Consider the following 213,809-nt stretch of genomic DNA (forward strand, 5'->3'; position numbering starts at 1 on the left):
GCTTCAAGGGGGTGGAATCCCATAACCTACAGCCCAATGTGAGGATGTAACCAAACATGGAACCCAGCCACCATTTCAGTACAAGCCAAGATTGGAAAAGGAGTTAAGCAGAAAGGATTTGTGGAAAGTCCTATTGTCTGACGGCTTTGACCCCTGTGTGCTTCATGTGAAGCCAACAGAATTTTTGCAAGATCTTTACAGACAGAGCCGTTGCCAGTCTGGACTGGAGGAGACAGACAAGGAACAAATTGAAGGAAAAATTTCTTCAAAGACAGAGCCATGGAGGTTGAGGTCTGGAGTCAAGAGGTCTTTGGCTGGGAAAGCAGAGCAGCCCACACGCATGGAAAGGGTGAGTTTGCCCTGGAGGTCGAGGGCGGGCCTTCCGCCTCGATGCTCAGGAAATGTTCTGCCACCCCAAGCCCCAAAGAGGGTGGAGCACTTTCCCAGGGAACTGGGGAGAGCCTGGCTGCCACCACACTGTTCTGAAGGGGTTGAGCATGTGCCCTGGAGATGGAAGGGACTCCGGGTGCTGCCCCCATGTCTGAGGAGGGTGGGGCCGAGTAGGTGGTCTCCCCAATGTGTGGATATGTTGGAGCACTCACCCAAGCATTTGGAGAGGAGAGGGCTGCCACAAAGGCCCTTAGGAAGGGTTAGACTCCCGCTCTCTCAAGCCCCAAGGATGCAATGTCATTCTGTAAATGACAAAAAGTAAAGAAGTCCTCAAAGACAATTTTAGGACAATTTGAACATCAAAATAGACAACATTATAGTCCATTGAATAAAATGGAATCTACGAGTCCACACTGCTTAAAAGAAAATAAATAGAGGAAAGGAGAAAACTCCTTATAATAGAATACCAATGATGAATGCAGTTAGAATAATGGCATTAGAAAATCACCATTTGGCGACCACCTTAGTAATCATTAATTCAACCCAAAACATCAACAAATGATAAAAGTAGTGGCTGAAAGTTTGATGAAGAATAAAGTGTTTATATATCTCAAAGTCCTCCCTACAAAATACTGATTACAAAAGGCAAAAAGTATCTACATTGGAGAAGCCTGGCAGACCCCTGGAAGATTGGTTTAATATGTGACCATCATCAATAATTTAAGTAATCACGGTTAACATTACAAGTATTGCAACAAATCAAAGTTAGGTAACACTTGATATGATGCAGTAAGAAGAGCATCATGTGATATTCTTACCAAAAAAATGCATAATTTCTGTATACCTGCATCAAACATAAAATGAAATTCTTAAAAAGACAGTTAATTAGAAGTAACTAGAGGGCTTGGAAGAGCTTCACCTATATAAGGAATAGGATTATTAGAACACAAGTCCTGCAGAACTACCACTGAGGTGAGTTCAAGAAACACCCTGTAGATATACCACAAATATCAAATAGCTGGAAGAGTTGGTATGTCTAGTTGCCAGGATCCCTTATCCAGTTGTCAAAAAATGATTATTCTTAATAACAAGAATGTAAGTATTTGCATAGCCTGAGCATTCATGTGTGTGTGTGTGTGTGTGTGTGTGTGTGTGTGTGTGTGTGTTTTGTTTTAGCCATTTGGACATAAATGGAGCGGCATACTATAGACCTTGGTAGTTTGCTTTTTTTTTCTTTGACTTACCAGTAATATATATCTTGGAAATCCATATTAAATCTGAGAGCACGTTGCATATATCATGTCCCTTTATCTCTAAATACTAGTGTGTATTTCCAAAGAACAAGGACATGTTCTTGCAAAACTACGGTACAATTTTATCAAATTTAGAAGATTTGACATTGATACAAATCTGTTCATGTATAATCTATATTCAAATTTCATTGTCTCAGTAATGTTCTTTTATAGCAATTTTTTTCCCAATCCAGGATCCAATCTAAGATTAGACATTATATTTAACTGTCATGTTTCTGTAGTCTCTTTTAATCTGGAATAGTTCTCAGCCTTCTTTATCTTTCCTGACACTGACATTTTTGAAGAATTTAGCTTTTTATTACCTCATTTTACTTGCTGCAGAATTGAAAAAATACAAACTGAATTGGCCCTAGAAGCTCTTTACCTATTTCATCAGTTGCTTAGCAGGCTCAATAGATCTGAGTTAGCTCAAGGCAAGAGCAGAGTGCTACCAGCTTTGGAGCTCCAGAGACTCCCCCTTTCTAATAAGACCACTTCCTCAACCAGGCTGCTTTTACTGCTATTTGGTTGCATATATTCTCTGCCCTGTTTTCATTTAGCTAGAGCATTTTACGGGTGAGGTTTCCTCTCTACTGAAGTGCTTTCTGTGGTACATCCAGTCCAACTATGCCCAACTTCAGCACAGTTCTCGATGAGAAAATGAGAACTCAAGAGACCATGTGTGCTCTGCTACTTCTCACCTTCTGAGTTCTTTACAATAAACCCTTTCTTCATATTTATCTTGAGTAGCACTAGTGGCATGAATGTCTCTGTCCCCTTGCACGAAGAGAAATACTCTATCCCAATGCTGTGCATTTTTGGAAACAGAAGAGTCCATCGGACCCCAGGTGAGACCCCCCAGGGTGAGGAACATTCTCTCTGGGCCACCAGGGGTGTTACAGCCACAGGAAGGGTATATGAGTCCCTAGAGTGGGCTGAGTTCCCATAGTGTCCATTAACACACTGGAGGTAAATCATGTGTGTATGTGTGTGTGTGTGCATAATATATATACACAGAGAAACTGAGTAATGGAGGAAGAGAGGTTGTATGTGCAGTTCATTCTCTGAAATCTAATCTTTTTAAAGCATTTCAAACAACCAAGGAACAGTATCTCAGGGCAACATGATAGAATCTTGAAGGCAAAAGAAAAGGATTATGATGCAGGGAAAGATCTAAGTTGGAATGGTGCCTGAAGTGCAGATGAAAATCAGTTTGAAGCTACTGAAAGAGAGGAGGAGCATATAAATTGTTTGAAACAAACAAAAAGAGCCAAAGTAACAGGCTCGGAGAAATGAAGTTAAAAGGATTAGCCGTAGCTCCTGAATAGAAGTGGAAGTCCAACTTGGTTCCATTAAAATGACTTCTCAGCGGCCTTTCCCTGCAGATGACTTCGGTATCTACTACGTCCTGTGAGCCTCTATCTACTATGGCTTTCTAGATAAGCTCAGTTTGGGGGAATAGCCATGCTCAAAGGAGTCAGGGGATATATGCCACATGTGGGAAGTTTCCCTAACATTTGACCCATAGGGGTACCCCCAAAAAAGAAAGGGAAGACACTATCTAATATCTAGGCAATAGATAATGTACTTCCTAAAGAGTGATAGTATCAGTAAGTGAAAGTGATGTAGGTCTGGCCTAATCACTTGAAGTCTTTAATTTTATAGCTTAGCGTTAAGAACACCCTAGATCAGTCAATCTTTTACAAGAAAATTTGTTACTGTTTATTAACTACTTAATCTGTGCCAGGTACCTGATGTCATGTAGTCTAATTCTCACAAAAATCCTATAAAGCAGGTAATACTGTTCCTATTTTATAGGTGAGATACAGGCATAAGAACAACAGATCATACAACTACTAGGTAGCAGAGTTAGGATTTAAACTGAGATTATTTGATTACAAAGTCTGCTCTTTCATTATGTATATATGTATACTATGTATATATGCATTACATGATTATTATATATGTATATATGTATATGTGTATCACGTATGTATATGTTATATATTTTGTATGTATGCACATACATATATGTGAGTTCTTAATATATGTATATATACTCGTGTATATAGTATGCTCTCAATGTGTATATACTCCATATATTTATACACTCTTAATATGCGATACATAAATCCAAATAGATAGATATTCCCTCTTTGTATATACCACTACACACCCCTTAGTATGTTACCATGAGCAAATGACTAAACCACTTAAACATATCTCATTTGTATAATGGGCTTTAAAAATAATTGTACCTACCCCAGAAAGTTGTTGAAAAGATTAAATGGGAAAGTGTATGTTAAGCACTTAATATGGTGCCAAGCTCACTGAATGAAAGCTATAGTTACCATAAACTACTAGCTTTTGTTATTATTCCTACTACTACTGATTAAGTTACTTGCCCAGCAAGAAAAGAAATAACTTTGGTCCTAACAATAGTGAGAAAGTTTGCATTTTTAGCTCAGCAATGCTGAAAGGCCAATATTTTCTGTCCTGTTGCTTTGGTTTTAGGAAGAAGCTGTTATCTCTGGCTTATTTTGCTGCAGGTACTTGTTCAGAGTTCAGGAACAAGTAATGCAATTTTAGACTCCAAGTTCGAATACTTCTGTCCTTGGTAGGGAATGTATTTGAGGGAAGTCTCATTAAGAACTCTTCTTTGTTTCCTAAGGTTGAGAGGGGCTAATTTTCCATTTGTACCTATTTTGTTCCTTCAAATTGCTTTCCTTTTTTTCCACGTGGTACCAACACAGCACAGAATGGACAGATTACTATGATACCATTCCAAGCAATGAGGCTAATGAGAACCAGCCCCATTTTCAAGGTGTGACTGGTCTGCGAAACTTGGGCAACACATGCTACATGAATGCCATCTTACAGTGTCTCTGCAGCATCTCACCGCTGGTGGAATATTTTCTCTCTGGAAAATACATTACTGCTCTTCAAAAGTAAGACATTCATGTACCCTGAAGCCCAGCCCCTACCCTGAGCCCCTAAGGTGAGGTTAGGGAGGAATCATCTTGAGTCCTGGTAAGGGCTAAACAAAATCAGGAGGGGTGCAGCTACCCAACCGACATATATAGGCTGAGTAAAGCAGGAAGGTCAACCAAGAAATGAAAGAAACTCCATTTTTTATCTGATAGCCCATGCTCAAGTTTTTAGGTGCTTTCTTTTCATTAAATCAGCCAGAAACATGCCCCTTCCTTCTTCCAAGGGATTGTGGTGAGGTTGCCACTGCTTTTGCCTACTTGATGACAGACATGTGGCTTGGAGACTCAGACTGTGTCTCACCAGAAATATTTCGGTCAGCTCTTGGCAACCTCTACCCAGCATTTATGAAAAAGACACAACAAGATGCTCAGGAATTCTTGATTTATGTCCTGAATGAACTTCATGAAGCTCTGAAAAAGGTAAGTGAAATGAATGCCTCAAAATGGGATTGGCTGTCAGCTTTATGAAAAACTTTCATTTTTCATTCTTGTTCAGTAAATATTGCCTACTCTGTGCCAAGCACTGAACTAACTGCTGGGGATACTATGTGGAGCATTCAAGTTAGTATATAAATAGGTTTGTATTTACCGAACTGAGCTGATCTTCAGAATCCTCTGGAAATATTTTTTTTTTATCTTCATTTTATTGAGATATATTCACATACCACGCAGTCATACAAAACAAATTGTACTTTCAATTGTTCACAGTACCATTACATAGTTGTACATTCATCACCTAAATCAATCCCTGACACCTTCCTTAGCACACACACAAAAATAACAAGAATAATACTTAAAGTGAAAAAGAACAATTGAAGTAAAAAAGAACAATGGGTACCTTTGTCTGTCTGTTTCCTTCCCCTATTTTTCTACTCATCCATCCATAAACTAGACAAAGTGGAGTGTGGTCCTTATGGCTTTCCCAATCCCATTGTCACCCCTCATAAGCTACATTTTTATACAACTGTCTTCGAGATTCATGGGTTCTGGGTTGTAGTTTGATACTTTCAGGTATCCACCACCAGCTACCCCAATTCTTTAGAACCTAAAAAGGTTGTCTAAAGTGTGCATAAGAGTGCCCACCAGAGTGACCTCTCGGCTCCTTTTGGAATCTCTCTGCCACTGAAGCTTATTTCATTTCCTTTCACATCCCCCTTTTGGTTAAGAAGATGTTCTCCATCCCATGATGCCAGGTCTGCATTCCTCCCCGGGAGTCATATTCCACGTTGCCAGGGAGATTCACTCCCCTGGGTGTCTGATCCCACGTAGGGGGGAAGGCAGTGATTTCACCTTTCAAGTTGGCTTAGCCAGAGAGAGAGGGCCACATCTGAGCAACAAAGAGGCACCCAGGAGGAGGCTCCCAGGCACAACCATAGGGAGGCCCAGCCTCTCCTCTGCAGCAACCGTCTTCCCAAGGGTAAAACCCATGGTAGAGGGCTCAACCCATCAAACCACCAGTCCCCTATGTCTGTGGTCATGCCAGCAACCATGGAGGTGGGGCAGGCGAACACCCCCGCACTCTCCACAGGCTCCTCAAGGGGGCACTACATCCTTTTTTTTCCTTGTTTTTCTTTCTTTCTTTTTTTAACTTTCCCTTCTTTTTTAAATCAACTGTATGAAAAAAAAGTTAAAAAGAAAACAAACATACAATAAAAGAACATTTCAAAGAGACCATAACAAGGGAGTAAGAAAAAGACAACTAACCTAAGATAACTGTTTAACTTCCAACATGTTCCTACTTTACCCCAAGAAAGTTACCTAATATAGCAACATTTCTGTGAACTTGCTCCTACTATATCCATCAGAAATTAACAGACCATAGTCATTCCTGGGCATCCCCAGAACGTTAAATAGCTTATCTGTTCTTCTTGGATTATTGTTCCCCCTTCCTTAATTGCTCTCTATTGCTAGTTCCCCTACATTCTACATTATAAACCATTTGTTTTATATTTTTCAAAGTTCACATTAGTGGTAGCATATAATATTTCTCTTTTTGTGCCTGGCTTATTTCGCTCAGCATTATGTCTTCAAGGTTCATCCATGTTGTCATATGTTTCACGAGATCGTTCCTTCTTACTGCCGCGTAGTATTCCATCGTGTGTATATACCACATTTTATTTATCCACTCATCTGTTGAAGGACATTTGGGTTGTTTCCATCTCTTGGCAATTGTGAATAATGCTGCTATGAACATTGGCGTGCAGATATCTGTTCGTGTCACTGCTTTCCGATCTTCCGGGTATATACCGAGAAGTGCAATCGCTGGATCGAATGGTAACTCTATATCTAGTTTTCTAAGGAACTGCCAGACTGACTTCCAGAGTGGCTGAACCATTATACAGTCCCACCAACAATGAATAAGAGTCCCAATTTCTCCACATCCCCTCCAGCATTTGTAGTTTCCTGTTTGTTTAATGGCAGCCATTCTAACCGGTGTTAGATGGTATCTCATTGTGGTCTTAATTTGCATCTCTCTAATAGCTAGGGAAGCTGAACATTTTTTCATGTGTTTCTTGGCCATTTGTATTTCCTCTTCAGAGAACTGTCTTTTCATATCTTTTGCCCATTTTATAATTGGGCCGTCTGTACTATTGTCATTGAGTTGTAGGATTTCTTTATATATGCAAGATATCAGTCTTTTGTCAGATACATGGTTTCCAAAAATTTTTTCCCATTGAGTTGGCTGCCTCTTTACCTTTTTGAGAAATTCCTTTGAGGTGCAGAAACTTCTAAGCTTGAGGAGTTCCCATTTATCTATTTTCTCTTTCGTTGCTTGTGCTTTGGGTATAAAGTCTAGGAAGTGGCCGCCTAATACAAGGTCTTGAAGATATTTTCCTACATTATCTTCTAGGAGTTTTATGGTACTTTCTTTTATATTGAGATCTTTGGTCCATTTTGAGTTAATTTTTGTGTAGGGGGTGAGGTAGGGGTCCTCTTTCATTCTTTTGGATATGGATATCCAACTCTCCCAGCCCCATTTGTTGAAAAGACCATTATGACTCAGTTCAGTGACTTTGGGGGCCTTATCAAAGATCAGTCGGCCATAGATCTGAGGGTCTATCTCTGAATTCTCAATTCAATTCCATTGATCTATATGTCTATCTTTGTGCCAGTACCATGCTGTTTTGGCAACTGTGGCTTTATAATAAGCTTCAAAGTCAGGGAGTGTAAGTCCTCCCACTTCGTTTTTCTTTTTTAGAGTGTCTTTAGCAATTCGAGGCATCTTCCCTTTCCAAATAAATTTGATAACTAGCTTTTCCAAGTCTGCAAAGTAGGTTGTTGGAATTTTGATTGGGATTGCATTGAATCTGTAGTTGAGTTTGGGTAGAATTGACATCTTAATGACATTTAGTCTTCCTATCCATGAACATGGAATATTTTTCCATCTTTTAAGGTCCCCTTCTATTTCTTTTAGTAGAGTTATGTAGTTTTCTTTGTATAGGTCTTTTACATCTTTGGTTAAGTTTATTCCTAGGTACTTGATTTTTTTAGTTGCTATTGAAAATGGTATCTTTTTCTTGAGTGTCTCTTCAGTTTGTTCATTTCTAGCATATAGAAACATTACTGACTTATGTGCATTAATCTTGTATCCCGCTACTTTGCTAAATTTCTTTATTAGCTCTAGTAGCTGTATCATCGATTTCTCAGGGTTTTCTAGATATAAGATCATATCATCTGCAAACAATGACAGTTTTACTTCTTCTTTTCCAATTTGGATGCCTTTTATTTCTTTGTCTTGCCGGATTGCCCTGGCTAGCACTTCCAGCACAATGTTGAATAACAGTGGTGACAGCGGGCATCCTTGTCTTGTTCCTGATCTTAGAGGGAAGGCTTTCAGTCTCTCACCATTGAGTACTATGCTGGCTGTGGGTTTTTCATATATGCTCTTTATCATGTTGAGGAAGTTTCCTTCAATTCCTACCTTTTGAAGTGTTTCTATCAAAAAGGGATGTTGGATTTTGTCAAATGCTTTTTCAGCATCTATTGAGATGATCAATTGATTTTTCCCTTTTGACTTGTTAATGTGTTGTAATACATTGATTGATTTTCTTATGTTGAACCATCCTTGCATGCCTGGAATGAACCCCACTTGGTCATGGTGTATGATTTTTTTAATGTGTCTTTGGATTCGATTTGCAAGTATTTTGTTGAGGATTTTTGCATCTATATTCATTAGGGAGATTGGCCGGTAGTTTTCCTTTTTTGTAACATCTTTGCCTGGTTTTGGTATTAGATTGATGTTAGCTTCATAAAATGAGTTAGGTAGTGTTCCATTTTCTTCAATGTTTTGAAAGAGTTTGAGTAAGATTGGTGTCAGTTCTTTCTGGAAAGTTTGGTAGAATTCCCCTGTGAAGCCATCTGGCCCTGGGCATTTATTTGTGGGAAGATTTTTGATGACTGATTGGATCTCTTTGCTTGTGATGGGTTGGTTGAGGTCTTCTGTTTCTTCTCTGGTCAGTCTAGGTTGTTCATATGTTTCCAGGAAATTGTCCATTTCTTCTACATTATCCAGTTTGTTGCCATACAGTTGTTCATAATATCCTCTTATAATTTTTTTAATTTCTTCAGGATCTGCAGTTATGTCACCTTTTTCATTCATTATTTTGTTTATATGGGTCTTCTCTCTTTTTGATTATGTCAGTCTAGCTAGGGGCTTGTCAATCTTGTTGATCTTCTCAAAGAACCAACTTTTGGTGATATTTATCCTCTCTATTGTTTTTTTGTTCTCTATGTCATTTATTTCTGCTTTAATCCTTGTTATTTCTTTTCTTGTACTTGGTTTAGGATTGGTTTGCTGTTCATTTTCTAGCTTCTTCAGTTGATCCATTAGTTCTTTGATTTTGGCTCTTTCTTCCTTTTTAATGTATGCGTTTAGTGCTATAAATTTCCCCCTTAGCACTGCTTTTGCTGCATCCCATAGGTTTTGGTATGTTGTGTTCTCATTTTCATTCGTCTCTATATATTTAGCAATTTCTCTTGCTATTTCTTCTTTAACCCACTGATTGTTTAGGAGTGTGTTGTTTAACCTCCAGGTATTTGTGAATTTTCTAAGTCTCTGATGGTTATTGACTTCTAATTGTATTCCATTGTGGTCAGAGAATGTGCTTTGAATAATTTCAATCTTTTTAAATTTATTGAGGCTTTTTTTATGTCCCAGCCTATGATCCATTCTGGAGAAAGTTCCCTGAGCACTAGAAAAGTATGTGTATCCTGGTGATTTGGGATGTAATGTCCTGTATATGTCTGTTAAATCTAATTCATTTATCAGATTATTTAGGTTTTCAGTTTCCTTATTGGTCTTCTGTCTGGTTGATCTATCTATAGGAGAGAGTGATGTGTTGAAGTCTCCCACAATTATTGTGGAAACATCAATTGCTTCCTCTAGTTTTGCCAGTGTTTCTCTCATGTATTTTGTGGCACCTTGATTGGGTGCTTAGACATTTACGATTGTTATTTCTTCTTGTTGAATTGCCCCTTTTATTAGTATGTAGTGGCCTTCTTTGTCTCTCAAAACATCCCTGCATTTGAAGTCTATTTTATCTGAGATTAATATTGCTACACCTGCTTTCTTTTGGCTGTAGCTTGCATGAAATATTTTTTTCCATCCTTTCACTTTCAGTTTCTTTGTGTCCCTGTGTCTAAGATGAGTCTCTTGTATGCAACATATTGATGGTTCATTTTTTTTGATCCATTCTGCGAATCTATATCTTTTAATTGGGGAGTTTAATCCATTTACATTCAACGTTATAACTGTGAAGGCATTTCTTGAATCAGCCATCTTATCCTTTGGTTTATGTTTGTCATACTTTTCCCCTCTGTCTATTAATATCCTTTATTGTACCCATACCGATTCTCTTTAGTACTGAACCTTTCTCCAAGTCTCTCTGTCCTGTCTTTGTTTCTCTGTCTGTAGGGCTCCCTTTAGTATCTCCAGTAGGGCAGGTCTCTTGTTAGCAAATTCTCTCAGCATTTGTTTGTCTGTGAAAAATTTAAGCTCTCCCTCAAATTTGAAGGAGAGCTTTGCTGGATAAAGTATTCTTGGCTGGAAATTTTTCTCACTCAGAATTTTAAATATATCGTGCCACTGTCTTCTCGCTTCCATGGTGGCTGCTGAGTAGTCACTACTTAGTCTTATGCTGTTTCCTTTGTATGTGGTGAATTGCTTTTCTCTTGCTGCTTTCAGGACTTGCTCCTTCTCTTCTGTGTTTGACAGTGTGATCAGTATATGTCTCATAGTGGGTTTATTTGGATTTATTCTATTTGGGGTTCGCTGAGCATTTATGATTTGTGTATTTATGTTGTTTAGAAGATTTGGGAAGTTTTCCCCAACAATTTCTTTGAATACTCTTCCTAGACCTTTACCCTTTTCTTCCCCTTCTGGGACACCAATGAGTCTTATATTCGGACACTTCATATTATCTATCATATCCCTGAGGTCCATTTCGATTTTTTTCAATTTTTTTCCCCATTCTTTCTTTTATGCTTTCATTTTCCATTCTGTCATCTTCCAGGTCACTGATTCGTTGTTCAACTTCCTCTAGTCTTGTACTATGAGTGTCCAGAATCTTTTTAATTTGGTCAACAGTTTCTTTAATTTCCATAAGATCATCCATTTTTTTATTTAGTCTTGCAATGTCTTCTTTATGCTCTTCTAGGGTCTTCTTGATTTCCTTTGTCTCCCGTACTATGGTCTCATTGTTCATCTTTAGTTCTTTGAGTAGCTGCTCTAGGTGCTGTGTCTCGTCTGATCTTTTGATTTGGGTGCTTGGGCTTGGGTTATCCATATCGTCTGGTTTTTTCATATGCTTTATAATTTTCTGTTGTTTTTGGCCTCGTGGCATTTGCTGAACTTGATAGGGTTCTTTTAGGATTTGTAGACCAGTTGAAGTCCTTATCTCTAATTTATCAGATCTACAGCTTCGTGGAGTACACTTTCTCTAACTAACCAGCAGGTGGCGTCCACGAGCCACCTGTTCTCCACAAGCCAGTTCTCCCCTGTTTAGCCTTTTTGGTGAGTGGGGGAGTGAGTCTTGTGGGGTCCAATTGGTGTACAAAGCTTGCGTGTGTAGTTGGTGTTGCCTGTCCTGTATATGGGGCGTGTTTCTAGGCAGTCAGGAAGGGGGGGTGGCTCTAACAATCAAATCTCCCTGGTGATCCTAGAGTTTTAAGGCTGCTGCAATAGTCTAATCCTTCAGTTCAGTCCTGCCACAGTTTGTCTCTGCCACTGACCCACAAGTCCTTGGTATTGGCGTATGGCTCCTGAGACTTGCAAGTGGGCCCCTCTTCCAGGCTGTGCACCCCGGGTCCTCTGTTGAGGGATGACTGTGCTATGTCACAGGTGAGTGCTGTCCCCCCAGGGCAGTTCTGGGCTGCTGGGCTGTGTAGGGAGGCTCCCAGTCTGCTGAAATGATGGCTGAATGGGGCTTTGTTAATTCACACTGCTCTACCTTCCCAACTCTGCGGCAATCAGCTGAGGTTGCAGGGAAGGCTAATGTCCACGCCCAGTTTTGTGGTGTGTGCCTGTTATTTGAAGCACTTCCGTCACACTGGGTTGTCTGGGGCAGCTCTGGGCTATGGGGCTGGCGATGGGCAGGGGTGTTTCCTGTCCACCAGGATGATGGCTGTGAGTGGACACCCCCCTTTTCTTGGGAAGTTGTGGTGTTTAGTGAATTTTCTCAGCCACTGGATTATTGCGTTTTGTCTCAGAGCTCTCTTAGTTCTGCTCTTGACTTGACCTGCCCAAATTGCAAGTCTTTGAAGCTTTCTGTATTGGGCTTTTTAGAGTAATTGTTTTAGAAAAAGAAAAAGGGATTAAAAAAAAAAAAAAAAAAAGGGCCCTCCTCAGAGATCTAATGGGTTATTGAAATGCTAAGAGACAAAGCAACCAGGGCCATTAAGGAAAGGTCCACAGGGCAGAGAGATCAGCTTTTCTTCGGGATTTGCATATGCGCCTCAGGGCTTGAGCTCTGCCCTTCCCCTTTCTATGTTCACCAGAACTCCAAAAATCCTCCGCTTTTATTTTGGAGTTTTTCGTGTTTTTTTTCTATGCCTGTCTCCTCTCTGCTGGGCTGGCTGCTCTCAGATTCTCTGGTGTCTGGTCTCAGTCTATCTATGGTTGGAGTTTGGATCAGTAGAATGAGTTTCCGATAAGGGCTGCCACTGCAGTTCTCCCTTCTCCTTCCCGGAGCTGACAGCCCCTCCTCCCACGGGACTGAGCCTGGCAGGGAGGGGCGTGGGTTCCCTGGGTGCAAAAACTTACAGATTTCGCTGATCTCAGCAGTTCCACGTTTTCATGAGTGTTGTATGAAGTATGCCCAAAGTAACATTGCTCTGTGGTGTCCAGTCCACGCAGTTCCTGGCTTTCTACCTACTTTCCTGGAGGAGTAACTAAAACATACAGCTCCTGGAAATATTTTTAAAACACAGATTCTTAGGCCCTTTTGTTGCATTAAGAATGTCTGGGCTATATTTAGAAAAAGCTCATTTGGAATTTCTGAGGATCAGCCAGGTGTCGGAACCAGTAATCTAGTTCTCTTTGCAAATAACTGCTGCATGGACTCTTTTTTTTACGGTGGAAATAACATTTTTTAATTAAAATACATTACTCACGAGAAATAGCATATAGAATTTAGAACTTAAAATAAAATTTTCTTGATAGCTATAAACTCATGAAAATATTAAGCTTGAGATTTAGATTCAGGTTTTATCTTTTCCAAACATACCTAACCTGAGTTCTTCATTGGATTAGGACATAAAACATCGGAGAAAACATGAAATCACCAGTTTCTACAGGGTTTACCTTTATTTATAACACTCACTGTCTTCAGCTTTGGTCTGAGACTCACATTCTACAAAGATAAGTCCTTGATTTTATACAATGTCTTTGTGCTGATGTGAGCTCACTTCATGGCTAACATCCAGCAAATACTTAGCATAAAGGATCACAAACTATAGCCATTACGTTTCTCATTTGCAATCCTCCATTCTGGTTTTCATTTTTGCTTTGATTAAAAAGATATTCATGGTAGTTAGGACATATTTTAGCTAGTGGTCAATAAAACTCATTTAGGCCTTTATCTGTAGCCAATCTGAAATAAATAGCATTCTGGTTCCCAAAGCCAAACTTGGAATAGGGGTATTGAATTCCTTCCGGGTGGGAGACCTTGGCAGCAGAGGAGCAAGCAAGTGGAACAGCGTGCACAGCTCCAAAGCAGAGTTGGCTGTAGAGCTTGTGAGCCTTCAGAATGTTTATTCTACTGAGGCTCTGAAATCACTGAAAATTCAGGATGTGCTCCCAGAAATGCTATTCCAAAGTATTAGCTAGATTCAAACCAGACCATCAGGCTAGTTAAATAGGGTGCCTTTTAAGACTTGTTTTTTAACAGTAAAAGAAGAAAGGAGAAAAAGAGAAGGGAACATAACCTGAAGGGACTGGAGGAAAGATCAGATTCCTTTATTTTACTACTAGCTCAGGCTGTATGATCTAAAACTAATTCAACAGTGTACCTTCTTCCCGGGAAAAACTCTCTTCAGGACACTAGATAATGTTGTCATGGCAGTCAGCTTATGGGACTATTGACGTGTTTTACCAGAGTCAGGCTGTCATTCCTCGGCGTCGCATAAAAAGGGAAATATCTGAATTATAAGAAGTCACATTAAATATATCATCTTCAGAGTATCTTGCTCTATTTATTGTCTGAATCCACAGTTAAGTGGATTCTGGTGGCAGTGTTTAATTCTGGTAGAAAAAAATAAGTCATTATATTAAAAAAAATTTATAACATATTTAATTGGGGGTGGGGGAATTTATCTCGTTTTAGTACCACCAAAGAAGATCACACGAGAAAAGGTCTACTCAAAGATGCTGCAGGAAAGTGATCACCAATGAGTCGTCCATCATCACCCGGCTATTTGAAGGACAGCTCAACTATGAGATCGTATGTTTAAAGTGTGAAAACTGCACCTATAAGAACGAAGTCTTCACTGTCCTCTCCCTCCCCATTCCATCAGGATGTGAATGCTCTCTTCAGGTGGGTATTCCGTACTCTCAGATAATTCTTTTGTCTTGCTCTACCCCAAGTCCTGGATTTTGTCAAGGCTGTTTCTTACATTTTTTAGTATAAATGGGCTCCTTTATAATTAAAAAAAAAGAAAAAATTGGAAGCCCATGATGATTGCATTTGACTGAAAAGCAACATACTGGCCATACTGTGAATCAGTTGTATTAAGACCCTCCCTCACCCCAGAAGTCTGCAGCCCCAAATTGTGAATCAGATAAAAAATATTTTGACTCTCAGTGAGCTTTAATATTTTGGACTAAAGCTGTGAAATATATTGGGAAGGGAAAGTGGAATCTAGCGTCTTAGTTTGCCTCTGTATCTTCCTTCGCCATAATGCCAAAAGTTAAGCTATAAGGAGGGAGGGAGATAGGGGCTGGTGGAGGGGGAAACAAAGAATAGTTAGGAGTCAGGGAGCAATCAATTTCCTTGCAGAATAATACAGATTTACATTTTTCTTCCTAATAAGCACATCTATTGCTAAAAGTTTCACATTGCCATTTCCAGATACCAGAATTGAAGGATAGAATCTTCCTACTTATTCAGCATTTAGCCTTGTTCTCAACTCTTACTACTAAAAATTGCCTGGAAAGAATTCCAGATATTCTTGAAAATGAGGCACTAGCAGGTCTACTGAAAACCTAATCTGTGTTCATCTTCCTCTTTACTGGGGCCTGGCCACAGTAAGGATGTCTGTCTCCTGTGGCCATGGGATCTAATTTATCTCTGTTCTGATAAGTTTTATTATGGACCACCTCAAAAGGCCGAAATGTGGTCATTTTTCATTCCATAGATCACTGTAGTGAAGAGATGAATAACATAAAACAGCTGCCTGATTTGGCTATTGGAAATTGCAAAGTCAATATTATTCTGAAATAAACCAGAACCACTGAAATGCTGATCAGAGATGTAAGTGAGATGGGTACTTGGATCCAATTCTGAAACCAAGTGAGAAAAACATTTCCTTTGCCAGGTAGATTTTACAGCTATGCAGGCCACAGCTTGAGGCACTGGTAATCTCCTGTACTTGTAAACTTTGAGAAAAGCATCAAGGATTACATTTCCATGACTGTTCCAAAGTATATAAACAGATACTATAGGTTCCAGTTGATCCAACTTGGTCACTAAATGCTATTTTCCTTACAGGACTGTCTCCAATGTTTTTTTCAACAAGACACATTGACCTGGAATAACCAAATTCATTGCTCCTTTTGCGAAACCAAGCAAGAAACAGCTGTGAGGGCCAGTATTTCCAAAGCACCAAAAATAGTAATTTTTCACTTAAAAAGGTATGGATTTTGACATTTTATAGGCAGATTTGAAGGTATGAAAAAGACATAAGTGTGCATAAAGATAAAATGCTGACCTAGCAAAAGTTTGCAAGACACATTTTCCTATCAATTTGGGGGCAACACAACAATTCTCAAAATAGTATATATTTAGATCAGTGAAGTTTCTTTTTAGAAACAAGAGTTGATGTCTATTTTACATATCCAGTGAAATCTTAGTGCCCTGTTATATCAGTTCCCTTCCCAGTGCCTCCAAAATTCAGGTAATGAGCTCCGGGTAGTGATAACCCACTCAACATGGCTAATTCTGAGAGGGGAGGAGTATCAGGAACACACTGATAATGGAGCAGTCTAATTTTAAGAATTTATTTCATTCAAAAGAATATACTTCTCCTTCGTACTATGAAGAAGAAATTGCAAAAGAGAAATATAGCGAGGGAGGTACAAGTTGTGACTCGAGCTGAGAACAATCTAAGAACTGGGCTATAGAGTTGGCAGAAACAGAGTTGTGGGTTTCTTCACTACTATCTCACCTCATTCATTGCTACAAATACACATATCAGCAGTTAAGGTTACTAAGCTCACAAAAAAATGAATTTTCACAGAACCTGCAGGAAGTCAGTGAATTTAGTGTAGCACCCTACACTATATTGTGTTGGCTGAGTAACACTCTCAGTCCTATTGTGTGGTTTGTCCCAGGGTAGGACATGATCCTAGTTACACTGAAGCTTTCAGTCTACACTTGGAAGGGGACAGAGGAATGGAAACTTCACAGAAGAATGAAAATGTAAGAATGAACATTGCAGAATCAGGAGTTTTCCAGGCAGAGAAGAGAAAGGAATAATATATGCAAAGGCATATTGGTATATATGCTAAATATATGAGGATGGGGCAGGAAGCAGTGATGATGAATCTGTAAGGCAGGTGAAAGCCTTGTGGAGAGTCTAATATCACATATGAAGACATATGGACTTTTTTCCTTTGGGTATAGTAACTCATTGAGGTAAGTAGTATGATCAGATATAGGTTTTGATAAGAGAACTTGAGTTGGGGGATAGTATGGAATGTAGAGAGCCTGGAATTGGGGAGAATAGTTAGGATACTGTTGGGAGAGTCTAAACAAGAGATGAGGGCATGGACTATAGTGGTAGTGGTGGGGATAGAAAGAATGGAGATAGATTCAAGATGTTTTCAGGGAGTAGAAATATAATCAACAGGGCTTGAGTTGCGATTCTTTGGCTGTCAGTGGGGAGGTTGGGTGAAGTGAGGGAGCAGAAATAGAGAATGAGTCCAGGAATTCCAGGTTGGTTGTTTGAATGTATTGCATATGAAGGAAAGTTATCTATTAGGGTTTCCCAAATGCAAGTCCCTGGATTGATGGCTAATTATCAAATCATTTCAAATGCTTTAAAAAATTCGATTCCTTGGCCGCTCCCATCCTTGGGAATTCTGATTCCATGGGTCTGACGTGGGGTCTAAATAATATTTAAAATTTTTTTTCCTAGCTTTTTGTTTAAAAATTTTTCAAATCTATAGAAAAGTTGAAAAAAATATATGAATATCCATACACCCTTCATCTAGAATCTTCATCATTTGGCAACATTTTGCCACATTTCCTTTCTCTTTTTCTGTCTCTACCACCCTCCCACCCTCATCCCTCTCTCATCTATTCTTCCCTCTCTCCATTCCTTCCTCTCTCCCTTTTTAGCTGAACCACTTGAAATAAGATGCAGACACCATGGCAGTTCATGTTTAAACATTTCAATACGCATCACCTGAGAATAAGGATATTCGTTTACATAATCAGAACACCATTACCATGCCTAAGACATTTAGCAATAATTTCATATCATCTAAGATATGATTCATATTTCTCCTCTATCCCAAAAATGTCTGTCTTAAGTTTTTCTTCCAAATCTGGGATCCAATCATGGGCCATACATTGCTTTTGGTTGTCTTGTTAGTCTCTTAGCATAGAACTCTCCCTTTTATTTTTGTTTTTAATTTTCTCATGATATTGACTCTTTAAAGAGTCTATTGTTTAGAAAATGTCTCCCATTCTGGATTTGTCTGTTTCCTCATGGTTATATTCAGGGTAAACATTTTTTTTAGCAAGAATCAGATATAGGTGATATTGTATACTTTCCATTCATTACATCAGAAAACACACAGTATCAGTGTGTCCCACTTTCGGTGATGCTACGTTTGATCACTTGGTTAAGGTAGTGATCATAAGATCTCACTACTTAAAGTTATATTTTCCCCTTTCTAAAAAGTATCACTCAGGGACTTCTGGGAAGATGGCAGATTAGGAGAGGCAGAACAAAATTCTTCTCCATTAAAAAGACTAGATAAAGGGCAGAAAGTGCCCCAGAACAGCAGTCTCAGGATGCCACCAGCCAGGCAGGGACTTCTAACCACAGTGGGGACTTAGCTTGAAAGGCAGACAGACTGCATTGGAAAGGATGGGGTGGGAGTATTTGGCCCAGACCACCGCCAGGGACTGGCAGCTGGAGCCGGTGACGAGCGTGGGAGGGAGCAGATTTCCATGCCCCGTGCACCCTCCTCAGCAGTTGGCTGGGGAGATAACCCTTCACAGCCTCACAGCCCCCGTGCTGGGGACTAGTGGGTGGAGCTGGCCAACAGGTGCTGAAGGAAGCAGATTCCCATGACCTGTGCACCCATCGCAGTAGTTCACTGGGGAGATAACCCTTCACAGCCCCACAGCTGAGAGCTCCCATGAGGGAATTCAAGATTCGGCAAACTCGTAATGACTGCATCCACTCTTCCTCCATAGAAGCCTGTGGTGAGCACAGCCGAGAGACAAGGGTGCCACACGGAAGTGCCAGGAACCCCTCCACAACCCCAGAGACTCGCAGGTGCACAGGGATTGTGGCGCATCTGAGGTTGAGGGTGAAATGTGCAGCTCCGTGGCCCCACAGTGGTCCAGCCAAGGCCTCAGGAGCTTCCAGGACCACTGTGTCCTGGGGCAGACTTCCTGCCAAACTATGCAGAGCCTGCCCCCTCCCACAGGGCTGGCAGTCCCAAGTGCATGCAGAACTGGTGTTCTGATTGGATTTCTATCCAGGTTGGACCCTGCCTAGTGCACAATGTTAGGGGAGAACTGACCTGAGAGTAAGAGGTGGTTCAGGAGTGCCATCTGCTTTGTAGGACAGGGAAAGTGCACTACATCAAACTGTAGCTCTGCCAAATTATAGATAAATGTTCAAATAATCCTGCATATTCCAAAAATAACCTTATCAAGATAAGCAAATGCCATGAGGCCAGAAACAGAAAATCATCAAGCACATGAAGTAACTAGAAGATATGAATAACCCAAATGACCAAATTAAAAAGCCAGAGGAAACACAGAACTTGGAGCAATTAATCAAGTAGTACACACAAATCACCAAAACAACTTCAATGAGTTGGCTAAGGACATAAAGGACATCAAGAAGACTCTAGAAGAGCATATTGGGGAGGGTAGAGAGTTTACCTGCTGAGTAGGGTTAGAGAGAGAGGCCAAATCTGAGCCACAAAGAGTTTCTCTGGGGGAGACTCAGGCACAATTACAAGTAGGCTTAGCCTCTCCTTTCAGTAACAAGCCTCATAAGGGCAAGCATCTCTTTAAGGATTTAAGGATAACCATTACAACTCAGGAACAGATGTGACTGATTTAAGAGCTTACAATCTAGGGACCATTACCATAACCATTCTCCTGATAGGCTGTGCTCTTAAGATCCAATTTTCAGAGTTTGCACATTATATAGTTAGTCCATATTAGTTGAGGTGTTGTGTTTTTCTTTTCATTTCTGGTGTACTTCAATCAAAATGCTGTCTCCAAATCCATTTACCTAGTTGCACGACTCACAACTTCATTCCTTCTTGTAGTTCTTCAATTTTCTATTGTATGCATACACCACAGTTCACCATTCTGTTCATCAGTCGATATACCCTTAGGCCACCTCCATCCATTGCAAATTGTGAATACTGCCACCATAAACACCAGTGTGCAAATGTGCATTCATGTCCCTGCTCTCAGACCTTCCAAGTATATACCCAATACTGAGGTTGCAGGACCTTATGACATCCACATACTTAGCTTCTTATGGAACCACCATACTGTCCTCCAGATAGGCCACACCATTCTATTTCCCCACCAACAGTGAAAGGGTACATCCCTCTTTCCATGTTTTCTCCGGTACTTATATCCCTCTCTTTATTTTTTTCCCCTGCAGTTTTATAGAGGTATGTTCAGTACCATACAATCATGCATGGCGTATAATCAGTTATTCCCAGTATCATCATATAGTTGTGCATTCATCACCGCAATCAGCACTTGAACATATTCATGACTCAAAATATTTTTTTTAAATAAAAAAGAGAAAAGATAAGGTCAGATGACAACACAACTACCAAGAATCCCATACCCCATGCTTATTTCTCCATCTCATAGACATTTAGCTTTGGTATATTACCTTTGTTACATTTAATGGGAGCATATTACAATGTTACTGTTAACCATAGACTCCAGTTGCATTGATTATATTTTTTCCCCAATACCATCCCTTTTCCAACACATTGCAAATTTGACATTCCTTTGTTCTCCCACATGTAAAAAATTTTTATATTTATACATGTAGTCACCATCATTGGCCACTCTAAGTTTCACTAAGTTATACTGTCCCAGTCTTCATCATCTGTCTTTCCTTCTGGTGTCATGTATGCCACTAGCCCTCCTCATTCAGCTTTATTCACAGACATCTTTGGGCAGTGTACTTATAGTATTGTGCTACCATCACACAGTACTTTACTGTCCATTTCTGTATCTACACAATCAACGCTGTTGAACATTCTATAATCCGTCGACATCAAATGCCCGATCTCTACCCTCTGTCTCCTGATAACGTGTTCTCAGCTTTAACTCTCAAAGTTTGCTCATTAATGTTAGTTCATGTTAGTGATACCATAAAGTATTTGTTCTTTTGTTTCTGGCTAACTTCACTCAACCTAACATCCTCAAGGTTCATCAACATTGTAATATGTTCCATGACTTTGTTCTAAATTACAGCTGTATAATATCCCATTGTGTGCATATACCAGTTTGTTTATCCATTCATGTATTGATGGACATTTGGACCATTTCTATCTCTCAGCAATTGTGAATAATGCAGCTATAAACATCAGTTTACAAATGTCTGTTTGTGTGTTAGCTTTCAGGTCCTCTGAGTATATGCCTAGTAATGGAATTGTTGGATAATATGGTAATTCTACACTTAGCTTCCTGAGGAACCACCACACTGCCACACTGCCTTCCAGAGTGGCTGCACCACTGTATTCCCATCAACAGTGAACAATTGTGCCTCTTTCTCCACATCCTCTCCAGCACTTATAGTTTTCTCTTTTTTTGATAATGCCCATTCTAGTAGGGGTGAAATGATATTACATTGTGGTGTTGATTTGCATTTCCCTAATAGCCTGTGAAGTTGGGCATGTTTTCATGTGCTTGGGGGCCATTTGTATTTCCTCTTCAGAAAAGTGTCTTTCCATGTCTTTTGCCTATTTTTTAATTGGGTTGTTTGTCTTTTTGTTGTTGAATTGTAGGATATCTTTATATATTCTGGATATTAAACCTTTATCTGATATGTAGTTTCCGAATATTGTCTCCCATTGCATAGGCTGCCTTTTTACTTTTCTGACAAAGTCCTTTGATGTATAAAAGTGTTTAATTTTGAAAAGATCCCATCCACTTATTTTTTCTTTCATTTCTTGTGTTGTGAGTTTAAGGTCTAGGAAGACACCTCCTATCACAAGATCTTTAGACTATTTCCCTAAGTTTTCTTCTAAAAGTCTTATGGTCTTAGAGCTAATGTTTAGATCCTTGAGCCATTCTGAGTTAATTTTTGCATAAGGTGTGAGATAGGAGTCCTCTTTCATTATTTTGGATATGGATATCCAGTTCTCCAAACACCATTTATTCAAGAGGATACTCTGTCCCAGTTGTGTTGGCTTGACTGCCTTATCAAAGATCAATTGCCCATAGCTGAAAGGGTCTATTTCTGAACACTCAGTTCGATTCCATTGGTCAGTGTGTCTATCATTATGCCAGTACCGTGCTGTTGACCACTGTAGCTTTAAAGTCAGATAGTGCGAGACCTCCCACTTCATTCCTCTTTCTCAAGATATGTTTGGGCTATTCAGGGCACCCTGCCCTTCCAAATAAATTTGGGTATTGGTTTCTCTATTTCTGCAAAGTAAGTTGTTGGGATTTTAATTGGCATTGCATTGAATCTATAAATCAGTTTAGGTAGAATTGACATCTTAACTATACTTAGTCTTCCAATCCATGAACACAGTATGTTCTTCCATTTTTTAAAGGTCTTGTTTGATTTCTATTAGCAGTTTCTTGTTGTTTCCTCTGTATTCTTCTTTTGTGGCCTTGGTTAAGTTTATGCTTGATTCTTTTGGAGGCTATTCTAAATGGAGTTTTCTTCTTGATTTCCTCCTGCTGTTGCTCATTACTTGTGTAAAATAGGAAAAATACTGATTTTTGCATGTTAATCTTGTAGCCTGCCACTTTGCTGTATTCATTGATTAGCTCTGGTAGCTTTGCTGTAGATTTTTCTGGATTTTCTACATGAAGGATCATGTCATCTGTAAACAGTGAAAGTTTTACTTCTTCCTCTCCAATCTGCATGCCTTTTATTTCTTTTTCTTGCCTAATTGCTCTAGCTAGAACTTCCAGCACAATGTTAGATAACAGTGGTGACAGTGGGCATCCCTGTCTTGTCCCTGATCTTAGAGGGAAAGCTTTCAGTCTTTACCCATTCAGTATGATGTTAGCTGTTGGTTTTTCATATATTGCCTTTATCATACTGAGAAATATCCCTTCTATTCCTATCCTTTGAAGTGTTTTCATCAAGAAAGGATGCTGAATATTGTCAGAATCCTTTTCTGCATCAATGGATCCAGTGGCCAACTGCAAATATCTGAGGCTTTCTGTAATGAGCTACTTAGAATAGTTATTTCAAAAAGAAGAAAAAAAAAAAGAAGTCTGTTTTCAAGGAATTTCACCAGCCCCCATGATTTGTCAGTCCTGATATGTGGTATTTAAAGATAAGCCCTTTGGGCTTTTATCTCTTTTACCTGAATAGTTACTCTCAGACAACTTCAATTCTTAATTCCGCTCTTGCCTGGGGCAGTGCTGAAGCAGAAGCTCTGATGAGCTATTGAAAAGTAGACAGATGAAGAGTCTGAGAGCAAAAAAGAAAAAGAAGAAGAATTAAAAACAATAACAACAACAACAAAACCCTTTCAGGGTTGGACCCCAGCTCTCTGGGTTTGGGAGCCAGAGCTCACATTGGTACCTGTCTCTATGTGCCCCTTTTTCTTGGAGCCCACCCCCTTTTCCAGTATTCTGAATATCTCCAACACCAAAAGTCTCTGTTTTTTTGTTGTTGTTTTCAGCCCCATCTCATCTCTGCCTGACAGATTGCTCTTGGCTCCTTTCATGCCAGCTCCTGGTATATCTGTGCTTGGAGCTTTTATTCAGCAGTCCAAATTTGTGAATTAATTCTGCAGTTGAGGCTGGGTTGAACACCCCTCCTTGCTCCCAGCACATATTGTTTCTTTTTCCCTTGGGGAACCAGCTCCAAGACAGTCTACTGTGCTGGGGGAGTGGGGGGGACCAGCTCCCTGGCCCAGGAAAATAAGGTTTTTTCCTATGATCTCAGCCATTCCACCCATTCCACATTGGTGTACAGGGCGTGACCAGTCACAAAGTCCGTGGAACGGCTGTTCCACACAGTTCCTGGCTATTTACCAGCTTCCCTAGAAGAATAACTAGATTCCACACCTCACCACTCTGCCATCTTGCCCCACCTCCCCTCCAATGTAAAAAAAGTGTAATATACTGTAGACTATAGGAGACCCAGAGATAGACAGAAGCTAGTGAAGGTGGAAAGGTAATCTTATATATATATGGATATGGTAACGAGGGTGAAACTTAATGGTATGGGAATGGTCAGGTGTAACTATGGTTTCTTAATAGGGCTATATGTATCAGCGACTCATTGAAGGCACACATGTTTGAAAGCAGTTGTTTAAAGGCATGACCCACAGAGTAGCACCACAAATCTAAATAAGTGTTAGCATGTGTTCTAGTTTGCTAATGCTGCCGGAATGCAAAACACCAGAGATGGATTGGCTTTTATAAAAGGGGTTTATTTGGTTACACAGTTATAGTCTTAAGGTCATAAAGTGTCCAAGGTAACACATCAGCAATGGGGTGCCTTCATTAGAGGATGGCCAATGGTGTCTGGAAAACCTCTGTTAGCTGGGAAGGCATGTGGCTGGCATCTGCTCCAAAGTTCTGGTTTCAAAATGGCTTTCTCCCAGGACATTCCTTTCTAGGCTGCAGTTCCTCAAAAATGTCACTCTTAGTTGCACTTGGGATATTTGTCCTCTCTCAGCTTCTCTGGAGCAAGAGTCTGCTTTCAACAGCCGTCTTCAAAGTGTCTCTCATCTGCAGCTCCTGTGCTTTCTTCAAAGTGTCCCTCTTGGCTGTAGCTCTTCTTCAAAACATCACTCACAGCTGCACTGAGTTCCTTCTGTTTCTCAGCTCATTTATATGGCTCCACTGATCAAGGCCCACCCTCAATGGGTGGGGCCACACCTCCATGGAAATATCTCATCAGTTATCACCTACAGCTGGGTGGGGCACATTTCCATGCAAATAACCTAATCCAAACGTTCCAACTTAATCCCCACTAATATGGCTGCCCCACAAGATTGCATCAAAGACTATGGCTTTTTCTGGGGGAAATACATTCAAACCAGCACAGCATGATATACTTATAAGGTATGACACTGCTGCAGAGGGTTAACAACAGCGTTGTATATGGAAAAATTACCCATTACATATTGAAGACTATGTTTAATAGAAATATCTTACCAACTCTACACTAATACAAGGGATGAATAATTAGCAGCTGATAAGAGCTCTGGGATGTATTATGTCTGATAATTGTTTAAAGTTGAGAGTAATGAGGATTGTACAACTAAGTGAAGATAATGTAAGAAACAGACTTTATCTTGGGATAGAATATATATTAAGTGAGATTAGGAACCCACTACTTAATAAATCAAGCCCTCAACTTAGGCTTGCTCCTGTGAAATTTAGGGTTGTAAATGGGAGGCTGAGCCCTCCTATAATTATGCCTAAGAGGCACCTCCAGGGAACCTCTTTTGTTGCTCAGATGTGGCTTTTCTCTCTTTAAGCCCAACACGGCAAATAAATTCATTAACCCCACCCCCCACCCCACTCCCACCCCCATGAGGGACATGACTCCAAGGGGAATGACTCTCTCTGGCTACATAGGACATGATGCCCAGGAATGAGTCATGTCCTGGCAGAGAGGGATTGAAAATGCCTACTTGACCAAAAGTGGGGGGAAAAAAAAGGTAACAAGCTGAGCTCACAGTGGCTGAGGGATCCCAAATAGAGTCGAGAGGCTATCGTGGAGGTTTCTCTTATGCAAGCTCCCGTAAGACATCCCAAATGGCCAAAGTATGCCATGCCCTTACCAAAAGTAGTCCCCAAATATCTAGGTCCCTACCTGAGATTCTATAAAATATTCACTCATTAAGTCTTATCTCTCAGAAACTTAAATCCACCAGAGTGTTCCTATGCCAGACAAGTCCTAATACCCAGAAGCAACAGCCTCTTTAAGATCAACAATCAGATGCAGCCCTCTTCCCCATACTATGGACCCCATTTCAATATGAGCAAGTTTGGGTGCTCACTGTCTAGACACCCCTGAAGATGGAAAAAAAGATTAAGAGAGAGGAAGGGGTAGCAACAAACAAGATAAGATTTAACAAAGGTCTATGAATACTGAACCTTTATATAAACATATATATATTTTTAGATGATGGTGTGTTGGAATAGCTGGAAGGAGGTAAATGACATGGTGAAACTGTAACCTATAAGAGCCTTTGAAATTTGCTCTATAGCTACTCATTGAATTGTACTTTGAAAGTCTTCACCTTTCTGTCTATACCCTATATTGCAAACTAAGGAACAAACTGAAACTGTGGAATTGTAACCTATAACAGTTTTTGAAATTATCTGCTTGTTGAGCTGTACATCAAAAATTAACACCTTTCTGTATGCATGTATATTTTACAATAATGGAAATAGCTGAAGTTGTGGAACTGTGACCCATGATAGTCTTTGAAATTTGCTAACTACTTGTTAAATCTTACTTTGAAAGTTATCACCATTGTGTATAAATGTTAAAGTTCACAATAAAGAATGCATTGAAAAATCATAAGAGGATACTATGAAAACTGTTTATGCCAACAAACTAGACAATTTACAGGAAATGGATAATTTTCTGGAAACACATGAATAGCCTAGACTGACCAGAGAAGAAATAGCAGACCTCAACAAACCAGTCACAAATAAAGAGATCCAATCAGTCATCAAAAAGCTTTACAAATAAAAGCTCAGGGCCAGGTGGCTTTACAGGGGAATCTGATCAAACTTTCCAAAAAGAAATGACACCATTCCTTCTCATATTCTTTCAAAAAATTGAAGAAAAAGGAACATGGCCTAACTCATTTTATGAAGCTAACATCACTCTAATACCAAAACCAGATAATGATGCTACATGAAAGGAAAACTATAGGCCAATCTTTCTAATGAATATAGATGCAAAAAATTCTCAACAAAATTTGCAAATTGAATCCAAAGACACATTAAAAGAATCAGCATCCCAGGCATGCAAGGGTGGTTCAACATAAGAAAATCTATCAATGTAATGCAACATATTAACAAATTGAAATGGAAACATCAAATGATCATCTCAACAGATGCAGAAAAAGTATTCGTCAAAATTCAGCATCCGTTTTTTATAACATCACTTCAAAAGGTAGGAATTGAAGGAAACTTCCTCAATATGATAAAGGGCATATATGAAAAGCCCATAGCCAGCATGATCTGATTTACATCCCTATAGTTTTGCCTTTTCCAAAATATCCTATAAATGGAATTATACCGTATGTAGACTTTTGAATTTGACTTCTTTAACTTAGCATAATGTTTTTGAGATTAACTCATGCTGTGGCACATATTAATAGTTCCTTTTTATTGCTGTGTATTTCTTTTTAATAAATGTAACAGAATTTATTGATACTCACCAACTGATGGAAATTTGAGTCATTTCCAATTTTTGGCAATTATGAACACAGCTGCTATAAACATTAGCATACAGTTTTTTATGTGAACATTAAGTTTTTTTTTTTTCTCTTTGGGTGATGCCTAGGCATGAGATTGCTGGGTCATATGGTATTCCATTAGTTTTTGAAAACAAGATTTCTTGCTTTCTGGCTTACTTAATAATTTCTCTGCCCCACACCTAAACCAGCCACTTCCCCAAAGTAATTTTTTAAGGAAGAGCTCCTCAGGTGATTCTGATGAGTTCCGATTTGAGGACTGCTGATCTATATAACAAATACAGAATGTGACAAGATTTTCATAAAATTTTACCCGTAACATTCTTTGAAATTTGCTAACTACTTGTTAAATCATACTTTGAAAGTTATCATTATGTATATATGTTAAAGTTCACAATTAAAAAATACATAAAAAAAACATTATATTAAAAATCTCAGAGCTTAAAAGCAAGACATTGCCTAAACAGTATGTGCTGAAAACAAGGTAAGGCAAAAACTAAGCCAGCTTGCTTAGAATGAATAGCATCAGCTGGAGCGAAGTCCTTAGGCAGTTATGTGATTTCAGCTTCCCTCAATGCTGAGCCTTGCTTTGCCCTTTTTTTCCCCCACTTCCCAGCTATTGGCTTATCACCTCTATCACACCCTGACTCAAGTTCCTGGCCTACTCCAATCTCAGTTCTGGTGAGACATGTGGCTATAAAGATACTAAAAAAAGTAATTTATGTATAGGTCTGCACTAATAATTCTTTCCAAGAAATTACTCTTAACTGTACTTGCAATTTGTAAGGAACGTGGACTTCATTCATGAGTGGGTACACCAACATTTTATCGTATTTATTATTCCCCAAGGTTTGACATTCAAGGTACAATGAAAAGGAAACTGAGAACAGATATTTATTATCCACTCACCAACTTGGACCTTACTCCTTATATTTGTCCAATTTTCCGGAAACATCCTAAATACAACCTCTGTGCAGTGGTGGTAAGTAAAACACTAAAACTATTTAAAATAACACAATTTTAAAGAAAACTAGAATTACGTTTAAATCTCTACTCCTTCCATCTCTCCCTGACTTCTCCTATACTTTCCTTTTAAAAACAAAACATGGAGTGTGGAAACACCCTGCTTTGAGCTGGAACATTAGAGCAGTGAACAAATAAAATTCCCTGTTTCCCTGTTTACTGCCTCCTCACTTTCTCTTCACCCACTGGCTATCTCAGATCCAGGGATATTGCAGATTTTGCTTCTGGAGGTGGTAGAAATCTGTACAAATGGTTTCATGTTTATGAACTTGGTGGCCAAAGCCCTGAAAACATTAGCTACATATTGGTCACAAGACTCAATGACTGTATACATCCATTCCTAGGAGAAATCTGGGGGTTCTTCTTTGGCTGTAAGCCTATTGTGGTCAGTCAGGATTTCCTGAAGGAAAGAAAGCGTGGAGTTTAATTCAGACCAAACCAATCAGAACTTCCTACATCTCCTAGTACCAAACCATTTTCTGGGTTTCTATTCAGGTTCATGGCATTTAGGATTTGCTTCAGAACTACACTCATATTTCAGATTGGACTCGGATCTCCATAACAGATGCGTGGGACACACACCAGAGCCCAAGATGATTCATAGAGTACTCTGATATATTGAAGTCTAATTTTCCTTTTCAGCTTATTATTGAATTAAATTATATATATATATATATATATATATATATATATCTCCTACTGGTTTTCCTTTTTTAGTTTCTGTCAAAGCCATACTTTGAAACTTTTAAAAAATAATCACTTCTTTTTTTTTTTTTACCTCAAGCTTGGCATTCTCATTCTTTCCAACTCTTCTTGCCCCAGAATATGGCTTTTCTTCTTCCACTCCCCTATTTGGAAATCTAGAGTGACCTCCTCTATCACATCAAATAAAGACTTTAATATAAATTCCAAAATACTGCAGGAACTGCCTCCTCTATATTTTATTGCCCTAATTTCTCATTATAAGTGTTTCTGCTTTAAGGAAATCCAAAAGACAAAAGCTGAATTAAAAAAAAAATTATATGGCAATAATCTGCATTATGAAAAGATACACACACACACACACACACACACACACACACACATTTATATGAAAAAATCACCCCAAGCTTCCTATAAATTCTTAATCCTCTTGGTGTTTAAATTATTAGTAGTAAATTAAGAGGCCAAAGTTGGTTGCAAAAGAGAAATTTATTTAGAGTTTACTGCACATTTATGGTTCACCAAAAATAAGAGCTAAATATCTTTAAAATTATAATGTATGTCTATAGGAAGAGACCACATAGAACTTTGCTTTTGAGGTGTGGACCCCAGGGAACCAGTGGCATAGGGACCACCTGATAGAAATGCATAATCTCAGGATCATCCCAGACTCACTGATTCAGAATATGCATTTTAGCAAGATTCCCTTGTGATTCGTATGCATATTGAAGTTTGAGGAGTACTCATCTACACTAAACAGGAAGAATATCTTTCACAACAAACATCCTTAAAAGAAATCTATCCACTCTTTCCATGAGCCTTTGAAGAATTTGCTGCTTTACATGGCAGGCTCTTCATCTACCAGATATTTTGTTTATTTTACAAAATTTATATAAGGCTTATGTACCAGGCACTGTTCTAAGTACTTTACAAATATTCATTTAATCCTTATTTTAAACCTACAAGGTAGGCACTATTATTATCCACATTTTACAGATGTGGGAAAGAGGTGCAGATCAATTAAATAATTTGCCCCAAATCAGACAACCTACAACAGCAGAGCCAAGATCTGAACCCAGTTAGTTTGGTCCAGAAAACCCTACTCTCAGCCAATACATGATGTTCCTTCAAATATTTGAAAATAGCAATCATAGGCTAGCATTTAGTTACTTTAAGCCCCATCAAATGATTGGCTCTAGAAAACACTGATTTTAAAAATTATGATACTGTGAACAGTTGATTGTATACCATGGATGACTGTATGGTTTGTGAATATATTTCAATAAAACTGAATTAAAAAAAAAATTATGATATACTCCAGGTACAGAAAGCAGAGCAGAATGTAGCCAAGCATTACTGTCCATGTGTGTTAATGATCCATTCTTCTCTGTTCCTTGATGAGTCCCTAATGCTTGAGAGAATATCAGGGATTTCCCAGGTGGGGAAGTTTAACAGGTCCATATTTTTTTTCTAGTACAAGGGACTTTGCAAATACTTTTTATTTTCTGCCCAAAATACTCTGGAATGCATCAGGATATTACATTAAGCTGTACAGAATAACAAGATCTAATTCCCTATTCTAGGTTCCATGTAATTAGATTTTTTAAATAAACTGACCAGTTTAAGTTAGATAAGGTATTACAGAACATTTAAATTTTGTACAAAATAAACATATCTTCCTTTGGTCTCACATAGAAATTGAAGTGTTAAAATACAGACAGTATCATCCTTTACCCTGTATTCTGATTTACCTTAGTCCTAACGAGGTAAACTTCATTCATTTCTCTAATTGAAGTCCGATCTCTTTTTCAGCTTCTTTAACAGTTGCTATATGGAGTAATGCTGACTTTCAGAGCTGTAGAACTAACACTTCAGTCCCAGGTGTCACACAAATACTCACTACCAGGTTATACACAAAGAGCACATCATCTCAGAATTTAGAAATAACAATAAAAACTCAGGAATAAATGTGACTGCTGTAAGAGCTTACCATCTAGGCCCTAATTTTCTTATAAGCATTTTCTAAATGAGATCATACAATATTTGTCCTTTTGTTTCCGGCTTATTTCGGTCAACATAATGTCCTCAAGGTTCATTCACCTTGTTGCATGCCTCTCAACTTCATTCTTTTCTGTAGCCACACAATATTCCATCATATGTATACACCACAGTTTGCCCTTCCACTCTTCAGTTGATGGACCCTGAGGCCACTTCCATCCACTGGCAATAGTGAATAATGCCACCATAAACATCAGTGTGCAGATGTCTATTCATGTCCGTGCTTTCAGTTCTTCTGAATATATTCCTCATTAACAGGATGGCATGATCATATGGCAGCTCCATATTTGGCCTTCTGTAGATCTGCCACACTGCCCTCCAGAGGGGCTGTACCATTCTGTTTTCCTACCAACACTGAACAGGTACACCTCTTCCCCGTATCTTCTCCAGCACTTGTGTCTTTCTATTTTTTCTTTTGAATCTTTGGATTTTGAGATACGTTCACATACCATATATTCTATCCAGAGAATACAGGCAGTTCTTACAGAATCCTCACTTAGTTGTGCAAACTTTGTCACTCTCAATTTTAGACAATTTTCATTGCTCAAAGAGAAAAATAACAGATAGATATACACACATATAAAAGAAAACCCAAAATTCCCATATCCCTTATTTCCCCTCATATTGGTGTGGTACATGTTACAGTTGATGAAAGAATATTAGGGTACTACTGTTAAATATACTCCTTATCATGCAATAGGTAATTTTCCCCATATACCACTCTTATTATTAACTCTTTGTAGACGTGTCAAACATTTGTAGTAGTTCACACAAAAGCTTATATTCATAGTGTTAATCAGTGAGATACATGACTTTAAACAACCTCTTTCAATAAAATTTACCTACAATATGGCACTATTACTAATAATCCCAATAATGAACTACCAGCACCTCTACTCATTCCCAAATATTTAATTTCAACCTCTGTACATATTAGGTACCCATTCCTCCTTCTTTATCTTCTACATCTAGGTCCCCTATATCCTACATTTAAGACTCTGAGTTTACATTTTCTAGGTGGTTCATATTAGTGAAATCATACAATATCTGTCCTTTTGTCTGCAGCTTATTTCATTCAGCATTATGCCCTCAAGGATCATCCATGTTGTCGCATGCTTTAGAACCTCATTCCTTCTTACTGCTGCCTAATATTCCATCTTATGTATATACCACATTTTGTTTATCCACTCATTTGTTGATGGACACTTGGGTTGTTTCCATCTTTTGGCAATTGTGAATAATGCCACTATGAATATCGGTGTGCAAATGTCTATTCACGTCACTGCTTTCAGATCTTCAGGTTAGAAGCAGAATTGACAGGTCATAGGGCAACTTATTATTTAGTTTTCTGAGAAACTGCCTAACTGTCTTCCACAGTGGCTGTACCATTTTACATTATTACCAGCAGTGAAAGAGTACTTTCTACTACTTCCGTACCAACACTGAATAGGTAAACCTCTTGCCTATATCTTCTCCAGCACTTGTATCTTTCTGTTTATTATTTTTTCTTTTGAATCTTCAAATCCTCTCCAACATTTGTAGTCTCCTGTTTAACAGTGGCCATTCTTACAGGTGTGAGATGATGTCTCATTGTGGTTTTGATTTGCATTGCCCTAATAACTAATGAAGATAAACATCTTTTAATGTGCTTTTTAGCCATTTGTATTTCCTTTTTGGAAAAATGTCTATTCATATCTTTTGCCCATTTTATAATTGGGTTGTTTGTCCTCCTGCATATCAAACCCTTGTCAGATATATGGTTGCCAAATATACTCTTTCATTGAATTGGCTGCCTCTTCACCTTTTTGACAAAATCCTTTGAAGCACAGAAATGTTTGATCTTGAGGAGTTCCCATTTATCTATTTTTTCTTTAAATGCTTGTGCTTTGGGTGTAAGGTCTAGGAAGCTACTTCCTATCACTAGGTCTTGAAGATGCTTCCCTATATTTTCATCTAGGAGTTTTATGGTACTGGCTCTTATATTTAGGTCTTTAATCCACTTTGAGTTAATTTTTTATAGGTGTGAGGTTGGAGTCCTGTTTCTTTGGGTGTGGATATCCAGTTCTGCCAGCCCCATTTATTGAAGAGACTTTTCTGTCCCAGTTCAGATTGGGGGGCCTTGTCAAAAATGAATTGACCATAGATCTGAGGATCTATTTCTGAACTATCAATTCAATTCGATTGATCAATATGTCTGTCTTTGTGCCAATACCGTGTTGTTTTCACCACTGGCTTTATAATAACCTTTAAAGTCAGGAAGTGTAATTCCTCCCACTTTGTTCTTTTTAAGGATGTTTTTGGCTATTTGAGGCCCCTTCCACTCCAAATAAATTTGATAACTAGCTTTTCCAAGTCTGCAAAGTAGGTCATTGGAATTTTGATTGGCATTGCATTGAATCGGTAGATCAATTTGGGTAGAATTGACATCTTAACAACATTTAACCTTCCTATCCATGAACATGGAATGTCTTTCCACCCATTTACATTTTTTTAAATTTCTTTTAGCAATGTTTTGTAGTTTTCTGTGCACAGGTACTTTACATCCTTTGTTAACTTTACTCCTGGGTACTTGATTCTTTTAATTGCTATTATAAATGTAATTTTTTTCTTAATTGCCCTTTGGTTAGGTCATTACTAGTGTGTAGAAACATTACTGATTTTTGTGCATTAATCTTGTATCTAGCCACTTTGCTATATTTATTAGCTCAAGTAGCTTTGTTATAGATTACTCAGGATTGTCCAAATATAGTATCATGTCATCTACAAATAATGAGTTTTACTTCCTCCTTTCCAATTTGGATGTCTTTTATTTCTTTTACTTGCCTAATTGCTATAGCTAAATATAGCACAATATTGAATAACAGTGGTGACAGTGGGTATCCTTGTCTTGTTCCTGATCTTAGGGGGAAGTCTTTCAGTCTCTCAAAATTGAGTACAATGTTGGCTGTGGGATTTTCATATATGCCCTTTATCATATTAAGGAAGTTTCCTTTGCTTCCTATCTTTTGAAGTGTTTTTATCAAAAAAGGATGCTGAATTTTGTTGAATGCCTTTTCAGTGTCAGTCAAGATGATTATGTGATTTTCACTTTCAGTTTGTTAATGTGCTGTATTACATTGATTTTCTTGTGTTGAACCACCCTTGCATGCCTGGAATAAACCCTGCTTGGTCATTGTCTATAATTCTTTTAATGTGCAGTTGGATTTGATTTGCAAGTTATTTTGTTGAGAATTTTTGTACCTACATTCTTTAGGGAAAGTGGCCTGTAGTTTTCTTTCTTGTAGTATCTTTATCAGGTTTTTGTTTTAGAATGATACTAGCTTTATAAGATGAGTCAGGTAGTATTCCTTTTTCTTCAATTTTTTGGAAGAGTTTGAGCAGGAATGGTCAGGTTTTTTTGGAATGTTTGGTAAAATTCCCCTGTGAAGCATCTGGCCCTGGGCTTTTCTTTGTAGGAAGGTTTATGATGACTGATTGTATCTCTTTAATTGTGATTGGTTGTTAAGGTTTTCTTTTTCTTTTCAATTCAGTATGGGTTGTTTGTGTGTTTCTAGGAAATTGTCCATTCCCTCTAGATTGTCCAGTTTGTTGACATACAGTTGTTCACAGTATCCACTTACGATGTTTTTTTATTTCTTCAGGGTCCATGGTAATGACCACACTCATGTTTCTGATTTTATTTGTATCTTCTCTCTTTTTGACTTTGTCAGTCTAAGTGTTTCTCAACCTTGTTGATCTTCTCAAAGAACCAACTTTTGGTTTTATTCTCGTTTTTTTTGTTCTCCAATTTCTGCTTTACTCTTTGTTATTTCTTTTCTTCTACTTGCTTTAGGGTTAGTTTGCTGCCCTTTTTCCAGTTTCTTCAGTTAGGTCTTTGCTTTTAGCTCTTTCTTCCTTTTTAATGTAGGTATTTAGAGCTATAAATTTCCCTCTCCACACCACCTTCACTACATTCCATAGGTTTTGATATATTGTATTCTCATTGTCATTCATCTTCAGATACTTATTTCTCTTGAAAGTTCTTCTTTGACTCATTGATTGTTTATGTTGTTTAACTTCCATATATTTGTGAAAGTTCTGGTTCTTTGGTGGTTATTCATTTCCAGCTTGATTCCATTATGGTCAGAGAAAATGCTTTGAATAATTTCAATCATTTGAAAATTTTTAAGACCTGTTTTGTGCACCAGCATATGATCTATCCTGGAGAATGTTCCATGAGCACTTGAGAAGACTGTATATCCTGATGTTTTGGGGTGCAATGATCTATGTATGTCCGTTAGGTCTAATTCATTTATCACATTGTTTAGGATCTCTATTTCCTTATTGATCCTCTAGTTGTTCTAGCTATAGAAGAGACTGGTGTATTGAAGTCTCCCACTATTATTGTAGAAACGTCTATTGCTCCCTTCAGTTTTGCCAATGTTTGTCTCATATACTTTGGAGCTCCTTGATTAGGTGCATAAACATTTATGATTATTTCTTCTTGGTGAATTGTCCTTTTTATTAATATATAGTCTTTCCTTGTCTCTTATGACATCTTTGCATTTAAAGTCTGTTTTGTCTGACATTAGTATAGGTAGCCTTGCTTTGTTTTAGTTAGAACTTGCAAGGAATATTTTTTACCACCCTTTCACCTTCAACCTATTTTATCCTTGAGTCTAAGATGAGTATCTTGTAAACAGCGTATAGGTGGATATTTTAAAATCCATTCTGCCAATCTGTATCTATTAATTGGGGAATTTAATCCACTGACATTTAAAGTTATTAATGTAAAGGCAGTTTTTGATCAACCATCTTTTGGTTTTTATATGTCAGATCTATTTTTTCTCTCTTTTTATTCTTCAAGTCACTTTTACTAATACTCTTCAATTCTGTGTCCTCCTCCAGACCACTCTCCTGTTTTGTTTTGTTTTGTTTTGTTTTCAGCTGACAGAACTCCCTTTTGCATTTCTTGCAGGGCAGATCTCTTTTTAACAAATTCTCTCGGCATTTGTTTGTGAAAATTTTAAAACTCTCCCTCACTTTTGAAAGATAGCTTTGCTGGATAAAGAATTTTGGCTGGCAATTTTTTCTGTTTCAGAATATTAAATATATCATAATACTGCCTTCTCACCTGTTGAGTAGTCAGCACTTGTCTTTTTTTTATTCATTTTATTGAGATACATTCACAACCATGCAATCATACAAATCAAAGCATACATTCAGTTGTTTACAGTACCATTATATAGTTGTGCATTCATTACCAAAATTAATTTTTGACATTTTCATTACCACACACAAAAATAATAATAAAAATTAAAGTGAAAAAGAGCAATTAAAGTAAAAAAGAACACTGGGGGCCTTTTTTTTTCCTTCCCCCATTTTTCTACTCATCCATCCATAAACTAGACAAAGGGGAGTGTGGTCCATATGGCTTTCCCAATCACATTGTCACCCCTCATAAGCTACATTTTTATACAATTGTCTTCAAGACTCATGGGTTCTGGGTTGTAGTTTGATAGTTTCAGGTATTTACTGCTAGCTATTCCAATTCATTAGAACTTAAAAAGGGTTGTCTATATTGTGCGTAAGAGTGCCCACCAGAGTGACCTCTTGGCTCCTTTTGGAATCTCTCAGCCACTGAAGCTTATTTCATTTCCTTTCACATCCCCCTTTTGGTCAAGAAGATGTTCTCCATCCCATGATGCTGGGTCTAGATTCCTCCCTGGGAGTCATATTCTACGTTGCCAGGTAGATTCACTCCCTGGGTGTCAGATCCCATGTAGGGGGGAGGGCAGTGATTGGCTTAGCTAGAGAGAGAGGGCCACATCTGAGCAACAAAGAGGCATTTGGGAGGAGGCTCTTAAGCACAATTATAGGGAGGCCTAGCCTCTCCTTTGCAGCGTCTTCCCAAGAAGCAAGTCCTGTGGTACAGGGCTCAGCCCATCAAACCACCAGTCCCCTATGTCTGTGAGCACATCAGCAACTATTGAGGTGGGGATGCCCAATACCCTTGCATTCTCCACCAGCTCCTCAAGGGGGCTCTGCATATTTTTTTTAATTAACTTTTTTATTTTAAATCAACTATATCAAAAATTAAATAAATAAATAAAAATAAATTAAAAAAGCATTTCAAATAAAGCATAACAAGGAGTAAGAAAAAGACAAATAACCTAAGAAGTTCTGAGCTGCAGGGCTGTGTTGGGGCATTCCCAGTCTGCTGAAAGGATGGCTGAACAGGGAATGTTAATTTCCCCCTTTTCACAGAGCCCTGCCTTCCCAGCTCTGGGACAATTAGCTGAGGGTGCAGGAAAGGCTATTGTCCATGCCCGATATTGTGGTGCGTGAGTGTGTTGTTGGAAACACTTCCCATCACACTGGGTTGTTTGGGGCAGCTCTGGGCTGTGGCGCTGGGGCCGGACAGGTGGTTCCCTGCCCACCAGGAAGATGACTGTAAAGGGACGCCCCCCCTTTTCTTGGGAAGTTGTGGTGTTTAGTGAATTTTCTCAGCCACTGGACTTACTGCCTTGTATCTTAGAGCTCTCTTAGCTCTGCTCATCTGGGCCCAAATTGCAAGTCTTTGAGGCTTTCTGTAATGGGCTTCTTAGAGTAATTGTCTTAGAAAAAGATTTAAAAAAAAAAAACAAAAAACGGAAGGGCCCTCCTTGCAGATCTAATGAGCTATTGAAATGCTAAGAGACAGGGAGATTAGGGCCATTAAGGAACAATGAAGAAACCAGAGAAACCAGCTCTTCAGACAAGGAAACTCACCTTCTGGATTTGCATATGAGCCTAACTCTGCCTGAGCCCTGCCCTTCCCCATTCTATGTTCACCAGAACTCCAAAAAGTCTCTGCTTTTATTTTTTGGTTTTCCTTGCTGTTTTTGCTAGCCCTATCACTTCTCTGCCGGGTTGACTGCTCCCAGATATTCCGATGTCTGGTCTCAGTCTATCTATGTTTGGAGTTTGGATCAGCCGTCTGAGGTTTCAGTAAGAGCCACAACTGCAGTTCTCCCTCCTTGTTCCCAGCACCAATGGCTCCTCCTTCCACAGGACTTAGCCTGGCAGGGAGGGGCACAGGTCACCTGGCCACAAGAACTTACAGATTTTGCTGATCTCAGCTGTTCCATGCATTCATGAGTGTTGTATGAAGCATGTCCAAAGTCAGACTGCTTTCTGGTGTCTGGTCCACACAGTTCCTGACTTTCTACCTACTGCTCTAGAGAAGTAACTAAAACCTATACCTCACCAATCCGCCATCTTGCCCCACCTAGCACTTAGTCTTATATGGTTTCCCTTTTATGTGGTGGATCACTTTTCTATTGTTTCTTTCAGGACTCTTTCCTTCTCTTCAGCATTAGTCAGTCTGATTAGTATGTGTCTTGGAGTAAGCCTATTTGTATTTATTCTATTTGGAGTTCACTGGGCTTCTTTGATTTACATATTTATGTCTTTTATAAGGCTTGGGAGTTTTCCCCAATTATCTCCTCAAATAATCTTCCTAGCCCTTTCTAGTCCTAACTCTTCTCTTCTGGTACCCCACTGATTCTTATATTTGTGCACTTAGTGTTGTCAATCATTTCCCTGAGATCCAATTCAAATTTTTCCATCTTTTCACCATGTGTTCTTTTGTGCATTTAAATTTTGTTGCCGTCCTCCAGTTCACTTATTCTTTCTTCTACCTCTTCAAATCTGCTGTGCGTCTCTAGTATACTTTTAATTTGATCTACAATATCTTTCATTTCTGTAAGATCTGCTATTTTTCTATTTGTTCTTTCAAATTCTGTATGTTTTTCTGATGTCTCCTTGATATCCTTTATGTCTTTAGCCAACCCACTGAAGTTATTTAGGAGATTTGAATGAACATCTTTGAATAGTTTTTCCGAATTCTGTTTCTCCCCTGACCTTTTAGTTTGGTCATTTGGCTTGGCCATATCTTCTTGCATCTGCATGTGTTTTGTGATTTTTTGTTTGTTTGTTGCTCAGAATTTGATTATCTTGATAACATTATTTGGAAAGTTGATTTCCCTTGCTCACCTAAGATTTTATAGTTGCTTGGGTTTGCACTGAAGGTCTCCCTTGGCACTTGGTTTATTAGTAATTCCTAGCCAAACAAGGGCTGGGGCCTCATGTAGGAGGTACAGCTATATTTGGAAGTCCGTTAAAGACTGAGCAGAAAGGTTTCCCAGAGTGGACTTTGCCTGTCTTCTCAGCAGATGGTATTCTTGGGCCACCTTTTCCCAGAAGCTCACCTCTCCATTACTGAGGTAGTCCACTGGGCAGGCAGTCAACTAGGCAACAATCAGTCAAGGCTGCAGGTCTCTGTGCATGCTGGAAGCCACCAGCCCTGGGGGTAGGAGGTGGGCACTGGGCACTTGAGTGGATATTCTGCTTGTGGGCACAATGGGTCTGGTAATTCCCAGGCTCCCACGTGGAATGACCTTGGGCTGTGGGACTGAGTAGTTCAGTTTTTCCCAGCCCACAGCCCTCCCAGGAGTACCCTGATTTTTGCCAGCCCACAAGATCCAAGCCAGCATGCACCCGCAGGCCTTTGCGGTAGGGAAAGAGCTCTTGGTGCTGCAGTGCAGCTCCCTCCCATGTCCTTGCCTTTCTCTCTACACACATTGTGAGCACTGTGGGCTTCCCTGGACTAAGGATAGAGGCAGCAGGACCCAGAGTGTCTCTCTCACTGCCTAACTGTCAGATAAGCTCTGCTCTGTGTCCCCTCCTACTCTGAAGGGAGGACTTCCCCCCAGTCTCCCCCAAAACCAGATGCCTGCAGCTGCCTTCTTCAGGGTAGGTATTGGGCACCATAGAAGCATGTGTGTGGATAAAATGAATCTGCTGGCTCCCGGGTTCCCATGCAGGAAATCCCAGCTGCGGGAATGAGAGGTATTATCTAATCCCTGACAGCATAGTGGGGCTGTGCTGCTCCCCCAGTGCCCGATCTAGCTGGCACATAACAGCCAGCCCCAGCTATGGTCATGACTAAATAAACTCACCAAGACCATTCAGTTGTAATTTCTCTACTTTTTCATCCAGGTCCTCATATAATGTAAAAGTCCCTCTCTGGTCACCCATATCCTGGAATTGCTGTCTGGTCCATTTTCTGCCTTTTCTCTACTTGTTCCACAGTAGAGGAGTGAGCTCTGACTTTCCTATTCTGCCATCTTCCCTGAAGTCTCTCTCCCTCATTTTTGAAGGAAAGTTTTTCCAAATAAGAAATTCTTGGCTGGTAGTTTTTCTCTTTCAGTACCTTAAATATCATACCACTGCCTTCTTGCCTCCATGGTTTCTGAAGAAATTGGCACTTAGACTTATTGAGCATCCCTCTTATGTGATGAATTGCTTTTCTCTTGCTGCTTTCAGAATTCTCTGTCTCTGGCATTTGACATTCTGATTAGTATGTCTTGGAGTAGGTCTACTAGGATTTATTCTGTTTGGAGTATGTTGCACTTCTTGGACATGTATTTAAGTCTTTCGTAAGAGTTGGAAAATTTTTGGCTATTATTTCCGCAAATATTTTTTCTGCCCCTTATTCCGTCTCTTCTCCAAATGGGTCACCCATGACGTGTATGTTTGTGCAGTTCATGCTATCATCCAATACCCTGAGATCCTGCTCAATTTTTTCCATTCTTTTCTCTCTCTGGTCTTCTGTCTGTACAATCTCCAATGCTCTTTCTAGTTTGCTGATTCTTTCTTCTGCCTGTTCAAACCTGCTCTTGTATACTGCTAGTATATTTTTAATCTCTTCTATTGTGACTTTCACTCCCGTAAGTTTTTTCTTTGCATGCTTTCAAATTCTTCTTTATGCTCACTCAGTGTCTTTGTATATCCTTTATCTCTTTAGTCATATTTTCCTTTATCTCCTTGAATTGATTTAGGCGATTTGTTTGAACATCTCTGATTCATTGTTCCAAATTCTGTGTCTCCTCTGACTTTTTAATTTGTTCCTTCGGGCCATATATTTCTGTTTTCTTAGTATGACTTCAATTTTTTCTTGATATTTAGGCATCTAATTATCTTCATGAGTGTACTTTGATGGTCAGTTTCTCTCCCTTGCTTAAGGTTTTATTGCTGCATGGCTTTGAATAAGGTTTTTCTTTGACACTTTTTTCCAAATATTCTAGGTCTTTAGACTTTCATGTTTAACTGATCAGAATAGGGCCAGGGGCCCACAAATAGGGTGCAGGTAATTTACAAAGGGCCCTGGGGAGAGGGTCTGGAAAGATGCCAATAAGCCTTGTCAGCTCCCTGAAGTTGTACTTTGCTGTCCTTCCCACCAGATTGGGGTCTTTGGGAAACTATTCCCTGTAACCCAAGGGACAGATTGTCTTTTTTTCAAACTCTACAGGCTCCACCCCTGATGGGGGCGGTGTTGAAACAATGTCCTAGAGACCCTGTCTGGGGCAAGCTAAAATTGCAATTCAGAGCCAGGACCCAGCATTCCAAACTTGCTGATCAGAAGCCATGCTCGGCATCAGCCGTGCCCCTTGCTGTTTCTGCAGAGGAGGCCTCCATGTCCCTCTTCACCTGCAGCAGCCAGCCATAGACCATATTGAGGCTGCTTGCCTCGAGGCTGGGGGATGGGTGCTAGCTACTGCAGCAGCACAATTCACTTTTATGGTTTTTTTGCCACCGCTTCTCAGTCTCCCCATCCCACTCTTTCCTGGATGCTGTATTGTGTGCCCCTGGCCTCTGGAGCCCCAGAACCATTGTTTCAGATAGTTTCTGCCTGTCCACGAGCTGCTTTTGGAGGAGTGTGTCTTGCAGCTCCTTACTCTGCCAGCTTCCCCAGTTCTCCTTATCCCATTTTTAATAGATGGGGGATTAATGTTCAGAGAGGTTAAATAATTTCCCTAAGGTCACTATGTATTAGCCGAGTTCACAAAACTGACTACAAAAGTCCATTTTCTTCCTTCTGTACCAGAAGTTGGCAAATTTGTAAATATTTTAGGCTTTGCAGGCCATATGGTCTCTGTTGCAACTACTTAACTCTGCCACTGTAGTGAAGGCCACCACTGAAAAAACATAATGAATGAGTGTGGCTTTGCTTCAATAAATTATGGACACTGGCATTTGAATTTCATATAATTTTCACGTCACAAAATTTATCTTATTTTTCAACCTTAGAAAAATATTAAAACCATTCTTAACTCACAGGCCATACAAAAACAGGTGGTGGGCTGAATTTGGCCTGTGGGCCATGGTTTGTCACTCTATGCTATATGCCATACCCCTTTCCTGGAAGTGAGGTTCTCCAACACCTTTGTTTTGTACAATCCTTTACTGGGTTATAAGAGACATGAAGAGAATCAGACAGGTTCTATGTTCAACACAAGGTGACTAAGGGGGTTGTTGCTGCATAGCACCCACTAATTTGTTGTGCTGTACAAAATGCACTTGCCTAAATGTCTTTTTTCCAATGTTAAATTTAAGTTCATTTAGATAAGATTACTTACTATCTTTGTAAAAATTTCCTTTAATGCTTAGTATAAGTCTATGTACAATAAGTAATCAGTAAATATTAATTGCTAAATATTAGTTAACATGCTGCCAAATATTGTCTTAGTTCATTCACAGATTCTATAAAAAAGACAATAGGCATAATATATAAGCAATTCCAATGAAATGGAAAACATTACAGCAGTTAGCCTGTAAGGATGAGTTAGTTTAACAAAATTATAATTTTCTTTTAATTTAGTATAAGGGACAACTATGAAAGTATTTCTTGGCCCAACCTTTTTCTTCCAGTAGTTAGATCATTTGCATGTGAATACTAAGCCTGATGTTCCTTCCTCCCATAGAACCACTTTGGTGATCTGGATGATGGCCACTACACTGCTTTCTGCAAGAACTCAGTTACCCAGGCCTGGTATAGCTTTGATGACACACGAGTCAGCAAGATTCCAGATACTTCAGTTCAAACTGCGACAGCCTACCTCTTGTTCTATAGCTGCCAGCCCTTTTCTATACCTATACAAAAACACAAGAGCTAGGAAAATAATGTTTTCTGAAAACTGCAGAACAGTCAGAAATTGGCAATTAAGTTTTGCTTTGTCATTAAACTCTTGCTTCACTAAAACTTTTAAGTCTTTCTGGTATATTATGCAGCCTCTTATAATAGGGCAGGTCTTATCAAAGAAGATGGTTCCTGGCCCACCGACAAATTTAGAGTGAAAATAATGCAATACTAAGTGGAAGCGTGCCTTAAAAGCAGTGCATATTATGCACTGAGTTCAGGTTTCAAAATCCAATGTTTATTGGGGTGGATTTTCTTTCATAAGATCTTATAATTATTTTCCAAAGATTTTTTGTGGGGCTAAACCAAAATAATTTTTGTTTAAATGGTTCTCTGAGCTTAAGAATGTAATATTTAATTTAAGAATGAAAATATTTAATCCAGAAAATAGTTTAGTCATGAAACTACAAGACTCTTAGACTAATTAATAGTAGAACCTGAGAAGTTGTCAGCTATACAATTCAAAACCCATCCTTTTGTCTTCTTCCAGAGATTCACTAATGGTGATATCTTTCAGAAGCACTTTTAGAATCTTATTTTCACATGGAATGTTTTTTATTGACTTCATCATAGGAACATCCCCTGAGGTACATAATAAATTCTATGTTCCTCTATCCATTTTAATACACCACTTTGTAAAGTGGTTCATAATGCAGTTCATTTTGCAATCATGCTTGGCTCCTATTCCTTTTTACCTTAATCCTAAGAATTCTACTACTCCTGATAGAATGAGTCTGAGTACTAAGTTGTTATATCTTACTTTGACTTCCAATTCTGAGAACCGTAAGTGTCATGTAAAGTTCCAGTTCCACTGTCAAGTTGAAGGTAGAATGGAATTAAGTCCTGATGCTATAGGATAAAATAAACTAAATTTTAAGTCCAATGTAACACAATAGCGTGTGTATATGTAATGTATGTGTGTGTGTCTGTGTAGAAAACCAATGTTTTTACTGTAACATTAAATGTAACATTCAAGTAAACATTAAAAAATAATGTAACATTAAAGACAGAACACTTATAGGCTTTTAAATTATTTTTTATCATTAAGATTTTAATGTAGGTGTAAATAAAATTCTCATTTAAAAAATTAAAGAAAAGTTTCCATTTTTTTTTAGAATAAAGATTTAATGCACAAATATAGCCCAAAGTCAACAGAAAAATAGCTTTGCCCTGTAGTTTCCCTAAGAAAGCACTGCAGTTACTCAGAATAGGCAAAGGAAAAGCAATCCTCTGAGTTCTAGGCTTCACAAAAGGGCCACATATTATACTATGTACATCGATTTGATGTGCAAGTGTGCAATAAATATATACACATACATTCCTATCTGCTTTAAATCATTCTGTAGTATTCAGAGTAGGTCAAGCTAGGATTTAGAAATGTGAAAAGGCCATTACAGTGAAAAGGAGAATAAAGGATACAATGGTTTTTAGACCAGTAGAATAATGGTCTAGTTAATGCTTAACTAGATAATTACTTTAACTTTAGAGCAGACTAAAAAAGTTGTTTTGAAATAAATGGTACCTGTAAGGGATTCTTACTGCAATACTTGTGAGATGTTATTAGTTGGTTTTTTGATAAGAACACTCATCTAAAATATATGCAGTAACACAGCTCCCACTGCCCGGAATTCCTCTAAATGGCCAGCTATTGCTATCCAGTATCTTTATAAGCAATTCAAGAGCTGTGCTGCCATGCCTCTTCAAAGACAACAAGCTTACTACCTACTTCTCCTTATATGGCTGCATCAGTTGCTCGTGGTCCTAATGAAGTATAAAAGAGGATGTAAGCAGCTGATGATTTCACAGAAGAAACGGCGATATCAGAAACTTCGTGATCATCGAACTTAAACCACCGCTGTCTTGCTGCATTTTTACAATAGGCAGTGTAGTGGCCTCCATCCAGCCCTCCGTAGTGATTCTGTGTAAAACAGATGGAAAATTAATACAAACTGAATTGTTATTCAATAAATTTCAAAGTTTTGTGCTATTCTTACTCTACTAAGAATAAGAAACTACTTGAAACACTTGATTTTATAGTTTGCTTTGAAAAAAGTATTTAATCCAATAAGATACTTACTGAAACAGAAAACAAGTTATACTTTTTCAAATTGTTCTTTGGACCAATAACATATTGTGACAAGTCAAGATTTTCTAATGGAAAGTCCACAGAGGTCTGTAATTTTTGCTTCCACCTTCCATCGTAAGAGAAACTGCAGAGAAAAATATTATAGCATTTATACTGACAGGCCAAAGACACAAGAATGAGCTCTTATGTACTGATTAACAATCAGGAATTTTATCCAGGACCATAAAAACCATTTCAAATACAAAGACTCAGAATTAGAGTAGTGGAGGGACCTGGTCAAAGATATTTGCTTTCATTACCATTTTACAAATGAGGAAACTGAGGTGCATAGGTCAAATAGCCAGAGTGGCAGAGGTAGGACTACAACCCTGGTCCCTTCAATGTTTCGCCAGCTACAACTGAAGTCTTCTACTAAGGTAAAAAGTTCTGAAGATTTCCTTGAAAACCTGCATGTTTATAATGCTAATCACCACAAGGGCACAGAGGAAAGACTGAGGAGGGCTGTTCTAAATTTAAGTTCATACCTTGGGGAAACTAGAGCCAAAAACTGCAGATAGGTAGACTAGCATTTAAAATACGACATTCTACTATTCCGGTATATTCTGCTCCTTTTAAAAACCAAAAAAAGCTGGTTTTTGGTTACTGCAATGCTGTTATTTCAGAATCATTCTTTAAATTATTAGTTTTGAGCCATTCATGTTTTTAGCTATTCTCCAAGAATACTATGCAGTATTACAATTTTTAACAGATGTATACTTGTTTATAGAATGTGCATGCATACCTTCACAATCTTTAAGAAGAGGACACTGACAACTGGCAAAACAAAACTTTTGTTAAAACATTTTATGTGAGGAATTTGAACATGTCAATATTAAAATTAACTGCCTAAGAATCTCCAACAATACAAGATGAAACAAAAATAAAAACTTTTTTGAAATAAAAATTACTGGTGTCAATAAAAAGAAAAAACTTCCTTTAAAAGAGTTTTCAAAACATCTACTCCAAAAGTTATTACTCCAAAGATACCTTACACAATGATGAATACCTTACACAAAGATGAATCAGAGCAAAAGACTGGGGACGTGTTTTACAACTCTTGCCATTAGTCCTCCTATTGCTATGGGGCCAGATCTTTTTCATCATTTGGAAAATTCTAGACAAAACCAGGTCTGCACTCAACAATGGCATCATATTCTATTTTTAAAATTAAACTCTTAAAAAAAATCATCTATTTCATTTTCAGGTCATGATTAAATCTTTTTTGTTGGGTTTAGTTTATTTTGAATATTAAATTTCATCCAATAATTTATGTTAGAATTATACTGTGTAACAGATGTTTTTATATATTTCACTTAATATTTTGTAGTGATTTAAAATTTTTATATTTGAAATGCAATAATTATTTAGTTTCAATGATTTTTAAAAACTGAACTACATGAAATTACATGAAATCGTAGTGGTGTCATTTTGCTCTGGTATTGCAAAAACACTAAGGTAAACAAATAAAAGAGCCCTCACAGTTCCTGCCTTATTTCCCTAGAGCCAACATAGCAAGATAACCTTCCTCTTTGTTATGCATCCTTAGAAGGCAGTTTAATAAATGTTAAATTACATAGAACTTAGAATTCCTTCATCACAATTTAACAGGTAGAAAAATTTGTCCCTTTTACCGTTTCAGATGCACCAAAAGCACAGGTGGCAACTTCCAAATTTCTATCTTTTTTAGAGAATCCCGTTGAGTTCTGCAATGACTGCAGTAAAATCTGTTGTTGTCTGTGAGTTTTTCTTCTTTGGAAAATAATCTAAGGCAATCCTGGGGGAAAAACAAGTAGCAGATAATCATTAATTCCTTTCTTCAGCTTAATATTATTGTGTACCTATTCACTAAATCACTCTGCCAGGCTCTAGGGATACAACAGTAAACTACAACAGAACGGTTCCTGTTCTCACACAGTTTATGGTTTAGTGAGGAATGCAGACAAGTGAACAGACAATTAAAACAGATCATTTTATGTATTGTTGTGGTGGGAAGTACTGTGCCATGAGAGCATGTGGGAAAGACCCGGAATCTGGACTTCAGGAATCAGGCAAGACTTCCTGGAAATGACATCTGGAAGAGACTAAATGTATCAGCAAAACTATGTAAATTATGTTGTTACTATGTGGGAAACAGGATATTTATCTGATACTCCATGTAAAGCAAGCTCTTATAAAAAGGAGACCAAGGTGAAATTCAGCCTACAATTTACCAAATGAACTTCTAAAACATCTTAAAGATGCAAACTTTGAAAAACATATTATTTACCAACTCTAAAAGAATATTTACTAGAAAGGAATCTGAAAAAAGAAAAATATCTAATTCTTTCTAATCTATAGAGGCCTAATTTAAAAAAATTTATGGGTGAGTTTTACCTATAAGATTTTTATAGATGAACTGCTGAATAAAGTATACATTTCTACATGCATATAAACAGCATTTTTATCCAACGAATTATTTTCTCTCAATCTTACACTTACTTGTAATGTACATTTACTTGTCGATGCTAGTGGCAGAGACAAATACATGAAGGCCTCAAATGTCCTAGACTTTTTGTGACATGTGAGGCACTGTACTGTGGATTTAAATTGACCCTGAAAAAGTGCAACGATAATAGATTCATTGAGCTGCTTGTGTTTTTGCCAAGCAAGTTCTGCCGCTTTAAAGTCATCAAGATGATCATTATTTTCTTCTTTATATCTCTTTCGATTATCAGCCTGGAAATAAGATTATTTAAAGTCCATATTAGTATCTCAAAGACAACATTTAAATACGAAATCGAAAGAATAAAATTAAATAAAAAACTTTGCATATTTATAAACAATTGTAGTTCTCATAAAGGAGTTCTGATCTTATTAAGTGCTATGAAGAAACAATTCTAGCACCCCAAAAGAAAAAACAAACAAAACTCCTACCACTTTTTCCAAAAAGTATGACCTGCTGAAATTTCTTCATAAATTTTTATTTAAAAAGTTGAAAAGAAAGTCTGGTTTGAAAACAGAAGACATCCCACATTTTAACTGGGAATTAATTACATCTAGACAGATGTAACATCTTTGTTCTTGCCTCAGAGAAGGAGATATCCTCTTAAACACTCAGACGAACACACACACACAAACATAACATGTACAGTAATAAAAATGGTATTCCCAAAGGTATCTGAAAGAGAGATAACCACTCAGTGCTAAAGAGCTGTAGTATATAAATGGCAAGGTCATTTATGTAGAGATATATGCCTCAGTAAAAACTCTTCACATCATTTGGCTATGTGGAATAATTATTATTTTAGAAAAACAGTGTAAGAGTAAACAAATAAATGAACACAATAAATTATAATAAAGATGTTCAGGCTGTCTACAACAATTTTTTTAAAGTTATGTGTTTACAATTTTACTTTTATATACATGTGGGTCACAAATGGAAAATATCCAACGACTATTTTAACACTTGCAAATTTCTCAGCAATAAGGTAATACAACCTGTTGATGTTTTAGTAAGTAAATACAAAATGCATATACTTCTTTTCAAATATTATTCCTAAGAAATACATTTGTTTTACACTACCATGTCTCAGCTCAGTTACTAGATTTGAATAAACTAACATTGAACACTACTAACAATCACTATAATTTTATATTGTTATAAAAAGATTATAGTGCTATTGAGCAACCCTAAAGAGCCTTTGGCACTTAGAAAAGTCAAACTCTTACTTTATTTAGGTCTTCATGGAGCCCATCCATTAGGAACAGAAGCAGTTCTTGTGAATCTTGCTGGCTATATCCTGCAAACTGGTCATTGATCTTCCCAATGGTGCTTTTAAAGTCTTTCGGACTGATATACCTGTACTGTCCTGTCCAGAGGGCTTTCATGATTATACCAAATTCTTCTGCCACTTCTCCTTTATGCCCCAACAAATTTGACCTTTGCAAATAAAATTAATGTTACAAAAAAAGCAATAAAGGAACCTCCTTTCTTCTAGTTGCCAGCCTTGCACTGTGTCCTTCTATTCGTTAATAGGTTGTAATTTATGACAGTGAGGTTCTGCCTTCTTGCACTGCTTCTTTCCTGTCTGTCCTTTACTAATCAGAAAAGGCTTTTCTCTGTATTTTTCTTAAGAGTAAAGATAGTTCAATCTTTCCTAATTTGATTTCTCTAGAGCTGGGTGGTTAAGTTACTGTGGTTACATAATCCTCTTAATATTATGCTGCAGGCGGGGCAAGATGGCAGACTGGTGAGCTGTATGCTTTAGTTACTCCTCCAGGAAAGTAGGTAGAAAGCCAAGAACTGCGTGGACTGGACACCACAGAGCAATCTGACTTTGGGCATACTTCATACAACACTCATGAAAACGTGGAACTGCTGAGATCAGCAAAATCTGTAAGTTTTTGCGGCCAGGGGACCCGCACCCCTCCCTGCCAGGCTCAGTCGCGGGGGAGGAGGGGCTGTCAGCTCCGGGAAGGAGAAGGGAGAACTGCAGTGGCAGCCCTTATCGGAAACTCATTCTACTGATCCAAACTCCAAACATAGGTAGACTGAGACCAGACACCAGAGAATCTGAGAGCAGCCAGCCCAGCAGAGAGAAGACAGGCATAGAAAAAAAACAACACGAAAAACTCCAAAATAAAAGCGGAGGATTTTTGGAGTTCTGGTAAACATAGAAAGGGGAAGGGCCCTGAGGCGCATATGCAAATCCCGAAGAAAAGCTGATCTCTCTGCCCTGTGGACCTTTCCTTAATGGCCCTGGTTGCTTTGTCTCTTAGCATTTCAATAACCCATTAGATCTCTGAGGAGGGCCTGTTTTGTTTGTTTTGTTTTGTTTTGTTTTCCTTTTTTCTTTTTCTAAAACAATTACTCTAAGAAGCCCAATACAGAAAGCTTCAAAGACTTACTATTTGGGCAGGTCAAGTCAAGAGCAGAACTAGGAGAGCTCTGAGACAAAACGCAATAATCCAGTGGCTGAGAAAATTCACTAAACACCACAACTTCCCAAGAAAAGGGGGGTGTCTGCTCACAGCCATCATCCTGGTGGACAGGAAACACTCCTACCCATCGCCAGCTCCATAGCCCAGAACTGCCCCAGACAACTCAGTGTGACGGAAGTGCTTCAAATAAAAGGCACACACCACAAAACTGGGCGTGGACATTAGCCTTCCCTGCAACCTCAGCTGATTGTCCCAGAGTTGGGAAGGTAGAGCAGTGTGAATTAACAAAGCCCCATTCAGCCATCATTTCAGCAGACTGGGAGCCTCCCTACACAGCCCAGCAGCCCAGAACTGCCCTGGGGAGACAGCACTCACCTGTGACATAGCACAGTCATCCCTCAACAGAGGACCCGGGGTACACAGCCTGGAAGAGGGGCCCACTTGCAAGTCTCAGGAGCCATACGCCAATACCAAGGACTTGTGGGTCAGCGGCAGAGACAAACTGTGGCAGGACTGAACTGAAGGATTAGACTATTGCAGCAGCTTTAAAACTCTAGGATCACCAGGGAGATTTGATTGTTAGAGCCACCCCCCCCTCCCTGACTGGCCAGAAACACGCCCCATATACAGGGCAGGCAACACCAACTACACACGCAAGCTTGGTACACCAATTGGACCCCACAAGACTCACTCCCCCACTCACCAAAAAGGCTAAGCAGGGGAGAACTGGCTTGTGGAGAACAGGTGGCTCGTGGACGCCACCTGCTGGTTAGTTAGAGAAAGTGTACTCCATGAAGCTGTAGATCTGATAAATTAGAGATAAGGACTTCAATTGGTCTACAAATCCTAAAAGAACCCTATCAAGTTCAGCAAATGCCACGAGGCCAAAAACAACAGAAAATTATTAAGCATATGAAAAAACCAGATGATATGGATAACCCAAGCCCAAGCACCCAAATCAAAAGACCAGAAGAGACACAGCACCTAGAGCAGCTACTCAAAGAACTAAAGATGAACAATGAGACCATAGTACGGGAGATAAAGGAAATCAAGAAGACCCTAGAAGAGCATAAAGAAGACATTGCAAGACTAAATAAAAAAATGGATGATCTTATGGAAATTAAAGAAACTGTTGACCAAATTAAAAAGATTCTGGACACTCATAGTACAAGACTAGAGGAAGTTGAACAACGAATCAGTGACCTGGAAGATGACAGAATGGAAAATGAAAGCATAAAAGAAAGAATGGGGAAAAAAATTGAAAAAATCAAAATGGACCTCAGGGATATGATAGATAATATGAAACGTCCGAATATAAGACTCATTGGTGTCCCAGAAGGGGAAGAAAAGGGTAAAGGTCTAGGAAGAGTATTCAAAGAAATTGTTGGGGAAAACTTCCCAAATCTTCTAAACAACATAAATACACAAATCATAAATGCTCAGCGAACTCCAAATAGAATAAATCCAAATAAACCCACTCCGAGACATATACTGATCACACTATCAAACACAGAAGAGAAGGAGCAAGTTCTGAAAGCAGCAAGAGAAAAGCAATTCACCACATACAAAGGAAACAGCATAAGACTAAGTAGTGACTACTCAGCAGCCACCATGGAGGCGAGAAGGCAGTGGCACGATATATTTAAAATTCTGAGTGAGAAAAATTCCCAACCTAGAATACTTTATCCAGCAAAGCTCTCCTTCAAATTTGAGGGAGAGCTTAAATTTTTCACAGACAAACAAATGCTGAGAGAATTTGCTAATAAGAGACCTGCCCTACTGGAGATACTAAAGGGAGCCCTACAGACAGAGAAACAAAGACAGGACAGAGAGACTTGGAGAAAGGTTCAGTACTAAAGAGATTCGGTATGGGTATAATAAAGGATATTAATAGACAAAGGGGAAAAATAAGACAAACATAAACCAAAGGATAAGATGGCTGATTCAAGAAATGCCTTCACGGTTATAACGTTGAATGTAAATGGATTAAACTCCCCAATTAAAAGATATAGATTCGCAGAATGGATCAAAAAAAATGAACCATCAATATGTTGCATACAAGAGACTCATCTTGGACACAGGGACACAAAGAAACTGAAAGTGAAAGGATGGAAAAAAATATTTCATGCAAGCTACAGCCAAAAGAAAGCAGGTGTAGCAATATTAATCTCAGATAAAATAGACTTCAAATGCAGGGATGTTTTGAGAGACAAAGAAGGCCACTACGTACTAATAAAAGGGGCAATTCAGCAAGAAGAAATAACAATCGTAAATGTCTATGCACCCAATCAAGGTGCCACAAAATACATGAGAGAAACACTGGCAAAACTAAAGGAAGCAATTGATGTTTCCACAATAATTGTGGGAGACTTCAACACATCACTCTCTCCTATAGATAGATCAACCAGACAGAAGACCAATAAGGGAATTGAAAACCTAAACAATCTGATAAATGAATTAGATTTAACAGACATATACAGGACATTACATCCCAAATCACCAGGATACACATACTTTTCTAGTGCTTACGGAACTTTCTCCAGAATAGATCATATGCTGGGACATAAAACAAGCCTCAATAAATTTAAAAAGACTGAAATTATTCAAAGCACATTCTCTGACCACAATGGAATACAATTAGAAGTCAATAACCATCAGAGACTTAGAAAATTCACAAATACCTGGAGGTTAAACAACACACTCCTAAACAATCAGTGGGTTAAAGAAGAAATAGCAAGAGAAATTGCTAAATATATAGAGACGAATGAAAATGAGAACACAACATACCAAAACCTATGGGATGCAGCAAAAGCAGTGCTAAGGGGGAAATTTATAGCACTAAACGCATACATTAAAAAGGAAGAAAGAGCCAAAATCAAAGAACTAATGGATCAACTGAAGAAGCTAGAAAATGAACAGCAAACCAATCCTAAACCAAGTACAAGAAAAGAAATAACAAGGATTAAAGCAGAAATAAATGACATAGAGAACAAAAAAACAATAGAGAGGATAAATATCACCAAAAGTTGGTTCTTTGAGAAGATCAACAAGATTGACAAGCCCCTAGCTAGAATGACAAAATCAAAAAGAGAGAAGACCCATATAAACAAAATAATGAATGAAAAAGGTGACATAACTGCAGATCCTGAAGAAATTAAAAAAATTATAAGAGGATACTATGAACAACTGTATGGCAACAAACTGGATAACGTAGAGGAAATGGACAATTTCCTGCAAACATATGAACAACCTAGACTGACCAGAGAAGAAATAGAAGACCTCAACCAACCCATCACAAGCAAAGAGATCCAATCAGTCATCAAAAATCTTCCCACAAATAAATGCCCAGGGCCAGATGGCTTCACAGGGGAATTCTACCAAACTTTCCAGAAAGAACTGACCCCAATCTTACTCAAACTCTTTCAAAACATTGAAGAAAATGGAACACTACCTAACTCATTTTATGAAGCTAACATCAATCTAATACCAAAACCAGGCAAAGATGTTACAAAAAAGGAAAACTACTGGCCAATCTCCCTAATGAATATAGATGCAAAAATCCTCAACAAAATACTTGCAAATCGAATCCAAAGACACATTAAAAAAATCATACACCATGAGCAAGTGGGGTTTATTCCAGGCATGCAAGGATGGTTCAACATAAGAAAATCAATCAATGTATTACAACACATTAACAAGTCAAAAGGGAAAAATCAATTGATCATCTCAATAGATGCTGAAAAAGCATTTGACAAAATCCAACATCCCTTTTTGATAAAAACACTTCAAAAGGTAGGAATTGAAGGAAACTTCCTCAACATGATAAAGAGCATATATGAAAAACCCACAGCCAGCATAGTACTCAATGGAGAGAGACTGAAAGCCTTCCCTCTAAGATCAGGAACAAGACAAGGATGCCCGCTATCACCACTGTTATTCAACATTGTGCTGGAAGTGCTAGCCAGGGCAATCCGGCAAGACTAAGAAATAAAAGGCATCCAAATTGGAAAAGAAGAAGTAAAACTGTCATTGTTTGCAGATGATATGATCTTATATCTAGAAAACCCTGAGAAATCGACGATACAGCTACTAGAGCTAATAAACAAATTTAGCAAAGTAGCGGGATACAAGGTTAATGCACATAAGTCAGTAATGTTTCTATATGCTAGAAATGAACAAACTGAAGAGACACTCAAGAAAAAGATACCATTTTCAATAGCAACTAAAAAAATCAAGTACCTAGGAATAAACTTAACCAAAGATGTAAAAGACCTATACAAAGAAAACTACATAACTCTACTAAAAGAAATAGAAGGGGACCTTAAAAGATGGAAAAATATTCCATGTTCATGGATAGGAAGACTAAATGTCATTAAGATGTCAATTCTACCCAAAGTCATCTACAGATTCAATGCAATCCCAATCAAAATTCCAACAACCTACTTTGCAGACTTGGAAAAGCTAGTTATCAAATTTATTTGGAAAGGGAAGATGCCTCGAATTGCTAAAGACACTCTAAAAAAGAAAAACGAAGTGGGAGGACTTACACTCCCTGACTTTGAAGCTTATTATAAAGCCACAGTTGCCAAAACAGCATGGTACTGGCACAAAGATAGACATATAGATCAATGGAATCGAATTGAGAATTCGGAGATAGACCCTCAGATCTATGGCCGACTGATCTTTGATAAGGCCCCCAAAGTCACTGAACTGAGTCATAATGGTCTTTTCAACAAATGGGGCTGGGAGAGTTGGATATCCATATCCAAAAGAATGAAAGAGGACCCCTACCTCACCCCCTACACAAAAATTAACTCAAAATGGACCAAAGATCTCAATATAAAAGAAAGTACCATAAAACTCCTAGAAGATAATGTAGGAAAACATCTTCAAGACCTTGTATTAGGCGGCCACTTAGTAGACTTTACACCCAAAGCACAAGCAACAAAAGAGAAAATAGATACATGGGAACTCCTCAAGCTTAGAAGTTTCTGCACCTCAAAAGAATTTCTCAAAAAGGTAAAGAGGCAGCCAACTCAATGGGAAAAAATTTTTGGAAACCATGTATCTGACAAAAGACTGATATCTTGCATATATAAAGAAATCCTACAACTCAATGACAGTAGTACAGTCGGCCCAATTATAAAATGGGCAAAAGATATGAAAAGACAGTTCTCTGAAGAGGAAATACAAATGGCCAAGAAACACATGAAAAAATGTTCAGCTTCACTAGCTATTAGAGAGATGCAAATTAAGACCACAATGAGATACCATCTAACACCGGTTAGAATGGCTGCCATTAAACAAACAGGAAACTACAAATGCTGGAGGGGATGTGGAGAAATTGGAACTCTTATTCACTGTTGGTGGGACTGTATAATGGTTCAGCCACTCTGGAAGTCAGTCTGGCAGTTCCTTAGAAAACTAGATATAGAGTTACCATTCGATCCAGCGATTGCACTTCTCGGGTTATACCCGGAAGATCGGAAAGCAGTGACACGAACAGATATCTGCATGCCAATGTTCATAGCAGCATTATTCACAATTGCCAAGAGATGGAAACAACCCAAATGTCCTTCAACAGATGAGTGGATAAATAAAATGTGGTATATACACACGATGGAATACTACACGGCAGTAAGAAGGAACGATCTCGTGAAACATATGACAACATGGATGAACCTTGAAGATATAATGCTGAGCGAAATAAGCCAGGCACAAAAAGAGAAATATTATATGCTACCACTAATGTGAACTTTGAAAAATGTAAAACAAATGGTTTATAATGTAGAATGTAGGGGAACTAGCAATAGAGAGCAATTAAGGAAGGGGGAAAATAATCCAAGAAGAACAGATAAGCTATTTAACGTTCTGGGGATGCCCAGGAATGACTATGGTCTGTTAATTTCTGATGGATATAGTAGGAGCAAGTTCACAGAAATGTTGCTATATTATGTAACTTTCTTGGGGTAAAGTAGGAACATGTTGGAAGTTAAGCAGTTATCTTAGGTTAGTTGTCTTTTTCTTACTCCCTTGTTATGGTCTCTTTGAAATGTTCTTTTATTGTATGTTTGTTTTCTTTTTAACTTTTTTTTCATACAGTTGATTTAAAAAAGAAGGGAAAGTTAAAAAAAAAAAAAAAAAGAAAAACAAGGAAAAAAAAAGATGTAGTGCTCCCTTGAGGAGCCTGTGGAGAATGCAGGGGTATTTGCCTACCCCACCTCCATGGTTGCTAACATGACCACAGACATAGGGGACTGGTGGTTTGATGGGTTGAGCCCTCTACCACGGGTTTTACCCTTGGGAAGACGGTTGCTGCAAAGGAGAGGCTAGGCCTCCCTATGGTTGTGCCTAAGAGCCTCCTCCCGAATGCCTCTTTGTTGCTCAGATGTGGCCCTGTCTCTCTAGCTAAGCCAACTTGAAAGGTGAAATCACTGCCCTCCCCCCTACGTGGGATCAGACACCCAGGGGAGTGAATCTCCCTGGCAACGTGGAATATGACTCCCGGGGAGGGATGTAGACCTGGCATCGTGGGACGGAGAACATCTTCTTGACCAAAAGGGGGATGTGAAAGGAAATGAAATAAGCTTCAGTGGCAGAGAGAATCCAAAAGGAGCCGAGTGGTCACTCTGGTGGGCACTCTTACGCACACTTTAGACAACCCTTTTTAGGTTCTGAAGAATTGGGGTAGCTGGTGGTGGATCCCTGAAACTATCAAACTACAACCCAGAACCCATGAATCTCGAAGACAGTTGTATAAAAATGTAGCTTATGAGGGGTGACAAGGGGATTGGGAAAGCCATAAGGACCACACTCCACTTTGTCTAGTTTATGGATGGATGAGTAGAAAAATAGGGGAAGGAAACAAACAGACAAAGGTACCCAGTGTTCTTTTTTACTTCAATTGCTCTTTTTCACTCTAATTATTATTCTTGTTATTCTTGTGTGTGTGCTAATGAAGGTGTCAGGGATTGATTTGGGTGATGAATGTACAACTATGTAATGGTACTGTGAACAATCGAAAGTACGATTTGTTTTGTATGACTGCGTGGTATATGAATATATCTCAAGAAAATGAAGATTAAAAAAAAAAAAAAAAAAGACATAATGCTGAGCAAAATAAGCCAGGCACAAAAAGAGAGATATTGTATGTTACCACTAATGTGAATTCTGTGAAAAATGTACAATGTTTTATACTGTAGAATGTGGGGGACCTAGAGATACCAATTAGTGGAGGGGGAATGATAATCTAAGAACAGATAAACTATGGATGGTAATCTCAATGTTATGGGAATGCTCAGGAATGATTATGGTTTGTAAACTTTCTTGGATATAGTAAGATCATGTTGGAAGCAATAGAGTTATTTTAGGTTTTTTTTTTCTCTTATTCCTTTGTTTTCTTAGGGGTTGTTAATTTTCTTGGGGTATGGTAGGAACATGTTGGAAGCAATGTAGTTATTTTAGATTATTTGTTTTTCTTACTCCTCTGTTTGGACATGGTTTATTAATTTTCTTGGGGTATGGTAGGAACATATTGGAAGCAAAGTAGTTATTTTAGGTTATTTGTTTTCCTTAATCCATTGCTTTGTTTGAAATGTTGTGGGGTTTTTTTGGTTGTTGTTTGCCTGTTTGTTTTTAATTTTTTGATAAACAAAGTTAAAAAATTGAAAAAAGATCAGTAGAAAAATGGGAGTAAAAACTAAATGACAAATAAGGTGGGATGGGGGGATGGTTTGGGTATTCTCTTTTCACTTTTATTTTTTATTCTTATTCTGATTCTTTCTGATGTAAGGAAAATGTTCAGAAAGAGATTGTGGTGATGAACGCATAACTATATGATCATACTGTGAACAGTTGATTGTATACCATGGATGACTGTATGGTTTGTGAATATATTTCAATAAAACTGAATTAAAAAAAAAAATTATGCTGCAAATAGCATGACGTTTCTTTACCTGTTAATATCTTCCTGGTAACAGTTTCGATTGAAATAATCAGCCAAATGTGGAGCATTGCATAGGCATTGCAATACTGAGTTCATGTAACAAGTATTTCCTAAATTACGAAGTCCAGTGAGAGCTGGTCCAGATCCTCCAAAAACAGGATTGAGGTTCCGAATCTGAGAAGCAGAAAGTCTTGAGATTTCAGCTTTAGGGTAGCACATTGGCCTGAGGAGGAAAAAATGTACATGATGTTTTAAAATTAAGAGCATCTAAAATTAAGGTTCAGACTACAAATGGCAGCCAACTCTAGCACCTGTCCAGTTAATAAGTTAACTCATAAGGTACTGAGTCTTATAGGGCACTGTCTAGTGAGTATCTAGATAACACTGATTGCATTCCGAGCCTCCAAAGGAACAAATACTTTTAATCTCTTATGTGGGTCCATGGCTTCTCAAAATCCCCTAACTGATCTCAGCAAGTTTAGCACTACCAAATGTCGGAACTCAACCAAAATGCAAAACAAGATATAAAAAATATGATTACTGTGGAATAGATATCAAAGGAGGCAGGGGCTATTTGGGTACTATTACCCAGATATTTAATTTAAATTAAGCTAAATTTAAGCTAAAAATTTTAAATTAAGTTCTTCTGTTATACCAGCCACATTTCAAACTATCCATATACCATGTAGACAGCATGGATTCAGAACATTTCCATCAGCACAGAAAGATTTATTGGACAGCAATGGACTAGAGAATGCCTCCTACACTTATGGTATTTAGTGTACTTGATTTATATGTGAAACTTCTAGAACTGCTATGTCATTAAGGAAAATCCTAATTGATAGATCTTTTTTCTTTTATTATTGATCCCTAGCTTTTCTCCACCACTATAAAGGAATAATGAGAATACACTAAACTATATTTCAATCAGCTTTTCTTTACACATGAATAGGTTCATGCACTCATGCACTTTTTCTGTCCTATATATAAAAATATATGAACTGCAAATGAGATACTCTTTAAAACCCTGCCAAAATGGCAAAGTTTAATAAGAATGATGACTGAAGGAATTAAATCTCACCAGTTTTTATAATTAGTCCTAAAATCTGTAACTAGATTTACAAAATTTTTAAAAAGCTCCTCAAAATAATTCTACACCTGGCAGGGTAGGTTCTTGGGAGGAAAAAATAGCAGGTACTTTCTTGGGATATGTTACCAAAAGTGCTTTAAAAAGCTTAATTGGAATTCCTTAGCAATTAAGAGAGGGTGTATTATAAATGGAAAAACAAACCTATTTATTTATGCTTCTATCTATCTCCTTCTCCCACTCCTAAGTAAATATTAGAATGGTAGGCAGACTTGAAAATGATCATAATTCTTATAAGTCATAAGCCAGTAGCATTAGAGGATTTAAAAGGGATGGGGAATGAAGCTGGAATACAACTAAATGAAATACTGCTTGGAGCAATGTAAATAAACCTATTGATCATTACTTGCAAACAGAATAGCAGAAATGCAATGAAACAAAAAGGAACAGAACAAGGATTAGGGGCTGATACACAATGCTTGTTATTTTAATACTATATGGTACCTTTGCTCTCCCATTATGGGCTGGGGGAAAAAAGCTGGGAATATGAGTAATGCAACAAGGCAAATGTAATAATTCTATAAAGTATGATCTTCAACGGGAGATTTGGGGACTACAGGAAGTCTATTGAAACCTTCTAGGTAGTCTATGGTTGCTGCCTCAAAATATAACAATATATGTATACACTTTTTTAGGTACATTAATACTTACAATAATCCTCTCACGTATTTAAGAGATACCCTTGAGAGAAAAAGGACATTTTCTCTATTTTTTCTCATGTGGTATAACAATGGCTGGTATAGCCATCCACAGAAATTTCTGACTCCCTGACATTAATATGCTAACATAATTTGAGTTGAAGTTAAAAATATAGGTTATTCTAGTTCAAGGAGTTAGGATAAACTTACTTGTTTTCCCGATTAACTGTTGGAGTTACTGTTGGCTTCCTCTTCTCTTCCTCTTGAACAGCCTGGGTTATGTCTGGGGAGGAGTAGGAGCGCTTCAGTTTGGAAGGTTCCCTATCCCGCTCAGCAGGAATCTGTGGCTTAGCTTTATGAGTTGGAGGAGTTGAAGGAGGTGCAGATGAAGGAGCCATTTCCGGTGGATACACATGAACAGTGTTGGTGGGTGAATGATAATAACGAAAGGTTCCAGTGACTGAGTCAAGAAACTTGGATGGAAAGGGGGGGTTGGGGTGGAGGGGACAGGTCACAAAACAAAATGACCATTAGATAAAGAGAAAATCACTCAAAATTTTTCCACAGCTGAATTTACTTTTGGATAAGAGTAATTTGAATATAACGGCAGTAATCACTTCTCTAATTAAACTTCCAAAGAAACTTAGGTTTAGAGAATGCATTATTTCTGAATGACAAATGCCAAAAAGGCTCAAATATTCTAGCCATCATCCCAGGTTAGGTATTGTAAAATCTAACCCTAATTAGGCAATCTTTCTCTAATTAGGGCAAGGAGCTATGCCCCCTATAATGAAGACTGCATTAAGGTGACTTTTACCTTGACCCAGCCTGAAGGCAGTCCTGGTATAATTCTCCCCATTTCTTCACTTCGTGCTCTTGTCAAAGGCTCTCGTTGAGCCTAGTTCAAAAAATAAATAAAAATCCAATTTTTCAATTAAATTTTGCCATACACTAACATAAGGTACTTGTACCAAAAGAGTCAAAAGACTTTGTCTTGGCTGCCTTTAATATATTTTTTTTTTTACAACAGGTTTAAAGATGAAGATCTGTATCTGTTTTTCTCAAAGTTCAAATAATGCTACACCAAAGAGAACAGGAGTGTGTGTGCGAAACCTATAATGATGGTAGGAGGTGGGGATGGAAGTATATGGTCTTAGGTGGGAGATGATGGGGAAGAGGACAACTGGATTGAAGATTAAACAGGAAAGGCTACGAAATACATATCACAGCCTATTCTAAATTTTCTACCTAAAGTTATCCTGCCCTCCTATCAAATCTACATTTATGCATTCCACAAAATATTTATGAAATGTTGTATAATACAGACTAATATATTGAGGCACCATCATCAACAATAACAATAAAAGACAATCCCACCCTCTTTGGTGAAAAATTGTTATTAATATCAGAAACAAAAAAGACTGATAATAAATGACCCAATTTCTATCTTTATATTTTTTGTGTCTTAAAATATATATATTCTGTTGAATACAAATTTGTGCTGGGAAAAAATTATGTCAAAGGCCAATGGGACATCTGGATACCCATATGCAAAAATATGAATTTGGACCCTTATTCACACCATACACAAAATTAACTCAAATGACTTATAGACCTAATTATAAGAGCTAAAACTGTAAAACTTATAGAAGAAAGCATAGGAAAAAATCACCATGGCTTCATGATTTTGAGTTAGGCAGAGAGCTCACTAGATACAAAACTGAAAGCAGGATCCATTTACGAAAAAAATTGATACAATGGATTTCAACAAAAACTTCTGTCCTTCAAAAGAAACCAGTAAGAAAATGAAAAAGACAAGCCAGGAAGGGCGAAGATTTTGCGAAGATCCCCTTCCTAGAGTAGATCTCAAGATGGAGGATGCAATATGGTAAAGATAACCACATAGTTATAATCCATGTTTTTTTCCCAGTTTGTCACCACACTCCCCAATGAACTACTTACTTTATTTCTTTCAGTATCCTCAGTATTCTCTCTAGAAGTTCCTGTCTTTAGAATTCCGCTTTCTGGAAGTCCTTTAATTTTGACAGGCTGTAAAATTGTACAAGTTCATAAAAGTAAAAAAAGATATTGTTTCCCCCAATATAGATCTATAGCTAGCTAATGCAAATAAATCCCATTAGACTTAAAATGCAAAAGGCCCCTGAAAATTTTATTCCATTTTATTGTCTAATTCAACATAGACATGCATGGTTGTTCCGTAAACAACCATTTTTCTTCTCTAATAAAGAAAAAAAATTCAAAATAGATACTTTTAATTGAAGGTGGTAGAGTCTATTTGGAATTTACTAACATGCTAAGGATAAAGAATGAAGAAAACTTTGATGAACCAGTACAAGGGCAGGAGAGGGGGCAGAAGATTCTAGTCATTAGGGTATACTCACCACGGTCTCATCTGACCATTATCCTTTGATTTAAGTCCCATATGATTTTGGTTAACTTGAAAGGGGTCATGCTCCAAATAATTAAAGTATTAAAGAGAATGAAGAGATTATAGAATTTTATATAGAGCAATATTCAAAAGTGCAAATTCCATTTGATATCTTCTTGGAACATATCATAGGTTCTTTAAAAAATAAACTGTAATATATTTTAAAAATAATAAACCTTTTAAAAATTAGAATTTTAATAAATTACATATTTCACCTATTTTAAAAAGTAGAATACAATCAAAACTTTTTTTCAATCTATTATAACATCAATTAACCTCAAGGCTATTTAGATTTGTAGGGATAATTGGCACTTACACCAAATGGCCCAAGAAATATGAGTGCTTAATTAGAATGGCAAGATGGAAAGGAAGGGGTTTTGGAATCTCACTGCCTATATTGTGATCTTAGGCAAATGACTGCTCAGTTTCAGTTGCATTTGTAAAATGAAGACCTCATGAGATTACTACTAAGAATAAATAAGACAATGGAGGGGAAACAGTTGGCATATATTAATTAATCAATGAATAATATTTCAATTGTATCTTAAATAAGAGCTCACAGGATCTGAATCTCTAGGGAATAAAGCTAGATGAATTTTAGCACATGGGTTTCATGCCCCAATTTTGAGTGTTTAGAACATTTTTTGCATGGGAGCTACATTTTTGATAGTTGAGTTTGCTAGGTAAGTGTTCCTTGGGTACAGCATTACTGAATGATTAATTCTGTGGTAGTATGTCTGAACTGCTGCTTGAGAAATTTACAACTATTTCTGCTATTACAAAAACTTATTTAGAAATTTACCTTGTACAGTCAGTTTATTCAAATACCAAAATTACATAGAATTTAGAATAGGAAGTGAGATCTGGTAGGTTTGTACAGGTTAGTGTAAAACCCCGATACACCCCAAAATAATTTCGGCAGGGAAAAAAAAAGTATTTGCAGGGCCCCCCAAGGAACTGGGGAAAAATATGGAAATATTAAAACTTCACCACCTGGGGAATTACTGATAGTCTCACAAGCACTGAGGACTACCAACTTAATAGGCTGAGCCCTCGATCTTGGGTCCTGCCCTTATGAAGCCTGGTACTGCAAAGGAGAAGCTAAGCCTACTTAATATTGTGCCTAAGAGTCTCCCCCAGAGCACCTCCTTGTTGCTCAGATGTGGCCTCTCTCTCTAGGCCCACTCGGCAGGTGAACTCAAGGCCCTTCCCCCCATGTGGAACCTGATTCCCAGGGGTGTAAATCTCCCTGGCAATGCAGGATATGACTCCCAGGGAAGAATCTGGATTAGACATCGTGGGATTGAGAAAGTCTTCTTGACCAAAATGGGGAAGCAAAATGAAACAAAATGAAAGTTTCAGTGGCTGAGCTATCTCAAATGGAGTCAAGGGGTCATTCTGGAGGGTTTCCTTATGTGCTATATAGATATACCTTTGTAGTTTTAGCGTATTGGAATAGCCAGAAGGAAAGACCTGAAACTGTCGAACTGTAGCCCAGTAGCCTTGATTCTTGAAGAAGACTGTATAACTATGTCGCTTACGTGGTGTGACTGTATGATTATGAAAACCTTGTCGCTCACACTCCCTTTATCCAGCGTATGGACAGATGAGTAAAAAATTGGGGACAAAAATTAATTTTAAAATAGGGTGGGACAGGGAAGAGGGGATGTTTTAGGTGCTCTTTTTTTACTTTTATTTTAATTTTTCTGGAGTAGTGAAAATGTTCAAAAATTGATTGTGGAGATGAAGCACAACTATACGATGAAACTGTGAATAAATGATTGTAAACTTTGGATCACTGTATGATACGTGAATATATTACAATAAAACTGAATTTAAAAAATAAAAAAAATTAAAACAAAAAACTCATTTAGAGTTCAAAAGGAAAAGACACCATTAGCTACAAAAAGGAGGGGGAAAAAAAGTGAAAAGTATGCTATTATTAGATTAAAAAGGAACAATACGAAAATGTCCCTAAAAATTATGGGAATCAAATTTAGGTGTGTAACCAAGGGCAGAAAAAAGCAACATTAACTGGGTTATTGCCAATATTATCTAAGCAAGTGAAAGAAGACAAAATGACAAAGACCTGACAAAAACTCAGTACAGTCAAAGATAAATGTTGGGGTATTAAGATGCTATTAATTTTGAACATATTCTAAGCACATACAAATTCTATCATATAATATTTAGCACCTAACTCCTCCAAACCGAGAGGAAGATTATGCTTCACTTTAGGTCTTTTGATGATCATACATCAAACATAAAAATGAAGACTGTAACTATTTATCTCATTTATTAAAAATGTGCTGTATCCCATAGGCACAAAAAGCAATTATATTTCCAGTCATTTCGTAAATTTGTCACTGGCCTCAAAGGAGAGAAGGTGAACAAATGTGGACAGATCAGTACAAATCCATCACCCCCTAGAAAACTGCCCAGTTTAAGAAATGGCACTAGTGTTAACATATTTTTATATACATTTTATTTCACTTAGTTGGCAATTTGTACTGTTTGTTTTAGCTTACCTTGCCTGAACTTGAATCTCCTGTCACAGGTGCGTGGGGCACAACTCCTACTGACCTCCTCTGCATTTCTGGCGTTGGACACCGTTTCCCCCTATCTTCCAAAGATTTCTTGGCATCAGTAGTTTCACGTTCAATTTTACTCTGTCTTTTTATGCCTGTTGTTTCTTTGCCTCTCTTTACTGAAGATTCTTTATCTTCTTTCTTAGCCTGTTCACTTTCTCTCTTCTCCATTTCTTCTTCTGCTTCTTTTTTCTTCTCTGAGATTTCATTTTCTTCTGCTTCTTGTTTCTTTGTGGCTTTTTGTTCTTGCTCTTCTCTCCTCACTTTCTCTTTATGTTCCTCTAGTTGCCTTTCCCGAAGTTCTTTTTCTTGTTTGTTTTTCTCCTTTAGGTGAGTGGTTTCTCCATGAATCTGAGCCTTCTCTTCATCTGTTAACATGGCAGTTGGGGGGGCAAATACTGGCTTTGTGGAACGATCAGGAACAACTTTTCCATCCTGAGGAGACTGTCGCTCATGGTCTGTATTTTCAGATTTTATTCTATGATCTTCAGGCAGTTTGAGTGCTGGTTTTTTAGTACGATCAATCTAGAGAAACAAAAATAGAGCACACACATACTTTTGTCAAATTAAAGCATTGTAACCTCAGTTCTTAAAATCATGATGTGATAAAATAACCATCACTTCATGGAGATAACATCTAGCAGAAAATCTGTTTTTAAATTACTTGATGTCAAGATTTCTCATTAAAGAAGAACGTGAATGGAAGCTATTCAAACACTACTGACACTGACTTCCTTTTGATTCAACACCTTCAAATTATCATGATATGTTTTGTATATGGAAGCATTAAGAATGTTTCCATTCTAAATTTTAAAACACAGACCTGGGCATCCCTAGACGTAAATTTCATTTCCACATATCCAACTGCCTACTCAACATTGCCATGTGAGTGTCACACATGTACCTCAATGATGGAGTAAAGTTAATACTACAATTCTAAAAATGTTCCTTCCTGAATTGTAATAAATGTACTACCCTAACGCAAAGAGTTAATAATAAGGCAATTTATGGGAACTCTGTAATTTATGTATAATGTTTCTGTAAACCTACAACTCTCTAAATAAATAAATAAATAAATAAAATGGCCAAAAATGAATTCATTTTTTCCCACAAACATCGTCACCCCTTACAATTATTCCTTATCTCACAGACATAAACACTATCTACATAGTGGTTCAAACCAAAAACCTGACAGTCTCCCATAACATGTTCTCCCCCACCCTTCCACAACCTCATGACATTCCTCCTATATCTGTCCCTCCACATCTGGTGTAACCAGCCAAGTTCATACCAACATCCTCCCTCACCAAGACTATAGCCTCCCTTCTAACTGATTACCCCATATCTTCTTTTGCTCACCTTCTAATCTATTTCTCCATATTGTCGTCAGAGTAATAATTTTAAAACACAAATCTGACCATGTTCCTCCCCTGCTTTAATTCCTATATTATGTTCTGACTTCCAGGAAGATGGTGGAATAGGGAGCTGCAGGGCCCACTCTTCTTCCAAAACAGCTAATGGAACAGGCAGAAACTGTCCCAAAAAAACCTGTTCTGGGGCTCTAGAGACCAGAGGAGTACTGCACAGCATCCAGAGAAGAGGGACTAAGAGACACAGAAACTGCAGTGAAAAACTGGGAGTAACTCCCACGGCCGAGACGCCTGGTGCCCATCCCCCACCCTCAAGGTAAGCAGCTTCTGGTAGACCTGGTCCCTGCCTGGCAGCTGTTAGTACTAAAATAACTGCAGACGCCCTCCTCCCCAAGAACAGAGGGGGATGCAGCCCAGTACTGATCCAAACATTGGCTAGAGCATTTATAGACTACTGGGTTTGGCTGCTTTTAGCCAGTCCTGGACAAGCACCACCTGCACCACTGTTTTGACCTGCCTCAGAGGTGGAACCACCAAGGCTACAGATACCCTGCCTTCTTAGGGCTGTGGGGAATAGGTTGCTGAAGAGCACCATCTGCTGGGCAGGACAGGAAAGCGCACCATTGGGGAACTGTCAAAAAGGCTACTTGGTGAAATGCTCCATCTGCTGGGAAGCCTGGAAGTGCACCCTTGGGGAGCTAAAATAAAGCCTTTTGGCATCTTTCCTGACCTTCTCCCCAGAGTCCTGTGGAACTGCTCTGTGCCCTTTTTGTGGGCCCCTGGCCCTGTTTTGGCCGTGAAATACTGGCAATCCAAGGGTCAAAGAAGAGCCTTAACATAAACCCAATCAACAACAAAATCCTAAAAGAGAGAAAAACTGACCTTCAGAAATCTCAACATGATAATGAGATGCCCAGATATCAGCAAAACATTACAGGCCATACTAAGAAACAGGAAGACATGGCCCAGTCAGAGGAACAAGTTAAAAAGTCAGAGGAGACAAAGAATTTGGAACAATGAATCAAAGATGTTCAAACAAATCGCTTAAATCAATTCAAGGAGATGAAGGAAAGTATGGCTAAAGTGGTAAAGAAGACACTGGGTGTCTTCTCTATGGTTCAACACAAAAAATCAATTCATGTAATACAGCACATTAACAAATTGAAGGGTAAAAACCACAAAATCATCTCAATTGATGCAGAAAAGACATTTGGAAAAAGCAATTAGGCAAGAGAAAGTAAGTCATTCAAATTGGAAAGGAAGAAGTAGAACTTTCACTATTTGCAGATGATATGATCCTGTATTTGCAAAGTCCCAAAAAATCTACAACAAAGCTATTAGAGCTAATAAATGAGTTCAGCAAGGTGGCGGATGCAAAAATCAGTGTTTTTATACATGAGTAGTATTTCTAAACACTAGTAGTGTTTCTATATACTAGTAATGAGCAATCTAGGAGGAAATCAAGAAAAAAAATTCCATTTACAATAGCATCTACAAGAATCAAATACCTAGGAATAAACTTAACCAAGGATGTAAAGGACCTGTATTCAGAAAACTACAATACACTGCTTAAAGAAATCAAAGAAGATCTAAATTAGTGGGAGGATATTCTGTGTTCAGGGACTGGAAGACTAAATATCACTAAGATGTCAATTCTACCCAAATTGATTTACAGAATCCACACAATCCCAATGAAAATTCTAACGGCTTACTTTGAAGAAATGGAGAATCCAATTAATTTATCTGGAAGGGGAAGGGGCCCTGAATAGACAAAAATATCTTGAAAAAGTAAAACAAAGTTGGTGGACTCATACTTCCTGACTTAAAGCGTATTACAAAGCTACAGTGATAAAATCAGCTCAGTAAAAAGAAGGGGGAGGGGGAGTGGAAAGAAGGAAGGGAGGAAGGGAGGGAGGGAGGGAGCAATAAGAATTGCCCCCTTTTTTTTTCTGGAGCAATAAGAATGTTCTCAAATTGATTGTGGTGGTGAATGCACAACTTTCTGATTATACCAAGAGCCACTGATTTTACACTTTGGTGTGGTGGGTGAATAAAAAATGTTTAAAAAAAATTTAACAACAACAATAGCACGGTACTGGCATAAAGAGAGATATACTGATCAATGGAACCAAATTGAGAGTTCAGAAATAGACGGGCACCTTTATGGTCAATTGATTTTTCACACGGCTGCTAAGTATACTCAACTGGGACAGAACAGTCTCTTCAACAAATGGTGCTGGGAGAACTGGATATCCATATCCAAAAGAAGGAAAGAGTACCCCTACCTGACAGCTTATACAAAACTTAACTCAAAATGGATCAAAGACCGAAATAAAAGAGCCAGGACCATAAAATTCATAGAAGAAAATGTGGGGAAGCATCTTCTAAATGATCTTGTCATAGGCAGTGGTTTCTTAGACCTGTAACCCAAAGCACAATCAATGAAAGAAAAAAATAGAGAAATGGGACTTCCTCAAAAGTGAAGACTTTCGTGGGTGAAAAGACTCTGTCAAAAAGGTGAAAAGGCAGCCTACTTAATGGGAGAAAATATTTGGAAGCCACATATCCGATAAGGGTTTAATAACCAGAATATATAAAGAAATCCTACAACTCAACAATGAAAAGACACACAACCCAATTAAAAACTGGGCAAAATAACTTAATAGACACTTTTCCAAAGAGGAAATACAAATGGCTAAAAAGCATACTAAAATATGCTCAACATCGCTAGCTATTAGGAAAATGCAAACCAAAACCACAATGAGATATCATTTCACACCCCTAGAACCACCACTATAAAACAAACAGGAAAATACAGGTGTTGGAGAGGATGCAGAAAAACAGGAACATGTATTCACTACTGGTGGGAATGTAAAATGGTACAGTCACTGTTGAAGACAGTTTGGCGGTTCCTCAGGAAGCTAAGTATAGAACTGCCATATGATCTGGCAATACCACTACTAGGTATATACTCAGAAGAACTGCAAGCTGGGACTTGAACAGACATTCGCACACTGATGTTGATAGCGGCATTATTCGCAATTGCCAGAAGATGGAAACAACCCAAGGGTCCATTTGGTTTAAGAAGAAATGAAGTCCTGATGCGTGTGACAATATGGATGAACCCGAGGACATAATGTGTGAAATAAGCCAGACACAAAAGGACAAATAATGTATGATCTAACTAATATGAATTAAATATAATGAGCAAGCTCATGGAGTTAATATCTAGAATATAGATTATCAGAAGACAGAATGAGGGCAGATAATGGGAAGCTGACGCTAAATACATTTTTAATAAAGCTGACTGTAAATGTTTGGAAATGGATAGAGGTGATGGTAGCACATTACTGTGAGTTTAATTAACAACGCTGAATCCTGTGATTGTGGTTGAAAGGGGGAGTTTAGGGTCATGTATTTCACTAGAAGGAAGGCTACAGGATGCAACATGGGACTGTGCAACATGGTGAACGCTGTTGTGGATGACAAAGGTAGTTAATAGCAGAAATGTAAGAATGTTCTTTCATGAACTAGAATAATGTATGTTGCTATTGGTGTTAATAATTGGGTAGTATATAGTGAAAAAACACACCTAATGCAAAATCCTATATTAAATGGCTAATACCCACTATACTCAGATTACATCTAAAATCCTTATCACGGCCTGGAAGACCATGCATGTCGTCTCACCTCTGCTACCTCTTCGGTCTCATCTCATATTACTCTAATACTTACTTGCCTTTTAAAGAAAATTCTTCAAAGATGCCATTCTCCGTTTCTCTTCAAAAAAAACTTCCTTGACCCAGCCAAGACCCCTAATATATGCTCTCCTAATATGCTATTCGGTTTCCCTTGTAGTACTTACTGACATTCTGATTAAATAATTATAATTATTTGTTTAAAATATGTCTTCCCTCCTAGAATATTAAGCTCCAGGAAGGCAGAGACTGTGCTTCACACATGGTCAATAAAGATGCTGCTGAGGGAACAAATAAAGTATTCCATGATAACTTTCATAAGATATGAGATACTAATTGGTATCCTTCAAATTAAGTAATAATTAAACTAACTAAATTCTTGAGATGTGAGTTCACTGTTTTTTTGCCTCAATTTAACTCTGTACCATTGTTAGAAAAGACACCAACATCTTTTGAGAATATAGTTTACTGAAACAAGAATGAGAACTAATGAAAACAACTAGAACACAATGAAGAAAGAAGGAAGAAGTTAGTAAAGAAGAAATTAGCTAGAATTTCTCCCCGTTTTGTGCTCCAGTGACAAAACATTAATGATATTCCATTTCATGCTACGACTGGTTTTGTACAGGTCTTTTCTAAATACCATAGAGAATCTATCTTACTCATATCTGTAACACTTCATGATGTCTTTCATATAGAAGATCCACAAAATATGTCTGACAAATTGCATCTATCTCAGAAAGTCATGTTGGGACACAGAAGGTTTAGGGCTCAAATATTTTGTTAAATTGAAAGTAAGTGCAATAACTTAATTTCTTTTTAGAAGTTCTTAAATTTATATTTTAAGAAAAGCTGTTTAATCCAATTCTGTGTAGTCTTAAGATTTTAATCGGCAATATTAAGAGATCTTTTAAAAATGAAGAAATGAACCACCTCATTTTTTTTTAAATTTTATTTTGAAATAAATTCAAACTTACAGGAACAGTTGCAAAAACAATACACAGAACTCCAGCAGACCCCAACCCCCCTCCCCTGATACCCTCATCCACCAACTTTAACATCCTGTCCTCCCACCATTTCTTTCTTTCCCTCCCTCCCTTCCTATCTATCATCCATCATCTATTGCTCTATCTTCTGAACATATGAGAGCAGACTGCACACATCCTTGAACAAACAATATAATTCACATATACATTTCCCATGAACAAGAACATTCTTTTATGCATTCCCATTAAGCACAGCTAAGAAGTTCAAGAAATTCAACATTGATACAAAGCTTACATTCTATATTTCTTTTTTTTTCTTCCCTTATGTCCCAGCTGTGCCCCTTTGAGCCTCCTCTCCTCCATCCTCAGATGCCACCCAGCATCATCCTTAGCATTTAATTGTCATGGTCTATTTAGACTGTCTTTTTTTTTTTTTTCCACTTGTGGAAACATATATACAGCCTAAATCTTCCCATTCCACCCCCTCCCTAGCATGCCATTAGTGGGATTAATCACATTTAGAATGTTGCAATGCTATCACCTTCCCACCATCCATTACTAGAAATTTCCCTTCACCCCAAACAGAAACCCTACACTCCCTTCTTAACTCCCCATGCCCCTTCCCCCAGTTTTTGTAACCCATACTCCACTTTTCATCTCTATGGGTCATATTCTCTGATACTTTGTGTTTACCATGGGGCTTAAATTTAACATCTTAAGTCCATAACAATCTTGTTTTTCTTTGATACCAACTTAACTTCAATAGGACACACAAACTATGTTCCTATACTCCTCCATTCCCCCAACTTTATGTAGTTCTTGTCAAAAACTACATATTTTACATTAAGTCCCAAACCACTGATTTATCATTAAAGTTCATGTATTTTAGATCCTGTAGGAAGTAAACAGTGGAGTTACAAATCAAAAATACAGTAGTATTGGTATTTATAATTACCATGTGATCTTTACCGGAAATCTTTATTCCTTCATGTGGTTTCAGTCAATTGTTTAGTGCCCCTTCCTTTCAACTTGCTCAATTCCCTTTAGCATTTCTTATAAGACTGATCTACTGGTGATGAAGTCTCTCACCTTTTGATTATCTGGGAATGTTTTCATCTCCCCCCAATTTTTACCCTCCAGGTGTTTGTGAATTTTCTGAGTCTCTGATAGTTACTGACTTCTATTTGTATTCCATTGTGGTCAGAGATTGTGCTTTGAATAAATTCAAAAAAAATTTTTTTTAAATTTATTGAGGCTTGTTTTATGTCCCAGCATATGGTCCATTCTGGAGAAAGATCCGTGATCACTAGAGAAGAATGTGTGTCCTGGTGATTGGGTATATAATGATCCATACATGTCTGTTAAACTTCTCTGTATCTCTCTCTCCTTTCTTTGTTTCTCTGTTGGTAGGGCTCCCTTTAGTATCTGAAGTAGGGCAGGTCTTTTATTAGCAAAATCTCTCAGCATTTGTTTGTGAAAAATTTAAGCTCTCCTTCAAATCTGAAAGACAGCTTTGCTGGATAAAGTATTCTTGGTTGGAAATTTTTCTTTCTCACAATTTTAAATATGTCATGCCACTGCCTTCTCGCCTCCATGGTAGCCTGAGTAGTCACTACTTAGTCTTATGTTGTTTCCTTTGTATGTGGTGAATTGCTTTTCTCTTGCTGCTTTCAGAACTTGCTCCTTCTCTTCAATATTTGACAGTCTGATCAGAATATTTCTTGGAGTGGTTTTATTTGGATTTATTTTATTTGGAGTTTGCTGGGCATTCATGCTTTGTGTATTTATATTGTGTAGAAGGTTTGGGAAGTTTTCCCCAATAATTTCTTTGAATACTCTTTCTAGACCTTTACCCTTCTCTTCCCCTTCTGGGACACCAATGAGTCTTAAATTTGGACGTTTTATTTTATCTATTGTATCCCTGAGATCCATTTCGAGTTCTTCAATTTTTTCCCCATTCTTTCTTTTGTTCTTTCATTTTCTGTTCTGTGATCCTCGAGGACACTAAGTTGTTGTTCAACTTTCTCTAATCTTGTATTATGAGTATCCAATGTCTTTTTAATTTGGCTAACAGCTTCTTTTATTTCTGTAAGATCTATTTTTTTATTTATTCTTGCAATTTCTTCTTCATGTTCTTCTAGGGTCTTCTTTATGTCCTTTATATCCTGTGCCATGCTCTTCTTCATGTCCTTTATATCCTGTGCCATGCTCTCATTGTTTGACTTTAGTTCTTTGATTAACTGTGCCAAGTACTGTGTCTCCTCTGATCTTTTGATTTGGGTGTTTGGGTTTGGGTTCTCCATATCGTCTGGTTTTATCATACGCTTTAAGATTTTCTGTTGTTTTTGGCCTCTTGGCATTTGCTTTACTTGATACAGTTCTTTCAGGGTCTATAAAATACCAATCTCTAATTTGTCAGATCTACAGCTTGGTGGTGTACTTTCTCTAACTAACCAGCAGATGGCATCTGCGAGTCACCTATTCCCCTCAAGTCAGTTCTCCCCAGCTTTGTCTTTGTGGTGTGTGGGGATCTAATTCTTGTGGGGTTCAACTGGTACACCAAGTTTGGGTGTGTTGATGGCGCTGTCAGCCCTGAATGTGGGGCGTGTGTCTGAGTGGTTAGGGAGGCAGGACAGCTTTAATAATCAAACCTCCAAGATGCTCCCAGAGATTTAAGGCTGTTGCAAGAGTCCAAGCCTTCACCTCAGTCCTGCCCAGATCGTCTCTGCCACTGACCCACAAGTCCCTGGCACTGGTGTAGGATGCCTGGGATTTCTGAGCGTGTCCATCTTCCCAGCCATGTTCTTCCACGACCCCTGCCGAGGGAAGGCTGTGCCATGTCACAAGTGTGCGCTGACCCTCCAGGGAAGCCATGGGCTGCTGGGTCATGCAGGGGCGTTCCCAGCCTGCTGTAAAGATGGTTGAATGGTGCGTGTTAATTTCCCCGTTCGCACAGCTCCACCTTCCCAGCTCTGGGACAATTAGCTATGAGTGCCCTGAAGACCACTGTCCACGGCTGATATTGTGGCGTGTGTGCGGTGCTACAGGAATCACTCCCCGTCACACTGGGTTTCTTGGCATGGCTCTTGGCTGTGGGTCCGGCCCTGGGCGGGAGCATCCCCAGCCCATGGGGGAGATGGTTGCAAGAGGTGTGGTTTCTTTCTCTTATTGGCTCCCCTCTGTCCTCCTGGCCCCGAGACAATCAGCAGCGGATGTGGGCAGGGCTATCCTCCACGACAGACACTGAAGCAATGGGAGAGTCCACTCCTGCTGTGCTTCACTGTGCAGTTCTCACCGTTGTATCCGCAATTAGTCCCAGGTTTTTTGTTATTTTTTTTTTTTAAAAAGAACTAGGCCATCTTCAAACACCAACCCATGGTTTCCCCACACCGCAGCGTGGCCGCCAGACTTTCACCCAGCTCACTCACTCGTTTCAGAATGCAAACTCCCAGTTTCACCAAATGCACGGTCCCTGTGGATTTAGCAGCCCTTGTCCAGCTGGTGCATCGCTGGAATTGGTGTTCTGGGTCACTTTCTGGCTTTTATCCAGTATTTTTCATGGAGGTGTTTCTTTGCCCTGTCTTACCTAGCTGCCATCTTGGGTTCTCCCCGAACCACCGCATTTTATAACAAAAATTATCAAATTTCTTATTCACAGACTGCTCCACAAATCAAATGTTATCCACTTAAAATGTGGAATACTATTTAAATAAATGTGAAAAATTTTTTTAACACATGCTAAAAAAATCTTAATGAGGTATCTGTAAGGGAGAACTAAATTTAACCTTCCTTTAAATAAAATTCAATGAAGGAAAACACTTGCTATTTTTTTATCGTAACACTTTGTTTACATAAAAATCTTCAGAAAATTATTGTTAAAACATGCCAGTTATTTATATGTTAATTCTAAGGAAAGGAACTGAAGTTTTGTTTCAGAATCAAAATACAAACATCACAAATCTATCATATATAAGCCAAACTTGGGGTCAAATCACAGCACAAAATACCCTGAAAGGGTTGTTCAAGTTCACTGTGGTAATACAATCTCTCATTGATACTGCCTATTGTAATTGGTTCTCCAGCTGGGTTTGAAATGTTTAGAATTATCTATTGTAATATTAGCTGTAGCAATGGGACTTAATTATAATGAAAAAATTATTACAACAAAAAGTTACCAAAAGATAAAGATTCTTCTCATAGGTACTTTTCTTTCTAAAGAAAATTCATTTCCATACTATACATTTAACATATTATTAAAACAAAAGAGACAACAAAGTTAAAAGAAAATAAAAAACACACCTGTGGAATATTCTTTACGATAGGCACTGGCTGAATTATAGGTGAAACATCAGATTTAGAAGCAGCAATTGGTGCAACTGGAGTTGATATATTTAGTGGTCCCATATGATCATCTTGATCATTTATCAATTCTATATTTTCATCCACTTCTATAGGAGAAGGCTGTATCTGGGTGGCAGGTTTAGAAGGAACTGATTCTTCCAGTGAGGGATAAGTAAAATCCACTAAAATTCCCAAAAGAACAGTAGTATTTTTTAAAGATTAGCAAACCCCATAAAGAGAATTCACACACCTCATGCATATTATATCTAAGAGTTAGATATAAACTAAATGAAGTAACAACCACAACAGTCTTAAAGAAACCATTAACTTCTAGACTGTGGATATCTTTCATTTCTAGTTCCTGAAAATAAACTGCTGTCTAATAGGACAAATGCACACACAGCAAGACTTTTACTCTGAAAATGTAAATAACTTATTCTAAAAGATATTTTACCAAAGCAACTTTAACAAAAAAATTTTCACATACATACATGAGATAAACACCTCTTCATTCTTGCCTCGTGAGGGTGGAGTGACTTTAGCATTTGTTGTGAACTGGGGATAGTAAAGGAGCCAGTTTTCATAGCCTCCCTCTAAAATCAAAGGCTCATTTCGCAGGACAGTTTTACTTTCCCACTATAAGATAAGGAAATAGTATTTTTAATATGGCAGCTGTCTCCTGATAGCTAAAAACACAAGCCTGAATTTTCAAATTACTCCTTTGAAGATGAGATTCATCTTTTACATATCTAAGTGATAAAAAAAATGGGAACTAAATTCAAAATTCAGCATTAAATGACCTAGATGCATAGATCAGGCTTAAAAAAACCACACAAATAAAATAAGTCCTCATTTTTATTTAAAAAAAGAAGATAGTCATATATCATTAGGAAAATATCTGGGGTTTGCATACCAAATGTTAATTATAGTTTCTCTGGTATCTCATGTGATTTGAAAAACATAATGTTATTTTTGCTTATCTGCACTTTAAAATTTTTCTACAATAAAATAAGGATAACTTAAAAACACCCACGTGTACAAATAATCCATGGTCTTAGAAGAAAAATTAGAAAATAAATCAGTAAATATAAAATAAAAATTACCCATAACTTCACCACCCAGAGCCACTTTAACATTTTGGAGTTTATTCTTACAGATATTTTTCTCTGTAAATACACTTCTTTTTTCATTATATTTTTAAAACACAATGAAATTTTTATAATGCTACTTTTCTCTCTTATTTGAACATCTTTTATTAATAAAGGTTTATATCATCATTTGTAATGACTAGATAATATCCTATCTTATACACACACACCAAAATCTAATCCGTCATTTGCACATTTAGGGCATTTTGTTCCCATTTTACTATAAACAATGCTGAGATATACACTAAAGATCCTTATACATGCACACAACCCAAATAACGCTCTTAGGGTAAATACCCAGAGGTAGACTTGCTGAGCCAAGGTACACGAACATTTCAAGGCTTCTGATATATACTACCAATCTTTGAAATGATCTTCAAAAAAAAAAAAACTGTGTATTTCTGTAGGATAAACTGCTAGGAGAAATGCTGGTTTAAAGGGTGTTTACAATTAAATCTTTGGTAGAGGTGCAAAACTGCCATTCAAAAAAGCTAAACCAATTTACATACTAATCAACAGTATATGAGAATGCCCATTAATTAAAGCTTTATAATTTTTATCAAACTAGTGAAGAAAAAGTGGTATCTTGTTTTGATCAGCATTTCTTGTTTTAATCAACATTTCTTTTTTAGTGCAGTTGAGCATCTTTTCTTACGTTTATTAACCATTTATATTGTATGACTTATCTTATCCTTTGCCCATTTATCTACAGAAGTGTTTGCTATTTTCTTAGTGAAGAGTGAATGTTCTCTGAATATTAGGGGAAACAGACCTTTGTCATGTATATTACAAATATGTTTCCTGGTTGATTTTTACTTCATGGTGTTTTTTACACAGTCAAATGTATTAAATTTCCTTTACGGCATCTTAGTTTAGGATCAAAATTAGAAAAATACCAATTTTTTTTATGGTATTTCATTGTTTCAGTCTACACATTTATCTTTTATATATTAGGAATTTATATTGCTCTAAGGGTAGAGGCTGGGATCCACTTTGACTTCTTGGCTAGCTAGCTGTCCTCAAACCATTTCGGTAAATCCATCTTCTCCTCACTGACTTGTTATGTCACCTTTATCATGTACTCAATTTTCATACATCTTAGGTCAAACTCTATGAAATTGCTACCTCTGTAGGTCAAGAACAGTTGAATACTGGCAGTTTCATATACCTATTGTATACTGAGGTATATTTCTAAATAAATTCCCTATTTTAAAGCATGAACTGTTTTAAGGCTTTTAAGATATAAGGCCAAATTACTCTGAGAGCAATGTCATCTCAACTGACCCTTCTACCAGCCAAGTGCGCTTTAGTCTCAACACATTCTCACCCACCATTCAATGCTGTTATTGTTTAATAATTTAACAAATTAAACTGAGTATTATTTTTTGTAACCTTTGTTAATATGATCAGTGAAAATAGCATTTCACCGTTCTTTTGCTTTTAATTTGATTACTAGCAAAGTTGACCATTTCTATGTTTTGTCCACTTCCTCTTCTGATCATGCCTGCCATGTCTGCTGCTTATTTTATTCTTTCATCTTAAGTATTTTTTTTATTTATTCTTAAAATCTCTTTGACAGTGTTCTAAACCCTGTCATATTTGTTGCAAATATTTTTGTCTTCTGTCTTTTATCTTATGTTTTTTTTTCACACTTAAGTTTTTACTTTGTGAAGTCAGATTTATCAATCTTATTTTTTGTTGTGATTTTTTTCCTTTGCCTTTATGTCTTAAAGTCTAATTCCTAAAACTAAAAAAAATCAACACATTTTTTCAGATAATTTATATTTCTGAAAATTCAAAAATTCTGTTTATATAGATCAGTTTATTTTATTGTTACTTGGTGATTCAAAACAAGTCTTTTAAATCTGAATTTTAAAAAAAAATTCTACAACCAAAGCACAATGTCTTTTTGTCCTTAAGAAAAACAATTAATCAACACTCCTTAACCAGAGAAGGCTTGCAATTACAGTAAACAAGGAAATTTGCTAACCTTGAAAAGTGCATCTTTCAGACTCCGTAGAGTTGTTCCAAGCTGTAAATCTTTTGCAGAACTAAACCAGTCAAGAAGTACCACATAATCCACAACCCCCCTCTTCTTCCACATGTCTTTAGAATCATCTGGGAGATTTGCTTCAATCCAACTGGCAGTAACTCTGAAATGTATTAACATTTGTATTGGGGTAAAAGTGGACAACAAGTCTTATATACTAATATAAGACACTGAGTTTTGTTCTACAGGCTATGTCACACCAAAACAAACTTTGAGACAGGTTCCTTTCTAAGGTCAGACTATATATTAAGATATTAAATAGCCTAAAATGTTTAACCACCCCTGCATAATGCTGTAATATATTTTACTAATTATTAGAGAATAAAATAAGTAGACCCAATTCCAACAAAAGGAGGGCAAAAGCTGAAACAGAGGAAGTTATCTAAGCACCTCTCTCAGCCAAATATAAACAAATGCGGGATCACCTGGGTAGCATTATTTATATTTCAATTCTCCTATAGCTGTACAGGTAGTTAATAGTTAACCAAATACCAAAATGTCTGTTCATTTATCAAACACATAGAGCACTTACTATGTGCCATGTACTGTTTCAAATGCTTGACAAATATCTCAGTGAATCCACACAACAATCCTTTATGGAAGAAATTATTATCTCTCTTTTACAGATAGGGAAACTGAGGCAGAAAGAGGTTAAATATCTTGTCTAAGGTTACACCTGTTAAGCAGAGCCAGAATTCAAACTCAGGTAATCTGGCTCATGTCCATGCTCTTAGCCTCTTTGCTAGGCTGCCTCTGACATCATCAACTGTATTGAATAATATCAACTTTACTTTAAAGCATGCTGTTCACTTTCTCTTTTGCTCAGTTAAAAGTAAAAGCCCTTACAATGGCCTATATGGCCCTATAAAATCTGTCACCCCTACCACCAAATCCTATTACTTCAATTTCCTCATCTGTAAAACTTGCCCCGACTCATTCCACTCCAACTGCCAGGTTCCTTGTAATTCCCTGCTTTTCTAGGTATGCTCCTGCCTAAGAGCCTCTGTTCTTTTATCAACTCTGTCTGGAATCCTGACCCGCCAGGTATCTGTAACACTCACTCGCTTAACTCCTCAAGGCTTGCTCAAGTTCTTCAGGAGGTCTTCCTGGATTAAAATTGTAATACCCACCCAAATACACACAATGGATACACCCATCTCCATAGCACTTATCAACATAAAACGTACTACACATTTTAAGTTTCTGTGGTCTGTCCCACCTCTCCCTACCTTCCCTTTTAAATATAAGCTCCATGAAGGCAAAGATTTTTGTCTCTTCAATGATTTAGCCATAGCACCAAGAACCACAGTAAGTGCTCAGTAATGAATGAACAAAATAATAATACAGATTTGCTTTTCCAGGTAAGTAACTCCATTGTATTCCTAGCAAAGTACTTATTATATAGTGGGGCATTTCAATATTTAACCGACTATAAGGACAAGCTGGGTAGTATTGGTGAAACTTTATCCACAAGTAACACTAAACAGTTTAGACTCCCCACCCCCGCCCCCAATTCCATTCCTATGTAATAACGTTGGTTACTGTATCTTCTAAGAAGTAAAAAGGAGGAGGAGGAGGAAGAGGAGGGAAAGGAGGAAAAAGAGGAGCAGGAGTGAAAAGAAGAAATAATATAAAATACTGTCTCAACATTCTTGATACATAATTAGAGAACAGAAGGATGTTTGATCAACAAAGCGTGAGAAAAATGAAATGCTATGATATTCTCAGTACTACTTCTTGCCCTAGGGATATATTTGCCTAAATAGTGTTCTCTGGATTAGTATTATACAGACAATACTGTGGGAAAACAAGAGTATCAACCAATGTTTCTCAAACATCATTCATTCATCACCTCACAACTTGCTGAAACTCTGTTCTACCTGTCCTATTACTCAATATTTGTTGAAAGTGATCTTAGCAGCGGCAGTATTTGAGTGGAGGAAGATGGCGGCTCCAGGTGTTCCTGGGTCCTGCCAGCTGTGAGGAGCCCAGGAGTGGCAAGTCCGGCCTGAAGCGGAGTGCCCCCTCTTCGGCCCAGGCCCCAGTTCCCTCACCATCGACAGCAGTGGAGCGGACCTGAGAGTGCGGTGTGGGCTGGGCCAGTTTTTTTCTTTCTTCTGGCCTCCCTGATTTCTGTGCGAAATCCACTATTAATCTTATTGGAAGGATTAGGAGAGACAGAAGAAAATACTCCTCCATGAAAAACACTGGATAGAAGACGGAAAGTGTTCCAGAATAACGATTCCAGGGTTCCACTGTCCGGGCAAGGTCTTCTGCATCCACAGTGACTGTGCCCTTAAAGAAACTGAGAGACTGCATTCAGAAACATGGGAGTGTTTGAGGCTGCTGGGGAAACAGCCACCAAGCCACACCATGGTGGGGAGAAACCTAGGGACAGTGTTTAGAGGCAGTTTAGTTCAAAAACCTGGAGAGCAGCTGTGGAGCTGGTGGCAAGAGCCACAAGCAAGCGCAGTGGGGAGTGCCTTCCATGTCCCGGGCACCCGCCTCAGTATCTGGCATGGGTGCTAGGCCTTCACACACCTGCAGGTAACAGACCCCAGCAATGAACTGGCTGCCGCAGCAGGTGGAGTACCATGGAAGTGGGAAGTTTCCATGCCCTGTACACCATCTTTTCAGTGGGCTCAGAGATGCCCCTTCGCAGTGCCTGGGCCAAGAGCTTCCTTAGGGATTCCGCTTGCCTGTGACAGTGCACAACCCTCCTCTGTGGAAGTCCATGGAGTGCACAGCCTAGAGGCACAGGTTCTGAACAGATGTGCCAAGAACCCTATACCAATCCCCGGGACATGTGGGCCCATGGCAGAGAGGGACTATAGAGAAGTGAGCTACAGCCTCAGGGGATTCCAGCTGCAGCCGTAGCTCAGGGGATTCAGCCGCAGCCCCAGGAATGGCTGAGAGCACTGGGTCTTAAACCCATCTTCCCTGCTGCGCCAGTTTGAATGTATTACGTCCCCCCAAATGCCATTACCTTTGATGTAATCTTGTGTGGGCAGACCTATCAGTGTTAATTAGATTGTAATTCTTTGAGTGTTTCCATGGAGATGTGACCCACCCAACTGTGGGTGATGACTGATTGGATAATTTCCATGGAGGTGTGGCCCTCCCATTCAGGGCGGGTCTGAATTAAATTACTGGAGCTCTGTATAAGATCAGACAGAAGGAGCAAGCTGCTACAGCCTAGAGGGACACTTTGAAGAAAGCACAGGAACTGCAGATGAGAGACAGTTTGAAGATGGCCGTTGGAAGCAGACTCTTGCTCCAGAGAAGCTAAGAGAGGACAAATACCCCAGGTGCAACTAAGAGTGACATTTTTGAGGAACTGCTGCCTAAAGAGGAACGTCCTGGGAGAAAGCCATTTTGAAACCAGAACTTTGGAGCAGACACCAGCCACGTGCCTTCCCAGCTAACAGAGGTCTTCCAGACACCATTGGCCATCCTCTGGTGAAGGTACCCAATTGCTGATGTGTTATCTTGGACACTTTATTGCCTTAAGACTGTAACTGTGTAACCAAATAAACCCCCTCTATAAAAGCCAATCCATTTCTGGTGTTTTGCATTCTGGCAGCATTAGCAAACTAGAACACCTGCTAACTGCACAGGGCATGCCCCCCACCCTCAGCACTGACAGTCCCAACAGCACACGGAAAATTGGTGCACTGATTGGACCTCCAAAAGTTTTAGACCCCCACACACTGCATATACAAGGTTGGGCACAACTGGCTTGAGGGTAAGAGGTGGCTTGGGAGTGCCATCTGCTGGTAGGTCAGGGAAAGCACACTCCACCAAGCTGTAGCTCTGTCAAATAATAGATAATTGTTCCAATAAGCCTGCATATCCTAAAAGAACCATTTCAAGATAAGCAAATGCCAAGAGGCCAAAAACAACAGAAAAATTTAAAGCATATGAAGGGACCAGAAGATAAGGATAACCTAAACGCCCAAATCAAAAAACCAGAAGAGACACAGAACTTGGAGCAATTAATCAAAGAAGTAATCACAAACACCAATATCATGGCTCAGGATATAAAGGATATCAAGAAGACCCTAAAAGAGCATAAAGAAGAGTATGCAAGAGTAAATTTAAAAAATAGAGGAACTTACGGAAATAAAAAAAACTGTTGATCAAATTAAAAAGATTCTGGAAACACATAGCAGTAGATTAGATTAAATCGAAGAATGAGTAAATGGATTGAACATAATGTTTTGAAGAGTAAAAGCATAAAAGAATGAAGAGAGAAGAAAATAAAAAATTTGAAATGGATCTCAAGGATATGATGGACAACATAAAGCGCAAAATTTAAGAATCACTGGTGTTCCAGAAGGGGAAGAGGTCTAGGAAGAGTATTCAAAGACATTGTTGGGGAAAACTTCCCAACCCTTCTAAACAACATAAATACGCAAATCATAGATGCCCAACGAACTCCAACAGAATAAATCCCAATAAACACACTCTGAGATATATTCTGATCAGATTGTCAAATGCTGAAGAGAAGGAGCAAGTTCTGAAAGCAACAAGAGAGAAGCAATTCACCACATAAAAGGGAAACAAGATAAGACTAAGTAGTGACTACTCAGCGGCCACCATGGAGGCGAAAAGGCAATAATATGTCATATTTAAAATTCTGAAAGAGAAAATGTGTCGACCAAGAATACTTTATCCAGTAAAGCTCTCCTTCAAATTTGAGGGAGAGTTTAAAATCTTATTCTCTTAATCTCACAAAGGAGCAATATGTAAATGTAAAGTCTGAGCAGTATGTACATATAAAGTCTGCACCCAGATATGAATAAAGCCTTTCCATTTACCTCCCTAGACACCTGGAGACACCTTTCCCAGGTAATAACTAAATTACTGAAGTTCTCCAAACCTGTTACATGTTAACTAAAATAATTAACACTCTTTGTCTCTAATGGGTTTAGCCAATTGAAGAATCACTAAAAAAAAAAAAAAAAAAAAAAAAAAAAAATGGGAAAATCCAAATAAACAGAAACCAAATTTAGCTAATTCTAGGCTAGAATACCTGTAACAGTACATGAAGTTATTTATGCCCATACCAAAGGCCAATCCTCTGTCTTAAATTCAAAGTAATAATTTACTGAAAAGTGGTTATTTAAACTTGCCCACGGAGCTCATTAAACACAAACTTCTGAAACCACAAATAATGTTTAACCATCAAACATAGCATATAACAATGAACTACTAGTACATATTACTGATTTCACAGAAAATCTCTCTGTACTTAGGTCTGTCCATAAAGATGGAACCACTGATTATTAATGTCTGTCCAGGGATTTTAGTAACATGTCCCTTAATCTACTGTTTTTTGAACTTAGATTTGCATGAAAAAAGAAAAGATCCTGACATCTTTAAAGAATCATTAATAAATCGTGCATTTATTAAAATAATAATAATAATAATAATAATATGTGGGAACACACATACACAATGTTCAGAATAAACAACTTGGCATCACTGTAGATGCTGTGCATATTAAATAAATAAAAGATAAGGTGAACAATTTAATAGAACTTTGAAATTTTAATCAAAAAGGACAAATTTGATGAAAAATGTAATTAACAAGGTTGACAAAATGAAAATATGAATACTCTGTAAATAAGAAATACCTCCCATCCTAGATGTCCCCACCAGAAAATTTTACCAAAGATTAAAAGAAGAAGTAAGATCAATCATACACAACTCTTCTAAAGAATAGAGAAATTCTGAGATGGGCCACTGAGGAGTACCAGCATTTCAGGTATACACAAGAAAGTGTGGTGTTAGAAAGTAGTGGAGATGTGGCTAGAGACAGAAAATCAGAGCAGTAGAGTGTAGTGCCAAATAAACCAATGATGGTTTCAGAAAGGGGTTATTAAGCAATACTTGTAAGTGCTAGAGACAGGGCAATTAAGATTAAGGTAGAAAATTCTTCCTCAGAGTTTGAAGTCATTGGTTACCCTTGGGCAGGGGCATTTGACTTTTTTGACCATGACTCACAGAAACATATTTTACATCATGGTTTTGTATATACACATAAACACCCAATTGAAAAAAATCTTCACAACATTGAATGTGAATGGATTAAACTCCCCAATTAAAAGATACAGATTGGCAGAATGGATTTAAAAATAATGTATCATCAACATGTTGCTTACAAGAGACTCATCTTAGACCCAGAGACACACAGAAATTTAAAGTGAATGGATGGAAAAAATATTCCATGCAAGCTTCAGCCAAAAGAAAGCCGGAGTAGCAATATTAATCTCAGATGAAACAGACTTCATTTTTTTTAAACAGACTTTAAATGCAAGGATGTTATAAGAGATAAAGAAGGACACTATATACTAATAAAAGGGACAATTCAACAAGAAAAAATAACAATCATAAATGTCTATGCACCCAATCAAGGTGCTCCAAAGTACATGACACAAACATTGGCAAAACTGAACGAAGCAATACACGTTTCCACAAGAATTGTGAGAGACTTCAATACATCACTCTTGCCTACAGACAGATCAACCAGACAGAGGACCAATAAGGAAACTGAAAACCTAAACAATGTGATAAATGAATTTGACTTAACAGACATATATAGAATATCACATCTCAAAAGCTCACGGAACTTTCTCCAGAGTAGATCATATGCTGGGCCATAAAAAAAGCCTCAGTAAATTTTAAAAGATTGAAATTATTCAAAGCACATTCTCTGATCACAACGCAATAAAATGAGAAGTCAATAACCATTAAAGATTTAGAACATTCACAAATATCTGGAGGTTTAACAACACAATACTAAACAATCAATGGGTTAAAGAAGAAATAGCAAGAGAAATTGCTAAATATCTAGAGACTAATGAAAACGAGAGGACAACATATCAAAACTTATGGGACGCAGCAAAGGTAGTACTGAGGGGGAAATTTATAGCTCTAAATGCATACATTAAAAAGGAAGAAAGAGCTAAAATCAAAAAAGAAATGGAATTGAAGGACCTAGAAAATGAGCAGCAAACTAATCCTAAACCAAGTATTAGAAATAACAAGGATTAAAGCAGAAATAAATGACACAGAGCACAAAAAAACAATAGAGAGAAAAAATAAAAACAAAAGTTGGTTCTTTGAGATCAACAAGAATGACTTGATAGACTAACAAAATCAAAAAGAGAGAAGCCCTAAATAAACAAAATAATAACTGAGAGAGGTGACATTACTGTGGATCCTGAAAAAAATTAAAAATTATAAGAGGATACTATGAACAACTGTATGCCAACAAACTAGATAATGTAGAGGAAATGGACAATTTCCTGGAAATACATGAATAACCCAGACTGACCAGAGAAGAAACAGAAGACCTCAAAAAACCAATCACAAGTAAAGAGATCCAATCAGTCATCAAAAAGTTTCTCATAAATAAATGCCCAGGGCCAGATGGATTCACAGGGGAATTCTACAAAACTTTCCCAAAAGAACTGACACCAATCTCACTTAAACCGTTTCAAAAAATTAAAGAAAACGGAACAATACTGTGCCGGTTTGAAGGTATTATGTCCCCCAAAACACCATTATCTTTGATGTAATCTTGTGTGGGCAGATGTATCAGTGCTGATTAGATTGTAATTCTTTGAGTGTTTCCATGGAGATGCACCCCACCCAACTGTGGATGATGACTTTGGTTGGATAATTTCCATGGAGGTGTTGCCCCACCCATTCAGGGTGGGTCTGAATTAAATTACTGGAGCACTATATAAGCTCAGACAGAAGGAACAAGCTTGCTATAGCCAAGAGGGACACTTTGAAGAATGCACAGAAGCTGAGAGAGTAGATGCAGATGAGAGACAGTTTGAAGATGGCCGTTGAAAGCAGACTTTTGCTCCGGAGAAGCTAAGAAAGGACAAATGCCCCAAGAGCAATTTAGAATGACATTTTTGAGGAGCTGCAGCCTAGAGAAGAATGTCCTGGGAAAAAGCCATTTTGAACCCAGAACTTCGGAGCAGACACTAGCCACATGCCTTCCCAGCTAACAGAGGTTTTCCAGACACCACCGGCCACCCTCCAGTGAAGCTACCCAATTGCCAATGTGTTACCTTGGACACTTTATGTCCTTAAGACTCTAAAGTGTAACCAAATAAACCCCCTTTTTAAAAGCCGATCCATCTCTGGTGTTTTGCATTCTGGCAACATTAGCAAACTAAAACAAATACCTAACTCATTTTATGAAGCTAACATCACTCTAATACCAAAACCAGGTAAAGATGCTACAAGAAAGGAAAAGTACAGGCCTATCTCCCTCTGATTATAGATGCAAAAATTCTCAACAAAATACTTGCAAATCGAATTCAAAGACACATTAAAAAAATCATACACCATGACCAAGTGGGGTTCATTCCAGTCATGCAAGGATGGTTCAACATAAGAAAATCATATCAACGTAATGCAACACATTAACAAATCAAAAGGGAAAAATCAAATGATCATCTCAATAGATGCTGAAAAAGTATTTCACAAAATCCATCATCTTTTTTTGATAAAAACACTTCAAAAGGTAGGAATTGAAGGAAACTTCCTCAATATGATAAAGGGCATATATGAAAAACCCACAGCCAGCATAGTACTCAATGGCGAGAGACTGAAAGCCTTCCCTCTAAAATCAGGGATGAGACAAGGATACCCACTGTCACGACTGTTATTCAACATTGTGCTAGAAGTGCTAGCCAGTGCAATCTGGCAAGACAAAGAAATAAAAGGCATCCAAATTGGAAAGGAAGAAGTAAAACTGCCATTATTTGCAGATATGATCTTATATTTGGGAAACTGTGAGAAATCGACAATACAGCTACTTGAGCCAATAAACAAATTTAGCAAAGTAGTGGGATATAAGATTAATGCCCATAAGTCAGCAATGTTTCTATACACTAGAAATGACCTAACTGAAGAGACACTCAAAAATAAGATTTCATTCTCACTAGCAACTAAAAAAGTCAAGTACCTAGGAATAAACTTAACCAAGGATGTAAAAGAACTATACATAGAAAACTACATATCTTAAGTAAAAGAAATAGAAGTGGATCTAAAAAGATTGAAAAATATTCCATGTCCATGGATAGGAAGGCTAAATGTCGTTCAATTCTACCCAAACTCATCTACAGATTCAGTGTAATTCCAATCAAAATTCCAACAACTTACTTTGCAGACTTGGAACAGGTAGTTATCAAATTTATTTCGAAGGGAAAGATGGCTTGAATTGCTAAAAACATTCCAAAAAAGAAAAACGAAGTGGAAGGCCTTATACTACCTGACTTTGAAGCTTATTATAAAGCCATGGTAGTCAAAACAGCATGGTACTGATACAAAGATAGGTACATTGATCAATGGAATCAAATTGAGAATTCAGAGATAAACCCCCAGATCTATGGTGAACTGATCTTTGATAAGGCCCCCAAATCCACTGAACTGGGAAAGAACAGTCTCTTCAACAAATGGGGCTGGGCGAGCTGGATATCCATATCCAAAAAGATGAAAGAGGACCTCTACCTCACACCCTATACAAAAACTAACTCAAAGTGGATTAAAGACCTTAATATAAGAGACAGTAATATAAAACTCCTAGAAGATAATGTAGGAAAACATCATTAAGACCTTGTATTAGGAAGTCACTTCTTAGACCTTACACCCAAAGCACAAGCAACAGAAGAAAAAACAGATGTATGGGAATTCCTAAAAATTAAAAGCTTCTGTACCTCAAAGGAATTTGTCAAAAAGGTGAAGAGGCAGCCAACTCAATGGGAAAAAATTTTTGGAAACCATGTATCTGACAAAAGACTGATAATCTTGCATAGATAAAGAAATACTACAACTCAATGACAATAGTACAAAGAGCCCAATTACAAAATGGGCAAAAGATCTGAAAAGAGATTTCTCTGAAGAGGAAATACAAATGGCCAAAAAACACATGAAAACATGTTCATCTTCACTAGCTATTAGGAAGATGCAAATTAAGACCACAATGAGATATCATCTCACACCAGTTAGAATGACTGCCATTAAACAAACAGGAAACTACAAATGCTGGAGAGGATGTGGAGAAACTGGAACTCTCATTCATCGTTGGTGGGACTGTATAATGGTACAGCCACTCTGGAAGACAGTCTGGCGGTTCCTTAGAAAACTAGATATAGAGTTACCCTTCGATTCAGCAATTTCATTTCTCGGTATATACCTGGGAGATCTGAAAGCAGTGACAAGAACAGATATTTGCACACCAATGTTCATAGCAGCATAATTCACAATTGCCAAGAGATGGTGTTCTAGTTTGCTAATGCTGCTGGAATGAAAAACACCAGAGATGGACTGGCTTTTATAAAAGGGTGTTTATTTGGTTACACAGTTACAGTCTTAAGGCAATAAAGTGTCCAAGGTAACACATCTGCAATTGGGTACCTTCACCGGAGGATGGCCAATGGTGTCCAGAAAACCTCTGTTAGCTGGGAAGGCATGTGGCTGGTGTCTGCTCCAAAGTTCTGGTTTCAAAATGGCTTTCTCCCAGGATGTTCCTCTCTAGGCAGCAGTTCCTCAAAAATGTCACTCTTAGTTGCACTTTGGGTATTTGTCCTCTCTTAGCTTCTCCGGAGCAAGAGTCTGCTTTTAACAGCCATCTTCAAACTGTCTCTTATCTGCACCTCTTGTGCTTTCTTCAAAGTGTCCCTCTTGACTGTAGCTTCTCTTCAAAACATCACTCACAGCTGCAGCTGCACTGAGTTCCTTGTGTTTGTCAGCCCATTTATATGGCTCCACTGATCAAGGCCCACCCTGAATGGAAATATCTCATCAGAGTTATCACCTACAGTTGGGTGGGGCACATTTCCATGCAAACAACCTAATCCAAACATTCCAACTTAATCCCCACTAATATGTCTGCCCCATAAGATTGAATCGAAGAATATGGCTTTTTCTGGGGGACATAATACATTCAAACAAGCACATTCCACCCCCTGGACCCCAGAAAATAAATTCTTTCCAAATACAAATACATTCATCCCATCACAATATCACAAAAACTTAAATCATTTTAGTAACAATATTAAGTACAAGATCCCATCAAAATCAGTTATAGGCGTGGTCTCACCTAAAGCAAAATTCTCCTTTAGCTGTGGATCTGTGAACTTAGAACAAGTTATGTGCTTCCAATATACAAAGGAGGGACATTCATAGGATAAACTTTCCCATTGCCATAAGGAGAAACAGTAAGGAAAACAGGTAACGGGACCAAAACAGTTCCTACAACCCGCAGGACAAACTCCATTAGATTTCAAAGTCTGAGTCATTTACAGAAGGATGTTGCATCCTTGGGGCTTGAGGGAGTGGGAGTCTAACCCTTCCTAAGGGCCTTTTTGGCAGCCCTTTCCTCTCCAAAAGCTTAGGTGAGTGCTCCAACATATCCACACATTGGGGAGACCACCTTTTCGGCCCTACCCTCCTCAAACATTGTGGCAGCTCCTGGATTCCCTTCCATCTCCAGTGCACACGGTCAATCCCTTCAGAACAGTGTGGTGGCAGCCAGGCTCTCCCCAACTCTCTGGGAACATGCTCCACCCTCTTTGGGACCTGAGGTGGCAAAACTCTTCTGGAGCATCAAGGCGGAAGGCCCACCCTCGACCTCCGGGGCAAACTCACCCTTTCCATGTGTGTGGGCCCCTCTGCTCTCCAAGTCCAAGACCTCTTGACAGATCTCAACCTCCATGGCTCTGTCTTTGAAGAAATTTTTCCTTCAATTTGTTCCTTGTCTGTCTCTTCCAGTTCAGACTGGCAGCGGCTCTGTATTAAAGATCTCACAAAAATTCTGTTGGCTTTGCATGAAGCACACAGGGGTCCAAACCATCAGACAATAGGACTTTCCACAAATCCTTTCTGCTTAACTCTTTCTCCATTCTTGGCTTGTATTGAAATGGCAGCTGGGTTCCATGTTTGGTTACATCCTCACATTGAGCTATAGCTTCTTGGGTTTCACCCCCTGAAAGCCCAAGTTTTTCAGGCCATAAATTTCTGGTTTCTTTGAAACCAAGAGTTCATTTCTCAGCTTATCTCTGTTCTCTCACATTTTACTGTAAGCTGCAAGTAAAAGCCAGGCTACTTCTTCTATATTTTGCTTGGAGATCTCATCAGCTAAATATCCCAGGTTGTCACTTTCAAATTCTGCCTTCCATCCAACACCAGGACTCAATTTTGCAAAATCTCTGCCACTTTAAAACAAGGATCACCTTCCTTCCAGTGTGCAACAACACATTCATCATTTCTGCTCAAGGCCTCATCAGAAGTATCTTTAGAGACCATATTTCCACAGTCTCTTCAAAGAGTTTAGGCCTTTTCTATCAAGCTCCTCACAATTCTTCCAGAATCTTCCCCTTATCCATTTATTTTTTTTTTAATCATCATTTTATTGAGATATAGTCACATACCACGCAGTCATACAAAACAAATTGTACTTTCGATTGTTTACAGTACCATTACATAGTTGTACATTCATCACCTAAATCAATCCCTGACACCTTCATTAGCACACACACAAAAATAACAAGAATAATAATTAGAGTGAAAAAGAGCAATTGAAGTAAAAAAGAACACTAGGTACCTTTGTCTGTTTGTTTGCTTCCCCTACTTTTCTACACATCCATCCATAAACTAGACAAAGTGGAGTTTGGTCCTTATGGCATTCCCAATCCCACTGTCACCCCTCATAAGCTACATTTTTATACAACTGTCTTCGAGATTCATGGGTTCTGGGTTGTAGTTTAATAGTTTCAGGTATCCACCACCAGCTACCCCAATTCTTTAGAACCTAAAAAAGGTTGTCTAAAGTGTGCGTAAGAGTGCCCACCAGAGTGATCTCTCGGCTCGTTTTGGAATCTCTCTGCCACTGAAGCTTATTTCATTTCCTTTCACATCCCCCTTTTGGTCAAGAAGATGTTCTCCATCCCACGATGCCGGGTCTACATTCCTCCCCGGGAGTCATATTCCACGTTGCCAGGGAGATTCACTTCCCTGGGTGTCTGATCCCACGTAGGGGGGAGGGCAGTGATTTCACCTTTCAAGTTGGCTTAGCCAGAGAGAGAGGGCCACATCTGAGCAACAAAGAGGCATTCAGGAGGAGACTCTTAGGCACAAATACAGGGAGGCCTAGCCTCTCCTTTGCAGCAACCGTCTTCCCAAGGGTAAAACTTATGGTAGAGGGCTCAACCCATCAAACCACCAGTCCCCTATGTCTGTGGTCATGTTAGCAACCATGGAGGTGGGGTAGGCGAATACCCCTGCATTCTCCACAGGCTCCTCAAGGGGGCACTACATCTTTTTTTTTTTTTTCCTTGTTTGTCTTTTTTCTTTTTTTTTTTTTTTTAACTTTCCCTTCTTTTTTCAAATCAACTGTATGAAAAAAAAAGTTAAAAAGAAAACAAACATACAATAAAAGAACATTTCAAAGAGACCATAGCAAGGGAGTAAGAAAAAGACAACTAACCTAAGATAACTGCTTAACTTCCAACATGTTCCTACCTTACCCCAAGAAAGTTACATAATATAGCAACATTTCAGTGAACTTGTTCCTACTACATCCATCAGAAATTAACAGACCATAGTCATTTCTGGGCATCCCCAGAACGTTAAATAGCTTATCTGTTCTTCTTGGATTATTGTTCCCCCTTCCTTAATTGCTCTCTACTGCTAGTTCCCCTACATTCTACATTATAAACCATTTGTTTTACATTTTTCAAAGTTCACATTAGTGGTAGCATATAATATTTCTCTTTTTGTGCCTGGCTTATTTCGCTCAGCATTATGTCTTCAAGGTTCATCCATGTTGTCATATGTTCCCTTATCCATTTAAAAAGCCATTCCAACATGTTTGGTATTTGCAAACTCAGCAGCAAAAGCACCCCACTCCTGGTACCAAAATCTATTCTAGTTTGCTAATGCTGCTGGAACGCAAAACACCAGAGATGGATTGCCTTTTATAAAAGGGGGTTTATTACGTTACCCAGTTACAGTCTTAAGGTCACAAAGTGTCCAAGGTAACACATCAGCAATTGGTTACCTTCACTGGAGAATGGCCAATGGTGTCCAGAAAACCTCTGTTAGCTGGGAACGCAAAGTTCTGGTTTCAAAATGTCTTTATCCCAGGACGTTCCTCTCTTGGCAGCAGTTCCTCAAAAATGTCACTCTTAGTTGCACTTGGGGTATTTGTCCTCTCTTAGCTTCTCCGGAGCAAGAGTCTGCTTTTAGCAGCCACCTTCCAACTGTCTCTCATCTGCAGCTCTTGTTCTTTCTTCAAAGTGCCCCTCTTGGCTATAGCTCCTCTTCGACACATCACTCACAGCTGCAGCTGCACTGAGTTCCTTGTGTTTGTCAGCCCATTTATATGGCTCCACTGATCAAGGCTCACCCTGAATGGGTGGGGTCACACCTCCATGGAAATATGTCATCAGAGTTATCACCTACAGTTGGGTGGGGCACATTTCCATGCAAACAACCTAATCCAAACGTTCCAACTTAATCCTTACTAATATGGCTTTCCCACAAGATTGCATCAAAGAATATGGCTTTTTCTGGGGGACTTAATACATTCAAACCAGAATAGATGGGAACAATCCAAACGTCCTTCAACAGATGAGTTGATAAACAAAATGTGGTATATACACATGATGGAGTACTGCACAGCAGTAAGAAGGAACGAGGTCATGAAACATGAGAAATGGATGAACCTTGAAGACATAATGCTAAGTGAAATAAGCCAGGCGCAAAAAGAGAAATATTGTATGCTACCACTAATAATGAACGTTGTGAAAAATGTAAAATACACATTCTATATTGCAGAATGTAGGGGACGTAGAGATAGATAGCAAATAGTGAAGGGGGAATGATAATCTAATAGGAACAGATAAGTTATAGATGGTAATCTTAAGTTTATGGGAATGCTTAGGAATGACTATGGTTGTTAATTTTTTGGGGTAGGGTAGGAAAATGTTGGAAGCAATGTAGTTATTTTAGGGTATTTGTTTTTCTTTTTCCTCTGTTTTGGTTTTGTTTGGAATGTAGTCTTTTAAATTACTGTTTTTTTAATTTTTTGATAAATAATCTTTTACTTAAATGTATTTTAAGAAGAAACTTCATATTCCTATACACATGGAAAAGCAACATCATATGCAAAAACTAAAAGGAACCTCAGAAGTAAATAAGACAGAAAAGCAACAGAAATAGAATAAAATAGAAAAGCTGTGCTGTAGCAATGAGAATGAACTGTAACTATGCATGATAATATGGATGACTCTCATAAACACAGGTTTAGTAAAAGAAGCAAGACTAAAAGACTACATATTGCATAATTCCATTTATATAAAATACAAAAACAGACAAAACATATCTATTCTATTAGAATTTGGCTGCTGTCTTGGGTGAGTGGGGATATAGGAGGTATATTGGGGCTTCTGGAGTTATGGTAATTTTCTGTTTCTTGGTCCGGACGCTAGTTAATGAATTACTAGTTCCAATTCATGATAATTCCTTGGGCTAAAAGGGCAGGAGTGCTTTTGTATGTATATAATATTGTATTAAATTTGAAAAATAAATATACAATAAAAAAATATAGTAACCAACATCAGCTAACTGTAAATACTGTTGCCTACAGAAAACTCTGAGATCTTACTCTGTTAAGAAAGGGAGATTAGCAAATTTAAAAAGGAATATTGACACTAAAATGAGACTCTTTAATAACTCAGAAGGACTGAAACAAATTAAAGGGAATAATTTTCTTCCTATGCAATGCCTTCTTAATCTTCAATCTAAAATCAACTCAAGTTTCATAGTATCCAAATGTCAAATTTTGGGAAACACTGAGCTAAACTCAATAAAGACCTTCCACTTTCTGTCAGTATGGATTAGACCATCCACAGACTAATTACAACTTTTTTGCCTTTTCAAATCCTAGATATATATTCATATCTCTAGATTAGACTAAGGACTCTGATCACATTTTTAAAAACCATTTTTACAAAGCACTCTATTGTTCTAGTCAAATATTTTTCAAGTATCTGACTGTGCCAAGAACTGTGTAAGTTTTATTACTATTTTGAAAATATATTTTTTAATGTTGCTTATGTCCTTAGAACGGGCCATAGATTATAACTAATCCAATCCATAAACCAAGACCCAGAAAGGTTTTATGATTTGTATAAGAATACTTGAAATAATGTTCTGGATTTTTAGCTCTGTCGTCATGTCATGAAGATTTCTAATATACAATATATCCATGCAAGTAAACTTTTTAAAAAATTATTTTATAGGTTAAAAGCCTTCTTGCCAAGAAAAGAAAGAAAAAAATGTTTTTTTAGTTAGCTCTTACTAGTGCTAAGTACTGTGCTAAGTACATATATATAATTCTCATTTAAACTTCCCCCAAACCCTGTAAGATGGGAACTATTATTATCCTCATTTGACAGAAAAATGGGTTTAAGGGAAATTAGGTTACTAGCTAGAAGTAATATAGCTACTAAGTGAAAGAATTATGATCTGAATACAATCTGGCTTTAAAGGCCTTCTTCTTAGCTATACTGCTTCTTAAAAAAAGAAAAACATGTAGATTCTTTTACCATTAAGTAAAAATAGCATGGGGAATTTCAAGATGTAAAACAATTAGGGTTCAGAGTTTTAGTTAATTTGGTATATAACTTCAAAAGCTCACAAACAGAAAATAGTAGGTGAAATCAGTCAACAAACTCCTGAGGAGAGAGGGCACACAAAGGCAGCTTCATTTCTCTTCTAATTAGACTAAAATGCCAGAAGTGGGACAAAATGGCCAAACTGTAAATGTCCCCTACATTACCTTTTCAGACAGGGTAAGGTATGCCATTAAGGAACAAAGAATGAAAAATCAGTATGAAAAGACTATCACATTTAGCCTGGATGTTAAACAGTAACACTTACTACTTACATCTACAGTTTACCATTTTATCCAAATACATTATGACCTACCCTGGACTGATGGCTTCTTCAGGAACACTGACAGAATCTGAAATACGGGAATCTTGATAATCTTGCATTCTTCGAGCATCCATTATAATCAAGCTGATGTTTTTATCCATCATCATTGTAAATAGTTCATTTGCTGTGATCGCTCCTTGAAATTGAAAGAGAGAGCATAAGTGACAAGAAACACCCAGTTCTGTGTGCTATCATATCACTAAACACAGGACAAACAGCTTTTCAAGAAGTGCCAAGTGTACTGGGTGTCATATACTGCCACTTCAACAAACTATTTATAGCCTTTTAACTGCTACTCCATCAGACCCATTTATTGCCTTCTGACTAATAGTTAACTATAATTTAACTTTATGTATTGGACATTTATCAAGAAACCAGTTCAATGATCTGTTTATAAAGACGCAGATATCAAAACTTGCTATTGAGATCAGAACTACATCTAGTGTTGGCTCTGTTACTGGTATAAACTAAAAGAAATTAATGTGTGCATCTTATGAAAATATTCTTATTCTGAATTCTAAAAATAAGCCATCATAAAAATGTTAACCAGAAAAACATCTATGGCTCAAAAATTCTCTCAAGTTTCACTCTTTCAAAAAAGTCTTTGATGAAGTTTTTGGGAGCTACTGGAAAAACTTTTAGATTGACAAGTATTCCTAGACCAACAAGTCAAAAGCTGTTATCTGTATTCCACATCAGGGGTTGGCAAACTATGGCTGCCTGTTTTTACTGGAACACACCCATGCTCATTTGTTTACATATTGTCTATGACTGCTTTCACGCTAAGGCAGCAGAGCTGATAGCTGCACAAGGCCCCCAAACATAAAATATTTACTATCTTTAAGAAAAAAGTTTGTGGATCCCTGTTGTAAATGATGCTTCTTTAGATAGCTCCCAACCAGAAAGGAAAAAAAGACTACCTTAGTTTTACTTTTTTTTAAAGAAGACTAATAAGAACCTAAAAAAATGAGCTTATGAGATATTTAAATTTATTAACCATTTTCTCTTTTAGCTTCCACCACCTCAACAGAAAGATGAAAAAGCACTACTAGAGAGCTTAAATATGTAAAAACTTGTTTCAGCAGTGACCTGTGAGAAGTCACAGTAATTCCTAAGCTAAAACAACCAGAGCTGCCAGTAACCATTTCACTTTCCTTCCTAACCAACAAGACTACTCTGATAACAAAACAGACTAAATAAATTGAGAAAAACCACTGAGATGGGAAACATCCAACAGGATGAGATAAAAAGGAACATATGGGTTAAAACTAATCATAGAATGAAGTGATAACATTTAGAAAGGTACCTTATGGCACTCATAGTTTATTTTTTAAACAGTTACACGGCAGTATTTTAAATAGAAAATCCATCTTATTGTTTACATAGTTACAATTAAGTTATATTTTCTTTAAGAGAGGAAAAATTTCTCTACTAGGCAAAAGCAACTGCCTAAGTCTTGCTGTTTACACCACATATTCGTAACCAGAACATCAACACTACTTATTGGTAACATCCAAATTACTGGTTTAGGTTTTTTTGAGGAGGGTGAAGAAGCCTCTTAAGTAATTAGGTCTACAACCTGGAGACACAAATAACAACAGTTAATATTTACATAAAGTTTACTATGCATTCTAAGAGTCTTGATCTTCACAATAACTCTATGAAGTAAGTACTATTATTATTCCCATTTTACAGATGGGGAAACAACACAAAGATGCAGATCACGGGGAAACTCAGAGGAGGAGCCAGTATTCAAACCCAGTCAGTCTGACTCCTGAGAGAATCCATGCTTTTAAACACTATGCTAAATTCTATCTAGGGAAGAAAACAATGACAGTACAAATTGTGGTTTTGATGTTTTCAATTGCATACTACAATATTGTATCATGTAATTTTGAATTAGGCTAAAATCATTCATAAAATATTCCCCATGATATACAGAGAATATATCAACACATTTTTCAATATAATCATAGGCTAGGAAAAATTTTAAAGCTTACATAGAGATAAGACACAATATTAAGAATCGCACTATGTAAAATCTGAAGCTTATTCTGATTAAAAGATCTCAATAACAACCTAAAAGAGCTCCCAACTCCCTCTTTCTGCACACTTACCTCTTTCTGCTGTCTCATTTTTTCCACTAATTTCACCATTGACCTATGATAGAAAACAACAGTTTCAACTTTAACAGAAATAAAAACTTTCATAAAAACAAAAAGTTCAACTTGAATACTTCACTGAAACCAAAAGTCCAGGAAAAGGAGTGTGCAGAATACTGGTCTTTCATAAAATACAGACAAATATTAGTGACATAACCAGGTTACTTTGGCAGCAGACAACAGCTAAAATAACTAGTCACATACCAGAATCACATAACATTTCCTCAAAGTTTTCTTCAGTTAAAGGCCAAATATAATGTAAAAACACAAGATGATACAGAAATTTAATATTTAATTTAATTAGAAAGTTAATAAAGCATCTCTTACAATAAAACAAAAATTCTGGTTATTCCATCCAGTGTCCTCTATTACACAGTTAAAGGAAAATTAAGCAATGCAAAGCAATAAATACCTATACAATTTACATCTTCTAACCAATACAACATGAGACAATTCTGTAAGGTACTAACTCCTCTTATAGATGGAAAAAAAAGGACCCTACATGGGCTTACTAATTTTAGCACCACTACATGTAAGAAAGAAAAAAATATATACATGCCTCCTAATATGATACAATATGAGGTAAACAGTATCATCTAAGAGGCATTTTTGCCAAAAAACAAAACGTGAACCTGAATCTAAGACTTCAAATCAAACTTCCAGCTTAAAGGAAATAAGGGAGATAGAAGAACAAGTTAAATGACACCAGGAGGAAGCAATCAACAAATCCAGAATGTGGTTCATTTTACAGAACTGAACCAAAATTAAAAAATCAAAAGCATAAAATGAAAAATGAGAGGGGGACTCAGACAGAAATTTTTAGATTTAAGAGACATAACAACCAAAAGAAAATGAATAGACCTTGTTTGGATCCTGAGTCAAACAAATCAATTATAAAAGAACATTTTGAGACAACTGGGGAAATCTGAACATAGACTGGGTATTCCATTATATTAGAGAATTACTGTTAATTTTGTGAGGTGGGAAAATACTACTGTGGTAATTAGCATATTCTTTTCTTGAGCTGCGTACTGAAATATTCAGGAATAGAATGATGTTATCTTGAATTTGCTTTGAAATAATATATCAAAAGAAAAGGGGAGACAGGGGTGTAAATCTCCCTGGAAATGCAGGATATGACTCCAGGGGATGAATTTGGACCCGAAATCATGGGATTGAGAACATCTTCTTGACCAATAGGGGGAAGCAAAATGAAATGAAATAAATTTTCAGTGGCTGAGAGATTCCAAATGGAGTCGAGAGGTCTCTCTGATGAGCATTCTTTTGCCCTATAAAGATAACCCTTTTTAGGTTTTAATGCATTGGAATAGCTAGAAGTAAATACCTGAAACTATCAAACTCCAACCCAGTAGCCTTGACTCTTGAAGATGACTGTATAGCAATGGGCTTACAAGAGGTGACAGTATGATTGTGAAAGCCTTATAGATCATACTCCCTTTACTCAGCATATGCATGGATGAGTAAAAAAATGGGGACAAAAAACTAAATGAAAAATAGGATGGGGGCCTTTTGGGTTTTCTTTACTTTTATTTTTTATTCTTATTTTCACTTCTTCTGGTACAAGGAAAATGTTCAAAAAATAGATTGGGGTGATAAATGCAAAATTATATGATGGTTCTGTGAACAACTGATTGTATACTTTGGATGACTGTATGGTATGTGAATACATCTCAATAAAACTGAATTAAAAAGAAAAGTCTCCTTCATAATAGTTCTTTCAAGTCTTATTGTATTTTATATCAGCCTTCAGCCTATAAATGAACATCTCCCTAAGACAGTATTATTTATCTTACATTATGAGTTGCTAGAATCAAAAGATTGTATTTCTTCACTTCTTTTTACATAGGGTATAGCCCAATATTATAAGCAGTTCATTACTTCTTAATGAAACTGATTCACATACAAATAATAGCTGAAAGCTAGAACATTCTTAAGAAGAGTTAAAGTAGAAATCTTCCCATGGACTTCAATTATATTTCAGGAATAGTTTCTAAGGAGATAAAGTGAGGGAGATAAGTGTTAGCTGGCAGGTAGAGACCGAGCCACTAATGGCTTTTGACAAACAAGACGTAGCTGAAAATATTGCAAGTAGTTGCCAAATAACATAAAAAGAGAGAGAGACAGGAAGGGAAAATGGTGGAGAAAAAGGAAGGAAAAAGCAAAGGGAAGAAAATGAGACCTGGGGTTTGGCATCAAAGTATGCTAAATCTTTCTTTTATTGTAAATTACACTTTAATTAGACAAGAAGAAACCTTAAAGATCATCTATTTTAGGACCACAAGACTTGACATAGGACCCAAACTTTGATACACTGACACAGTTCAAATGCTCTTTCTACTGCTCAAATCAAGTTTGGAAAAAAGTAATTAATGCACACGGGACAGATTTCTGCGGTTGCTCACAGAAAAACCTGGAATCAACTGAAGCTAGAATATTTAACTCAGTTTCTAGTTTCTAATTTCTAATTGTCTGAAAGAACTTTGTAGTGGTAGCCCAACTCGTCTTAAGCAAATCAGATAACAAGCAGAACTAGACTTTTACTTTGCACAATAAATTTCAAATACCTCTTGGGTTTTGTCTTTGGCATCCAATACATTCTCCAAAGAACTTTTGGCCAACATGCCATCATCCTCTGTTTCTGCTTCCTGCCTTTTCTGTTGTTGCAGCTGCTCTTCCTGTCTGTCCTTCTCTTCAAGTTTTTTCCGAACTTCAGCTTCCTCATATCTAGTTGAAAAAAAGATGCCTTTTATTGACATGATCATGAAAGGTAAAAGGAAATCAGTTCCATAAAATTGGTATCCTGCCTTGGAGTATTATATGGTTATATACTCTCTCCCTTAAACTGAAATTCTGAAATTCGACTGCCAGTGTTCCATTACAAACCACAACTTATAAATTTGCCCTCTTAGGCCATCTGTAAACATTTCCAGTTGTCCAAAAATCTGGAAAAGAATCTATGCTTTCAAGCTAAGGTTGTTTAATGCTTTTTGCTCTTTCCCTCCCATTAATTTCAACCTCTAATGATTCAAATCTGTTGCAGTTTCATTTTCAAAAGACTAACAATCCGCTAATTTTCTCTGCAAAAGAAATAATCCAAAAATCACACTTGTGTTTATGATTTAGAGAGAAAATATTAAAATGAACATTGAAAATGTATTACCATCAAGAAAAAAGTATTACCACAGTACCAGGTTACATTTTTTTTACAAACTATGAACTAACGAAATTTCCAATTTGTTGAAAACTAAACAGCTATCTTACCTATAGTTACAAGATAGCCAAAGACTTATGGACTACTCCTTATTCAAATTATAGGCAACATTTACTTCTATTTCCAGGTGGGACTACAGGTTTTCAGGGACCCGTAATCTTGTTTGCCCTAAGTATCACTGGCAATGCTTAGGAATGCCTATGTTTTTAAAGTTGAAAAACCAGGAAAAAGATGGAAATTAAGGGAACAAAATGAATAACTGGTTAACGTCAATAACTCCTAAAGAATGGATCAATAGTTTTCATTTTATTATTCAGTTTATTATACATTTACATTTTATATACTCTCTTGAAAGAATATTTCCCAATGAAAATTTTCTAAATGAACAAAGAGGACTATACTATGAAAATGGTGACTACTCAAAGAATTGTGCCAGCTTCACATATTAAAAATCTAACCTGCCTAATTTAAGAATGACTTCTAAACTAAAAATTATTTCCCATCCTTTTATTAGCATCAGGTTAATAGTGACCAAATCTGCCATCTATCAATATAATTCTAATTTGATAAGCATCCACTTTACAAGAGATTAAATTTTTAGCTCTTGGAGAAGAATTAGCATATTACAATACTGAACTACTTCTTAAGTGGAAGGAATATAAGGAAAACAGTGCTCCTTCTCTAAATCCTTAGCAATTAATTTCAATCCTCATGTTTAGCAATTCCTTCTAAATTGTTTATTCCATTGGTTGAAATGATCAACAAGATTTCACAGGGAGAGCATGGCAACTACAATTAACAATCAGTATTTCTAAAATGCCATCCTCTCTCCTTAAAACATCAAGGCAGAGGTGCTCTACTTTCGGTGATGGCAAATCTCCCACAGAAAACAACCATAATCTTTGGACAAAGTGTAACCGGCACTGGAGAGCAACCAAAATCAAGCAGACATCAGATGGGGGTTGATACTTAGAAGCCAAGAGCACTGAGTAAGTTTCCCATTTTTTATGGCTTCACACATAAAGGCAGGTTCTTAGTTGGTGCTGCAAGCAGCTAAAATTCCAATAAAAACCCTCAATCTTATGGGCCTGAAGAACCAGAGAACAGAGATCAGAACAACCACAGCAGCTGGAAAGTGATGGCAGGAAATCCCAAAAAGCCAGAGAGGAGGAGTCCCAAATTCTGTATATAAACTTGCCAAATCTCTAGCTGATCTCTGAACAGGGCATGCATGGGGCAGACACTAAGGAGCCCAGCTAAAGCTAAAAAAACTGAAAAGATAGCTGCTGCCCACCACAGGCAAGACAGGGCTTTAAATATGAGTCCAGCCAAGTTAATTGCTACTAAAACAAAAACACTCTCCAAAGGAATATAACAGGATGCAGAGACTCTGTATGTGTCATTCGCAACATCTAAAGTTATTAGACATAAAAGAAAAGGGAAGTTGGGACCACACTTTTTAAAAAAGGCAGTAAAGCGAGGCATCACGATAAAAGGGTCAATTCATCAGGAATCTGTTAACAGCCATAAATGTGTATATGCCTAAAACAGAACTTCGAAATACATAAAACAAAAGCTAAGTGAATTAAAGGGAAAAATAGACAAGTCCAGTTAGAGATTTTAACAGCCTTCTCTTAGTAACTGATAGAACTTGACTAAATAAATAAATAAATAAATACAGAAGATCAGAGAAATACTATTGATTTAATTGACATATAGAGAATAATACATCCAACAAATGCAGAATTCACTTTCTTTTCAAGTGCATACGACACTGTCACCAAGAGAGACCATATGCTGAGCCAAAAACAAGAATTACATATTTGGAAATTAAACAACAAACACACTTCTAAATAATCCATGGTTTTAAAAAAGAAATCACAAGGGAAATCAGAAAATATTTCAATGTGAATGATAATCTAAATACAACCTATTAATATGTATGGATGCAGATAAAGCAGTTTTTTAGAGAGAAATTTGTAACTTTAAATGCTCATATTAGGAAGGTATAAAAGGATAAAATCAATGACAGGTTACATCTTAAGAAACAGAAAAAAGAAGAGCAAAGGAAACTCAAAATAAGTAGAAGGGAATAAATCATAAAGCTCTACTGGGGGGACAATATAGTTCTTAAATAGAGTAACTGCTGGGCTGTTATAAAAACTATATTATATTTAAGCTGTAAGTGAAAGACTCATCACTCACTTAAATAGCCACTAAAACAAGTCTTCTAAAATAGACAAATCTGTTGCTTGCTGAGAGTGGTTTCACTGTGAAGAAGAAGTATAGCTTCAGAACTAGATTCAGCAAAAAAAAAAATCACATATTGTAATTAGTGGTAGCCCCAGTCACTGATGAATCAGAAGGAGGTCACTGCTAAGAATTTAGGTTTGCAAAGCACTTCAGCCCCTCCTCAGGTGACATGGGCTGTGAAAAAGCAGTTATCAATAACAGAGGCCAATAATTAGCTATTTATTTACCTCTTTGCTTCTATTATTTAAGGATGCTAGTCTATGTGGCTTTGTTTGCAATTTTTACAGAACATCAAAGAGAATCTTAAAAGAGTATATTAGATTTAAAAATCAATATGCTAAAATAAAATAAATGGAAACAAAAGTGAATGACTTTACTTCTGTATGTATGTGAATATATCTCAATAAAATTGAATTAAAAAAGTGAATGACAACTTCATATAGGATTTTACAAAAACAGATGTGTCACTGTATCACATCTGCTTGGGCAATATCCAGTGATAAGCAGATTCTCACATCTCTAACAGGACCATGTTTACTGGTATATTCATTTTCCCTATTTCTCTATGGCACTGAGTGAGAACATGGTAACAGAAGAGCAATCAGGTATCACAACCTCTTATCTCTATGGGATTATCAACTGCAGATTTTTCTGTCTTATCTCATATACCAGCAACTATTTCACTGTTTTAACAGAAATGAGAAACTTGCAAGAAGGAGCAAGTCTTGTTGCTCAACTATGCAATTGTTTTATCTGACCGCTTCAACACAGATCGTAACAGTGCCATGAAGAAGGGTGTGACAGAACAAAAATGTTTTCACTGTTAACAATAACAAGAATAGCAAACACTTACTGAGTACTTACTATGCGGTCAACACTGAGTTAATTAACGTGTTAATTTACTTAATTCACTTAACAACCCTATAAGGTAGGTTTTATAATCTTCATTTGACAGATGAGGAAACTGAGGCACAGGGAGGCTAAGTAATTTGCCCAAGATCACACAGTAAGTAGAAAAACAGGGATTCAAATCCTGGGAGTCTGGCTCTGCACATTACTAATGGTCTATATTGCTTCTCCAGTAGTGTTTTATGCTGGAATGTTATGTGAAATGTAATTGTGAACACTGCTATCTTTTTTCTAAAACACCAGACTCATTTCCAATTTATAAGTGACAAGTTGTAGCTAAATTTCAGTAAGAAACTCAGGAAAAGGATTCATGTATTCATTCAGTTTGTAGTAACCTTTGATCGGAATTTTATATAGCCCAAACCAAGATTTTATTTCTCACTTTCTTTTTCTTTTTGAGAATCAAGATGCTATACTCTCCTGTTTTTAACCTGCCTTGATCTGCTCCTTTGAATACAAAACAAGTCTCACGTTGTCTGCATCTTCTGGCTGCATTTTAAGGCTCAGTAATCTGTGACTTTATGTTATTGATGCCCAAACACTGCAATTCCTGCTGCCAATCTGGATTATGAAGAGCCTTGGATTACTAGGGCTCCATTAAAAGGATGCTACTGTGCTGACAGTTTATGGTAAAAACTTAGACCTTTAAAGAGCCCACAAATAATCTTCTCTTTATCTTTTAGTAAATAGAAAGCATACAACTAACAATAATAGGATAAACAACAATTAACAGGAAATTAGAACAGTCTGCAATCAACTCAGATAAAGCTTACAGCTATGTTAAGACACATTCTTGTAAAATATATGTAAATAAATTAGCTTTCCTCCGGCATATTAAAATTTTAGAAGCATTCATGGTCACCACTCTATGTCCAACTCTCTCATTCAATTCATTCAATGGGTTTTCCTCTTTCCTGTTGTATCACCAGCACAGAAATAACATAAACATTGTTGAAACAGATATTTCATTATCAAAGCACTACATTAGGAAAATAACATTTTAAATGGAAGTCAGCTTTCTTAGAAAAGGTTCCTTAGAGAGGGCTTGTAAAAATCCCTTACTTAATTCTATTTTTAAAATGATACTTGGGAGAAAGCCAGGAAATGCGTGGACTGGACACCACAGAGCAATCTGACTTTTGGCATACTTCATACAACACTCATGAAAACGTGGAACTGCTGAGATCAGTGAAATCTGTAAGTTTTTGTGGCCAGGGGACCCGCACCCATCCCTGCCAGGCTCAGTCCCATGGGAGGAGGGGCTGTCAGCTCCGGGAAGGAGAAGGGAGAACTGCAGTGGCACCTCTTAGCGGAAACTCATTCTACCGATCCAAACTCCAACCATACATAGACTGAGACCAGACACCAGAGAATCTGAGAGCAGCCAGCCCAGCAGAGAGGAGACAGGCATAGAAAAAAACAGCACGAAAAACTCCAAAATAAAAGCGGAGGATTTTTGGAGTTCTGGTGAACATAGAAAGGGGAAGGACAGAGCTCAAGCCCTGAGGCACATATACAAATCCCGAAGAAAAGCTGATCTCTCTGCCTTGTGGACCTTTCCTTAATGGCCCTAACTGCTTTGTCTCTTAGCATTTCAATAACCCATTAGATCTCTGAGGAGGGCCCTTTTTTTTTTTTTCATCCTTTTTTCTTTTTTCTAAAACAACTACTCTAAGAAGCCCAGTACAGAAAGCTTCAAAGACTTGCAATTTGGGCAGGTCAAGACAAAAGCAGAACTAAGAGAGCTCGGAGACAAAAGGCAATAATCCAGTGGCTGAGAAAATTCACTAAACACCACAACTTCCCAAGAAAAGGGGGGTATCCACTCACAGCCATCATCCTGGTGGACAGGAAACACTCCTGCCCATCGCCAGCCCCACAGCTCAGAGCTGCCCCAGACAACCCAGTGTGACGGAAGTGCTTCAAATAAAAGGCACACACCACAAAACTGGGCGTGGACATTAGCCTTCCCTGCAACCTCAGCTGATTGTCCCAGAGTTGGGAAGGTGGAGCAGTGTGAATTAACAAAGCCCCATTCAGCCATCATTTCAGCAGACTGGGAGCCTCCCTACACAGCCCAGCAGCCCAGAACCGCCCTGGAGGGACGGCACTCACCTGTGACATAGCACAGTCATCCCTCAACAGAGGACCAGGGGGTGCACGGCCTGGAAGAGGGACCCACTTGCAAGTCTCAGGAGACATATACCAATACCAAAGACTTGTGGTTCAGTGGCAGAGACAAACTGTGGCAGGACTGAACTGAAGGATTAGACTATTGCAGCAGCTTTAAAACTCCAGGATCACCAGGGAGATTTGATTGTTAGAGCCACCCGCCCCCCGACTGCCCAGAAACACGCCCCATATACAGGTTGGGCAACACCAACTACACACGCAAGCTTGGTACACCAATTGGACCCCACAAGACTCACTACCCCACTCACCACAAAGGCAAAGCAGGGGAGAACTGGCTTGTGGAGAACAGGTGGCTCGTGGACGCCACCTGCTGGTTAGTTAGAGAAAGTGTACTCCATGAAGCTGTAGATCTGATAAATTAGAGATAAGGACTTCAATTGGTCTACAAATCCTAAAAGAACCCTATCAAATTCAGCAAATGCCACGAGGCCAAAAACAACAGAAAATTATAAAGCATATGAAAAAAACAGACGATATGGACAACCCAAGCCCAAGCACCCAAATCAAAAGATCAGAAGAGACACAGCACCTAGAGCAGCTACTCAAAGAACTAAAGATGAACAATGAGACCACAGTACGGGATACAAAGGATATCAAGAAGACCCTAGAAGAGCATAAAGAAGACATTGCAAGACTAAATAAAAAAATAGATTATCTTATGGAAATTAAAGAAACTGTTGACCAAATTAAAAAGATTCTGGACACTCATAGTACAAGTCTAGAGGAAGCTGAACAATGAATCAGTGACCTGGAAGATGACAGAATGGAAAATGAAAGCATAAAAGAAAGAATGGGGAAAAAAAATAGAAAAAATCGAAACGGACCTCAGGAATATGATAGATAATATAAAACGTCTGAATATAAGACTCATTGGTATTCCAGAAGGGGAAGAAAAGGGTAAAGGTCTAGGAAGAGTATTCAAAGAAATTGTCGGGGAAAACTTCCCAAATCTTCTAAACACTATAAATACACAAATCAAAAATGCTCAGCGAACTCCAAATAGAATAAAATCAAATAAACCCACTCCGAGACATATTCTGATCACACTGTCAAACACGGAAGAGAAGGAGCAAGTTCTGAAAGCGGCAAGAGAAAAGCAATTCACCGCATACAAAGGAAACACCATAAGACTAAGTAGTAACTACTCAGCAGCCACCATGGAGGTGAGAAGGCAGTGGCATGATATATTTAAAATTCTGAGTGAGAAAAATTCCCAACCTAGAATACTTTATCCAGCAAAGCTCTCCTTCAAATTTGAGGGAGAGCTTAAATTTTTCACAGACAAACAAATGCTGAGAGAATTTGCTAACAAGAGACCTGCCCTATTGGAGATACTAAAGGGAGCCCTACAGACAGAGAAACAAAGAAAGGACAGAGAGACTTGGAGAAAGGTTCAGTACTAAAGAGATTCGGTATGGGTACAATAAAGGATATTAATAGAGAGAGGGGAAAAATATATATCACAAACATAAACCAAAGGATAAGATGGCTGATTCAAGAAATGCCTTCACGGTTATAACGTTGAATGTAAATGGATTAAACTCCCCAATTAAAAGATATAGATTCGCAGAATGGATCGAAAAAAATGAACCATCAGTATGTTGCATACAAGAGACTCATCTTAGACACAGGGACACAAAGAAACTGAAAGTGAAAGGATGGAAAAAAATATTTCATGCAAGCTACAGCCAAAAGAAAGCAGGTGTAGCAATATTAATCTCAGACTTTAAATGCAGGGATGTTTTGAGAGACAAAGAAGGCCACTACATACTAATAAAAGGGGCAATTCAACAAGAAGAAATAACAATCGTAAATGTCTATGCACCCAATCAAGGTGCCACAAAATACACGAGAGAAACACTGGCAAAACTAAAGGAAGCAATTGATGTTTCCACAATAATTGTGGGAGACTTCAACACATCACTCTCTCCTATTGATAGATCAACCAGACAGAAGACCAATAAGGAAACTGAAAACCTAAACAATCTGATAAATGAATTAGATTTAACAGACACATACAGGACATTACATCCCAAATCACCAGGATACACATACTTTTCTAGTGCTCACGGGACTTTCTCCAGAATAGATCATATGCTGGGACATAAAACAAGCCTCAATAAATTTAAAAAGATTGAAATTATTCAAAGCACATTCTCTGACCACAATGGAATACAATTAGAAGTCAATAACCATCAGAGACTTAGAAAATTCACAAATACCTGGAGGTTAAACAACACACTCCTAAACAATCAGTGGGTTAAAGAAGAAATAGCAAGAGAAATTGCTAAATATATAGAGATGAATAAAAATGAGAACACAACATACCAAAACCTATGGGACGCAGCAAAAGCAGTGCTGAGGGGGAAATTTATAGCACTAAACGCATATATTAAAAAGGAAGAAAGAGCCAAAATCAAAGAACTAATAGACCAACTGAAGAAGCTAGAAAATGAACAGCAAACCAATCCTAAGCCAAGTAGAAGAAAAGAAATAACAAGGATTAAAGCAGAAATAAATGACATAGAGAACAAAAAAACAATAGAGAGGATAAATATCACCAAAAGTTGGTTCTTTGAGAAGATCAACAAGATTGACAAGCCCCTAGCTACACTGACAAAATCAAAAAGAGAGAAGACCCATATAAACAAAATAATGAATGAAAAAGGTGACATAACTGCAGATCCTGAAGAAATTAAAAAAATTATAAGAGGATACTATGAACAACTGTATGGCAACAAACTGGATAATGCAGAGGAAACGGACAATTTCCTGGAAACATATGAACAACCTAGACTGACCAGAGAAGAAATAGAAGACCTCAACCAACCCATCACAAGCAAAGAGATCCAATCAGTCATCAAAAATCTTTCCAAAAATAAATGCCGAGGGCCAGATGGCTTCACAGGGGAATTCTACCAAACTTCCCAGAAAGAACTGACACCAGTGTTACTCAAACTCTTTCAAAACATTGAAGAAAATGGAACACTACCTCATTCATTTTTTGAAGCTAACATCAATCTAATACCAAAACCAGGCAAAGATGCTACAAAAAAGGAAAACTACTGGCCAATCTCCCTAATGAATAGAGATGCAAAAATCCTCAACAAAATACTTGCAAATCGAATCCAAAGACACATTAAAAAAATCATACACCATGACCAAGTGGGGTTCATTCCAGGCATGCAAGGATGGTTCAACATAAGAAAATCAATCAATGTATTACAACACATTAACAAGTCAAAAGGGAAAAATCAATTGATCATCTCAATAGATGCTGAAAAAGCATTTGACAAAATCCAACATCCCTTTTTGATAAAAACACTTCAAAAGGTAGGAATTGAAGGAAACTTCCTCAACATGATAAAGAGCATATATGAAAAACCCACAGCCAGCATAGTACTCAATGGTGAGAGACTGAAAGCCTTCCCTCTAAGATCAGGAACAAGACAAGGGTGCCCGCTATCACCACTGTTATTCAACATTGTGCTGGAAGTGCTAAAGAGGGCAATCCGGCAAGACAAAGAAATAAAAGGCATCCAAATTGGAAAAGAAGAAGTAAAACTGTCATTGTTTGCAGATGATATGATCTTATATCTAGAAAACCCTGAGAAATCGACGATACAGCTACTAGAGCTAATAAATTTAGCAAAGTAGAGGGATACAAGATTAATGCATTTAAGTCAGTAATGTTTCTATATGTTAGAAATGAACAAACTGAAGGGTCACTCAAGAAAAAGATACCATTTTCAATAGCAACCAAAAAAATCAAGTACCTAGGAATAAACTTAACCGAAGATGTAAAAGACCTATACAAAGAAAACTACATAACTCTACTAAAAGAAATAGAAGGGGACCTTAAAAGACAGAAAAATATTCCATGTTCATGGATAGGAAGGCTAAACGTCATTAAGATGTCAATTCTACCCAAACTCATCTACAGATTCAATGCAATCCCAATCAAAATTCCAACAACCTACTTTGCAGACTTGGAAAAGCTAGTTATCAAATTTATTTGGAAAGGGAAGATGCCTCGAATTGCTAAAGACACTCTTAAAAAGAAAAACGAAGTGGGAGGACTTACACTCCCTGACTTTGAAGCTTATTATAAAGCCACAGTTGCCAAAACAGCATGGTACTGGCACAAAGACAGACATATAGATCAATGGAATCGAATTGAGAATTCAGAGATAGACCCTCAGATCTATGGCCGACTCATCTTTGATAAGGCCCCCAAAGTCACCGAACTGAGCCATAATGGTCTTTTCAACAAATGGGGCTGGGAGAGTTGGATATCCATATCCAAAAGAATGAAAGAGGACCCCTACCTCACCCCCTACACAAAAATTAACTCAAAATGGATGAAAGATCTCAATATAAAAGAACGTACCGTAAAACTCCTAGAAGATGATGTAGGAAAACACCTTCAAGATCTTGTATTAGGCGGCCACTTCCTAGACTTTACACCCAAAGCACAAGCAACAAAAGAAAAATAGATAAATGGGAACTCCTCAAGCTTAGAAGTTTCTGCACCTCAAAGGAATTTCTCAAAAAGGTAAAGAGGCAGCCAACTCAATGGGAAAAAATTTTTGGAAACCATGTATCTGACAAAAGACTGATATCTTGCATATACAAAGAAATCCTACAACTCAATGACAATAGTACAGACAGCCCAATTATAAAATGGGCAAAAGATATGAAAAGACAGTTCTCTGAAGAGGAAATACAAATGGCCAAGAAGCACATGAAAAAATGTTTAGCTTCACTAGCTATTAGAGAGATGCAAATTAAGACCACAATGAGATACCATCTAACACCGATTAGAATGGCTGCCATTAAACAAACAGGAAACTACAAATGTTAGAGGGGATGTGGAGAAATTGGAACTCTTATTCATTGTTGGTGGGACTGTATAATGGTTCAGCCACTCTGGAAGTCAGTCTGGCAGTTCCTTAGAAAACTAGATATAGAGTTACCATTCGATCCAGCGATTGCACTTCTCGGTATATACCGGGAAGATCGGAAAGCAGTGACATGAACAGATATCTGCACGCCAATGTTCATAGCAGCATTATTCACAATTGCCAAAAGATGGAAACAACCCAAATGTCCTTCAACAGATGAGTGGATAAATAAAATGTGGTATATACACACGATGGAATACTACGCGGCAGTAAGAAGGAACGATCTCGTGAAACATATGACAACATGGATGAACCTTAAAGACATAATGCTGAGTGAAATAAGCCAGGCACAAAAAGAGAAATATTATATGCTACCACTAATGTGAACTTTGAAAAATGTAAAACAAATGGTTTATAATGTAGAATGTAGGGGAACTAGCAATAGAGAGCAATTAAGGAAGGGGGAAGAATAATCCAAGAAGAACAGATAAGCTATTTAACATTCTGGGGATGCCCAGGAATGACTATATATGATGGATATAGTAGGAACAAGTTCACAGAAATGTTGCTATATTAGGTAACTTTCTTGGGGTAAAGTAGGAACAGGTTGGAAGTAAAGCACTTATCTTAGGTTAGTTGTCTTTTTCTTACTCCCTTGTTATGGTCTCTTTGAAATGTTCTTTTATTGTATGTTTTTTTTTGATTTAAAAAAAATTTTTTTTTCATATAGTAGATTTAAAAAAGAAAAAAAAGTTAAAAGGAAAAAAAAAAAACAAGGAAAAAAATATGTAGTGCCCCCTTGAGGAGCCTGTGGAGAATGCAGGGGTAATGGCCTACCCCACCTCGATGGTTGCTAACATGACCACAGACATAGGGGACTGGTGGTTAGATGGGTTGAGCCCTCTACCATAGGTTTTACCCTTGGGGAGACGGTTGCTGCAAAGGACAGGCTAGGCCTCCCTATAATTGTGCCTAAGAGCCTCCTCCTGAATGCCTCTTTGTTGCTCAGATGTGGCCCTCTCTCTAGCTAAGCCAACTCAAAAGGTGAAATCACTGCCCTCCCCCCTACGTGGGATCAGACACCGAGGGGAGTGAATCTCCCTGGCAACATGGAATATGACTCCTGGGGAGGAATGTAGACCCGGCATTGTGGGACGGAGAACATCTTCTTGACCAAAAGGGGGATGTGAAAGGAAATGAAATATGCTTCAGTGGCAGAGAGATTCCAAAAGGAGCCGAGAGGTCACTCTGGTGGGCACTCTTACGCACAATTTAGACAACCCTTTTTAGGTTCTAAAGAATTGGGGTAGCTGGTGGTGGATACCTGACACTATCAAACTACAACCCAAAACCCATGAATCTCAAAGACAATTGCATAATAATGTAGCTTATGAGGGGTGACAATGGGATTGGGAAAGCCATAAGGACCACACTCTACTTTGTCTAGTTTACGGATGGATGAGTAGAAAAATAGGGGAAGGAAACAAACAAACAAACAGACAAAGGTACCCAGTGTTCTTTTTTACTTCAATTGCTCTTTTCCACTTTAATTATTATTCTTGTTATTTTTGTGTGTGTGCTAATGAAGGTGTCAGGGATTGATTTAGGTGATGAATGTACAACTATGTAATGGTACTGTGAACAATCGAATGTACGATTTGTTTTGTATGACTGTGTGGTATGTGAATATATCTCAATAAAATGAAGATAAAAAAAAAAAGAAAATACAGGAGAGGAAAAAAAAGAAAAAAAAAATGTAGCTTATGAGTGGTGACAATGTGATTGGGAAAGCCATGTGGACTACACTCGCCTTTGTCCAGTTTATGGATGGATGAGTAGAAAACGGGCAAAAAAAAAAAAAAAAAAGGCACCCAGTGTTCATTTTTAATTGTTCTTTTTCACTTTAACTTTTTTTATTATTAATTTTGTGTGTGTAGTAATGAAAATGTTCCAAAATTAATTTTGGTGATGAACGCACAACTATATAATGGTACTGTGAACAGCTGATTGTGTGCTTTTTATGACTGCATGGTATGTGAATATATCTCAATAAAATTGAATTTAAAAAACAAAAAATAAAAAATGAAATGATACTTGGAAGTGGCTTATTCCAGGCCTGGGGCAAGAAATGTTCAAAATGAACCCAGAACATCTTATCGGACGGCAAGAAAGTTATCAAAGACTATTAAAGTTATGTCAGAAAGACTCAGGGACCACCCTGAAGAGGCTCCTAGTGTCCAAAGATGGGGCAATTTGAGCTTCAAAAAGGATCACTGCAATGGAACAAAACCCATCAAAAATGTTTAAATCTATGAATTCCTGAAAATTTTTAAAAAACCTGATTAATAATGGGAAAGAATCAAACATTGTATCTTGCCTTTCCTTTATGACTTGAACTAATGTATAACTAAATAGTAAATAAGAGGAAATGTTTCTTTATATAATAGTTATTATTAATAAATGAAAAGAAATGATTAGAATTAGACTATCACCATTTTGCAATATCCAGTGAATTAATGGATCTGTGCATTGAGCAGCAGCAACTGCTAACATCACAAAAGAGAGACAACTAGATATCATGTGCCTCCTGATGTAAGAGCAGAGTGCTATCTTGCCAAAGGGATTGAACATGAATCTGATCAAGCCTCTGAATCCAACTGCCAATTTGCAGGAAATGGAGAAGACAGAGAAACATGCTGAACTGCACCATGAGTTCATCAGAAAAATACAGATTGTGAGAAAATCTATAGGTCAAATGCCCTGGGTTCTTCAACAGATACTTTCTATGAAGAAAACAGACATGGAGGGGGAACCTGAAAATTAAAAAAATACTTAAAAAGACACCTTGAATTTTAAAAATGGGCAAAATTAAATTATGGCGTCCAAGAATACATACTTGGGTGACAACAGTATAAAGAAATGTGAGTGTTATTTTTGAGGGTAAGGAAGGGGTGAGATTGAAACAGGTTTCTGGGCTAGTTAGCGAAGTTAATTGTTTGGTTTATGGGTGGTTGCAAGGGTGTTTACCTTATAATAATTCATTAAGCTATACATTTGTTTTTGCAGTTTTCCATATCAGCTTCATTTTATTAAGAAAAGGTTAAAAAGAAAAAAAAAAAAGACTGATGCTTGCCTTCTTGCTGTCCCCTACTCCCCTAGGATTCTGATAGAATTCATCTGGAATTCAGCCTGAACATCAGTATTTTCCAAAGCTCCCCAAGTGATTCTAATGTGCAGCTAGGTTTGAAAATCTCTGTTCTCAAGGCAGGAAGCTAAGGCGTGTGGAAATGAAGAGCTCACCTAACTTCCAATGACTCCTCCCTAACCTAAACTATATGCCAAATTATGTAAAGATGTACACATATGCACTTTTTTGGAGAGAAAGTTTACAACCTTCATTGGATTTTCATCTGGGCCCTTTGCATAAGTCAGCATCCAGTCAAGAAACCACATTTTTGTTTGAACAGGATAAGCTTAATATACAGAAGTGTTAACTGGTAAAAGGTAGTCAACTACTACTAGAGGACTAAAAGAATCAGCAATAGCAAATATAGGAAGCATGTGCTACGTCTAGGTCTGAGGGAGAGTGAACAAAGGAGTTAAGAACTTACAGGAAGGCGGAGCAAGATGGCGACAAAGAGAGATGTGGAATTTAGTTAGTCCTCTAGAGCAACTAGTAAATAACCAGGAACAACTAGTAAATAATCTGGAAAAACTGTTGGGAGACATCCGTGAATGGACACACATGGTACACCAGCCTGGCATGGGTGGAACAGCTGAGATTGTAGCACAGAATCATAAGTAAAGCTGCGCAAACCCAGAGCTGAAGCTCCTCCCCACTCAGACAGGGCAGGCCGAGCTGAAACACGGCCATGTGGAAAAAAGAAACAGGTTACAGAAAGTAACTCAACCAAGTTCCAATTGCAGTTTTACTTAACACATTTGGACTACTGAATACAAGCTACAAGCATGGAGGAGGAACGGAAGCAAATGCTTCCAGCAAGGAGGAGGCAAGGCTGATGGGAAAAACATACATAAATAAATAAAAACAGAGACTTTTGCAGACGGCTCACCTCAGAATACTGGAAGACTGGGCTGTGTCCCAAGAAAACTGAGGGACTGGGGACTAGCTCTGAAAAGGGGCTTTGCCTCTTTTTCCTTTTTTTTTCCCTCTCATTCTAAGCAGCCCATTAGAGAAAGCCTCAGGCATCTTCAATTCCTTGCAGACCCAGAACCAGAAAGGCAAAGGAGGAATTCAAATGGAGACGATAACTCCCTTGAGGGGTGTATCTTCCCTAAGAAAAGAGCAGTGGGACCAGCTCAAGGGACCGCCCCACCTCAAAGAACTCAGACCCCAGGGCCTGGGGCTTAAACAAACCGGACACAACATAAGCTTGGCTTCTGACACTCTTGGGCCCCTCAACAGGTCAGCATCCACTATGAATTAAAGGGACCACACCCCTTTACACCAGTGGAGAGTTGTGGCTGACATGTGCCACCTGCTGGGCTGGATAGGGAAAGCACAGAGTCTAGAGACTTCATGGGAAAGTCTGTCAATCTTCTAGGACCCACCCTCAGCGAAACCTAATACTGAATACTGCCTTCCCCTGAGACCTGAGCCCCTCTGGTCTGCGAAAATCTGATTAGAACATTCAAGGACATTAGATGCCTAGACAACAGAAAGCGAAAAATCACACTAGGAAAAACGAAGATATGGCCCACTCAAAGGAACAAACTTACACTTCAACAGAGATACAGGAATTGAAACAATTATTATTAAACGAATCTCCTAAATCAATTCAAAAATCAATTCAATGAGTTGAGGGAATATATGGCAAAAGAGATGAAGGATATAAAGACATTGGGCGAACACAAGGAAGAAATCAAAAGTTTGAAAAAACAATTGGCAGAACTTATGGGAATGAAAAGCACAAGAGATTAAGGACACAATGGTAACATACAGCAGCAGATTTCAAGAGGCTGAAGAAAAGATTCATGAACTGGAGAACAGGACATCTGAAACCCTACACACAAAAGAACAGATGGGGAAAAGAATGGATTAGAGATATGACGGACGTCTCAGGGAATTGAGTGACAACATGAAGCGCAGCAGGAATGTACATGTCATGGGTGTCCCAGAAGGGGAAGGGGCAGAGGCAATAATGGAGGAAATAGTCACTGAAAATTTCCCATCCCTTATGAAAGATAACTAAATTACAGATCCAAGAAGCGCAGCGAACTCCAAACAGAATAGTCCAAATAAACTTATGCCAAGACACTTAATAATCAGATTATCAAAAGTAAAAGGCAAAGAGAGAATTTGGGAAGCAGCAAGAGAAAAGCGATCCATCACATACAAGGGAAGATCAATAAGACTGTATGCAGATTTCTCAGTAGAAACCATGGAGGCGAGAAGGCAGTGGTATGATATATTTAAGATACTGAAAGAGAAAAACCACCAACCAAGAATTTTATATCCAGAAAAACTGTCCTTTAAATATGAGGGAGAGTTTAAAATATTACCAGACAAACAGACAATGAGAGAGTTTGTGAACAAGATACCTGCTCTACAGGAAATGCTAAAGGGAGCACTACAGACAGGAAAAGACAGGAGTGAGAGGTTTGGAGCACAATGTTGGGAGATGGCAGCACAGTAAGTACACTGAACAAAGATGAAAGTGAGTACAGTTGAAAGAGAAAGGTTAGGGGCATGTAGGACACCAGAAAGAAAGAAGACAAAGACTGGGACTGTGTGGCTTAGTGAAACCTAGAGCAGTCAATGATTGTGATAAAATGTACAAATATGTTTTTGCATGAGGGAGAACAAATGAATGCCAACTTTGCAAGGTGTTAAAAAGGGGGTGGTACTGGAGGAAAAACACAATCAATGTGAACTAGAGTCTACAGTTAACAGTAACACTGCAATATGCTTTCTTTAACTGTAACAAGGGCAATACACCAAAGCTAAATGCCTATAGAAGGGGGCATAAGGGAATCGTATAAAATTATGTTGAGCCAAGTTAGCCAAAAACAAAGGGACAAATACTATATGGTCTCACTAATATGATCTAACATTAATGAACGAACTTTGAGAGTTAAAGCTGAGAACACAGGTTATCAGGAGATAGATAACCAAGACACTTAATAATCAGATTATCAAATGTAAAAGGCATTTCATGTGGAAGGATTGTAGAATGTTCAACAGGATTGATTATATAGATCCAGAAATGGACAGTGCACTGTTGTGTGATGGTAGCACAGTATTTGTAGGTGCACTGACGAAGGATGTCTGTGAGTGGGGTTGAGGGAGGAGGGCTGGGGGCATGTGTGATACCAGAAGGAAGGATGGATGATAGACTGAGACTGTGTAGCTCAGTGAAACCTAGAGTGGTCAGTGATGTTAACTTAATACACAAATGTAAAAATGTTTTTACACGGGGGGAGAACAGATGAATGGTAACCTTGCAGGATGTTGAAAAGGGGAGGGTATGAGGGGAAAAATATAACCAATGCAACTGGTTAACAATAACATTGTAGCGTGCTCCCATTAAATGTGACAGGCGTAATATACCAAAGCTGAACATCTTTGGAGGAAGGGGTACAGGGGAGGGGTAAGGGATTCTTGGTAGGGGTGTTGTTGACTGACCTTATTGCTGTATTTTATTTTTACTTTTCCTTTTATCCTTTTTATTATTCTTTTGTTTAAATTTTTTGAGTAATGAACAGATGTAAGTGGTAATTGTGGAGACGAATGCACAACCATATGATGATAATGTAAATGTACACAGAGGGTGACTGTACTATATTAGAATGTATCCCTATAAAATTGCAAGAGAAAAAAATGAGCAGAGGGACACAAGTGTTGGAGAGACCCTGGAGAGAGAGATGCATGTGTTCACTGTTGGTGGGGAAGTAGAATGGTGTAGCCTATCTGGAGGACAGTATGGTGGCCCCACAAGAACCTAGGTATGTAGAGGTTTCAATGTCCTGCAACCTCAGTATGGGGTATTTTCTTGGAAGCTTGGAGAGCAGGGACACGAATGGACATTTATGCACCAGTATATATGGTAACAGTGTTCAGTATTTGCAGTGGACAGAGGTGGCCTGGGAGTGCACTGACTGATGAACAGAATGGTGAACTGTGGTGTATACATACAATGGGAAAACTGAGTGGCTACAAGAAGAAATGAAGCTGTGAGACACGCAACTAGGTGAATGGATCTTGAGTACAGCATTTTAAGTGAAGCACACCAGAATTGAGAGGACAAACATTATAATGCCTCACTAATATGGACTGACTATAATGTGTAAACTCTGAGAACTGAGTCTTAGAGGACAGCTTATCAGGGAAATGCTTATTGTAATGGTCTCTAGATTGTAAGCTCTTACAGCAGTCACGTCTATTCCTGAGTTGTAATGTTTGTCTCTAAATCCTGAGATGCTGAGCTCCTTGTGTATAACCTGGTTGGTCTCTGGAACTTTGGGTATCTGTGTGACACATGAAACTCAGAGCTAGAACCTGGCAGCTATGAATGGTAGTATTAACTCGTACGGCAAGTGCTGAAAGGGCTGAAAAAGAACTCTGACTTTAAGTACCGATATGAACAAAGAGGATCTGGTTAGAACTAAGGCAAAGCAGGCCCAAGGGTAAAGGACGATACTGACTGGGTTTTAAAACTAGAACTTATCAGTGAGACCAAGGGAGGAGATGTTTATCTGGTGCAGGAATTTATTTTTTATAGCACACTACATAATCTAACTTGTATGATCAGTTTGTTTGAACACCACAAGTGCAGGGAATGATGAATGGGAAGTGGGATTTTGTGAGTTTGTACAGGCTGGGGTGAAATCCCAACACAACCCAGAGTAATATGGGCAGACAGTATAAGTGTATTTGCGGGGCCCCCTTGAGGAGCTGTGGAAAATTCGGAAGTGTTGGACTTCCACACCTGGGCTACTGCTGATTTTCCAGCAAACATAGAGGACTGCCAATTTAGTGGGCTGAGCCGTCCATCTGGGGCGGGGGGCCTTCTCCTGTGAGACCAGATGCTGTAAGGGAGAGGCTAAGCCCACTTATAATTACAGTGAAAAAAAAACAACAAAACAAAAGAAAACCTGAATTATAAAAATACACAAAGAAGAAAATAAATTATTTGAAATCCCAACCATTCTTAATACTGTCGAGTATATGTTTCCATGTATTTTAGAGATAGATGGCATTTATTTCTTCAACAGAAATTGAATCACTCTCTATGTCTCTAACCTGCTTAACCCATGCCTTAATTTACTAGTTTATGAATATTTTCATTTACTATTAATATTAGCATTTAATATTAACATTTAATTACATAATATCATCATTTATAAACACTACACATATTCCATTATCAGGATAGAATATAATTTAGTCAACTCTGACTTTTAGATTTTTTAAATTGTTATTATTATGAACAACATAATGCTGCAATGAAGATCCTAGTAGATAAATCTCCGCCCGTATCTATCTACAGCATAAAAATTATTAATGGATAAATTCAAAACATTCCCACTAATATGATATAGGGGAAATATAAAAAACTGAGCTGGCTTCAAGTGGTATAAGCAGCCAAAGCTTAGTTAGTGGAAAAAGCAAACTGAGAGATTTATAATTCAGATAATAGGCAGAAGCGGAAAACCAAAAGATTCATCCAGTGACATATTTCTGGACTAGTCTGAATTATTTTCACTACAGATATACTGATATATGATTTTTATTAAAAATGTTTATTTAAATCAAAATTGACATGTTTTAAAAAACTAATGACACAAAAATAAAATGGTTGGGTTCAGGTGGTGTAATTATTGATCATTTCTCTATTTAAAAATGTTTATTTATAATGGCATTTTATTGTTTTCATAATAAATGGGAGAAGAAAATCTTGTGGTTGCCAAATTCTTCAGAAGGCAAACTAATAAATATGTAATGATTCACATATAAGTTATCTAGGTGGAAAAATGTCTTTATACAACTTGTTTTATCCCTATAACCGAATTGATTACTATGCACACAGGAGCTTGACTTGACTATAAGGTTACTGAAGATTTCTAGTGCAATAGAGCTTACTGTGAAATGTATTTTTTATGTGTACTTCTTTAAAAAAAAAGTGCAATGTTTATGTGAAGAGAATTTTCTGCGGTGTATAGCACCAGAGCATTAAATACATATAGACTACAATGACAAAGACAGAATACTTCTTGGAGCAAACATAATTTTCTATAATGAGTTGATGCTTTTTTTCCCTTAAGAAAATACCTCTCAACTTATAAAGACAACGAGAAAATGATTCAATGTTTAGATATGTACCTTTTACACAATGTCTAATGGATAAAAACAGTGTCTCATCTGAATCAAGAATAACATCTTAATTTTTTATATTGAAATAGAACATTAGGTTTTATTAAGCAGACTTCTTATTCAAATATTAAAGTTTCATATTTTATAAATCTCATTTTTATAAAAATAACTATATCCATACAATGGAATATTATTTGGCAATAAAATGGAATGAAGTACTGATACATGCTACAACATGGTTGAACCTTGAAAATGTTATGCTGAGTGAAGGAAGTCAAGTCACAAAAAGACAACATATTATATAAACCCATTCATATGAATATTTATAATATAATATATTTATATTATAGTTGCCTGGAGCTGGGAGAGGGGAAGGTTGGAGAAAATATAGAGTGACTGCTAATGGTACAGGGTTTCTTTTTGGGAAGACAAAAACGTTATATAAGTGATTGTGGTGATGATTACACAACTCTGTGAATATACTAAAACCACTGAATTATATATATAATATAAACATACATCTTAGATTGATGAATTGTATGTGAATTATATCTCAATAACATTCTTATTTAAAAAGAAATTAACTATAAAAAAGTAATTAACTATAAAGATTCATTCACTTATAAAGTAGCTCAGAATTTTAAAAGTACAGATGTCATATAAGCACGAGAAAGGATCTAAAGCCTACAAGATAATTAAGAGGAATAAAGAATTATTGTAGGTGTATGACTAGGGAAAAACTAGGCAAATCCAAGAGAAAACAGGTAATAATGGGTAACCCGAAGATTAGGAGAAATGTTTTTCTACTTAGATGATTAACAAGCTAAAGAAGGAAGAGAATGGTGATTTTAAATGATATGATCCACCTTAATGTATTACAGCACCAAGATTAGCAATTTATGGAAGGGAAAAGGGAATACATTAGTTGAAAAAGATCATTTCTAAGTAGAGACTATGATGTATTTATTTAACTACAATAGTTACTTGATCCAATACGAAAAACAATGAAGACAAAATACTTAACTGAAAATATTTCCCTTTTTCTCCTATTATGTGCAGAATGACTAATGATTGAAAATTGAAACACTGTTTTAAATATGCACTTATTTTATAAGCCTGGTAAGCCAGTCATGGCAAATACCAGATGTTTTAAAAAACATATATACTTTACCACACACAGAGTGAACTCTAGTGTAAACTATGTACAATAATAGTTTTGTTTCATCAATTGTTACAAAGGTACCACACTAATGCAAAATGTTAATAATATTTGGGAACTTTGTACTTTTTGCACAATTTTTTCTGAACAGTACAACTACTCTAATAAAAAAACGTTTTTAATATATATACATAACCTCTTGTGGCAGACCCTGGCCTGAACAAAACAGGCCTGCAGACCTTGGCCACAGCAGTCTGTATGGCCTAGGCAGCTAATGTTTAACCTATCACCTTTCTAAGCCAGTAAAGAGAAAAAGGGTAAATTGTAACTTTTAACAGGAAGTAAGCAGGAGGTGAGAAACTCTTGGTCTCAGGAAAGAGCAAGAATGTTAATCTAGTCTACCTGCTTCTTGGCCCCCAAGTGTTATCACTCTTGTGGTTAAAGCCCCTTCCTATAATTCTTTCCTTCCTGCATCACCCCCATGTCACAGGATGCTCTCCTACCCTTAGGCATGTCTTTGTATTAAACCCTTATAACTGGCTTGCTGTCCTCTTTTAATCACACAGCCAACTTTCCTGTGAAAGCGGTACTGCCTGGCAAGAAAAAAGCCATTTGATTTCTGTCTCCCTATGAGTAAGCCCCAAATAAGGTTCATGTTTCAGACAATGCTTGGCGTCTTCTTTGGTCTTTTGACTGGCAAAGTCCCCTAGGGCTGTGACAGTTCTGCAAATAGGAAGATCAAAACTAACAACAAATACTTCATTTCCATAAGACCAGTGTCCAGTAGCACAGTACAACATGGGGCATATGAGGAATTAAATTTTTATGAAGAATCCTGTCAGAAACTTACAAATGGAACACTGGACCTTAGATCTAATCTAATATCTAGTGCTTACCTTAGCAATCTACCATTCTAAACACTTTTTAAATTTCAATAAATAATATTAATGGTAATACATGTGCATGATATAGATGATATACTAAGATTTTAATTTTTGTGTCCCACCCAACATAAGACTTATTTCTAGGAATTGGGGTATTATATGTATAGTCAGATATAAACAGATGAACCCTAAATAATTATTTTTATCTTTTAAACTTACATTCTTTTTAATACTTCATAATGTCTGTACCTGAGTTTCAGGCTTTCAGAGAGTCTTTCAGCTTCTTCAATAGCTTTTTTGATGTTTGCAGGTCCAAGTACTCCAGGAAAGTCGTCCTAAAATTATAGGAAAAACCATCCCATACTGTTAGTAATGGCCAGTGTACACAGCACTAATGCTAAAAACATTAAAATCATGGTGTTTATGTAAAGAAGTTCAAGTGAAAACATTATTATGATTGAATGAAGGATTTTTAAAAAATTTAACCTATATAAATGCATAATTTATTCTCCAAATGTCTCCAAAATACCTCTTCATACCATTATTATGCTAAAAAATCCACTAGGTAATAAATTTTACTTATTTGTAAGGCATCTTTAAGAAGTGTAAATACTATTTTTACTGTTAATGAGTAAGTGCCAAAGAGCAAAGCTTTCAAGGGGAAAATATATTTTCCTATTACAAACGTTCCCTAGTTTTCTTTTTTCTCTAGATTCAGAAGCAGTAAAGCAAATTGTGTATGGATAACGGGATAGGATTTTACTTGATTTAAACTTACAACGGCTACCAGCCTCCCAAATGGAGTCAAGACTTTTGATACATAAAACAAGTTTCCACTTGAATAACTAAAAATCAAAAGATAGAAAATAACTCATCAATAATATTATCTACCTTAAAAAAAAAGCAAAACTGTTAGTTCATATTCACCAATAAGCATAATGAAGTTTTTAAAAAAACCACTAATCCACGAGGTTAGTAACTCATTAGATCCTGCTATCAGAGAGATTTTCAAATCTGGGATGGTTCAACATTGCAGTAATGTAAGATACTCAACTAAATGATTACTGGCTACAATGACAAGCCAGAACTTGTCAACATGACTCTGAAAATAAAGCCTACCAGTACAATCATCACAAATGGTGGTAAGCAAAATTTGTAAAAAGAAGTGCTGGGAGGCCAGAAGTACCCATGTTTGGCTCTTCGAGAGGCCGTCATCAAAAGCAAATCTGTTGGAGGCGGGGCAAGATGGCGGACTGGTGAGCTGTATGTTTTAGTTACTCCTCCAGGAAAGTAGGTAGAAAGCCAGGAACTGCGTGGACCGGACACCACAGAGCAATCTGACTTTGGGCATACTTCATACAACACTCATGAAAACGTGGAACTGCTGAGATCAGTGAAATCTGTAAGTTTTTGTGGCCAGGGACCCGCATCCCTCCCTGCCAGGCTCAGTCCCGTGGGAGGAGGGGCTGTCAGCTCCGGGAAGGAGAAGGGAGAACTGCAGTGGCAGCCCTTATCGGAAACTCATTCTACTGATCCAAACTCCAACCACAGATAGACTGAGACCAGACACCAGAGAATCTGAGAGCAGCCAGCCCAGCAGAGAGGAGACAGGCATAGAAAAAAAACAACACGAAAAACTCCAAAATAAAAGTGGAGGATTTTTGGAGTTCTGGTGAACATAGAAAGGGGAAGGGCAGAGCTCAGGCCCTGAGGCGCATATGCAAATCCCAAAGAAAAGCTGATCTCTCTGCCCTGTGGACCTTTCCTTAATGGCCCTGGTTGCTTTGTCTCTTAGCATTTCAATAACCCATTAGATCTCTGAGGAGGGCCCTTTTTTTTTTTTTTTTAAATCCTTTTTTCTTTTTCTAAAACAATTACTCTAAAAAGCCCAATACAGAAAGCTACAAAGACTTGCAATTTGGGCAGGTCAAGTCAAGAGCAGAACTAAGAGAGCTCTGAGACAAAATGCAATAATCCAGTGGCTGAGAAAATTCACTAAACACCACAACTTCCCAAGAAAAGGGGGGTGTCCGCTCACAGCCATCATCCTGGTGGACAGGAAACACCCCTGCCCATCGCCAGCCCCATAGCCCAGAGCTGCCCCAGACAACCCAGTGCTACGGAAATGCTTCAAATAACAGGCACACACCACAAAACTGGGCGTGGACATTAGCCTTCCCTGCAACCTCAGCTGATTGTCCCAGAGTTGGGAAGGTGGAGCAGTGTGAATTAACAAAGCCCCATTCAGCCATCATTTCAGCAGACTGGGAGCCTCCCTACACAGCCCAGCAGCCCAGAACTGCCCTGGGGGGACGGCACTCACCTGTGACATAGCACAGTCATCCCTCAACAGAGGACCCGGGGTGCACAGCCTGGAAGAGGGGCCCACTTGTAAGTCTCAGGAGTCATACTCCAATACCAAGGACTTGTGGGTCAGTGGCAGAGACAAACTGTGGCAGGACTGAACTGAAGGATTAGACTATTGCAGCAGCTTTAAAACTCTAGGATCACCAGGGAGATTTGATTGTTAGGGCCACCCCCCCTCCCTGACTGCCCAGAAACACGCCCCATATACAGGGCAGGCAACACCAACTACACACGCAAGCTTGGTACACCAATTGGACCCCACAAGACTCACTCCCCCACTCACCAAAAAGGCTAAGCAGGGGAGAACTGGCTTGTGGAGAACAGGTGGCTCGTGGACGCCACCTGCTGGTTAGTTAGAGAACGTGTACTCCACGAAGCTGTAGATCTGATAAATTAGAGATAAGGACTTCAATTGGTCTACAAATCCTAAAAGAACCCTATCAAGTTCAGCAAATGCCACGAGGCCAAAAACAACAGAAAATTATAAAGCATATAAAAAACCAGACGATATGGATAACCCAAGCCCAAGCACCCAAATCAAAAGATCAGAAGAGACACAGCACCTAGAGCAGCTACTCAAAGAACTAAAGATGAACAATGAGACCATAGTACGGGATACAAAGGAGATCAAGAAGACCCTAGAAGAGCATAAAGAAGACATTGCAAGACTAAATAAAAAAATGGATGATCTTATGGAAATTAAAGAAACTGTTGACCAAATTAAAAAGATTCTGGACACTCATAGTACAAGACTAGAGGAAGTTGAACAACGAATCAGTGACCTGGAAGAGGACAGAATGGAAAATGAAAGCATAAAAGAAAGAATGGGGAAAAAAATTGAAAAAATCGAAACGGACCTAAGGAATATGATACACGACATAAAACGTCCGAATATAAGACTCATTGGTGTCCCAGAAGGGGAAGAAAAGGGTAAAGGTCTAGGAAGAGTATTCAAAGAAATTGTTGGGGAAAACTTCCCAAATCTTCTAAACAACATAAATACACAAATCATAAATGCTCAGCGAACTCCAAATACAATAAATCCAAATAAACCCACTCCGAGACATATATTAATCACACTGTCAAACACAGAAGAGAAGGAACAAGTTCTGAAAGCGGCAAGAGAAAAGCAATTCACCACATACAAAGGAAACAGCATAAGACTAAGTAGTGACTACTCAGCAGCCACCATGGAGGTGAGAAGGCAGTGGCATGATATATTTAAAATTCTGAGTGAGAAAAATTTCAAGCCAAGAATACTTTATCCAGCAAAGCTCTCCTTCAAATTTGAGGGAGAGCTTAAATTTTTCACAGACAAACAAATGCTGAGAGAATTTGCTAACAAGAGACCTGCCCTATTGGAGATACTAAAGGGAGCCCTACAGACAGAGAAACAAAGAAAGGACAGAGAGACTTGGAGAAAGGTTCAGTACTAAAGAGATTCGGTATGGGTACAATAAAGGATATTAATGGAGAGAGGGGAAAAATATGACTAACATAAACCAAAGGATAAGATGGTTGATTCAAGAAATGCCTTCACGGTTATAACGTTGAATGTAAATGGATTAAACTCCCCAATTAAAAGATATAGATTCGCAGAATGGATCGAAAAAAATGAACCATCAGTATGTTGCATACAAGAGACTCATCTTAGAAACAGGGACACAAAGAAACTGAAAGTGAAAGGATGGAAAAAAATATTTCATGCAAGCTACAGCCAAAAGAAAGCAGGTGTAGCAATATTAATCTCAGATAAAATAGACTTCAAATGCAGGGATGTTTTGAGAGACAAAGAAGGCCACTACATACTAATAAAAGGGGAAATTCAGCAAGAAGAAATAACAATCGTAAATGTCTATGCACCCAATCAAGGTGCCACAAAATACACGAGAGAAACACTGGCAAAACTAAAGGAAGCAATTGACGTTTCCACAATAATTGTGGGAGACTTCAACACATCACTCTCTCCTATAGATAGATCAACCAGACAGAGGACCAATAAGGAAATTGAAAACCTAAACAATCTGATAAATGAATTAGATTTAACAGACATATACAGGACATTACATCCCAAATCACCAGGATACACATACTTTTCTAGTGCTCACGGAACTTTCTCCAGAATAGATCATATGCTGGGACATAAAACAAGCCTCAATAAATTTAAAAAGACTGAAATTATTCAAAGCACATTCTCTGACCACAATGGAATACAATTAGAAGTCAATAACCATCAGAGACTTAGAAAATTCACAAATACCTGGAGGTTAAACAACACACTCCTAAACAATCAGTGGGTTAAAGAAGAAATAGCAAGAGAAATTGCTAAATATATAGAGACGAATGAAAATGAGAACACAACATACCAAAACCTATGGGATGCAGCAAAAGCAGTGCTGAGGGGGAAATTTATAGCACTAAACGCATATATTAAAAAGGAAGAAAGAGCCAAAATCAAAGAACTAATGGATCAACTGAAGAAGCTAGAAAATGAACAGCAAACCAATCCTAAACCAAGTTGAAGAAAAGAAATAACAAGGATTAAAGCAGAAACAAATGACATAGAGAACAAAAAAAACAATAGAGAAGATAAATATCACCAAAAGTTGGTTCTTTGAGAAGATCAACAAGATCGACAAGCCCCTAGCTAGACTGACAAAATCAAAAAGAGAGAAGACCCGTATAAACAAAATAATGAATGAAAAAGGTGACATAACTGCAGATCCTGAAGAAATTAAAAAAATTATAAGAGGATACTATGAACAACTGTATGGCAACAAACTGGATAACGTAGAGGAAATGGACAATTTCCTGGAAACATATGAACAACCTAGACTGACCAGAGAAGAAATAGAAGACCTCAACCAACCCATCACAAGCAAAGAGATCCAATCAGTCATCAAAAATCTTCCCACAAATAAATGCCCAGGGCCAGATGGCTTCACAGGGGAATTCTACCAAACTTTCCAGAAAGAACTGACACCAATCTTACTCAAACTCTTTCAAAACATTGAAGAAAATGGAACACTATCTAACTCATTTTATGAAGCTAACATCAATCTAATACCAAAACCAGGCAAAGATGCTACAAAAAAGGAAAACTACCGGCCAGTCTCCCTAATGAATATAGATGCAAAAATCCTCAACAAAATACTTGCAAATCGAATCCAAAGACACATTAAAAAAATCATACACTATGACTAAGTGGGGTTGATTCCAGGCATGCAAGGATGGTTCCACATAAGAAAATCAATCAATGTATTACAACACATTAACAAGTAAAAAGGGAAAAATCAATTGATCATCTCAATAGATGCTGAAAAAGCATTTGACAAAATCCAACATTCCTTTTTTTTTGTTAATTTCTTTTTTTTTATTAAATTCAGTTTTATTGAAATACATTCACACACCATACAATCATCCATGATATATAATCCACTGTCCACAGTATGATAACATAGTTATGTGTTCATCACCACATTCTGTCTCTGAACATTTTCCTTACATCAGAAAGAACCAGAACAAGAATAAAAAATAAAAGTGAAAAAAAACACCCAAATCATCCCCCCATCCCACCCCATTTGTCCTTTAGTTTTTATCCCCATTCCTCCACTCATCCATACACTAGATAAAGCGGGTGTGATCCACAAGGTCTTCACAATCACACTGTCACCTACATTATTTTTTTTTTTAATCATCATTTTATTGAGATATATTCACATACCACGCAGTCATACAAAACAAATCGTACTTTCGATTGTTTACAGTACCATTACATAGTTGTACATTCACCACCCAAATCAATCCCTGACACCTTCATCAGCACACACACAAAAATAACAAGAATAATAATTAGAGTGAAAAAGAGCAATTGAAGTAAAAAAGAACACTGGGTACCTTTGTCTGTTTGTTTCCTTCCCCTACTTTTCTACACATCCATCCACAAACTAGACAAAGTGGAGTTTGGTCCTTATGGCTTTCCCAATCTCACTGTCACCCCTCATAAGCTACACCTTTATACAACTGTCTTCGAGATTCATGGGTTCTGGGTTGTAGTTTGATAGTTTCAGGTATCCACCACCAGCTACCCCAATTCTTTAGAACCTAAAAAGGGTTGTCTAAAGTGTGCGTAAGAGTGCCCACCAGAGTGATCTCTCGGCCCGTTCAGGAATCTCTCTGCCACTGAAGCTTATTTCATTTCCTTTCACATCCCCCCCCTGGTCAAGAAGATGTTCTCCGTCCCACGAAGCCGGGTCTACATTCCTCCCCGGGAGTCATACTCCATGTTGCCAGGGAGACTCACTTCCCTGTGTGTCCGATCCCACGTAGGGGGGAGGGCAGTGATCTCACCCCTCAAGCCGGCCCAGCCAGAGAGAGAGGGCCACATCTGAGCAACAAAGAGGCACCCAGGAGGAGACTCCCAGGCACAAACACAGGGAGGCCTAGCCTCTCCTTCGCAGCAACCGTCTTCCCAAGGGTAAAACCTGTGGTAGAGGGCTCAACCCATCAAACCACCAGTCCCCTATGTCTGTGGTCATGTTAGCAACCATGGAGGTGGGGTAGGTGAATACCCCTGCATTCTCCACAGGCTCCTCAAGGGGGCACTACATCTTTTTTTTTTTTTTCCTTGTTTTTCTTTTTTTTTTTTTTTTCTTAACTTTCCCTTCTTTTTTAAATCAACTGTATGAAAAAAAAAGTTAAAAAGAAAACAAACATACAATAAAAGAACATTTCAAAGAGACCATAACAAGGGGGTAAGAAAAAGACAACTAACCTAAGATAACTGCTTAACTTCCAACATGTTCCTACTTTACCCCAAGAAAGTTACATAATATAGCAACATTTCTGTGAACTTGTTCCTACTATATCCATCAGAAATTAACAGACCATAGTCATTTCTGGGCATCCCCAGAACGTTAGCTTATCTGTTATTCTTGGATTATTGTTCCTCCTTCCTTAATTGCTCTCTACTGCTAGCTCCCCTACATTCTACATTATAAACCATTTGTTTTACATTTTTCAAAGTTCACATTAGTGGTAGCATATAATATTTCTCTTTTTGTGCCTGGCTTATTTCGCTCAGCATTATGTCTTCAAGGATCATCCATGTTGTCATATGTTTCACCAGATCGTTCCTTCTTACTGCTGCGTAGTATTCCATCGTGTGTATATACCACATTTTATTTATCCACTCATCTGTTGAAGGACATTTGGGTTGTTTCCATCTCTTGGCAATTGTGAATAATGCTGCTATGAACATTGGCGTGCAGATATCTGTTCATGTCACTGCTTTCCGATCTTCTGGGTATATACCGAGAAGTGCAATCGCTGGATCGAATGGTAGCTCTATATCTAGTTTTCTAAGGAACTGCCAGACTGACTTCCAGAGTGGCTGAACCATTGTACAGTCCCACCAACAATGAATAAGAGTTCCAATTTCTCCACATCCCCACTAACATTTGTAGTTTCCTGTTTGTTTAATGGCAGCCATTCTAACCGGTGTTAGATGGTATCTCATTGTTGTCTTAATTTGCATCTCTCTAAGAGCTAGTGAAGCTGAACATTTTTTCATGTGTTTCTTGGCCATTTGTATTTCCTCTTCAGAGAACTGTCTTTTCATATCTTTTGCCCATTTTATAACTGGGCCGACTGTACTATTGTCCTTTGACAAAGCATTTGACAAAATCCAACATCCCTTTTTGATAAAAACACTTCAAAAGGTAGGAATTGAAGGAAACTTCCTCAACATGATAAAGAGCATATATGAAAAACCCACAGCCAGCACAGTACTCAATGGTGAGAGACTGAAAGCCTTCCCTCTAAGATCAGGAACAAGACAAGGATGCCCGCTGTCACCACTGTTATTCAACATTGTGCTGGAAGTGCTAGCCAGGGCAATCCGGCAAGACAAAGAAATAAAAGGCATCCAAATTGGAAAAGAAGAAGTAAAACTGTCATTGTTTGCAGATGATATGATCTTATATCTGGAAAACCCTGAGAAATCAACGATACAGCTACTAGAGCTAATGAACAAATTTAGCATAGTAGCGGGATACAAGATTAATGCACATAAGTCAGTAATGTTTCTATATGCTAGAAATGAACAAACTGAAGAGACACTCAAGAAAAAGATACCATTTTCAATAGCAACTAAAAAAATCAAGTACCTAGGAATAAACTTAACCAAAGATGTAAAAGACCTATACAAAGAAAACCACATAACTCTACTAAAAGAAATAGAAGGGGACCTTAAAAGATGGAAAAATATTCCATGTTCATGGATAGCAAGGCTAAATGTCATTAAGATGTCAATTCTACCCAAACTCATCTACAGATTCAATGCAATCCCAATCAAAATTCCAATAACCTACTTTGCAGACTTGGAAAAGCTAGTTATCAAATTTATTTGGAAAGGGAAGATGCCTTGAATTGCTAAAGACACTCTAAAAAAGAAAAACGAAGTGGGAGGACTTACACTCCCTGACTTTGAAGCTTATTATAAAGCCACAGTTGCCAAAACAGCATGGTACTGGCACAAAGATAGACATATAGATCAATGGAATCGAATTGAGAATTCAGAGACAGACCCTCAGATCTATGGCCGACTGATCTTTGATAAGGCCCCCAAAGTCACTGAACTGAGCCATAATGGTCTTTTCAACAAATGGGGCTGGGAGAGTTGGATATCCATATCCAAAAGAATGAAAGAGGACCCCTACCTCATCCCCTACACAAAAATTAACTCAAAATGGACCAAAGATCTCAATATAAAAGAAAGTACCATAAAACTCCTAGAAGATAATGTAGGAAAACATCTTCAAGACCTTGTATTAGGCGGCCACTTCCTAGACTTTACACCCAAAGCACAAGCAACAAAAGAGAAAATAGTTAAATGGGAACTCCTCAAGCTTCGAAGTTTCTGCACCTCAAAGGAATTTCTCAAAAAGGTAAAGAGGCAGCCAACTCAATGGGAAAAAATTTTTGGAAACCATGTATCTGACAAAAGACTGATATCTTGCATATACAAAGAAATCCTACAACTCAATGAGAATAGTACAGACAGCCCAATTATAAAATGGGCACATACATTATTATATAATTGTCTTCAGGAGTCCAGACTGCTGGGTTGGAGTTTGGTAGTTTCAGGTATTTACTTCTAGCTATTCCAATACATTAAAGCCTAAGAGGTGTTATCTATATAGTGCATAAGAATGTCCACCAGAGTGACCTCTCGACTCCATTTGGAATCTCTCAGCCACTGAAACTATTTCATCTCATTTTGCATCCCCCTTTTGGTCAAGAAGATCCAACATCACTTTTTGATAAAAACACTTCAAAAGGTAGGAATTGAAGGAAACTTCCTCAACATGATAAAGAGCATATATGAAAAACCCACAGCCAGCACAGTACTCAATGGTGAGAGACTGAAAGCCTTCCCTCTAAGATCAGGAACAAGACAAGGATGCCCGCTGTCACCACTGTTATTCAACATTGTGCTGGAAGTGCTAGCCAGGGCAATCCGGCAAGACAAAGAAATAAAAGGCATCCAAATTGGAAAAGAAGAAGTAAAACTGTCATTGTTTGCAGATGATATGATCTTATATCTGGAAAACCCTGAGAAATCAACGATACAGCTACTAGAGCTAATAAACAAATTTAGCAAAGTAGCAGGATACAAGATTAATGCACATAAGTCAGTAATGTTTCTATATGCTAGAAATGAACAAACTGAAGAGACACTCAAGAAAAAGATACCATTTTCAATAGCAACTAAAAAAATCAAGTACCTAGGAATAAACTTAACCAAAGATGTAAAAGACCTATACAAAGAAAACTACATAACTCTACTAAAAGAAATAGAAGGGGACCTTAAAAGATGGAAAAATATTCCATGTTCATGGATAGGAAGGCTAAATGTCATTAAGATGTCAATTCTACCCAAACTCATCTACAGATTCAATGCAATCCCAATCAAAATTCCAACAACCTACTTTGCAGACTTGGAAAAGCTAGTTATCAAATTTATTTGGAAAGGGAAGATGCCTTGAATTGCTAAAGACACTCTAAAAAAGAAAAACGAAGTGGGAGGACTTACACTCCCTGACTTTGAAGCTTATTATAAAGCCACAGTTGCCAAAACAGCATGGTACTGGCACAAAGATAGACATATAGATCAATGGAATCGAATTGAGAATTCAGAGACAGACCCTCAGATCTATGGCCGACTGATCTTTGATAAGGCCCCCAAAGTCACTGAACTGAGTCATAATGGTCTTTTCAACAAATGGGGCTGGGAGAGTTGGATATCCATATCCAAAAGAATGAAAGAGGACCCCTACCTCACCCCCTACACAAAAATTAACTCAAAATGGACCAAAGATCTCAATATAAAAGAAAGTACCATAAAACTCCTAGAAGATAATGTAGGAAAACATCTTCAAGACCTTGTATTAGGCGGCCACTTCCTAGACTTTACACCCAAAGCACAAGCAACAAAAGAGAAAATAGATAAATGGGAACTCCTCAAGCTTAGAAGTTTCTGCACCTCAAAGGAATTTCTCAAAAAGGTAAAGAGGCAGCCAACTCAATGGGAAAAAATTTTTGGAAACCATGTATCTGACAAAAGACTGATATCTTGTATATATAAAGAAATCCTACAACTCAATGACAATAGTACAGACAGCCCAATTATAAAATGGGCAAAAGATATGAAAAGACAGTTCTCTGAAGAGGAAATACAAATGGCCAAGAAACACATGAAAAAATGTTCAGCTTCACTAGCTCTTAGAGAGATGCAAATTAAGACCACAATGAGATACCATCTAACACCGGTTAGAATGGCTGCCATTAAACAAACAGGAAACTACAAATGCTGGAGGGGATGTGGAGAAATTGGAACTCTTATTCATTGTTGGTGGGACTGTATAATGGTTCAGCCACTCTGGAAGTCAGTCTGGCAGTTCCTTAGAAAACTAGATATAGAGTTACCATTCGATCCAGCGATTGCACTTCTCGGTATATACCCGGAAGATCGGAAAGCAGTGACACGAACAGATATCTGCACGCCAATGTTCATAGCAGCATTATTCACAATTGCCAAGAGATGGAAACAACCCAAATGTCCTTCAACAGATGAGTGGATAAATAAAATGTGGTATATACACACGATGGAATACTACGCGGCAGTAAGAAGGAACGATCTGGTGAAACATATGACAACATGGATGAACCTTGAAGACATAATGCTGAGCGAAATAAGCCAGGCACAAAAAGAGAAATATTATATGCTACCACTAATGTGAACTTTGAAAAATGTAAAACAAATGGTTTATAATGTAGAATGTAGGGGAACTAGCAATAGAGAGCAATTAAGGAAGGGGGAACAATAATCCAAGAAGAACAGATAAGCTATTTAACGTTCTGGGGATGCCCAGGAATGACTATGGTCTGTTAATTTCTGATGGATATAGTAGGAGCAAGTTCACAGAAATTTTGCTATATTAGGTAACTTTCTTGGGGTAAAGTAGGAACATGTTGGAAGTTAAGCAGTTATCTTAGGTTAGTTGTCTTTTTCTTACTCCCTTGTTATGGTCTCTTTGAAATGTTCTTTTATTGTATGTTTGTTTTCTTTTTAACTTTTTTTTTCATACAGTTGATTTAAAAAAGAAGGGAAAGTTAAAAAAAAAAAAAAAAGAAAAGAAAAACAAGGGAAAAAAAAGATGTAATGCCCCCTTGAGGAGCCTGTGGAGAATGCAGGGGTATTGGCCTACCCCACCTCCATGGTTGCTAACATGACCACAGACATAGGGGACTGGTGGTTTGATGGGTTGAGCCCTCTACCACAGGTTTTACCCTTGGGAAGACGGTTGCTGCAAAGGAGAGGCTAGGCCTCCCTATGGTTGTGCCTAGGAGCCTCCTCCCGAATGCCTCTTTGTTGCTCAGATGTGGCCCTGTCTCTCTAGCTAAGCCAACTTGAAAGGTGAAATCACTGCCCTTCCCCCTACGTGGGATCAGACACCCAGGGGAGTGAATCTCCCTGGCAACGTGGAATATGATTCCCGGGGAGGAATGCAGACCTGGCTTTGTGGGACGGAGAACATCTTCTTGACCAAAAGGGGGATGTGAAAGGAAATGAAATAAGCTTCAGTGGCAGAGAGATTCCAAAAGGAGCCGAGAGGTCACTCTGGTGGGCACTCTTACGCACACTTTAGACAACCCTTTTTAGGTTCTAAAGAATTGGGGTAGCTGGTGGTGGATACCTGAAACTATCAAACTACAACCCAGAACCCATGAATCTCGAAGACAGTTGTATAAAAATGTAGCTTATGAGGGGTGACAATGGGATTGGGAAAGCCATAAGGACCACACTCCACTTTGTCTAGTTTATGGATGGATGAGTAGAAAAATAGGGGAAGGAAACAAACAGACAAAGGTACCCAGTGTTCTTTTTTACTTCAATTGCTCTTTTTCACTCTAATTATTATTCTTGTTATTTTTGTGTGTGTGCTAATGAAGGTGCGAGGGATTGATTTGGGTGATGAATGTACCACTATGTAATGGTACTGTAAACAATCGAAAGTAGGATTTGTTTTGTATGACTGCGTGGTATGTGAATATATCTCAATAAAATGAAGATTAAAAAAAAAAAAATGCAACCACTTTCTCTAGCAACACTTACCCTAGTCTTCAGTTCTCTTTTTATTCATTTATACCTCCCTTGCACACCCTCCCCACCTATGGCCTCAGCAAGACTGGCACATGTTCAAAGGATTAAGAACAAAACAAAAATGATTTTGAAAGTAATCAGGATTACTTTTGTAAACTGAAATTTTGGGTATGATTACAATGTCGGTCAAACATAAAAAGTTGTCATATAAAAACTTAAGTGGCTAACCTTGACTCTTGAGGGGGTATGACTACAGAGAGTCATATTTTCCTCATTTTATGCACAAGAAAACTGAATCCTTCCACTTGCCATGGCAATGATTTATTATAAAAGAAAACAGACTATGAGTCTGTATGTTGCTATGAACTTATACTAATCCAAAGCTAATTAAGTATGTGTGTGTGCATTTGTGTATATATATAAATTATGAAACTACATCTTAAGTTTGCTTTTTCTTTCTGCCTAAGAGTTTGAATTTGATGCTGCATCATGTGATCTAACTTTATCATCAGTTAAAACTTTCAGAGGAAATCAATAGTTCCAATGAGCAAAACTAACTTAGCAAATAAAATGCAGAAATAAAAGATACCTGCTGTTGCTTGAAATCAGGTCTGTTTCTGATAAGATTATAAACAGTCATATATCTCATATATAGTACATAGGCCTTTTCTTCATCACGATCTAATCTACATTCTTCTGCTTTCTTAAAGATCTTCAGGGCACTCTGCATATAGCTTAAGATTAGAGGAAAAAAATAATTAAAACATGTGACATCAAAAAACAACATAAGTCATATAAAAAGGTCACAGAGAATCTTAATGCAATAAATTTCATAATTTAGATTATACTACTTCAGAATTGAGACAAAGTTGGATATAAAGTTTAGATACAACCTGAAATTTTCCCTTATGCTACAAATAAATACTTCTGTTTCATAACAGCTATTTATTTACGAACTGTTCACACTATGAAAAATGCATTCTTAGTCAAGTTTAAAATGCTTTTCTCTAATCGATAATCCTGAACCAGTAGTCCTTGATCATTCATATAATAGTCATACTCTATAATGAAACAACATGATTTACACCATTTGTACTGATGGAAGGGAGCTAAATCATTTATTATTTAATGTTTAAACAACTACCTTTCAATCCTACTCATTCCTTTCTAACCATGAAGTAAAATCCTACCTATCTAAAAATCCAAAAAACCAGGAACAGGAAAGGGGCCATGAGTTCAATCTTTTTACTTTGTTTTCTACAAAATAATTAACATCACTGGTCCTGGAGAAAAAGGGGTTTTTGTTTTTGCTTGTTTTGTTTTTTTAAGTGCCAAAGCATGTGCATACTTTATTCGAGCTCTGGGAGATGCCAAAAACAAAAGTTGGGGGAACATCCTTCCACATATTCTAAATTTAGCTGGCATTAATTCAGAAAAGCTAGAGCAGATATACACATGCATGTAGCTTCAGATTTTAGTCTCATCAGTGGTCATCATGCCTTTATTTCATTTGGTCTTTCACAAACAAATCTGAAAGCCATTAAATGCTTTCTAATACTTCTACCTCTGCTTCCTCATCAATCATTTAATATTGTTTGGATTACATGTATAGTTTGTGCATGAATCACTTATGTGACTGGTTAAACTGTATATTTGAAGATGCAAGGGAAAATATGATTTAAGTTATACTCTATACATCACAGTTACCCATTACATGATTTTTTCAAGATTATTTGCAACTTCACACATCTTGTAGTTCTGTATGCAATCTATTTCAACTTCTAGTGCTGTACATATCTATATCTTCTGGGTGGGACTGCCTGTGATCCATGAGCTTGGAGTTAGGCATAAACTGTATAGCACCTGAGGTGGGTTTTAATTAGGTATTTGTTTCCGAGTGGAGGTCTGTTGGTAAAGGCACTGAACGTTTCAAGTCTTGATATGTCACTGCAGGTATTTCTAATTCCATACAGCTTTCTAGCTTAGTTTTTTCTTTAGAATTAGGGAGAGATTCTCTTTTGTTGCCTTTTGTCCACAATGATGTAATGGCTTCATAAATTTGCTGGCTTGCAGTGTAGGCTTTTTTCCCAGTTACCTTTGCAATTATTATTGACTGAACTGGATAGCAGACAGTTGCTCCTAAAGTGGCCAGTCCCAGAGAATAAGCAATTTTCTTAAACCTAGAACCTTTTCCAAATTGTACTGTGTCCATTATCCCATTTTTCGCAAAAACATTAACATCCTTGCACCAGTCAATATAATGACCAGTTGCACTGTGGATACAAGCAAAGCCCATTTGTAAATGACCAGGCTGCTCTTCAACATACTTAAGATTGGAGAGGTGGTACAGTATACATGGGGAGGTGCTCTGGTTTTATTAGCTGCTTTTTTGGGTTCCTCATCTTCGGCTGTACATACACTTACAGATGCACATAGCAGACCTGCAGGCATGGCTGTCAGCTTTCGCATCCTAATAAACGCCACGCTTGTGACCTGCTCGGCCCAAGTTTTCATACCGAGAAAGGGGATTTAAAGTCTAAAAATATGTCATCTTAAAATTCCAGTTAAATAAAATAACTTCACAGATCTTGTGGCATTTATAACAAGGCCATTTTTCCGGGTTTATTGAACAAAGTCTTCAGTAAACTAATTAATAAAACAGGCATTTCTAAAAAAGGAATTCATTCACCTAGGACTAAGGTTTTGGCAATCAAGTTATAAGGGCAAATTGTTTATGTATAATATGTTTTATCAATAGCATAATTATAAAAAGAAGAGCATCTTATTTTTCTATCTTTTTCAAACTGTCCTCCAAGATTGGGATACAAATTAATGATGAAGTTGGTCAGGCCAAGGAACTAAAACACCTCACAAAGTAATAGAGTCAAAGAGGTACTTAGGACAAAAGTGTCCTAGATCAGGGCCATTTTAGCCAGTATGTATGCCATGCTCAGGATGGCATCATAGTCCTGGGAGAGAGATAAATCAAACAAAAGCTAGCAAGGAGATTCTCTAGATGAGTTAGTGGAGATACAAAATTCATTGGATTTTCTCCAACTTTCCTTCAGCAGATCAAGCTGACAGTGCTTCATTGCCACTGTCAGTCCAGAGAACCAGCCAAGCCTCGTAAAAGGAGGATATCATTCTCTGGAGTGGTGCTATGACATAGCAAGAACATGAGTTTGTCCTGGTATATTTAGGAAGCCTTTCCTACATACCACTTCCTCTGGGATCAGGGTAGTACTAGTTCTAAGCCAGACACTGCTAGAAATGACTGATCTCTTTTAGAATTGGATGAAGCTTTTTGAGAAAGCTTTAAGGTGGTTTTATCTTTCTCATCATTTCCTATTTGAAAATGATTAAATAGAGCTGCTTTTTCTGTCACTCCATCAATATTTCCAACTAAGCTCAAAACAGTAGGCCAATCCTTCTCTTATTCTTCCTGACTTCCAAAAGATCTCTTTTTAAAAAGGCCATTTTACCTTTAGTAATGATTAGAAATATGAGATTATTCTGGGATTTTTTTTTCCTTCATGACCTTCTATAAAGTTCCTACTATTCTCTTGTCTTCATTCTTGATATTTTATTTTCTTCCCATCTTCTGTTTCCTTTAGAAAATGATTTATAATGATGTCCCTGTGCAATCATAGGTTTCTTTGGAAGCCTCTTCATAAGTTCATTTGGGATTATACATATCATTGTTTAGATCCTTTTACTTCTCTCTGCCATGGAATACCTATTTTTTACTTGATTTCTAAATCAGTCTGGACTAACTTTTCTTTCTGAAAACATTATTTCCAAGTCTATAATAATGTAGTTACTTATTTATCTTCAAATCTTCTTTGTTGGTCAAAATAGATCCAGAAGAAAAGTTCCCTACTGCCTCCTATCCCTTATCAGAGACAAAATTATCAACAAGTTAACAATTCTAATGACACCCCATTTTTAGCAAAATGAGACTTTCAGTAAATATCTAAGTAGATAAACCTCTCCATCACTAGCATACTTTGTACCAGGACAGATTTTGAAATCTCTATCAAGAAGACATCATCTCTAGCCTTTGCCTCAGCATGTAACAGAGTATACATCCTCAAAAATACAAATGCATAAAATAAATCATTAGGTTAAAAGTCCATGTCAAAATGAAATAAGCTACAGTGGCAGAGACATTCCAAAAGGAGCCAAGAGGTCACTCTGGTGGGCACTCTTATGCACAACATAGACAACCCTTTTTAGGTTCTAGTGAATTGGAGTAGCTAGCAGTAAATATCTGAAACTATCAAACTACAACCCAGAACCCATGAATCTTGAAGACGATTGTACAAAAATGTAGCTTATGAGGGGTGATTGGGAAAGCCATATGGACCACACTCCCCTTTGTCTAGTTTATGGATGGATGAGTAGAAAAATGCGGGAAGGAAAACAAACAAACAAACAAATCAAGGCACGCAGTGTTCTTTTTTACTTTAATTGCTCTTTTTTACTTTAATTTTTATTCTTGTTATTTTTGTATGTGTGGTAATGAAGGTGTCAGGGATTGATTTTGGTGATGAATGCACAACTATGTAATGGTACTGTGAACAATTTGAATGTACACTTTGTTTTGTATGACTGCATGGTATGTGAATATATCTCAATAAAATGAATTAAAAAACAAAAACAAAAACACAACAAAACAAAAAAAGTCCATGTCAAATCGGTACAAAGTAATACGTTCCTGAATATTGAACAAAAAATACATACCTCTCTTCTTTTAAACAACAACAAAAAGACTATGCCAGGATTATAACATATATATGTATAATGCAAAAGAATAAAAATGTTTAATTAAGAATTATTTTTATACTGTTTTATGAAAAGACAAAAATTTGTGGCTTAATGCTTTTTGTAGAAGTTTCATAATCTCTGTCTCTTAAACTTAACCATCTGGTATACTGTCTAGAGAATGGATAATATGCATAAGAACATCCCTAAGGAAATCTTACTTTATTCATGTGATGATGCCATTTTTCAAATAAATTTTAAATATACTATTCATCTAATCTAAATAATATAGAAATGAATTAAAAATTAATATATACCACAATCAAACTAGCAAAAGATACATACTTCTTAGTGCTTAGTTTCTCTGGTTTAATTTCTGTCTTCTTATTGAGGTCTTTTAGTGAAGAACTGAGGTAGAGTTCTTTAGGAACTGAAGCCACAGCAGGCATGATGAACAATCTTTACTTTTCCACTTTCACAATGGATGGTTTACTTCATTAAAAGTAACTTTTTTCCTGAAATAAAACAAACACAAATAATTCCATGAATTTTCATCATTGACAATAAAACAAGAGAGCAGGTAAAAAATTAAATTTCTAAAATTTATCTTTTGCTAACAGGGCTAATTTTAAATTAGATTGCGAGTATCTATTTGGGGAATTTAAGATATATAGACTAATCGCTTGGGCAGGGGGCAGAAGCCGGTGGGAGCTTAAGGGGTTTTTGTCAGTAGTGGAAGATTCTTCAACTAATCATGTCAACTGATACAGATGTTTCTCTATCTTCATATGATGAAGATCAAGGATCTCAACTTATCCGATAAGCTAGAGAGCCACCAATTGTCCTCATTGGGATGACAGGTTTTGCAGCAATTGTTGCATATGAATTATACAATTGAAGAGCAGGGGAAATACTAAAACGTCCATTCACCTGATTCACATGCATGTCGCAGCCCAAGGCTTTATTGTGGGAGCAATGACTCTTGGTATGGGCCATTCCATGTATGCTAATACTGGGCAAAACCTAAACACTAGAGGAAGAGGTGCTGTCTTGGTCTTGTTGAGGATTGCCTCAAAAATTGAGGTTACACATGTATGTTGAAAACAAATCATTTGAATAGGTTGAGACAACAACATGCTATTTTGAATACTGGCTTCCTTTCTTTCAAGCTTGATTTGCCTGGTGACCAAATTATTGGTGACAAGTACACTAACTAGGTCATTCAGGGAAGTCAAGTTAGCTCAAAAGAAACATGTCATCCAAATTCTCTTGATAACAGTAAAATATCCATTCTTAAACTCTCATGATGAATTTAGTTCTAAAAAAGATAGCAGGCCAGCCCCTAAGTACTTCAAGTTGCTGTAGAATATCACATTGTTTGGTTGTTATGTGAGAGTGCTATTTACACCAATTAATTTTATTTTTTTCTGCCTACTTTCTGGACTTGTCTAATATTTTGGATTCTAGGGCTGATTTACTTTTAAAGAACTTTTTCAGAAAGGTGAATGGAATACAACATTCTAATGCCTCCCACAAATGAAAATTTGTGTGTGTGTTTAAACTACACCTAAAAATCTGGTAACAGAGCTGCTTAGTAGTAGTATTTATTTTAGAATCATATTTATAAACAAACATAAGAATAACTTAATTATGGATTCCATTTTAGTTCTTTTTTTTAAATTTTATTTTGAAATAAATTCAAACTTACAGAAACTGTTGCAAAAACAATACAAACCCCATTACAGAACTCCAGCATACCCTGACTCCCCTCCCCCAATACCCTATCCACCAACTTTAACATCCTGTCACACCACCATTTCTTTCTTTCCCTCCCTCCCTATCTATCATCTATTTCTCTGTCTTCTGAACATATGAGAGCAAGCTGCACACATCCTTGAACAAACAATATAATTCACACACACATTTCCCATGAACAAGAACATTCTTTTATGCATTCCCATTAAGCACAGCTAAGAAATTCAAGAAATTCAACATTGATGCAAAGCTTACATTCTACATTTCCTTTTCTTTTTTCTTATGTCCAACTGTGTCCCTTTGAGCCTCCTCTCCTCCATCCTCAGATTCCATCCAGGATCATCCTTGGCATTTATTTAATTGTCACTATCTATTTAGACTGTCTTTTTTTTTTTTTCAATTGTGGAAACATATATACATCCTAAATCTTCCCATTCCAACCCCTCCCTAGCATTCCATCAGTGGGATTAATCACATTTAGAATGTTGCAATGCCATCACCTTCCCACCATTCATTATCCATTTTAGTTCTTTTATAATTACAGAATTATACTTGTATGGCTGTTACTAGAATATTTTTAAATGTTATCTTGAAATAGAAGTATGTATTTAAAGTACTAATCCAAAAGCAAATGAGGACTTCAAATATGTATAGTATGTTTATTTTCTCCATAAGATTCACAAATGTTAAACAAAACATATTACCTATAATGGAGATGATTAATGATTTATGAGCAACTCGGTATGTCCAGGCATTATACACAAACTTGACATACTACAGAATGCTTTGTTGCACTTGCGAAATTCTCTTGTCTGACTTTACATTCCTTGATGATAACATGGTAAATGTATTATTAAAGTGAGTGAACACATAAAAAAAAAAAGATATAGCGTATCAATGAACAGCAGCATTTTTTTTTCAGATTTTCACTAACTAAATGAATTACCATTTGTATCATTTCACCTTAAGTATTAGGAATCTTACCCGTCAACAGAAGAGGTAGAATATTAAGAGCTTTTACATTTTTCTTGTTGAAACTGAATTTATGTATAGATAACAAGTAGAAGGAATTTTATCTAGAAATATTTCTCTTTCTCATTGACAGTATCACTTTATAAAAGGAAACAAGCAGGGGAGAGGAGGAAGGACCACTTTACATGGAGCTAGAATAAATGAACATATTCCTGGCAGAGTATATCCATGCACTTTGAAAAGGTCTTTGCTGTTTCATGATTATGCTCTGGTAAATTCTGACCAGAAAGATGAAGCAAATAGTTAACAACGTAAAGATAAGAAGAAAGATGGCTAGGTATGTACAAATGGCTAGGTACATACCAATTAAGTTGTGTGTGTGTACATGTGTGGGGATGTATGTGGATGGGACGGATCAGGGGAGCATACAAAATGGGGAGTCTTGGCCAGATCCTAAGTGTCACTAAATGAAAATTTCAAGAACCCAATTAAACTGAAAAAGGTCTTCAGCTATGAAGAACTAATTATAATTAGAATAAAAAGCTAGATTAATACATTTAAAAGAGTACAACTTTTTGTTTTTTCATTACTTCTTCCCACTTAATGCTCCTCATTCTATCAGGTCACCATTATTAGATGAAGAGATGTCACTGAACATCTATTCCTAAGAAATGAATAAGGTGCAACTTAAGGGGGAAAAAAGTCTGTTTTTGTGTGTGCGAAACTCAAAAAAACCACCCCAACTTGCTCTGATTCTAGTCACAGTTTATATTAAGTACTAATACTTTATGATTTCTTGGTACAAATCCCTTCAAAACCTGTACCAATAATCCACTGTTTAGCCACCAAACCCAACTATCCATTTTAACTGCAAAAGTCATATTTTTATCATTTTCACTTCTTTCTCTCTATACATGCGCCATCTATAAACACATGTTGAAACAAACACTTTAATTAATAGTTTCAGATGTGTGCATTTAAAGCAATAAAATATTTTCTATGCTTTACCCTCTACGCAGGATCCTATGTGAAAGGGGAGAAAAAGTCTCCAGACCACAACATCACTCCCAAATGGATCAATTAACATTAAATATGTTCTTTTTCTTCCGTATCTAATTCATCAACAATTTATCACTAAACCAGTTAAGAGCATCTGTTAAGGAAAGGGTACAATAAGAATCCCTTGGATTTCCTCATATTTATACAGATAGCAGCATCATTTTAGCGTCACTGTAAATTACCAGCAGTACTGACCTTGCAAAAAACACCACAATAAGTGTTAAAGATACAAAAGGTATTTAAGACATGGTCCCTGACCTCCGAGGATAAACAGTTTAGCTGTAGAACATACCCTACCTTCCCCCACCCCCAGTCCTCCTGCATATGCCCCCAATGTTTTGAATGAAAAAGCAGAAATACATGCAAAATCGTAGTATTTTATAAAATTAAAAAACAAACTAAATTAAACAATATATATATTTTTTAACAAGGATACAAATGAGGTAAAATTACAAGGAAAGGCAAGGAAATGATAAACACAAAATTCCATTTTGGCAGGGGTGGGAAGGCACATGCAAAAAGCCTCAAGGAACCAGTAAAGTTCTATTTCTCAAGTTGAGTGGTACATTCAGCAGTGATCATTTTATTAATATGCTTTATAACATAAAAAGAATATACATAATGTACTTAACATTAATTCATTTAAAAATTAAAAACACAATTTTATGAATATAACAAGAACTATATTTAAAATTATGTAAACATATATAAATATGAAAAGGATACCCAGAGAGATGTAAAAGAGAGGAAGTTATGGGTTAAACAAGCAAGTAAAATATATTTTTAAATATTAATGTTTAAAACCATATTTGGTAAACTGAAAGAACTTGATATAACCTTGGAGACTAGAGCTTCTGAATAGTGGTATAAGTGGAAGAAAGAGCACAAGCATTAAGGAATGAATGTAAACAAAGGGAAGCAGATTATAGAGAAAAAAGAATTTGATAATAAAAAAAGGAGAAAGACGGGATAAAGTAGAACATTGCTCCAGGAACATGATTTCTATTGAGACATAGAAAACAAAACTTGAGGAATAAAACTTTTGACTAACAGAAAGCACAGTGGGACCTGACTCCCAGGGGTATAAATCTCCCCGGCAACGCAGGGTATGACTTCCAGGGATGACTCTGGACCCAGCATTGTGGGATTGAGCACGTCTTCTTAACCAAAAGAGGGATGCAAAATGAAACAAAGTTTCACTGGCTGAGAGATTTCAAATAGAGTAGAGAAGTCACTCTGGTGGACATTCTTACATACTATCTAGATAACCCTTCTTATGTTTTAATGTATTGGAATAGCTAGAAGTAAATACCTGAAACTATCAAACGCCAACCCAGTAGTCTTGACTCTTGAAGACGATTGTATAACAATGTAGCTTACAATGGGTGGCAGTGTGATTGTGAAAACCTTGTGGATCACACTACCTTTATCCAGTGTATGGATGGATGAGTAGAAGAACGGGGACAAAAACTAAATGAAAAATAGGGTGGAATGGGGGGAATGATTTGGGAGTTCTTTTTTACTTTCATTTGTTATTCTTTCTGGTGTAAGGAAAATGTTCAAAAATAGATTGGGGTGGATAAACAAACTGTGGTATATATACATGATGGAATATTATGCAGCTGTAACACAGAACAAAGACATGGATCTTGTAATAATGTGGATGAACCTTGAGGACATTATGTTGAGTGAAGTTAGCCAGAAACAAAAGGACAGATTCTGTATGGTCTCACTAATATGAACAGACATTAATGAACAAACTTTGGGAGTTAAAAGCTGACAACACAGGCGACCAGGAGATAGAAAGAGGGCAGAGATCAGCCATTTGATGCTGAAGGACTACAGAATGTTTAGGATTGATTGCATAGATCCAGAAATAGATAGCATAATACTGTGTGATGGTAGCACGGTATTGTAAGTACACTGAACAAAGATGTCTGTGAGTAAAGCTGAAAGAGGTGGGATAGGAGAATGTATGACACCAGAGGTAAAGATAGATGATAAAGACCGGGACTGTATAACATGGCAAAAACTGGAGTGGCCAATGACTGTTACTAAATATACAAATATAAAAATGTTTTTGCATGTGGGAAAGCAAATGAATGTCAACCATGTAGAAATTTGAAAAGGGGACGGTATTCAGGAAAAAACATAATCAAAGCAAACTGGAGCCTATGGTCAACAGTAACATTGTAATATACCTCCATTAAATGTAACAAAGGCAATATGCCAATGCTAAATGTATATGAGAGGGGGATATAGGGGAGGAATATGGGATTCTTGGTAGCGGTGTTATTTGCTGTCCTTACTAGTATATTGTATTGTATGACATGTTATTTTTCTTTTTATCATTTTTTTCTTATTGCTAAAAAAAAAACAATTTTTCTTGTAGTAATCAGTATGTTCAAGTGCTGATTGTGGTGATAAATGTACAACTTTATGATGATACCATGAACAACTGATTGTACACTGTGGATAAATGTATGCTATGTGAATATAACTCTATAAAATTGTAGGAAAATATATACATAGGAGTAAAAGTGTTGGAGAAAACATGGTGAGAGGGATGATTTCTCACCAATATGGACTAACTACAATGTGTAAACTCAGAATTGAATCTTAGAACATAGCCTAACGTGGACATAATAATTGCAATAGTCCCTAGATTGTAAGCTCTTACAGCAGTTAACTCTATCCCTGAATTGTAATGCCTATCTCTAAACTTTGAGATGCTGATCCCCTAACGTATAACCTGATTGGTCTCTGGAACAATGTGTATCTCTGAGACACCTGAAACTCAGAGCTAGAGCTCGGCAGATATGAATGTCAGTATTAGTGCATAAAGCCACTGTCAAAAAAAAAAAGCTGAAAAAGAGCCCAGACTTCAATTAGTGATATGAATGAAGCAGGTCTGGTTAAGACCAGGGCAAGCCAGGCCAAAGGGTAAAGGTTGAAACTGATTGTGTTTTAAAACTTCAACTTCCATATGAGACCAAGGGAAGAGATATCTATTTGGTACAGGATTTAAATTTTCTAAACGGTACAACTCTACAGTCGATTTGTTCAAACACCACAATTGCACGGAACTTTGAATAGGAAGTGAGATACAGTAGGTTAGTATAGGCTGGAGTGAAATAGTGATACATCCCAGAGTAATTTGGGCAGATAATAAAAAATATATTTACAGCCTCCCCCTCCCAAGCCCCGAGGATCTGGGGGAAGGTGCGGATGTGTTGGACATCCTCACCTGGACTGGTGTTGATGTTGTCACAAACATTGGGACTGGCGGTTTGATGTGCTGAGCCCTCAAGCATGGGACTTGCCCTTATGAAGCTCATTACCACAAAGGAAAGTCTAAACTTGCATGTAATGGTGCCTAAGAGTCTCCCCCGAGTACCTCTTTGTTGCTCAGATGTGACCCTCTCTCTCTCTAACTGAGCCATCTCGACAAGTGAACTTGCTGCCCTGCCCCCTACATGGGACCGACTCCCAGGGGTGTAAATCTCCCTGGCAATGCAGAACATGACTCCCGGGGATGAATGTGGACCCAGCATCGGCATCGTGGAATTGAGAGTATCTTCTTGACCAAAAGGGGGATGCAAAATGAGACAAAATAGTTTCAGTGGCTGAGAGATTTCAAATGGAGTCGAGAGGTCACTCTGGTGGACATTCTTATGTACTATACAGATAACACCTCTTAGGTTTTAATGTATTGGAATAGCTAGAAGTAAATACCTGAAACTACCAGACTCCAACCCAGCAGTCTGGACTCCTGAAGACAATTATATAATAATGTAGATTACAAAGGGTGACAGTGTGATTGTGAAGACTTTGTGGATCACACCCCCTTTATCTAGTGTATGGATGAGTAGAAAAATGGGGATAAAAACTAAAGGACAAATGGGATGGGATGGGGGGATGATCTGGGTGTTCTTTTTTCACTTTTATTTTTTATTCTTGTTCTGGTTCTTTCTGATGTAAGGAAAATGTTCAGAGATAGATTGTGGTGATGAACGCATAACTATGTGATCATACTGTGGAAAGTTGATTGTATACCATGGATGATTGTATGGTGTGTGAATGTATTTCAATAAAACTGAATTTAATAAAAAAAATAGATTGGGGTGATGAAAGTACAAGTATATGAAGATACTGTGAACAGTTGATTGTACACCATGGATGACTATATGGTATGTGAATATATATCAATAAAACTGAACTAAAAATTTTTTAAAATTAAAAAAATAAATAAAAGAGAAAGCACAGTAAGGTTTAGAAACTAACTTTTTAGGAAGGTGCTTAAGGAAACCTGAGGCCTGAGGGATGTCAGATATCATTATGACAGAGGGCAGGGGATGCCGAAGCTTGGACTATTAATAAGGGCCAGAAGACAGTAATATAACAATAATAAGAGGTATCCCTGACTTTTCTGGTCCCAACTACATCACTACAAATAGGCCAGCTCTTGAATGGAAATTCCTAAAAAGCTCAACCATTTTTTTACTTGTGACAGTAAGTATATTAAGATAAGGGATAAAGTCATAAAAGACCAAGTAACATTTCAGTAGTGTTCATTTTTCCAATTTTATCCCCTGTCTGGGCACTAAGTACTAGTGGTCTAACCACACAGTTAATGTTCAAAAAGTTAGGTAGTGTCTAGTTTATAATTCATGACAATTAGGTTTCTTGGCTGGGGAAAGAAACCCGTTGATTTGAACCTTCTAAAAGGAAGGTCTAGAATACATTCTCAGTTTAGTTTGCTTCTCATGATTAGCTCTGAAGCTTGGATCTGCAAAAGAAAATTTTAAAAACAACACATGCTACCCAAGCAACTAAAAATAATAAATCATTAGCCACTTTCAAGTTCAATTCCATTCAATCATTCACTGATATCCTGGAACATAGAAGGCACTGTGCTTCCAAGATAAGAACTCAGATAAGATGTAATCCCTTTCCTCATAAAGTTTAACAAATTAACATGTAAGGGAAAGTTGTAAGCAGTGGTAATAGAACACAGTATGATACCAAACTCACAATATGAGTTATAAATAATGTACTAAAAGAGAAATTGAGAGGAAAGATTAAGTATGACGAGAGATCTTGGAAGGCATCATGGAAGAGACAGCATTTGATGTGAATTTTGGTGGGAGAAGACTTTTGATAGAAATGAGGAACGAGTCAAGAAAGTAGAGAACATCTTTAGAAACTAGCCAGTATACAGAATGAACAAGGATCTACAGGCAGTGATGTCTGAAAAAATACTCCAGTAACAGATAATAGAAGGTCTTGAATATAATGCTAAAATACTTACTTTGCTTTTTAAAAGTAGTAGGGAACCATAGCAGGGGTTCTGAAGGGAGTTATGTAACCAAAACTGACAAACATATAAAGTTAGGCTTCTAAGAGACTGGAGATAGGGAAAAACCTAGTTATCTAGCATAGTGATCCTTGGGAAAGATGACGAAGGTCAGAACTAGGGCTGTGGAAATGGAATAGAGGAGGCAGATACAAGAGACACCGCAAAGGTAGAATGACAGGATTTGGTAAACAATTAGACACAGGGAGGAAAAGTGGGATAAGAATATGAAGACACTAAGGCTATTAGTATGGGTTTCTAGGAGCAAGTCTATACTTTTTTAAAGTTACCTTTTCTGTTATTTGATTTCTGAGACTAGTTCAAATAAGTCACAACCTACTCTGATAATGTCTAAGTCTGTCAAGGACCACAGTGGTTTCCATTTCTATTAACAAAATTACATATTTTAAGTTACACTGTCAAGTTACACTGCCTTGGGTTAAAAATATTTTCATCATTGTTATATAATTGCTATTTCAGTTTCTAAAATCACACACATTTATGCAGAAGTCAAAGCACAAGGTAAAGGTAGTTTTCCCTAATCCAGTAAGAAAGCAAAGGATACACGAATTCAACTTAATCCATATCAAGTTTAATATACTGAATTTTTAATAATTCATTCTGTTCCATTTTACCATTAAAGAAGTCTCAAAATAGACTGACAAAGTATATTAAGGCCAAAATGACTGAATGGATTTGCAGTTTCCTTGTTTGGCCTGCAACTGTCAAAACAAAGCAAACAGCAGCAGCAACAATAACAAACACATTGATAACTCATGTAAGAATGTTCAGTAAGTATAGAATTCAAATAATTTATAGAATTTACTTACCAGATCTAGAACAAACTATAAAATAGAATCCATTGAAACTATACTGTACTTCAAAGGACTGTAAGTAAAAAAAAAAAAACAAACAAAAAACTAAGTATATGCAAGAAAAATCAAAGATCTTCTATGAACAAAAAGTAAAATTTCTTAAAATGTGTAAACCTGTTAAGATTAAGAACTCTAGTTTAATCAAAAAGCAACCTTCTAGAAGTAAAATGCAGATGGCGTGGACGCACTCTCTCTCTCCCCGACATCCTTCCGATCATTTCAAAGAGAAGTAATAGGAATTAGATGACTTGAACCATAAAGGAACATTAAAAAAGCAAGAAAGTAAAGACTGAAGTTTGCAGTCATTCAAACTAGTCCTGATAGTTTTTTTAGATGATTTTTTAAAATTTTGCATTTCATATATTATCCAATTTCACATTCTCATCTAGTCTCCTCGATAGGAAACAGCAAGACAGTCACAGTTGCATCTAAAGGCATAGCATTGATATGCTCAGAAAACAAAATAAAATTGCACAATTTTTCCTTCATTTTTAAAACTAACATCTAACAGAAACCCTTTTCTTCTTCATGCCTCAAACTAAACATTAAACTTATCTGACCTAGCAAAAAAGGTGTCTTCAATAATTAATTGCACACACATGAAAAATCCTTTGATGCATAAATATTTCGTTACACCAGGGTACAAAAATACTTTCACTTGTGGTTAGCTTTGGAAGTCTGGAGAGAATGAAGATCAGTGGCAGGGGCAGGGTGTACTGTGAAGAGGTAAGTAAAGCGGGCAGAGAAGACTTAATTTCCTTAGAGTTGATGGCCCATCTGAGGAGAAGGAAGCAGAGAACACTGATTTGAAATGGAAAAGCTAACATAGTATATTTGTTGTTTTTGTTGTTGCTGTCTAGCCTGAAAGTGTTTGTGGAGTGGGGGCACTGGGCCATCAGGGCAAAACAGGCTGAGGAGCTGAGAGTGGCGTCCTCACTGGGGCTGTGTGGGTATGTGGGGGAGGAGTGAGAACCGAGAGACCAGGAATGAGGAACGATTTGTGGCCAGAACCTGTTGCTATTAGTGACACCAGTGCGAGAACAAACTGTACACTCATGTATATATAAGTTTGTCTTAATTCATGCCAGAAAACATACAAATTAAATGCCTAATTTCCTTGAGGTGAAGTTACACAAGCAAGTTTGGACAGGAGGTCAAGCCTTGTTCAGTCCCATGGAAGCCTCTGAGCCAGGTCTGGGTGTCCCAGCAAGTAAGGCCCCTGACTCCTCCCAGGAGGCCTTAGAGCAAGGCTGTGGGGTAGGTGGAGCTGAATAAGAGGAAAGGAAACAGGAAGCAGTCCACTGAGTTAGGTTTAAAATTCACAGTCTCTGGAAGGAAGCAGCAACTCTCCACAAGCTGCCTGGGGACACTGTGAGCTCCAGATTCCCAGAACCAACTCCCAGGAGTTCCCCTCAGTGGAGCAGGGACTTCAAGCTGCAATGACAAGACTGAAGAACTAACAGAACTGACAATAGTCCCACCCTTGCTGGAGGTGTCCAAGGAAGGATACCAGCACACTTGAGCATGGAGGGCAGCAGCAGTGGCAGCTGGGTAGGCGAATGTAGCATGTGAGATGGATGGGATCAGCTCTGTGTGTACATAGGATAGGGCTCCAGGTCTCTGGGGATGCAGGGATCAGATAGGTCACCATCAAGTCACAGGGATCCCATGTGATGAAGTGTGCCCCCAGTGCCGGGTGAACATTGGTGGGATTTGACGTTGCCATGAGCTTGCTCTTGAGCCATGTTGCTGCAAGCTTCAGCAAACTCCAATCTCAGAGTCTGTGGGTTCTCAGGATTGAAGTGAATACCATTCAATGCAGTTTTGGCCACTTCGGCTTCTGCCCAGCTGTCAAAGATCACAAAACTAATAGGCTGTCTTGACGTGAGCTTGAACAAGAATACTTCACACCTCTTGAATGGCCACAACAGTAGATAAGGTTTAATGTCCACAGGGAGGCCTCCACACATCCGCTTCCAGGGCGCCACCTGAAACCGTGCCTGTGCTGGTGCTGTGCTTGCCATCCAGCTTCAGGTTGCTCATGGTGAGGGGGAAGAAGGAAGTCAAGGGGAAGGGAATGTGGAGGGAGGGCATGACAGCTGGCCCAGGTGGAGAGGTGGGAAGGGGCACAGTAAGCAGTGTGCTCCGGGGGTGAAGGGTAAGGTGGTGGTGGGGGAAACGTGGAGTGGTGAGAGGGGGAGTCCTGATGCTTCAACTAGGACTTTATACCAGTCACTACCAAGACGTTTGGCAAAGCTGAAAAGAAAGCAAAGTTCATCCTGGTTGGCCACCTTTCATCTCCTTCCTTCAGGCAGGAACGGTACTCAATACACACTTGGGCTAGGTAAATCTCATATAATCCACTGTACTCTCCTTCTAGTTAAAATGTCACAGATAGATAGAGAGGAGGGGAATTTAGTCACTCCCCTGGAACAGCTAATGAACAACCAGGAACAACTAGTAAATAATTTGGAATAACTGCTGGGGGACAACTGTGACTATCCACAGATCATGCACTAACCTGGACTGGGAGGAATGCCTGAGATCACAGCATAAAACCTGTAAGCAGAAACTGTGGAACTGTGTTGGAAGCCCCCTTCCCCCACAGCAGGCTTAGCTGCAAAACCTCACTGTGGGAGAGAGTAGCACTCTCCCATCAAGTGAATATAGCTCAACTGAGCTCCAAATGGGGTTTTAATTAACAAATGTGGACCTCTGAATACAAGCGACAAATCCCCAACAAGCAGACAGGTTCTTTTAGTGACAACTGACTTTAAAGAACGAGAAGACTCATCTGTCCTGGGAGGGGGAGCCCCAGAAGACCAGGTGTTATCTCTGGCCAATGAGTGAAACTGGGGGACTGTGGACTAGCTCTGAAAGGGGGCTTTCTGTCCCTTTTTCTCTCTCTCAACCTGAGGGGCTCAGAGAAGAGAGTCGCAGCCATTTTCAGTTCCCAGCACTCTGACCCAGACAGGGGTGGAGATAACAGAGACAGAGGAACAATTCAAATGCAAATGATAAAGCCCTAGGTGGTGTATCTTCCCTAAGAGCAAGGAGGTGGGGCCAGCTTCCCCTGCAGAACCAGACCCCAGTGCCTGGGGGAAAACAGCAAAAACAGAAACTGAAGGGGCCACATCTCCTTACACCACTCAAGAGCGACAGGTCGACAGGTGCCACCCGCTGGGCAGGTTAGGAAAGGCACAGGTACTAGAGACCTCACAGAAAAGTCTGTCATTCTTCTAAGATCCACCCCAAATATAACCCCACTCTGAGACCTGAACCTGTTCTGTATGGTACATGAAGAAAACTGTCTAAAAAAAAAACAGAGGGAAACAAGTGCTGGCGAAAATGTGGAGAAAGGGATATACATAACTACCACTAATGGGGAAGTAGAATGGTGCAGCCCATCTGGAAGGCAGTGTGGTGGTTCCACAGGCAGCTGAGCACGTGGTTGCCATATGGTCCTGCAACTCGGTTATTGGGTATTTACTTGGAAGAACTGAACAGAGGGACACTAATGGACATCTGCATGGTGGGGTTTATGGTGTCAGTACTCATGATATGCAGTGGATAGAGGTAGCCTAAGGGTACACTGACTAGATGAACAGAATGGCTACCTGTGGTGTACACATGCAATGGAGTACTGAGCTCCTACAAGAAGGAATGCAGTCGTGAGGTGAATGGACATTGAGGACAGTATGCTGGGTGAAATAAACCAGAAATGTAAAGAAAAGCATTATAATGCCTCACTAATATGGACCAATGATAACGTGCAAACTCTGAGACCTGAGCCTGAGAGCATAGGTTATCAGGGGAACGCTTATTGTAAAGGTTCCTAGATTATAAGCTCTTACTGCAGTTACATCTACTCCTGACTTGTAATGCTTATTTCTAAATTCTGAGATGCTAAGCTCTTTCTGTATAATCTGGTCGGTCCCTGGAATTTGGGTATCTGTGTGACACTTGAGACTCAGAGCCAGAGCCTGGCAGCTATGAATAACAGCATTACCTCATACAGCAAATGTTAAAGAGTCTGAAAAAAAGAGATCAGATTTCAACTAGAGATATGAACAAAATGGACTTGGTTAGGACAAAGATAAATCAGGCTAAAGGGTAAAGAATTATATTGGTGGTGTTTTTAAAACTTCAACTTCTGTGTGAGACCAAAGGAACTGATGTTTATTTGGCCCAAAATCTATATTGTTTGTAACACACTACATGATTTAGCTTACATGGTCAGTTTATTCAGCCAACATAATTACATGGAACATTGAATAGGGAATGAAATCTGGTTAGTTCCTACAGGTTAGTGTAGAGCCCCAATACATCCCAGAGTAATTTGGGCAGAAAATAAAGACATAGTTGCAAAGCCCCCTTGAGGGACTGGGGGAAAATGTGGAAATATTAAATTTCCCCACCTGGGGAATTGATGATATTATCACAAGCATTGGGGACTACCAATTTGGAAGGCCGAGCCCTTGATCTTGGGGCTTGCCCTTATGAAGTTTGTTGTTGCAAAGGAAAGCCTAAGCCTACTTAAAATGGTGTCTAAGAGTCACCCCCAGAGAACCTCTTTTGCTGCTCAGGTGTGGCCTCTCTCTCTCTAAGCCAACTCTGCAGGTAAACTCACTGCACTTCCCCCTTGTTCTAGTTTGCTAATGCTGCTGAAATGCAAAACACCAGAGATGGATTGGCTTTTATAAAAGGGGGTTTATTTCATTACACAGTTACAGTCTTAAGGCCACAAAGTGACCAAGGTAACACATCAGTAATTCGGTACCATCACAGGAGAATGGCCAATGGTGTCCGGAAAACCTCTGCCAGCTGGGAAAGCACGTGGCTGGTGTCTGCTTCAAAGTTTTGGTTTCAAAATGGCTTTCTCCCAGGATGTTCCTCTCTAGGCTGCAGATCCTCAAAAATGTCACTCTTAGTTGCACTTGGGGTATCTGTCCTCTCTTAGCTTCTCCAGAGTAAGAGTCTGTTTTCAATGGCTGTCTTCAAAATGTCTCTCATCTGCAGCTCCTGTGCTTTTTTCAAAGTGTCCCTCTTGGCTGTAGCTCCTCTTCAAAACATCACTCACAGCTGCACTGAGTTCCCTCTGCCCATCAGCTCATTTATATAGCTCCACTGATCAAGGCCCACCCTGAATGGGTGGGGCCACGCCTCCATGGAAATATCTCATCAGAGTCATTACCCACAGCTGGGTGGGGCGCAGTCCAAAGAAACACTCAAAGAATTACAATCTAAGCAACACTTATAATGTCTGCCCACACAAGATTACATCAAAGATAATGGCATTTGGGGGGACATAATACATTCAAACTGGCACACCCCTACATGGGACATGACTCCCAGGGTTGCAGGTCTCTCTGGAAACGTGGGATATGACATGGACCTGGCATCATGGGATTGAGAAAGCCTTCTTGGACCAAAAGGGGGAAGACAAGTGAAACAAAATAAAGTTTCAGTGGCTGAGAGATCTCAAATAGTGTCGAGAGGTCATTCCGGAGGTTATTCTTATGCATTATATAGATATCTTTTTTTAGTTTTTAGTGTATTTGAATAGCTGGAGGGAAATACCTGAAACTGTCAAACTGCAACCCAGTAGCCTTGATTCTTGAAGTCAAATGTATAACTATATAGCTTATACTGTGTGACTTTGTGATTGTGAAAACCTTGTGGCTCACACTCCCTTTAACCAGTGTTACGGATGGATGAGTAGAAAAATGGGAACAAAAACTAAAAGAAAAATAGGGTGAGATGGGGGGATGGAATGATTTGGGTGTTCTTTTTTACTTTTATTTTTTATTCTTATTTTTATTCTTTTTGGTGTAAGAAAAATGTTCAAAAATTGATTGCGGTGATTAATGCACAACCATATGATGATACTGTGAACAGCTGATTGTATACCATGGGTGACTGTATGGTATGTGAATATATCTCAATAAAACTGAATTAAAAAAAAAGAATCACGGCTACTAGGTTACAGTTCGACAGTTCAGTATTTCCTCGTAGCTATTCCAATACACTAAAAACTAAAGAGGGATATCTATTTAGCACATAAGAATGCCCTCCAGGTACAGGCTCATCCCCGGGAGTCAGGTTGCATGTTGCCAAGGAGATTTCCACCCCTGGGAGTCATGTCCCACATAGAGGGGAGGGCAGTGACTTCACCTGCAACATGGTCTTGGGGGGGGGGGCACATCTGAGCAACAAAGGTTCTCTGGGGGAGACTCTTACGCACATTTATAAGTAGGTTTACACTCTCTTTGCAGTAACAAGCTTCATAAGGGCAAGCCCCAAGACTGAGGCTCATTCTAGTAAATTGTTAGTCCTCAAAGTTTGTGAGAATATCAGTAATAACCCAGATGGGGAAGACCAACATTTCTTCATTTTTCCCCAGTTCCTCAGGGGGAACCTGCAAATATGTTTTTATTTTCTGCTGAAATTACTTTGGGACGTATCAGGATTTCACTCTTAACCTGTACAGACCTACCAGATCTCACTTCCCTTTCAAAGTTCCATGCAATCACGGTATCTGAACAAACCAACCGCACAAGTGAAATTATTTAGTGTGCTGCAGAAAATACAGATCCTCCACCAAATAAACATCTCTTCCTTTGATCTCACATAAAAGTTGAAGTTTTAAAACACAGTCAGTATCGCCCCTTACCCACGGCCCAAACTGCCTTAGTCCTAACAAGATCCTCTTCATTTATAACTCTAATTGAAGTCTGAACTCTTTTTCAGCTTTTTATTTTTACAGTTGCTGTATGAGCAATACTGACATTCATAACTGCTGAACTCTAGCTCTGAGTTTCAGGTGTCACACAGTCAACTGATTTTTGACAAGCCTCCCAAGACCACTCAACTGGTTCAAAACAGTCTCTTCAAAAACAGGGATAACTGGATATCCACAATAAAAAGAATGAATGAAGACCTCTATCTCACTCCCTATACAAAAAGTAACTCAAATGGATCAAAGACCTAAATACAAGACAGTCTCATAACACTCATAGAAGAAACTGTACAGAAACATCTTCATGATCTAGTGATGAGGAGACGGAAGAAGATGGCAGCACACAGAGGAGTGGAAGCTAGTTTGTACACCTGGAACAACTAATAAACAACCAGGAATAAGTAAACAATTTGGAATATTGCAGGGGGACAAAGTGACTGTCCACTCATCATACACCAAACTGAATTAGAAGGAATGCCCGAGATCACAGTATAAAATCTGTAAGTAAAAAACTGCAGATCCAAGCCGGGAGCCCTCTTCCCCCATGGCCCAAACTGCAAAGCCTCCCAGTGCTAGAGAGCAGAAATCTCCCAGCAAACTAATACAGCTCAGCTGAGCTCCAACTGCGGTTTCAATTAACAAGCATGGACTGCTCAATACAAGCTACAAATCCCCAACAAACAGACAAAGGCTTTTGGTGATGACCGACCTTGGAGAACTGGAGGATGGCCAGGGACTGGCCCTGAAGGGGGCTTTCTGTCCCTTTTCTAGGCTCAGTGGAGAAAGCTTCAGCCATTTGCAGTTCCCAGTGCTCTGAGAGGCAGAGCAGACAGAGTCTATTCAAATGCTAATGACCTCTCCCTGGGTGGGGGGGGTATCATCCCTAAGAGGAAAGGGGCGGGGCCCAGCTCTACTACCTGCCCTCCATTCAGAACTGGACCCCAAAGCCTGGGGGAAAACAGCCACGGGCCACACCTCCTTACACCAGCCTGAAGCAACAGGCTGACAGGTGCCACATGCTGGGCAGAAAAGCACAGTGACTTGAGGTCTCACAAAACCAACTGGCAGAATCTATGGAAATGAAAGGCACAACACAAGAGATGAAAGACACAATGAAGACATACAACAGCAGATCTCAAGAGGCAGAAGAAAACACTCAGGAACTGGAGAACAAAACACCTGAAAGCCTACACACAGAAAGAACAGATAGAGAAAAGAATGGAAAAATATGAGCAACATCTCCAGGAACTTAAGGACAAAACAAAATGCAGGAATGTATGTGTCATTGGTGTTCTAGAAGGAGAAGAAAAGGGAAAAGGGGCAGAAGCAATAATAGAGGAAATAATCAATGAAAATATCCCATCCCTTATGAAAGACATAAAATTACGGATCCAAGAAGCACAGTGTACCCCATACAAAACAGATCTGAACAGGCCTACACCAAGACACTTAATAATCAGATTACCAAATGTCAAACATAAAGAGAGAATCCTGAAAGCAGCAAGAGAAAAGCAATCCATCACATACAAAGGAAACTTGATAAGACTATGTGCAGATTTCTCAACAGAAACCATGGAGGCAAGAAGGAAGTGGGGTGATATATTTAAGACACTGAAAGAGAAAAACCACCAACCAAGAATCCTATATCCAGCAATACTGTCCTTCAAATATGAGTGAGAACTTAAAATATTCTCTGACAGACAATGACAGAATTTGTGAACAAGATACTTGCTTTATAGGAAACACTAAAGGAACCACTGCAGACAGAAAGGAAAAGACAGGAGTGAGAGGTTTGGAAAACAATTTTCGGAGAAAGTAGCACAACAATGTAAGTACACTGAACAAAGATGACTGTGAACTTGGTTGAAAGAGGAAGATTAGGACCATGTGGGACACCAGAATGAACAAGGAAAGATAAAAACTGGGACTGTATAACTCAGTGAAACCTAGGGTGCTCAACAATTGTGATAAAAAGTACAAATATCTTTCTATATGAGGTAGAACAATTGAATGTCAACATTGCAAGCTGTTAAAAATAGGGTGGGATTGGGGGGAAAATACAATCAATGCAAGCTAGAGACTATAATTAACAGAAACATTGTATTATGCTTCCTTTACTATAACAAAGGCAATATACGAAAGCTAAATGCATATGGGGGGGCATAGAGGAAGGGTATGGGACTCCTGGCATTGGTAATGTTGTCTGACTCTCTATTCTACTTTAGTTTAATGTTATCTTTCCTTTTGTTGCTTTTTAGCTGTCATGTTACCTACCTCTCTCTCTCTCTCTTTCTTTTTTCTTTTGTCCCTCTTCCTTCTTTAACTCTTCCATCTTCTTTGTGGAAGAAATGGAGATGTCCTTATACAGATAGGGGCGATGGTGCTGAATACATAAATACATAACTATATAGGGAACCAATGACTGTTTACTTAGGACGGAATGTATGGTGTGTGAACAAAACCATCTTAAAAAAAAATGGGTGGATGAAGAAACCTTGAGGGCACTATATTGAGTGAAATAAGACAGACACATAAGGACAAATGTTGCAGGGTCTCACTGATATGAACTAATTATAATATGTAAATTCATAGACATGAAATATAAGTTACCAGGATATAGAATGAGGCTGAAGAATGGGGAGCGGTTGCTTATTATGGGCAGAATGTCCAACTAGGGTGAACGTAAATGTTTGGAAATGGACAGAAGTGATGGTAGCACATTGTAAGAATAACTAACAGTGCTGAATGGTGTGTGAAGGTGGTGGAAAGGGTAAGCTCAGAGTCATGTATATCACCAGAAGGAAAGTTGGAGGTTAAAAGATGAGAATGTATAAACCAGTGAATCTTGTGGTAGACAATGTCCGTGATTAACTGCAGAAATATAAGAACTCTCTCTCATGAACTAGAACAAATAAGTAGAAGTTAATAGAGGGGCATATAGGGAAAAAACATACCTTTTGCAAACTATATACACAGTTAGTAGTATTTTAATTTTCTTTCATCAACAGTAACAAATGTACCATACCAATACAATGAGTCAACAATGGAGGGGAGTGGTTAGGGATATGGGAGGATATGAGTTTCCTTTTTTTGTGTCTATTTCTTTTCTGGAGTAATGAAAATGTTCTAAAAATTGAAAAAAAATTAATTGTGGTGATGGATGCACAGCTGTATGATGGTACTGGGGATAACTGATTGTGCACTTTGGATCTTTGGATAATTATATGGTATGTGAACAATCACAATTAAAAAAAAAATAGGCAGGGATCTACTGTCTCACAGGGGTGTAGTCTCTTTGACCTCTCTGACCAAGAGCAAATGTTAGATGTAATGCTATGCAAATTTCTAGGCCCAGGCTTCAAGAGACTGGCAGCTTCCACTTCCCATATCTTCAAACACTTGTTCTTGGAACCCAGTCACCATGCTGTGAGCAGTCCAAGCCCCATGAAGAGACTATGTGGAGGCACTCCAGCTGACATCCCAACTGACCTCTGAGCTAACATCACTGCATTCATATGGATAAGTCATTGTAAATGCCCAGCCCAGTTGAGCTTTCAGACAACTCCAACTCTAGCTGCTTACCTGATTACAAACACATGAGATTAACTTAGATAAGAACCATGTAGCTAAGTCCAGTCAACCCAGAGAAACATGAGGGATAACAAAGAAACTGTCATTTTAAGCCACTATGTTTTGGGGTGATTTGTTGCACAGCATTAGGTAAGTGGGACAATAAACCCATTTCTAAATAGGTTCTAAATAGGTTAAAAGCTATTACTAAAAAATGCTTCCTTAATTATATTCACTCGTATTAGCAACTCATACTTCAATGAACACTTTTTATTCCTTTCACCTCTATGAAAGTAAGTGTATTTTCATGTGGAAAATTTAAAATGAATATATTTATAATAAAGTATCATAATAAAATACAACAGACATTTTTATGAAAAAAAAATCTCTTAGTTTACAAAAGTCAACTTGGGTCTGCCCCTTATATTCACATTTACAAACAATGCCCGCCATGATTATTAAAGTTCAAACAAATAAATAAAATATTAAATTTTAAAATAATCTTTAAAATAGTTTTGCTTTCATCATATGCTGTCTTCTCAAAGAATAAAATGCATACCTATGCACATAACTTCATTAACGATAGTTTTATTTTTTTACTATTATAGGATCCTTAGTATTTTAATTTTAAAAATGCAACCAATGTGTCCCAAGAAAAGAAATACACATTTCAAGACAGCTGTATCACACAAAAAAGATGTAGCACAACCTACATCACCTTTCAGAAACAGGGCTGGAAATGTGAAGACAGAAAAACTATCTGAATCCATCATGAATGACATTTAACAATGAATCTTAAACAGAATCTGTTGAAACGCAAAATTTGCTTACATAGCAAAGCCGCAGAGCAAGCCTAAAACAGAAACACTTCTTAACAAATAGCACTTGACCTTCTTAATGGCTGCAGCAGGACATACACTAAACTAAGGATGCATGCAAAAAGTTAACATCCTTTAGTTAGGTATTCCTTTCATCTGAAACATTCAAAGCTCTTAACAAATATTAAATTCTTCAGGCTCCACAATACCTCTGTGAATGAGGTAAATTTTTTGTGATTAAGGGACTTGCTTCAAGGTCACTTAGCTGGAAGCAAGAAATAAATTCAAGAGTGTGGTCTGCAATTTTATGTATAAATGCACATTAATGCAATTCAGGATTCTGATAATTTCCAAAGTGGAGTGGAGGTGAAATTAACATTCTACAACTCTAGGATAAAAGGCACATTTTAGGAAAGAACCCTTATATCTGAAGAAGTCATAGTTTTAACATTGATGAACTTATAAGGGTCTTTAAATTCATAAATGCACTTGACTAAAAGAAAGCGTGACTGGGGCACAGGAGGGATTGGGAAACACTCTAAAGGATTGGTAGTAAGGCCAGGGATTGTAGACTGATAGCAGAAAATGAGGAAAAGGAGGCAAGAGGAAGGAGGTCACATTCTGGTCTGAGTATCCAGGAGGAAGGAAGAATGGTCAAGGCCACCTTCTAAGACAAGAAAACCTGAGTCCACACGTAATTCGCTGGCCAACCCTAAGTGGACAACGGGAAAGACTCCAGGCTGCGTCCTTCCTCCAAAAGTCAGTTATATGTTTGGGGATTGTCCCACCTTTCTCCGCCGACAGGACTTGTTTCCGAGTGACCAGCAGCGGGCGGAAGTAAAGGTAGCTCATTGCAGTCGACTTCCCCGGGAAGGAAGGCCAGGGCCCAGTCTCGTACTCACCTCAGCGCCTTGCCAAAAGCTCATCATCTCCCACCAGCCCCAGGAACAACTAGCCCTTTGCTATCCGGACGGAAACCAGCTCAGCTCATCCCCTTTTCCCGATTTGCACTGCGTCGCGACGCGTCGCGTCTCTAGACGTCACCGCAGGGGTGGGGCTTCGCCCGTGACCCCACCAACCTCCCCTGTCCCAGTCCTACCGGGAACTGTGAGGGCTGCATGGGAGGGAGCGGGGAGAAGGGGGAGGGTGGGAGAACGATTTGGGTGGGCGGCTTCGGCTCCGCTAGGCCCGGGCTGCGCTTGCCCCGTCCAGGTCTAACGCCGCGTTCTGCTTTTCCCAGGCTTCCTTGGTGTCATTTCGCGTCCCGGGCCTTGAGGCGGAGGAAACAATATTGCTCTTGCGCCTCTTAACCACATATTTTTTTTTCTCAGATTGGAAATTTAGGGCTGACTGGAAGAGAGATTTAACTTCCCTAAAATTGTGGCTAAAAGTTTAACCCATTTTTCTGAAGTCGAGCCTCTGCTCAAAGAAGAATGGACATAATCATAAAGCACATCATACATACACATTTAACGTCAAAGGCCCAATCTTACAAAAAACAAAACGAGATGTCTGAACTTTCTGGCGAGCTGATCTTTGTACTCTTGTAGAGAAAGGTCATTAGATGTTCCTATTATCTGGAAACAAAAGTTGCTTTGCTTGGGGTTGTCAGCCATGATCATGAAGTTCTCAGGAACAGTCCAGGTGTCTCATGAATGGGTAATCTGGAAGGTGAAGTGTAGTGAATGTCTTAAGTGGAAGTGCAGGGAAGATAGGTGTTAATAAATTTGTAATGAATAAATGAAAGCCCCATGTCCAACAGTGCTTCACATATGATAGTCTTTCAATAAATACTTAAGTTATACAATGTTTCCCACAAAGAGTTGATTGATATAAGAAATATAATGCCTGGAACTATGAAATAAATAGGAAGCCTTAGCAAAATTTTCCTAACTGGGGAAAAAATATATTAAAACTGCAACTGTCTTTTGAGAGTGGATCCTATGAAAAGAACTTTCTCCCCTGCTGAGCACACTGATGACTCCAGGTATGAAATGAAAAGCCCACAGCTGAGTTTGGGAGTAGGAACAAAATAAAGACAGGGAGAAGAATTTAGAGTTCTCTGAAGACAATCTAAGAGAGAGAAGAAGGGCAAAAAAGTGAGGTGAAAGAAAAAGGGAGAAGTCATAGAAGTGAATAGGCCAATGGAAAAAAGTTTCCAATGGTGGAGTGGCAAAAGGACTTTAATAAATAAGGTTCTTTAACATTCACCTAAAGTTATTTTTGTTGCTGTGATGTAACTCTGCCAGAATACCCCCCATTAAGTGAAAATACCTCCTCTACTTGCCTACAACTTCAGTCAGGTTTGATAAAACACAAGTCATTTGCATGAGTCTTGTGGAAACTAAGGAAAAGTTCCACTTGAGGGTCAACAGGTGCAGAAGAGAAAGCAGGCACAGATGACAAGAAGCTCCCAAAACTGAACAATCATATTGAAAGCAGGAAACTACCAAGAATGTACTTAGGGAATTCACAGAAATTGTGGGTAGGGCTTTAGACTTTTCAAAATTCATGGAATTAGAGTTCTTTAAGAGGCAAGCTTACCTAGATAATACCTGCTTATTGAATTGAATCATAGACCCTGCCTCTTTTTCAGATAAGTGTTGTAACAAGCCAGGTACCTAGAATCTAAGTAGTGATCATTAGCTGTTTAGAAGGTATGGCCTTATTTGATCACAGCTTCAATCCTATCCAGCATAAGCAGTAGTCCCAAACTTACTAAATCTGATTCATCCTTCATTCACTCAACAAATGTTTATTAAATGAATGTTATATTCCAGGCTCTGTTATAGCCTCTGGGAACATAAAGTCCCTGTTCAACACAAAGCTTACTTCTCTTCTGGTGGGAGACAGATCATAAACAAGTACATACACACTATGTCAAGTGTTGCTAAGGGCTAAGAAGAAAAATAAAACAGGGTAAGAGACTAGCAGAACAGTAGGGTACTATTTTTGATGGGTTAGTCAGAGAGGGGCTCTCTGAGAAAGTGACACTTCCACAGAGACTTTGGTGAAGAGAGGGAACTAGCCATGGATACATGTGGGAGAAGAGCATCCAGGCAGGTGAAACAACACAGGTAAAGGCAACAAGGCAGGAAAAGGTTGGTGTGCTGGAGGAAAAGAAAGCAAGGAGGCCAGTATGACTGTCAGAGTGAGTAAACGGGAGCATTGTAGGAGATTATCTCAGAATGGTGCAGAGGAGGTGGAGCACAGATTATGAGGGCCTTGTATGCCACTGAGATATGTTTATCCAAGAATAATGCAAGAGATGAATCACATGCTAATAATATTTTATGGAAAAATTCAGCTTTCATGCATATGATACAATTGACAACATTGTAAACATCCCAATGGTGTTTTAGTCAAAGCACGAGTATTTTGTGGTTCCTTCACTAATTCATCACTCTTTTCTATCCATCTGCTTTTTATCTCATTAGGCCACACTGATTACTACCTTGGGCCAGTTGTATGGCCTGTCAGACACAGCATTTTATCACTAGGGGATATATCACCAAACAGTGAAAAAGAAAAACTTGGCTGTCCTCCTGGATATCAACCTCAAAGTTAGGCACGTGCCACTCTTGCACTTCACTAGGACTCTATCAGACATTTTTTATCTTAACTTTTAAAAAATCAACAATATCACCCTTAGGGTGATACAACTTCTATTTTTTTATGTGTAATCATACCTATATTTGGCCTAAACTTACCTCAGTTAAGTTGTAGGGATGCCCCCTCACTCTTTGATTTCAGGATTTAGTGAACAATTCTATGTTTATGTTTTTCATTCCTTCATGATTTTGTAGATTTAGGTCTTTTATCCTCTCTGGCCTTGTTTTTCTAAGTTCTGTAAAGAGTTTGAACCTGGTTATTATGTTCTCCTTCGGTGGTTTCCCCATGCCAATTATTACTTTGTCTTCTGGATCTTCTCTGCTTCCTTTAGATTTTCCTCACAGATGTAATATTCAGAATACAATATTACAAATGGAGATGCACATGGTTTTATCCAAGATGGAAGAAAGTTTTCAATTTATTGACCCTATCACAAAATTTTCACCTAATTGGCTTAGTTCATCAAAGAGTTACTTGAACTTTTTAGGAAGAGGCTCTGCAATTTGGCCATGTTAACATTAATTGGCAAAAGAGAATCTGATTCAATAGCCACAGGAACTGTTGAGCCATAACCATCTTGAGTTGAGATCACAGAATCAATACACATTCTTAAGCCTTTTTAATATATTTACAAAAACTATTGTTTTATCCCTAATGACATTTTAAGGAAGCATCTAATTTAAAGAAGATATTTCTTTAGGTTAAAATTCTGAAAAAAATCCTCCTGTAATTTATTCCCATTTATGTAACTCCTAACTACCTCAAGTAATATAATATCCACTATGGGAGTAGAGGTGCAACTTTTGATGATGTGCGTTTTTCTTCCAAATCATTGATAAACATATTAAATGTTGCATGCCACATGGTTTTCAAACTTGAGGATTATCAAACAATATGTGACTTGAATAAACAACACAAGTGCAGGCATAAAACAAAAACTTATATAGACACAGGCTAGCTGAATGCTCAGGATTCCCCTGCTGCTTGCCAACCCATGGAAAGCTGTACTTGAGCCTGGCATGCCTGGGTGCACCACGAGCAGCATTCCAGAAGAGGGATCCTGGCACCCTGACACCTCACATATCTATGGAGGAGTTGGGAGGGCGCAGGGATCACTGGCCAATTTGGAAAACTGTACATTTCTGTGGGGGCCACAATCTTGTTAGTTTAAGAAACAAGCTGTTTGACACTGTTACCTGGGGAGTTTTCTTTATCAATACTGGTTTCCCAAGAGTGCCCAGCTTACCCAACAGACAGACTAGTTTCTCTCCTCAAGTGTGCATAAGAACCAACCTCTGAGATTACAATTCAGTAGATAAGGAGATGGACCGAAGATTTTGCATTTTAAAGATATGTCCACAATGATTCTGATGTTGGTGATCATGGATTCCACCTGAAGAGACTCCTTCATCCAGTCATGAGAAAACACTCTTCAATCTGTATTTACTTTTTAAATAGCTGTCTGTGAGACATATTGTGAAAAGTTTTTGAAATTTTCACTAGATGACCTTAAGATACTTTGAACAGTTGCTGGGGAGTTTATAATCTTATTGTGGAAATATTTTTAAATACTAAATCCATCAGATTATCATTCTATAAACCGCCAAGTGCAGAAGTACAAAGCTCAAGCCATTTTCAGTGGTCCTTTTTGTGGTAGAAATGTGTGAAAGTATTGCTGTTCTGGTTGGTATTTTTCCCACATCAGCTATTCTGTTATAGTTTTGTTACAGGGGAGTGAGTATACTATGTATATAGGTACATGGTAAGAGTATAAGTAGGTTTCATCTCAATGGGTCATACTAGTATGTGAACTAGGTAAGTATCTCTGTAATTACATGGTACCTCTGTAGATAGGTGAGTGGATTTCAGAATGTATTAGTAAAGTGAATGTCTGTGTCTGTGTGTAGTATACGACTCCATGAAAATGATATGACAGGATGAGCCTCTATAGATGTCTGAGCTAGGAGTATAATGATTTAGGATAAAGAAAAATGTGTAAGTAGATATTTTTCACCTATGATTGCGCTATATAGCAAAGATCAAGTGTTTATATTTTCTCCTATTTAGGAAAAATATGTGTAATGTCACCAAATTATATTGATGATTTCCACTGTATAAATGTATTTTTCAATGTGAATAAACACAAGATTTTCATATGATCTTGTATATGAAAAACAATATGATATTCATAAAAGGATTTCATGTAATGCCTGCCACATAATAATAATAACAATAATAATAATAAATGTTATGTGACTGCAAAAGTGGCATCAAGGGGAAAATGTTGGGATGTGGTTTAGCCCACAATAATCTCCATCAGCAACCCCCTCCCCCTATTATTTGATGAGGACAGTTAACATTTCTCTTAAGTTTTTTGTAAAGTACTGTGGAAAAAGCATATTCAAGTCTGCCCATCCTAACTGACTGGGCTCCTGTGCTCTTCCTATATAGAAATTCTGCAATTGTCACTGACTCTCTGACTTACGCTCATGTGTTGTATTTGAAATAATTTTATTTTCTTTCCACAATTAACTTGTTTCCCACAGGAACAGGCAGACACACAGATAAGGTCATTCTTAACTCCTTTGTCTCCAAATCTCTCTTTTGGCATATGGTGTCAGAAATGCCACCTTTGAATATTCATTTCTTCATATTAAAAGTAGCTTCTCTGGGACTATGTTTTAGCTTAAACTATTTTTCCAAATCAGGCAGCCTTTTACTAATGAGAGAGAATTAAACACAGGACAAGTAATCTTTGACAGAATTGGAAAGCCAAGATAAGGAAGATGGGAGTGTTATCAAGGTTTCACAGGAAGGCTTGGGCAGCTGAGAGTCAGCATAAAGGGATCTGAATATATGAATCCCACGCCCCATCATAGGGGAACACAGGGGTACAAAGGAAGTTATACGTGCTAAAGATTCCCTCTTTTGATTGGAATCAATTTCCCCAAGGACTTTGTCAATTCACCTATATATACACACATACAAATATACATGCATACCTATACATACATAGTTTAAAGTTTCCATCCACTGATACAGAAAAATTATACTCTAACTTTGCCAGTAATAACTATGTTCCTACATAATTCTTCTGGATGGAATCTTTTTCCCGATTTGAAATTTAAAAATAAGTTTAAGAAGGCTAGTTTATTATACTCTCAAACGTTAAATACTCTGAAGCAGAATTCAAGATTTAATAATCATTGATTTAAATAATTTGACAACTAAAATTGATCAACTCTCTCTGATTCTTATTTAATGATATTTATATTTTGCCAAGAAATATTTTATAACTTGGCTCCTAATCATGAACTAATATGTTTTAGAATCTCTTTTATTTCCATGCAGCAGTTGGTGCTATTTTTCCAGTGTGAAGAAAAAGGTTAGCATTAAGTTACTGAGTAAGCAGAGTGGGTATATGGTATAATTTGAGCTATGCCAGAAAGTCCCTTTACCTAAAATATATATTCATGTAGATGTGACACAAGTGGCTAAAATTCCCATTATTGAAATAATTCTGTTGATTAAGGTATTGAATCCCGTCATTTCCTAGGAGACTCAACAAAGGACCACCGGTGACCAATGTGTAAGAAGAGAGCAATGGATAGGTAAACTATGAACTTCTCTGGGCCATAGCCATGTTATTTAGAAAGTGGAGACATTATTGTTGACCATGCCTAAAGCAGAAGATAATTTTTTCCCACCAAGAATATTTTATAATTTTCTTCATAAAGCCTTGATCATCTTTTCCTAGAGTTAGTCAATGAAACCATTTAATTTTGGCTGCTGTTATTAATAATCCCTCTGCTAAGTTATGTTTAAATTAGTTGGAAATATACATGAATGCTATTCATTTTGGTAGATTGTTCTTGTGAGGTTTAGTAGTGCTAAAGTCTACTCTTAATTATAATAGATTTGAATCATACTTCTAGACTTGTTATAATCACATCATCTGCTGACAATGAATATATTAGATCTTTATTTCCACTACTACACAGGCTCCACTAATTTTTTTCATCTCAGAACACTGGCTGTGTTGAGTGTCAATGAAAACCAAAGATTGTGGATTGTATGTCTCCTTATTTGACCTTGTCTATAAAGGCACGAAAATTTCACATGAAGCATTGTGGGTTTTTTCCTTGCAATTTTGTTGAGATAAAGTCACATACCACATAATCATCCAAAGTGTACAATCAGTTGTTAACAGTATCTTCATATAGTTGTGCATTCATCACCACAATCAATTTTTAAACATTTTCATTACTCCAAAAAAAGTAATTAAAATAAGAATAAAAGTAAACAAGAACACCCAAAACAATCCATCCTTCCCATCCCCCACCTTTGTTCATTTACTTTTTTTTTTTTTTTGGTATCAGTTCATGTACTTTATTAGTTTCTTAGTCATATCTGTAGCTAATATTTTTCTGGTATTTCTCTGAAGAATATATAGATATTTTTTAATATGGTCTCATTTTATTTTCTTCATAAAACTGCCTGAGATTTTCTTAAGATCTGCATGTTATAGTTAATAAATGTTAAACTCTTGACACCTTCAATTGACTATTTTCTGTAAACTATATACAAAATTGAGAAAATACTCTCTCTAAATGCTGACATACCAGATAAGCCCAGAGTAAATGGAGGATATTCACTATTCCATTTCAGCTGAAATGTTTTCATAGATGTTATCTTTTTGCCTTTGTTCAGAGTACCTTTCTTTTTTTTTTTATCTTCATTTTATTGAGATATATTCACATACCACGCAGTCATACAAAACAAATCGTACATTCGATTGTTCACAGTACCATTACATAGTTGTACATTCATCACCTAAATCAATCCCTGACACCTTCATTAGCACACACACAAAAATAACAAGAATAATAATTAAAGTGAAGAAGAGCAATTAAAGTAAAAAAGAACACTGGGTACGTTTGTCTGTTTGTTTGTTTGTTTCCTTCCCCTATTTTTCTACTCATCCATCCATAAACTAGACAAAGTGGAGTGTGGTCCTTATGGCTTTCCCAATCCCATTGTCACCCCTCATAAGCTACATTATTATACAATTGTCTTCGAGATTCATGGGTTCTGGGTTGTAGTTTGATAGTGTCAGGTATCCACCACCAGCTACCCCAATTCTTTAGAACCTAAAAAGGGTTGTCTAAATTGTGCGTAAGAGTGCCCACCAGAGTGACCTCTCGGCTCCTTTTGGAATCTCTCTGCCACTGAAGCTTATTTCATTTCCTTTCACATCCCCCTTTTGGTCAGGAAGATGTTCTCCGTCCCACAATGCCGGGTCTACATTCCTCCCCGGGAGTCATATTCCATGTTGCCAGGGAGATTCACTCCCCTGGGTGTCTGATCCCACGTAGGGGGGAGGGCAGTGATTTCACCTTTCAAGTTGGCTTAGCTAGAGAGAGAGCGCCACATCTGAGCAACAAAGAGGCATTCGGGAGGAGGCTCTTAGGCACAATTATAGGGAGGCCTAGCCTCTCCTTTGCAGCAACCGTCTTCCCAAGGGTAAAACCTATGGTAGAGGGCTCAACCCATCAAACCACCAGTCCCCTATGTCTGTGGTCATGTTAGCAACCATCGAGGTGGGGTAGGCCAATACCCCTGCATTCTCCACAGGCTCATTAAGGGGGCACTACATATTTTTTCCTTGTGTTTTTTTGTTTTTTTTTTTAACTTTTTTTTCTTTTTTAAATCAACTGTATGAAAAAAAAATTTTAAAAAAAAGAAAACACATGTCCCCATTTTTCTACTCATCTTGCCTATACTGGACAAAGGGAGTGTGAGCCACAAAGTTTTCACAATCACACGGTCACACCATAAAACCATATAGTTATACACTCAATTTCAAGAATCAAGGCTATTGGGTGGAAGTACAACAGTTTCAGGTATTTCCTTCTAGCTGTTCCAATACACTAAAAACTGAAAAGGGATATCTATATATTGCATAAGAATAAACTCCAGAATGACCTCTTGACTCCATTTGAAATCTCTCAGCCACTGAAACTGTACTTTGTTTCATCTCTCTTCCCCCTCTTGGTCAAGAAGTGTTTCTCAATCCCACAAATGTTGGGTCCATACACATCCTGGGAGTCATGTCCCATATTGCCAGGGAGATTTACACCCCTGGGAGTCATGTCTCATGTACAGGGGAGAGCAGCAAGTCCACCTGCTGAGTTGGCTTAGAGAGGGAGGCCATATCTGAGCAACAAAAGAGGTTTTTTTTTGTGTGACTCTGAGGCACAATTATAAGCAGGCTTAGTCTCTCCTGTGCAGTAAAAAGCTTCATAAGGGCAAGCCCCAAGATTGAGGGCTCAGCCTACTAAATTTGTAGCCCCCAATGTTTGCGAGAATATAAGAAATTCTCTAGATGGGTGTATTAGTTAGGGTTCTCTAGGGAAACAGAATCAATGAGAGATGTCTCTTGATATCAGATTTGTAAAAGTCACTCACGCAACTGTGGGTATGCATGAGTCCAAATTCTGTAGAGCAGTCAGCAAACTGTCAACTCCAAGGAAGATGTCCGATGAACTCCTCAGGAAATGAACCAGCAACTTCGACGAACTCCTCAGGAAATTCTTCACTGGGCAGCCGAAGAAGAAGTGAAGGTCCTCTAACTGTCTTGCTTATAAGTCTTCAACTGATTAATTGGGTTAAATCTAGCCAATTGCATTCTCTCATTGTGGAAGACACGCCCTTTGGTGAGTCATCAGTCACAGCTGCAGTCAATTGACTGATGATTTAATAAACCAGCCTGTTGGTTTATTAACCAGCCACAAATGTCCTCACAGCAATTGTTAGGCCAGTGTTTGCTTGACCAGACAGCTGGGTACTATCATCTGGCCAAGTTGACACATGAGCCTAACCATCACAGTGGGTAAATTTAATATTTCCATATTTTTCCCCAGTCCCTCAAGGAAGCTCTGCCAGTTTGGATATATTATGTCCCCCAGAAGAGCCATGTTCTTTAATGCAATCTTGTGGGGACAGACTTAAAAAAGTCTTTTGATTGATGTGGAGGCTTTTGATTGTTTCCATGGAGATGTGACCCACCCAACTGTGGATGAGAGCTTTGATTTAATTCTTTCCATGGAGGTATAGATCTTGCCCATTCAGGGTGGGTCTTGATTAGTTCATCGGAGTACTTAAGAGAGCTCAAGAGCCGACACAGACACTGATGCTTGGAGATGCAGACAGAAGGACTTTTGGAGATGCTAAGCTAAGAGATGAAGCCCAGAGTTTCTCCCAGAGAAGCTAAGGGAAGACTCCCAGATGCTTAGAGGGAAATGCCTGGGAGAAAGTAGCAAGGACACATAATAGCCGAGAGAGAGGAGCAAAGACAGAAGCCCAGAGACATTTTGGAGGAAGCCATTTTGAAAGCCATTTGAAATACAACCCAGGAACAAAGGACCAACAGATGCCAGCCATGTGCCTTCCCAGCTGACAGAGGTGTTCCGGTTGCCATTGACCTTCTTTCAGTGAAGGTATCCTTTTTGTTGATGCCTAGTTTGGATACTTTTATGGCCTTAGAACTGTAAATCTGTAACCTAATAATTACCCTTTATAAAAGGCAATCCATTTCTGGTATTTTGCATAATGGCAGCTTCAGCAAACTGTAACAGATTTTGGTACCACAGAAGTGGGGTCCTGTTGCTGAGTTTGCAAATACCCAAAATGCTGGAGCAGCTTATTAAATGGATAAGGGGAAGATACTGGAAGAATTGTGAGAAGCTTGATAGAAAAGGTCTAGTTTGCTTTGAAGAGACTGTTGGTGGAAATATGGACTCTAAAGATACTTCTGATGAGGTCTTAAACTGAAATGTTGACTGTGTCTTTGCCAACTGGAAGAAAGGTGATCCTTGTTTTAAAGTGGCTGAAAATTTGACAAAATTGAGTCCTGGTGTCGAATGGAAGGCAGAATTTGAAAGCAACAAAACTGGGATACTTAGCTGAAGAGATTTCCAAACTAAATGTTGAAAATGCAGCCTGGCTGGCTTCTCCTTCCAGCTTATAGAAAATGTGAGAGGAAAGAGTTAAGCTGAGAACTGAACTCTTGGGTACAAAGAAACCAGAAATTGATGGTCTGTAAAATTCTGGGCTTCCAGCAAGTGATAACACAGAGGATAGTGACACATGTGAGGATTTAATGAAACCTGGAACCAGCCATCCATTTCAGTACAGGCCAGGATTGGAAATGGCATTATACAGAAAGGATTTGTGGAAAGTCCTATTGGCTGATGGTTTTGACCCCTGTATGCTGCATGCCAAGTCAACAAATTTTTTGCAAGAGCTGTATAAATGGAACCACTGCCAGTCTGGACTATAAGGGACAGACAAGGGACAAATTGAAGGAAAGATGACTTCAAAGGCAGAACCATGGAAGCCAAGGTCTGAAGCTAAGAAATCTCAGGCAAGGAGAGAAAAGCAACTCATGCATGTGGAAAGGGTGAGTTTGCCCTGGACACAGATGGTGGGCCTTCCACCTAAGTGCTCAGGAATAGTGTTGTTGCCCCAGAACTCAGAGAAAGTGGAGCACATTTCCTAGTGATTGGGGAGAGCCTGGACATCACCCCACTATTCAAAGAGGGGAGAGTCTTTGCCCCAGAGACGCAGAGTCTGGGTGACACCCTGCTGTTTGAGGAGGGTGGGGCTGAGAAGAAGGTGGTCTCCCCAGTGCTTGGATATGTTGGAGCACTCATCCCAGCAGTTGGAGAGAAAAGGGCTGCTGCAAAGGCCCTTAGAAAGGGTTGGACTCCTGCTGTCTCAAGACCCAAGGATAAAATGTCATTCAATAAATGACTCTCAGATTTTGAAACCTAATGAAGTTTTCCTGTGGGTTTTAGGAACTGTTTTGGTCCTTTGACCCCTGTCTTCCTTCCAATGTCTTCCTATGGCAATGGGAATGTTTATCGTATTACTGTTCCTCCTTTATATATTGGCAGCAGATAACTTGTTCTGAGTTTCACAGGTCCACAGCCAGAGGGGAATTTTGCCTTAAGAAAAACCATGCCTGTAACTGATTCTGATGACTTTGTACTTATCTATATTATGACGGAATGAATTTATTTTTGCATTTGGAAAGGGTTGGACTCCTGCTCTCTCAAGACCCAAGGATAAAATATCATTCAATAAGTGCCTCACAGATTTTGAAATCTAATGAAGTTTGCCCTGTGGGTCCAGGGGATGGAATGTGCCAATTTGGATATATTATGGCCTCCAGAAAAGCCATGCCCTTTAATGCAATCTTGTAGGGGCAGACTGATTAGTCTTTTGATTAGGGTGGAATGTTTTGATTAAGTGTTTCCATGGAGATGTGACTCACCCAACTTTGGGTTGGGACCTTTGATTAAATTATTTCCCTGAAGGTATGGATCCTGCCTATTCGTGGTGGGTCTTGATTAGTTCACTGGAGTACTTAAGAGAGCTCAAGAACTGACACAGATGCTGATGCTTGGCAGACACTTGGAGATGCAGACAGAAGAATGTTTGGAGATGCTAAGCTAAGAGGTGAAGCCCAGAGCTTGCCCTGGAGAAGCTGAGAGCCGGCCCCCAGATGCTTATAGAGAAATGCCCTGGAAGAACAAGCAAGGATGCACAGAGAGTGAAAGAGAGAAGCTAAGAGAGACAGGAACCCAGAGACATTTTGGAAAAAGCCATTTTGAAACCAGAATCTAGGAGCAAAGGACCAGCAGACACCAGCCATGTGCCTTCCCAGCTGACAGAAGTGTTCTAGATGCCATTGGCCTTCCTTCAGTGAATGTATCCTCTTATTGATGTCTTAGTTGGGACACTTTTACGGCCTTAGAACTGTAAATTTGTAACCAAATAAATCCCTTTTATAAAAGGCAATCCATTTCTGGTATTTTGCATAACGGCAGCTTCAGCAAACAAGAACAGGGGCTTTTCAAATACTTTTTTATCCTCTGCCCAAATTATTCTGGGATTAATCAGAGCTTCACACTAACCTGTGCAAACAAATCAGATCTCACTCCCTATACAAGTTTCCATGTAATTATGGTGTTTGAATAAACTGACCATACAAGTTAAATTATAAAATATGCTACAAAAAATAAAGATTTTCCACCAAATTATCATTTCTACCTTTGGTCTCACAGAGATGTTGAGTTTTAAAATACAGTCAATATCATCCTTTACCCTTTAGTTTGATTTATCTTAGTCCTAATCAAGGCAATTTCACTCATATCTCTAACTGAAGTCTGATCTCTTTTTCAGCTTCTTTAACAAATTTGTTGTGTGGGGTAATGTTGCCATTCATAGCTACCGAACTCTAGCTCTGAGTCTCAGGTGTCACACAGATACCTGAAGTTCCAGGAACTGACCAGGTTATACACCAGAGTTCAGCATCTCAGAATCTAGAAATAACCATTGAAACTCAGAAACAGATGTAACTGCTGTAAGAGCTTACAATCTAGGAACCATTACAATAAGCCTTCCCTTGATAACCTATGCTTTTAGATTCAATTCTCAGAAATTGCACATTATAGTTAGTCCATATTAGTGAGGTGTTATAATGTCTATCTTTTCATTTCCGGCTTATTTCACACAATATACTGTCCTCAAGGTCCATTCACCTAATTGCATATCTCACAACCTCATTTCTTCTTTCAGCTGCTCAATATTCCACTGTATGTATACACCACAATTCAGCATTCCATTCATCAGTCAATGTATCCTTAGGCCATCTCCATCCATTGTGAATTGTGAATACTGCCACCATAAACACCAGTGTGCAAATAAATGTCCATTCATGTCCCTACTCTCAGTTATGAAGCATTATATTTGCAGTAAGATTTTATTACAATGATTCTGCAGTGCTCCAGTAGTTTCTTATTTAATTTTATAATACTTAAGGTTGTTAATGTTATCAAAATTGTAAACTCTGCATATATTAATTTGGTTGGTTTCCCCTTTAAATTGATAACATTAACAATTACATTAAAATACTATTTTTTTTTTTTTTGCGTGAGGATTTTCAGGACTTAAAAATAATTTTTAAAAATTTTTACAAGGAAACATTTACTTTTCTCCTGTCTCCCCATTCTCCCGGTAACCTCTAATCTGTTTTCTATTTGCAAATTTGCCTTTTCTAGACATCTCTTGTAACTGATATCATACAATTTTTGCCTTTAATTGCCTTGATTATTTCACTGAGCCTAATGTTTTCAATGTTCTTCCATGTTGCACCATGTTTCATAACTCATTCTTTTTTATGGCTTAAGAATATTCCAATTCATGTACATACCACATTTTGTTTATCCATTCATTTGTTGATGGACACTTGGGTTGTTTCCATCAAACAGCATTCCATCAAAGCTCCAGAAGATATTTTGAAGTCCATTTGTACTCCAGGATTTCTTATTCTTCTACACTCATAGAACCCTGCCCTCTTATCAGAAATAAATATATCACTACTCCATCTCTCATTTAGTCCTAGGCTACCCAGTGTTCTAGATCTCAGCCTCTCATGTTTCCTCAGTGACACTGTTTTGTCAATTAGCCCTTTTGTTTCTTGTAACTTCTATCTCTTCTCTCTCACTGTTCTTTTCTCTCTGAACACAAACATGCCCTTCCATCTACACACATATATACACACAAGCTTTTTTTTTTCACCCCATATCCCCCTTTGGCCACCACTCTCTCTTCCTCTCCTTTTACAGCCAAGATTCCTAAAAGACTGCCTAATTCAGGTTGTCTCTTTCTTTGCCTCTCTCTTAGAAGTAGCTCTTGTTGCTAAGGTCACCAGGGACTTCCTAAATGTAAGATCCAATGGAGACTTTTCAGTTCTTATCTTACTTGGCCTTTCTCTAGCATCTGCTGTGACTGTCTCTTCCTTTTATTTCTGTGACTCGAAGCTCTCTTAGTACCTCCCCATCTTCTTGAACATTTTCTTATTAGTCTACTTCAAAGGTATCACTGTCTCTACCCACAGCCAAAATGTTGATGTCTCCCATGGTTCCACCCTCAGTCCTTTTCCCATCTCCCTCTATGTTTTCTCCCTAAGGAATTTCATTTATCTCCTAATTTCAACTACCATTTATTCATTGATGGCTTTCAGGTTATTCAGTCCAATCCTCCAGACAATAAATAAACACCTAAACTTCCCACTATTCTTCTATACCTGTATGTTTCCCCATTGTCTAGACATCATTTCCAAGACCCTTAGCACATCTACAAGGATCTTCATGATCTGGCTGTTGTCAAGTATCCAGCCTCACCTGCCATTTTTATATACCCACCCTCTCCTCCTTTCATTTGTGGGCTTCTACCAGGCTGCTGGTAGAGAAAACAAGAGGGGAGAAAAAGGAGAGAGAAGAAACAATGACGGTACTGAAGTCTCTAACTTGAGCCATCAGGTGAGTGGTGGAGTCATTAATTGAGATGGGGAATCTCAGAGGAGGATCAGGTAGGGGAGAAGGGGAAAGGATTCAATTTTTGACTTATTAGATTTGAATGGCTGGGCAAGTGGAGTTACATTGCTAGAGAAATTGGATACATGAGTCTGGGGCTTAGAGATAAAAATTCATAGAGTCAAGTTATATAGGGAAGTTCTCACTCAATTTAAAGTTGAGAACTTCAGTAGTGACAAAACAATACTCAATGACTAATTCTACATTTGGTAAGAGGGGAAAAACTTTCCTGGGATATAGGTTGAAGCACAAGGGGGAAGTAGCTTAGAAAAACTGGGTTTCAACCAAGCACTTCAGAAAGTGCTCATTTAGCTTTTGATAGTTGTCCAATAAACAGCTAATCAATTTAAATTTTTTTCCTTGAAGAAAGAGAAAAAGAGGGGCAAGCAGAGTGTTTCTGTATCTAGTTTGGAAATACTTTCCTGTTGCAGGTCTTAACTATCAACCAAGAATAGCTATTCTTAAAATCTCAGATTTTAAGTGGGTACCTGAGGAAATGTAGTGCTTTCTGGAGTCTGAAAGTTTGCTATTAATCTTGCTTAAACATTTCAGGTTAAATTAGCAGAACCTTGTATTTGCTACAGAGCTTTAAAGTTTATCTTGTAGAGACTCTTCAGGCATTGGATTAAGTCTTTCAGAGATTTTGGGTACAAAGCTCCAGTTATGATGAAAGATAGGGATTCATATTTCAAGAAAGAGCAGGGTATATAAAATACTGTGTCTATGAGGGTATGAAAAAGATACTTCAGTTATAGAAAATCTCAAACACAAAAAATAGAGATGGTGCATTGAATCTTCATGTATCCACCATCCAGCTTGTAAAATTGTCTGCTTGTAAAAAGATATATTTTTAAAATAATAGTTTTTTTTTCTTTTTTGCAAAAATAATATTTGTTCATTGATGAAAATAGAGAAAATATTAGCCAGGAGAAGAAAAGTTATAAGACAAGCCAACAAACTGTTACAGAAAATATGTTCTATCCTCCTACATTCACAAACATACTTTCATAATGAAAAAATTTAAAAGTACATGCTATATGATTAAAATCTGGGTTACCAAGGACAAATGAATTTAATTATCACTGTGCATGGCTGCAAGTTTTGTTGATAGGCTAGCAATGTCTGTTTTAGTATAGCAATAAAGACATACATAATTAAAAATTATTTGATATTTATTTCCCAAAATTTATCTTATTTTTATTCACTATGTTATCATCAAGATTTTTACATAGTCATGTGTATTTTCTTGCAAGTACAGGCATACCTTATTTTATTGTGCTTTGCTTTACTGTGCTTCACAGGTATTGTGTTTTTTACAAATTGAAGGTTTGTGGCAACCCGGTATTAAGCAAGTCTATCTGCACCTTTTTTCCAACAATATGTACTTACTTCAGATCTCTGTGTCATGTTTTAGTAATTCTCTTAATAATTCAAACATTTTCATTATTATTATATCTGTTATGGTGATTAGTGATCAGTGATCTTTGAAGTTACTATTGAAATTGTTTTGGAGGTGCCACGAACTGCACCCATATAAAATGGCAAACTTAATAAACGTTGCATGTGTGTTCCAACTGCTCCACTGACTGGCTGTTTTCCATCTCTCTCCCTGTCCTTGGGCCTCCCTATTCTCTGATTATTGAAATTAGGACAATTAATAACCTTACAGTGTTCTCTAAGTGTTCAAGTGAAAGGAAGAGTTGTACACCACTTACTTTAAATCAAAAGCTGGAAATGAGTAAGCTTAGTGAGGAAGGTTATGTTGATTAAAAGTGCTACTCCAGTGAACACACAGATGATAGGAAAGCAAAACAGCCTTATTCCTGGTATGGAGAAAGTTTTAGGGTCTGTATAGATCAAACCAGCTACAACATTCTCTTAAGCCAATGCCCAATTCAGAGAAAGGCCCTAATTCTCTTCAATTCTATGAAGGCTGAGAGAGATGAGGAAGCTGCAGAAGAAAAGTTTGAAGCTAGCAGAGATTGGTTCATAAGGTTTAAGGAAAAAAGGTGTCTCTGTAACATAAGAGTGCAAGCTGAAGCAGCAAATGCTGAGTAAGAAGTTGCAGCAAGTCATCCACCCCTAGCTATGATAGCTTCATAAAGGTGGCTACACTAAACTACAGATTTTCATTGTAGATGAAACAGCCTTCTACTGGAAGAAGATGGCACATAGGGCTTTCATAGAGAGGAGAAGTCAATGCTTGACTTCAGAGCTTCAAAGGACTGGCTGACTCTCTTGTTAGGGGCTAAGGCAGCTGGTGACTTTAAGTTGAATACAGTGCTCACTTACTATTCTGAAAATCCTAGGGCCCTTGAGAATTATGCTAAATCTACTCTGTTGTGCTCCATAAATAGAACAACAAAGGCTGGATGACAGCACATTTGTTTACAACATAGTTAACTAAATATTTTAAGCCCACAGTAGAGACCTACTGCTCAGAAAAATTCTTTTAAAAATATTTGCTCATTGACAATGCACTTGGTCACCCAAGAGCTCTGATGGAGATGTACAATGAGAAGAATGTTGTTGTAGTGCTCACTGACACAACATCCATTCTTTAGCCCATGGATCAAGGAGTCATTTTGACTTTCAAGTCTTATTATTGAAGAAATAAATTTTGTAAAGCTATAGCTGCCATAGATGGTGATTCCTCTGATGGATCTGGACAAAGTCAATTGAAAACCTTCTGGAAAGGATTCACCATTTTAGATGCCTTTAAGACCATTTGTGTTTCATGGGAGAGGTCAAAATATTAACATTAACAGGAGTTTGGAATAAGTTAATTCCAACTCTCATGGATGACTTGGAGGAGTTCAACACATCAGCACATCAGTGGAGGAAATAACTGCAGATGTGGAAATAGCAAGAGAACTAGATTGGAAATGGACCCTAAAGATGTGACTGAATTGCTGTAATCTCACAATAAAAGTTCTGGTTTTTTTTTTTTTTTTTGGCAAGTAGTCTTTTATTTTTTTTAATTCATTTTTATTGAGATATAGTCACACACCATGTAGTCATACAAAACAAAGTGTACATTCAATTGTTTACAGTCCCATTACATAGTTGTGCATTCATCACCAAAATCAATCTTTGACATTTTCATTACCACACACACAAAAACAATAAGAATAAAAATTAAAGTGAAAAAGAACAATTAAAGTAAAAAAGAACACTGGGTTTTTTGTTTTCTTTTTCTTCCCTCATTTTTTTACTCATTCATGCATGAACTGGACAAAAAGGGGAGTGTGGTCCATATGGCTTTCCCAATCACATTTTCACCCCTCATAAGCTACATTTTTATACAATCGTCTACAAAATTCATGGGTTCTGGGTTGCTATCACCTACAGTTGGGTGGGTCACATCTCCATGGAAACAACCTAATCCAAAGTTTCCAACTTAATCAACACTAATGCATCTGCCCCCACAAAATTGCATTTAAGAATATGGCTTTTTCTGGGGGACATAATATATACAAACTGGTACAGGGCGCTACATTAACAGTTGGGCCATCAGTATTTCCCAGTCAAAACAGGGCCAGGTACCCATGCAGGGGATGCAGACCAGCTCCAATGGGCCTGTGACAGGGTCTGGAGATGTTTCAAAAAGCCCTGATTTTTTACCCCATGCACTTTCCAAACTGCCCAGCACATGGCACTGTTTGGAGCCCAGCAGCATCTCTCAGGGCAGGGCTGAAACTGTGGGGATCCATTCTCTCACTTCACCAGCCAATATCTGGCTCAGTGTTGGGCTGTGTTCCCCTCCTTACTTGAGCTGGAGGGCTCCTGCTGATGTTCCCAACTGCAGCTGTCTCCCAGGCAAGGATCAGGCCATTTGCTCCTGCTTCCCTTGAGGGTGGAGGATGGCACCAGAAGCCATGGCCAGAGTTACATTCTCTGCCCATGTTTTCTCAGACTCTTTGTCCTGCACTGACCTGGGCATTGGAATATCTCCCCTGTCCCATGGGTCCTTAAACCATTGATTCAGAAATTTTCTGCCTGGCAACTTGTAGCTTTGGGAAACAAGTAAGTTCTGCCACTCCTTCCCTAATCCTCCATTTTGAAAGCTCCTCCTTGGTGCCCTTTTGTCTTCTACACTCCTCAGCGGCTTATGTCCTACCCTGGATCTCTGTGGACTTGGGCTCTTTGGATATACATGGTGATCTATCTCCCTGCTATGAGAGATTTTCTAGTCTTTGTTCCTGCTGGGAGTTGGGAGGGCTCCCGGTCATTGCCTCTGGGTGCTTCCCAAGCTGTGTGGGGATGAGTGAGGGGGAGGGAAGAGGACCAGCCAGTCTGGGATGGAAGTTTCCTATCTGATATTTTTCTCTTTTTTCAATTCTCCATTTGTGGGTTCCTTCTCCAGTCTTTACCTTCCTCAAGAGTTCTGAGCAATTTGAGATTTGTCCTTTTCTCACTGAATGTCTGGGGAGAGGTTTTCAGTAGGTATCTTACATTGCTATATTGATGATATTACTAGTATACTTTAAATTTCATCTCCAGTGTCTTTGATTTCCATAAGATCTGTTATTTTCTACGTATTCTTTCAAATTCTTCTTTATGCTCACCTGGTGTCTTCTTAATATCCTTTATCTCTTTAGCCATCTCCTTGAATTTGTTTTGGAGATTTGTTTGAGCATATTTGATTAGTTCCTAATTCTGTGTCTCTTCTGACTTTTTAAATTTGTTCCTTTGACTGGGCCTTATCTTCCATCATTTTAGTATGCCTTGTGATTTTTTTGCTGATATCTGGTCATGTGATTATCTTGATGGGTTTATTCTGAAGGTCAGTCTCTCTTGTCTAGGATTTTGTAGTTTCTTTGTTTTGTATTTAGGCACCTCTTTGACAGTTGGATCGTTGGTTTTTCTCAATGAAAACAAGGCTGAGTACCCATGCAGAGGGCATAGACAAGCTCCAATAGGCCCTGAGTATGGGTATAGAAAGACTCCAAAAATCCTTTTTCCTGCACTTTCTAGCCTGCCAAGCAGATGGTGCTCTTTGGCTACCCATTTCATCACTGGAACCATTGAAAGAGTAGCATAAGTGACTGACCAGGAGGGGCTGAAACCATGGAGATTCCGTGTTCTCACTTTGCTGGCTCAGTTTTGGGCTGTGGTCCCCTCTATACTTGTGGCCATCCCAGTCTACAGCTTGCCTACCAGGCAAGGGTCAGGGAACTTGCTGATGCTTCTCTCAAGGGTGAGGGATGGGTGCCAGGAGCCACAGAGGAAAATACAGCCTCTGCTCCCAGTTTCGCAGTCTGTTTGTCCTGCATTTCCTTGGGCATTTTATTGTCCTCCCCTCTTCACTGGAACCCCCAAAAGTTGATTTGGACAGGATCTACCTGACTACTCACTGCTTTTGGGAAAGAAGTAGGTTCTGCTATTCCCTCCCACTCCTTAAAACTCCATTATGGAGGCTTCTCCTTGGGACCTTTTGGTATTCAGCACTGTTCAGCAGCTTTTGTTCTGCCCTGGGTCTCTGTGGACTTGGGTCCCCACGTCTTGATATGCTTGGGGATCTAACTCACTGCTGCGGTGTTTTTTTTTTCTTTTTGTTTATGTTTTCTTTTAATCTGTGTCCCAGGTGGGAGCAATCCCAGATGCTGCCTCTGAGTGGTCCCCAAATTATGTGGAACTGAGTGTGTGGGTGGGGTGGTGGAGAGGACTAGCCAGTCTGGGACACAAGTTTCCCACCTGATATTTTTCTCTTTCTTCAATTCAGCATTTGTGGAATCCATCTCCAGTTTCTACCTTCCTCCAGAGTTCTCACTAAGGGAGATTTGTCCCTCTTAATTGCTGTATCTCTGGGGAGTTTTCCAGGGAAGGTCTTACATCACCATGTTGATGACATCAATGTATTATTTTTGAAATCAGAAAACCATGATTTTAAGTTTAGTTGTATTTTTTTTTTAAGGGTAGAACTAATATTGCCATTTGTAATCAGATGGCAATTGGGTGTATAGTCTTCACATGTGATCTTTCTTGTTTGTAAATTAAAAAGTTACAAATTAAAAAATTTTTAAAGTTTTAAACAGCTGACAGCTGCTTGTTTTCAGAAAACATGATTAGCTTAATTCATTAATGGTGGCTTCAGGTTTTTCCTTATTAGAGCCATAAAGTTCACCCACCAATTGTCCCTTTTCATAAAACTAAAATGTTGGCATGCATTTGATTTCACACTCCGCAGCAACATCCTGAGAGTCATCCACATCTACTTCAAGGAATACCACCCTGTTATACTTTTCAGAAAGGGAATGGAAGAAAGGTTTCATCATTTTGCAAGACCCACACCTCATTGCTGAGAAATCAACTACTACAAGTTTATCTCTAGCATTGTTCAAGGCTGTCTGAAAATCTTCCTTGCTGTCTATCTACTGCACCATTTTGGCTGCTGGGGGTCTGTTCCAGTTTTCTAATGCTGCCATTATGCAAAATACCAGAAATGGATTGGCTTTTATAAAGGGGGTTTATTTGGTTACAAATTTACAGTCTGAAAGCCATGAAAATGTCCAAATTAAGGTATCAACACAAGTGTACCTTCACTGAAGGAAGGCCAAGGTGTCCAGAAAATCTCTTTTAGCTGGGAAGGCATGTGGCTGGCATCTGCTGATCCTGGGTTGTTTTCCAGCTCCTCTCTCAGCTCCTGTGCATTCCTTAAAATGTCAGCATCAGCTTTCAATGATCATCTCCAAAATGTCTCTAAGCTGTAGCAGCATCTGGGACTGCGTGGCTCTTTTTTTAAAGTACTCAGTAAATCAATCAAGACCCATCCTGAATGGGTGGGGCCAAACCTCCAAGGAAATAATCTAATCAAAGGTATTACCCACAGTTGGGTGGGTCACATCTCCATGGAAACAGCCTCACCCAAAGATTCCAACCTAATCAACACTAATACGTCTGCCCCCACAAGATTGCATTAAAGAACATGGTGTTTGGGGGGATATAATACATCCAAACTGGCGCAGGGTCTGAAGAGCAACCATACAATATGTAGAAGAAGTAGTCCTCTCCCTCCAAAAAATAAAAAATAAAAAATAAACGGACCAAGACTGGGCAGTTTTACTCTAAGACTCAGTTTATTTTTCATTTGTTTTTTTCTCTAGCATCAAGATGTTCACATTAAAGGTATTTTTGTATAGTTTTCTCTACCAAATGGTAAATAAATTATAAACAAGAAAGCTACCCCAAACAAGAAATTCCTGATCTCCAGACTCCCCCACTATCCATCATTATTTCCTCCTGAATTAGATGTTAAGGTCCAGATATCTTCAAGGAGACCAGAAGACTAAAGTGTGGCAATTAGAGGCACCAAAGTACTAACCAAACTAAGTATGTCTACAGTTCTAGTGCTAGATTTTCTTTATGGTTGTGGACTTCAAATTAAACAGATGTTATTCCCTATCTTTTTGCTGTGGATTTTAGGGGAGATACCCAACATCCTGTAACAACTAACGGGACCACAAAGCCCAGAACTTCAAGTAGTATTCTGTTGTGGCGAGTTTCAAGTTGTGGAGAATTGGGCAGTTAGAGATTTGGAAGGAAGACATCCATTAGAAGTATGAATAGATACTTTTAATATAGAAAAATCAGAGAAAAATGATCCATTATAATCATGTACTTGTCTTGACTCAAACCTATTCTGAGAACAAGGTTGACAGACCTGAGGCCTCTGATTTTTTATCAAAAATTCCCCTCAAGTATCATATACATACAGAAAAGTGGACAAGTCATAAATTAATCTCAGTGATCATTTTCTCAATTTCATAAATGAATCTCTGAATTTTCACAAATTGAATGTGCCTGTGTGACCACTACCAGACCAAGAAATAGAACCTAAGAAATCTCCCTTGTGCTGCTTGCAGTCACTACATTACAATCCTCCCCCACCTAAGGAACCACTATCCTCTTTTGTAACAGAATTTATTACCTTGCTTGTTCTTGAACTTCATATAAATGGAATCATACACTATAAACTCTTTTGATTTTGGCTTCTTTTGCTCATCATTATATTGTGTGATTCACCCACATTGGTGTATGTACTTCTGATTCATTCATTCTCTTTGTGAATATTACATCATATGAATATACCACAACATATTCATCCATTCTACTGTTGGACATTTGCATAGAATCTAGTTGTTTTTGTTGGACAGATATCTAGGATTGCTGGGTTATAGAGTATGCGCATTTGTTCAGCTTTAGTAAATACTGCCATGTTTCCAAGGTGATTGTACCAATTTATACTTACACCAGCTCTGTATGAGTTCCAGTGCTCCAAATCCTTGTCAATACTTGATATTTCTATCATTTCATTTTCATTTTAGCCATTTTGATGAGTATGTAATGATGTCTCATTGTGTTTTTAATGCATATTTCCTTAATGACTAAAGAAGTTGAGTACCTTTTAAAATGTTTATTAACCCTTTGCATATACAAGCTATTTGCCCATTTTATGACTGGGTTGTCTGTACTCATATATTTGTAGAAAATCTTTATATATTGTGGGGCTGTCTTTTAAAAAAATTTATGTATTGATAATACCCTTTTTTTCATTCTGTGCCTTTCCTTTTAACTGTCTTAGTGTCTTTTGGTGAACAAAAATCTGCAATTCTTTATAAAGTCCAATTTATTAATTTCTTTTCTTTACAGTTAGTACTTTTTGCATTCAATTAAAAAATAATCTTTGCCTATTCTAAGGTCATAAAGCTGTTTTCTTCAAGAAATTTTATTGTTTTCCTCTTGACTTAAAATATCTGAGTTAGGAAAGTTGTAAAATCAACATCTATCCAAATTGAAGAGCTATTTTTTTTTTAGGGTCCTTAAAGATATAAAGTTTATATCCTTTATTTTTTTGATTTTTTTAAATTCAGTTTTATTGAAATACATTCACACACCATACATGTATACATGGTATACAATCAACTGTCCACAGTATGATCACATAGTTATGTGTTCATCACACAATCTATCTCTGAACATTTTCCTTACATCAGAAAGAATCAGAACAAAAATAAAAAATAAAAGTGAAAAAAGAACACCCAAATCATCCCCCCATCCCACCACATTTGTCCTTTAGTTTTTATCCCCATTTTTCTACTCATCCATAAACTAGATAAAGGGGGTGTGATCCACAAGGTCTTTACAATCACACTGTCACCCCTTGTAATCTACATTATTATATAATTGTCTTCAGGAGTCCAGACTGCTGGGTTGGAGTTTGGTAGTTTCAGGTATTTACTTCTAGCTATTCCAATACATTAAAACCTAAGAGGTGTTATCTATATAGTGCATAAGAATGTCCAACAGAGTGATCTCTTGACTCCATTTGAAATCTCTCAGCCACTGAAACTATTTCGTCTCATTTTGCATCCCCCTTTTGGTCAAGAAGATACTCTCAGTCCCACGATGCCAGGTCCAGATTCATCCCCGGGAGTCATATTCTGCATTGCCAGGGAGATTTACACCCCTGGGAGTCGGGTCCCACGTAGGGGGGAGGGCAGCGAGTTCACTTGTCGAGATGGCTCAGTTAGAGAGAGAGAGGGCCACATCTGAGCAACAAAGAGGTACTCAGGGGGAGACTCTTAGGCACAATTATATGCTAGTTTAGCCTGAAGAGCTATTTTTGAAGAGTCAATCACAGGGTACTGTCATATAAAATCTGAAACAGTAGAACAAACAGCTTTCTGCAGCAGGAATACCAGGGATAGCAATTATACAATTCTCACTCTACTTCCGAAAAATGTCCCTTACTAAGTAGGACATGCTTCAAGACAGTCAGAAATTGATTTAATTGCCAAGGGACTGAAAAAAATTAAATGGTGTGTGATTTTTCCACACAGAGAAAAATAAATAAAGTGAGATCCTCTGAGGTAAAATCTGAGATTATCTCCTATGCCTGGAAGTTCTTGTCACAGAAGTATTTCATCTCTTTCCTAGGCTAACTCCTCAACCCATATTTCTGATACCATGACCTTGTCCATCAATTATTTCCTTGTCTTTCACCTTTAGTTGTTTTTTTTTTTTTTGTCTCTGCATTCCCCCCTTTAACCTACAAACAATCTCCAACCTCCCCAATCCGTCCTAAAATGGAAACCCTCAATCCATTATCCTTGTACACTCTAGTCTTTCATTGCCAGAATTCATAAGCGTAGTTACATTTTCTACCTTCACTTTTTTCCACTTTTTCACTTCCTATTTCTCTGTAACCACTATCCCATCTTGTTTATGTGTTTACAGAAACTGCTCTTTTGAAGACTCTCAAAAATAGTATGTCTAAACTTTAATTTTTTTTCACTTCCTCAAAACTCTTAAGTTTCTTATTTCTGTTAATGGCACACCATCCTCTCAGACATTCTGGTTGCCAATAACTCTATACTCATGTCTGCAACACTTCTTCCCCTTGGCCTCTCCCTTCTTTTTTTCCTGCTGTATTCTACCTGTTCCCATCACCTCTTACCTAGCTATTGTAATATTCTCATAATTCCTCTCCTTGCTCCCAGTGTGCCCTTATCCAACCTAACCTGTACAAAACATCATAATTAATCTTCTAAAGTCAAAGTTCTAACCTTATCACATCCAAGTTTGAAGATCTTTGATGGTTCTTCCCATTGCCTTTAGGCCCACCATAAACTGGATTTTTTTCATTATTTCTTTTCATTCACCCATATTACAGCAACAACTATTTCACTTCATGCTTTCCTCTCATTTTTCATATCATTGCTCATTCAGTCCCTCTTTGTAGATTCTCTTCACTTCTGAATGTCTAAATTCTTCCCATTTTCAAAATAAAAGGTTAACCCCTTCATGGCAACCCATCTTCTTTATCTGGTAAACTTCTTTTTATCCTTCAAGAGCAACTTGAAAAATAATTTCTTCTTCATACTGTTCATAAGCTGAATTAATTCACTCCCGATCTCTACTTCCAAGGTACGTTGAACATACCACTATAAAATAGTCCCTGCCCCACAGTCCCCTTTATCTAGATTATGGATGGATGAGTAGAAAAATGGGGGAAGAAAAGAAAAAAAGCACCCAGTGTTCTTTTTTACTTTAATTGTTCTTTTTCACTTTAATTTTTATTCTTATTATTTTTTTGTGTGTGGTAATGAAAATGTCAAAAATTAATTTTGGTGATGAATGCACAACTATATAATGGTACTGTAAACAACCGAATGTAGGCTTTGTTTTGTATGACTACATGGTATGTGAATATATCTTAATAAAAATGAATTTTAAAAAAATAGTCCCTACCAATTTGTACTGCAATTATCTTGCTTAGTGTCTCCTCTACTGAACGCTAAGCCTCTCAAAAGCAAGTGTAATATAATTTTAATCTTTGCACCCCCAATGTCTAGCATAATATCTTACACAAAACCATCCATAATAAATCGCTATTGACTGAATGAGGGAACACAAAATTTTGATTTTCTCCAGCTACGAATAATTTTTATTAAATTGCCATAGTGTTTTCTCTATACATCTCCTATGTTACATCACTTTCAACCATAAATAATTGTTATTTATGTAAATATTTTATATTACGTGATAGATGGTACTAGAGATTGAATCATGTCCCCCACAAAGAAATATGTTCAGGTTCTAACCCCTGGTCCTGTGGGTGTGAACCTATTTGTAAACAGAACCTTTCAAGATGTTACTAGTTAAGGTGTGCCCAATCTGAATGAGGGTGGGCCTTAATCCAATATTGCTGAAGTCCTTATAATCAAAGGAAATTGCACACAGAAAGAGAAGTCAAGGGAGAAGCAAGAAGCTGGAAGTCAACAGAACCCAGAAGAGAAAGAAGACCCTCTCATGTGTATTTCCATGTGATGGAAAAGCCAAGGAAGCCCAAAGATTCCTGGCCAGCCAGAAGACACAGACCCCAGGAGAAAGGAAGCCTACTAGCCTCTGGAATTGTGAGCCAATGAATTCCTGATGTTAAGCTAACCCATAATATGGTATGTGTTTTAGCAGCTGGGAAACCAAAATAGGCATTATCACCTAAAGCCAGAGACTTTGCTTTGTCATCTCTGAAGGTCTCATGGAGTCTAGTAAGAGGGATCTTTACATACCTACATAATTGAAATAACTAGACTTGGCCTTTGATCAGGACATTCTATGACACACCTGAAGAGCATGATGTTCCAAAGTTAAAGTGCTAGGGACAGGCCAAGGCAAGCTACTAAGAAATCTTGTTTTCTCGCATATTCAGAAACAGGTAGCACAAGTTTCTACAAATAAGGTAAGTATTGCTGCTTGAGAAAGCTGTTCATTTGTTCTCTTCCTTCATTTATAAACCACTTTGTGGATGCTCTTAGAACAGTTACAATATGCTAAGTATTTTCACATGCATTATCTCTAAATCCTGACAACACTGAGGTCAACATTTTTATTCTAAATTTACAAATAAGGAAAATGAGGCTTAGGGTGTTTAAGTGACTTAGCCAATATCACACAGCTGGTGAGGGATAGAACCAGGACTTTAAACAGGTATGTGTGACCCTAAAGCACAAGCTCTCTTCCACTTCATCATGTAATACACTCAGGTTTCTGGAGAAATGAAGGAAATCCTTGAACCAAGGGTTGTATAATCTGCCAGAACCAGGAGTCAGTTTTGCATCAAATTTTGTACTGAGGAACTCTTTATTTGTGCTGAGAAACACAAATCAACTTGAGTTTCATCTTGAGCACCAGGGAAACACATGCTTCCAAAAAGGGTTAAGGTTGGGGAATGCTTCCAGAAAGGATAGAGGAAAAATGGTACTTATGGTTGTTGGGAAAGGGAATGGAAGCTACATGGATTTATAGCTGGGCATCAGAAATCTAAAACAGATTGAACATTAAGTTAAACTCATTCTAATGGGAAATACATGGGAGGGGATACATTTGATCTTAAAGAAAGGACAAATTTAATTTGTTTCAACTAACATTAAGAGTGCTGGGCACTGTAGCAGGTACTAGCGATACGAAGAAACAAATGGCGCCTGTCTTCAAGACACTGACAGCCTGGAATGGGGTCTCTGTTGATAGGAATAGGAAGCAGAGGGCAGGGTAGAGCATCTTTTCTAAAGGATCCCTGAAAATCCAGAGCAATCCCATCCACAGATGTTGGATGTAGCACAATGTGTGATTATTAACAGAGTGCAAGCAAAAAAGGATCCTCTAAGTTTTATCTAACACTGGGCTTGAGGATCTAGTAGTCCTACTTAAACCTGAGTAGCAGGGAATATGTCACCCACTAGGAAAACTAATTATGGCTTCAAATTGGGTAAGTGAATGAATTAAGAGGCTTTATTGTCTTTTTTGGGCAAGAATAAAATCTTTGATCTCTACTTCCATTATTCCAGTGTGTCTGGCACTTAGTGAACACTCAATATATTGTTGAATGAATGAACAATGCAGTTATGTGCCAAATACTTTGTTAAGTGCTATAGAAAATAGAGAGGAATGCCTTTGAAGATACAAAAATTCATGAGAAAGAATTAAGACAACAAAATCATCAGAAACAAGGTAAGACATCAGTAAATTAGTGAAAAGGCAGATCAGCAAAGGCTGGAGAAGACAGCAAGATGTAACATAAAAGCACTCAAGAGACCAGATCTATAGTTCTGTAATAAACTAGATGTTAGCTCATGCAGAAAATTCCCTCCCTGTATTTATTTTCTCACTTTTGAAATGAGGAAACTGCTTTAGGCGATCTCCGAAGGCCTTCCCAACTCTTAATTGTATTTAGTGACACACAGGGAAAGCTTTTTATTTTTAACAGCTAAACGCAGCTGTAAACTCCACCTAATGTGCTTGTAACTGGTGTTAAACATTGGTCAATGACTGGATATCTGATAATACTAAGGAATTATTATTAATTCTGTTTAGCTAAGATATTTGTTACATTAATAGTACTTATTCTTAAGTTCTTAAAAGAATCTTTTAGAGATACATATTGAAATATTTAAGAGAAAATGATATGATATCTGGTATTTGTTTTAAAATAATCCAGTCAGAGCCAGGGTGTAAATGGTTGACAATATAAAGGAAACAAGAGTAGTCAGGAGATAGAAGCTGGGTGATGGGTACATTTACAAACCTCTTACTTCAACTTAAAAGACAAAAGAGGATTCCAAATCTCAAGCCACTTCTGAGACGCAAATTAAAATTTGGATGTATTAAACAAATTCACAACTTTCCTAATAATTACCTGCCACACCTTAAGAGTTGTTTCCAAACAATGCAGGGACTACACAGACAGTTATGAAAAATTTTAAAAAATTGTAAACATTTTATTTTGAAGTACTTTCAAATGTACAGAATTGTTAACAAAAACAATACAAACCCCATACAGAGAATTCCAACATACTCCTATACCCCCCCAAATACCCAGATCCACCAATTTTAAGATTTTGCCACATTTGTTGTATCATTCTATCTATCCATCAAACTATCCAACCATCTATCAATCCATTTTCTGAAGACTTGAGTGTAGGTTGTATACATCATGCTTTTGAACACTTAATGCTGCCAAGTACATTTCCTAAGAACAAGGATATTCACTTATGTATACAGTTATCAAGTTAAGTGCAGTTATCAAGTTCAAAAATTTTAACATTGATATAAAGCTTACAGTCTGCATTCCAAATTTTTGATATATCCCAATAACATCCTTTTGAGCTTTCTCGCCTCCTCTGTAAGACCCTGTCCAGGATTATGTATTGCCTTTTGTGATGGTTAGGTTTATGTGCGAACTTTATGCATACGCCTTTTTAGGTCCTGTAGGAAGTAAAAAGTGGTGTTACAAACCAAAATACAATAGTACTATATTTACATTTACCCCTGTCATTACCCTTATTGGAGATTTTTATTTCTTCATGTAGCTTAGATCTTGTCTATTGTCCTTTCCTTTCAACCTGCAGAACTCTCTCTTTAGCATTTTTTGGTAGGTCTGGTATAGTGGTGATGAATTCCCTTAGCATTTATCTGGGAATGTCTTGGTCTTTATCTTGTTTTTGATGAGGATATATAATTCTTGATTGGCAGGTTTTTTTTGCATTTATCACTTTAAATGTATCATCCCACTGCCTTATTGCTTCCATGGTTTCTGGTGTAAATTGGCACTTAACTTATTGAGGCTCCCTTGTATGTGACAAGTTTCTTCTTTCAGAAGTCTCTTTTTATCTTTGGAATTTAACACTTTGATTATAATATGCTATGGCATGGGTCTATTTGAGTTTATCCTGTTCAGGAGTTCGTTGAGCAACTTGTATATTCATGTCTCTCATTAAATTTGGGAAGTTTTAAGCTATTATTTATTTGAGTATTCTCTCTGCCCACCTCTCTTTCTTCTCCTTCCAGGACAATTCACAATGCATATATTGGTATGCCTGATGGTGTCCCACAGTCTCCTCAGGCTCTGTTCACTTTCTTTTTCTTTCTGCTCCTCAGATTGGATGATTTCAATCACTTTATCTTTAAGTTCACTGATCCTTTCTTCTGCCAGCTCCAATCGGCTATTGAATCCCTTTGGGAATTTGATTTAATTTCTGTTACTGTGGACCTCAGCTCTGCTTGGTTCCTTTTCATAACTTTCATTTCTCTACTGATAGTCTCTGTGTTCATCTATCATTGTCCTGATTTACTTTAGTTCTTTGTCTGTTTTCCTTTAGCTCTTTATTTTTAGACCATTTTAAGTCTTTGCCTGGAACATCCCAGCTCTGTTGTCTTCAATGATGGTTTCCAATGCTTTAGTTTTCACTTTTGCCTGGGCCATCACTTCATGTTTCTTTGTATGCTTTGTAATCTTTTGCTGAAACCTGGATATTTTGATATTTTACAGTGTTATTGCTGGAATTTAGATTCTGAGGTGTCTGTTTCATAAGCTCCGTGAGCTTATATCTAGCTAGTGTTATGATAGAGCTTTCTTTGAATGCCAGGACCTAACAACTACAACCAAAAAAAAAAAAAAACAAAAAAACAAAAAACAAACAAACAAACAAAAAAACACCCTTCCCAGACTTTGCAGATTGACCTGAGTGCTCTCCATCAGGGCTTATCCATACAATAAATTCAGAGAATAGAGAATAGCTCCAGAACAGAGCATAGGGGCCACTCTGGTTGTCTCTACACATGCTTTCTTTAGGCATACACAGGTGGCCCTGGAATATTCCTGTATACATGGATAGGAAAGTACTCTCTTCCCTAGGAAAGTTTCCTCATGGGCTGGACACTACACTGTATATCCCATAGCCAGCAATCCCTTGCCCCTTGCAACCACCTGATTGCTCACCCAAAGCTTCTGTAGGAGAGCTGGGTAAGTTGCCTTCCATACACAGATAAGTGCTGGGAGGGCTGGGAGGGTGAGTTCCTTAGGCTACCACCACCCAGACTGAGCCAGACATACAGGCTCCCAGGATGTGCATAAAGGTTACTCTGTTTCCTCCAGAACTGGGATCAGGGATCCACACTGGGAACACAGGCGTGCACCACATCCGGCTGGAAAGGGTTGGGGGGCAGCCCAGCTGTGAGAATTAAATTAAATTTAGCTTTCACACAGGGTGGGGGCAGCTCAGGGGAATGGCAGAGGGTCAAGAAACCAAGCTGTAATAGGTGGCCGGTCCTCCTGTTTATCTACCCACTATCCTTGCAAGGTGGAGACTGGGGGGTGGGTGGGGGTGGTAGAGGTTCCTAAATTAGCTTCATAAGTTGTTACCAAACTAGCTCAGAGGGCTCTGCAGTTAAGGAACAAAGGAAAGAGGGATGGATACTTGTTTCAAATGTTTCCAATTTAGGTGGGCTGCATGTTTCAAATTTGCCCAGGCTAGTGGAATAGAATGTAACCTCTGAAGTATGCAGCTAGTGGAGAAACAGGGGAGGGACTTGCAGTTAGGTGTAGGGAATAAATACTGCTGGGTCTATTGTTCTGTGTGCCAACCCCTCCCACTTTTTGGTTGTTTGCCCATTCTTGCAAGATCGTGAATAAATTCTTTTCTTCTCCACAATCAGGTGAGTGTTTATTCCTTTTTAGGAATAGTGCTTCTTTCTCACAATTCTTGGGGGCTCGTCCGGGATCCGAAGCATCGAGAAGGACCCCCAGGACGGAAGAAGGGAAGGCGCACCCTGCAGTTGGAGTGGTCTCAGACTCCGTCGTTGGGGGCCCGCTTCTGACTGCTGGTGAGACCTGCGATCAGACACTTAGGTCTGCCAATTGTGGACAAGAAAAGGGGAAGGAAAAAGTGCCTCACAGTGACCAGGTAACTCTGAGCACAGACCAGGGTAAGAAAAAAGGACTATTAAGTATTGCGTTAGTGGTGGGGACATTCTGGAGTCTGAGGCTGATCCTGAGGGAAAGACACCCAGACAAGACTCAGAATGGGGAACAGAGGCAGTCGGCTGGCCGGGGGACAAAGGGAAGGGGGTACCTGTAAGGTCCTCTGGGAACATTCCTCTGCATAGTCCACTGGGGAGGATGTTAAAACTTTGGGCCTAAAGTGATTGGACCAAGGGAAAGGATAAAAGGAAAATGGTGAAATATTGTTTTTACATTTGGACAAAAGAAAGCATTTTGCCACCCAATGTATTCTGGCCAAAATACAGGGCAGATGAGGAACGGCTTTTTGCGGACCTCATGCGTTACGTTAATGAAGAGAAACCTTTTTCCAAGAAAGAATTTGACTGTGCCATGTGCTGGCTGCAGGGAAAAGAGACCAGTTTTTATCCCATGAAAGTTAAGAACCCAGATTCAGAGACTGAATCTTTAGAAACTAAAACCTGGGATCCTTTGTTAAGTATTCCCCCACCTTATGTTTTCCCTCCCCCACTGGGGCAGGAACTGTTGAAACCTAGAGAGTCAATGGAAGCAGGCCACACCCCCGGGCAATCAGAGGGGCAATCGGTGCCGACTGCTCCACTGGTTGCAACCCACCAGCAGTTAAGAAAAAAATTGTAACAGTGTAAGAAAAATATCCAGAGGTTTGTGTTTCCAGAGGCTCCTGAGGAAAGGAGGGTGAGAGTATATAAACCTGCTGAGTCTTTGTACCTTCTCAGGGAAGTACTTATTGGACCAGGAGAAATTGGTTATGTAAATGTCCCATTGATGAGAACGGAAGTAAGGAAGTTCAAGAGGGAAATGAAATCATTAATGGAGGACTCAGTGGGGCTAGCCAAACAATTAGATTAATTCTTAGGCCCCAGTTTATATACCTAGTCTGAACTTATGTCCATACAGAATATCCTCTTTATGGGAGAGGAAAGGGGAATGGTGAGGAAGGAGGCTATGAGAAAATGGGAGAGGCAGCACCCACCCGGACAAGGGGTGATGGCAGCGGAGCAAAAGTTCCCCAATGTAGACCCCAATTGGGATAATAATGACCAGGGGGCTAGAACACACATGGAAGATCTTAGAGAACTAGTTATACTGGAAATAAAATTGGCTGTACCCAAGTCCCAGAACTTAAGTAAGGCCTTTGAGGTAAATTAGGAAAAAGATGAGACCCCTCAGCCTACCTGCAAAGGTTGAGGGCCCAAGTGAGGAAATGCTCAGGAATGAACCCCAATAATCCTGTGGCCCAGGGAATGCTAAAGGTCAGCTATGTAAAGGGATCTTGGCCTGATATTTAGAAAAAGACCTAGAAAATGGATGGATGGATGGATAAGCCATTGGAGGAGTTATTGAGAGAGTCTCAGAAAGTGCTTGTGAGAAGGAAGGAGGAAAAGCAGAAGCAGAAAGCCAGGGTCATGAACAGCACGGCTGACCTCATGGTCAAGGAGAGATTAGAGATGAGGCAGGGAGGAGACAGACGGGGGGAGATAGAGAAGTAGTTGGGGCCAGTTAGAAAGAAAGAAGGGGGATTGGTCCAGAGGGAATTCAGGCCATGGTTGGCTTGCCTCCTCCCTAGACAAAAAGGAAACTAAGGAAATTTCTGGGTTGGTGGGGTGTCATATGTTCAGATTTAAGGATTCTGTGGCATGGGGTTTGTGTGATTCTCAATCAGTATACTTAAGTGATGTGGGGCTGGATAAGTATTGGTGGATACACTTGCATATTTTAGTGTATGCATTCTGGGAGTTGAAGATTTGTGTATCTAATGAAAGTCTGGGTTGTGTGTTTACACAGGGCTGTGGGATAAGTATATTTGTATGTAATAAAAGCATGTGATATGATTATGTAAGAGTCTTTAAAGCTGTGAAAGTTTGTCAGTGTATGGTTTGGGACTTGGCAGAGATTTCCTGTGTACTCATCTATGGTAGACTGGAGATATTTCTTTGTGTCTTTGTAGCGTATACTAGTTTGTGTGTACTCTAAAGCTGGGTGATTGTGTGCAAGTTCACAATAATGTGGAGAATAAGACAACTCTTTACTTGAAAGTGTGAAAGAGACTGTAGCTGTACATGCTTGTAAACAGGCATAATGTGTAGTTTTGTATGGTTATGGTTATGGATGTGTATATATGAATTTTACCATGTGCAGCATTTTCCCTTAGGTAGAAGTGGTTTGTGTAAGTTGTATGAGTCTGTTTCCAAATATATAAGGGGCTGTGTGTTCTTGTTATTCATAGTATGGTTTTGCTGATATATTTTGGGCAAAAGCAAAAGGTTCATAATCAGAGTGCAAGTGGATTGTATGCACATGTTTCTGTAAAAGGGGTTGAGGTTCACCGAAGCTGCATTGAACAAACTTGGGACAGTGAGTGGTGCTTATCCCTTCCCAGCTCTGTGTTTGGTGATGCCAGGTTGCTAGCTTGAAATTGGCTCTGGTGGGAATAGAGGCACCACTTATTTTGACAAATGCCAAACACCAAGCCTTGTCCTCCTCCCCCGAAGAGTGGGTTATTACTCATCTGGCAGCAAACCTTGTGTGTGTGTTCAAGGTGTACGTATATGTGAATCAAGTATATTCAGGCTTCACTGAACTGGGTATACTGAAGACTGAATTTTCAGTGGGTGTTTGGGAATGAAGAGCCTTTTTGTTCATTAATCCTGGGTTATTCTGAATTATTGTTGTCCTTTAGTCTAATTGCTCCATTCTTTTTACCAGTAAATAGCCTTAAATGTTAGTAAATTCTTGCTGCACTTTATGTAAATGAGTTCAGAGGTGTCTGTACCTGAAGGAGGTGTTAGCAGTTTTACACCAGAGGAGTCACTGGGAAGTACAGACCATGTGTGATCTGGTTCTTAAGCATTTTGGATGTGTGGGCCTTTATATTGTAGCTAAACAAATATGTAAACGATGCATAATTTGCCAAAGAATTAATAAGAAAGTTCTAAGGAAACAAGTACACAGGGGAAGGGTACCAGGCCTCAGGCCATTTCAGAGTATTCAAGTTGATTACACTGAGATGCCCCCAGTGGGGCGGCTAAAACTAGAGCTCTCCCTTCCTTAGATTCAAAGGACCTCTTCCTTAAAAATTAGGTATTGGCTTTGTCTCCTACTCTGTCATCCCTCAGGCATCCTAGTCTGCTGCCCCAGACTCCGCCCCTTGAGTTTGCTGTCCATCAACACCAACCTGGCAGCTGGGTCCTGATCAAGTCATGGAAGGAGTCCAGACTTCGACCAGCCTGGGAGGGACCTTATCAAGTTTTGTTAACACTGAAACAGCAGTCTGAACAGCAGAGAAAGGCTGTACTCACTACACCCAAGTAAAGGAACCAGTATCTGAACTGGATGTTAAGTACCCAGCAACTCCACCCAAATCTTAGAAAATAACTCCAACCTCAGATCCCTTAAGGGTCACTCTAAAAAGACAATAGCTGGGAGGGGGGGATAGGGGAGGCATGTTAGACACTTGACATTGGTGGTATTGTCTGATTCTTTATTCTACTTTGATTTAAGGTTATTTTTCCTTTTGCTGCTTCCTAGCTGTCATTTTTTTTTCTCCTCTTTCTTTTGCCTCTCTACCTTCTTTGACTCTCCCTCCTGCCTTGTGGAAGAAATGCAGATGCCCTTATATAGATAGTGGTGAAGGTGGTGAACACATAAAGGTATGACCATGCAGAGAACCATCAATTATTTACTTGGGATGGAATGTATGGTGAGTGAACAAAACCATATTAAAAAAAAAAAAAAGGATTGATGATAAAACCTCGAGGGCAATATACTGAGTGAAATAAGCCAGACACATAAGGACAATTATTGCAGGGTCTCACTGATAGGAACTAATTATAATATGTAAACTCATAGACTTGAAATATAAGGTACCAAGATACAGGATGAGGCTTAAGAATGGGGAGTCGTTGCTTAGTATGAGCAGAATGTTCAATTAGGATGAACTTAAATGTTTGGAAATGAACAGGGGTGTTGGTAGCAAGATGTGAGAATAACTAACAGTGCTGAATGGTGTGTGAATGAGGTGGAAAGGGGAAGCTCAGAGTCATATATGTCACCAGAAGGAAAGTTGGAGGTCAAAAGATGGGAATGTATAAAACTGAATCCTTGGTGGGCAATGTCCATGATCAACTATACAAATACTAGAAGTCGCTTCCATGAACCAGAACAAATTTTTGAGAATACAATTAGAAGTTAATAATAGAGGGGCATATAGGGAAGAACTATATACCTATTACAAACTATATACTACAGTTAGTAGTATTTCAACATTTTTTCATAAACAGTAACAAATGTACTATATCAATACTATGAGTCAACAATTGAGGGGGGTTGATTAGGGATAGGGGAGAATTAGAGTTTCCTTTTCTTTTTTTCTTTTTTCATCTTTCACTTTGTTTCTGGTCTGGAGTAATGAAAAGTTTCTAAAAATTGAACAAAAATTAAGTGTGATGGATGCACAGCTGTATGAGGGTACCCAGGGGCAAGTGATTGTACACTTTGGATCTTTGGATAATTGTATGGTATCTGAACAATCTCAATAAAAATGGAAAAAAAAAAGGCAATAGTTGGGAGGGAATATTGGAAAATGTGGGCGGGGAGGCGAGTCAAACCCTGTGTCTCCATACCACTTGGTCAGGTGCTTTAGAAAGCTGAAGAATGGGCAGTTTAAAGCTCAGACTAGGAATGGGAATAATTCTGCTAGCCATAATGTTGTGAGTTTGGAATGCAATGAGTCCTGTCAAACTAGTGATAAATATAACCAAGGGCTTAGAGTTTCAAACAGTGCAGTTTGACGCATGTCAGATCATGGATTGTGAGAATTTACAGTACCAGCAGTGGCTGAGTGGGAAGGATAAATATCTATGCCAGGAGCCGGTAAGGAATGTTTTCAGCCAAGTCTCCCCTTGCCTGTCTTGGGCTGATGTATGCTGGACTACCCAGTACAAGGTATGGACCATAAATAGGAGTTAAATCTGCCCAACCCACTGGAAATTAAAGGATAAAATAACTTTCATAAAGGTAATACCCCACCAGATTGCAGAAATCTTCAATGCAACCCAGTAATAATAACTATTAAATAAGCTGATAACCCATTACCAGTGGGGGAGTTGATGGAGTATATGGCATAGGGGTAGAAGTCACTGGTAAAACCCCCCTGGGAAGGTCCCGAATACAAGCCCTCCCCTCTATGTTAGCCAGGCCCCCAACAACGTTCTCTCCAGTTAGTCCTTCAGTAATACTTAAGGGGACCCAATCGGAGGCCAGTTCCCGAGTTCAGAATGATCCCAAGGTAATTAGAATACTCGAGACAGAAAACTGAAAGTAAACCATAGAAATAGAAATAGTTTATGGGGATGAAAATGCCTGGGTAGAATGAGTTAAATATACAGTCCAGAGTCTAAACAAAAGCAACAGCTACACTTGTGCAACTGCAACTGGCTGATCCACTGCTCGGATCGTGCCCTTTCCCTTTGGTATGGAAAAGCACAAGGAGTTCAAGTGTGTGGTGTCCTTTTTCAGAATACTACTCCTGGTGAAAAACTACAGGACGTTATCCTCCCTTTTTCCTCCAATCAGGAAAGGAAACACCAAGGCCAGGCTAGCTCCTCACCTTGGTCCAGGAAACCACTCTGCCTGTCTCTCTGGACGGGATGAGGGGCTCCAGGATCTCGGGATCATGGCCTCGTGTACCCAGATGTGGGATGTGACTGAGGATAGTACTGGCAGTTTCTCCAGTTTAACCATTCCCCAAGCAGACCTTTGGTGGTTCCGCGGAAAGGGTATCCTCCAATCAGTATTACCGGAAAAGTGAAAAGGGACCTGTGCTCTGGTTCAATTGGCCATCCCATTCACCCTGGCATTTGAAAAAGGGGAGGAAGTGAAAACCTGAGAGAAAAGGGAGGAAAAAAGCTTACCTGGTTCTTTCAATGACTGAATCTATTTAGACAGTATAGGAGTTCCACAGAGAATCCCAAATAAGTTTAAGGCTAAAAATCAGGTAGCTGCAGGATATGAATCATTTTTGTTCTGTTCGGTCACGATTAATAAGAATGTAGACTGGATTAATTACATATATTATAACCAACAAAAATTTATCAATTACACCAAAGATGCAGTTAAGGGCATCACAAAGCAGCAAGATGCTACTAGCCGAATGGCATGGGAAAATAGAATAGCCTTAGACGTGATGCTCACTAAAAAAGGAGGCATTTATGTAATGATTGGCAGTAGTTGTACGTTTATCCCAAATAATACAGCACCTCATGGAACCATCACCAAAGCTTTGCAAGGTCTAACAGAGAACTCAGATATTAATAACCCCCTTACTGGGTAGTTGAAAAGTTGGTTTGGAAAGTGGAAAGGGGTGATGTTGTCCATCGTAACCTGTCTTATCATTGTAGCTGAAGTACTCACAACAGTCGGGTGCTACATCATCCCGTGCATATGGGGATTGACTCAAAGAGTTATTGAGACAGCCCTAACCAAACAAATGCCAGTTCAATACAGGGAAAACAATTTGTACCCCCTCAAGGAGGAGGATCTTTATGATGAGGAATGTGACAAAGCTCTTTGGAGGTTTGAGAGACTAAATGTGAAAGATAAAAGGAGTTTAAAAGAAAAAGGGGGGAGATTGAGAATTAAATTAAGATTAGCTTTCACACAGGGTGGGGCCAGCTGAGGGGAAAGGTAGAGGGTCAAGAAGCCAAGCTGTAATAGGTGGCCAGTCCTCCTGTTTATCCACCCACTATCCTTGCAAGGTGGAGACTGGGTGGGGGGGGGGTTCCTAAAATAGCTTCATAAGTTCTTACCAAACTAGCTCAGAGGGGCTCTGCAGTTAAAGAACAAAGGAAAGAGGGATGGAGACTTGTTTCAAATGTTTCAAGTTTGTGCAGACTTTTTTCAAATGTTTCCAATTTAGGTGGGCTGCATGTTTCAAATTTGTGCAGGCTAGTTAGGCTTGTCAAATAGAATGTAACCTCTGAAGTATCCAGCTAGTGGAGAAACAGGAGGGACTTCCGATTAGGCATAGGGAATAAATACTGCTGGGTCTATTGTTCTGTGCACCAACCCCCCACTTTTTGGTTGTGTGCCCGTTCTTGCAAGATTGTGAATAAATTCTTTTCTTCTCCACAATTGGGTGAGCATTTATTCCTTTTTAGGAATAGTGCTTCTTTCTCTTACAGCAAAGTTGCCATAAGAATCCTGCTGCTTTTACGTGGCCTCTTCCTTTATTCAGCACTCCCTGTTACTGCAGTCCTTTAAATGTTTTCTGGAGCTTTGAGAAAGATGTTTCTGCCAGTTCTTGATGGTTGTTTAAAGCATCTATGGGGGGACAGAGTCCTGAAGTCTCTCTGTCATTTTGATCATGTGTGTTTCTATGACATATTTTTTTTTAATGAAGTTTTATAAATCTGTGGAAAACTAGAGACATGCTGGGTTGGTATACTACTAAGTGAATACAATAAAAACATCTAAATACCTGAAAAAAGTTGAAAATATTAAGGATATGCTAATACATACACTTCCCCAGCACAACTAGCAATGGACTACCTATGACCATGACAATTGAACTGAAGTTCAACCAATTTTGGCTAATGACCTTATTCTGACTGAAGAGATATGAGTGTCTGTTTAATTTTAACCTTTATTAGGTGATGTGAGGTAACCCAGTAATGAAGAAAACTTCAGAAAAGGGAAAAAAAGAGAAAATGGGAAAGGTCAGGAAGATTTTTTTTAAAAGAATGAATGAAACATTCATTCACTTTATCTTTCAGAATGTCTACACTGACAAGTTATTTTTTTAAATTGTTTTATTGAGATATATTAACACACCCTACAATCATTCACACTGTAAAATTGTTCACAGTACCATCATATAGTTGTGCATTCATCACCAAAATCAACCTTTGAACATTTTCATTACTCAAAAAAAAAAAAAAAAACAAAAAACAAAAAAACAATATAAAGAAGAACCAAAACATCCCACCCCCCTCAACCTCCCTATTATTCATTTAGTTTTTGTTTCCATTTTTCTACTCATCTGTCCATCCACAGGATAAAGGGAGTGTGAGCCACAAGGCTTTCACAATCACATGGTCACACTATATAAGCTATAGTTACACACTTGACTCCAATAATCAAGGCTACCGGGTTGCAATTCAACAGTTTCAGGTATTTCCTTCTAGCTGTTCCAATACACTAAAAACTAAAAAGAAGTATCTATATAATGCCTAAGAATAACCTCCAGAATGACCTCTTGACTCCATTTGAAATCTCTCAGTCACCAAAACTTTACTTTGTTTCATTTCTCTTCCCCCTTTTGGTCCAAGAAGGCTTTCTCAATCCCATGATGCCAGGGCCAAGCCCATCCCTGTGAGTTATGTCCCATATTGCCAAGAGATTTACACCCCTGGGAGTCATGTCCCATGTAGGGGGGAGGGCACCTAATCCACCAACTGAGCTGGCTTAGAGAGGGATGCCACATCTGAGCAACAAAAGAGGTTCTTGGGGGTGACTCTTAGGCACAATTATAAGCAGGCTTAGACTCTTCTTTGCAGTAAAAGTCTTCATAAGGGTAAGCCCCAAGATCGAGGGCTCGGTCTTCTAAATTGGTAGTCCCCAATGCTTGAGAGAATATCAGTAATTCCCCAGGTGGGGACATTTAATATTTCTGTATTTTTCCACAGTGCCTCAGGGGGGCTTTGCAAATACATTTTTATTCTCTGCCCAAATTACTTTGGGATGTATCAGGATTTCACACCAACCTGTACAAACCAACAAGATTTCACCCCCTATTCAAAGTTCCATGTAATTATGGTGTTTGAGTAAACTGACCGTACAAGTTATCTGGTGTGCTACAGAAAATATAGATTTTGCACCAAATAAACATATCTTCCTTTGGTCCCACACAGAACTTGAAGTTTTAAAACACAGTCAATATTGTCCTTTACCTTTAGTCTGACTTGTCTTAGTCCTAATCAGATCTGCTTCATTCATACCTCTAATTGAATTCTGAACTCTTTTTTTTTTTTTTAACAGTTGCTGTCTGGGATAATACTGACATTCATAGCTGCCAAACTCTAGCTCTGAGTCTCAGGTGTCACTGACAAGTTCCTTTGATACCATGTCCTTGACTATATAATACCTTATAGATTGAGCAGTTACCAGTCATGACATTGTAAAACCAAATTAATTTTTTATCTTCATTTTATTGAGATATATTCACATACCATGCAGTCATACAAAACAAATCGTACATTCGATTGTTCACAGTACCATTACATAGTTGTACATTCATCATCTAAATCAATCCCTGACACCTTCATTAGCACACACACAAAAATAACAAGAATAATAATTAAAGTGAAAAAGAGCAATTGAAGTAAAAAAGAACACTGGGTACCTTTGTCTGTTTGTTTGTTTGTTTCCTTCCGCTATTTTTCTACTCATCATCCATAAACTAGACAAAGTGGAGTGTGGTCCTTATGGCTTTCCCAATCCCATTGTCACCCCTCATAAGCTACATTTTTATACAATTGTCTTCGAGATTCATGGGTTCTGAGTTGTAGTTTGATAGTTTCAGGTATCTACCACCAGCTACCCCAATTCTTTAGAACCTAAAAAGGGTTGTCTAAATTATGCGTAAGAGTGCCCACCAGAGTGACCTCTCAGCTCCTTTTGGAATCTCTCTGCCACTGAAGCTTATTTCATTTCCTTTCACATCCCCCTTTTGGTCAAGAAGATGTACTCTGTCCCACGATGCCGGGTCTACATTCCTCCCCGGGAATCATATTCCACGTTGCCAGGGAGATTCACTCCCCTGGGTGTCTGATCCCACGTAGGGGGAAGGGCAGTGATTTCACCTTTCAAGTTGGCTTAGCTAGAGAGAGAGGGCCACATCTGAGCAACAAAGAGGCATTCAGGAGGAGGCTCTTAGGCACAATTATAGGGAGGCCTAGCTTCTCCTTTGCAGCAACCATCTTCCCAAGGGTAAAACCTATGGTAGAGGGCTCAACCCATCAAACCACCAGTCCCCTATGTCTGTGGTCATGTTAGCAACCATCGAGGTGGGGTAGGCCAATACCCCTGCATTCTCCAGAGGCTCCTCAAGGGGACACTACATATTTTTTTCCTTGTTTTTTTTTTTTAAACTTCTTTTTCTTTTTTAAATCAACTGTATGAAAAAAAAAAATTAAAAAAAAACACAATAAAAGAACATTTCAAAGAGACCATAACAAGGGAGTAAGAAAAAGACAACTAACCTAAGATAACTGCTTTACTTCCAACCTGTTCCTACTTTACCCCAAGAAAGTTACCTAATATAGCAACATTTCTGTGAACTTGTTCCTACTATATCCATCAGAAATTCTCTTTGAAAGAGATATCACCTAGTTTGTTTGTTGTGTTTTTTTGAAGAAGTACCAAAATACATTAACAATTATAAGGTGTCCAAAGTGTAAAAATACTTGGAAATTAGTGAAGTCAAAAGTCTGAAAAGCATTCAAAGATATCCCTTATAACTTTCAAAGCAGGTAGTTATACCTTGGTACTCAACTGCTTTGAAACTCACTGAATTTGGTACTTGACACATTTTGACATGAAATTTTTGTCCTGGCACTGATTGTTTGGTACTCGACACGTAAGCTAGAACTTGTTGGTGTTGGTTGCCTTTTGACTTGCCACTGTTTCCAACAAGGGGCCACATGTTAGTCACACAGTAGCTTTTGCCCTGTGCACATCCCCTTGCGGTCTTGTCTTAGCTTCTGAGGTCATTTTGTGTAATTTTGCCCTTTTTTTTCTCAACATGGGTCCTAAGAAAATGAGCAGTGATAGTGCTGAGCAGAAAAGAAAATTACTTCACACCACCATTGAGCCAAAAAAAAAAAAAAAAAAAAAAAAGAAATAATAGGCAAATACGAGCGCAGTATACACATTACTGATCTTGCCAAGGAATATGGTATGCCTAGAACAATGGTCTCCACCATCATTAAGAATAAAGAAGCGATAAAAAAGGCTGATGTTGCAAAAGGAGTTAAAGCAGTAACAAAGCAGCATTCCCAAACACTTAAGGAAGCTGAAAAGCAGTTATCAATTTGGGTAAAGGAGAAGAAGTTGGCAGCTGACAATGTATCAGAGGCCATATGCAAAAAAGCAAAATGGTTGCATGCCGCTCTTCTGAAAAACAAACCAGAGACCAAGTGATGAGAGTGTTGAAGTTTTTAAGGCCAGCCCAGGCTGGTTTGATAATTTTAAAGAAGACTGGCATCCATAGTGTTGTGAGGTATGGTGAGGCAAAGTGCTAATAAAAAAGGCTGCTGATGAATTTGTCAGTGAATTTCAAGACTACATAGAGGCTGAGGGTTTTATTCCCCACCAAGTTTTTAACTGTGATGAGACTGGGCTTTTTGGAAAAAAGGCCGAGTAGAACCTACACCACAAAAGAGGAGAAGGCATTACTAGGTCACAAACCAATGAAGGGCAGCCTCACTCTACTGTTGTGTCTGAATGCTAGTGGAGACTTAAAACTCAAGCTTCTACTAGTCTATCATAGTGAAAACTCACGAGTTTTCAAAAGCATGATGTCATTAAAAGCAAACTCCATGTGATGCGGAGGGCAAACAGCAAAGCTTGGGTCACAAGGCAATTTTTCACCAAGTGGATAAATGAAGAGTGTGGTCTCTCAGTGAAAATACATTTGCTGGAGAAAGAGTTCCCTCTGAAAGCTCTCCTACTTTTGGACAATGTGCCTGCCTAACCTCCAGGATTGGAAGATGACTTACTGGAGGAGTTCAGCTTCACCACTGTAACGTTCCTGCCCCCCCAACACTACTCTTCTCATCCAGCTCATGGACCAGCAGGTCATTTCAAATTTCAGAAAGTTGCACAACAGGGTGTTTTTCCAGAGGTGCTTTGACATAACCTCTGATACCCAGTTGACCCTCACAGAATTCTGGAAGGAGCATTTCAATATCCTGCACTCCCTTAACCTTATTGATAGGCCTTGAACAAAGTGCCTTATAGGACAATGAATTCAGCATGGAGGAATCTGTGGCCAGAAACTGTGACTCAGAGAGACTTCGAAGGGTTTGAGGTTGACCCTAAGCCTGCAGGTACAGAGGGTACAGTTGTGAAGGATATCGTATCTTTTGGCCAATCCATGGGTCTGGAGGTTGAAGCTGCTGATGAGGAGTTAGTGGAGGAACACCGTGAAGAGCTCCGCACCAAGGAGCTGCAAGAACTACAGAAGGAGCAGCAACAAGAGGTGGCTGAAAAGATTTCTTCAGGTGAGGAGGAGATAAGGGAGGATGTCCCCAGTTCCTTGATAAAAGAAATGTGTGCAAAATAGCCGGAGGTAAAAACTTTGTGGAGAACTACCATCCAAAGCTCTGACAAGCACAAATGTGAATTTATTGAATAAGCAAACAATTTTACACATTCGAGGAATTCTGAAAAGACAATAGAAACAGAACTTACTGGACAAGTTTTTAGTGAAGGTGACAAACAGTGTGTCAGAGTCTGTGGTGCAAGTTGAAAAAAGACAGAAAAGAGAAAGAACACCTGAAGTACAAGTGCCCAAGCAACACTGCATGTAACCTCTCCTCCTCTCCACTCTCCTCCCACCATCCCATTAAGCCATGGACTCTTCTAAGCACAGGTAAAGTGAAGTTTTTATTTTATTTAATCTAAGTATTTATTAATTTTTAGGTTTATTTCTCATGTAAAGTAATAATATACAACCATATCTTTTACTTATTGCCTTAAAAATGTGCATTGTCTTTGGTTTGGGAACACATTAAATTTATTTACATTATTCCTTATAGGAAAACTTAGTTTGGTACTCGTTTTTGTACTAGTCGTGCCTCCCGGAACTAATTAACAACGAGTACCAAGGTACCACTACATATGGTTGCACAAATGTGTGCAGATCAGTCACTGTTAACCCAGCTGTCCAAAGACAGTGCTGGTTATTTGAAAATGGCAAAATAATAATAGCTAATGTTTACTGAGTCTTTACTATGTCCCAGGTACTTTACTTGGCACTTTACATGTATTTATTTATTTAATCCCCTCAAAAAACATATCAGGTAGGTTCTGTTATAATCCCCACTTTACTAGATGAAGAAACTGAAGTAAAGAGAGATTGTACAACTTGCCCAAGGACACACAACTAGTATGTTATGTACTTGGGATTCAAACGTGGCAGCTGGGCTCCAAAGATTAAGATCTTACTGTGCTCTACAAGTTCATGATTTATAAAATGAATTAAAAGTTTGACAAGCCATTGAGAACTAGCATGCCACATCTACTCTTCTTCCCCTCATTCTAAGTTAATTTTTTTTTTCCAAGTAATTACCCCTGGAAATCTTTCTTCAAATCTTCATCTAACCCCCACAGCCTAATATTCCTTCTTTCTCCCTTCTTGTGCCACCTCAGCACAAAAGCAAGATAAATCAGAAATCATTTTCAGCTCCTATCATTTTAAGGAAATTTTTCATAACATTATTTCCATCCCCCTTACCAGGTTGATTCTCTGCAATTCAAACAAAAGCTGAAGGATCTCCCCAGATCCTGCTAAGCTTGCAAATTTTCCCCCTCCCCCCCAAAAGAAAAAGTATAGGCAGAGCTGTTTGTAGTCATTCTTGGCCCTTTTTCAGGTTTGCTGTCCGCTTTGACTGCCTAAGTACCATGTTTCCACTATTGTAGGTGTATAGCTGCAGAAGCAGCAGCAAAGAATTTCCATATTTGTACAATTTGTGAACTGAACCCTATTTCCTCCAATTTAACCAAATGATTTTATTTGGTTCAGAAAACAGAAAATATTAAATTTTTTTATCACTCTTGTCTATTGACAATGCTGTAGAGAAACATTTGGTACAACCCCATGAAGATCAAAATGGCAGTACCTATTAAAATTAATACATATATGCCCTTTTACAGATTATTTCCACCTCTGGGAATTGAGATGAGACATATACATGCATAAAAAGATGTGTATACAAGGAATATAATCATTCAAGCACTAATTAGAATAACAAAAATATTAGAAACACAAATGTCCCTCAATTGGGTGGTGACTGGTTAAATAATCTGCAGGGGTGAAAAAGAATGATGCCTTTTAAGCACTGATATAGAAAAGTCTAAGATATCGTTAAGTGCAAGGTGTGTAACTGTGTATGGGATGTTCCCTTCTGTATAAAAATGGGGAAAAAGAAGACTACTTATTTTTATTTTTATTTATTTGTATAGGCATGAAAAAACTCTGGAAGAAACAGAAGGAAAAAATAGAGGCTACTATGGGGTGGTAACTGGATGGATGGAAGACAGCAAGTTTTTTTCTTTAACCAATGAATGGATTATCTATTCAAATAACTTAAAAAAAAAAAAAAAAAAGGTGGCTGGATGACTTAACTAACAACAATTATTAAATGCCCACTGCCTTAAAATATAGTAATATATATGGGTTGGGTTGCCCACGTGCAACCTCAACTCTGGGGTACAAAACATAAGGTTGTGTCAAGTGGCTCTGGCAAACCAATTCCTGGAAGCAAAGTTCTTGGGCCCTGGGGGTTTCAGAGATCAGGAACTCTGCCAAACAATTGCCTTTGTTTGTTGCAGGGGGTGAGGGGGCAGTCCTCTTCTCAAGAACTCAGGAAGAGAGGGGAGGCAGAAAGAGAAGACACCATGTTCCAGCAATTAATTTGAAATTCTTCAGGGGTCTGCCAAAAATCCACACATTATTCAACTGTAAAACTAAAAATATGTAGGAAAGAATCAGTAGTTGTATTGTGGTAGAGCATTTTTCTTTTAGTTTCATTTAATGTTATAATGCTATTTTTAAGGTAAATAAATAATTAAATGGTTTTAAGAAACCTAGTGTTGAAAAGTCTTCCTCATGATTATAGTGGGTTACTCTAAATTTTGAGGAGACTGCATGTGTTTATCATCAGCAGAGATTGTATCTTCCATCCCAGTCTTAATGACCTTGGCCGGCAGACTGGATCTTCTTGATCTTTTCCCCTAGAATTTCAGGTGACTGAAACTGCACTGTAAACAGTGAACAAAATTATATAGCATTTCAGTGTTTCCCATACCACTAGTGAATTCAAGATAGTTCTAGGCAGTACATGAACAAAGCAGTAAACGTCAACAAATTACAGAACAAGAAAGTTACTCCTTTTTTCCCTCTCTACCAGCCTTCAGATTGAAGGCACTAGGCTGGCAAGAGCAGCTAGCTAGAATTTAATAAGAGCTTTTACTATATTAATTTTTACAGTTACCATCTTGACTTTTTTCTTAGTTCCAGAGGTCTGGAACGCAAATCTTTGTCTGGATTATCCACACTCATAGACAACAGACAGAAGAGTGCAGGCGTTACTGCATGTTCCAGGAATCTCTTGGTTGCAAATCACAAATATCCCATGGCCTTTTTTCAAGGCTTATCTTTCCTTGACTCAGATTTTCCCCAGGGGCTTCTGTAACAGATACTTGGCTCTCCAGGAATGGTGGAATGCAATGTAAAGTGGAGTCAAGTTGGGTTTAAATGTTAGCTCTTTATCTAGCTGTGAGTCTACAGAGTCAGTTTACCAAACAAAGCTAAAATTGGCTACCTTGGAAACTGAGAGGAATAAATGAGATTAACTGGCTAAGTAGCTGGCACACAACTTAATACATGCTCAATAAATGCTTACTTATTTCCTCTCCCTTTTTTGTCCTTCAGTGCTTTATTTTTCTATACTCCCTTTGAGTTATCTTATTCACTCTCATGGCTTTAAATACTACCCTTACTTGGATAACTTCTAATTTTTATCACCAGTTCTGAACTTTTTTTTCAGAATACCAAGTCTTAATTAAGTTCTATGTCTCTTTAACAATTCAACCCTGATGTTCGGGCATCATCTTAAACTCAACATGAATAAAATAGGATTTGTCATCATCTTTCTCCAAATCTACTGCTTCTTCTCATGGTTCCCCTCATTTTGTTCATGCTATCACTATTCTATCACAGGTTCAAAATCTCAATCACCCCCAACTTCCTTCTCCTTTCCCCTCACATTTAATCAATAAAAATTTTATATGGCATTTTAGTAGCTTACAGAGGGGCATATGAGGGAAAGGATGTCCGTTTTATCATCCTCCCATCCCCCTGCCCCTTACAGAAGAAAAAAATGAAATTAAGGCAATTAGGAGACTTGCTTAGGTCACACACTAGCAAGTGGTTAGAGCATAGACTAAACTGTTCGTTTTTAAACTTGGGGCTCCTCATTCCAACTGCCATGCTCTTTCACCTTGGCATACTGCTTTAGGTTCTGTAGTACCTTTTGCATCTGTCTCTGCTACCCTTCATTGCTGCTACCCCCAGAATTCAGGCCTACTTATCTTTCACCTGAATTCTTACAATAACCTATTCCTATAATTCTAAACCCACCTCTCTAAATCCATCTTCACCCCATTATAATTACTAATTTTCCTTAATTTCTGTAGGAAATACATAAGGATGACAGCCAAATACCTCATCAAAGAGTTAAGCTATAAAATCACACATAATGGATGTGATTAGGCATCTTACAAGTCAGAAAATGTAGGGATTTGAAAAATGAAAAACTGATTCTAAAAGCTAATTTATTGTATTAATGCATTTAAAGAAAGAGTTGCTCAGTCAGTAAGGTAATAATTGGTAGTGTGTATCCAGCACTGCCCAGAAGAGATTTTTTTTCTAACTTGTTAGCAACTCCAGTAAAAAATTTTTCAACCATGAAATATATAAAACACATACTAAAAACACACACACACACAACCTACAGCTCAATGAATTACAAAGTGAACACCCACATAACTCACACAGGTTAACAGAATATTGCCAGCATCCCAGAAGCCCCCCTTGTACTCTCCAAGCACTACCCCCAAGGGTGACCACTAGCCTTTTATTGTAACCACTTCCTTGCTTCTCTATAGTTTTAACACCTAAACATATATCCCTAAATCTAACTTGATTTTGCCTGTTTTTTTGAACTCTGAATTTTCTAAAATGGACATACCAATAATATATATTCCCTACAGCAGTGTATAGTTTCAGTTACTCCAAATCTTGGCCAAAACTTGGCATTTTCTATTTTCCATTTTGTCCATTCTGGTGGATGTGAAGTGGTATTACATTGTGGTTTTATTTTGCATTTCCCAAATGACTAAAGAAATTGAGCACCTTTACATGTTTATTAGCTATTTAGATACCTTCCTTTGGGAAGTGACTATTCAAGTGTCTTACCCATTTTTCTATTGGGTTGAGTTTTTATGTTTTATTGACTTATGGGGGGTCTTTATAAATTCTCAGTAGGAGCAAAGTAGACATATTTCGATTGTAGAAATAAATGCATTTCCCTGATGATGTCAGAATACCACTGATTCCCCTGACTCTGGCCCCAAATTCACTAATAAACCCTCTGAGAGGTAATGTCTTCATTTATTCTCTTTAAAACAATGTACTGAGTTATTATACAAGGGAATTTGCTAGGTACTAGGAAACAGTGGCAAAGTTGTGCTAAGAACAGTAGCATTAGAATGAATGAGACCTATACTGGAATCCTGCTTCTAATGTTTACCAGCTTAGTGACTTTAGGCAAGTTATTTAACCTATTTTAGCCTCTGTTTCCTCATTGGAAAAATGGGGTTAATAATACCTATTTTCTAGAGTTTGCTGTGAGGATTAAATGAGACAATACATTTAATAGGCTTCTCACAATGGCTGGCACACAGGAAGCATTTAATAAATGGTAGTTATTACAAATTTGGTTATTTCCATGTAGCATTCCATTTTATATTGAGGGAGAAAATGAACAAATGTTCATTCCTCTATTAGCCATTATAGTTCTCACTGTCAAGTAAAAAAGGGATTTGGATTTAGATCAGTCTCCTAGAAACTTAGCTTGGTCCTTCTAATTCCCTTGATCTGAACATCTCCAAAGCAGCGCTTCAAAAATTATCTGTGGTACGTTGATCACTTTGTGTGTGACCTGGTTGGTCTCTGGAACGCTGGGTGTCTGTGTGACACCAGGGGTTCAGAGCTAGAGCTCGGCAGATATGAATGTCAGTATTAACACATAGAGCAAATGTTTAAAAAAAAAAAAAAAAGGCTGAAAAGGAGCCCCAAGTTCATTTAGAGATATGAATGAAGCAGATCTGGATAAGACTAGGGCAAATCAGGCCAAAGGGTAAAGGTTGAAACTGTCTGTGTGTTGGCACTTGGGCTTCCATATGAGACCAAGGGAAGAGATGTTTGTTTGGCGTAGGATCTATATTTTCTAAACAATGTAACTTTTACTGTTAGTTTGTTCAAGCACCATGATAAAATACATATCCAGGCCTCCCCTGAGGAGCTGGGGGAGGATGTGGAGGTGTTGGACTTTCTCACCTGGATTGTTGCTGATGTTCTCACACTGGGGACTGATGGCTTGACATGCGGAGCCCTCTGTCTTGGGGCTTGCCCCTCTGAAACTTGTTACTGCAAAGGAAAGGCTAAACCTGCTTATAATTGTGCCTAGGAGTCTCCTCCAGTGCATCTGTGGCTCAGATGTGGCCCTCTCTCTCTAAATAAGCCACCTTGGCAGGCGATCTCATTGCCCTCTCCCCTGCATGGGGCCTGACTCCCAGGGAGTGGATCTCCCTGGCAGAGCGGGATATGACTCCCGGGGATGAATCTGGACCCAGCATCGTGGGATTGAGAGCATCTTCTTGACCAGGAGGGGGATGCGAAATGAAGCTTCAGTGGCTGGGAGATTTCGAGTGGAGTCGAGAGGTCACTCTGGTGGACATTCTAACGCACTATGTAGATAACAGTTTTTAGGTTTTAATGTGTTGGAATAGCTAGAAGTAAATACCTGAAACTATCAAACTCCAACCCAGGAGCCTTGACTCTTGAAGATGATTGTATAACAATGTAGATTACAAGGGATGACAGTGTGGTTGTGAAAACCTTGGGACTGCACTCCCTTTAT

The 213,809-nt window shown here is 38.2% G+C and overlaps 2 protein-coding genes and 4 pseudogenes across 5 annotated transcripts; 2 read left to right on the plus strand and 4 right to left on the minus strand.

Moving 5' to 3' along the window:
• The first annotated feature begins 1,223 nt into the window (after positions 1-1,223).
• Positions 1,224-44,134, plus strand: USP50 (ubiquitin specific peptidase 50). Of its 2 annotated transcripts, none has more exons than XM_037834009.1 (7): positions 1,224-1,362; positions 4,436-4,630; positions 4,897-5,092; positions 14,494-14,703; positions 15,877-16,019; positions 28,107-28,239; positions 42,827-44,133. In XM_037834009.1, the coding sequence occupies exons 2-7, from the start codon at positions 4,545-4,547 to the stop codon at positions 43,016-43,018; spliced, it is 960 nt and encodes a 319-aa protein (XP_037689937.1). In that variant the 5' UTR covers positions 1,224-1,362; positions 4,436-4,544; the 3' UTR covers positions 43,019-44,133. The 2 variants fall into 2 exon arrangements, with proteins under 2 accessions (XP_037689937.1, XP_037689936.1); XM_037834008.1 differs by lacking the exon at positions 1,224-1,362 and adding an exon at positions 2,965-3,092 and having other exon boundaries at positions 42,827-44,134.
• Positions 44,135-44,155: 21 nt separating this feature from the next.
• On the minus strand, positions 44,156-162,463 carry USP8 (ubiquitin specific peptidase 8). 3 transcript variants are annotated; one of them, XM_037833996.1, is made up of 20 exons: positions 162,351-162,463; positions 140,650-140,819; positions 136,130-136,274; positions 122,757-122,842; positions 100,225-100,384; positions 97,595-97,637; positions 95,469-95,613; positions 78,387-78,549; positions 75,740-75,884; positions 75,207-75,430; positions 64,794-65,378; positions 61,779-61,865; positions 60,634-60,714; positions 60,027-60,289; positions 58,042-58,254; positions 48,875-49,085; positions 47,645-47,881; positions 46,798-46,940; positions 45,119-45,251; positions 44,156-44,959 (listed from the first exon to the last, which is right to left on the minus strand). In XM_037833996.1, the coding sequence occupies exons 2-20, from the start codon at positions 140,751-140,753 to the stop codon at positions 44,774-44,776; spliced, it is 3,354 nt and encodes a 1,117-aa protein (XP_037689924.1). In that variant the 5' UTR covers positions 140,754-140,819; positions 162,351-162,463; the 3' UTR covers positions 44,156-44,773. The 3 variants fall into 3 exon arrangements, with proteins under 3 accessions (XP_037689924.1, XP_037689925.1, XP_037689926.1); XM_037833997.1 differs by lacking the exon at positions 162,351-162,463 and adding an exon at positions 162,237-162,344; XM_037833998.1 differs by lacking the exon at positions 162,351-162,463 and adding an exon at positions 142,764-142,785.
• LOC119532031 lies at positions 136,354-138,018 on the minus strand (annotated as a pseudogene).
• On the plus strand, positions 141,059-141,338 carry LOC119532797 (annotated as a pseudogene).
• LOC119532029 lies at positions 151,778-152,525 on the minus strand (annotated as a pseudogene).
• Positions 162,464-183,571: 21,108 nt separating the features above from the next.
• On the minus strand, positions 183,572-183,889 carry LOC119532030 (annotated as a pseudogene).
• Between the last annotated feature and the right edge of the window lie 29,920 nt (positions 183,890-213,809).

This window comes from Choloepus didactylus, chromosome 4 (genome assembly GCF_015220235.1).
Source record: "Choloepus didactylus isolate mChoDid1 chromosome 4, mChoDid1.pri, whole genome shotgun sequence".
In the NCBI taxonomy this organism is placed as follows: domain Eukaryota; kingdom Metazoa; phylum Chordata; class Mammalia; order Pilosa; family Megalonychidae; genus Choloepus; species Choloepus didactylus.

Excerpts from the sequence above, each read along its gene's own strand:
- USP50 (XM_037834008.1), top strand. The coding sequence starts at position 3,040 with ATGACTTCTCAGCGGCCTTTCCCTGCAGATGACTTCGGTATCTACTAC. Across the intron at positions 4,631-4,896 it reads TACATTACTGCTCTTCAAAA|GGATTGTGGTGAGGTTGCCA; the intron begins GTAAGACATTCA and ends CCTTCTTCCAAG. Across the intron at positions 16,020-28,106 it reads GTAATTTTTCACTTAAAAAG|GTTTGACATTCAAGGTACAA; the intron begins GTATGGATTTTG and ends TTATTCCCCAAG.
- USP8 (XM_037833996.1), bottom strand. The coding sequence starts at position 140,753 with ATGCCTGCTGTGGCTTCAGTTCCTAAAGAACTCTACCTCAGTTCTTCA. Across the intron at positions 49,086-58,041 it reads TACCAGGAAGATATTAACAG|GTCAAATTTGTTGGGGCATA; the intron begins GTAAAGAAACGT and ends TTATTTGCAAAG. Across the intron at positions 47,882-48,874 it reads TCCATGAAGACCTAAATAAA|GCTGATAATCGAAAGAGATA; the intron begins GTAAGAGTTTGA and ends TCTTATTTCCAG.